This window comes from Engystomops pustulosus, chromosome 7, assembly GCF_040894005.1.
Source record: "Engystomops pustulosus chromosome 7, aEngPut4.maternal, whole genome shotgun sequence".
NCBI classification, from domain to species: domain Eukaryota; kingdom Metazoa; phylum Chordata; class Amphibia; order Anura; family Leptodactylidae; genus Engystomops; species Engystomops pustulosus.
Genome location: NC_092417.1, coordinates 71,327,216 through 71,615,573, shown reverse-complemented (window position 1 = coordinate 71,615,573; position 288,358 = coordinate 71,327,216). Strand labels below are relative to the sequence as shown.

Sequence of the window (288,358 nt, the reverse complement as noted above, 5' to 3'; positions counted from 1 at the left end):
CTTGATCTGATGGGGTTGGGGACATTTGAGTGTGGAGTGTGTGTTTGATTGTACAGGTGAGATAGCAAAGCTTGTTGACTCTTTTTCTATGTGTCAGATACTAGTAAAATGTTCAGAAGCTAAAAATTCAGATAATCCCGCACCCTGATAATCTGAGCATATTGGCAGCACACAGCAATAAGACACAAGAGGATAGGGATGTACATATGTATAACACAGAGGTAACAGTCCACTGGAGTTCACTAAAAGTGGATTGTTCGACGATAATGCACTGTGCCGCAATTCACTAAGATCATGCGCCCGATATCCAGCATGTGTTGCTTCCCTGCTCAGGTCCGCCGGACTTCACCATCTCTTAAGTGGTGCATGTAAGTGCATGGGCTTGCAACACAATTTGAAAGATAAATCCCGCACTCAGTCTGAATTAGTAGGATCATCCGACGGCATACACCCCAATTTGTGTCGCATAAAAGCTAGCTAGCCAAAAAAATGATCAAGTGCGCCAAAATCCCAGCACAGACACCTGTTTAATAACTGTCCAAGCAGTGTAATCCCCAAAAAAGGAGAACAGTCCAACAAAAGTGCGATCCGTGACCCTCATTATGCCTAAAAAAAGCTGTATTTCCGCTCTTCACTTCATAAAGACTGCCAACAACAATAAATTAATAGTCTTCTTCTTCAAGGTGACGCATGTATAGTAATTTCTCTGCATTATTCCCCATTAAGGTTTTTGCTCTGCCCCTTGACAAGTTCAATATATTATAATTGTCTTAAATTAGGCCACACAGTTTATTGCGCAGGATGGTCGTTATAGTTACTATAGTGTCCAGACTCTTATCTACTTTCTCAGCTATGAGAAACTATATTGTAAATTTATAAATTAATAGGAATGTTCAGTCCTGAAAAAATGTGTTTAAAAAAAATTAGCAAGATCAAATTTTAATACTAATCCAATATGTCTACAACTGTAATGGAATACTAGATAGTGAAGTGACCAATCAAATTATAGAGTTTTATCCTGATTCATAACTCTTCTAAACCCAAGAATTTGCCTGAAGAGGCTTTTCCCATCATTAAAGTGCTGCACCACATGTAATGTCTATAATATGTAACACGTATAATCACAATACAGTGGGGCACATTTACTATTACTGTTCGTCTTTTTTCGGGATTTGCACAGCTTTTACAGGTATTTAACAGATGTCTGCGTGGGATTGTTTGGCACGCAATTGTTTTTTGGCGCAGCTGCGCTGGCTTTCATGCGACACAAATGAGGGGGCGTTCCATCAGACGATCCGACGGATTCGGTCTGAGCGCGGGATTTAACTTTCAAATTGTGTCGCAAGCCCAAGCACTTAGATGCACCGCTTAAAAATAGGTGAACTCCATCAGACCTGAGTGGGAAGCGACACATGCAGAATATCGGGCGCACGATCTTAGTGAATCGCGGCACAATGCATTATCATCAGAGAATGCACTTTCGGTGAACTCTGTCGGACGGGTAAGTAAATGGGCCCCATTGAGTGGAGACTTCTGCTTCCAGCTCCGTGTAATGTATGGATCAGCTGAATTGAGCAGGTTCTGGGTATCAGTCACCCTCAACCACTTGGATACTGATAACCTTTCCTAAAAAAATTACCCAAGGATCAAAAACCCATTTAAACCCATTTAACCCTAACAGCTAACTTCCCTTACCAACGACCACCGCAGTGATGAAAAAGATACCTGAAGATGCAGTTCTGTACTATATTCATATAATATGTAAATTGTTATAATACCTATTCCATGGTATATTTGCATTCACCTGTTTAGTAATGATATGAGCAGCACCCTCTACTGGTCATTGGACCGCGTTGCTGCTACTGGGTGTCTCCAAGTCATCATTATCCTGTTATATTAAGAGCTCTCTAGTCACATGGCCTTCCTGTAAATTACCTTGATGCTTTTATATCCAGTACATAGTAATTCAGTGTAAACTGTCTTCAGGGTGTTTTTACCAGCCACTGGTTTAATCTATGATGTGCAGCGTGCGTGGGTGATACAATGACTCCAGCTGGTCTGCAGAAGAAAATCTAGATATATAGAAATACAGTGTATCAGTGTAAAATATGAAAGCTAAGTAACACATTGGGGCACATGTACTTACCTGTCCGATGATAATGCACTCTGCGCTAAGATCGTGCGACTGATATCCAGTATGGGTCGCTTCTCCGCTCAGGTCTGACAGAGTTCACCTTCTTCTTTCTGGTGCATGTAAGTGCATTGTCTCGTGACACAATTCCCTCGATTTCTGTTGCATGAAAGCCAGCGCAGCCGCGCCCAAATCCTATCACATGTGACACAATTCCACCCCTGTTAAATATCTGTCAAAGCCGCGCAAGACCCGAAAACGTTGGAAAGTCCGAAAGTGCGCGCGGACCCTTAGTAAATAAGCCCCACTGTGTGGGAGCAAGGCTGGTCCTCCAGGTGGGTGACAGATATAATTATCTAGTTCTCTGCATTTTGTAGACTATTTGTTATTTGTTACTAAGGTATTTGCAAAATGGAACAAAGCACCATTGCAGCACAGAGGACAAGGTACCCTGAGTAAATTATTCCGATTGTGATCCCATGTTGTATAGATTATAATTATATGTATGGCTGACCGACATAGAAATTATATTGAGCTTACTGACCCTTTTATAATAAGATGTATATTATGCAAGTCCCCTGGTCCTATTGCTTAAAATTAAGCAATGTCCATAAAATTGGTCCATATCCTTGCATGCATTGACCCATAGGCCACTGCGTACTGATGCATGGATTTATTATTGGCTGCATTAGAAAACGGTCGCTTCACGGGCAGCCGTATCAGACTGATCCTGCCCAGTATTGATGGATTTGTTAGACAGGTCACATCCGTGTTCCTAGAATGTGCCACATCATCCATCATAAACAGTTATTGATTCCTGCTCCAGACACAAAACCCGTAATCTAATAAGTGATACTGCTCCTGGGCCAAATATGTTATTATGTATCATGGAAGGTAGGTGCAAGACATTGCTGATGTCTACAAAGGAATCACTAGCAGTAATAGTATCAGGAGCAGTTTCTAAATAATGTCTGATTCTTGGAAAGCTGAGTGACAGGCTGATATGGGTTAATACTCTCTCCATATGCCTTCCTAGACTCCTGAGAAATGTATTACTTCAGTTCTGCAGATATGCATCCTCTGTGCTCATACAGCTGCATGACAGGAGAGGATTACCATTTAGGACCCTTTAAGTGGTGCATTAGAGGATACATTGCTTGTCACCCAGCTTTCCAAGAACCTGATTTAGAAAGAGCTGAATCTAATTTTAACAAAAAAGGACAGTATTTAGCATAGTAGCTGTGTATATCTCAACATCAAGTATTATATACACTGAAGATGAGGATGGTGGAGCAGGATGCAGTGCTGCAGATGCTGTAACACATTACACGTGCTATATATAGCTAGAAAATTAGAGTGTGCACTCCACAGTACAGGGGGCAATTACATACAATTATACATCAATGTATGGGAACTGTGCTCAGAAAAGATCTATAGACATACTGGCGTAATAATGTGCACACAAATGTCACAGAACAGGGATCTTACAATTGTATATTACAATCTATTATAGTGGCTTAGACAGCTTCATGTTTTTGGTCTAAAATTTTCACATAATGCGGCACATTTACTTACAAATTCGGACAGTTCACTAAAAGTGTATTGTTCATCTATAATAATGTGATTTACTAAGATCGAGTGCCAAAAATCATTAATCTGTCGCTTCCCTGCAATGGTCTGACAGAGTTCACCATTTTTTTTTGTGGTTCTCCTTTAACATAGGGCGTGCAACACAATTTGAAAGTTAAATACAGTGCTCGCTGCACCCTCCCTCATTTGTGTCACATGGAGACCAGCACAGCTGCGCCACCAAAGGGTCGCGTGTGACACAATCTAAGTGCAGACACTTCTTAAATACCTGTGTAAGCCGTTTTAGCCATGAAGAACGACAAAAGTGCACTGCACGACTCTTAGCGTAAGCCACAAATGACATTTTTAGTTAGTTTTTAAGCATGCGTTTTCAGCCTGTTTAAAACGCATCCGTTTTTGTCAGTTTTTCCCAATTATCTTAATAGATAGACAGGTTGTAAGCAGCCAAACGCATGGAAAATGGTCAAAAATGGATGCGTTTTCAAAACTGAAGTCTTGACAAAGTCTTGACAAAGACCTGTTGAAACGCGCATCGGGGTTGCACGCCAGGTAATAGTCTTTCCTGGACGTACATCTGTTGGTAGCTATGGTACACTCTTCACCTAATTGCTTTTTGTAAGCATGTATACGTATACTAGTGTCTATGGTCTATTACCTCTTGCTATATTATATGTGCTTTTGTGACTTTATATTACTTATTATCTGTACTACTCTTTTGATACTTTACTTTATCAGGACCCATTACCTGGCGTGCATTATGTATCTCGTCCTTTGATGCATTTATCTTTTATTTTGTATAGTTTTTATGTCTTTTGATATGTGTAAAGAAATAGTTTGCATGTCAAGTGTTTGGTCAAGTTCTATTTCAAGACCTCTCCCTTAGAAATCTATTGCTGCATAAAAAAAGAGAAGGCCCATTCGGACATCATCCTAGTTCAATCTTTTGCACAGTTGTTTTACAGAGAGGAAAAAAAGAAATAGTAGCTCAGGGCTGTCAAAATCAGATGTGTAAATCTCAAAAAATGGATGACGTTAGGACTACAAAAATGGACAGAACAGAAAACTGTTCTTTTTTCACGATGAAACATCAGTAACGACTGTCTTGGCACAATTACAGTAAACAGAAGCGGTGACCATAGTAAATTGGACAGCTATTACACGTAGGCCCCATGTGCACAATCGTGCTTGGTCCAAGACCTACATCATACCGGGACAGTCCCTTTTTCACAGGAGGCTGGGAGAATATCCCGGGTTCCCCCCCCGCCTCGTCACACCTCCTCCTGCTCCCGTACATTACAGCTACAGAGCAACCAAAGCATCAGTACCAGGAGTAGGTAGCACCAGCCCCAGCTACCTCCTCACATGTTGTTTGCACGAGTTATGTGAGGAGGTACCCCAAACTCGCCCAGCCCCGTCCGCGAGTCAGTCGGAGCACGGGAAAAGAAGTGACTACGGGGGAACGAAGGAAGGTAAGAAACAGGGGTTTTTTTGTTTATTACCAGGGTACAGGGGGCAACAAGAGGAGGAGAATAGAGGACTGGAGGCTGCTGGAGGACAGGAGAAGGACGGGAGATGGCTGGGGGACAGGAGGAGGACAAGGAGCTGCTGGAGGGCAGGAGGAGGCTGGAGGACAGGGGGCTGCTGTAGGAGGCTGGGGGACAAGAGAAGCATAGAGGACAGGGGGCAGCTGGAGGACAGGAGACCACAGGAGGAGGATAGAAGGGGCAACAAGAGGAGGAGAATAGAGGATTGTGACTGCTGGAGAACAGGAGAAGGACAGGAGGAGGCTGGAGGACAGGGGGAGGATAGTGGTCAGGGGACTGCTGGAGGAGGATGGGGGACCGGAGGAGGTTAGAGGACAAGGGGCTTCAGGAGGACAGGAGGCTACAGGAGGAGGCTGAAGGACAGGAGGAGGATAGAGGACATGGGGCTGCTGGAGGACAGGAGGAGGATAAATGATAGGGGGCTGCTGGAGGGCTGGGGACAGTAAGAGGATAGAGCATAGGGGGCTGTTGGAGGAGGATGGAAGACAGGGGGCTGCTGAAGGAGGCTGGGGACAGGAGGAGGATAGAGGACAGGGGGCTGCTGGAGGACAGGAGGAGGCTGGGGGACAGGAGGGGGATAGAGGACAAGGGGTTACTGAAACGCAGGAGGCTGCAGGAGGACAGGAGGCCACAGGAGGAGGATAGAGGACAAGGGGCTGCAGGTGGACAGGAGGAGGCTGGGGGCAGGATGAGGAAAGAGGACAGGGGGCTGCTGGAGGACAGGAGGAGGCTGAGGGATATGAGGAGAACTGGGCTGCTGGAGGACAGGAGGCCACAGGAGGAGGATAGAGGACAAGGGGCTGCAGGTGGACAGGAGGAGGCTGGGGGCAGGATGAGGAAAGAGGACAGGGGGCTGCTGGAGGACAGGAGGAGGCTGAGGGATATGAGGAGGATAGAGGACTGGGCTGCTGGAGGACAAGAGGAGGCTGGAGAACTAGAGGCTACAGGAGGAGGCTGGAGGACTAGAGGCTACAGAAGGAGGCTGGAGGACTAGAGCCTACAGGGGGAGGCTGGAGGACTAGAGCCTACAGGGGGAGGCTGGAGGACTAGAGGTCACAGGAGAAGGCTGGTGGACAGGAGGCCACAATAAAAGGAGGCTGGAGGACAGAAGGAAGCTGGAGGATGGGAGGAGGCTATAGGGGGCCACAATAAGAGGAGGCTGGATGACAGGAGGATTATAGAGGACAGGGAGCTTCTGGAGGACAGGAGGAGGCTGGAGGACTAGAGGCTAAAGGAGTAGGCTGGAGGACAGGGGACCACCGGAGGAGACTGGAGGAGGCTGGAGGGTAGGAGGAGGCTGGGGGACAGGGGGCAACAGGAGGCTGGAGGACAGGAGGAGGCTGGAGGACAGGGGGCCACAATAAGAGGAGTCTGGAGGACAGGAGGCTATAGTTGGAGGCTGGTGAAAAGGAGACTACAGGAGGAGGCTGGAGGACAAGAGACTAGAGGAAGAGGCTGGATGACAGGGGCCACAGGAGGAAACTGGAGTAGGCTGGAGGACAGGAGGAGGCTGGGGTACAGGAGGCAACAGGAGGAGGAGGCTGGGGTACAGGAGGCAACAGGAGGAGGAGGCTGGGGTACAGGAGGCAACAGGAGGAGGATGCAGGACAGGAGGAGGAGGCTGGGGTATAGGGGGCAACAGCAGGAGGCTGGAGGACAGGAGGGGGGATGCAGGACAGGAGGAGGAGGCTGGAGGACAGGAGGGGGGATGCAGGGCAGGAGGAGGAGGCTGGGGTATAGGGGGCAACAGCAGGAGGCTGGAGGACAGGAGGGGGGATACAGGGCAGGAGGAGGAGGCTGGAGGACAGGAGGCCACAGCTAGAGGAAGATAGAGAACAGGGACCACACCATGTGAGGAGGGGTGGGGGTAGGAGTTCAGATATTATTATGTGTAAGTTTGGGGAGATATGGAAGATAAAATTAAAGAGGGGTTTTGTATGTTGCAGAGTTGCATTGGGGGGTATTTTACAGGTTCATGGGGGGTTGGCCAAAATAGGGGCATCATCCTATGAAGGAGCCATTAAGGTCGATATTGTACTATGCTTGCGGGTGGGACAATGGGCGTGGTTTAACAGGGGGAGGGGCTTTTTGTCCTGCTTTTTCGGGAGGACTGCTGTGCACAGTGCAGTGGATATTTTATTGTCATGTAAGAACTTCCATCCACTGCACTTCATCTGCCTGACCAGTACATGGGTCTGAACATGTTACTGTGCAGAGAGCCCTTACTACAACTACAACTACCAGGCCCTCACTACAACCTGCTGCCTCCATCTCAAGAACATCTCTCGCATCCGACACTTCCTCCATCCAGTTATTAGTCCATGCCCTCATCATCTCCCGCTTGGACTACTGCAACATTCTTCTCTGTGGTCTCCCAGCTAACTCTCTAATACCCCTCCAATCCTTCCTTAACTACTCGGCTAATCCATCTGTCTCTTCCCTTCTCATCTCCTCTCTTCCAGTCTTTCCACTGGTTACCTATTTTACAACAAATTCAGTTTACAATACTAACCATGACTTACAAAGCCATCCACAACCTGTCCCGTCCATATATCTCTGAACTCATCAGCCAAAACTATCCCACACATAATCTTCGAAGTGTTTCACTCTATTACCATCTGCTCTTCTCACACACATATCCAGGATTTCTCTCATGCATCTCCCATACTCTGGAACTCTCTAGCAAAATGTGTCAGACTGTCCCCCACCTTCCAAAGTAATCTGAAAACCCACCTGTTCAGGATACAATACACAGTAACTGCTCTGCTCCCTCACCTTGTGTCTCCATCTTCCCTCCCATATAGATTGTGAACCCTCATGGCCAGGGTCCTCCTTCCGCTTGTCTCCTGTGCACTATAGTTTTGTATTTGTACTTGTTTGGTCTTAATGTAATGTATATGAGCCCCTTACTGACTGTACAGCACCATGGAATTAATGGTGGTCTATAAATAATATTAATAATAATGTTTCATTTTATGCATATTTTGGTGAATATACACGTGTGGGATATGTATGAACTCCTCACATCTTACTGTTTTTAGGAAAATACATTTTCTTTATATAAGTAGGAGAGGAGGGTAGGAAAAAATAGGCCAATTCAGCGCTGCTCCAGGTTCACAACATTTTATTAGTAAAGTTCATGGATGGACAACGCGTTTCGGGTGCGTACTGCTCCCTTCATCAGGTCCAAAAGATAAGAGTCTATGACATAATACCAATATAAACATGACATGAGTAAAAATAATATTATTATTATTAATAAATAATAGTATTATAATAATGCATAAAATACTACACAAAATATATCACAGACATAGAGAAAGAAATAGTAATGCGTTTCACATTTAGATCAATAAATAAGTCTTTAAAATTTATGAAATTGTACTTACTATATTATATTAGAATTTTGCTAAAATTTTTAATAAAATAAAAATGGAGCAGCGCTGAATTGGCCTATTTTTTCCTACCTTCGTCTCCTCAAGACGATCCATAGCTTTTGACAAGTTCTGGATACCAGGCCACCTGCTGCAGCCCCATCAACCTCACAACCTAGACCAGTGATGGGCAACCTTTTGAGCTAGGTGTGTCAAAATTCGCCAAATAAACAAGCATAACTCGGGTGCTGTGTCACCTTTAGGAAAAACCTAATTTTGTAATAACATGTCCAGCAGCGGCCTCCCCTTATTAATAACATGTCCAGCAGCGGCCTCCCCTTATTAATAACATGTCCAGCAGCGGCCTCCCCTTATTAATAACATGTCCAGCAGCGGCCTCCCCTCACTAATAACATGTCCAGCATCTGCCTCCCTTCACTAATAACATGTCCAGCAGCGGCCTCCCCTTATTAATAACATGTCCAGCAGCGGCCTCCCTTTACTACTAAAATACCCCTAGTGGCCTCCCTTTACTACTAAAATACCCCTAGCGCCCTCCCTTTACTACTAAAATACCCCTAGCGGCCTCCCTTTACTACTAAAATACCCCTAGCGGCCTCCCTTTACTACTAAAATACCCCTAGCGGCCTCCCTTTACTACTAAAATACCCCTAGCGGCCTCCCTTTACTACTAAAATACCCCTAGCGGCCTCCCTTTACTATTAAAATACCCCTAGCACCCTCCCTTTACTACTAAATTACCCCTAGCACCCTCCCTTTACTACTAAATTACCCCTAGCGCCCTCCCTTTACTACTAAAATACCCCTAGCGCCCTCCCTTTACTACTAAAATACCCCTAGCACCCTCCCTTTACTACTAAATTACCCCTAGCACCCTCCCTTTAAATATAATATAATAATAAACTTACATACTTACCCAGTGATGTCTTCTTCCCTGTAGCTTTACTGGAGGCGGCTCGGCTCCTCCAGGCTGCAATGCGCGCCTCGGGTCACGTGACTGACATGACCTGACGTCAGGTCGCCTCAGTCACGTGACGAGCAGCGCGCATTGCAGCCTGGAGGAGCCGGAGGAGTTGCAGAAGGTGGGCGGACCAACGCGGCGCCGGACAGGTAAGGAGGGGGCAGAAACACAGGGGCGGGGGCGGGACATTAACACAGGGGCAGCACATTACATAGGGGAGCACATTGCACAGGGACAGAAACACAAGGACGGGGGCGGCGGGACATTAACATAGGGGTAGCACATTACACAGGGAGGGGGGGGACAGCGGGCGCTGGGCGGCCGCGTGTCAGCAAAAATGACTGCGCGTGTCAGTGCTGACACGCGTGTCATAGGTTCGCCATCACTGACCTAGACAGTTTACCTCTGTCAACCGATGTTAATACCGTATATACTCGTGTATAAGCCGAGTTTTTCAGCACAAAAAATGTGCTGAAAAACTTCACTTCGGCTTATACACGAGTCAAGAAAAAAATAAAAAACGTAATACTCACCCTCCGGTGTCCCGATCTTCAGCGCAGGTCCCGATCTTCAGCGCGAGGCTCCCGATCCTCGGCGCGGTACCAGGCGGCGGGGGGTCCTCTTCTCTCTTCTGTAGCCGGCAGATCGCGTCCATGTGATCTGCCGGTGGGCGCACAATTAGATGCAGCGGTGTCGCGGCTGATGACGTCATCAGCCGCAACACCGCGGTATCCTAGTGCGCGCCCGCCGGGAGATCACATGGACGCGATCTGCCGGCTACAGAAGAGAGAAGAGGACCCGCCGTCTGGTACCGCGCCGAGGATTGGGAGACTCGCGCTGAAGATCGGGACACCGGAGGGTGAGTATTAAGTTTTTTATTTTTTTATTCGCTTGGCAGGGGGCAGGCTGTATACCTTATGGGGGCAGGCTGTATACATTATGGGGGCAGGCTGTATACTTTATGGGGACAGGCTGTATACCTTTTGGGGGCAGGCTGTATACCTCTTGGGGGCAGGCTGTATACAACATGGAGACTGGCTGTATACTACATTGGGACTGGCTGTATACTACATTGAGACTGGCTGTATACTACATGGAGACTGGCTATATACTACATTGGGACTGGCTGTATACTACATTGGGACTGGCTGTATACTACACGGGGACTGGCTGTATACTACACCCTCGGCTTATACTCGAGTCAATAGGTTTTCCCAGTTTTTGGTGGTAAAATGAGGGGTCTCGGCTTATACTCGGGTCTGCTTATACTCGAGTATATACGGTACTTATCTGATGCCATATCTGTTTGTATCACTCAAACATTTCTTTCAACAACAGACCATTGTGTTAGCGCTGTGTTATACTTTTTATATCCTTTATATAAGTAGTCTGGATTAGTACATTCGTTAGTGGAAATTTTTAATTTTCATATAATTTTTGCATTTTATCACTGCTTGCTGCAAAGTTGCATGAGTGTGGTTGTGCGTATTAATTATAAGGCTATTTTTGTATACATAGTAAGCTGTGTTTTGTGAAAATAAATATAACTATATTAGCAAATTATATTCTGTTTGGAACACATTTTTTACCATCAAAATACATTTTTTATGCATTTTTAATAAAGTCTTATAATTTGAATCAAAATTGCGTGAACGCGCCTATATCCATAAACCCCTTAGGATGGGTTCACACCACGTTTTATGTATACGCTAAGCGTATAAGTCCGGGAAAACACCCAATGTATACCCTTAGCATATACATTGACAAATAGTGACAGATGGAGACATAGTGGTTGCTTCCGTCTAGCCACCAAACGTTCTACCTGTCACAAAATGAAGGATGAAAAGATGTAGCAAGTATGTCTTTTCATCTGCAGCCTCCGCCTGAGCAACGTATGCGCTTAGCAGAGGCAATGGCCGGATATGGGGAGCGGATGCAGCATATTGCATCTCTCTCCACAGCCCCGAGCATATACGTCGCTCGGCAGGAGGGAGGATCCGGTGAAGTTTCTGTCCATATTAGGACAGTGACATCACTGGGGGAACACCCCATTCATCGGAAGCAGCTAATCGCAGGCTGCTGCCAATGTACCTTTTTTCCCCGCATTCAGGGTTATGGACATGCATGGGTTATGACAATCCAACATTTTTTTAAATCCAATTGTCACAGGGACCAAAAAAATTTGTCTGGGGTCACAATTATAAAATATACAGTTCTGACTTACATACAAATTCAACTTAAGAACAAACCTACAGAACCTATCCTTTACTGCCTGTGGTGGGATACTGCGGAATCCTCCGTATGGCAAATAACGTGGTGTGAGCACAGCAGCATAATGCGATTTTGAAAATGAGGTGTCTGCTTTCAGAAAATAAATGATTTGTTGGACTTTAGTATAATTCTTTATGTTGTCATTTCAGTTTTATTTGTACATGTCAAAATTGTAAAAATTGCTTTGGGCAACTACTGGACACAATTTCCAGAAACGCTTGTCAGGGAAAGGGTTAATAGTTTGGGGCTGTTATAATAGATCCCATCCATGTGCAGACTGGGAAATGATTTGTACTGTGGAGGTTCAGTCTATGTTGTGGGTTCAGACTCTCATTCGCTCCTGTATTTATCGTCTCATGGTGAGACCGCATTATAAAGACTGGGGTCACTTGGTGGGTACCATGGTCTATCAGTCACATCTTCTTGCATCATAACGAATCGTATCCACTACGCGGGTGTGAACAGAGCCTGGACTCTGCAGAGGGTTGTGAGCTGTGCGCAGAGTTCCTCCGTGTAGCGGTACCGCAGGCTGTGGTATGGATTAGCAGGGATCGCTCTGAGTCGCTTCCTGTAACAGCTGCTCGGTGCAGGAAGTGCCGCCCCCGCCCGGACATCACATCCCAGTATCCAGGAGACGCCGCACACAGCAGCAGCACAGCCTGAGCCCGGATGTCGCCCGGAGCCGCCACACACGACAGCAGCTGCCATGGCGGAGCCCGAGCCGGTGAGTGACAGGAGGCTGTGTCATACACATACAAGTCGTCTTGTAGACGGAGGATGATGGAGGCATTACGTAGAAGGATGTATATATATATATATATATATATATATATATATATATATATATTACACCCAGGGACACCGGCACAACGTGTATACATGTATATAGCATGTGGGATTAATGTGCCACATAAATATGGACAATACATAGTATATACATAGATAACACTACATATAGGAGTGTACATCTATACATCTAGCTATTACACATCAGGATATACAGATGTGTACATGTCAGGTCCCATCACTATTTATAATAATAAGGACCCTTTCACCTTTCACACAGATTTTTGGGGAGGGATATTTGGCTGCACAATTTGCGGGCGGATATTGGTCCCCATGGACGCCTATGGTGCCCGTCGTCTATGGTGAGCGTAGCGCATGCTCTATCTTTTCCCGTACATACAGGAAGCCTAAGTATGCGGCCACACGCTGCTCCTGCGCAGTGCTAGCTCTGCGTTTCCAAGCGAAGGGGGCGGTGCCTCGGCCTGATCTTATTAGCATTTCCAGCTAAACACATTTGACTACCGATTGCATGTGTTTCACTGAAAAAGCAAATGCGTTTGGCTGAGGCACGCCCCCGTTGCTCTAGCGCTAACCCATTTTGGCTTACGGACACGCACAGATTTGGTTTTCTCTTCCTGGCTTCAGTGATTTTTCACTCATGTCTTACTGACCCATTCTCACACTGCAGTTTTTTTCCCCACTGACTTGTGAAAAAGCCCTTTGAAAAGAATGGTTCAGTAAGACATCAGGGAACAATCACTGAAGCCAGGAAGAGAGAACCAAATCTAAACGTGTCCATAATCCAAAATGGCTTCAGTTAAAAATCACTACAATACCATGCACTACCCGTTTTTGGAAGCAACTTCAACCTCCAGTTTGTGTTTCTTCTCCATTCTGCTCAGTTCATCTTTTGTCAGATGCAGTCAGTGGCCCTGGCCATTACTTGGCTGTGAATTTCTGTGAAAATCTGATGAAACCACCGATGGCCTACACTGAGCCCTTGAGACAGATGGGGATTTTCCTGTGTACGTGGATTAGCTGCTCAGTTTTTTCTTGTGTGTAGAGAAAGCCGGATTGTGAGACACCCCTCTCCCATTCACCCTATTCATCTACTCATTGTGCTACCTCATCCCCACTAACCGCCAGCTCCAGAAGAGTTTGTGTTACTACAGAGAACACATGAAGCTCCTGTATGTGCTAAACATTCATAACTAATACTCTAGTTACATCAAAAGCTGCAGTCATAGTTTTGCAACTCCTCCTTAACCCATGTACATACATGCCTGGCTCACCCATGTATAATTGGGGGATTACAGGGGTGTCCAGTTCTTGTAAATAATTTGATATTGTTTTGTATGATAAATAGTTATACAATACAGTTTTATGTATACATCTCTTACGGCTTAGATCTCTGCTTGCTGTCATTATACACAGGTGCATGAGCCGCTAGATCACACAGCTTTGCTTATTCCCTGTGACACTAACGAGCCGTGCACCAGTGTGACGTTACATGACCAGGGACAGATTGTAATCCACTGGAAGAAAACATAGAAGCTTTCTATATGATGACATAAAGCAGAGATCTAGAACACAATGAGGAATTGATACAGAAGTAATACTGGAAAATTGTATAATTTTTGATCATACGGGCAATATCAATGCTGAAAGTAGACAATCCCTTTAAGTTACTGTCAGACACATCTGCCTCCTGCAGGATTCTATAGATCCAGGCACCACGACTGTAGCATTTTTCTTATACTGTATTTGTTATCCATGGCCTCCTTCCTTCTAAAATCAATGTTTACAATTATGCAAATATAGCAGAAAGACTCTGGGGGGTGTTACCAGAACTCTTCTGTCTTGTAGCTTCTCAGGCTGTTACACTGTGCAGCAGCACTTCCCGCCTCCCACTGTGCGAGATTACTTCATGCAGAGGGAAGTGCTGAGGGTCCAATCAGGGACAATGTAACAGTCTGTGAACATACAGCACGGTGGGGCTCTGGTAATGCCACCAGGGGACCTTCCAACTCTTTAACTTAAATACTTAAGTTGATTTTAGAAGGAAGGAGGTCATGGATGACAAATCTAAGAAGATTACCACAATCACAGTGCCTGGGTCTATGACTAAGTGGCCCTGGTTTATCATGCTTTATTGTGATTGGAGATTACTCTACCCGATACATAGTTGGTGGCATATCCTAGCTAGTGAATATAGATCCTTATGGCGCAGTTCCACCAGATCTATCGTCACAATTCTGCTGGTTACGTTCACAGCACAACTTTTATTTTCAAGAACAGAAGACATGAAGTTGTGCTGTGATTGGTTGCTATGGACAAAAGAGATTTATCAGTAGTGGTTACAAAGTAAGAAGAAGCCAAGTTTTTCCACACAATTTTTGTGCTGAAAACGCCCTGCTCCGCTTATACATGCGTATATGAAAACCATAAACTCATATTCTCACCCTCTGGTGCTCCCCTCAGCTCTTCTTCTCCTGGCGGCTTCCTGCTCAGGCACACGAAGATAAGAAGCCCATGCACACTACTGTATGGGGGATGTATGTATGGTCACAAGCTTGTGGCCATATATATGTCCTCCATAGATGGCAATGGCCGCATGGAGCGATCTGTCCCCGTGTTGCGGCCCGTACACCATGCTTTGTTATGGAGAGGGGGTCATACTTCGTAGCCGGGAGAAAGATAGGACATATCTTTCCCTGAAACATTATATTATATAGAAATATATAATGCACGGACGCCCTGTCTGCCAAACAGCCGCTTCAGAACTGTATTAACTATTACAGTTCCGGCGCGGCAGACAGGACATCTGTTTATTATATATTTCTACATAATGCAGGGACTCCCATCCACTACACTATGTGCAGTCCACAGGCTTCACATCTGTGCATCTTGGGGTCTATGACCTCTGCCCGCGCACACACTGATGACATCATGGTGTATGTGTGTGGGAAGAGTCTCTGCCCGCTCTGTCACACATGAAAACAAGAGGATAGAGGAGTGACCAAGGGAAAGTATACAAGTGTGCTCCAGAATAAGCCCTGATGTTACTTACAGTGGGTGATGATTGCTTCACAGTCTGGGGGAGATTTCTCATCAAGTTTCTGAGGTAAAACTGTTCTAGTTAGCCATGGAAACCAATCAGAGCTCGGCTTTTATTTTTTAAACCACCTTGGGAAAATGAAAGCTGAGCTCTGATTGGTTGCCGGGGAAACTAGAAGAGTTCTGCTCTAAGAGACTTGTACTCACTGGGGGAGATTTATTACATCTATGATGTCATACTGATTCCGTGTCCTGCTGTCATTACCGGAGGATCTGTGATTTGTTCTATCTCGTCACAGGAAGGTGAGGCTTGGCTCTTAGATTTGTTCACAGAGCACGTTATGGTTTTTAGAATACATGATGTCATTTCTAGAAGCTGAGCAAAGGTTAAAGTATCCCCTCTAAGCACACAAGAGCAGAAACATTTTCACCTGCTCTGAGTGACATACTTGTACTAAGAAAAAAGTCTTTGCTAAACAAAGGCCCATCTTCTAAAAATTACATCATATGATGTAAAAACTGTAACGAGTGCTCCGTGAACAAATCCCAACCCCCCAGCTGTGTGAGCGGGCGTGGGTCAGTATGGATGATAAAATTATACACTGTATATACCATAATTCTATTGTTGGATTGTTATTGTTGTAGGGTCACGGACTCCCTCCATTCCCAGGTGCGGAATATCAAGCCCATTCCGGGGACACCTCAGTACAAAGAGTAATGGTAAGAGCTCATGCCTGCTTCATTGTATCTGATGTAAAGTTATACATGGCCATTTGTTGAATTTAGAGCTATTCATTTTTCCCTGCACTGTATCCCATTATCCCAAGGGGTCTGTCAGGTGCTGCTACAGTCCTCTGTGTTCTGGATCTTGCAGACTTTCCTAATTTACTGTATAAGGGGTTGTACCATCTTAGGAAATTATCTGTTATCCACAGGTTAGGGGGTAACAAGGTGATTGGTGAGGGTCAGACCACTGGAACTCGTGTCGATCATGAGAACAAGACAATTTCCAACACTTCCATACGATTGAATGGAGCAGCATGACGCATGTTTGTGCTACTGCTCTATTCATTTGTGAAAACAGAGCCCCTGTTCTCCAGATTGCTGGGGATCATGTTCTCATGATCGGTGGGGTTTCCAGTAGTGGGACCCTCATCCATCACCTTGTTTTACTTTTTAATAAAGAAACCTCAACACAGATGTGAACAGAGCCATGCTGCTTTGTAACTTTTTCCCCTTTTACCCCAGCTTTTTGCATCGGCCAGAGCAGCCGGCTGAGTGACCAGTATCGGGTCCGGGACCACATGCTGATCCACTACAATAAAATCCTCTCAGCTAAAGGTATGACATATCCTGGAGCCGTGGCAAGGAGTCAGCGTCTGCGTTCTCCAGCAGAATAAATTCACAGCGGAGAGGAGGTGGGAGGGGTAACATCGCTGCGATACTTGGAGCCAAGGTCTCATCACCCGGATTGCCCCGTGCCCAGGGGGAATTCCTCCCTTACTCTCCGTGTTTTCGTCAGTCTGTTTCACAAATTGATTTTCTTTTTGGTTTATGGCTCCTGGCAGATTTGTGGGTTTTATAGTCAGGGGAGAGTTTCAAGTTGTTTTATGGTCTCATGGTTGTGTGTGGACATGTCCCTTTAAAGGCAACCTGTCAATATTCATGGTATATTGTAGATGCACTTTATTCCCATCCTCTCCGTTACTAACAGTGGGTACAGAAAATATTTAGTTCCTTTTAAATTTTTCAATCTTTCATTGTAGCCATTTGCCAAGCTCAAAAAAGTTTTTTTTTGCTCATTAATGTACCCTCTGCTCCCCAGATTTACAGAAAAAACTGAAATGTAGATATTTTTGCTAATTTATTAAACAAGAAAATTTTTAATATTACATGGCCAAAATTATTTAGCTCCTTAGCTCAGTATTGAGTAGAAGCACCTTTGAGCTAGTACAAACATGAGTCTTCTTGGGTATGATGAAAGTTTTTCACACTTGGATTTGGGGAAGAGGTTTTTATCCAGGAAATCTCTGTACTTGGCTGCATCTATCTTTCCTTCAATTGCACCAGTCGTTCTGTCCCTGCCACTGAAAAACACCCCCATAGGATGATGCTGCCCCAACCATGTGTCACTGTTGGGATTGTATTTGGCAGATGGTGAGACGTGTCTGTTTTTCTCCAAATATACCATTCAGAAAAAACACCAAAAAGTTCATCAGTCGTGTCATCACACCAGAGAATGTTATTTCTCATAGTCTGGGAGTCCTTCATGTGTTTTTTTTTTTTTTTTTTTTTTGCAAACTGCATGCGGCTTTCATATGTCTTGCACTGAGAAGAGGCGTCTGACGGCAGACTCTGCCATGACGCCCTGACTGGTGGAGGCTGCAGTGATAGGTGACTTTGTGGAACTTTCCCACATCTCCCTACTGCATCTCTGGAGCTCAGCCACAGTGATCTTAGGGTTCTTCTTTACCTCCCTCTTACAACAGCTCTTATTCTATGATTGCTTAGTTCGGCTGGACTGGCAGAGTTGTGGTCATCCCAGACTTCTGGAGCTCCTTGGGCAGTTCCTTAGACCTTATGATTCTCATGTGCTCTGAAATGCACTGTGACTTGTGAGGCCTTATATAGACAGGTGTGTGTGTGTGTGTGTGTGTTTTTCCTAATCAAGTCCAATTAGTTTAATTAAACACAGCTGGACTCCAATGAAGGTGTAGAACCATCTCAAGGAGGATTGGGAGGAAATGGACAGATTGTGAAGTAAATGAGTGTCACAGCAAAGAGTCTGAATACTTATGACCATGTGACATTTCAGTTTTTCTTGTTTTTTTCTGTGAAGATGAGGTGCAGAGTGTACATTAATAAGCAAAAAAAGAACTTTTTTGATCTTACCAATTGGCTGTAATGAAACAAAGAGTGAAAAATGTAAAGGGGTCTGAATACTTTCCGTACCCAATGGAATATATCACCCTGAGGAATGACGCAGTACATACTGTCGCCTTGCTATAGCTTAGATATTGGTACTGTAAATGATATGACTGGTTCTTTATCTCTTATGTACTGTGCTGCAGATTTATACCTTATATGAAAGGTAAACAATGATGGAGATATTTCTGTCTATTGACACCATGAGGAGGGCACTAAATGTGGATTTTATCTTCAAGTTGTTGTATAACATGTTAAAAATCTTCCCTTAAAGGGCCAGTATACTGTAGTCTGCAGCCTATGTCATTGCTAAAGTATTATTAAATGATCTGCTGATATTTGTCAAATATATTCTAAATAGTTATTAAAGTTAATCAGGTGCTGGGGTGTAATACATTTTCTAGAACGATTCCCTGGAGATTCCCTGTGTAAAGTAGGGAACATGGGAGAGCAGAGAGTTTCTTAAGTTTTCAGTAAAACTTACCATTAAATAATATTACAGTGAGCCTTTCTCCAACCTGCCCTATCCATATCAATTCCACTATTTTAGAAACGATTTTAATGATTCTTTTTTTTTTTCCTAGCTGCTGTTGATTGTTCTGTTCCAAAAAGTATGATGAAAAGCATAAAATGTAAGTGTTTATTCTCAATTATCTGTCCTTTCCAGTACAAGCAGGAATGCTACATTGCCTTTTATAAAGGCAGAAATGCTGGTTCTAATCTGTGTGATATTTTCTGTTGCGCTGCTATACCGAAGGGTGAAGACACACATGGCGTTTTTGGGCCGTTTTTACTAAGTGCGTTTTCAGATCGTTAAAAAACGCATCCGTTTTTTAAAAACGCATGCGTTTTTTGAAAACGCATGCGGTTTTGTCCGTTTTCCCGAAATTGCGCAATGAAAAACGGTCAAAAACGCATGCGTTTTTAAAAAACGGATGCGTTTTTTAACGCATGCGTTTTTAACAATCTGAAAACGCACTTAGTAAAAACGGCCCAAAAACGCCATGTGTGTCTTCACCCTAAGCCTTTCATGTGAGATGCTGATCTGCTATATATAAGGCTTCATGCAAATGGCAGCCAAGATCTAGCTGCAAATATTTTGGCTAGATCGCAGTTGCCTAAGACCTGCATGTCTGAGCTGGGCAACCACACTGCAGAAGATAGAACTGGTAGAACGGGCAGGACGGTTGGTAACTATGGAGATACTGTGTGCTTAACTGCTATATCTAAGCCTTACATGCGAGGTACTGTCTGCTTAGCTGCTATATATAAGCCTTACATGGGAGGTACTGTCTGCTTAGCTGCTATATACAAGCCTTTATATGGGAGGAACTGTCTGCTTATCTGCTGTATCTGTGCCTTACGTGGGAGGTACTGTCTGCTTAGTTGCTATATCTGAGCCTTACATGGGAGGTACTGCCTTCTTAGTTGCTATATCTGAGCCTTACATGGGAGGTACTGCCTGTTTAGTTGCTATATCTGAGCCTTACATGGGAGGTACTGTCTGCTTAGTTGCTATATCTGAGCCTTACATGGGAGGTACTGTCTGCTTAGTTGCTATATCTGAGCCTTACATGGGAGGTACTGTCTTCTTAGTTGCTATATCTGAGCCTTACATGGGAGGTACTGCCTTCTTAGTTGCTATATCCGAGCCTTACATGGGAGGTACTGTCTGCTCAGTTGCTATATCCGAGCCTTACATGGGAGGTACTGTCTGCTCAGTTGCTATATCTAATTGAACCATGTGTGATACTGTTATCTGAACTGTCAGTACAAAACATGATGGGATTAGATGAGTTCAGTTTGCTGAGCTACTATATCTAAGCCTGACATGTGAGATGCTGCTGTATCTGAGCTTATCATGTGATTTGCTGTACAAGTCTTTGTGTTGCTATAATCCCAGGACAATGCTCTGCTAATACCTTGGGGGTTTAGACATTTAGTTGCTGTCCAGTTTCCAAGGTCAATATTAGCTGCCTCCAGGTTTGTTGTATCTGTTTGTTACACTGTGGTCCTGGCCTCAGGGCAGATGAAAAGAACATGGCTACAATATCCTTTCATCTTCGGGTATGTGCTCTGACCACATGCCATCAGCTACTACTTGACCATGTTCATAATCCACCTGGGTATCTGCAAAGGAAATGTTTATTCTTGGACAGGATTTTGTCCTCTAGATGTACTAAAGAATGTTTCCATTCAGTGACAACAAGCAGAAGCATTCTAACACAAAGTCTGTGAGAAAGTGGTTGTGTGTTGTGATGCCATCTCAACCTTTCCTATACACCTGTATTCTGCTGTGTACATCACATTGTATGTACTAGTCCCTTCCAGATAAAAGCAGCTATGGTATGGAAGGGGTTAATTCGTGTGCCAGTCTATTATATACTCCCTCATGAATTTGCTCTCCTATTCAGTCTCAATTTTGCTTTCTTTGTCACCCCGGGCCCTTGTGGCATTCTCCGGTAATTGGGTGGAGTGATTGCGTCGCGCAGCACTAGGGGACTCTTCCTTTGTCGCATTTGTTACAGATTAGAGAGATCAAAGGCAGTCAGGTTTTCTCTAATGTAAATGCCAAGCTTTGTCAGAAACACCTGGACTGCGTGTGGTTTGGTCTGTATGAACCCCTGGTATCCTGTAGTCTGCATCCACAACACCAGTAGCTGTGGCAATCCCTGGGTGCAGCTTAAAGGGGTTGTCCATGATTAGGAAAACATGACTGCTTTCTTCCAGAAGCTGGAGCTTTTGTTAGGGTGTGCTGTTTGAAGAGCTTTCCATGCTGTCAATGGGACATTTGTGTCTACTTTCAGGGAAAACCACCTCCACTTAATTCCAATGTAAATTTGTTACAGTTTTATTTTCACTGCACTCATCACATTGTAACAGATTATCTGAAGGCGTGTTATCTGTAGCAGTTCCATGGATTGTATTGTACTTCTACTGCTGGAGATTTTGTCATTCCCTTTCATTTCTGTGCGGTAACATGTTGCATTTTGTTGTTCTTGATATTTATAACTTATATACCTGTATTTGTCTTGAAGACAGTGACCAGCAGAGACGGGAAAGGATGAAGAAGGAGGTAGACCGACTAGAGAGGACATCGTCACACTCGGCTTCTTCTTCTCGTCCTCACTCCAGGGATGGCATTGATTCTATGATACACAGGAAGGTGAGGTGGTCAGGCATATGCTGCTTATTGTTGGTCCTTGCAACTGTAAACATATGGACTAAGACCCCCAACTGCTAAGCTTAGCCCAGTACAGAGAAGCGGTGACTTTGCTTTCTCTTGACTCCACCTTGGGAACATATTATAAGAAGAGCGGAGACCTTCCTTGAAGTATAAGCCTATAGAGTATCTTCTACCAACTACATTAACTCCAGCTTTTTTCATGGTGAAATTTCCTCTGTAGTCCCCTCACTGTTTTTGAACATTGAATGGCATTATTTATTTTCGCTTTAGAATTAGATGAGCACAGCCAGCATATCCCCTCCAATCCACGACCATCCATCTGACTACAAGGAGTCTAACTGGAATGTTATTCAAAACCTATTCTAATTAGCCTCTTTGTTGTCAGGTGGGTGGTTCTGGACAAGAGCACCGCCCATCTGACAGTACAGAGGTGTTTAAAGATAATCATTAAGGACCTTTAAATCCCTGTTCATTTGGGTTGTTGTCCAGGACAAGAATTCTGAATATTTGTTGTTTCTAAATGTGGTGCCATTTGGTTTATGTATCATAAAAGATGGCGGATTACTGGCAGCACACCTCCTTTTGTAAGCAGGTATATCCTGCTGATAATCTGGGCAGTCTCCTGTGTGGTCCGGGTCAGGGGTATGGAGTTGGAGTTGGTGACCATTTTGGTGGCGTCGGAATTGTGATAAAATGGACCGACTCCACAAACATATAAAAACAATATGAAGTGTACTTTAAGTATCTGTTCTATTCCTGATCTAAGAATTCAGGCCAGGGGAGAACAACATTAATTGGTCCCAGGGCTGCATTGTCATAACACTCTACTTTAAGCCCTTTTTGTTTTTGCATTTCCATTTTTCACTCCCCACCTTCAAAAATCTATAACTTATTTATTTTTCCATGTACACAGCTTTGTGATGACTTGTTATCTGCATAACAAATGGCATGTAATAGTATTTAATATTCTCTGGTGTGTACTGGGAAGCAGGGAAATTGGTGAAAAAATGCATTTGCGCCATTTTCTTGTGGTCTTGGATTTTACAGCTTTTACTGTGTGCGTCAATTGGCATGTCGCCTTTATTCTTTGGGTCAGTGCGATCACTGGATAACAAATTTATATAGGTTTTATAATTAAAAAAAACTCCTGTACAAAAAAATTATTCCTCATTTTGCCATCTCATTTTTGGCACTAATAACTCCTCCGATACAGATCGGAGAAAATTGGCACTGGGAAGGAATTGCCCGCATTTAAATTTAAGAGTCGGATTTGAAGTTGGAAGTTTGGCTCTCCAACTCCACAGACCTGGTCAGGGAGAGCCAGTGTGTCCACAGGGAAAGGGATAAAAGGCTTTTACCAGAGAGAGCTTATATAGGGGTTAAAATGGAGAAACCAGGACTTGCTGACATTTGGCAAGGTTTATTAGCCAGAGTTTGAGAATGTAGAAGATGGCCGGCAAAGAACATTGGAAGGAGAAAAAAAAGTGGATGGATCCTTTTTAGTTTTTTCACTTTGTCTCACACACCGTAACAGCCAACATAAAGTGTCTTCACAATGTGTAATAAAAGGTAAAAGAAACTCCCTGCCTGCATATATTAGGGGGGGGGGGGGATGCGTTGGCCTCTAAAAGGCTGGATACATCCAATAAAAGTTATTTATGGTACATGGGATATGTCACAGATACAATTTTAAGACAACATTTTATTTGTAATTACATTTTACAGCCCTCGAGGTGCAGAAGCAGCAGCTTCTTCTAGTTATGCCCTCGGGGAGCCAGAATCTGATATCACTGAATACTTAGTGCCCATGAAGCTGCCTGAGACATGCATCACTCTGCAGACAGCCTTCTTCTGAATGATTTTTTTTTTCTGTTTTGGTGAAAACATTTTTTATTTAAACCTTCGGGACAGTTTAAAGGAAAACTTGACATATAACCTTATAGGGGAAATCCCTGCATAATAAGTGCACCTGATTGGGCATGCAGTATAAATAAAAAGGAATATATATTCCCTATCTCATTTGGCTAATCTGGAGAGTCTGTCGATCACTGGATGCACTTGTGGACAAAAAGGAAGAAAACCCAACAGTAGTCACTGACTTAACTTTACCCTTCGTTACATTGTAGTTCTGTTTTTTTTTTTTTAAATCATCTGCTCCCTGTTACCAGCGTGGTTCCACTGCCTGATTGTTCCTTTTATTGCAGCATTAACCATAATTAACCCGGATATTGATTTTTTTTTTGGGGGGGGGGGGGTTGTTTTCAGTCCTTTTCGCTAGATTTTTTGTAAAAAAAAGCTTGCAATTGGTAACCTCTAGCAGTGTTGTCTTAACCTGCTCCCAATATCTGTGAAGTTTTGGACAGATCTGCTTCATGTACATGTCATTTAGGACATTTGGTAGCAACCCAAAGACTGTATCTTAGATGTCTACGTATATAATAAGCCGTGTAAAATGTTGATATTTGAGAAGATAAATGAGAATAATTGGGAGCCTGTGTAAGAGCTCTTCCCCTCTGATTCATAGTAATATTCACACACACCTTTTACTGATCACAGTCTGTCCTAGGGCTGGTCTAGGTTTCTTGTTTTTGGAGCCACACTTCTAAATCATATCTAATTTGTATTAGTGGATTTTCAGTAAATGAAAGCATAGTGCGTACGGAAAGGATTCAGACCCCTTTAAATTTTTCACTCTTTGGTTCATTGCAGCCAATGAAAAAAAGTGTTTTGTTTTTTTTTTTCTGTTCATTAATGTACGTTCGGCACCCCATCTTGACAGAAAATAAACTGAAATGTAGATATTTTTGCTTTATTAAACAAGAAACTGAAATATCACATGGTCCTAAGTATTCAGACCCTTTGCTGTGACACTCGTATTGTAGAAAGGCACAGATCTGACCAAGGTTACAAAAGAATTTCCACAGGACTCAAGGTTCCTGAAAGCACAGTGGCCTCCATAATTATTATTATGGAAGAACAAGTTTAGAGCGACCACAACTCTTCCTTGACCTGGCTGTCCAACCAAACTTAACAATCGTGGGAGAAGAGCCTTGTTGACAGATAAAGAAACAACCCAAGATCACTGTGGCTGAGATCCAGTGATGCAGTAAGGAGATGGGAGAAAGTTCCACCAAGTCATCAAGTCATCTATCACTGCAGCCTCCACTAGTCAGGGCTGCTTGTCTGCTGACGGAAGCCTCTCCTCAGTGCAAGACATATGAAAGCCGCATACAATTTGCAAAAAACACTCCAAAGGACTCCAAGACTATGAAAAATATACCCACAGTATATGATGACTTCTGTCAGATTCAAGTTGTTTCAGTGATCATTGTGAATTATTCTTTATCCAACTAAATGGAGACAGATTACACAATATTTTGCTAATCAATCACCCTAATTCCTCTCTGTCCTCCTATCCTCCTCCTCCTGTCCTCCTATGAATTGTAGTTAAAGTAAATCTTTCCGTTAAATTAATCTCTTAAAAGCACCACCAAGGGCACAACACACAAAGCATTGGTGGCGCTTTGTAGAGGTTAATTCAATGTTCAATTTACTTTTAACTTCTTAGACTCACAAGACAATGAAGCTCTTCTTTAACAGAATGTCCCTTACCTACTGGGACATCAAGCTGTCCGCAAACGCCTGCCAAAGGGGCAACATGGTTTACTCCTTGGGATATGTACCCAGGCTCCTGCACACTGGCTGCATAATTTTCCCTGATCACACGATTCTACTTTCCTCTGGTCCCCAAAAATCTCTCTTTTTCAAGAACCTGATCATCTTATGCAAGTAATCCCCCTCCAGAGACCTGGACACCTTTCTCTGATCTCCGAAATGTCTGGTCTCATGCTCTCTGTATTTTTTTCAGGCAAAGTTAAAATCAGTTTCCTCATCATAGCCATTTTTCACTATCCATTTTCTTTCTGGGAACTTGCATTCTTTCTCTCCACTTTTTTTTTTTTTTAGAAAAGTATCTTATTTTTGTACCCCCCCTCCTGACAGACCCTTTTCAAAGTAATACTTCCCATTCCTTAAGGACCCCTGGATAGGAGCCTGCATGTCGACTTGGACCCACGGACTGCACAACTTGCAGAGGATGGAAGTCGTTGCATTATATCAAAATATGATACAAGGGGTTCTCACCTGCAGTGCCTGCACTGTAACAGTTAATTCTGTACATTTTGGTATGAATGAGCCCTAAATGTTGTACATCTTTTCATGTGCCTCTCTGTCCATCAAAGCCCACCATTACCCACTAGACCAGTTCAGCCATTGGGGAGGAGATCATCCTGAAGGAAAGAGTCCTGATTCTGGGTAACAGCTCATTAGACACCCCCTGTAAATTTGTTGTAGGTAGTCATAGGACATGTGCTCACTGTGAGTGTAAGACCACTACATGGACCTCGATCAGTGTCTTTGCCAAGTTCTACACAATGCATTCTTTTGTCTACATTTTCTTTTAGTTCTTTGGCATCTCTTTTGCTTCTGTACAAACTGGTTTAACCTGTGATCTGGCAGCAGGAGAGATGTAGGTGGTGGAGGTCATGGCCTATGTTTCCTTGCAGGAGGCAATGGTAAAACCCACTTTCTGAAATAAAGACTTGAAACCAAGGAAATTGTATTGTGGTGCCATAATCTAAACACCTCATTATTTAACAATGTGAGTGTGCAGGAAAAAAAGACGCAAGTGTTGGACAGATGAGCAGTCGTCTATTGTTACGAAAGTTGGTAATTATGTTATTTACTTTCCCCCCCTTCTTCAAAGGAATCCCACTGAGTTCTGAGATCCAAGATGCATTTGTGTTTCTGGAAGACACAGGATGACGTGTGGTCCCAGGCAAGCACATAGACCGCCTGTAGAACCTCCGCCGCGGGGGGCCTCAATATTTCATCTGTCAGAACGGCTTACGTTTCCATGGCAACTACTATTTTTGAAATTCTGTAGTTTTTCAGCTACTTAAATATTCCGATTCCAAAAATCTAATTTCTTATAGAAGTGTTATAATTGATGACCTTGATATGAAGAGCTTTATGTAAGAAAAAAACTGAAATCATCACTTTTTTTTTATTATTTAGCTACCATGTCTTATTTAAAGGGGTTGTCCAAAATCTTTATATTATACTTGCCTCTGTCCTTGTCGTGTCTGATCCCACAACTTCCAGGCTCTGCTTGGTATACAGTGGTTCAGTCTTTTGAGCGCTGTTGGTAGATGGAGACCACTTCATGACTAGATCCGCTGTATTAGACAATCTCTGACCTTCCTAATATCACAGAATGGTCTATATCCGATTCGTTCAGATACTTAGTGCCTATTTTGCTTTCAACACAATTTTAAGCACTACCCATCCCCACTTCCCTTTATATTAAAAAACACATAAAGGTACCATTGTCCCTTTTTATTAGGGTTATTTTCTTGACATGCTGGTGGTTTTTGTGACGCAGACACACATATTATAGAAAACGTTTGTCTTTGAGAAATCTTCAGCCTATGGATGGACAGAGGGACCTTATAAGGAGATGTAGACCTGTAGCCGCATCTGAGTTTGTGACTACTTCAAGCAGAGTAAGTGACCACGTGTGGTGCCGTTTATGTTTTTGAACACCACTTTGTCCGGATTACTGAACTAATGTTTCCATCAATAAGCAACTGTTGACGTAATGACATTGGATGGAGCGTCAATACCTCCGACCTGGCTTTATATAAATCCTTACAATGTCCGTTGCCTTTACATCAAGGACCCTAAATTGTTGTCACGAAAAGCTGTTCCATCTATAAATTTTGAGTAAATTATCATGTGGAAACAACCGATGGAACATTTCTGCTTCCTGATTCCCGCCGCTTGTACTGTCTGTAATTTCTACAAAATCGTTTTCACTTAATTGTGTTTTCCAAACAAATAGGAAAAGCGCAGAAATGACAGAGAACAGGCCACGCGACAAGAGCAGCAACTGATGGCGGGAGGACAGAGTGTTCTTCTCATAACGCACCAGCAAATTGCTGCAATTTTACATTTGTGTATTGCAATAAATCACACTCCTCCTGCGTTATTTAAGTCATTTGCTGGAATTGAGCGATTAGCGGAGGCTGCCATTGTCCGCGTTGCTGTTGTTTGCATATTCTTGGGGATGGTTTTAGACGTACTGCCATCTGTTTTGCTTCCTCATAAAACAGATTGACTCATAACTGCTGAGTGTTGGAAATCTTTGCATCCTGTGACTAGGATTATAGTGTGAATAATAATGGAATATTTTACATAATATCGAAAGAGGTGAATTAGGGAAATGGCTTTTTCCAGGAAAGGTCTCTAATAGTGTTGTTTTCATGATCATCAAGCCTTATTATAATACCCATGGTGCCATCCTTCCAGTATGACACAGCACGCTTAGTGCAGAGCTTGGTGTAAGGACTCCTTGCGGCCTGAGAAGTTGGCAACTTATCTGCTGAACAGGGCAACCCAGGTTGTATTACAAGTGTCCTTTTATCTGTAAAACCCCAACTCCACAGATGAATAGCTCCTCAATTAGGACAACCTTGACTTATTTTGCCTATTGTCTATGTCAAACAGTTTCATTGCAATCCTCATTAGTTTACCCTTTACCTGCATTAGTTTAGTAGTCTCTTCTAGCTTTACCGATTTATCCCTGCGATACTGTCACAGTATAAAATACTATGGAATCTAACTGCTGGAGGAACTGCTGCTCCCTGCTCACTCTGGAATGAGTGGGAGGTCATGATGCTCTCTGTGTAGCTAGTAGGAGATCCGTGCAAATCTGTGGATGCAGATGTCTCCTACATCAGTACCTCCATCTCCGTCTGTTATCCAAACACTATCTACGCAACAGGGAAGCTGTTCATTCTTTGTGCTCACACATCAAAGAATATACACTTCATGTAACTATATCACAGTTGGTTTCTGCTACCTATTCCATTTTCCTCCATGTGATGAAGCTGGGGGCTAGTCACTATATAGATCGTGTATGTATATACTATACTGAGCTCATTGGATTTACATGTTATAATCTCACTGGATTTACTGCTAAATGACTTAATGAGAAAACACAGTGCATCATAGGACCTGTGGGCAGTGGAAATCTGACTTTGCTTCAAGGCAAGGCTGCTACTGAAGAAGATTTCTGACAAGTAGCTTCAGAACAGAAAATACCATAGCTCTGGAAAAACAAATGCGAGATGCATAATATGGGCATCGTTCTGTTTTGTTTTTCAAGGGGGTTCACATATGACAATTTTGGTACCATAATGAAATTGGAGTTACACTTTAAGAGTATTGCACGTTGTTGCAGAGCTTTGCCGAGACTGCGTATAGTTAAATCATTTTTTTTTAGAACAGCTATGTCCAGAGTTTGCAGCCATGTTTCCTTCCCTTATTTGGATCTTAAAAAAAAAAAAAAAAATCCGAAAACGGCATAAATACTTTTGTTGAATGAAATATTAATGTGTTCCCATTTTAATAGTGATGAATGACTGCTTCTTTCCAGGATCCCTACGAGCCACACTCTTCCCCCTTCAGACATTCACCATATTCAGACCCTGGACCCATTTACTCGCCTTGTTCCTTCATCTCCTCTCCAAGACACCTCAGGTCTCCTGCCCACACTGGCGAGCTGCATGGAAGGCACCCCCAGTTCTCTAGACTGCACTCTGACCTCAGCAACACCACTGCCTGGTCCAGTCCCTGCAAGTTCCAGGACAACCAAACAAAGACCTACAATGGGGATCTGCTGGAGAAACACTCCCATCATTTCAACAAGGAGCGCCCCTTCACACCCCGTACTTTGAAGACCCAGGCCAAGTCAACATTAGCCCAATCTCGCTATTACACCCCACCCAGGAGGAAGAGGAGGGGGGCAGAGGCAGAGACCCAGACCGATCTCAGCAGGTAAAGTCTTGTCAGAGATTGATGTGCCTTCCCAGAGGCAGCTGTAAGGACAAGTAAGCTGCAACATCACTTTCTTATTCATTTCAACCCCCCATTATTTTGTTTTCCCACAGTTTTCAGTGCACATCACAGACAATGGAGGGAGAATCCTCAGCAGTCAGAAATCAGGTAACTGAAACCTCACCTGTAAGCACCAAGTATCTAAAACCAAAATAATAGGTTACATATTATCTATACATCATTATAAGGGTTTATACAGAAGCCCATCTTTATAAAATGTCTTCTGCCGACCAGAAGGCAGATCTGAAGTTAATAAATGTTGATAAAATGTTTTATTCAACTGCATAACAGATTGGGAGGAGAATGGGTTATAACCTAAGCTGAAGATGTGGAGACTGTAGATATTAAATATTCTATAACTGAATGCAGAGCTCGCATATTACCTTTCTGAGTTTATAGCCCTCATCTTCAAATCCTTCTTCCTTTCTTGGCCTTTTGTTAAGGGTTCTCAGGTCCCTTTTTGCCTGGTGCCATCTTTTGTTTGGACTCTCCTTTGTTGGGTGGAAGGGATTGATACCTGTCCTGTAGTTCATTTTTTGAGTAGGTCTCTCCTCACTGTTTTGGAGTAGACAGAAATCCCCTTGTGAAGGCTTTTATCATCAGTGTAATATGTCTCCAGCACTGGACTGCTGTAATCTTTACATGGAAGAAGTGGCAGATGTTCTTTCAACCATGATTCTTCTTTATCACTCATTATTAGTGAGTGCAGGCACCGTTAGACCATATTTACCTCGTCTGACCCCTTCTTGAAGCTCCAGACACTGCTGCTGGATAATGTCTTCCCGGTCTGTTTAGCTGCCATGATTGTGTCTGTTTCATACCAGTTTGCTGGGAAAGGATCCCTTCTACATGGCCTCTGATTTTCTGAAAGATAAGAATTTCTTAATAAAAGTCATTTATGAAGGTGTCAAATGTGTAAAGCATCAATATATTTTCTTTACCCAGTCAACCGCCATGAACATATGTGGGTGTACACTGCTGACACAGGTCAATGACATATGTAAAGGACCTATGATGCTACCTGATTATCAGGAAATGATTGGAAACCTGTCATTCCTGGTAATGTGCTCATGTGGCTGTGCCCTTACAGAGTGTAGCTTAGCCACATCTTATTTTTTGTGAAGGTATAAACTTTATCCCAAAAGTGCAGAACTTCATCTTTAGAGTTATTATTAGGAACTTGGAATGGATCTGTAAACCAATGTATGTGATGTGTTCTGCACTTCTGGAATAAAGTGTATACCTTCACAAGAAATCACATTAGATTGCTTTTTTTTTTTTTTGTCTATCCACTGCTAAATCTTAACCTTATGAGTGCTGGACAGAACCTCTAAAGCTTTTTTTTTTTACGTATATAATTTTCAGTCCAGGAAATTTTATATGTCAGTCAGATTTACCAGACAGAAAACCATGTTACAACCTGGACTACGAGCATCATAGTCCTCTATGCTGCTATGAGTCTTTGAGAGAGTTTAATCCTGCTTTGAAAGGGTTTGCTGCTTTGCCTCATGTTTTTGTAACGTGTGGGGGCAGAATTTGTGGTAAGTACCAATATACATACTAATAGTTCTGCTCTGCTTTCTTGATATGTAAAGTGAAGCCTCCTGTCTTTTACCAGCCACATATTCAGGTCCATAAAATGGCTGCAGATGGAGGGTCATGTGATCATGTGATTGTTCTTGGGCAGTCAGAGATCACATGAGCCTCTATTTGTAGCCATTTTATGGGCAGGAATGTCTGGCTGATGAGGTAAAAGTCACATATCAAGAAGAAAGTGGTGCAGAACTTTTCATAGATGTATATTAGTAAGCTACCCAATATCATGCCCCCCAGACTTACACACACATTAGAAAAACATGAGGTAAAGTTGTCAACCCCTTTAAGTACAGGGCAAGGGGCTATGAATTTCATATGACTGATACTGGGAGTTCTACTCAGGGTGAAGCTTAGAAAATCAGGCCAATACATTGACCGAGCATCCATCACTGAACTTGTTCATGTTAAAGCACTCAAAAGACTTATTCACCCATGCTTGGTCTGTATGGTGTCAACGAATGGAAAATGCAGGCAGCACTCCAAGGTTCAAATCAAACGTGAGTGATTTTTATTGAAACGGGTAGCGACGTTTCGGTGTTAGACACCTTTTTCAAGCCTGTCTAACACCGAAACGTCGCTACCCATTTCAATAAAAATCACTCACGTTTGATTTGAACCTTGGAGTGCTGCCTGCCTTTTCCATTCGTTGACTACAAACCAGGATCAAGCCGAAATCCTTGGAGGCATTGCACCCCCTCCTTTCAGGAGTCACGTTACTGTGCGGACTTGAACTTTTTCCATTTTCCTGGTCTGTATGGTGGATAGATGGTTGGTTTCACATAAGTGATACTAGTCACTAGCCCTATTATTTTTCATAATAACTCAAAAGGATACAGATATTGGGCACATTTACTAAGAATGTGGGAAACTTCACTAAAAGTGCCCTGCCGATGTATAATGCTGGGTGTGCCAGATTCATTAAGAACGTGCGCCAGAAATCATGAATCTGGCGTTTTCTTGCGCTGGCATGACAAGAGTTCACCAACTTTGTGTGGTGCACCATTCAACATAGGGCGTGCGACAGACTTTGCATATTAAATCTGGTGCATGGTCCGACTTGGCACCGGAACACCCCCTAATTTGTGTCACATGATGCCGTGCAGCTGTGCCACAAAACGGTCATGTGCGACACAATAGTGGCTTCTTATATACCGGTGCAAGCAGTTTCCACTAGAAAGTCCAACAGAAAACTGGTGCAAAACCCTTAGTAAATGTGCCCCAATATTATTTGGAGGATACTGATGTTTTTTTTTTTTACTCCAGGTAATAACCAATGAAGATCTGCTGCTGAGTGATGGAGATGAAGAGGGACCAGGAGAGCAATATTCTTTCTCCAGGTATGAAGCGCCAACCACTAGGGGGAGGCTTTCTTCCTCCTGTCTTCATATGAATGTTTAAAATTCCAAATAACTCCAAACAGAGGCCAAACTTACTGACTTCCAAATCAAAACTAGTTCAATGCCAGGCCCAGGAGATATACATGATGCCACTATTTCTAGCTATAGGAAACATCACACAAAATCTGGGGAAAGGGTTACAAAAGGCATATGGGAGCATGTAGAAATAGTGTGCTGGAGAGAAGCAAAGCACAAGTAACGTATTCAGGAGCACAGTGCCCCCCAGTGGACAAATACTATCCAATCCATTTCAGTTTCCTTTGTGATGTTTTCCTAGGTTATCTCCCTGTGATTTCAAGTCTCCTTCTCCCACACTGCGGAAGATTCACTCTGAGTAAGTAATAGTGTGATAGTACACAGTACACTCCTACGAGAAGTCAGAAAGTGATGCCGTCTCTTGTCATGTATAGTGAAAGATTCCTGTAAATATCTCCGCAGACAGTGGGTGGTTGTAGGATTTGATCTTTTTCTATAAATCAGCAATACATTAGTATGGTCCAATCTTACTAACACTTCAGGTCTGTTTATTCTCTGCTCAGAGAGGAAGAATTGGCGTACCTGAAATTTGTGGCAGATGTAACCAATGAAATCCTGACTCTCGGACTGTTTTCGGACAGGTGAGTCGTGGATATGGATAGAAGGGTAGGAAAAACCCTTTCCTAACCACAGTCTTAGCGTCAGTGTTTATTTTTCAGGGTTCTAGATCAAGTGTTTCAACGACATCTAGAAGAAAACCGACATAGACTAGATGAGGTGAGTTTTACTGCGATTGATTACACTTCTTACCTGAAACACAATGATCAAAAGTGTTTCAAAGTAAGGCTAATTTCACCCTGCCATTCAAACCTCCGTCATCCATTATGCAGGTTATTGTTTTCCGTCAAAAATGCATGAACATAACAAATGACATGACATTTACACTGGTGTCAATGGGAGTTTTAATTGATACATTAAATTTGATAAAGTAAACAAAGGGGGTAAGGAACAGAGGTTTGGATGGTTGTGTGAACTTCCTTAGCCTTGGACTGCACCAGATTTATCACTGTGTTTGATTCTGAATGGTAAATCTGGTATAGTTTATAGCAAATCTACCATCAAAATCCATCATGATAAATCAGTCACCCAGGCACTGTGACTGTGGTAATCTTATATTGGGTATCCATACCCCCGCCCACCACACACAAAAACTGTTGTCTCTATAAATTCCCCCCAATGGAATTATAATTTAATTTCTGGTATTCTTGTGGTACTCCCTCCTTTTTGTGCCAAAATGACTTTTTTAGTGCCCATAGACTCACGCTGTGACAAATTAACCATCACCAATCCGATTGAGCTATTGCTATGTGCTAGATTTATGATTTGAGACTCCAGTGCCCTGCTGCATATAGACAGCAAGATGAGCCATTCCAAATTAAAGCCAATCTTGTAACATGCACGATAGAACATCATCCGTCACATTCAAAACTGTCACACAACCAATGACACCGAGCAGAAAAACGGGGAAAAAATTGGGCGCGGGGGGGGGGGGGTACTTTCTGGCCGTATGCTAGTGAATACTCCTGTTTTTGTTTTTTTTTTCCCTGTTTCCTTGCCATTTTTCCAAAGGCTTCTTTATAGGATTAGAAAATGCTTAGGAAAGCATATTTTATAGAAGTTCAGTAAAAGGTACATAGAAAGGTTATAAATGCATTTTAAAATGGCAGATACTAGTGTAAACTGATGTTAGCACAACATTTCTTATATGCCTCGTACTGCTCATCACCCTCTTGTTACTTCTAATGCCTCTTTCACCCATGATTTAGCAGCTTGTTCCCTTCTCTCATACAGGGTAAAATGCAGCACTTGCTGGACATTCTTAGAGCAGATTTAGACTTTAAGGAAGAAAGCCCCTTAAAGTCATCTGAGAGCCACTCAAGCACCAGAGGATTCACCAGTTCCTCTTGGGATGAGGTTATAAATGGGAGCACCAATGAAGAGGCCTCCTCTTTTCTAATCACCGCCCAACGTGTGAAGTCTCTACCGTACATGGATGAAAAAGCTGGAAAGCTCCAACTACAAGTTGATGCCCTCACTGAGCTAGATCCAAGGGACACTGAGCAGGAGCATGGAGAGAGTGTCCCAATAAGTTCAGATGATCAACACAAAAATGACAGTGTCCAAATGGGTCATGATCGAGGTGACCTCGCCCCTCAGCTGTCACATGAGAACTTCCTCTCTTCTCTGGATGACACAGGTCTAGAAGACAACAAAGGGTCTACAGAGCATGAAGATGACCATCTGGAGATGTTGAAGGAACCCCCTGAGGACAATCTCCAGTTGGAGACCTCTGATAGCCATCAGAACTCAAAGGCCTTTCAGAGCTCCAGCAATATTTCTAAAAATACAGATGACTTTGAGACTCTTGAAGAACTGAAGAGTTTTGCTGATGTTGTCCAGGTCTCCAAGGAGGATGATAACTCCAGTATCTCGGATCCAGAAGAGGATTGGGCTCTAGAGACTAACAATCAGACTTCTAGCTAAATAAATGACAAGCGCGGAGCGAATACTGCTTCTAGATATTTATTAACATACGGGTAATAATATAGGGCTAAGGAAATAAGACATTGGATATCATGGTCAATTACAACTACCATCAATTTGGTGGGTTTGTTACAAGGTACAGCCTACGCTGATAACTTGCCAGAGGAAGACAAACTTACTTCTTCGATGCTTGTTCTGAAAGAACTTGACATTTATTTTTAACTAGCTGTAGCTTCTGCCGTTGTCTGGGATAGTACATAACTGCGCGTATCTTTACATTGTCTTTAATTACATAGTTTAATACGATGGGGAAAAAAAGGAAAGGGATAGGGGATTTAAGGGAAACAAAGTGACAGTATATAAAACCTCACAGAATTTGTATACACTTAAATGGAACCTGTCAGTAAACTTAATCCCGCTAAATAAACATATTTTTGAAATCTGCGATTATAAAGCTAAATTACAGTATTAAACTGAATGCAAAAGTAACAGACAATGCATGACGGTCTGAATGGATAAAAAAAAGAAACGAGACAAAAAACAATGATTGATCGTGTCACTTTTCTTTTGCAGATTTTGCACAAAAATTGCACAGAAAAAATGAAAACACATTGGGGGAAGATTTTTTAATCTGTCTATGAAATAATTCTGTTGTAGCTGGCACTAAAAACTGTCTGCACCACTTTTATAAAGAGTTTTAGACCAGAAATACTGCTAACGCAACAGAATTGTGTCCGAATTTTCTGGCGCCAACTAATAAGAGGTGCAGAATACGACTATCTAGTCTAACTCTGCACTGTCTAACCTTAGGACACTTTTTATAAATCTGCCCCAATGTTTTGATGAAGATTTTTTTTTTCCAGATCACAACAGGAAAAAAGGTTAAAATCTGCATGCAAATCTAAACGGCAATCCGAAAATCTACAAATATCCATAACCCCTTCACGCCCCCTGATGGATATCAGTCAGTGAGCTATGAAGGGTGTATGAAGAGTGCTAAGCAGTTTTCATACAGAGATGCTGCATATTGCCGTTGACGTTAGGTATCGCCACTTCCCAAAACACTATCTATCAAAATATAAAAACTGTTATTGCCGGCTGTGAACCCAATAACGGAAAATAGCGCCCAAATGTCTGTAATGTGACTTGTACACAACATAAGAAATTTAATTAAAAGTGATAAAGGTTGCATAGTCCTCAAGATAGTAGCGATGGAAATAAATCCTATATAAATTTGGTTTCAACGTGATTATACCAACCCAAAGAATAAAGTAGACGCATCAATTGGAGTGCATGGTGAAAGTGACGCAAATGCCTTTTTGCACCAATTTCTCCAAATACTGAATTTTTTTTCCAGCTTCCCAGTACAAGACATGGAGTAATAAATGTCACTGAGAAGTAAAATTTGTTACGCAGAAAATAAGCTCTCACAGCTCTGTGCATGAAAAAAATTAAAACTTTTTAAATTTTTCACTCCCCACCTTCAAAAAATCTATAAGGGAAGTCAGTCAGCAGTCCTGTCAATCTGTATAATTATGTTTAATAAACTCTAGGTCTGTGTGAGTAGAAGCAGAAAGCTAGAGAAAAGTAAGGGAGTGAAGTGCAAATACATAAGATGTGCATTTGACACAAAGCTGAATATAATATCCCCTAAAGATCACATGGTATAGTTATCAGGTCATGATGTGGCCACCTACACCATAAGGTAGATGAATGGATTCTGTAAGCTGCTGGCTAGAGGGATTAGATTTACACATTTCTGGTCAGGATGATGAATGTCCATATAAAACAAAAAAAGACATTGTTTTATGAAGAATGATGATGGAAGTTGTAGTTATATCTCCTTCGTGTTCTCCAAAATCTCTGATGAAATGTAGGGATCAGATCACTTATATATAGAGAACAGATTAAATAACTAAACACAACTGCTTTGTCTGTTACTGTATTGTGTGTGCTCCCTCATCCATGAATGTAGAATCATCTCTCCATATGACATCTTCCTGCGGAGCTTATGCCTAGACATGGCAGCCGATCTAAAGAAGCAAAGCTGCAGTATAAAGCATTGGCAAAAGAACCTGGGATTTTTTTATTTTTTTTTTACACCAAAGACAATGCACTCATGTTGAAGCCATAAGGCCCCTTCCACACCCCTTCAGAGTTTGAAAAGACCCATTGATTACAATGGGTCAGAGTGCAATGCAAGTTCTGCACGTCAAAAGCATGCACTGAAAATGCGCGTGAAAAACGCAAGTGTGAAAGGGGCCTATGTCCTGGCACTGTTACTATATGAATTCCTGGTGAGGGGTTAAGTATCTTTGGGCTAAAGCACACGATCGGGGTTGGTTCTTTAAATTATGGACCAAATACAGTGCCAAGGATCCCCGGCATCATAGTGATCCATGGAACAACTGCCCTGATCGGTGATCATAATTACAGAGTTGGCGCTGCTGCCTACACATTGCAACATATATGACAATGATGCTCATATTCCCTTCCTCTGCACTGTGATCGGCCTCCAATATCAGGACAACTCACAGTCCATGACTCACACCGCGTTCATCTGAATGAGCTCTTAGCTAGAGACATCACCCATACCTGCTCTATGCATGACAAATACTTGTGCTCTTCTCTTTTAGGTTTGCAATCTTGAGCTGCAAAAAACAAACTCCAAGACTTGGGTAACATTTCCAAATATTTTATTTCCATGGCAAAAATATACTATATTCATTTTTGCATAAAATATCACATATATTACATTTGGTTAAACAATTAACAGTTTGTACACAAAGCCGAGCTGTTTGTACAATATCATACATGAACAGGACAGCTGTCTGCACAATCCTGGAGGAGTGGGGACAGGGGCAAGCTCTATGGTGTTCCTATATTATACCAGACTCTGATACCCTATAGCCATGTAGTCAGCTTATGTGGTATGAAGATGGCAAGGCACTTGACACGCTGTGTGTACATATAACACACCTGACATTAGAGCGCAGTGTTCATATTTGCTCTCTACAGTAATCCAACCCTCCAGTCTACCTTCACTTTAGAAGCCTAAAGTATAACTTACTATAGTTCATTTCTATTGTCTGCATTTAAAAAGAACCATAAAAAGTATTTTCTACATAAGTTTAAAGGGGTTGTGCCCACCCCATGTATAGCGGACCGTAAATACATCTGGGGACAGGCAGCGCTGCGGGGTAGCCACAGTTACAGTTAGTCTCTTCTGTTTGGTGGGGAAGAATAATCATAACACTGCCATGCAAGGAGTCCCAACTCACGTCCAATTCTCATGTACCCAAAATATAATAGATAAGCGATCAGTTGGAGTTAAACTGGTGCAACATCCATGTGGGCACAAGTATGAAGATGGCAAAGCACTTGACACGCTGTGTGTACATATAACACACCTGACATTAGAGCGCAGTGTTCATGTTTGCTCTCTACAGTAATCCAACCCTCCAGTTATAATGGATAAGCGATCACTTGGAGTTAAACTGGTGCAACATCCAGGTGGGCACAAGAATGGGCAACATGTTAGACCTGTTCTCCATAAACTTCTATATGAGCTGCAGGACAAAGTGGTTCACAAATCCTATAGAAGTGAAGGAAGCACAGATCCAGCATGTCCACCACCTCTTAAGTCACATGAAGAATTTACAAGAACAGGACCTGAAAATCCCTTAAAAGTCCAGTGGTTGGACTGTTTGTGATAATAATCCCCTAATTCGTGAATACTTTAAACCTAAACCCCCACCTTTAATTTAATAACCTGCACTTCCCATCAAACCTCACAGTGTCACACACAGATCCATAATCAAAACGCCTCTAGTCCTTCATAGGCAGAGAAATCTTGCACTATATACTATATTCATTCCTTCAATCCACTGAACTTCGCTTAGGTAAAGTGATTTATAGTTTTGCAAATATTTTCTCTTTAGTTATAAGATCTCTTGTACTCCAGTTACAACCAAAGTTGTATTCACAATTCTGCTTGTCTATTATAAGAGTACAATCGAGAGGCTGATTGGTCAATTAGCAGAATATTTGCAACCAACTTAATGTAAATTGCAGCTTTGGCTGTGACCGGCGGATAAGACACTACATAATTAAAGAAATACAGCAAAATATTAACAAAGCTACACACCAGTTTACTTACTAGAACCAGCAGCTTTGCTGCACTCACATCAGAAGCCACTTCCTTATTGTAATATAACCTTACAGTTTTAAACTTATTTATCCAACATAACCACTGCCTCCCCCATGAGATTTGTGAACACCAGACAACCCGTTCTGGGTAAAACATACACAATCGGCAATTACAAAAATAGACATTTTTTATCACAATATAAAACAATTGATTTCTAGGCAAAGCTTCAATCCTTCATATAAAGTAGGCTAAAAATATACAAATCAAGGTCACCTGGCTATACAAAAGCAATCCCACGCGTTTCTGCCAGTTATAAAAGTTCAGGGGAGTATTACATGTGTATAAAACAGTTGAACCCACAGAGTAAAAGAAACTACTAAAAACACCTCAGGCAGTTAAGGTTCTGTTGTACATCACACAAGCCCCGAAGGGCACATGGGGGGACTCGACCGCCCCCATTCAGTATACATGTCTTGAGCCAATTTCCCCTTAAGGCAGTGATGGCAAACCTTTTAAAGACCGAGTGCCCAAACTACAACACAGAAATTTAATTTGTGGTTTATACTCCCTTCTCGGTCACAGTTTTCATTGATACCAGCACCCTGAGCACACCAATAAAGCAGAAAATAGTCCCAGGTAGCTCTGTCACTTTAAAATAGCTCTGTGCACAGCAAGTCCTGGGCTGTCTGGGACTGCAGGAAGATACCTGGAGTCATCTCTGGTGATGCCCTGAGTGCCCACAGAAAGGGCTCTGAGTGCCACCTCTGGCACCAGGGCCATAGGTTAGCCATCACTGCCTTAAGGCAATCTCCATACTTGTGCTGCTGCCATTTGCCCAGATGGCTTAGGTCAGTGGGCAGTGGGTTAGTAAAATGAAAAGAAAGGTTAAAATATATGCAACAACATAAATACATTTTTTTTTAAAAAGTGCTTTCAGCATCACAAAGGTCAGATTTGATTTCAACCAGTAAAATCAGAGCTGTATAGAATAATACTGCTGTGTATGGAGTCCTTCCCCCTGTCATGTAACTACAGGTTAGAGCGCCCTCATGTGGCACTTAATGGTTTGAGCCTGTGCACCATCCAGGATTGTATTTCAGGGAGTACAATCTGATAAAGGGAAGGGGGTAAGCTTGCCGTCTCAGGGACTACCCAGCTCTCCTTATCAGTGGTTCACTGCAGTCACTCAAGGCCACATCTGGCCGGTAGAAAGTCGGCCCGCAACTTCTCTACATCAACATTCCCCATTCCTGAGGTTCAGATGAGGCGAGAGTTCTTCAGGAACTGTATCAGGACTTTGTATACAAAAGTGTATTGAGCGATCATCTGCACCATCATCATCCGCTGGTGCCTCAGCATGTCCAGGACTAAAGGGATGTCCAGCATCTGAAAGGGAAGGGAAATGAGCCAGAGCTTAAAGGCATTTTCTTGTATCATGAAAATAAAACGTTTCACTATATCATGAGAGAATCTAGCATATTAGAAGAGCTTGTGCTTTATTTCCTCACCATTTACAGGATTCCTGCTCCCCGTCATTGAAAGGAAACATCCTTTTTTACATCCAAGGCTAAAAACCTGCCCTCATCTGAAGTGCAAGCTGAAAGTTTCAAACGTTGTGGGCAATGTGGAGCCCCCTCCAGACACAGATCCCTTTCCTGTTTTCATAGTGCTACAATATATTAGTCGCCTTTACCCAGACTGAATACTAGTGACTACTGGGTCATGATGCCCGGCAAGCTTAGAAATGACACCATGTCAGGACATGGGCAACGGATAATAAATTTTGTAGTGGCCTCATCACATCTCTCATGACATGTAAGGGGAAGTTATAGACCTCACCTCATTATGTTCCAGACAAGCAATCATGATCTCGGACAGAATGACCACCCCCGTCCGACCAACGCCAGCACTGCAGTGAACAAGTACAGGGGGGTTCGGGCTGTTGGGTTCACTTGTGCTGTTTGTGTGCCGACGAACTGACTGGATCTCTTCTAGATAGGCTGGAAAACAGGTCAATGTAAGAACAATGGGGTCATTTCTATACGTAGAATAGAGGCAGGAACATTCTCTAGTCACATGTAAAGCTACTGGTAGCCACATATGTATATAGTACTTCACTGGTTGGTTTATGCCACATTATCTTAGATATACAGAATTGTGAATGCTGCTCTGGATGCAAATGGTGTGTAGGACGTAATCTAGACAAAAATCACAATATGCATTTATGTAGGCAAAGGCCCACATTTATCAAACACAGTGCAAACGCCACTATGTGAAATTTCCTGTGTATAGTGCCAGATTCCGGAATTGTGTCGCACGTTCTTCATGAATCTGGCGCTCCACCAACTTTTTTTTAACAACCATGTGACACAGTTCTGTCAGACTTTGCTTGATAAATGTGGTGAGTGGTCCGACTGTGCATCAGAACACCCCTTTCGGTGGATAATTTTGTGCAGAATCGGGTATGCAGCACTTTATAGATACACGTGCAAGCAGTTTGCACATTCTTTTCAGTGCAAAGTCAGACAGAAAACTGGTGCAAACGCTCTAATAAATATGGCCCAAAATGTTTTGCTTAAAGGTTAAACCTTCCTGTATTATACTTGTACTATTATAAATTGCAGTTTGATTTTTACATTTTATTACATCAAAGCAAAAAACATATGAATATCTACCATCTCTTCCAACGTGGAATATTATCAGAATAAAATACCAAGGAACTTACAGACCAAATTCACAAAAAGCAAAGTAAAATGTACTTACAAAGAAATCCTTTCAGGTCTTCTGGGTGACCATGTTCTGGCCAGTCTGTGTACTGCAGGTGCCACACTGTCCTCTCCTGACCAGTCAGAAGGTGTTTTATCTTGAGGCCTGTGGTGGCATAACAGCCCGAGTCTGTACGGAACCTGGTGGTAATCTTGAACCTGCCATAGGTGACCGTGTTGTGCCTTGAACCCAGGCGGGGCCAGTAGCGGTAACTCTTTTCTCGGCCACCCTCCTGTAAGGGAGAGAATATGGAGGAGGAGAAATTATTACGCATCATCTGATAACCTGTCATAAAACCATAAAAGACTGGTGCTGCATGGCACAATTAGAGGAAGAAGACCCCAGCTCTGGACAGAATCCCCCACACGATGGGTGGATTACAAGAGGATTTTCATTCATTTTGTTCTGTTAAGGACTCTAGACTTCGGGTCTTTACATTTAAGGGAGTAGTATTCTGAACACAGTTTTTATACATCAGAGCTGCAATCCCTATTCACCGTGTATATACACTCACCGGCCACTTTATTAGGTACACCATGCTAGTAACGGGTTGGACCCCCTTTTGCCTTCAGAACTGCCTCAATTCTTCGTGGCATAGATTCAACAAGGTGTTGGAAGCTCCTCAGAGATTTTGGTCCATATTGACATAATGGCATCACACAGTTGCCGCAGATTTGTCGGCTGCACATCCATGATGCGAATCTCCCGTTCCACCACATCCCAAAGATGCTCTATTGGATTGAGATCTGGTGACTGTGGAGGCCATTTGAGTACAGGGAACTCATTGTCATGTTCAAGAAACCAATCTGAGATAATTCCAGCTTTATGACATGGCGCATTATCCTGCTGAAAGTAGCCATCAGATGTTGGGTACATTGTGGTCATAAAGGGATGGACATGGTCAGCAACAATACTCAGGTAGGCTGTGGCGTGGCAACGATGCTCAATTGGTACCAAGGGGCCCAAAGAGTGCCAAGAAAATATTGCCCACACCATGACACCACCACCACCAGCCTGAACCGTTGATACAAGGCAGGATGGATCCATGCTTTCATGTTGTTGACGCCAAATTCTGACCCTACCATCCGAATGTCGCAGCAGAAATCGAGACTCATCAGACCAGGCAACGTTTTTCCAATCTTCTACTGTCCAATTTCGATGAGCTTGTGCAAATTGTAGCCTCAGTTTCCTGTTCTTAGCTGAAAGGAGTGGCACCCGGTGTGGTCTTCTGCTGCTGTAGCCCATCTGACTCAAAGTTCGACGTACTGTGCGTTCAGATATGCTCTTCTGCCTACCTTGGTTGTAACAGGTGGCGATTTGAGTCACTGTTGCCTTTCTATCAGCTCGAACCAGTCTGCCCATTCTCCTCTGACCTCTGGCATCAACAAGGCATTTCCGCCCACAGAACTGCCGCTCACTGGATGTTTTTTTCTTTTTCGGACCATTCTCTGTAAACCCTAGAGATGGTTGTGCGTGAAAATCCCAGTAGATCAGCAGTTTCTGAAATACTCAGACCAGCCCTTCTGGCACCAACAACCATGCCACGTTCTGGCACTCAAATCACCTTTCTTCCCCATACTGATGCTCGGTTTGAACTGCAGGAGATTGTCTTGACCATGTCTACATGCCTAAATGCACTGAGTTGCCACCATGTGATTGGCTGATTAGAAATTAAGTGTTAACGAGCAGTTGGACAGGTGTACCTAATAAAGTGGCCGGTGAGTGTACATTTCATTACTTATGCTGTTCTGATCCTGTTTTTAATTCCAGGGCTTCACTCACTATTCTGCTGGTGGAGTCACTGTGTACATACAATATTAATCCTGAGTTACATCCTATATGATACTCCAGAGCTGCACTCACTATACTTTGTACATACATCGAAATAATCATCCTGTACCAATTCTGAGTTGCATTTGCTATCCTGCTAATTGTAGGAAAGTCAGCAAATTGACAACAGATCTGTACAGATTTGAAGCCTAATCACAGATTGCAAGGAGATTAGAGCACTGCAGCAGAATACAACTTATCTTGTATCTGCAGCCACAGGACATCACTGGCCTCTCTCACTGCTCTTGTTTGGCCATTTTATTGTTTAATTGTTTTCTGATTCAAGGAACTGCTTTACTCGTTTTTCTGTGTAACAGGAGGCATTGTCCTGCATGAAAATTGCTGGCTAAATTAGAGCAAAATGCAAGATAGGAACCACGTGTTATTTAAGAAATTTGCGATACACACTTACATTCACTATGGGACGTGGCTTTACCCTGGCTCAGTGCTGAACTGACAAGCAATTCCAGCTGCAGTGTTGAAATGATTACCCGCGGAGATTGGCATCTGCATTATCCTGTCCTCTCTTGCACCTGTCTTTTAAGGGCAACCAGCCTTCTTGGGGTATTTAAATGAGTTTTGGATTTTGTAAAGATGCAATATTCTAGAAATCACAGACTTGTGACTAACTTCTTGCTGAGGGTCACACCTTTGGCCTTCATCTGGGCAAACTGCTGCTAGAGTTCCTACGGAACACTATTTTTTACAAAGTCAGTGCAAACTAGAAAGTGATGGTGATGGTTGACTTCACCCATGAGGAAGTCTTCAGTAGGAGACTGAACGTGTGGGGAGCCCTCCACCTCCTATTGATTCACCGTCTACCAGACATTATCATTTGACTCTTACTGATGTTTGCTCTACTACACCTTTTGCATTGTAATGTACATCGGACCTGCTTACACTTCCAGCTATGTGGAAAAATGTGTTCAAAAACCCATGGCACCTCTACAGACGGCCTCTACAGACGGCCTTGAACAGGAGCTGATAGCAGTAGCCCTTCCTCCCATAGGACTTACCTCTTCCAGCGTTACCATGGCGATAATGGCCACTCCCTGTTCCCACACCATCTGCCAGAAGTCTTGGCACGTGTTCTGCACAGGGCCTTGTGTAGCAATGTAATCCCACTCCACACCGCCAACCGCCACCTGCGGAAATGGCAGCACATGTTCACCATAGCTGGTGGAGAAAACACTGACACCTAATTGATACACTAGAGTTTATCTACATGAGGAGAGACACCAGCGTGCACTACCTTAATGTGAGAGGCATTGATGTAACCCGTGTTATTCTCTTTTGTTGGCACAAGTTCCACACGGGTGTCATCGTATGGCAGCACATCCTGGAAACGGTTGCGCTCTGCGTTCTCTGGGAGGCGTGCTATGGTGCACTCGGTATCCGGAAGCCGTTTCTTGAGGGTCTGTTCATACTCTGTGAAGACCATGCCCTGTTCCAGGCGCTCTTCAAGGAGTTTGCACTAAAAGATTAGCAGAGGGGTCACAACTGAGGACTTAAGTTCTACTTGTGGCGAAATAACCAAGAAATGCATGATGTTACAATCTAGAGATATCGATACAGGCCCAATGCATATCACAATGAAGGGACCAGCCCATACATCGTTTTATGAGGTTATGGCTAAAAAGGAACCTTTTACCCAACCCACCTGAAATTAAAGAGCCTAATTAGCATATTGTGTTCTTAATGTGCATCTACCACCAGGATGAAGGAGATAGGTGCTAATGGAGCCTGTAGCTCCTCTTGCTCATTTCCATACAGCCCATTAAACAAGTGGCACAAAGGGATCGAACCTTGGCAGCTTGAGAAAGAAATTCTAATTGTGCCAGAATCTGTGCAGCCCCAATCAAAGAAGTGTTGTGGATGATGGAGAAGGGAACATGCCAACATCTCCCTCCTTCACTACAAGTGTGCTAAAATGTATCCGTGGAGGTGAAACTTTGCATAAATCACAAGTTATTAGAAGACATTTTGTAACCTATCTCATGAGAGCAAAGCCATTCCTTGTCCATTATTTTGGCTCCGATCGTCCCTTCATTTTATTAGAGTGTACTAGATCTTTAACAATGTGTGGCAATTACTTACCCTCTCATCATTGGATGCTCTTGCTGGCTCCTCCCTCTCGTCATCCAGAAGTGGCATCCGTGGCACAGTTAACCCATTCCAAGCTGCCAGTTTTAAGGGACCCATTTTTTTAGCTTCTGTGCGAGTCCCTTTCTTTAATCCCTGCAATAAAATATGGAGGGTATGAAAATAAGTCAGGTCATCCCATCCAAGCATATAATATCCCACACATTAACACAGTGAAAAATTACAGGTAAAGCCTTGCATTGGCACTCATTCACATTCTATACATCCTCTCATGCCTTCATTCAGGGTACTATCATGGAGTAAAACGCTGCTCTGGCCAGAAGTAATTTTCATTGGTTGCTTTCTGGTCTGTACTCACCCCTGAAGGTGGTAGCCCTTCTACAATGTCCTTCTTAGCAGACAGCACATCAGACACAGGTCTCTTCTTCACAGGCTCCTTCTTTGTTCTATATCGAACGGTAACAGCAGTGAGGTCAGATTCAGATACTGATGGTGGGATTGATCCATTGCTTCTCCTACCAGTCAAGTGTTCTGCACCAAACTGTATTGGGCTTGCAGCAGTTAATCTCCGCTCCTTCTCCATCTCAGGTGGCTTGTGCTCATAGATATGGAGATGATTGACAGGCATTGAATTGTAGGGGTAGTTGGATTCAGACTCATCAGTGTAGGTCTCAATCACTGGCCTCAGTTGGGAACGATCATAAAGTGGGGCCTGGGAAACACTGGTGGTGTTATCCTCATCATTGTCCTCTTCATCATCCTCACTGCTGTGGATGAGCATGGTGGCATCTGACAAAGACTTCTTGTGACCATATCGCCCTCTCTCATGCTCAACACTCTGCTCCTCCTTTGTGCGGTCAATGTCAGTCAGCAAGATTCTTTGGGATGCCACATTTGCAGCAGATGAAGATGTGCTCCTCTCCTTTACCCTCATCCCTTCAAAGCTTTGGGTAATTCCAGCTATTTCGATGCTGTTCCTCTTCTGCAATTGGGCATGACGGGCTGCAGTGAGGGGCTCGCTGACTTCCTGAAGGGAATGAGCCACAGGCAAACTGTCCTCCTGAAACATCTGCACAGAATGGTGGACGCGTCTAGTGATCAGATCAGGATTACTGCTGCTTGTATGGTGGCGAGTCAAATCTGGGGTGCTGTTGGCAGGCCGTGGGTATGGATATGGAGGTGGAGGCCTATAGACCTGAGTCTTCATGATGTTGGAAGGTGTGTAATCCTGAGACTGAAGCTGGACATTGGTCAGCTCAGGGACACTGACCGCACCCACCACTGGGCGACGTTCTGCCTGGTAAGGGTACGGTGACTGGCTATGAAAGCTATAGTTTAGGTTGAAAGGATAATGAGGAGACTGGGGTGAAGCAAACTGTGCATGCTCTCGGATTTCTGGCTGGCTGTAAACTAAAGCATCTGGTCTGCTGTAGGCATAAGAGTTGCCAATGTTGAGGTTCCTCATTGAATGGCTTTGCCTGTCAGTATGGATTATACCCCGGTTCAGCTGTCTCATGACAGTCTCATAATCCGGAGTAGGGCGATATGATGGTGGGATGAGAGCACTGTGCCGGTGTGAGGGGATATACTCTTGCCTCATGATGTCACTGCCAGTGATGCTGGGATTGGATGACATAGGAGAGGGCTGCATGTAGTGCTGCTGAGTGTTAAGAGAGTTGGTGCTGTGAGCGCTGTAAACGCTGCCATTCCGGATTCTGCCGTTGTAGTCATGTGGACTGCGGTCCAGGCTGGTCTGAGAGTGATAGTAATAGCCATTCTGATTGCTCACGAATACTGGCAGATTGTCTGGAACGATCGAAACAAAGGTATTAGATCTATTCATGGTGGCTTAAGCAGCTGCAATCTGGCTAGAAGCCATGAGATATTCACCAGTTACTACTGTAAGGTAACAATCTTAATGTGTTGCACACTTGGCTCTTAGGAGCCAACAACGGCTCAGGACCGGTCCACAAACAGTCCCACAATTAAAACAAAAGAAAGAGAAAAATTACTCTGACCGGAGCTCCAACAATCCTTAATAAATTCTTTATAAATCCAACACGGTATATTGCGTGACGCATCGATCTTTTTCAATGAGTATTGCACGTCTCCACAGGTTTCTGACAAGAATAGGTCACCATTCAGACCAACTCCATCGCGTTTCCTAATCCTCCTTCATTGCCATCTCTCTTTAAGACAATTTCACTAGAAGAAATACGCGTACGGATAGTGTAGTATATTCTTTGTAGTTTCAAATTTTATTAAAAATATACTCACAAAACATTTGTAAAAATGCGCATATCTAGACAGTCACATATGTGAGATGGCAATGAAGGAGGATTAGGAAACGCGATGGAGTTGGTCTGAATGGTGACCTATTCTTGTCAGAAACCTGTGGAGACGTGCAATACTCATTGAAAAAGATTGATGCGTCACGCAATATACTGTGTTGGATTCATAAAGAATTTATAAAGGATTGTTGGAGCTCCGGTCAGAGTAATTTTTCTCTTACTACTGTAAGGTATCTGCAATCTGAACTTTGTGGGGAGGAGGGGGGGGGGGCAATGCAATGTCCTTTAATAGGTGACTAAACCAATTTCTATTACAAGGCAACATATCATTATTTTACAGTATTCCACATTGCTGGCTAGCAGCCACTTCTGGTTTAGGTTTAGGCTGTGGTGAATAAACAAGTAACTAATCAAGGCTGAAATTTGTGAAACAACTGCCTAGTTCACTAAGTGAAGAAGAGGAAAAGAAGCAAAAGTCCTATTACCCTGTGAGGAGGTGTAGGGCTCATTGTAGTGTCCGTTGTAATGCATCTGTGTAGGAGGGATCATGTACGGCTGGTGCTTTGGCTGCAATATACAAAATAACACAGTCAGAACATAGTTATAAATATAATAATATGCTTAAGGGAAAACTATCAGCAGAAATTAGCCTAACTAACCACTACCTGTATATTGCCAAGCAGCTATTCACCTTATAGCGTGGTGGAATTATTCAGAAAATCTATTTTTAATTGAAATGTTAAATGATTGCATCAAGACTTAGACGCTGAGATTTTAATGCTGTAGTCAAGCTCTCTCCTTCTCAGAATGCCCCCCTTTCACTGTAAGCGACGGCTCTGCATTCAGGGACGTTTTCCTGACGTGTTACCTGAATATTTCCGAATTGCGCCGATTTTCCCTTAATTGCCCCGGGATTGTGGCGCACGCGATCGGATTGTGGCGCATCGACGCTGGCATGCACGTGATGGAAATGGGGGGGGCGTGGCCAAACGAAAACCTGACGGTTTCGGAAAAACCGCCGCATTTAAAGAAAAAAAAATGTGTTGCGGGACTCGCACTTACCTTCACTCGGTCCGGCTTGGTGAAGATCAGTGTATCTGGGGAACTTCAGCGCAGCAGCGCCACCTGGTGGACGTCGGAGGAACTGCCTTAGTGAATCCCTGCCGGACCCGAATCCATCGCAGAGAACGCGCCGCTTGATCGCGAATGGACCGGGTAAGTAAATCTGCCCCATTGAGTGAGAGTCATCAAAAGTGTCTGAGAGCACATCTGTTCTAGTTGCCCTGGGTAACCAATTGGAACTCAGCTTTCATTTTCCCACAGCATAAAATAAAATTAAAGCAGAGTTCTGATTGATTTCCTTGGACAACTACAACAGTTTTACCTCAAGTTTACCACAATTCGGATAAATGTCCCCCATTATATTACTTGAACAACACCGCTGACAACCAGCCTCTATATCATGAGGTCGTCACCACCTTCACCTTCCCCAAATTACATTTCTGAACTCTGACGTTTTTCACTGGCTTTATCTGGTTATATCAGCAATTGAATGGTAGACGCCAATAACAATCATAGATGAGTGTTCTTACCAGTGAAATTCTTGTCGATGACCGCCGTCGCACCGGATTTACTGCCTGCATTTGCCTTGAGGAAGATAAATGATAATTAATAATGAACTATATAAAGAATGCAAATATTCCATAGCCACCAAGACATACAATAATAATTCCTTTATTTATATAGCGCTCACAGAGCTTGCCAAATCAAATGGATACAAACAAAATGCTAGAAAATATACTCACTATTCTATAGTAAATATTTATTAAAAAATAAATAAAAAGTTGTCCCAGTCTTCCAAACTCTAGAAATAGGGTATTACCCGACTAAATGTCTAGTTTTACAGTTCTAGGTTCTCTAAATTCTAGGACAAAATAAAGACAAGTCTTGCCATTGAAAGTCTTTTTTTTTTTTTTAAAGAGGCAAATGAACAAGATTCTGCTGCGATTGATAATTTACCAAAAATGATGCAAAATGGAGACGCCATAAGTGAAAAACTAAGAACCATCATGAATGTATGTCGTAGATCCACATTTACAGCAATAACCTGAAGTCATTGTTCTCTCTAGGACTTTAATTCTCTCTGTTCTTTACAACACAACTGCAGTTTATTAGTTTATCAAGGTTTATAGACATAGGTTTAAGCACAGTTCTCTTAAGGACCCACCACAGCATTGCAATAGGGTTTGACTGGCCAGTGGAAGATATTCGTTTTTTTCTCATTCATAGCCAGTCATCCAGAAAATCGACTTTGAAGTGAGTTTTAAATTGGTTGTATTAAGTCATGGAGGCGGAGAGCTCAGCTTAAGTCAAGCTCTCCTCACCTCAGAATGAACGAGGTCTGTTGAGTGATGTGTCTGGATGTAGGACCATCAATAACAGTGAAGAGGAAAGCTTGACTTCAGTGTTAAACTCTCCGACTCCTTGACTTTACACAGCCAAATCATTTCAAAGTTGATTTTCTGAATAATGTCACTGCGCTGGACCATGAAATAGATATGATTTAGAAGATGTTCAGTTGCTTGATGACATACTGGTAGTGCTTTATTTGGTCAATTTCTGCTGATAAGTTCCTTTAAAGCCTCCCCTCTTGGTGTCATATGCATTGACCAATCAGGGGAGGGAGGGGATGGTTTTTAGCAGGGGAAGAATGCATGAGGAGCCACACACAGGCTGCAGTTGCCCCAACCCCCCATCCCCTGGAGTCACCACATGCTGCTGGCAGCGAGCCAAATAATATAAAATAAACTATTGTAAAGTACTGAAATTATACAGAATGCCACCAGAGGCATTTTCATTTGACCTTATGGGGACATATAAAGTAAAAACCCACACACATACATATTTTGTGTGAGTGTATTAGATATATAAAGATATACACGTTAATATTTTCCAATAAGGATGCATTCACATGGCCGTCTGCGGGGATGTATATGTGGCCACACATACGTCCCCATAGATGGCAATGGCGGCCCAACGGCGGTACAGTGCTACACATGTGTAGCACCATTCCGTGCTGTACACAGGAAAAAGATAGAGCATGCTCCATCTTTCCCCGTGTGTGCGGCCGTGCGCCTCTTCTCTCTATGGAGGGGGGAGTGGTCACCTCCTCCTCCTCTCCAGCACACGCGCCCGGCGGGCATAGCTATAATCTATTTTAAAAAATCCCCCATCCACACTATGAAAAACATTGCTATAGTCGCTCTCTTTACCCGAGAAATTACAAACCTACATTAAAAAGATGTTTAATTTTTGTCAGAAATGGAAAAAAAAAAACCTTTTTAACTAATCCTAGATGTCACATTAAAAACGCAAAGTCACAGCTACGCCGTACACATTGGCTTCAGTAGAACTACAAATGCCAACATGCATTTGGACAGATGGAAAAACCCACTCTAGCTCCACCCCACAAGGTGGCCACATTCTGACATGCTGGTTATAAGTGTATAGCACCTGCCATGACAGAAGAGTGCAAATCATGCAACAGCGCAGGTTACAGGCTCCTAGACCAGGCGAGATCTCTCCAGCTCACCCTTTAGGAAGTAATGGACAGGACAGAATTGGAAAGCGTTGGAAGGACAGAAGAGAAGATTTCTGGGCAGAGTCCACACGAGGAGGATCTGAGGAACCACTGAGAATAAACAGACGCAGAGGTCAAGAAGAAGAAGTGCAGACACTACTAAAATACTCTGTGCTGCTGCAACAACCTAATGTTTTCATGCTGGTTGTTTGAGTCTACAGCTTATCAGCTGGGTCATGATCAAGGAATTAGTTACTGCAGGACACTGCATCCAAACATGACCAAAAAGGATTACTAAGAACTGAACTCTATAGGGTTCTAAGCTGGAAACTGAAAAGGTCAAGGAAGTACTCAGAAGCGCCAATTACATTGGTCATCTATCAACTGCTATTTATTGTCAAGTAAAAATACTTCTTTAAAAGGGAAAATTCACATTCACATGTTAACCTAAAGACATGGTTCCCATAGGCTGTTTAATAAGTGTTACAAATTTTCTTTTATAATAAAAACTCCATTCAATTTTAAAATTGGCTTTGCGCCAGTAAAGAGAAGTAATGTTATCCTATCTCTAACACTAACCTACCCCCTCCCCTGCACAGGGGGTCAGCTAGTGTCTGCATGAGGGAGAGGGAGAGTTTGGAGAGCGGTGATGACACACTGACTCGCAGCCTTGCGCAGACGCCCCAATGACAGGTCCCCTTTAAAAGGCTTGTCTACTTTCCTGTAAGAAGATTATGATATGAAGAAAGAGTCTTAAATAGGAAAATGAAGAATATGGGGGAGATTTATAAGAACGGTTGCATTGTGCGACATGTCAGGTTCATCAAGAGGTTCCGACCACTTACTAATTCTGGAGCAGCACTAATAAGCCAGAACTGAAATTTGTGCCAGCTGCAACCTGGCATAAATTTCAGCTAAAACCTGCACCAGTATTCAGGAGGAGGTTATATTCAATTTTGCTGGCCACAGTGTCCCCACCCTGACCTCCCCTCCATCCCCACCATACCCAGCTGTGGCAAATGTTGGTTTTTCCAGACATTTAGATTGAATACATTTTACGCCAGACTGTTTCAAAGAATCAGTGTAGATAACAGTTATCTAGAAACCTGGGAAAATGCATTTATTAGGTGGAATATTTCTAACAAGATAAACAGCTAATCTGTAGGACATTGGAAACCCTCCATATTTCACTACACATTGTCAGATTTTCCACAACATTATCGTGATTTGTCAAGCTATGCAAACAAATGATGAAAAAAGTAACAACCAAAGGTGCAGAACCCAGCAATGTAGATAGTACGAGGTATGCATTGTAAAGAATTCAGATTACAGTACATACAGTACACATCACAAACACAGACCCTACTTCTAGTCTGTGTCAAGAGTTGTATTCCCACAGTTATCTTTATGAGGATAGGCCATAGATAGTGTGAACCCACAAAATCCCTCAATTATTGTACAACAGCCTTAGTTATATTAGCTGTATAAAGTATAAGGTCCAATATTCACCAGCAAGCAGAGATCTGGTAGTCGAATTTGCTTCCTTTTAAAAGCACTTTAGTGAATCTGCCTATAATGTACAAATGTTATTGTACCTCTGACCACAGAGGAGGGCGATAGGAGCAGACAGCCGGCTATTGCAAGCAGCTGTGCCACCTTAGTAAAGCATCATGAATATGGACAGATGTCCCAAAGAAAGGCCTAATTATATGGAGGGCACCAGGCAGAGAAAAATCTGTGGGTGGGGTGACAAGTGGCCAAGACCTGCACAGCTTGGAGACAATGGTTCTCTATTTTCCTGCATGTACACAGCAGTGGTAGCAGACAGAGAGGTGGATAAAGAGGAACAGCTGATGGGGGGGGGGGGGGGGGGGGTCACTGCAGACTCTTATGTCAAATATAAATGGCCCTTAACTCAACAAACACTTTACAATAACCCAACACACTCAGAGTACAATCATAGCAACCGTAAGTAACCTACATACAAACAAGACAATGGGAGTTTGTATGTGTATATGTATAGCGCAATTAGAAGAGAAATTGAGTGCATTACGACAGGGCTGATGTATCTGAGGGAGCCGTCATATGCCTACTTACAGGTTGCCGTTAATTCTGTAAAACTTGTGCCGAGCAGCGCACATCCTCCACACGTACTTTGCCGTTTCCATGTCTTCCTAAAAAGAAAAACACAACAGAAATAATGAAACACCTGGAGCCAACAAGTCATACGTTATCACACTGAAAATCTTTAGGCTGCATACACACAATGTTTTTGGAACCCTCATTTTGGCACCTCAAAATTGTGTCCCGTTAGACTTCTCTCAGCAAGGCGTGGTGAAGTGTTTTTTTTTATTATTATTTAATAAAGTATTTGTAAATAGCACTGTAAATACACTTCTGAAAACTAAGTGTTAGTTGTGAAACTACGGTATTATTGTCTTGTGACAAAAACTTTTTTAATTGTACATGGTGTAACACAGCATATGTACACAGTGACACCACCAGCAGAATACTGAGTGAAGCTCTGGAGTATAATGCAGGATGTGCACAGTGATGCCACCAGCACAGGGTTAGAATATATGAATAGAGTCACAATAGTGTATAGTAAAAAAAAAAAAAAATAGTACTTGTGAACTGTAATTAAGGTTCTGTCGTGAAAGACCCTAAAAGGTCTCATTGAAAAGGAACTGACCATTTACCAGCAGAAGCTTATGGAATGCTGCGCACATATAATACACGCTGCACCCTCTTCCCCCACCACAATAATCTTTACATAGAAATACTTACAGCAGAATCATCATTATAAATTGATTTTCACAGACTTACCGTTCAGTCATTTTGGGATTTTTTATTTACAGGTAATGTTGGAATGGTGACAAATTAATAAATTCTATATGTGGGAACATTTACATGGAAATACTTACAGTCTGGAACTGAACCGTCTCTTCCTTACTAGCCACCTCTAGAGTAAAGAATGATTTGTTGTGGGACATGTTGGTGATGTCCATCCAACTGCAGAGAAAACAATCCATCATAAGAGGTTTGGAAAGCAATGGGGCAGACTCTTACCCTGGATGAAGATCCAATTAAAAATTGCCAGAGGTGTGTGAACCTAAAGTACAGTACTTCAGAACATTCACAGCATAAGACCACTGACTTCTCACTTACCGGTTATCTCTCATCACCCCCTGCTGGTTCAGTATCTGTATTAAGCTGGCTCTGATTTTTGGTATTTTGGGCTACACGTATATATCTGGCGAGCTAAGAACACCCCCCTTCCCTTTGCTGGTTTACATGATAACTTATTAACATATTTTAGAATATATCAATGTAGACAATTTTCTTTGTAATATGAAAATCTTACACTGAACAATGAAATCTTACATGTACGTAAACTATAGTATATATTGTATAATTTCTAACTTTTGCCCTCAAGGTTGTATCCATTTTATAACATTCATACACGTCAATATCAAATACACATTACAAAATAGATAGACTTTTACATTAGTAATCACTATACCACTACGTGTTATAATGTAGAAAGAAAAAAAGTCTGGTCACTTACCGGAAAACAACAGGTGTTCGGCCATTTTTGTGTCTGACAAAGATCCCATTAAGACAAGCTCCTATGGAGAGGTCTGCACCTTGGCTGTCCTGATAATAAGAGGACTATCATCAGTGGTCATACATAGACGATAACTATCAGCCACCATGCTACCATCTGATTCCACTTTCAACAAAACTGATAAAACGGTCTACCAAGGGGAGAAAAATACTACACAAAATCACCAATAAGATGCTGTCTGATCATGTGATGTACTTGATCGATTTGGCCAATCACAGATTAACAAGGCAAATGTTTTTTTGTCAGTCAGCAGACTTTTTAATCTTTATATGTGAAGCAGCTATCGCGCACCAAGCGCAGGACCGTGCGAGTGACGTCACCGGCTTTCCGGCACTTCCTATGTAGGTGCGCTGAAGCTGCTTAAAACTGTTTAAACCCAATACAGCAGTTTATGACAATAACGAAAATAAGCTCCGGCACCAGCTCACCCTGAGCTGGTGCTCGGTATTTGCAGCTTACACCTACTAGTTCACATGGTAGGTTTCCTTTAATAACCACAGTATCAATGCGCTTGATTGGCCAGAAAACTCGTCTGACCTTAATTCCATACAGAATATTGGAAGAGGAAGATGAGACGCCTGACCCAACCATGCAGACGAGCTAAGGGCTGCTATCACACAACCTGGGCTTCCATAACAGCTCTGCAGCGCCATCATCTCATCACCTCCATGCCACGCCGCATTGATAGTCTTTCATGCAAAAGCAGCCCTGACTAAGTATTGAGTGCATTAACTGAACATACTTTTAATTTGGACAACATTACTGTATTCAAAAATTTGTAGACAGAAGAGCAGCACTCCTTGGTATTCAAAATTTATTCACAGGTGGAAAATACAGTGCAATGTTTCGGCTAGCTCAATGCAGCCATCTACAAATTTTGGATATCCGCTGGGGTTTTTGAGTCGAATCCCTGGAGCCTGCACCCACACGGGATTACAATCCTTTTGTCTCACTGTGCCGCCTGTATCTGTATACTGTATTCAAAAAAATGTGTACAGTCATTCTTATATAATATTCTCATTTTCTGAGATCATCACTTTTGAGTTGAAAAACTTCACTCTGTGATGATATTCTAATTTATTGAGAAGCACTTCTATGTCTTTTGCCAGTTTAGTTACAATGTCTAGAAGTTACATATTTTACATCTTCCATCAATAACTTGAAATAATATCAAATTGTTCAACATGTGACATTATTGTCAATTAAGCTCTGGAAATCAGTACCGGATGCCAAAGGATTAAAAGACAGGATTTAAGTCCAGATCAGTTCAAGTTAAATAATATGAAACTTGTGGATAAAGTGAGAACATTTTAAATTTAAAGTCAGAAAAATAAACAATTAAACCACAGGTGCAGTAACCAGCATCTGCCAGCAGGTGGTGTAGCACTGGTTTATTTCTGCAAATATTTTCAAGGAAGATTTTATTGTTTGAGTGTTTTCACTGAACAGAACCATTTTTTGCACTGTGACAGAACCATAATTACATCTGCACAGAAACAAAATCTACAGAACAAGTCCAGACAATCCCCGCGCCAGTTACCTCTACGCCCACCATCCTGTCAAGAGATTAATTACCTTGGCAGGGTATGTTTCCTCTCCATAGTTTTCTAGCCTCTCAATTTCCTGCATGTATAAGAGCTCGGCCTCAGGAGGGGAGAGACCCCTGCAAAAAGACACAGCATTACAGACGTCTCTCCAAAGGATCAAACCATATACAGTATACTCAGGTACTCCACTAGTCATAGCTTATTAATTGGATTTAACTCTTCATGTGCTGCTTATCTTGTGATAATAAACAATAGCGAGTCATAACAAGAGCAGCCAAAGTGCAAAGCATGGTGGAGGGGGAAGGAAGCTTAGCATAAGCTTAGGTGATAGAAGCAGCTAAGCTACAGTTAACATGTGATATCTATGTACTATTACTGCAGATCTGCTATAGGGTAGGGAAGCCATATAGCATCTGTAGGGCCAAACCAGAAATACAAAAGGTGAATGCAACCTATATAAGAAATGTGAAACATACCGCAACTTTTGGTGCAGCACAGCTACGCTCTGTGTAGCCTCTTCTAGTGTCTTTTCATCCTGAATCCATCCCTAAGAGCAAAATTCAAGCATTCACATCACCTTCATCCTTTATTTCCCAGCCTACAGATCCTATACACTTGTATGCAGCTCCTAACACCAAGGTGAAATGGGCCCCAGTGGTGGAAAATAGAGTCCAAATGCCCATGATCCTTCTCTATGATGTATGTCATAGAGGCATGTCATCAAGAAGTACACTACCAAGAAGTAGCTTCATAGTATAATAAAAAAAAAAGTTTGAAAAAGACATCAGTCCATCAAGTTACAGTCAATATACATTATTTTGCATTAATTCAGAAGGCAAAAAAAAGGCAAGGTTGATGCCAATTAGCCCAAAGCCAGGAAAAATTCCTTCCCAACCACTAATAATTGGCTTTGGGCCAATTGGCATCAACATTGCAGGGTTTTTGCCTTCTGGATTAATGCAATATAACGTACCGGTATATTGACTGTGACTGATGTGGCAGAATACCTCCCTGGATCAACAGAAAATATCAAAAAAGTTTTATTCCCATACAATGTCAGAACCCTTTTTATAGTGGATAATGGGCTGCTCAAGGGAGCAATATGGCATTGCTACACATCATATAAATATATGTGATGGCCGCATTCATAAGTTACTTTTTAATTACATTTTATCAAATATGCATTGCCACTGAAACGCAAGCAATCAGTAATGACAACACTGTGTTTTCGCATTGTTAACTTGCAAAACACGTGATGCTCATTCCCAATTGCATGCGTTTCAATGGAAGCGCATATGTGATTGGGCCAAGCCCCTCCCTGTTGCTTTTTTAGGTGCAACTGAAATGAAACATGTGAACGCGGTCTTAGGCCGCATTCACACGACCGTTGCACGACTTTTGGGGCCGCCGTATATATACATCCCCATGGCCTGGCAATGTGTCCTATCTTTAACCATAATACAACGCCGTGTACTATACATCGTTATGGAGAGGGCCGGGGACGAGCAGCGCTCACTCCCTCCTCTCCCGTTCCCCGCTGGGCCCACTTTCGTGACTGTTCAGGACTTATTGGAGCAAACCTAGAAGTGCTCAACTGAAAGGACTTTTCGTTCAGTTCGGCAGTTCTAGGTTCCTTAAAAGCTTCCACTCAAAGGCATTAGTCTTTCATTGCACAATTATGAGGCTTTGTTTATACAGGACTGGACCACAACAATGAGGTTTCATCAGGGGTTAACAAAGGGCCTTACCACAGGAAACAGAGCATAACGTTGCAGGAAATCCTGTGATTCGTACTGATCATAGTCTCCAAAATCAGCTGGAAAGGGAAAAAATAAAAAGCCTGTAATTGAGAATAGCATGGAAACAGTACACTCACTGTCCACACCCACCATCACAAATAACCAGCGACCATCTCAATAAAAGAGGAACAAATTAACACTCTCTGCACTGGAATAGGCAATCAATAATGCGTTCAGAACTACATTTCCCAGCAGGACAGCTGAAGCTGCGGAGCCAGAGGATGGAGGTCATGGAAGAACTTCTGTGCACACAGCCAATGTGCTGGCCATGCCCAAATAGCTCTGGCCCAAAGTATGGACACCACAAGAACTCCGAAGGCATGCTGTGTAGACAGGGTCTAGACAGGGTAGGTTATATTCCCCCAGGTGCATCAGAGAGTCCTCGGTGCCAGTTTACAAAGTGTCCTTCATATTAGAGTAAATCATAGTATATATATAAATCTATAATGTTTATAGCAGAAGTGGTGCCAGTGTACTTACCCTGCACAGCCAGACCAGCCAGCTGAACCGCTTGCTCCAAGCTACAAGGAATTTTCCCATCCAAAATGTCTTTCTTCAACTGTAAGTAATACTGGTATCTGCCAAGAACAAGATGCAATCATATAATGTTACAGTGCACATACAAAGTATCTCCGAGTACACCGACATGTACATTTGTCACCCTTTTCAGATTGTAAGCATGTCTAGGCCATGACATCTAATGCTCTGCTCCAATTCACCTCAATGGGAGATTGGGTCCAATGATCAAGTGCCACATATGTCAATGCAGCAGAAAATCAACGGTCTCGTAAATCTAAATGGCTCGAGACTGCAGAGACTAGCGACTGTGAGAATGGCAAACTATTATTTTTCACATATTTAAAGCACCCCTATAAAATATGTCCAGCTGGTCCATATCATCTTTGTCTCCTCACCTGGTGATCTCCTGCTGCAGCTGGGACACCGAAGGCACGTAGTAAACCACCCCAAAATACACGGTGGGCTCCAGGGCATACTTGTCCAACTGCTTCTTCAGAGGTTTCTCCAAATCCACCCATCGTTGCTGGTTCTGCTTGTTGTAATACCAGAGGCTGAAATAAGTCACCTAACAAGAGAACAACAGAAATATTAGAGCCATAAGCTCCATCACTGGCTTGTATATAGTTAACTGTTTACCCATCATAAAAGAGAAAATAAATTAGAATAAAATGGGAAGAGACCACTCTGTAAGTTGTGCTCCCCAATGTGTACAGTAAGTACAGAGTAAAAAGACTCTTTTCTATCCAAACCACAAAATATTAGTCCCATAACACAGAAAAATAAAATACTAGGATTAATTACTCCATTACCAGAAGCCGAAATCTAAAAGGAATCATCTGTAACTTTACCTATCTATTTTTTAAGGTTTTATTCAAAACTATACATTTTGAAATGTTTTGTTTCATAAAAAATTGTCCCCCTCATTTTTACTATGGTCACTAAGCATTATAATAGATTAACAATTATGTGCAGCCATAACCAAATTACATCACAGACGCAATTACAATAGAATAGAACTCTAGAAAACACCATCAGTGCCCAGTATAATGTCACAGCTAATCTACTCCACCTCCCTCCACAGAACATGCCTAGAAAACTCTCTATAGACCTCAATGGGTTGGCTCTAGACCATTGCTGTTTATGTATCACTAAATCCGGTTATTAGAGCCCTTTAACATGGCAGCACTCAAAGACACCACAGACAAAAAAAAAATCAGAAAAAGTGATAACATTTACAGTTTTAAGTGGTAAAAAAAAGAACATTTGTGACACATTAAAGAACATGTATCTTTATTTTAACCGCTGCATCATACTGCATTCCCATCGTTTTTACAATTGTTTTTTGAGCAAAACCACTCAGTTCAGGAATTAAACAAGATATGTGTCTGCATCAGTGTAGCTACAGCATTCTCAAGGTATGTTTGGTTAACAATGCATGAAAACAAGTTATCCAGTGGATGTCTCTGCTGCAGTATTCCTAAATGTATCTTTTGAACAAAAGCTTAGTTCCATGAATTACAAAGAAAACAAAAGACATGTAGCACAATGGCAAATTTAGAAAGATACATAGCACTACCAAAGTATGCTCACTTCAGCCTAGTTTAAAAAGGAGCAAAAGAAAAAACTGATCCTTTTCCCCTATTGACTTAATGAGGATTTATATGATGATATACTCGTTTGGCCTATAGCTCCTGTAGTATACACTGCCTATCCAGAGTGGGGGAGTAGGTGAATATATGCATGCCTCCAACAATACACTTTATTCATACAGATCACTTTACATAACCATCTTATGAATGTCTGAGAGTTGGAGGGTGCACATAAATATCCTGTATTACCGCACCTGTTGACCCTGTACACCTCATACTAGCTCCATTACTCCAGACATGTGAAGACTTGTCCACCACAGAGGCCTGAGCAACCCCCTCCCCCCAATCCTTCAGAATACAGTACAATACATGTAGTTGTAAAGAAATGACCTACCAACCACCCTTGACATTTGTAATTAATCATCAAAAGATTGGATATTCTGGCTAAAGTAGACATTATCACAGATGTAAGAATTGGATACATTAGCTCAGGGAACAGTTTAACACGACTCGCTTACAGAAGTCATACAATTGTATATAAACGATTCTTTTATGCAGCATTTTGTTTAAGTTACTATGATAACCTGACCTGACCCCCTCCATTTCAATGCAGTTCCTGCTTTGGCGTCGTCAGGCTATGCATCATTCAAAGTCAAATCGCTTTCGCAGCCAATCAGAGGCAGGTTTGTAATATATTTGTAGAGGTCACCAATTAGGCTAGTGATCAGTGGCATCCGACCACTCTTTCAGTTGGCTATAAGTGTCTATTCTGACAAATTCATGGCATTTGAATAGAACAACGTGGGAATGACGTCCTGATACATTGCCAGCCATCAAACACATGCAAAATAACATAGGAATGACAGCGGCACATCACCCAGTGGGGATGGCAGACTAATGTCAGCTATAGATGATTGATCATTGTCATCCTAAATATAAGGATACATAATGGAGCTGTAATATACAACAGCGCAGTATATGGTAGTACACATGAAAGGATTAGATACAGTGGTATTTGTAGTTGCCTGCATGTTCACACGACAAGTATTCCAGTTCCCCCTTATTTTTATACCATGGCTGCTCTTCTACTATATCACGCTACTCTTTTGCCCTGGTGAATTATTTTGGTCTACCCAGATGATGACGCAGCTGGGCAGGAATGATGTGAAGACACATATAGCCATCATGCAGTAAGTCTGGCATCTTAATCTGCTGCGGAGAGTCATCGACCATCTGGGTGCAGGACCTACAAATCACATGTCCGAATAGCCACCATAGTGCATTCAGCTGTCTATCAAGGCCGTGGGACAATAAACACATTGTGACATCATTTGGTGACAATGGACCTGTAATGAAGAATACAATGAGAACTAACATCTGTACATCCAATAGGCTGGCTCCATTATAGCCCAGGAATGCATTGCACAACAGAATCTCTTGTGGAGTAGGCTTGACAGGTTTGTTTGTGCATAGCACAGAGCCCCAGCTTTCCTATACAATGCCAAGCTGTGAGCAGACAAGTAACGTCAGTATCTCAGGCTGTGCGGGTCTTTGCAGGGCAGGCACGTGCTTCACATTCCACATAGCAGCTCAGCTATTGCACTTATCTCTATAGTTTCAGTGAAACCTGTGACTCAGACACTGAACACAAACAACAGAGCAACAACCAACTTTTAATACCAAATGGCGAGATTTCCCAGAATCCTATTTAATGAAACGTGTTGGTTTAGCTGGAAAATATCCCTAAATGCTTAATAAACCATGGGATGCCATTTTTGAATTTTATTTACCATTGCTTATAAACCATTTCTATGATAAGGACTTGGTAAGAAGCTGCACTGGGTTTCTTTTTTGTAGATGTTCCTTCTCACACGGACTTCGGCTCTGTTATTGTCTATGAAGAGAGATCCGGCAGGGAAGCAGCACGATGGTTGCATGTGTAACGCTTATTGGTGTTCTTCTAAATGGTTATAAACAACATTTATTACCCATTTTTTCCCTCCTCTTTATACTTTGCTTTACTTACCCTACTTGGTGGTTGCCTCCCCTCTAACCACTTGTGTTTCTGTTATTTGTATACCGTATACACCCGAGTACAAGTCAAGTTTTTCAGCACAATCCTTGTGCTTATGCTGGATTGTATAAAAAAAAAATAAGCTTAATACTTAAACTCCAGCGCTATGCTCTGGCTTCATCTTCTCTCCGGCAGAATGGTCTATGCACTCTCCGCTCACAAACCACGACAGGGCAGTGACACCATTGTGTGTGCACAGGCAGAGCACATAGATGTGCATCTGCCCGCGCTGCCGGGAACCTGAAAACCAGAAGAGGAGATACAGGGAGAAGAGGACATGGAGGGCAAGCACTACTTTCATTTTTTAAAGGAGCTGGGTGGGGGATTTCAATAATGAAGGGGGCTGCTACTGTACATTTAATTAGTAAGAGGAGGCGGTTGGATACTTTATTGAAGAGGGGAGGCTGCTGGACATTTTTTAAATGAGAGGAGGCTACTGGACATTTTATTAAAGAGTAGCGGTGCATTTCCCACCATAGACTTATACTAGAGTCATTCAGTTTTACCGTTTTTTTGTTGCAAAATTAGGCATCTCAGCTTATACTCAGGTCGGCTTATATATCAGTGTATACTGTATGCGTTTTAAATCTTTTGTTTACATTTGAATCACATGATTTTGCAACCATGTGTCTAAATGTTCCGGTGTTCTTACGGTCTTTTTTTCTTAAAATTGTATAATTCACCCTGTGATCGACCTCTCTCTTACAACCCACATCTTGGGTTACAATCCTCCGTAGATCAGATAGATTCACAAGTCCGTAGACAGGTGAATACTTCATTTATTGACTTATATTTTATACAACCTTCATGTGGTCCTGTGAGCCTGTGTTTACTAATTATTATCTAAAAATTTTGCTCTTTTGTCTCTTGTAATGTTTTGTTGGAATTGCAGAACAGGAGCCATGCAATCCCTACTATGATTTTTTTTTTTAAGTTATAGTAGATGTGCTGAAATAATAAAAAAAAATATTCTCCCAAAGCTCTGCAAAGCCTTTAAAGGGCATGGACCAGTCTACAAAATCCTCTAATATCCTCACCAATCACTAACTGTTTAAGGTCTGTATTGCTTCCCTACACTGATACACTGTACAAAATGTAAAAGTTGAGGCTCTGAATCTAAGAATCTTCATTTATGTTTCATCACAGCCAAGATCATGTCACAATTTAGCATAATCTTTAGCCAATATCTCAACTGTGTATAAAAGGCATGAGAAAGGTAAGTTCTGCTGTGTTAAAAACACTGTACATAATGCACCATTAAAGAAAATATTCAGCTTCTGCGTGCGAATTAGAATGTTTCAATTCAATGGCAGCAGAGATAATTAAAAGTTGCATTAAGTTATTGCAAAACAAATATACTATTATATACTAAAAAGTCCAGTGGGTGGTTGAAAAGCCTCTCTATGTTATTATACAGAGATAATTGTCAACCACTTAGTAGGTTCAGCTTCTGGACTATAGAAAGAGCAGGATCACTTAAAGGGGTTTTCCCATGAAAGAAAATGCTCACAGAGATAGAGAGAAACTCAGCTCCACGGCATCACACAGAAAGCCAATATAGCTTCCCCAACCCTAAGTCAGAAGTTACAGGGTCATGTCTAGGGGTAACTGAAATTGTGTACAGCAGGACTGATAGAGACAGGTTGGACTTATGTCTGTGAAATGCTTTACTTTTGTTAATAACAATGAATTAGAGAATGTGTTATTTTGTTATCCTGAGTACATATAAGAAACTTGTCTTCGTGGGAATACCCCTTTAAAGTTTATTCACATATCAGCTAGTATTCCTCAGTTTGCGATGATGATATGATTTTCAAGGACAGCATCTGACCCTTTTTAGTTTATGTATTTATTCTCATTTCATTTTTTTTTTCAATGGATCAGTGGTCTGTTGAAAATATTTTGGAGTATGTCCTATCTTTTTCCTATTTCACAAACAATTTTTCTCGCTGATAATTCTGGGAACTAGGTGTTCAAAAGACTGGTGAACAGATGCCACTCAGATATATAAAAAAAAAAAAAAAAAAAAAAAAAAAAAAAACACAAAACATGTGGATACAATACTGATACAACAAAACAGACAGACCAAAAAGGTTCAGTATGCGGTCATTGGAAATCTCAGATAGCATATTGAGAAAAAAAAACGGATGTGTGAATAAGCCTGTATAGTGTTTTCTCCAAGCATTGTGTATACCCTTTACACACTTTCCAGACATTTTTCTGGTTTCCAAGAGTAATTTTTAGGTCTTCAATGAGTGTCTTAGTTTTCAAAGGGAGGTCACTGGTCACCTGAAAATCTTGAAGCAAATACAGTAGCATGGTTGTGTATGGGATTGATGCGCATTGGCCAAATCCTGCATGTAACCTGCAACATTTCCAGATACCCTTACACTGCTAAATGCTTTGATTGACATCCACTATAGAAAAAAAAACACAGCAGGCCTTGATGCTCCAAAATGCTCAAGACCAGGTTACTGGAAAACAGAAAATATATGTGTGGGAAGCTTAATAAAGTGCCATAAAATGCAGGTTTTACTTATCAGGTGTTTTTGGGGTGGGTAAAGGCCTCTTAACATGACAGGTTCCCTTTTATCTGATGAAACATTTTTCAATGTCTATCACATGTAGAGCCCAATAAAAAAAAAAAAAATATAGCACTTCATGTCAGATAATCCTCACCTCTCGGAGCTCCAGCCTCTGGGCCACAGCCTCCAGACACTCCTGCCCCGTGCTTTCCACAGACAGGGTAAATTCCACAAATTCATTGTTGAGCAACTGGATGCGGGCAACCAGGCAGCTCTTGCTGGACACGGTGTATCTCCTTGTCCGCTTTAACTTTAGCCCAAAAGGAAGTGGCATCTTCCCAGATCCCAGAAGCGCAATCAGCCGAAGCGTCTACCAACCAGATCATCCAGCAGCCATTAAATATATAGAGAAGAATCTGCACATGTGATACATTCAGGAATCTGTGAAAAAGAAACAACAGAGACATCAGTTCTGGGGGAGAAGAGAGAGCAAAGACATCAGCACATGGGGAGACAGGGCTCACAACAAGAAAAACTGTCAAAAAAACTGCATCTAGGAAGTTAAAGGGAATCACCTACCAATTGCCTCCAAAGTCATATACAAATGAGATGGAAAGTCACTTACAGACTGTTGGGAAAGTGTCACTTCAGAGCCCAAAATGTTGGTCTCTACAGTACCTAGAAGAGTAATTACATATGTACTAACATCTACTGAGCTGCTGTCAGTATCCCAAGGCTTTCAGTCTGAGCAGCCGTATCTTACCCTATCATATTAATACCGTTTGCTTAGCTGGTGAACTGAAACTCCCGTGGACATTTATTCTGACGTCACATTCAATAATTCTATGGTGAATCCAGATTTCGACTTACAAGTAGCCCTGTCCAGGAGCTGTATGCACAAATAATACAATATTTGTAATTGTAGTAATAGCAGTAGTAAAAAATGATATGATTTGTAAAGCGCTATGGAATAATAATAATAGTAAAAGAAATTGTCTCAAGTTCTGGGCAGCAGAGCAGTCTGATGACACCATCAGCATCTACAATATCATCACCTATATTAATAACCACATTCCAGCCTCCAAATTACCAGTAACATAACTACTGCCATTTCCTCACCCTATACATTTACATTTAGCAGTTATGTAACTCTCCGATAACAGGTGAGAGGAATATTTGTAGCCAGACATGAGTCACAACTGCAAATATAGCATCAGGGCCGCAACTGATGCACAAACTTAATGTGGGGATTACAAAGTATTTATACATTAATGACCTGGATGATAATGACAATGCAAAATCTTAATTTCATGCGACTTAATAGAAGCCACGATCATAACAATAGGGGTTAACTCCGTAAAAGACTGATAACCTATCCTGTACTGAAACGGAGCTATATCCTGTATTATACTCCTGAGTTGCACTCTCTATCCTCCCCACTGTGTAAAATTATATCATAACTTATCCTGTACTGACCGTGAGTTACATCCTGTAATATTTTCCTGAGCTGCAGTCACTATTCTGCTTGGGGAGTCAGTGTACATATATTACTTTACCTGTAGTGATCCAAGTTATATCCTGTATTATTGAGCTGCACTCCCTATTCTGCTGGTGGTACAGTCACTGTGTACAGACATTACTCATCCTGCACAGATCCTGATCACCTCTGGCTACAGAAACTGCTCTGGGTGTCATTCCTATAGTCAGCTCATATACACGAGGCCCATAAAACAGGGGATTATTCCTTCTGTATAAGGGATTATGCTGAGCATCCTTGGTTAATTACTATAGAAAAAACTAGGGCCACAACTGACTTTATACCTACGATTATGTATTCTTGGTGTAAACACTAAAGTAAATACTGGAATAGCCTTCTGTCAAATGGGGTACAATTATTTTCAGCCACTTCTGGGAAAGTCTAACGGACAAGGCCAGGGGTATAGCTCTCAAATCTCTTTTGGACATATCTGTATAGCAATGCAGTATCCAACAAATATAGAAACATCCATTACAGATCGCCAAAGAATTCTTAAGTAAAAATAACCTAAAGGGTTACAGAAATGCTCTTAAGATACAATGTAGGCAGAATGGATGCAGTGACACTATACTAATATACTTTGTTTCTGGGTGTATCTAAGCAGCAAGCAAATAGCCTGGTCCTGGAGGCGAGCCTCATACCTCTCCATTACACTCACTGAATTCTTGTGGGTTTATTCAGCTGCCAACTACAGATTCAATTTTTGCCAAGATGAGCGGTTGCAGAGCGGGGAAAAAAACGAAAGCACAAGACCCATGACTCAGTGCCCACTGGCTGCGGAGGTGAAGCTGGCAGAGCGCACGACCACACCTAACACAGCAGGGTCATCACCTCTGCAGTCCAGAGATGGTAATTCACGCAATGTTTCAGCATACATAGATACAGAGCCTTGTAAATGCTTCATTAGCCAGTAATGACTTCTAAAATGTATCCTGATTTTACAATCCTCAGTGAGCAGAAATCTCTCTGAATCTGCAGGTAAAATTTATTGTAAGGATAAAAAAAAAAAAAAAAAAATTAAAAATCAATCAGGGTACAGGCAGTCCTCGGGTTACGTACAACATAGGTTCTGTAGATTTGTTCTTAAGTTGAATCTGTATGTAAGTCGGAACTGTATATTTTATAATTGTAACACCAGCCAAATTTTTTGGGGTCTTTGTGACAACAGGATTTTAAAAATGTTGGATTAACAATAAAACTTCATTGCAGACACCTTTAATAACTATTATAGCTCTTTATTGTAGTCTAAGGATAAAGTACAGCAAATTACCAATATCCAGAGCTCCGTTTGTAACTAGGGGTTGTCTGTAAGTCGGGTGTTCTTATGTAGGGGACCGCTTGTATATCCATTTTGGACCAGTTCACACCTGCACTTAGACCTCAGTGTGTTCCATGCTAAAGTGATAATATCAGAGGCCTGAATGCAGGAGTGAACTGGACCCAAGACATGGCACACACTAAAGCCACAATTTACATGTTGTAGGGGGGTAGAGAGTAGAGAATAATTTAGAATTACAACAACTGGATATCCATAGCCCCAAGTATAAATTTTTAAAAACACAAAGAAGAACCCAACAACAAGTGAATAAAGGTCTATAAAACCAGCTCTGCTCAAAGGGCCGGACCTTACTCCCTTATCCCAGGAAGGTACAGCAAGTGGTACCAGATGTGTCTGCCAACAGGAGAACTCTTCATATGTGTTACGCCCCATCAAGCATATACTTAATACATAAGAGGCTCTGCCACTTATACATCTGACAGAATTGATGAGTCCCGCTCTCATTTCGTGTCCTTTGATATTGTGCTGTATGGAAAAATAATTATTTTTGTCCTGTATTTACATCTCACATTTTGTAACTTAATGTTATGATATATTTACAGTGTTTGCTTATGAAATGTGACTAGTCAGGATAGAAGACAGTTTCTCTTAACAACGGCCGATCTTTTTACTTTTTCTCCAAGTTGCGAATGCTCATGCAGAAAATCTGCATCAAATACTTTTCTGCATGCATTTCCCTCCTTTTCCCCCTATCCCTTTAGGTTGAGGGAATTCTGCATACAAACCACATGTTGATGCAGATTTGATGCAGATTTTCACTCTTCCATAGACTTCAATGTAAAAATGTAAATGTAAAAAATTCATGCAAAAAAATCAGTGAGAACGCACAAGAAAAATTAAATGATCTTTATCTGATTTTCCACACTTTTAGTATATAGACTAATAACCTAGTAATCGTCATGTGCCTTGGCCGAGGCTGCACTTAATCGAGTCTTTTTACACACATTATAATAGTATTGCCATCCAGCCGCCATCTTAGGGCTCCCATCTTATTTAGCATTCTTATAGCACCTGTTATTCGGCACCATCTTAGTGGTACTTCCGATTCGGCATCATCTTGGTCCTCACGTTTCCACATGCATTTGAAGAACCGAGGTGTGAGATATATAAAGGTGAGAGAGATAGAGGCTTCAGACCCGTGAGGAAGTTACCATCGGCGACAATAAGTGGGGAGCCTCTCTTGGGTCTTGCCACACCTATACCACACTATGACCTATTATCTGCTAATACTTTTTATCCCCCAAATTTAGGTTGGGAGAAATAGGCATTCTGATTGACTTGTTACTGTTATTTATGCTTTGTTTCTATCTAGTTTTCTTGTTGACTGTTACAACTAGACTGTATTGCCTGGCGACGTTGTACCCATCTGGACCTTAGGGTTGGTAGGGGTTGTGCCATAATTTGATCCATGTGACCCTTTTGCTGGCTGTGGGTAGTGATTAGGTTGGAGTGACTATACCCACCCCACTATTTTTAGTGTCAGTATTACGGTACTTTTAAATGTTTTTAGATGTCTCATACAGGTATTTACTATGGTCATTTGCATATGAATGAAGTGATTTTCTAATAGAATTTTGGTCCATTTGTGCGCACTTCTTAACCTAGGATATTAATTTCCACACTGAGCAACAATTTGTGAGTGAAAAAAATGCATTGTCTACATGACTTTTTTCTTTAGGGTACATTCAGACGGCCATCTGGGGGGTGGGTGTAAATTTGCGGCCGATATACGCCCCCATAGACGGCAATGGTGGCCCAACGGCCACGGGTGGCACTGTTCCGCGCCGTACACAGGGAAAAGATGGGGCATGCTCCATCTTTCCCCCTGTGTGCGGCACTTTTCTCTGTGGAGGGGTCACCTCTCATGTGCACAGCAGTATGCCCGCCCTGTATTACACCGCGGATTTTATGCACTGATTTTGGAATCCACAACGTATGCCGATAGCATGCATAGCGGATGGATTTTGCTTGTGGAATGGCTGCAGTATAGTGGCTGTGTACATTATGTAGCCATTGTGGATTATGTGCAGATAGGCTACAGGTTTCGTGATCCCTGAAAGCAATATGTCAAGTGGCGGAAAATAATTTACTGTTAAAGCAATAAATTATTTCCATAAAAAACATGTAACACCACAGACGAGCCTATACACAGGGTGATCGACTCTTGGATACAAATAACGGTCTAACAAGACAAACTAAGGGTATCTGCCCATGTTGCAAAAAGGCTACACGATTCATCCCAGTGCGAATTCTGAAGCCATCCTGTAAGCATCAGAAAGCAGCCAATGCTTTTGGTGTGATTTTGCATTGAATTCTCTAGTGGGATCCCCAGCATTAGCTCACTATTATTCTACAATGTGTGTATGGGGTTGTTATCCCATATACTTCAATGCTACTTTGCATACTGCACAGCAAACCCACACAAAATATGTTAAGAGCGCAGTTAACCAAAATTTTCAATTGGTTGAAATGTTTATAGTGAAACATGGATATTTAGTTGCATTATCTTTCCATTCATGAAGAATAATTTAGAAAAATTAGAATGAAATAAGTACTAAAGAAAATCTGATATAAACAGTTCAGGCTCGTGACAAGCAGTAACCTCCCCAGATATCATTTCAAAAGGAGCCCTCGCAACTATTCCAGATTTGTTAGAGCACTGAGAAGGAACAGGCTGCCCTGCCAAGACCTGGACCCCCCCAGCTAGAGTCACGGCTCTTAATATAGATCTATGAAAAACCCATCCAGCCTTCCAAGAAAGAACCCCAACCTCCACCTGGGACCTTTCTTTCACCAACATGAACCAGCTTCTTTCAGCTCAAAAATGTGCCGCTCCTGGAGCAAGCCAACGGCGACAATGCGCCGCTCCTGGAGATATAGAAAGTAGAAAATATCAGCAGCACTCCAGGACGAAGAATTAAATCAAAAGTCTTCCATTATTCAACACAGATATGGTGCAATGTTGCAACCATATAGGTCTTTGTCAAGCAAGATTAGGAAGACTTTTGATTTAATACTTCATCCTGAAGTGCTGCTGATATTTTCTACTTCATCTGAAATTGGATTCTGGCAAATAGGATCAACATCTGGCTGGTCCTATCTATAAGCGAGTTACTACTTATTTGTTGGCTAACTGGATGCTGCTCCACACATGCATTTTCACCTGGAGGTATACAACTTATCACTCCTGGATGGACACAAAAGCTCTGCAAGGGGTTGTAAGCAACAGCAGCTCCCCATTGCATGACCCCCGGTTGCACACAGCAGCTCCCCATTGCATGACCCCCGGTTGCACACAGCAGCTCCCCATTGCATGACCCCCGGTTGCACACAGCAGCTCCCCATTGCATGACTCCCGGTTGCACACAGCAGCTCCCCATTGCATGACTCCCGGTTGCACACAGCAGCTCCCCATTGCATGACCCCCGGTTGCACACAGCAGCTCCCCATTGCATGACCCCCGGTTGCACACAGCAGCTCCCCATTGCATGACTCCCGGTTGCACACAGCAGCTCCCCATTGCATGACTCCCGGTTGCACACAGCAGCTCCCCATTGCATGACTCCCGGTTGCACACAGCAGCTCCCCATTGCATGACTCCCGGTTGCACACAGCAGCTCCCCATTGCATGACTCCCGGTTGTACACAGCAGCTACACATTAGATGACTCCTGGTTGTACACAGCAGCTACACACTGTATGACTCCTGATTGTACACAGCAGCTACACACTGTATGACTCCTGGTTGTACACAGCAGCTACACACTGTATGACTCCTGGTTGTACACAGCAGCTACACATTGTATGACTCCTGGTTGTACACAGCAGCTACACATTGTATGACTCCTGGTTGTACACAGCAGCTACACATTGTATGACTCCTGGTTGTACACAGCAGCTACACATTGTATGACTCCTGGTTGTACACAGCAGCTACACATTGTATGACTCCTGGTTGTACACAGCAGCTACACATTGTATGACTCCTGGTTGTACACAGCAGCTACACATTGTATGACTCCTGGTTGTACACAGCAGCTACACATTGTATGACTCCTGGTTGTACACAGCAGCTACACATTGTATGACTCCTGGTTGTACACAGCAGCTACACATTGTATGACTCCTGGTTGTACACAGCAGCTACACATTGTATGACTCCTGGTTGTACACAGCAGCTACACATTGTATGACTCCTGGTTGTACACAGCAGCTACACATTGTATGACTCCTGGTTGTACACAGCAGCTACACATTGTATGACTCCTGGTTGTACACAGCAGCTACACATTGTATGACTCCTGGTTGTACACAGCAGCTACACATTAGATGACTTCTGGTTGTACACAACGGATACACACTGTATGACTTCTGGTTGTACACAGCAGCTACACACTGTATGACTTCTGGTTGTACACAGCAGCTACACATTGTATGACTTTTGGAAGTACACAGAGGCTCCACAAGGTATAACTCGGGATGTACACAGCAGCTACACCATGTATCTCCTCTGGGATACACTTCACACACACAATGTATCACTCCTGGATGTATCCAATAGATGATCCATGTTTCACTAGTGGATGTGCAATGTATATACATTGTACGAGAGGGCGAGTTCTCACCTGTGGCACGGATGCAGGGCTCTCAGTACCAGGCAGCAGTGGGGCTCCTGTCTTGAGTCCACATTACAGGGTGCAGAGCCCGGATCCACAGCTCCCAGTGTCCTGCTTCCAGCACTTCTCCACACTTCCTGTCTGGGAGAGCTGGCAGCAGATCACTCCGCGCAGTGATCAGGCCTCTGGGGGAAGGGACGTCTTAAAAACATTTCTTTTGTTAAATAATCCTGCCGCCTGCTGCCTTCTTTGTGAATGCCAGTTTTCCTGAACAATGAAGCCTGGCACCAATTAGAAAGTTAGTGAAGGATAGAGAGAAGAAGTCCCGCGGAAGAATACGCGGCTGCCTCTAGAAGTCTTGCCCGCTGCTGCCCATGATGTAAGGGGGATGGAATGCCAGGCAGTGTCAGTGCTGGGACAGCTGCTCTCCTCCAGCACCGGGACATTACAGAAATAGAGGGCACCTACCATATCCACACAACTGGATATATACAGCTGGGATACCGGGAGCAGTAACACCGCTGGTTATAAAGTAGTAGGTAGAGAGGGGCAGCAACACATCATTTGCCTCTTAGGAGTCTGGGAAAGCTGTGTAATGACATTTATGGGGGTGCTATTGTTCCCTTTTATTTAGGAGTTAGCGAGAAAAGAGCTATAAAATAAGTGGAAATCATTATTTTTGTGAAAGACCCATGTAGAATGTAAGAAGCCTCCTCCAATAGAACCTGATGTGCTCCAATGGTCCACTGATGGAGGCCATTCTATGTGGCACAATTAAGGTGCAACACCCCTGCCAATGCATAGGAAGGCTGGTAGTTGCGAATAGTGCTCTCTCCAGGCCAGGAGCTGTTAGGGGGAGTCATGAACCCTCTGTAGGATGTTTCTAGAATTTGGGATATTGTGTAATTGCAGCTGTAGCTACTGCCTGGTAAGTAGGCTCGAACTGGAGGATCCACCGATAGGCCCCTGAGTTTGGTGGGCCCCCAGACCCTGCATAAGAAGTGCTGGATAAGGCAATCTCTCTGTAATTTAAACATATATTTAGATGAATGGTGAAATCCAAGAAAAATAAACAGAGATACAAATATTGCTACCTAGCGCACGATTATCTTTGGACCGATCAATGGCATAGGTAGAATAGATAGGTACTAACCTTGTGAGGTTGTGCTGATAATCAGACACACCTCTGTTGTAATTCTGTGTAAGATGTACTGCTGCCATGTCTACACCCTTTTTGGCACTGGGTCTGCGCCTCAGGTGTGTTATGGTACATCACTGAGACCCCCATCGATCAGCATAGGGATAGGGCCTAACTTGAATTTGTGGGAAAATCCCTTTAATACTTAACCCCTTAACGACTTGGCCTTTTTTAGTTTTTTCACTTCCATCTTTCACTCACCAACTTCAAAAATCTATAACTTTTTTATTTTTCCACATAAAGAGCTGTGTGATGGCTTATTTTCTGTGTAACAAATTCCACTTCATAGTGACGGTATTTAATATTCCATGGCGTGTACTGGGAAGCTGAAAAAAAATTCCAAATGCAGTGAAAATTGTGAAAAACCACATTTGCGACGTTTTCTTGTGGGCTTGGATTTTACAGCTTTCACTGTGCGCCCCAAATGACATGTCTACTTTATTCTTTGGGTCGGTACGATCACGTGGATACCAAATTTGTATAGGTCTTATAATGTTTTCATACATTTAAAAAAATTAAAATAACCTGTACAAATTTTTTTTTTTAATTTTGCCATCTTCTGGCGCGAATAACTTTTTCATACTTTGGTGTACGGAGCTGTGGGTAGTGTCATTTTTTGCGAATTTTGATGGCGTTTTCATTGCTATAATTTTAGGGACTGTGCGACCTTTTGATCACTTTTTATTTATTTTTTTTATATTTTTTAAATGGCAAAAAATGCCATTTTCGACTTTGGACGCCATTTTCTGTTACGGGGTTAAACGCAGTGAAAAACCGTTATTATATTTTGATAGATCGGACATTTTCGGACGCGGTGATACCTAATGTGTTTATGATTTTTACTGTTTATTTATATTTATATAAAATATTGCCGGCAGCAATATGCAGCAAAGACTTACCGCCTATGGAGAGGGCTCGGCTTGCGAGCCATCTCCATGCACCGGGACCTCGGGCGCGCCATACTTCTACGCCGCGCGTCGGGAAGGGGTTAATAAACAGAAAAAGCAAAAACATCCAAATATAAGCCGAGTAGTTTCCATATCACATTTACTGCGGTACCCAGAATGTCCTTTGTTTCAGATCTTATTTTCGTTGACAGGTTGTAACAATTGATCCGAGCAGCTAATCCCATTACATCTACCATATGTCTGTCTGGACATAATCCTGAACAAGGACTGGAGATCACTTCTTGTTTCCAGACTTTTCCACCATATACTATAATAGTACCCTAGGGATAAATGAGCATACAGTGAAATATTTCTCTTGTCCATTATCTTATCACCGTCTTTTCTTTTAAACCATTATCTGCTGCTGGTAAAATGTAGGGTTTCCATCTTGGCAATAATATCATTATACAGTATACGTGGCTCATATTGGCAAACCTCCTCTAGCATGTCCATGTGCCTAAGGGGGTGCCCAGCATTAACTGATCAAAGCATTTGTCTAGCATGTGTTACACAATAGTGCCCAAAGGGCTAACTATGGGTATCACTGTGATTATTTGAAGGGGTATTCCGTCAAGGACGAGTTTCTTTTATGTACTCAGGATAACAAAATAACACTTTCTCTATTTCACTGTTAGCAAAAAATGCAGCATTTCACAGATATAAGTCCGACCTGTATCGATCAGTCCTGCTGTACACAATTTCAGTTTCCCCTAGACATGACCCAGTAACTTCTCACTTAGGGCGCGTTCACACGTTCCGCTAGCATCGCGTTACAAACAGCGCAAAGGGGGCGGGGTTCGGGGCGATCACATTCTTTATCATATTTCCTGGGAAACGCATATGCGATCAGCCCAAGCCCGCCCCCTATGCGCTAGCGTCGCATTACGAACGCGACGCTAGCAAACGTGTGAACGTGCCCTCAGGGTCGGCAGCCCTCTTGGATTTTTGTGTGAGAGCATGCAGATGAGATTTATGTCTGTAGCCACACCCCCTGCACAGAGCTCATAATGAGACACAGACATTTGCTGCCAGGAGATCATGAGCAGAGAGAAAGAGATGCTGCAGACAACATACTACAAGGAGATAAGGGACCCGGGGGAAGGAGGAGACATGTCTGTGGAGGCACATGTCTGTGAGATGTAGTAGAGCCCACAGTGTAACAGTGTAATGGTCTATCAGCCTCTGTGTAATAGGCATCTCATGCAACTCTGATCTGTCTCACCTCCCTCTCTATGTGTCAGCAGGGGCGGACTGGCCATTGTACCCACCGGGAATTTTCCCGGTGGGCCGGTCGGTCCTGGGCCGGTGTGGGGCCGGTCCGGAGCTGCTCCGGGGCCGGTCCGCACTTCCTACAACTTTTGATTTAATCTATAGTATTATTGATTAGTACACAGACGCAGCGCAGCACCGCTGCTTCTGCGTCTGTGTATACAGGCAGCTACAATGGTCGCGCAACTGACGTCATTGCGCGACCTGTGTAGCGTGGAGGAGGCTGCCACTTACCATGTCAGCTGTCCGGCCCTCCGTAGCTCCGCGGCTTGGTGTAAGAGGCGCGGAGCAGTGACGTCACTATCCCGCGCCTCTACACCAAGCTACAGAAGACCGGAGACAGGAAAAAACCTGCGCCAGAGGTGAGTATTATGTTTGCTTTGTTTTTTTTAAAATTATAGAATGGGTAGCATTAATTATGCCTGGGGCGGGGGATTGCATTGTTCTATCTAACTGGGGCAGGGGGCATTATTATATGTCTGGGGCGGGGGGGGGGGTGGATTATTCTATATCTGGGGCTGGCAGGGGGGAATTATTATTATATGTCTGGGGAAGGGGGGGATTATTATGTCTGGGGCAGAGGGGGGGGGGATTATTCTATATCTGGGGCTGGCAGGGGCATTATTATATGTCTGGGGCGGGGGCGGCATTATTCTATATCCGGGGCAGCCAGGGGGCATTATTATATGTCTGGGGCAGGGGGGGGGATTATTCTATATCTGGGGCAGGCAGGGGGCATTATTAAATATCTGGGGCGGATTATTCTATATCTGGGGCTGGCAGGGGGCATTATTATATGTCTGGGGCTGGGGGGGGGGGATTATTGTATATCTGGGGCAGAGGGGGGGGGGATTATTGTATATCTGGGGTGGGGGGGATTATTGTATATCTGGGGCGGGGGGGGGGGATTATTGTATATCTGGGGCTGGCAAGGGGCATTATTATATGGCGGGGGGATTATTCTATATCTGGGGCTGGCAGGGGGCATTATTATATGTCTGGGGCGGGGGGGGGGGCATTATTATATGTCTGGGGCGGGGGGGGGCATTATTCTATATCTGGGGCTGGCTGGGGGCATTATTATATGTCTGGGGCGCGGGGGGGGGTTATTATTGTATATCTGGGACTGGCAAGGGGCATTATTATATGTCTGGGGGGGGGGGGGATTATTCTATATCTGGGGCTGGCAAGGGGCATTATTATATGGCGGGGGGGGATTATTCTATATCTGGGGCTGGCAGGGGGCATTATTATATGTCTGGGGTGGGGTGGGGTGGGTGATTATTCTTTATCCGGGGCTGGCAAGGGGCATTATTATATGTCTGGGGCGGGGGGGAGATTATTCTATATCTGGGGCTGGCAAGGGGCATTATTATATGTCTGGGGGGGGGGCATTATTCTATGTCTGGGGCAGGCAGGGGGCATTAATTCTATTTCTGCGGTAGGCTGGGGCAATTAATTTGAAGTCTGAATTTAATGGCCCCAGCCTACCCCAATGTCTGGGGTAGGCTGGGGGCATAATTTCTATGTCTTGGGTAGGCTGGGGCCATTATTATTACATCAGGGTCATAGTAGGAGCTCTATCAATACTGGGGTGGGGGTGGGGGGTTAAGGGGGTTAAAGGAGAGAAAGAAGAAATAAATTATCCTTACCATTACAGTATGTTACATTATGGGGCACTATTTGTGTGGTACTAATATTGTAGGGGGCTCTATTACAGTATTTGGGGCACAGTAGTGGTGGTAGCAGAAGAAGGGACAATGGGAAAGTGCAGAACATAAGACGTCTGTGTGGTAAACTCTGCAGGAAAGCTGTGTACCTGGAGGAAGAGACAAGGTGATGGTGGAACTAATGAAGAAGAGGAAGGAGTACAATCCGAGGAGACGTCACCTGATGTCACTGGATGCAATAGGTGAGGATCTCATGTGTTTTCTGTAGCTGTATATGATAAATACTGATTTTTTTTTCATGTTCGCTTCTGTGTATATATATATATATATATATATATATATATATATATATAGTATTATAGTATTTATATTCCTGTACATAGGGGCAGTATTATAGTAGTTATATTCTTGTACATAGGGGGCAGTATTATAGTAGTTATATTCTTGTACATAGGGGGCAGTATTATAGTAGTTATATTTCTGTACATAGGGGGCAGTATTTTAGTAGTTATATTCCTGTACATAGGGGGCAGTATTATAGTAGTTATATTCTTGTACATAGGGAGCAGTATTATAGTAGTTATATTCTTGTACATAGGGAGCAGTATTATAGTAGTTATATTCTTGTACATAGGGGGCAGTATTATAGTAGTTATATTCTTGTACATAGGGGGCAGTATTATAGTAGTTATATTCTTGTACATAGGGGCAGTATTATAGTAGTTATATTCCTGTACATAGGGGGCAGTATTATAGTAGTTATAGTCTTGTACATAGGGGCAGTATTATAGTAGTTATATTCTTGTACATAGGGGGCAGTATTATAGTAGTTATATTCTTGTACATAGGGGGCAGTATTATAGTAGTTACATTCTTGTACATAGGGGGCAGTATTACAGTAGTTATATTCTTGTACATAGGGGGCGGTATTATATTAGTTATATTCTTGTACATAGGGGGTGGTATTATAGTAGTTATATTCTTGTACATAGGGGCAGTATTATAGTCGTTATATTCTTGTACATAGGGAGCAGTATTAAAGTAGTTATATTCTTGTACATAGGGGGCAGTATTATAGTAGTTATATTCTTGTACATAGTGGGCAGTATTATAGTAGTTATATTCTTGTACATAGGGGGCAGTATTATAGTAGTTATAGTCTTGTACATAGGGGGCAGTATTATAGTAGTTATAGTCTTGTACATAGGGGCAGTATTATAGTAGTTATATTCTTGTACATAGGGGACAGTATTATAGTAGTTATATTCTTGTACATAGGGGGCAGTATTATAGTAGTTATATTCCTGTACATAGGAGGCAGTATTATAGTAGTTATATTCTTGTACATAGGGGGCAGTATTATAGTAGTTATAGTCTTGTACAAAGGGGCAGTATTATAGTAGTTATATTCTTGTACATAGGGGACAGTATTATAGTAGTTATATTCTTGTACATAGGGGGCAGTATTATAGTAGTTATATTCCTGTACATAGGAGGCAGTATTATAGTAGTTATATTCTTGTACATAGGGGGCAGTATTATAGTAGTTGGCTTGTATATGGGAGAAGGTATTGTAGTAGTTTTATTTTGTATATAGAAGACAGGAGTGAATGTGTTTTTGTAGCATTATTCCTGAACATAGGAGGCAGTATCAATATATTCTTTCTTTGAATTGTACATGTATGGCACAGGGGAGAGGTATTTAAGGCTTATCGGGTTGTGTTTTTGCATCATTTACTGATCCACAGGTCACATTCTTTGCGCATTAGATTCACTTACTAGCAAAAGATGTTCTTGTTTTGCATTAAGGCCATCTACCAACAATTTGTCTGTAGTAACCCCACCCACATTATCTGACCACACCCACTTGTTTTGACTCCGCCTATAAAATGGGGCCACTTTTATAGTTTTTTCCAGGGCCATTTTATATTCCCAGTCCGCCCCTGTGTGTCAGTGTGTTATAATGTCAGAAGTCAGACGAAACCCTGTACTCTGATAATGCAACCCTTCATTGTGACCCCATAGAACTAAATGGATAATATGGTAATGTGTCTGCTTAGAGAGGCCCAGCCCACACCCTGGTATTTTGCACTGAGCAGTGGAGGGAGAGATAGGAGCTAAAACAGCAATAACACTGAATAACATTGTAAAGTAAGGGGTTAAAATTATCTTTATTGTGTTATCATCACTAGGGGATTGGAATTTTCTTTCATGGGAAAACCCCTTTAAGGACACTCTGGAGGAATTGTTATTATTCAGAGTTGCAGGACAATGGATATGCACCATGGATGTGGGTAGCTCTGAGATGGCACAGTTATTGTACATCTGGGTACTACTCATCATTTTGGAACACTGGTATTATTATTATTGGGACTTTTATTGTATAGGAAAGTATGGGGACTATGGCAGTGATGGCGAACCTTTTAGCGGCCGAGTGCCCACTGCCCAAAAAGACACCCAAAACACCCATTATTTATCACAAGGTGCCAACCAAAAATTAAAGCAGTAACTTACTGCTCCCTGTTCTTCAACAATCATATTGGCCTCCTGAGGACAGCAACACAGTAGAAAGATGGAAAATTTGCATAATTTTAGCTTTCCAGTGTCCCAGTGTTTTTACAGTGTCACTAGACCTGTAGGGGCCAGCAAGAAGTCCTCCAAAGATAATTCGGCCCTGTCTATTCATTCTCCCTCTTCCTACAGTCCCAAGTAGCAAAGTAAGTATCAAAATATGACTGAAAGCAGCATCTTTTAAGTTGCTTAGAACTGGAGGAAGATTCTTCGAGTCCTGTCTGGTGTGCTGGGGCGATGGCCTGGGTGTCCACAGAAAGGACTCTGAGTGCCGCCTCTGGCACCCATGCCATAGGTTCGCCACCACTGGACTATGGTTTGTGGAGCACTTTTATAGTGTAGGAGCACTACATTGCAGGTGGGATACACAGTGGTGGCACAAGGGCATTTTAATATTGGCATTGCCGTGATGGTTGCCATCACACCTGGTAGCCTCTCAGTCTCAGGGAATAATAGGTAGGCAGTATACTCATACAGTGGTATTGCAGTAAATATTCTGAGTGATCAGACCCCTTTGGATGCAAATACCTTGGTAAGGCTAAAAAACTAGCAAAAAGGGTTACCAAAGAAAAAAACACTCCTTTCATTAGAACATAAACAAATCACAAAAAATACAAATATGAGGTATTCCTTACTTCCACAAATGTCTAGGCTATTAAAATATAACTTTACAAAATTATCCAACATAATTATCCAACATAATGAATCCAGCATACAACAGTTTAACCATTGAAACCTGTTCACATACACCCTGGACACACCCGTTGCATTATACCATCAGAATTTGTAACCTATATACTTATTGAAACCTATTTATATACTGGATACATCACTACTAACACTGCAAGAAAAACAATTATACTATAGGAATATATATATTTTTTATCTTGATGTGTGTATTCGTTTGTCGTTTTTAAATTAGCATGCTTTGGGAAAGTCCTTTATCTTTGGTGTGTAATATCACTTGTGGAAAATAACCATTTCTAGATTTTGAACAGGACTTTTGGGATGCGGCTATCTCCGCACCTATCTTTAATGTTAATGCCCAGGCTATTTATTTATCACTACAATGCACATAATATTGAATGGTGCAGCTGGGAAGTGCAAAATGTTCTGTATTGTCATGTAAACAAAAAAACATGAATATAAGACGATAAAGTATGACTAAGCAGAACTGTTCATAGGCTGATGGCTTGTCTATCCTATAGGGGCAGGACCGGGTCAGGGTGGGAGATGTTCATCAGACCCAGTCTTGGTTTAGTCTTGTAGTAATTCCTCCGCTCCATGGGGCGTCGCTGTGCTTTTCTACTGTCTGGTGGTAACTGCTCGCAGTGCCCGGGGCCTGCTATCCCGCTCCACTCTCCGGTAACCGGAGCATCATCTCTCTGCGACCGGAGTCCTACAGCTGAGCCATGGAGATCGGGACGGAGATCAGCCGCAAGATCCGGGTGTGTAATAATGTCCTAAGGCAAAGCAGGTTACCCGGAGACTGACCCGAATACTCATCTAACGGGGGAGGCGATGTGTATGTGGGGGACTGTGTTCAGTAATGAATGATGTACGCAAAACATACTGGGGGGTGTTACAGTCTATATAATGCGGGTGTACAGTAATGGAGGATGTATGAATATACCGGGGGTGTACAATAATGATGTATATAATATAGATATACTGTGGTTATCCATTAGTGTATATATTGGGGGGGCTGTGTACTGGTGACAGGGTCGTGTGTGTATATTGGGGGGGCTGTGTACTGGTGACAGGGTCGTGTGTGTATATTGGGGGGGCTGTGCACTGGTGACAGGGTCGTGTGTGTATATTGGGGGGGGCTGTGCCCTAGTGATGGGGTCGTGTGTGTATATTGGGGGGCTGTGCACTGGTGACAGGGTCGTGTGTGTATATTGGGGGGGCTGTGCACTAGTGACAGGGTCGTGTGTGTATATTGGGGGGGCTGTGCACTAGTGACAGGGTCGTGTGTGTATATTGGGGGGGCTGTGCACTAGTGACAGGGTCGTGTGTGTATATTGGGGGGGCTGTGCACTAGTGACAGGGTCGTGTGTGTATATTGGGGGGGCTGTGCACTAGTGATGGGGTCGTGTGTGTATATTGGGGGGGCTGTGCACTGGTGACAGGGTCGTGTGTGTATATTGGGGGGGCTGTGCACTAGTGACAGGGTCGTGTGTGTATATTGGGGGGGCTGTGCACTAGTGACAGGGTCGTGTGTGTATATTGGGGGGGCTGTGCACTAGTGACAGGGTCGTGTGTGTATATTGGGGGGGCTGTGCACTAGTGACAGGGTCGTGTGTGTATATTGGGGGGGCTGTGCACTAGTGACAGGGTCGTGTGTGTATATTGGGGGGGCTGTGCCCTAGTGACGGGGTCGTGTGTGCATATTGGGGGGTCTGTGCACTAGTGACGGGGTCGTGTGTGTATATTGGGGGGGGGCTGTGTACTGGTGACAGGGTCGTGTGTGTATATTGGGGAGGCTGTGTACTGGTGACAGGGTCGTGTGTGTATATTGGGGGGGCTGTGCACTAGTGACAGGGTCGTGTGTGTATATTGGGGGGGCTGTGCCCTAGTGATGGGGTCGTGTGTGTATATTGGGGGGGCTGTGCACTGGTGACGGGGTCGTGTGTGTATATTGGGGGGGCTGTGCACTAGTGACAGGGTCGTGTGTGTATATTGGGGGGGCTGTGCACTGGTGACAGGGTCGTGTGTGTATATTGGGGGGGCTGTGCCCGGTCTGTGCACTAGTGACGGGGTCGTGTGTGTATATTGGGGGGGGGGGGTGCATTAGTGACGGGGTCGTGTGTATATTGGTGGTGGTGGTGGGGGTCTGTGCACTAATGACTGGGTTGAGTGTATTTTTTTTTTGGGCTTCGCTCTAGTGGCTGGGTCGTGTGTATATTTTTGGTGGACTGTGCACTAGTGACGGGGTCGTGTGTATATTTTTGGTGGTCTGGGCACTAGTGACGGGGTCGTGTGTATATTTTTGGGGGTGTGCACTAGTGACGCGGTCGTGTATATATTTTTGGGGGTCTGTGCACTAGTGAGGCGGTCGTGTATATATTTTTGGGGGTCTGTGCACTAGTGTCGGGGGTCGTGTGTATATTGGGGGGGTGGGGAGGTGTCTGTGCACTAGTGATGGGGTCGTGTGTGTATATTTTGGGGCTGTGCACTAGTGACGGGGTCATGGGTGTATACTGGGGGGGCTGTGTGCTGGTGACGGGGTCGTGTGTGTATATTGGGGGGGGGTCCGTGCACTAGTGACGCGGTCGTGTATGTTGGGTGCTCTGTACTGGAGAAGGATATTGGGCACTATACGCTACTATGGAATGTTTGTGTATTGAGGTGCTGTATTTCATTGATGTTTTTAGTCATTTTGTTACAATTTCCCCACAGACTGCCATAAAAGCGAAGCTGCAGGAGCTTGGTGCATATGTTGGTAGGTATCTGAAGGGAATAAGTCTTGCCCCGGAACATAAACACAGATCCAATAACCCCTTTTATTACCTTCTTCTAGATGAGGAGCTCCCTGATTATATAATGGTTATGGTGGCGAATAAGAAGAATCAGGAGCAGATGACGGATGACCTGTCCCTTTTTCTGGGGAACAACACGGCCAGATTTACTACATGGTAACATGATATAATCATAGCACCCAGTCCATCACTGAGATTCACCAGTACATAGGGAATGGTACCTGTAATGTGCAGAGTAAGACTAGATTCACAGGAACATATGCCCACCGGGCAGTAGCCGGTTGGGCATATGTCCGACGCACTGGAGAGGTGGAGTGGGTGTCCTATCCTTTCCCCCTGTATGGTGTACGTGTGTGGCACCGTATCACTCCGTGCGGCAATTGCCATCTACGGGGGACTTGTGTACAGCCCCCATACGGTTGTGTGAATGCAAACTAAATAGCTGTACATCACAGCTGAGGTTTTGTCACAGTTACACAATAGCTGCTGTGCTGTATAATTCGCGCTGTGATAATCCCTGCTCTCTCTTCTGCATCTTGTAGGCTACAGGGCGTTTTGGACAAGCTGCGCTCCGTCACTCCAGGTGAGGGGTTTATAACATTGAGTGAGGTTACTATGATACACTCTGCAGTCAGTACACTGATGCTTGTATTTTCTCCTGCTGCACCAGTGATGCTCCTTATTGGAATTTCGATAATTTTTTTTTTTTTTTTTTTTTTTTACTTTTGTCTAGAAAACAATAGCTTGAAAACATCAGAGGCCATCATCTTCAACAGCAGCATGCCTCCCCTGAAGAGCCTGCCACAAAACAGAGAGGATCCTGGGAGAGAGGCTCCTCTAGTATATAGTCATCGCCAGGAGAGGATGCACAGCACAAGCTCCACTGACATGAGGGCACAGCGATCAGTGGACGGGAGGTACTTCACCTATGGGTACAAGCAGTCGCACTGAACTCCTTTTAGCAGAGGAGAATAAAATTTGTAGGACATACATTGGCCTACAAAGTGTTGGGAGGTTGATGTTCCTTGTGTTTTTGTGACCAGCAGGGGAGGAAGTGAAATAAAAAATAAAGTAATACTCTTTCCTCTCTTACATTCTGGCACACAGCGCTTGGTCCCTGTCAATGGCATGTGAACATTGAAGCCTAATACTGACCTCAGCGGTCATGTGCCAGTGATATGACGTCACCCATGTCTGCAAGCAGGGACTTGGTTTAAAAGAAGCCACTTGTCAGAATGGAGGGGAAGAGATTTTTACTGCTTCCATTGCTGGTAGCTAGAATAGCATAGAAATAGTTGAGTATTGTATTTAAAATGAACATAACTTTTTAGCCACATCTGTATAAATGCAATTAACAATGCTGGGGCTATATGTGGTCACATTTATATACCCATCTTTGTATATGTAGGTATACGGCCCTACAAGTAGCCTTCCGCAGGTTTCTCCTCACTCAGATCTGTTATTAATGTGACGGTGTGACAAATGAAAACTTGTATTCCTTGTATTAGGGTCTCCTCTGATGTTGGTGCAGCTACTCGGCTAACCTCTGCTGTAAAGCCAATGTACGAATTCTCCCCCTCTGAGGCCGTTATTGATATCAAATTGGACGCAGACGACGCATTCATTGATGATTTGGGCTATGCACAGGATAGTTCACTGTTAGCAAGAAGAAGACCGGCTGCAGCCACCACTAACAGAGCCCAGCGGCCTGCTGCCCCACTCTACAGACCCCCTGGAAGCAGCCAGCATATTTACCAGGGCACAGAAGGCGGCAATGCACATAGACTTATGCAGGGTGCAGGCCAACCTGCAAGACAAACAGCTTCTCAGCTCAATAGGACACTTGGCGTCTCAAAGATTTATGATCCACAGGATGTGAGCCCCTCCGAGGAGACCTACATACCTGCTGCAGAGAGAGCAGCACGAGAGGTGGGTGCAAGGTCTTACTCACAGCTCTTATAAAGAATAAGGGGGGACACAACTGAAGTGCCTTATTCTTCAAATGGGTCATCAACTTCCAAAAGTTACACCCCTTGATTTTTCTGGTAATAGATATGCAGGCTGTGCAAAAAAAAATGTCTGCTATGCTGTGTACAGATTTGATATGATCCTGGGTTACTGAGAATTACACTCCAGAGCTCCACTCACTATTCTACTGGTGGAATATAATAATGGCAAAGAAGAAAGCAGCACAGCCCCGGGACGGATGAACTAAAATAAAGTGCCTTATTCCAACCAAATGCAACATTTAGATCGCATTGCAATCTTTGTCAAGCAATGCGATCAAAATGTTGCATATGGTTGGAATAAAGGACTCTTTTTGAGTCCATTGGTCCCTGTGCTGTGCTGGGGTCTTCTTTGCTATTATTGGATCCATGAGGAACCCCTGACTGCTGGTACCCTCCACAACTATCAGTCTTTCTTTGACCTTGGGTATGCTGTTTACTATTTATGTATGAATATTCTTCTAGTGGAATAACTGTGTACATACATTACTTATCCTGTACTGATCCTGAGTACATCCTGATGGAGTCACTGTGTACATAACAATAATCATATTTATTTATAAAGCGCCATCAAATTTTGTTGCACTTTACAGATTCTGGGGAACATATACAAATAAAATAAGACCTTGCAGAGTAACATATAAAACAATAGGAGGGAGGGCCCTGATTGTAAGAGATTGGTCTATCCTGTGGTGATCCTGAGTTTCCTCCTGTAATATACTCCAGAGCAGGAGTCCCCAAACTTTTTACATAGGGGGCCGCTCACTGTCCCCCTCAGACCGTTGGAGGGCCGGACTAAAGTCTAAAAATAAATAGCGGTACATGTGACCGCATCCATAATACACTGGCACCCCCCTCAATTAATTATTTAATATACCGGTACTGCACCCCCTTGTGAACTATTTTATATATTGGCCCAATTAATTAATATACTGGGACCTCTCTCCATTAATTCTTGAATATGCTTTCCCCCCCCCCCATTAATTACTAAACTGCCCCTCATAATTAATTATTTCCTATTATACCCCTCATCATTAATTATTTACTAATCTGCCCCTCATAATTAATTATTTCCTATGCTGCCCCTTATAATTAATTATTTCCTATGCTACCCTTTATAATTAATTATTTCCTATTCTACCCCTTATAATTAATTACTTCCTATGCTACCCTTTATAATTAATTATTTCCTATTCTACCCCTTATAATTAATTATTTCCTATGCTGCCCCTCATAATTAATTATTTACTAATCTGCCCCTCATAATTAATTATTTCCTATGCTACCCTTTATAATTAATTATTTCCTATTCTACCCCTCATAATTAATTATTTCCTATTCTACCCCTTATAATTATTTCCTATTCTACCCCTTATAATTATTTCCTATTCTAACCCTCATAATTAATTATTTCCTATGCTGCCCCTTATAATTAATTATTTATTATTCTGCCCCTCATAACTAACAATACTAGCCCCCAGTCGCCACAATCTTTTTACTGCCCCTTAATAAAAAAAATAAAAACCCTGTACTCACCTAAGTCTTCTTTCTTCTTGCCTCGTCCGGGCAGGAAGGGGTGCGCGGCCGCTTGATGGCGTCATCGCGCGGCTGCGCAGCCTAGTTCATGGAGCGATGTGCGCCGGGGTTGTATTGCGGCCGTTTCCGGCCGCACCGAGTACTATACAGTGACGGGCAGGAGCTTCCTGTCCGGACGGACGGAGGCTGCTGCCCGACTGTTGCAGGCCGCAAGGGCCCGGCGCTAGCGTGCCAAGTGTCGGGGGCCGGATCGAAGCGGGCCGCATGTGGCCCGCAGGCCGTAGTTTGGGGAACCCTTCTCTAGAGCTTCACTCACTATTCTAGTGGTGCAGACACTGTGTGTATCCTGTACTGATTCTATATTACCACCTGTATTATGCTCCAGAGCTGCACTCACTATTCTGCTGGTCGTGTCACGGGGAGCATACATTACACTATTCAGATGTGTTCTTGGCTTCTGACTGTTTTCCATAACTGATGAGATGGACTGCACCCAGGAATATCCTGCTGAACCCATCTCAATTCAGCGTTTTGTGCATTTGATGATATAGCTGCGGGGGGAGGGGGGCATTCTGCTCTTTAGGGAATGTTTGGGGTCGGTGTTATTGTACATGGAGGGCTTCATGGTGGGTTGCTATAATTGATACTGGACCACGGTAATGACCTGAGAGGAGTGGGGGATATGGAGTAGTTTGTTCTTTCCTAATGTCTGTGGCTTTGGTTGTGTATCACTTGGCGGCGATGATCATTATTGGCTCTTTTGTCTGTCTCTGCTTTGTTGTTAAATGATCTGTTTGTTGTAGGGTGACGGTTCCCGTAAGAGGAAGATCCCAGTAGCCAGTTCTGTGGTTAAAGTGAAAAGAATGGCTGAAGATGTTCAGGAGGAGGAAGAGGAGGAAGATGAAGAGGAGGATCAAATGTCTCGAGCAGCTGGTTTATCCAGTAGTGTCTCTGTGCCTTCCCGGCCAGAGAGGAGGTAGTTATATTCTGCACACCCATGTAAAACTAAGGGGCAGTTAGGCTAGACGTGGCTAAACTAATCCAATCTTGCCCAACTAAGGCTCAGTTCACACCTCATGTCAAGCTTGTTCTGTTTCCTCTTCCATTAAATAGAGCAAATAATAGTGCAGCAATCCAGGTCATTTGTTTTCCCACTATTATACTTTTAGGTCAATGGGGAATGGAAGGTTACACAGCTGGATCACAGCTTGCTCTGTAACAGGATGTATAGCCCAATCTGATCGGTGTCCATGCTGCCCCCTGTCTGCTGCTTAGAGCATCTACAGTGGACACATGTGCATCAGCACTGAAACATGGAGCTATAGAGGAAGGGGCTGATCTGATTAACTATGAATAAGAGATGGGTGTGTAGATGCACAGCTCACTCCAGTTACTTCTCTGGAAGATATAGAAACATCCGAACAATGTCCTGCTGCCTCATTGTCTCCTTACTTCGCTTATGCTCTGTAATAGGGAACTCATTTTTACTTTCTCTGATTGTTTTAGACCAACTCTTCCCCCCTCAAAACAAGCCAACAAGAACCTCATTCTGAAAGCCATATCTGAAGCCCAGGAATCCATCACTAAGACAACTAATTATTCCACAGGTAACGGGGAGGGCACTCGGTACACATCACACAGGGATGTCCTGCATAGAGACGGAGACATGTAACCAGTAATTCAGCGGCATATGATAACACTGGAGTGCTAAATGTGTGGAAGTTCACAGGAAGGAATCCATTGTATGAGACAATGGAGAATATGTGTTTTCATTGTTGTGTCCCTTTGCTTTGCTTATAAGACTTTGATTCTGTGAAACGACCGACAAATAGTTGGAAGATGCTGCTAAGGTCTCTCTTCATCTACAGTACAGCTCCGGATTATAAGGAGGGGGTTAAGGGGCTGGTAACAATGCTTTTTGTACAGACTGCAGTGTTAATAGATGAAGTTCCACATGCATCATATCCATTTTTCTTCTTTCCTTTTATCCTAAAGCCCCTCCAAAGCAGACGGTGCCTGTTGCTCCCCGAACCCGTCTCATACCTGAAGAAGAGCTCATCCTTCTGAAGAGCAGAGCCTCTATGCTACGCTTCCAGGAGGAGCCTGAGGAACCACCCTTGATGGACACCATGCCAGGTATGAGATTATTCAGGCGCCATTAAAACTACTGCTGCTCCTTCCACAGAATTCGGGTTGTGTCTGTAAATGATTTCTGTAAACTCCATTACCAGCCAACAAGCTTGTTATGTGTATGTATTTATGTATATATATGATCTAGCTCAGGATTTTGAATGTAATTATACATCGCAGCAAGCCACTAGTTTTTTTAAGTTTTTAGGAAATTTCGGTGGTAGAGTTTTGTCTGAAAGGGTTTAAACGGTTATTCCAGGAATCTGCATAATTCACATACAAATGAGTCGGTAAAATATAAGCTAATGTGTAATTAGTTGTTATTTAAAATGTTTCTCCCCTTAACAGAAAAATGCTGTGACAGACTGTAATCAAGAATTAAAATGTTACTGGCCCTTTAATCAGTCCGTTAATTTCCTCCACGCAGAGCATACACAGGACAGAAGATGGCCGCTGGTCACATGTCCACATCACATGTCCTGCACCTACCCGGCAGGTCATGTGATCACCACTATGTTTGGCTGTTGTCAGATGGTTGCAGTGCATCCAGTATGATCAGTGTTGTGGTGATGGCAGTTACACATCATTACTATGGTAACAGAAAACCTGTTAGATCATCACTGGGAGCAGAGCATAAGAGGGAGCCTTCTGAGTTACTGAGAACTAAAGGATCTTGGGACTTTTGGGTTCAGTGGCAGCCATCTTGGTGATAACTACTCAGAGGTCGCACTAACATTTTTCCAGAAGGGTAAAAATACTCCTCTCACCATTTTTGAGGAGTATTTTTACCCGAGGAGGAGTATGAAGATTTCGGCAATACACAGCGCACACGCCGCGACACTCACCCAGCGCACACGCCGCGACACTCACCCAGCGCACACGCCGCGACACTCACCCAGCGCACACGCCGCGACACTCACCCAGCGCACACGCCGCGCCACTCACCCAGCGCACACGCCGCGCCACTCACCCAGCGCACACGCCGCGCCACTCACCCAGCGCACACGCCGCGCCACTCACCCAGCGCACACGCCGCGCCACTCACCCAGCGCACACGCCGCGCCACTCACCCAGCGCACACGCCGCGCCACTCACCCAACGCACACGCCGCGCCACTCACCCAGCGCACACGCCGCGCCACTCACCCGGCCTTAAGTCCCGTCGGGATCACATAAATGCAGGCAGCTGCGGGCAGGTAGGGAGATGGAGCTGGACAGGGAGCAGCAGCCCCGCTGTCCACAGATCACTGTGTCACGTGTCCCGCTGAGCGGCCCGGCGCGCGCTGTGATCACGCTACAGACATTTACCTGTTTTGCAGCGCGCGCCGGGCCGCTCAGCCTGCGCGCTACAGGGAATAATTGCCAAGCTTAACTTTGCGCATGGCAATTATTTTGGGGGGTAATGGCGCCTCATCACGCGTCTATGAGACGCGCCTCATAGACGCGTGGTGAGGCGTTAATGCGACCTCTGTAACTACTCATACTTTAGAGAGGCCATAAAATTTTGTGAATCATAAAATCAAACTATGTAAGCTCCATTTTGTAATTATTCACATTGAGTTTTGTTACATTCATTTATTAATAGCATCATGGGTTCTTGTATCAGAAGTTCATATTCCCAGAATACCCCTTTAATTGCACTTGTGACGTCCCAGTCAGACAAAGGTTTAAAGGAAATTTGTCCTTTTGTCAATTCTGTGAAGTTGACATAGTTATAGGTGAAGTGTTTGTGTGCAGTCATTTTATGATGCTTAAAGCGTCTTATTACATGGTGATGGTTTTCTTTTAGCCGAGCAACGCAGAATGGACGTCCTCTCGAGACTTCAGCCGGATTCCTCTAATGAAGCACAGCTCTGGAGACAAGGTGTCTGCCCTGTGTACATTTCTATGTCTGGTACAGGTGGCAGTGTGTTCTTATACACGGTCATAGTCTTCTATACACTGCACAGGATTTCTACATATCCCACGGCTTTGGTGTATAGTGATCTTTTAGCTTCTGTCTGTCTGATATGTTTAATGCAGGGGTGTAGAACCTGTGACCCTCTCCAATCAGTTTGAACCTTCCTTACCTATGTAAAACCAGGAGCAATGTCATTATATTAGAGATGTTACAGGTGAAATGGGAAGCAGGTACTCAATCTGGCCTTTGGACACCAAAAAAATTGAAAAAACAGTTTGTGCACACCTGGGGTCTGCACAGTTAGGGTACGGTTACGTGGTGCATTTTAAGTGTACCAAAAACGCATAAAGACCGCACTCTTACATGGTGTGCATACAAGACTCTGCACCGTCACAAGGGGATTGTCTGTCCACAGAGTCATTGGGGCACATTTGCTTATGTAAAGTTCTCCAAAAGTGCATTGTCCATCGATAATGCACTCTGCCGCAATCGTGCGCTTGCATGTTTCACATGCTTCCTGCATGTGTCGCTTCTCCGCTCACATCCAACAGAGTTCACCTTTTCCTGGTGCATGTAAGTGCATTGTCTTGCAACACAATTTGAAACTTAAATCCTGCACTCACGCCAAATCAGTCAGATCGTCCAATTGGTCGCCCTCTGCAGCCTATGTGTATGAGATACTCCTATACACATGACTGACAGCCTGTATAATGATGTGAGGTATAATGGTGTAATGGCTCCTCCATGTGCTTCCTGGTGCTGGCGGACCCTGCAGCCTGTGTATGTATAGGAGAGATACAACAGCTCCAGGCAGCCATGTTATAGCAGAACATGTAAGGTACTTGTGCAGCTGATGTCTGTGTCTCACACGTGTATAGGAGGAGAGCGCACGTCAGCAGATAAAGCACAGACTCTAGCAATGCTTTACTATACATTACACACAGACATGAGCAGGGGGAGGAGAGGGGAGGGGTAACAGGAGTGACATCACTACCTCTGACCATGTGACCAGACTCATTTACATAATAAAAAAGATGATTTTATAATGAGTAATGTATGGATTTACTAGATAAGGGCTGGGATGGGATCCTTGTAAGCTGCTCCAACAGGTAGTGGTGACAGGACACAGACCTGATGACAGGTGTCCTTTAATGGAGGTTCTGTATCTAAGGGATATTAAGACTTCCTATTCATGGAATCCAGGAGATTATTATTTAATAATATTTTTTTTCCATGCTGACCATTATTATACTGACATTTTTATGCTATTTGTGCTATTGTTGCAGAGGAGATAGAAAACCTCAGAACTGTTGACAGCCGCTCCTTCATCCTTAAAAGACCAAAAGTAACAAAAGATTCTTCAGTTCAAGCAATTTCCACAGCACCAGAGGCCCCGCTTCAGTCTGGGCGACTAATCCAGCCCAGGTATGTAAGAAGTATATCCACACTAAATACATTATTTAAAATTCTGATCTTCTGCCGTAGGACTGCAAGGGTAGTAGACTAGTAGATACTTCTTGTATCCATTCAATTCCATCTTCACACATACCGGATCATTTACTTGCCTGCTCCACAGTTTTGCCCTTTGAATTTATATATGCAGTTTTGGTAAATTGATATTAAAGCTTAGAATGACTACAAAAGTACAAAGAAGCAATGGGGGAATTTATTGTGGCTTGGTACTGAAGTCATGATAACGTTGGAAAGGATCCTGCTGTAGGTTATAGCAGAACGCTATGCCCAGAAGGACCTGGCATACAATGCATTGGGGAATGAGACGGCATCCTCATGGCACATCAGGCGCATTGTGTCCCAGTGGGGAGAGTGTCATGCCTAGCATATGAGCCCAGTCCTGATAAATTCTCCTCCGTATTTGTTAAGAATTATCCCGATTGCATGTTTGGTTTCAAACAAGATGTAAAGCTGCACCAACCATTCATTATTAGGGACAGGGCAGCTTATAAAGAGAAATACATGGTGGCAGTGATAGACCAGCTATTTTCTCTATGTATGTTGTGTAGTCTGTAGTCCTATAACCTCTTGTTTTGTATTTTATTTCCAATCAGGGAAGGTGTGGTACCTGAAAAACCTCCAAGCCCGAAATTTATAGTAACCTTGGAAGGGGTTCCTAGCCCCCCGGGATACATCTCTGAGCAGGATCCAGAGGACGAGTCAATGTGTTACACTGAGCAAGGAGAGGAATATCCAGAACCATATACTGGTGTCGGCAGGCCGGAGCCCAGCTTCCCCAACCTACAGGATCTTCCCAGCGCAAATGGTATGACATGCAATCGTGATGTGGCATATAACTCATTGTCCTTTATTGCATATGCTGTATTTACACATATAGATAACGTATATTGAGCGGATACAGAATAAGTGTACATGTGCGTTGTAATGCACATTGCCGTCATTCTGCATTCACTGTGTTACTCCTTTCTCACTGCTTTTACAGTTTTCTCATTTCTGGACAGCACGATCTTACTGCTGAAGTCTAGAAACCTCCCGGAAATAGTGGAACAATGAGCATTAGCCCCCATTACACAACATTTTTATATATAATGTTTATGATTTTCTGCTGTAGTCTAATGCAGATAGAAAAATTGTATTGGGAAATAAACCATGTGCCTCTTTTACTGTCCACAGTTGCTGAGTCCAGTGACCCTCCAACCAAGGCGAAGATCCTAGAGCGTTGCAAGTACTGGCCAGCGTGTAAGAATGCAGACCGCTGCACCTATCATCACCCCACTACACCCTGCAAGTAAGTGGCTGCCTGTGGCATCTCCCATATTAGAGGGATGGGATAAATTCAATGTACAGGTCAGGTAACGTTTCACTTGGCTGGAATGAGACTGTTGGCTGCTGAGAAGTCTGTTTATTAGCCAGTCTTCCTTAGGCTACACGTATTGTTTGTGTTTTGAGACACGATATAAAGGCTTTCCTTGGACTCATCCATAGCCTATCTACGCGCCTGATCCTATGCATGGACATACATACCTCTTTAGACGGTATGCTCAAGGGAGAACTGACTCCTGTTTCTTTTAATTTTCCAATAGAGCTTTTCCCAAATGTCGCTTTGCAGAGAAATGCTTTTTCATCCATCCAAATTGTAAATTTGATGCAAAATGTGCCAAGTCTGACTGTCCATATACCCATGCCAGCAGACGGATCCCAGCACCACTGGTCAAACCAGGTAAGGGTCTAGTGACAATGTTACACTTCTATATGTAAAGCAGAGATTGTATACGTGAGCCAACATATGACCTTTTACTCCTATCCACAGCACGGGGTATAATTCTATGTGAGGTCCCACCACTGTGGCCACCATGATTACTGGAGGACATGTGCACATGGCGGACCTGCACTGCATTCATTTCTGTGGGAGTTTTGGGAAAGCTATGCCCCATAGAAATGAATAGAGCTCTTGTCCTTTCTTGATATCACTGGAGATTCTAGTAATTAGACGCTTAGCGGTCACTCTGTGTATAAGACATGTGCTTTTAGTAACACAACTCCTTGGCTATATGTCACCATGTATCTGGAAAAGGAATTCTCCTGCAGGAAAATCCCAATTGGAAGCCCTGCCCACTGCTGGTGCCCACAGTATGTCGTGGGGGTGGGGGGGTTTACATAAAATTATCAAATTATTTGAGCTACATTTAAAAACTTTTCTGATTAGTTCTGAAGTCTGATAGGATAACAAGTGTTTCATGCCGCATCCTCTTTATTCTACATCCTGAATGACCAGAATATCTCTTGCCTCTAGTAGCGCATATTCCACCTGTGGTGCAGCAGTGCCGATACTTCCCAGCCTGTAAGAAGACGGAGTGTCCGTTCTATCATCCCAAGGTAACTGTGCGCCATTTCTAGTTCTACCCCTGTGTTTCCCTCGATCAGTCATTACTTATGTCCTTTTCTTCTGGCCTCTCAGCACTGCAGGTTCAGCAATCATTGCACTCGCCCCAACTGTGAGTTTTATCACCCCACGATTCCTGTCCCTCCCCGTCATGCTCTAACATGGACCCGGAGCCAAGCCAGGTACAGACTCTTCACAAATGGATTCTTCTTGCTATATGTGGACTGGAACTGTAATGGGTCCCTTCTAGATCAAATTTTTTTAGGGACAAATGTTTAATCAAATTTTGCATTGTTTTCTGGTACTCAGGATAGGTTAGGATCAGGTCAGGATGGCTTCAATCCGCTTCCCATTATCGCAGAATAGCTGACTATGGCTGTAGATCATATACAGGTCCGTACAATGGCTATCAATTGTACTGCAGCTGTCATCCTTCACAAAGCATAGGTCATCAGTATTAAAGTCCTCCACAAAACCCTTTAACGCTATTGTTGTTGGGGCTTAGTTTTTATTATCCAGAGCTCCAACTCTCTTAAACCTAAAGGGAACCTGTCATCAGCAATTGACCTTATAAACAACTGCCAGAATATTGTCAAGCAGTGTAACACCTTTTTAGTTATTTCTTTCACGTCTTGTGTGGTGGCATCACCCAGAAAATCATCTTTAAAGTGACTTGTGTAAAGTCAAGGAGGAGGGGAGTTTAACACTGAAGTCAAGGTGGGGAGCTCTGAACGGCCCCTCCTCTGTGACTGACATGATGAATTGGACTTCAGAAAATCTGGTTAGTAATGTCTTCTTGATGTTGGACCATCAATTACATTGAAGGGCTTGACTTAAGAGTCAAAATCTCTGCTTACTTGACTTTATACAACCAATTTCATTTCAAAGTAGATTTTCTCAATGACTTCAGCACACTGGGTCATGAAAGAAACATGAAGGTGTTCAGCTTCTTGACAAAATACTGGTCGTGGTTTATTAGGTCAATTTCTGGTGACAGGTTCCCTTTAAATGAAAACACCATAGGTCTACCAGTTGTGACCACCAGGAGAACTGTAAGCATATTGTTAGAACCATAGTATTGCCCTCTGCCATGTGAAGTAACAGACCTTATAGCAGTGGTGGCAAACCTATGGCACGGGAGCCATTTCTGTGGGCACTCACCAGACAGGAACAAATCCACCAAATCTTCCTGCAGTTCCAGGCAATTTAAGAGATGCTGCTCTCAATGCTATTTTAAAGCGACACTTCATTGGCTGTTTGGAATTGCAGGAATAGTGAGAGGGTGCGGAAAGAACTGCATTATCTTTGGAGGTCCTCCTGCTGGACCCTTCATTCTACCTTTACAGAGAGACCCTGGAGAGAAGCTACAATGAGAGTCTGAATTTGCCCTCTTTCTTTCAACTATATATGTGGCTTCAGGGGCTGATACGATTGATAGATGTTGAAGAACAGGTAGCAATAAGTTACTGCTTAAAATGCCATGTTGACACTTCACGGTAAATAAGTGGATTTTGGTTGTAGTTTGGGCACTTGGTCTCTAAAAGGTTCACCATCACAGCCTTATAAGTTGGAACACTTGTCCTCAGGATAGCTAAAATCTTGCAAAACCCCATTTAAGCTGATTAAGAGGTCCATTTGCTGATTCTGTATTCAGACTTCTCATTCGTTTCTTTATTTCTCTTTTTATATTCTGACAGTGACTGACTCCGCAGCCATAATTCTGCAAACTTAGAAGACACAAGATCACGTGTCACACCAGCAAATTCTACATTTGGTTTTATGGATTTTAGACATTTTATTTCCAGTTTTATACTTGCATTTTTCAATGTTGTTGCAGGGAAAAGATCCCTTCTGGTTTTTCTGTTTTATTTAACACAATAACAATATTTTGAATATCTGTCGGACCTGAACTTGATAAAACCCTAAAATCCATTGTAAATGCAGCCTGCAGATTATTCCAGTTGTGTTCTTAGTGGCCACTAAATGCAAATAAATACTGTCTTTATTTTCCTTCATCGCTTGTTATACTGTCCTGTTTAAAGGGCCACAGTGTTCTGCAGATTGTCTTTAGTACCGCAGTGATCTCTCTCCACAGTCACACGGTTTTCATTATTTACATGCAAAGCACTGGAAATGCAGATGCCATCAGCCGACCCCCTCCCGGGGCATTTGTGTTTCTAAGCGCAATGCAAGCACCATGTGTGACTGTGGCCTAATCTGTGGCACACTAGTTATTGCTAAACTACAACTTCCAGCTTTTTCCTGACTACCAGCAGCTGGCCAGGCCTTGTAGACCTACTGCACATCAGCTGAACACCCTTAGGGTGATGTCAGACGTGGCGCTTTGTCTGCGCTTGCAAACGCAGACAAATCCGCACCCACCGGGGCGGCCCGATCGCATCAGCGTTTCTATGGAACCCAGTGGGCGCGGATTTGTTTGCGTTTGCAAGCGGAGACAAAGCGCCATGTCTGACATCACCCTAAAGTAGGAAGTCATTGTTCAACACCAGATCAGAAAGCAGCTTAACAGACAGATGTGTCCTACTAAGAACAATGCTCCTCAGGACTTATCTTATTATAACTGTATATGCTGCAATAGCAGCAATATTGAGTTCTAAAAATGATGCAAATCAGTCTGGTGGGCTTTGGTTACATCACCAAAGCGCATCAGAGCAACTCGTCTTATAACTTGCATTCCACCAGTCAGCTCTGTATACAGTTGGGACCAGATGGGACTTGTATTGTACCGGGGGGGCGGGCGGTTGAATAAATTCTAACACAAAGCTCCAGCGACATAGCCAAAGCGTCTTGGACTGATTTGCATAATTTTTGGAGCTCTATGTTGCTGCCATTTTGATGTATGGAGTTATAATAAAATAAGTCCTGAGGAGCATTTTTTATAAGGAACTTCTTAGTAGGACATGTCTGCCATCAGTAAACTGATGGTCGATGTCCTTTGGAATACCCCTTTAATGTGATATTTTAAAGGAGATCTATGGAGTATCCATGTCTGACATATGCCAGACAGGAATGTTATTTGCAGCAAGTATCATAGTGTATAAGGCTGGAAAAAGTCCATCAAGTCCGACCTTTAAGAATCAAGCAAATATTTTTCCCCATAACCCGTGATATTTTTTCTCTCCAGAAAGTCATCCAGGCCTCTCTTGAACATGTACATAGAGTCCGCCATAACAACCTCCTGCGGCAGAGAGTTCCACAGTCTCATTGCTCGTACAGTAGAGAATCTTTGTCTATGTTGATGGTAGAATCGCCTCTCCTGTAGGCGTAGAGGATGCCCCCTTGTCCTGGTCACAGGCCGAGGTATAAAAAGATCTATGGAGAGATCCTTGTACTGTCCGTTCAGGTATTTGTACATTGTAATGAGGTCTCCTCTCAGTAGTCTTTTTTCTAAACCGAATAATCCCAAATTTTTTAATCTGTCAGTGTATTCTAGTTCCCCCATTCCCCTAATAATCCTGGTTGCTCTCCTCTGCACCCGTTCCAGATCTACTATATCCTTTTTATACACTGGTGCCCAAAACTGTACACAATATTCCATGGTGCAGTTTATTAAGCCAATGACGGATTTACCAAGTTAAAGGGTATTAGTCAGTAGTTTTGACCATTCAAAACTAGACAGTGTTTGGTATTTGTCATGGAGATCTGTGTAAACCTTTGTGTGAGTTATTTGTAGCAGCAGGACAGTAAGTATAATGCCCTTATCTTCTGGGTTTGTTGCTGGACCCTGGTTTGTGAAATCCCTTCACTGCTGCAGTGCCCCTCCCACTGAGTAGGATTATCCACACAGCTGTCTTCTACAGAAGGGGGAGGGGCTATGCAGCAGTGCAGTGAAGAGATCTCACACCATGATGCGCCAAATCCAGCTACAATCCTGGAATATTAATGCATTTGTGCATACAGTGCTGATGCTATTAACACACAGAAATGTATGGTTATACAGCTCTCCAGAACAACCACATAACAGTGTCTGAAACTTTGTATGGTCATAACTGCTTACAGATTCCCTTTAAAAACACCAGGCTTTGCACCTCTTTTATACACAGATAAACATTTTGGATTTGCATATATTTTACATATTCATATTGAATTCTGTCAGGTGTAAATGCTTGGCCAGTTTAGTACATTGTGTATGGTAGTACAGATCTTTTTATACCTTCTATATAAGAAACATTTTACTGCCATTCTAATAGTTAAGGGGTTTTGCAGAAAACTACTATAGATCTCTCTCACATCTGTAATTACTAGTCATGCTTATGCAAGTAAATGTAAATGAGCTACTCTACACGACACAGCCACATCAGCGCTGTGTTGGGGGACTCTCAGTGCATGAGCTTTAGTAATCGCACAGGTCATCCATATTCTCTCTAAAGAATTTTTAAAGGGGTTGGCCACTTTTTTTTTTTTAAACAGAAGTTGCCCATGTGCCTTTTTTTCCTTAATTATAATCCCTGAATGTTCATCAAGTGATTCAGAATTCCTGATACTTACTTTAGTGCTGTCTACAAACTCTCTGTGATTCTTTAAGTGTGTAAGCTCAGATGAATAGTAGGAGCAGAGTTATGACTCATCCTGCTCCTTCCCTTCTTCCTGCATAAGTGAGAGAAGCCATGAGGATGGATTGGAGCAGTGAGAGAGGTAGTTGTGTATATATGAAGAGGGCAGAGTGGTGAGAACAGGGAAAGGATGAAGTGGCCAACCCCTTTTAATTTAGAGTATCAATTCACCCCCCCCCCCCAACTCATTAAAGCCAAATAAAACAAGATAACGTGAAAAGAACTTATATGAAATTATATTTGTTTATACGAGTAAATGCTCTCCCCATCCCCTGTAACCCCCAATATGAGATACGCCTCTTCTAGCACTGAAGAGGTTTAAGAACAACATACAGGAGAATGTCTTAATATCACAGCTGGAAACGTTTAAAAGAAACAAGCAGCACATAGATATGGCAACGTCAGCATGGAACGGACTGAACAAGGCAAAGACGGGAAACGTCAGACTTTGGGAGAGAAGGGAAGGCACTCGCATCCCGACTGGCACAACTATTAGAGCAAGCGAGGCCCTAGTGCCTGCGGTGTGTCCTGCCTGCTCTGCGCCATCCTTATAGGGAAATCTCCATGCTGGTATATAGATTACAAAGTAATCGCCATGTCCTGGTACTGGCACATGTGACATAGGAACCCCGACTCCTGCTCTCAACAGATCCACCCCATGAAGGGGGGCAGCACACGCTTCCCTGGAAAGCTCAGCAGGACAAGGCTGTCTCTGGAATTGAACACAGCTTGTCTGAGATGCTCTGCCCGCTGTCAGAGATGGAGGGTCGTGCTGCTGTCATCAGTGTGGCATGTGGACACATTTCCATACAAACAAGCTGCAATAAAGACAAAGGGAAGACAATGTAATGTGCACATTCATCAAATATCAATGTTTACAAACAATGGGGAGAATTGAGAGACCAGTGTTTTATAGGCCTTGATATCCTGTGCACCATCATTTATTATGATTGACATCTTCTCCAGAGCCATGCACATAATATGCAGTCATCTTTTACACCAGAAAATAGTTTTGAGCTCAAATCTCACAACATTTCCCATTTTGGTTAGTGTCTGCAATACAGCATAAGTAAAGTAATTAATGTGCACAGTGGGTGGAATTTATCATGTCACCGGCTCCTTTTTAGACAGTTTTATGTCTGTCCTTGGAGTAATGCCGCCCTCAGATCCATTAAAGTGGCTTTTGTCCTTGATAATTCTGCTAGCAGTGTCTTATGCTGCGGTGGTTGTATGCAACAGCCACAGAAAAACATCAAAAGTCTCAGAACATAGACCAGGTAGGGACTGATGTCAATCAGTAGTGTTGAAACTTGCACCTAAATGAGAAGTCCCAAAATCATGAATTCAGTCCTATTGTGAAAACTAGTCTATGCAAATAATTAGTTTGATGCAAGCAGCGTCTATGGCAAATTGACTTTGCACAATGGAAAGTCGCAAAACAACATTTATACAACAACTGCGCCGAAACACCAATGATAAATAACCCCCAGTTACTCACAGCAGAACAGTGAGTGTAGCTCTGGGGTAATACAGGATGCACTTAGGATCAATAAAGTAATGTATGTATACAGAAACTCCTCCTGCAGAACAGTGAGTATAATGCTCGATGTAATGCAGGATAAGTAATGTATGTATGTACACAGTGGGGTAATTTATCATTAGGAGGCTCCTTGGGACAGTGCTATGTCTGTCCTTGGAGGTTTGCTGCCCATCTGATGCATTAAAGTGGCTTTTGCCCTATAAAACATGTTCATATGCTCTTCTTGTGTCTGGGTTTTTCTTACAAAAAGGCGCAAAATGCATAAAAAGTCGCAGCAGGGGGTTGGAGTGACTATGCAACTTTTTTAAAAGTCCCAAGTCATGAATGTGGCTTTGCAAGGTGCTGCACTAGCAGTAGTTCTATGATTACCCCAGTACAGCGAAGTGGTGGAAATTGTTTTGTGCAACTTTTTAGCAATGAAAAGTCATAAAAACCTCTGCAATTTTTTTACACCAAACATTTTTAATGTAATGTATGTAAATAGTGACTCCGCCGGCAGAATATTGAATGCAGCTCTGGAGTATAACAAAATTCCCGATGAGTACAGGTTAAGTAATGTTAAGTACACAGTGGCCCAAATATATTGAAACTGGTGCACTGTGCATTAGTTATCTATGTGTTTTCTTTGTACAGGTTGTGCAATGTTATTTAATAGTGTCACAAGCTCTTAATTATTCCAGTCAGTTTTCAGGATGTAACACAGTTGCACCTATGTATTTTTTGGAGCACTTGGTGTAATGCACATCACTAATAAATGTGTTGCAAACTAGGGACACACTATAACGCCCCTCTAGGTTCACAGTATTGGACATGTGTTGGACATGTGCAAACTCCAGAAACTTTTTTTTTAATATGCAAACATAGACAAAAAACTGTTGTGGACACAAATTATATATATATATAATTGCATATTAAAAGCAGAATGTGCAGCTCTGAAGTATACATGATGTAACTCAGGATCAGTACAAAATAAGTAATGTATATATACTGTGACTGCACCAGCAGAATAGTGAGTGCAGCTCCGGAGTATAATACAGGATGTATCTCAGTATCACTATATTTACTGTAATGGTTACACTGGTGAAAAATGTAATGTCCTCTCACCTGCAGTCATCCCCTCCTGCACTGACCACATAGCGATCCGCGCTGGTAAAACGTATGTTTGTCACATGAGCTGAATGCCCCATAAAACGCTTATGCTTTGCCTGGATTAATGGATACAGAAGAATCAAAGAATGGTTACAATTATCACTTTCCCCTGGTGGAAACAAGATAATCTGTATGTCTATATTGTCATATAACGACACGTGCCACTTGCACTGAAAACACACATTTACTTACAAATTTCTCAGGACTGGGGAAGTCGAACAGTTTGACCATTCCAAAATCATCACCTGTAACCAGGCTGATCCCTGAGTGAGAGACGCAGGCGCAAGTCACGTCTGACTTCTCGTGTCTGGACCAGATCCCCACCACCTCATCACCCAGGACACTGCAGAGGAACATGAGGAGGTCAGTGACAGCCTATTGGGTAAATTCTGACTTTATTTGTCATCTAGAAGATTGCCTCATCCTATAGTAGAGGCAGGCATGACATGAACATGGGACAGGAATTTTGTTACAAGGTATCTTTATAACTGATACATTTCAGATGCAAAGACTAGACTTAGCCAAAAACAAACAAGTAAGAGGTTAGGATGGGCACTAGCTTAATCGCAGACTGATCCTTCCCACTGATTGCCTGAGAGGGGTAGTAAAAGCAGCCAGAAATGACATCACTTACCTGGTCCAGGTGGCCCATGTTATCCGGTCAATCACAGTTTGCTCCGTGAGGAGTTTTCCTGAAGGCACTTCATAGACCAGCCGCTTATAACATCCTGTAGAGACCTACAAAGAAGAAACATTGTCCTTATAGACTCTTAAACTTGTGTGAAATTACAGCTCCTGAAATGAATGATGTCTGCAGATGGTGAATAGAAAAAGATAATCCAACAACCGGTATAAAAATAATCTCTGTATATCCTTTAAGGGTTAATTGTGGTACATATAGGGGCACATTTACTTACCCGGAGCCTGCGCGATCCCCGAGGTGCGTTGTCCAACGAGGATAAACTCTGCCGCTATTCCCTAAGATCGTGCGGCAGAGATCCAGCATGTGTCGCTTCCCTGCTGAGATCCGCCGGAGTTCACCTTCTTCTTCCCGGTGTATGTGAGCGCATTCTTGCAACACAATTTGAATTTGTGTTGCCCCCTGATTTGTGTTGCATGAAATTGGAATTCCATTGAAATACTTCCAAAGGGGCAAGTCAGCGGGAGCAGCCAGTTGGCCTATCCGGCCACATGTCACTGTCCCCCGGCCACACTTGGCTGTAGGTCCCGGGGAGGAATAATGCCCATGCAAGTAGGAGCTAGTACTTCCAAAGGGGCAAGCCAGCGGGAGCAGCCAGTTGGCCTATCCGGCCACATGTCACTGTTCCCCGGCCACACTTGGCTGTAGGTCCCGGGGAGGAATAATGCCCATGGAAGTAGGAGCTAGTACTTCCAAAGGGGCAAGTCAGCGGGAGCAGCCGCTCGGCCTATCCGGCCACATGTCACTGTTCCCCGGCCAGACTTGGCGGCAAGTCCCGGGGAGGAATAATGCCCATGGAAGTAGGAGCTAGTACTTCCTAAGGGGCAAGTCAGCGGGAGCAGCCGCTCGGCCTATCCGGCCACATGCCACTGTTCCCCGGCCAGACTTGGCGGCAAGTCCTGGGGAGGAACATGCCCATGGAAGTAGGAGGCGAGGTGCCATGCCCGTTGGTGTCTTGTGGCTGCCTATGACGAGCTCTGCCCCGAGAGGCGGCTTAACAGCCCTCTTTGGCGACGACCGGGAAAACCCTCCTCCCATAGCCGAGCCCATGGAAGCGGGTCCCGGCTCGGAGGTGACCTGGAGTGTGAAAATTTTTCAAAGTGTGGTACCTCTCCCGGACCGGCATGACCGCCTTCCCGCGGCCGCCCTCGTGGAAGCGTCTCCCGGCCGCGGGAGCTCCCGGGGTGGGAAGAGAACCGGGAAAGGGAGTTTTTCCGCTAAGCCGCGGCGGGCCTCACGATCCCGGCGTGATTCCTGCAAGGCACCGGACCCTAGACCGACCTCGACAGGGTGGCTTTATCCGTGACCAGGGAACCCTGGGCCGGGAGGCTAGGGGCGAGAGGGGCCCCATGGAGTTCGGGCAGACTAGAAGTACCCTCGTCTGCCCGCTGGAGGGCGCCCTTCCCGGAGCGGAGGGGAGCCCCCTCGCGACCGGGTGCAAGCCGAGTTTGGAGCTCGAAACCCGGCCACACTTGGCTGTAGGTCCCGGGGAGGAATAATGCCCATGGAAGTAAGAGCTCCTACTTCCAAAGGGGCAAGTCAGGGTGGCTTTATCCGTGACCAGGGAACCCTGGGCTGGGAGGCTAGGGGCGAGAGGGGCTCCATGGAATTGTGCCAAAATCTGATCACTTTCCACAAAAACCCTGTTAAATGCAGCGCAAAACGGAAATAATCAGGAAACTCAGCGGAAATGCGGTCCGCGGACCCTTACTAAATGTGCCCCATAGTATTTCTGTATTTGCCATTTGTCAGACATGATGGTGCTCAAGTGTGTTAACCACAAGGGTTACTAGATCATGTGAAGAGTCTCGCTCCGGCTACAGGGATCCCACTCCCAGCCCATCAAGGGGACAGACTCCTCACAGTGTAGGACATCAAATCTCTACTATCCTTCCTCCACCAAGGAGGATATATTGATATTTGCTTCTCAAATCCTAGCCGAATGCCGTCAAGCCGGCGTTCTGATGTTACTTCTTTGGCGGATAAAGTAGATGACCTGGATCAGGCACAATTTTCTACTAACCTGGGTCTGGAGGTCATGCAAAACACCCTTCAGCATCATCAAATGCAAATACAAGCTTGCAGCAACATATGGGCGATATAGAAAATAGAAGCTGGCACAACAATCTGCGCATAAAAAGCCTGTCTGTCCAACCTGCATCTTTGTTCTCTACTGTTACTGAAATTCTTGATTCGTGATGCCTGGAGGCTGCAACATCCATCAGACAGGGACTAAAGATCCCCCCCCCCCCCCCCCCTCACGGGGTCTACACCAGTCTGGATCATATCCTTATTCAACATAATGCGCTTCAATGGCTAATGTCCTGCTCCATTGGAGACATTTGGACACATGTACTTACCCGGTCCTGCCCGTTTCCAGATCCGGAGTGTCCGACTATCCTGCACTCTGCCGTGATTCACTTACTTAGTGCGCTCGATATCCTGCATGTTTCGCTTCCCTGCTGAGGTCCCCCGGAGTTCACCATCTTCCTCCCGGTGCATATAAGTGCATGGCTTACAAGACAATTTTAAAGTTAAATCCCGCACTCTGTCCGAATCACTTGGATCGTCCGATGGCCTGCCCCCGATTTCTGACGCATGAAAGCTGGCGCCAATGCGCCAAAATCCGATCGCGTGCAACACAATCCCCTCCTAAATCCCTGTCCCAGTGGCACGATCCCCGAAAACGTCGGAAAACCCGACAGAAATGCAGCCACGGGACCCTTAGTAAATAAGCCCCATTGTCTTAATCGATCATGCTCCGGTCTACTGTACACTCACACTCCCATTCCTCAACAGGAAAGAATGGTTGTGGAGACTTAATGAGTCCCTTCTCCTGAACCTGGTATGCACCACAGAGGTCACCCGTACCATTGCCCAATTCACCTCAGGCCACGCGTTGGACTCCACTTCCGCACTGACAAAATGGGAAACCCTCAAGGGATCCATCCAAGAGGTTTTCATCAAACCTGGTGCTCGCATTAAGGTAGAAAAAGCACATACAATGTGGTTAGCACTCGAATTGGTCACCTCTCTGGAGCTGAGGCATAAACAGGCTGTATCCACCTCAATACTTAGTGACCTCCAAGCCGCCAGGCAAGTATGCCATAGAAAAAGAGTACGGCAACAAATGCGGCCACATACTATTTTTTTAAATAGCACAATTTTTCCAAATCCGTCGGGTTTTCCGATGGCCACGCCCCCGTTTTTCGTCGCATGCAAGCAGGCGCCGATGCGACACAATCTGATTGCGTACGCCAAAAACCCGGGGCAATTCGGAGCAAAACGGTAACATTCGGAAAACCTGGCGGAAAACCCAGATTCGGACCCTTAGTAAATGTGCCCCAATGTGATTTGGTGAGTCTGCAAGGTGCCAGCTTCTTTAAAAAAAAATTGATTTAATGAAGCTAGGATATGGATTTTTATAATAAAAACTGACTAAGAAACAGTGAGAAGACTTCTGTGGGAACCTGTCATTAGGTATAATGGTGAAAACATGATGAGAGGTTCCCTTTAAAGAAACATGAATTTTTATACCTGATGTTGGATTCTCTTGGTCTCTTTCTGGACTGGAGCACTTCCATTTATCTATTTTTCATGTTTATTGGGGTGAGCAGAACTTTATGGTTCTTCTGGACATACTGAGGGTTGTCATTTAATGCAATGGAAGGAGAGGTTCAACAGTGGAAATGACTTCAGCCTGGATATATATATTTTTGCTTGTCTTCAGTGCTACCAATTGGTTTTTGACAACAATCTATCCAGATTCTTTGATTCTCAGATAAGAACCAGCAGTTTGGGGAACAGGAGATAAATCATCAGTACCTGCACATAGCGACTATCCGCAGAGAAGTCTATCTGCAAAACAAAGCTGGGGATATCTTTGCAGTAACTAATGCGATTTAGTGAGGGACCTATGGTAAGATCATAGAAATCCACAGCATTTTCACTCGATCCCACTGCCAGGTAATGAGAGTCCGGGCTGAACCTAGGAATGGAAATAGAAGCGTCAGCTCTTGTACACACACTGTGTACCAAATGTGCTGCCATTGCTGAGGCAGCTGCATCATTCACAAGATCTCACCTGATATCCTGGATTGCTGACCTTCGGTCTCTCTTCTTGCCCCAAATCTTTAAGGAAGCCACAAGCAAAATGATGAATTCTCCATTCTTCATTCCGATGGCCACCATGTCTCCCTCAGGGCTGTAGCAGACAGTACGAGCTGCGTGACCCAGATTCACTTTATTCAGCATCTTCTGTGATGAAAAGAAAATCATTTTTGTAAAATTAATATAATCTCACCATCGTCTGCAGATGCAGAAGACTTTACTGTGGTATGTCTACCTTGTCCACAATGTCCCATAACCGGACAGTCCCATCCTCTGCAGCCGAGAGAAAGAAGTCTCTGGTCGGATGAGTCGCCAATCCCCAGATAGGTCCATCCATGTGGCCATTAATCAGGATGTTACATGCCGCATTCTTCTCCCCAACTTCAATGATTTCTGCATTCCGGGTTCCAACTAGAATCTTACCCTGAAGATGGAGGACAGAGAATTAGATGTCAGCTCCTATACACAGGGAAAGGGGAGTGTGATGAGAAATGGCCCTAGTGTATAGAGGAGGGACCACAAGCTTTTTACCATTTCACACATTACAGTACAAAGATCGTTCTGTCTGCCAAGAAGAAAAATTTTACCTTCCCCCTGCAGACAGATCTCACACAATCGGTTGTCTGTCCAGTTTCTAGTCTGAAGGCACGACATCTTTTCAGCTCTTGGTCCCAAAGCTTCACTGCGCCGCCCTCCTTGGATCTGGACACAATTATGATACAGCAAACAAGAAAACAGCTAGTCATTAACAGGACACCATACCTGCAGGTACAGTCTATTGCAGTGGTGGCAAACCTATGGCACGGGTGCCAGAGGCGGCACTCAGAGCTCTTTCTATTGGCACCTGGGCCTTCGCCCCAGCACACCAGACAGGACTCAAAGAATCTTCCTGCAGTTCCAAGCAACTTAAAAGATGCTGCTTTCAGTCATATATACAAGTGATACTTACTTTGTTACTTGGGACTGTAGGAAGAGGGAGAATGAGTAGAAAGGGCCGAAATATCTTTGGAGGACCTTCTGCTGGCCCCACGATTATCTGTGTACAGAGGGACACTAAAAAGAAGCTACAATGATGCAAATTTTCCATCTTGTCCTCTGGAGGCCAATATGATCCAAAGTTGTTAAAGAACAGGGAGCAATAAGTTACTGCTTTTGGTTGGCACCTGGCAATAAATAAGGGGGGTGTTGGGTTGCAGTTTGGGCACTCGGCCACTAAAAGGTTCGCCATCACTGGTCTATTGCTTCCTGTTATCAACCATTTAGGAGGAGGAAAAGGCAAGGACCTGCCTATAGTAGTAAGCAGCAATGTCAATACAAGCTAAAAACCCCACAAGATGCAGCTGAGAGGGAAGGAAAGACCAAATAATGGGCTTCAGGGCACCTCTGTACAAAGTACTTACGGTCTTTCCTTGCCCCCGGTCACAATCAGCCCATCACGCAGGGTGGTATACATGGTAAACACTGGTCCATTGTGTGCCTTAGCCACAATCCGGGACAATATGTGATCCTTCCAGACACAGACATCCCCGCTGATAGTACCAGTAAAGGTCAGGTTTCCCTGCAGGAAGGAAAAGATTTGTAATTCAGGGGTCTAGGAAAGATGTGTTTCCAGTACAATGTCATAAATGAACAAAGATGCTACTCACAGCTCCAAAAGCCACAGCCAACATGGTCTGCATCCTGGCATCTTCTATAGAACTCAGCATCCCCTTCTTACTGAGCAGTGCCCGGCCTGCCAGGGTCCAGAACCGAACATGTTTCACCCCCACAGACACAAACTGAGTGTCAGAATCTGGACGGAATTCAGCCACAAAGATGCGCTGGTTGTGACCAACTTTACTAGCAATTTTGGAGCCTGGAGCACATAAAGCAAATCAATTAGATGCAGAGAAACTGCTCCTCCACCCACTCATATACCATTCATTCCTACTCTGTAATTCTCTTATATACCATTCATTCCTACTCGGTAATTCTCTTATATACCATTCATTCCTACTCGGTAATTCTCTTATATACCATTCATTCCTACTCGGTAATTCTCTTATATACCATTCATTCCTACTCAGTAATTCTCTTATATACCATTCATTCCTACTCAGTAATTCTCTTATATACCATTCATTCCTACTCGGTAATTCTCTTATATACCATTCATTCCTACTCAGTAATTCTCTTATATACCATTCATTCCTACTCAGTAATTCTCTTATATACCATTCATTCCTACTCGGTAATTCTCTTATATACCATTCATTCCTACTCAGTAATTCTCTTATATACCATTCATTCCTACTCAGTAATTCTCTTATATACCATTCATTCCTAATCGGTAATTCTCTTATATACCATTCATTCCTAATCGGTAATTCTCTTATATACCATTCATTCCTACTCGGTAATTCTCTTATATACCATTCATTCCTAATCGGTAATTCTCTTATATACCATTCATTCCTAATCAGTAATTCTCTTATATACCATTCATTCCTAATCAGTAATTCTCTTATATACCATTCATTCCTACTCGGTAATTCTCTTATATACCATTCATTCCTACTCGGTAATTCTCTTATATACCATTCATTCCTACTCGGTAATTCTCTTATATACCATTCATTCCTAATTGGTAATTCTCTTATATACCATTCATTCCTAATCGGTAATTCTCTTATATACCATTCATTCCTAATCGGTAATTCTCTTATATACCATTCATTCCTAATCGGTAATTCTCTTATATACCATTCATTCCTAATCAGTAATTCTCTTATATACCATTCATTCCTAATCAGTAATTCTCTTATATACCATTCATTCCTAATCAGTAATTCTCTTATATACCATTCATTCCTACTCAGTAATTCTCTTATATACCATTCATTCCTACTCAGCAATTCTCTTATATACCATTCATTCCTACTTGGTAAAGCTCTTATATACCATTCATTCCTACTGGGTAATTCTCTTATATACCATTCATTCCTACTTGGTAATGCTCTTATATACCATTCATTTCTAATTGGTAATTCTCGTATATACCATTCATTCCTACTCAGTAATTCTCTTATCTACCAATCATTCCTACTCAGTAATTCTCTTATCTACCAATCATTCCTACTCAGTAATTCTCTTATCTACCACTCATCTGCTCCTGTAGTCATCATATACACTGTTCATTCCTACACATACTGCCCCTTTCTAACATTTATTTGTACACAGTTCTAACCCCTTGTACCATGTTCTCTCACTAACCAATCCTTCCCCTCCTTTATGCCTAGCACTTATCTGCTATCCTATATATTTGGTACATACCTTCTTGCCACTTCCATATGGTGACTGTATGTTCTGGGTCCAGTCCCAAAGATAAAAGCAGTTTTCCGGTGGCACTGAAACTGACTGAACATACGCCCTTGGAGTGATAGCAACGAAGTACAGAGAGGGTCTGCTTACTCATTGCATCCCATACATGTATGGAAGGAGCCGAAGCTGAGAATGTCAGGAGGAATAAAGAACATTGTAAAGAAAGCAACAACAAGGCACAGATCCCACCCATACAACACAAGCTTCATAGGATGTGAAATAGGACAAGGACATACAAATCTATTACAATGAAAGGTGACGCAAGGTTATGGATGTTGTTCACATTGAGTACAACTTACCAGACATGTCCGCTGCATCACCTGAAATGCATAAATGAAGGGTCTTCTGTAATTATAACTATGCATTTTGTAGTGGATAAAAATATTACCAACACAAAGGGTTATGTCAGTCATGTTCATCCCCATGAAAATTCTCAGGGGTTCTTACACCTTATACACTGCTGGGGACCTGACTGATAGGCCTATGCAGTGATCACGAGAACAGCAGCATCTAAGTGCCCCTGAATGCTATGATTAGGTGCAAATGCTCAGATAGTATTTCATTCACCACTAAGAGACTGTATTACTATAATAATGCAAGAGCAAACTATCAGACGCTTATTCCTCATCCTGTTATTAACAAACCCACTTTAATTTCTGTGAGAACTGCATAAAATTACAGGAGCTCCACCTAGTGGTGACTGCAAACAGCTAAGTACTATCATGGGTAATGAAACCTGGAAATGGGGATTGTACATTTTTTAACAGGAAATCTGAACACAGTTACTCTTGAAAAATGTAGTATGAAAAGTGGGGCAGGATTTCAGATCACAATAACTGTCAGAATCTATAAATCTGTTATTGTGGGCCCCCTGTTATCATTATTCTGTGTGCAGGGCTTAGTCTGGAATTTATGTACAAACATACCTACTTGGCCAGTTGCCACTATGTTGGTGAACTTTGGATGCTGATTGATTGTGAGGCACAAGATGTCGTCTGTGTGTTCCTGGTAAAAACTCTGAGATCCTATAAAATCAGAGATGACATTAGCGAGATGTGATGTGTGTAGGCTTCCATATAATTACACATACCACTGTGTCTATACCTGTGGCAACATTGTACAGGATCCCAACAGAGGCAGCGTGGTACAAGATATCAGCACCGTCATTCAGATAGTGCACGTTATTCCGACAGTCTTTTCCCCGATAGCCAAATACCAGCTCCAGCACTAAATCCTGCAAGACAATTGCGGGCCCATCAATGTTATAATAGTAATGGATGATGGGTGTCAGGGGAACAGCAGAATATAAACTCAAAAACATATATAGAAGAATAGAAAGGGACTCAACCCTTTGTTTCTTTTCACATCACATCCTTTATTGGTACATAAAAAAACAGGTACAGGGGAGAGGAAATGGTACAATTGTGCAACAAAATCAAGTGACGGTCATTTTGCTCTTAGGCATCAATAGATACATTCTTATGCTGTGTACTTACTCAGGACATACATCCCGTTCTCCTCTATATCATCACTCCTCTATCTTGGTGGACCACAAGTGGGTATCTGATTGTAGCCGATCGACAACCGCAAGATGACGTAGTGCATGCATTTGCACATGCGCCACAACCTCCAGCTATGATACGGCCTAACAACCAACAGTCCCACTATTTAGGTTCCACTCCGAAAATGTAATACAAAAGCAAGACTAAATAAACCTGCTATAGATTATACAGCGAGGAAACCATTCAAACATGGGGGCAAAATTTTTTTTCATTGAAGACGTGATGCATCTTAACACATAATTTGGTGCCAAGTCCCGTTACCCCTGAGGGTTATGGTCAGCAATCAAATCTTTGGGTTTCTGCAGTAACTAGTCACATATAAGACTTACATTTAAAAACACACATATAAAATATCCATGATCTCATCAGGCGATGCTGTGAACCTAGTGTTGTTTTACATTTAATTCTAGAGGGAACTATTTAATTTTGGAATTATCCTCTTGCCAAAGGAAGAAAATCCATTTCGGTTCTTTTTGAAGTGCTGTGCGCTCGCACATGTCCAATGGCTACAAACCTGAGTGATTTGGGGTTAGCATCATGACACTGTCTTACATGTTATGTTAACCTTCACCTGCCTTAATTGATCTCAAATGTTTCCTAAATCTCACAAACAATTTTTTTATGGTTTCCCCAATATAGAAAAACAAGATGGGGTGGGATTTCAGCGTTCTTCCTCTTCTGAAAGTAATAAGTGTTCTGTTGGTTACTGTCACTTTCAACTACATGTTGAAAGTTCTTCAATAATGTCAATCTTCTAAGACGTGTAAGGGGTGGTACCCGGAATGGTTTAAGAGGTACGGCAAACATAAAATGATTTTAACAAGCCAGAAGAAGCGCCACAAGCATAAAACGTCCATCGCTTGATTTTATTGCACAATTGCAGCGTTTCCTCTTCCCTGAATTGAAGTGCCACAAAATAGCACATACATTTCTATTCTTCTCTTCTTCTCAAGCTAAATGTAAAGGTCTAGACTTTACATTTGATAAGACTGGAAACTGTTCAAATTATGAAACTGTTCAAATTATAACACTTGTACCAGGATACGAAAACCATTACCCATCCCAATCCTTGCTGTTTTTGTTGTCATGGGAATATAACAGCATAATGAGCAATTCCTTACCTCAATAGGTCTCTTCTTCTTCCCAACATTGTTGGTTTGAAGTTTCTCGGGTTGCGGTAATGCTCTACTAACGGGAGGTCTGAAATAAAGAACTGTGAATAAGAAAAGGTCGGTCCATCACTCATCGCACACAAAAGAAAGACCTGCAGAATGATAAAGGGGTAACAGCACAGACCATGAAACATGATACAGGGACTGACTGAAACCTGCATTGACTGAAAAGGTCTGCAGATGCCCTCAGACTCCTCTAGGTGGCAGTGCTTTTCATGAATGTGGCCTCCACTGTAATGATGGGTCAGGTACGTCAATGGCATTCACATGTGGTAACGCTTGGTGGGCAGCAATGGAGGGACACTGAGAGAGAGATTTACCTGGAACCTCTACACAGCAGCAGGTAAGAGAAAGATAAGAATTACACAAGGACAGCGAATGACAGAGACTAGAAATATGAAGACAAGTTAGATTGGTCCCCAGCATTAGCTCCATATGGAACGCTACATAGACACAACAGGGTCCTTACTAAAGCTGAAAAATCCATAAGAGAGAAGCTACATGGAGCCAATATCCATATTCAGACAGCGGACCCTTACTTCTACAAATAAGCCAGAAATGAGGGACAGAAGACATAGAAGTATAGAAATCATCTCCTGCATGTAGAGGTTATGAATATTTTTGCAACTGATTTTATTGCTCCTATTCTACGGTTTTTGTGCATAGCTCCAGGGTTTTGGATACATTTCACATCAGTGATAGGAAGTAAAACATGTTGGTGACACTGCCAAAATCCGATAAACTGGCAGCTTGACGAATTTTGGATCTGACTTGAGTAAAAGCCTATATTCACACCACAGAATTTTCATTGACCACACTGCAATCCATGTAAGATAATGAATATGGGGGCGTTCCGGGATTTCCGGTTATTTTGGGTGAACAATTCCATGCTAGAGAGCAAGACCAATGAGTAATTTTTAATATTTTCTGAATGTTTTGGGGCAGTTTTTGGTTGGTTACCTGCCAGGGACGTATCCCACCTGGTCCCAACTGATCAAAGCTAGACCCTGAGTAAACTAAATGTCTGGAGGATTTGAGGCACCAAGAAGATAAAGGATAGTATCATGTATCCCAAAGAAATCCCTGACACCGACAAAAGGTAGGGCTGAAAGTAAAATTTAGGTCACAAAATTATATTAAGTGTTGGTACATAAGTGAGATTAGCTACAGCATGGAAAAATAATATTGGGTTCTCATTTGACGCACAAGAGTTGACAAGAGAAGAATGAGTTGTTATTCTAGGAACCCAAAATGAACAAATACCATCCCTATGGAAAAGTAAAATAAACATGGATTAGGAAGTTGTCAATAAAATAGGTGAATATGCTTGGGCAGAAATGCGGGGGCATGGGATTCCTCTAAACACAAAATATCAGGGGATTATTTCTCATCATCGCTTGGATCTATGAGTAAGTGTCTCTAGTTTATTCATTAATAATAATCTTTGTTTATATAGCGCTATCAATTTCCTTTACAAATCATTGGGGACATATAATATTACATTACAGAGTACAAACAGTCATATGGAACATATCCATTCTTGATTTTGACGTTTATATTTTTTGAGTATTTATGACATAACCACGGGACATAGCCTAAATATAGGATATATCTTATATTTAGGATATCAAAAAAAGGTACCAAAAGGGGAACCCACACCTATTTTATGTACAGAGATCATGTGACTCTCTCACTGCCAGTGAGATGGGAGTCAGGATAATCCCTTCTTAAGGTCTGGATGCCAAAGGAGGGGCACACAAATATTAGGTATTTATGAAATATCATGTGAATAAAAGTGATGTGAAGTTATACATTATATGTAGTTGGTTTATTACTGGCCACCTGAGCAGCAGGTAATTATAGTAATTAATATGTGACAGGTTGTTGTCAGCTTTAGCAATGAAAACCCATATAGTACAGAATCCACAGATCACATGTGAAAATGGGGAACCGACACATGTCTATTTATAGGGTTCGAGTGTAAATTAGGTTCCCTACAGATGAACAGCTAATAATTGGTTGTAAATCTGGATGTTTGCTTCTATTTTAGACAGCAGATTTGCGTCAGTCTGGCATTTTTTGGTAGAAACGCTTCTGACAAGGACATGCTCTACCTTATAACGGATCAGTGCCGCAGCCGGGGGCAGTGATCCAATAAAAGTATACCATTTACTGTAGATGAAAAAACTGATGGCACATGGCCAATTCTCACTGTTGTGTGTGGCTTGTCCCTGCCCCACTTAGTTTGTTTGCAGGCACTTCTGTATATAAAAATGGGGAAAGTCTGAGCAGAATTAGAAGAAGTTACATAGTAGAGTGCCGGATTTACACTGTACTTTTCCTTACAGAATTTCAGGGTAAAATTTACTGAGAAGGGACAGGAAAAACTGGTAGGAGTGACGTATAGTTTACATATTTGATGACTATCCAGATAGATGATGTCAATAAGACCCCAATAAAACTAGGATAGACTGAGGTGCATTGACGATCACTTACCGTACTACTCCCTGCCTTCAAGGATGCGAAGACAAGCAAAAAGAAACATTAGTGCTTTTGGTAAACTGGAAGAAGCAGAAGCAGAAGTTTTAAAATAATCTCCAATATTCTCTACAGTATTGCAGAAGTCAACTGTGATGTGAGGCTACAAGATCATGAAATTATCAAGAAACATTCAATACAAGGGATAAGATGTTCATCTGTCACTGTATTACATAATGTCTTTAATGAATGGGTCACCCCCCCCAACATTACCTCTTAGACAACTGATAGAAATGGTATACCAGTGGCGTAACAACTCCCCTCCTCTGCGCCTGCCTCACGTGTGCTGCACCGTAGCGCTCCTGTACAGGGCCATGAGCCCATAGAGGTGTATGGGGGACGTATACACACCGTATATATGTCGGCCGTATATACGTCCCCCATACGTTCCTGTGAATGTACCCCAAGTTTGTATATACTGTATGTATTATTGTATAAATGTGTAGATGAGTACATAAATATGTGCATATGAGTGTATACATGTATGTGTGTACAAGTATATAAAAGATGCTTGAAAATGCCTTTATAGATAAGGCGAAACGTCGCATTGATGGTGGAATAAATCACTTTATTTTTTCACTTTATACCGGAGTGCTGCTTCATACTGCTTGTCTCCAGTACATAAAAGTGAGTGCAGAATGTTATGTGTATGTATTTAAGTGTATAAATGTATGTGTGTGTATATATGAGTGTGTAAAAGTGTGTGATTGTATAAAAGTGTGTGTACAAATATGCATAAATATTTTTTAAGGGGAAGGGGGGCCCATGCAGAAATCCGCTATGGGGCCTGCTTTTCCTAGTTACACCCCTGTGCTTTACAGTCATACCATAACTGGAAATAGTGTTATTCCTCCTGTAAACAAATAATGTTGCAAAATTATCCCAGCGGTTTGTAGCAGTCAAGGACAGTTGGGGAACATTCCAAGATTCCATAGAATCCATTCCTTTATTTTTTAACTCAGACAGTCCTGGAGTAGCCCATCAGGTACAGTCATTACTACCTCTCATCCAGGGACAGCTCCTTCTGCTGCAGGTGAGGTTTGATTCCTGCCATAGGCCGAATGTTGGTGGATAAGGCTTTGATGGTGTACGTCATCTCATTTTCTCTTGTCACATCACTGTCATAACCTGGAAATGAAAGTGAGGACAATTATAACCATGTCTACAAATCCTCAACTCACTAAAGAATAGCTCCACAAAACCCTGTTGCATCGTGGAACCTAAGCTACTGATTTACAAATATGGCTGTTATGTAGACAGAGGAATTTATCAGGACTAAAAACTCTGAGCAAAAACGCCTGTGGGAATAGTCATCAGCCTTCCAAGAAACAGAATTTTAACTCTACACCAGACAGGCTCCTTTTCTTTCCTGTACCTCCATCTTCCTCCGAGTCTATGTCAGATTCCTCACTGTCGCACTGTCTCATCTCTCTGTGTCCTTCTACTTCATGAGTCCAGAGCATGAGAGAGGTATCTGATCCCCCAACACTGACCAGGAGGCTGTCATCATGGATCCAACGGAGGTTAGTGACATGGGAACTGTGAGCCACATATCTCTTGAATTTACCAAACCGCCCCTGAAGAATACACAAGATAAGATTCATGATGTTTTGTGTGATGGTACACAGCACGGCGTTATCTGTACTTTGAGAGCTATCACTGTGTGCTATTTGTGGTGTTACATAGGACTGTAGGTAACATTTACTATAGTATTTGTAATCAGAGAGTTAGCACTACGGGGCACATTTACTTACCTGATCCTGTCGCGATCCAGCGGCGTGTTCTTCGTCGAGGATTCGGGTCTTCACTAAGGTTGTGCACCCGATGTCCACCAGGTGGGTTATCTGTGGTGTTACATAGGACTGCAGGTAACACCTAATAGATATTGGGGCACATTTACTAAGGGTCCGAATCACGCTTTTCCGACGGTTTTCTGAATTTTACCGTTTTGCACCGAATTGCCCTGGATTTTTGGCGCACGCAATCGGATTGTGTCGCATCGGTGCCGGCTTGCATGCAACAAAAAATGGGGGGTGTGGCCATCGGAAAACCCAATGGATTCAGAAAAACCGCGCTATTAAAAAAAAAAACACATACACATACTTACACGCACCAGGAAAAGGATGGTGAACTCCGGCGGACCTCCACAGCAGCGACACCTGGAGGACATCGGGCGCACAACCAAAACAGTGAATTGCCTGAAGAACCGAGTCCTCGCCGGAGAACGCGCCACTGGATTGTGACAGGACCGGGTAAGTAAATGTCCCCCATTATCTGTACTCAGATAGTTATCACTGAGTTATCTGTGATGTTACATAAGATTGCAAGTTAAACTTAGTTTAATCACATTCGCTATACTAAGATAATTAATACTAGGAATGTGAGTGCCACAATATTCTGTCACATTCAGAGTTGCATTGTCTCAGATGATTCTTACTTTAACAGGATACCGGAAAAGCTTTACAAATCCAAAGTCATCCCCAGTGGCTAAAATTTTGCTGTCGTTGCTGAGTGCAGCAGTTGTCACATCGCTGACCTCTCCAATCACCGGCCAGATGCCCTCACAACTTGGACCCAGGACACTTGTCCAAGAAGACCAGGAAATATTTTCTACCTGAGAAATAGAAAGCTTAGCATACATGGAGCCGGTAGCATCCACGTGACTTGTCATTTGTCCCGGGGAAAGTTGGGTGAACATTTAACAACTTAGGAACTTGTATTTAATTGGAAATCCTCCCTATTACTGAAGACACCTATGACTATCCAAAGCACATCCAGGCCTCGCACAACATCTTACCTCATGGGCTGGAATCATCTGTCTTTTACCTCTTGGGGCCTCAAAAAACAGTTGTTCCTTAGCACCAGTATTCACCTGTAGGAGCTTACCTGAGAACACAAAAGGGCACTGGTGATCACTTCAAATGTATTGCTCTAAATAACAAACCACTTACAAGAGGTCATTTATTATCGCCTTTCAAATGGAAAACTGGCGGAAATTATTTTCTCCCCTTGCTGTGTCTCTTGCTCCGTATTTATGAAGTGTTGGTGCTTTTCTGACACTCACAAATTGTTCACTTTTTGGGCGCAAAATTGTGAATCTGACACTTTTCCGGCACTATTTTTCAACTGGTATGTTGTATAATTTTTGCTGCACAAATAGAGCAGCTAAAAGTTCATCTATAGAGATCTATAACACCTTTGTGAATGTGGAGACAGTTCTTAATATTTTGGTTCATGCACAAAATCATTGATCCTTTGCGCCACAAACTTAAATCACACTTAAAAATATAGTACATTTCCAGCGCCATCCTGCGCCCGAATTGATAAATTCCCAACACAGTCTGGAGTAAATACTACATGTTCTACTATGCAAAACAGCAGGAAATGCACCGCACAGAATCTGATCCAGCAGGGGTGGCAAAGCGTTTTGAGGTCCATTGGCTCAAGTTAATGCTGGACATGCTCAGAATCTCTACTTTGCTTTACTTATCTTCAGTTTCATGATACCACACAACCACCCTAGATCCAGCGGGACAGACATGGATTTTGTCTTTCCCACTGTCCCACTTGGCAGGAGGTATGTCCCAAGATATCGAGTTGGGTGGGTCACAATAAGTGGGGAAGCTGAGGGGCACTATATTGGGGAGGCTGCAATGTGAGGGGAGCAATGTGAGGGGAGCAGCTGGGAGGGCACAACAGAGGTCGCACTAACAATTTTCCAGACAGGTAATAACAGTCCTCTTACTATTTTTGAGAAGTATTTTTGGCCAAGGAGGAGTATGAAATTTTCAGTAATACATATAAATAACTCCTAGATGTATATAGTGTTTATAGTTGCTATTTATAGAAGAAAATCATCTCAGTCAGTATCCTCTATGCTTACATAGAAAATTGAGGTAGTTATAGTAATATTACATCATGCATTAAACAGACAAGACTGGGCTGACGCCACTGACCCCCCACCCCCCACTCCTATGACTAGACAATGGCTGACGCCGCCAACCCCACCCTGACCAGACTGTGGCTGACCGCACCGACCTCCCTAACTAGACTGTGGCTGGCGCCGCTGATCCCCCACCCCGACTAGACTGTGGCTGATGCCGCTGACACCCTCTAACTAGACTGTGGCTGATGCCGCTGACCCCCTCTAACTAGACTGTGGCTGATGCCGCTGACCCCCTCTAACTAGACTGTGGCTGATGCCGCTGACCCCCTCTAACTAGACTGTGGCTGATGCCGCCAACCCCCTCTAACTAGACTGTAGCTGATGCCGCAAATCCCACCCCTAACTGGACTGTGGCTGACGCCGCCAACCCCCCTGAACTACACTGTGGCTGACGCCGCCAACCCCCTTTACTAGACTGTGGCTGACGCTGCCAACGCCCCTAACTAGACTGTGGCTGGCGTGGACGCTGCCGACCACCCTAACTAGACTGCCGCTGGCACCATCTATGCCCCTTCCAACTACACTGTGGCTGGCGCCACCTACCCGTCCCGTTACTAGACTCTGGCTTGAGCCGCCGACCCCCCATCCCCCTAACAAGACTGTGGCTGACACCGCTGACCACTCCTAACTAGACTGATCTCTGATTGTTGCTTTGATAGATAAAGAGCTTTTTTAAAAAAATGTTTTTATTTTATTTATTTTTTTGTGTGGGATCACTGTTATCGCTGATCTGTATACAGCCATGCAAAAATATGCACACTGCATCTTCTCTGTATGCATCTAACCCCTCTGCTTGGGGAATCTCCATGATGTCATATTAGTGACATCACGCGATGCCTCTGCAGACACAGCACTCAGTATGATTGCTGTGTTTGGGGCTGCTGTGTATCATACCCCTGTCACAATACAGGATGAGGCTGTCAGTGTGACAGCTAAAATCCCGCTGTTGGCTTTGTGTGCGCTTGCGCACAGTACCAACGGGATGACGAGGGCGCCGCCTTGCCACAACTCTGCTGCGTTCAATAGTGAAAACACTGCTCTGGTCACAGGACATTCTACCGGGGCTGCGTTTAGGTTTAGGGGAGAGAGGAGAGAACTCTCAGTTGGATTTATACACCTGAGAGTTTTTTAAAGAGAAAAACTACCTATACAAGCATCATAGACGCTCATATAGACGTAACGGGATCTCTGATGAGGAGGCTTTAATATGAGGGGAACTGGAGGCACAATTTCAGGGGGGTTACAATGTGAGAAGCAGATGTGGGAGGTGGAGGGCACTAAGGGGGAATTATATAGTGTCACTGTGACAGAGTAAACGACATTGCTTAGGGCAAAAAAATGTTCCTCTTTTGTTGCCAAGAACGTTGTGAGGTATGGTTACCATGTCTTAAACATCTATCCTATTGAAACTGGTTATGGTTGATATATATTCTATATAACATGAGTTTACAACTTATCTTCCTGTTTTCTAAGTTGCAGTGCACTTAGATAAAGGAAGCTGTTTCAGAGGTGACCTCAGGCTTTATACTCACCCCTCGTGTCCCAATCCAGGTGGGTGATGTAGCTGGATGAGCCCTTGCACACTCCAACCCGTTTACTGCTCATCACATTATAAATATCCACAAAATTGTCATAGGAGGCAACAGCCAAATATTTCCCGGTGCCTGAAATAGAATGAAATAAACATTATTGCCATAGAGCACAAAACAACAGGAGAAGTTATAGATTAACCAGTTATCAACTCACCAGGGGAGAAGCGGATGTCAGAGATCACATCCTTTCTATGGTGAAACGACACTAAGTCTTCTAGTGTGTCCGCATTCACTATCAGGAAGCTTCCATCATTAAGACCCACAGCCAAAGCCTTACCATCTGGGGAGAACGAACAGCACCGTCCACCTGGGGGCAGCACAGAGCATGGCCATCAGCCAACGCAGCTAGAAATTCTTTGCTGGTCATTACTACTCATTATACTAAAGAACTCTGCTTTCTGTCAGTGAAAATAACTGGTGGCTTGTAATGGGAGTTGTATATTTGGGAACAAGTTTCAGTTCAAATTCTTAGTTAATGACTGCATACTTCTCTCATAAAAACCCACTGTCTCGTAGGGAGTACTTCTACATCATCTTACCCTTTTTGAGTTTGCGCACGGCCAGCATACAGTGACTTGGGGACAGGTCCCAGATACGCAGGGTTTTGTCATCACTCACAGTGGCACAGATTGGTAAATGGGGGTGGGCAGCCAGGCCCCAAACTTCTCCTTCCATGTGTCCCTGAAGAGCAAAAGAAGATCCATCAAATGGAGACAAGTAGAGGGTATAATTTGTCAGATAACAATCAGGCGCAAGTTTCTGGATAACAAGAGCTTTAAAGGACATTTACCATCTGGTTGCCTGATAGTAGACCAAGTACACACACTTGTTTCGGAATGCCGCAGTTTAGAAGAAAAAGAGAGTTTAAAAACACCCTAATAAGCCGGAGGCACTCTCTGGCTTTCATGACTGGAGCGTTTTCGGCTAGACCCACTGAAAATTTAGGCAACTCCCCCTAACTGCTCAGCCTCCTATCCAGATTGTAGACAGACAATGATGTAACCAGCTCTTTGCAATCTCAACCGGCGGACTGCGCAGTAGGGGGAGTGCATAAATTATCAGAGGGTGGAGCCAAGAGGCACCGTCTAATTAAAATATTTTTAAAACTCTTTTTCTTCTAAACTGCAGCATTCTGGAACATAATAAAAACTGATCATAGCCCCTAAAAAAACATAACAAGTGTGTGAGTACTAATGCTCCATCAACAGGCAACCTGATGGTAGATATCCTTTAAGGCTAAACGTCTGCTTTACACTGCACTCTCATGCTTTACGCTGCACCCTAGTTCACACTGTATAATTACAATAAAAACAGAAGATTAGAAGATTATCAGGATATTACTGTGCATAGCCCTATAGGGAACATGACAGATATGAAACACTGTCCTCTCTGAAAGCATCAAAACAGTGAAAAATGTTTTCTAAAATGTTACCACAGCAATTTGGACAAACGGCCAGCACCTTGATTTCTCCATACACACAGTTGAGAAAGCAGAACCTGCAACTTTGAACTCAACCTGACTTCTTATCCTCAGTACTGGCTGTGCATTGCACAGATTATTGGTGACATCAGCCAAATGACTCCATATACATCCAAAACCTTTATTAAAAGTGGTTAGAGACAGTTTATGTTGAATAAAAGGATAACTCCAGTCACAGCCTTGTGCAGAACCTGAAGGGAGGTTCCAGCGAGGTTCTAGAGCAGTGATTGGGAACCTTTTAGAGACCAAGTACCCAAACTACAACAAAGACCCACTTTTTTATCACAAAGTGCCAACACAGAAATTTGTGATTTATACTCCCAGTAGCCCCAGGTAGTCCTGTCACTTTAAAATAGCTTTGTGCACAGCAAGTCCTGGGCTGTCTGGGACTGCAGGAAGATACCTGGAGTCATCTCTGGTGATGGCCTGAGTGCCCACAGAAAGGGCTCTGAGTGCCACCTCTGGCACCAGTGCCATAGGTTAGCCACCACTGTTCTAAGTATACAATGAAAATGAGCCGTGCTCCTCCCTCCAGCCCCTGCACCATGCATTATTCATTGAATTAAGTGTTGGAGTGGAGTGGAGTGTTCCTATAAAGCCTCAAGGCTCTCCTCTCCAACCAACCATTAAAATGTCTACAGCAGCACAGAATATAACAAGAAAGTAATAAATGAAAACTGCAGCTAGAAACCTGGACAAGCAGGGTAACTGGTCCACTCTTGTCAACCTCCAGGATTTCACCATTCTTTGTTCCCACTAGGATATGGCCGTGTCCCAGAGATATGGCACGTATGGAAGGGTTGTCTTCTAGGAGAAGCCCTGAGGTACAGAAATATAAGAGAGATTGGTTTGTGGTGAAATTGTGCAATACGGTCCTCTATTTAGTTATCATTTGGTGAGTATGTGCATCGTGGGTATACATAGTGGTCATCGGTTAACTGCTTTAGTGGTAAACAATATTGAGTTCACAATGCTATTAGTACATACAGAGTGTGTGTAGTACCTACAGTACAGTCAGTACATTTTCAATGTAGGGATTGTATCTGTCTCATCACCTTTAGAGCCCGGAGCCAGGGCAGACCTCTTGATTGCGTATGTTTTCAGGCAACGCTCAAATGAATCGTCCCAGAGTGCCACCACTCCATCCTTTCCTCCAGTCACAAAGCCCTGTGAAAGGGATCATTGCACTCAGTTCTGTATTAAGCCTGAATTGTTGGATCAATATTTATTCTAACAATACAAAACAACCAAAACACAAGCTGTACACTGAATATGGGCTCTCTTTAGCAACACTGAGTTATAATGTTGCTAGGAGAGACTTTGGAGACAGTAAGTAAGTCAACCCTTAATAAAGTATATTACATATGTTCACTCTTTCCACCCCCACTGCCCCCAACACATTTTTAAAATGATCACAATATTATTCTTAAAGAATGAGCTAGGCAAGATATATGTCCTCTCTTACCTTATCCAGAGCATGCATACTGAACACTGGCCCATCATGGGCTTTCACAGTTTTTATCAGGAACAGGTCTCTCCAGATGCAGACATCTCCAGTGGAGGTTCCTGAGAATGACATCTCTTCTGTCCATCCATACACCACACACATCATTGTGTCAATCTTCGACCCAGTCCCTATACAAGCCTTCCGTCCTATGAGACCTCCACCTGTTATATTTCATACAATGACAGTAGAAAGTAGAGTAGGTTACATGCATACTACTAAAAAAGGTCTTCTTTACAAAACCAGTAAGCACCCGTGTTCCTGCTGCTGCCCCCGGTCCCGTGCCCCGCTCACCTTCCCTGGCTCCCGCAGCTCGGCGCGCGCGTCCCCGTCTCCTAGGGGGCGCGCGCGCCGTCACTCTAAGATTTAAAGGGCCAGCGCGCCAATAATTGGCGCTGGCCTGCTATAAGTTTCTGCCCCTTCCTGTGACCCTTGCCGGATCTTTGAGCCTCACAGCCTAAGAGAAAGCTTCCTTGCGAGTATTCCTGCGTTCCTGTGTCCTCCAGCGTTCCTGTGTCCTCTAGCGTTCCTCCCTGCCTTCCTGTGTGTTCCTGCTCCCGAGTCCTGTGTTGCCGTGTTACCTGTGTTCCTCCGTGTTGCTGTGTTCCTGTGCCTGTGTTCCCGTCCCCTTCTGCCTGGACCTCCCGTTGCTGACCCCGGATTGGACTTTACCCTGCATCTCTGCCGCCTGCCTTGACCCTGTGCCTGGACCCGACTACGAGACTGTCTCCTGTTAAGGTACCTAGACCTCGGCTGCCACTGCGGGCTAGTCACACCTGTGGAACGGCCAGGTGGCACCCTGCCGCAGCAAGCCCAACCCGCTTTGCAGCGGGCTCTGGTGAAGACCAGGTGCCACTTGAACTCTGGTCCCAGGTGTCGGCTGGTACCACCTCCCGCGGTGGTCCAGGGGATTCACACACCCCGAATCCTGACAGGTACACATTGCAAAGGAAAGAATAACAGTATGGCATTAAAGAAAGTGTTGATCTCTACAAAAAACATCTGCCTATATTATTTCAGGATCCAGTTCTTTATGAAATTTTAAAACCAGGTTGCCGCTTTTCTGCTAGAAATTCTGCTACTTTAGGAGACCTACTATCCCCAAATTTATTTTGTTCTATACAGAAACCCAACACCTGGTTAACTTTGAAAGGCAGTTTCAAATGTGGCTCATCACGATGTTCTGTTTGCAAATATATACAAAAGACACATGTGGTATCATCATTACAAAACAATATGGAACATAAAATGCAGTCCTTCATAAATTGCAATACCACATATGTAGTATATTTAATTACCTGTACAGCCTGTTCATTACAGTATATAGGAAGTACAAAACGTAGTCTTAAAACTAGAATTGCAGAACACACTTCACAAGCCCATATCAATTCATCTCTTTGTCATGATCGCGAAAGTCATATATCCACAGTTTCCAAACATTGTAGGGATATACACAATGGAGAGACATCATATTTATCAGTTACACCCATTGAAAGGGTTAAGCGCCCAAAAAGAGGTGGAGACTGGGTTAAAGCCTTGCGTAACAGAGAAGCATATTGGATACTTACCATGCAAACTCGATCTCCGTATGTTTTAAATTTGAAAAATGATTTAATGTACATATATTAATCTATCATTATAATGTTGCTTCACTAGTTTTTCTCTTTTTTCATGTTCTCATATGATTTTTTACTGGTCTGTTTCTCTCCTCCTGCTCCCGTTCCTCCTCCTCCCCTTTACCTTCTGGTTCTATGATGTGACTAATTACCTGCTCGCAACCTTCTTACTTCCGTTTGATATGTCTTTATAATGAATGTTCACACTTACTAGAATCTTATCTATGACTAAGAACTCTTGAGAGTTCGAAACGTGTCAGATGTCTGTATAATAGTACCTTTTTTAAGCCTTTTTATACCACGATGAAATAAATAGAAGTTTTATAGCACTTATTTCAAGCCTGGATGCTGGATCAATCGTTTGTTTGTCCAAGATGCACTGAATCGGCTCAGCATATCCGTGCACCGGCACCTGATGTTTGACCACAGAAGGGTGAGCTGAATCTCTACTATTTTTTTCAATGTTATAATAGACAAAAAGGTTGAAATTTTTACGAACCCTGCGATCGGACAGTGGAACATTTATTACTGGGAGTAACTATTACAAGTGTGATCACGCAAGATGATGACACAGAGATTACACTAGGAATACACAGGATACAGGTTAGGATCAGGTAGGGTGTTGGTAGGGTAGGGTTAATTTTAGTGATAAGTGCCAGGCAGCTGCTGCTAAAGCAAATAAAATTATGGGATGTATCAAGAGAGGCATAGATTTGCCCTTAAACAAATCACTGGTCAGACCATACATGGAATATCGTCAGGGGCGCACCTGCCTTGAGGCGAGTTGAGCATCTCGCCTCAGACGGCACACCTCCTGCTGGACCAGGGGGCAGCACCGTGCGTCCGGCACCATGCTCCCCGCTGCCGGCGCCACCATGCTTGCGCCCCCCCCCGGCATAGAACTCCCGTGCTCCGTTCGGTGGCTGACACTGTGTTCCCACCCCCACTCCCTGCATATCTATGCTCCAGGTTCAAACCCCCTCCGCTCCCATCCAGCACCATGTTCCCGCTCCCTGAGCAACCTACCCTCCGGCATCATGCTCCCCGTGCATCCGCCGCCCCCTATCACCCAACACCCCCCACCACACACCCCCCCACCCCCGCTGAATTGAACTCCCGCCCACCGTTTCAGTGCTCCGGCCGGCACTGTGCTCCCCTTATTATCACGTAGCGAATATTTGCTTTGCTAATGACTGTGCAGGGAGTGTTAATATCTAATAACATGTATTATTACATAAGGGTGAGAATGTACAGGTCTTGGATACAACATGTCTTGTATCTAATGCAATTATTAATAAAGTATAACATAAAGCAAAAACATCCCCACACACAAATCATAAAGCAATAAAAGTAACCTAAAATAAGAGCCTGGTATAATTCTCCAAATATATGAAGTATTCTACACACTGCACCTGCTCTCCTCCAAAACTTCATGTGCTTTACCCCCGCAGTGATCAATTTATCTGGCATGTAGGGATTCATCTTCACCACAAAGATTTTATCTTTACTCCCTCTGCAAAATAAAAAATACATTGAGCATTACAGGTAAGTTACTTTCATCAGTTAGGCCTAGGTTTAGAACTTTTGGTCACACAATGATTAAAGGGTTGTTCCTGTGTCAGCAAATGTTATACAACTTTCCAGTATACTTTCTGTATCAATTGTTCACCGTTTTCTAGATCTCTGCTTGCTGTCATTCTATATGAAGCTTCATTGTTTACTTCCAGTGGATAGAGATCTGTCCATGGTCATGTGACACAGGTGCACAGCTCATTATATCACACAGCTCTGAGTACTGTAATAAGCCGTGCACCTGTGTGACATCACATGACCAGAGACAAATCTCTATCCACTGGTAATAAACATAGAAGCTTTCTATAGAATGACAGCAAGTAACCATGAAGAATTGATACAGCAGGTATATAGGAAAATTGTATAACTTATTATTATGCAAACAATATTTATTGCTGAATTAGGGATTGTTGGGGATGTGTTGGGGATTGTTCCCTGCTACATTCAACTAATTGCAATGTATCAGTGACATGACCAGGCCCACAGACATCACTGGTGCTGTACCTGACAGATGACAACTTCTCGCCTTTTTTCCAGTCCCACAAGACCACAGTGTGATGGTCATCTATGCCGACAGAGGCCAAACGTTTTCCATCCGCTGCATGGAGAAAGTGTCACATTAAACTCATATAACTGGAGATCTGACATCATCGATATACAATAGTAAAGAAAAAGAGAGAATATATACATATTTTCACTGAATAGATTAAAGACACTAAAAAATAATTTCTATTAGTATTGTTTAAAAATGCCAAAATAGTCTTATAAAAGGATCAAGAGAACAATCCTTTTATAAGGCTATTTTGCCATTTTTAAACAATACTAATAAAAGTTATTTTTTATCAGCTCAGGTCAGCTCAGGATAATCAGTGCTACAGAATATATACATACTCCTATCAACAAAAGACTGAACACATCTGATATAACTGAACAGGCCAAACAAGCAAAATGGGTTGCACTATCCAGAGAAGTCTCCTAAATATAGCAAGTTTGGCTAATCAATGATGATTACTGAGGTGATATGGATGTGGATGGATGTGCGCTGCAGAATATGATGGCACTAGAATAAATTAACATCAATAATATGGATACACTGTAAATTAAAAATGAGAAAACAATTTAAAAAAATTGATTTTTAAAAAAAATAATAATGTAATCTCCATTGATCACCATTTGAAGGATTTTTGTAAGGGTTAGACCATGCCATTAGAACAAATAGGGGCAGATTTACTTACCCGGCCCATTCGCGATCCAGCGGCGCGTTCTCTGCACAGGATTCGGGTCCGGCTGGGATTTAAGAAGGTAGTTCCTCCGCCGTCCACCAGGTGGCGCTGCTGCGCCGAAAATAATCTTAACGCCCCGGAATGCACCATCCCATAGCAGGTGAAGGTGAGCGCTTCCCAAGCGACACATTTCGGTTTTTAAATGCGGCGGTTTTTCCGAATACGTCGGGTTTTCGTTCGGCCACGCCCCCCGATTTCTGTCGCGCGCATGCCGGCCCCGATGCGCCACAATCCGATCGCGTGCGCCAAAAACCCGGGGCAATTCATGTACAAGCGGCGCAAATCGGAAATATTCGGGTAACACGTCGGGAAAACGCGAATCGGGCCGTTAGTAAATGACCCCCATAGTGTTTTACAAAAGTACCAAAGTATATCAAGATAAAACCTTTATTTAGCAAAAAACGTAATGATCATATCTAGAGAACAGCAATGACTGCAGCACAGAGAAAGATTATTACTAAATATTCTGAAGGTTACACCAGTCACCAATCAGCTGTGAATCACTTCAGCACATCTGCAGCCACAGGACATCACTAGTGTCACGGGTGTCCCTGCAATCCATGTCACGGATCCGAACTCACCTCTCCACGCTCCTGCTCCCGTCCGGCCTAGGCCGCGCACACTCACGGAGGTTTAAAGGACGAGCGCATGGCTGATTGGCGCTTGGACTTCCGGGTTTCCTTTAAAGCCCAGCTGATCCCATGATTCCCCGCCAGATCTTCAAGCCATTTTTTGTGAAGTGAAAGTCCTTTTGTGTTCCTGCATTCTCGTTCCTGTGTTCCTGTGCTGCAGCTCCCGTGTTCCTGCTCCAGTGTTCTCTTGTTCCTGGTCCCATGTTCCAGTGTTCCTGTGCTCCAGCTCCCGTGTTCCTTCTCCAGTGTTCTCGTGTTCCTGCTGTAGTGTTCCGTGTTCCTGTGCTCCAGTGTTCTCATTCCAGTGTTCCTGTTTCCCTCCGCATTGATCTCCCGCTGCTGACCCTGGATAGGACTTTGACCTTGCATCTCTGCCACCTGCCCGACCCTGTGCCTGAACTTAACCACGTGACTGTCACCTGCAAAGGAACCTCAACCTTGGCTGCCACTGCGGGCAAGTCACACCTTTGGAACGACCTGGTGGCACCCCGTCGCATCAAGACAATCCCGCTTTGCGGCGGGCTGTGGTGAAGACCAGGTGCCACTTAGATACCGGTCCCAGGTGTCGGCTAGTATCATCTTCTGCAGTGGTCCAGAGGGTCCACTGACCCCAAACTGACAACTAGTCTCTCACAGGGCCGATTCTAGCCTTTCTGCTGCAGCCTTTCATATCGTCGGGACCACACGCAGTCAAGCGCGACTACTCTCGGCAGCTGGAGGAAGTGTGGGATGGTGCGTGTGGGTGGAGACTCCTCTTCTCTGATGCCAGCTTGCCGCTGGCCCACTGGTGACGATGTCTGGGACCGAGCTAGCAGTGATGCTAGCATGGTGGTCATGACCATGAGGTGAGCGGCGATTGGTCTGTGTGTCGCTTCTTAAAGGGCTCAGCAATCTTTTCATCCCGCCTCATGGCAGATGCGACCCTGGTCTCTCACACTGCTCTGGTGGGATTTGGTCCAATGTCTTCCACAGTTCTGTGACTGTTTAGGGTTTCCTAGCTATAACTTTTTCACCAAGTTTCCAAATGTTTTTTATTGGATTTTCTGTGTGACGGGGGGAAATATCTTGCATGACAATAGCTGGCTGATTGAATACCGGTGCTGGAAGTATCTTCCCACAGGGATGTACTATTACGTCTAGGTGCGCGTAGGTGTTCTCACACCTGTAATCACAGGTTTGTTTTGGTTTGGGTGCATTTAAAAAAAACACATATGTCTGTGCTGCTTACTCACTCCTCAGCTCTCAGCCCCCACCTTTGTGCTAGAATACCTACAGGAGGGTTTCGGTCACTTTATAACGGCACAAAATTTTTGCTAATTCAGTGGAAACTGGAAAGTTAGGCTGCCAGTTAAATAGGGTTTGTCAGATAAGGAAATTAGCACCAGATGCAAGGTTAACACTAATAACTTGCAGGTATCTGAAAGCAATTATCTCATATAAATGTTTATTCTGTGCTTTAAAATATTATACAATTTATGAAATAAGCTTAAAATACTGCTATTTTACTCATGTTAGGATATATTCACATAGGACTACATAATGGGGCTCATTTACTAAGGGTCGCGTGCTGCACTTTAGGCGGACTGTGCACCTCTTTCAGGATTAAAACGGCTTGCACAGGTATTTAAGAAGTGTGTGCGCTGGGATTGTGGAGCAAGCGATCCTTTATGTGTCGCAGTTGCGCTGGCTTCCATGCGACACAAATTAGGGGGCGTGCCGTCAGACGGTCCGACTGATTCGGGCTGAGCGCCATATTTAACTTTTAAATTGTGTTGCAAGCCCTATCCCTAAGATGTACCACAAAAAATATGGTGAACTCTGTTTGACCTGAGCGGGGAAGCGACACATTCACGATTTCAGGCGATTCTTATTGAGTGCAGTGAACGCTGGAGTAAAGACAGACAATGCCCTTTCTGTGAACTCCAGTGACCGGATAATTAAATGTGCCCCAATAGGAAATTGTGTGTTGCTCTACAGTATATATACACTCACCGGCCACTTTATTAGGTACACCTGTCCAACTGCTCGTTAACACTTAATTTCTAATCAGCCAATCACATGGCGGCAACTCAGTGCATTTAGGCATGTAGACATGGTCAAGACAATCTCCTGCAGTTCAAACCGAGCATCAGTATGGGGAAGAAAGGTGATTTGAGTGCCTTTGAATGTGGCATGGTTGTTGGTGCCATCATGTCAATATGGACCAAAATGCTTCCAGCACCTTGTTGAATCTATGCCACGAAGAATTGAGGCAGTTCTGAAGGCAAAAGGGGGTCCAACCCGTTACTAGCATGGTGTACCTAATAAAGTGGCCGGTGAGTGTATATTATATATCAGACCAGGCAACGTTTTTCCAATCTTCTTCTGTCCAATTTCGATGAGCTTGTGCAAATTGTAGCCTCAGTTTCCTGTTCTTAGCTGAAAGGAGTGGCACCCGGTGTGGTCTTCTGCTGCTGTAGCCCATCTGCCTCAAAGTTTGACGTACTGTGCTTTCAGAGATGCTCTTCTGCCTACCTTGGTTGTAATGGGTGGCGATTTGAGTCACTGTTGCCTTTCTATCAGCTCGAACCAGTCTGCCCATTCTCCTCTAGATCAGCAGTTTCTGAAATACTCAGACCAGCCCTTCTGGCACCAACAACCATGCCACGTTCAAAGGCACTCAAATCACCTTTCTTCCCCATACTGATGCTTGGTTTGAACTGCAGGAGATTGTCTTGACCATGTCTACATGCCTAAATGCACTGAGTTGCCGCCATGTGATTGGCTGATTAGAAATTAAGTGTTAACAAGCAGTTGGACAGGTGTACCTAATAAAGTGGCCAGTGAGTGTATATTTAAAATATCCAATATAAGTGGTTATTTTTGGGTCATTCTCATGTTACTGTGTACAATAAAGTATAATCAATTTCCTCTGTCACATCTGAATAGTGCTTAATCAGATTATTGTCACCATGTAAGGCATTGGCAGAATTCCATTTAGTGTAGTTTATTCCAGTAAAATAAACATTTTTCACTTAATCTTTGCTACAGTCATATTAAGTGAATTGAATACAAATTGATGGTGTAATGTAATACAAGTCAGCAGAGGGAGACAGCACAGGTGAGGATGTCCCTTGCATAGTAAAAGAAGTGAGCGCGTTATATCTATCCACACATTTTATGGATATTTAACACAAATAAAAGGAAAGCAATGAATTTTAACAGCCAACAACTAATAGCAGATTAATTAAATGGTCTGTGCAGTCTCCAGATTTGTAAATAAAGTATAATCATTGTATGAATGAAAGGTTTTGCAACTTTCTGATACATTTTATGTTTAAATTCCATGAGTTTAGAGTCTTTTTTACAGGCTGGAAACTATTATTGTTACCGTGTAGAGGATTAATATGTGACAATCTTATTTTAGGGAAATAACCTGGCCTCCAGTATGAAAAAAAGTAACCTGCTGTGATACAATGTAACAGACTCTCAGGAACTTGCAACCACTATTGTTTCAGACAAAATATACTTTTGTTAGTGTAAGACCTAAAACATGGGTGTGGACAATTTTTGAGTCTGTTGGGCTCTTGTGCTTCAGTTTCCCTTTAACAGCGCTGTTATTAGCCTGGGATACTATGTGCTATTATTTTGTATTACATGAAGGGGAACGGGCTTATATCAGATCAGCTAAATAGAGATTTCAATCTCAAGGTCTTATGTATAATGGAGATGACAGGTCTATGGTCAGTGCCATAATCTGTCACGAAAGGATGGGGTTTATAAAATGGTACATGCTAAGGATATACTGCAGTACTATACTATTAAAAGAAAATAATGAAGAATATATAACAATATTGTATATAATGCAGACTATCAGATAATGTAGTGAACATTACAAAGGATTTCTTGTCACTGGTTAGAAGGAAGGCAGTTATGTGAGTAACTCTGAATCATAGTCCTGGGATTGCACTAATCTCTGTCCTGGGAGCCAGATAAGCAAAGGGCAATGTGATTGTGGCAGTAAATACTTGGTCACTATAAGAAACAGGATCAATAACGATCGTATTATGTGCACCTGCAATATTCTGAATCCTTCTATCTTTGCTGGTTCTGAACTGGTTTCAAGGATTCCTTTATGTGTTTTGCAGCTCTCATAAGTCTTGTTGTCCAGTTTTTTAGACTACTAATTGTCCAGGACATTCCTTCAGATAAAATCAATTGGGTTACAAACTCCACTGTGATTATAGGTCACAATTAGTTTCAAGTCTCTACATATAAGCTATAATAATATTCAGTCACTGACAGCAAGCAGAGGTATGGGGAAAATGAAACCTACTTCCAGCCCCCTTTCTTCCACCGGGTGTGCGATGGCCATGGGTGAAGGAAACAGCTCTCTTCTTCGGCAGTAGTGCAGACAGAGCCAGTTTCGTGCTCTCTGTCTACACTACTGCTGAAGAAGAGGAGAGAAGTGCAGCCTTAGGCCGGCGCCACACATAACGCTTTGTCTGCGTTTGCAAACGCAAACAAAGCCGCACCCACCGGGGCGGGCCGCGGCCCGATCGCATCGGCGTTTCTATGGAAACGCCTGGAATCGGGAGCGAGCTGCCGGTGTTTTGCGTTAATTTAATGCAAAACACCGGCGGTCCGATGGGTGCGACTTTGTCTGCGTTTGCAAACGCAGACAAAGTGTTACGCGTGGCAGTACTGATTTTCTTTTTACCTATAACAGTGCGCGGATGCTGGTCCCCCCTGTTTCCTTCACCCAGGGACTTTGCCCACCTGGCTAAATATGTACTGGGGGACAGTGTGCTGGCTACCTGTATACTGGTGGGGGGTGCATTGTGCTGGGCTGTCTATATACTGGATAGTGTAGTGTGCTGGCTATCCATGCAATGGGGGTGGTGCAGTGTGCTGGCTACCTATATAATGGGGGATGTGTGTTGGCTACGTATATACTAGGGGGTGCAGTATGCTGGCTACTTATATACTGGGGTGGAGTGTGCTGAGCTACCTATATACTGGGGGGCAGAGTGCTAGCTACCAATTTACTGGGAGGGGGTGCAGTGTGATGGCTAGCTATATACTGGGGGGTGCAGTGTGCTGGCTACTAATATACTGGGGGGTGCAGTGTGCTGGCTACTAATATACTGGGGGGGGGGGAGTGCTGGCTACCCATATACTAGGGGGTGGTGCAGTGTGCTGGCTACAAATATACTGGGGGGGGGAGTGGAGGCTACCCACATACTAGGGGGTGCTACAGTGTGCTGGCTACAAATATACTGGGGGAAGGGGTGCAGTGTGTCGGCTACCTATATACTGGAGGGCTGTATATAGGTAGCCGGCACACATATACTTATATACAGGGGCCAGTGTACTGGATACCTATATATTGAGGGCAGTGTACTGGATACATATATACTGGGGGAAATGTAATGGATACATATATATTGGGGGGCCCTGTGCCGGATACATACATGTATACTGGGGGCAGTGTGCTGGATACCTATATACCTATATCATGTTTTTAAGCTGTTGAGTTGAATAATCATTGTTTGGAATCTTTATTTTTCCGCCTGTGATTGCCAGCACAGCACTCCCGTCTTGCAGGGGTGATGCAGTAGTGGTATACAGCGGGTCATCAATGTATAAATATGCCTCATCACACCCACACACATTTATATATATATATATATATCTAATAGAGAGGGGCATAGTATATATATGGTGTTTATTAGAGGGGGCACAGTATCAATCTAAGGGGGCACAGTATGAATTAAAAGGGGAGACTGAGTGCATTAATTTATTATGGGGTACTGTATACATGAACATTAGAGGGTTCTGTACATATGTAAAATCATTTGGGATACTGTATATATTTATATAGGGATCGGGAGATGGTTCTATTGTGTTTCTGCAATAAGTGAAGAGGTGCTAGTACTGTGTGAGGGCTTGTTTTCTGTGTAACAAATTGTACTTCATAGTGATGGTATTCAATATTCCAATATTCCTAATGGAAAGCGGGGACAAAATTCCAAATGCAGTGAAAAAATGAATCCTTTTACGGATTTCACTGTGCCCCCCAAATGACATGTTTACTTTATTCTTTGGGTCGGTACGATCAAGGGATACCAAACTTAAATACCTTATATACTCGAGTATAAGCCTAGTTTTTCAGCACAAAAAATGTGCTGAAAAACCCAAACTCGGCTTATACTCGAGTCAAAAAAATAAATATATCTAAACTCACCTTTCCGGCGACCCCTGTATATCTTCTGTGCGATCTGTCCGGCAGTGGCGGCAGGCTATATACACTGGGGCAGGGTCTGGCAGGCTATATACACTGGGGCAGGGTCTGGCAGGCTTTATACACTGGGGCAGGGTCTGGCAGGCTATATACACTGGGGCAGGGTCTGGCAGGCTATATACACTGGGGCAGGGGCTGGCAGGCTATATACACTGGGGCAGGGGCTGGCAAGCTATATACACTGGAGCAGGGGCTGACTGGCTATATACACTGGGGCAGGATCTGGCAGGCTATATACACTGGGGCGGGGTCTGGCAGGCTATATACACTGGGGCAGGGTCTGGCAGGCTATATACACTGGGGCAGGGTCTGGCAGGCTATATACACTGGGGCAGGGTCTGGCAGGCTATATACACTGGGGCAGGGTCTGACAGGCTATATACACTGGGGCAGGGTCTGGCAGGCTATATACACTGGGGCAGGGTCTGGCAGGCTATATACACTGGGGCAGGGTCTGGCAGGCTATATACACTGGGGCAGGGTCTGGCAGGCTATATACACTGGGGCAGGGTCTGGCAGGCTATATACACTGGGGCAGGGTCTGGCTGGCTATATACACTGGGGCAGGGGCTGGCAGGCTATATACACTGGGGCAGGGGCTGGCTGGCTATATACACTGGGGCAGGGGCTGGCTGGCTATATACACTGGGGAGGCTGTGACCAATGCATTTCCCACCCTCGGCTTATACTCGAGTCAATAGGTTTTCCCAGTATTTTGTGGTAAAATTAGGGGCCTCGGCTTATACTCGGGTCGGCTTATACTCGAGTATATACGGTAGGTTTTATAATGTTTTCATACATTTACAAAAATTAAAACCTCCTGCACAAAACTAAAATTCTTCATTCTGCCATCTTCTAGTGCTAATAACTTTTTCCTAATTCGGTGTACAGAGATGTGTGGTGTAATTTTTTGTGACTTTTGATGATGTTTTCAATGCTACCATTTTAAGGTCTGTACCGCCTTTTGATCACTTTTTATTGAATTTTATTGTATGGAACAGTCCGTGAGTCCTTTCCATACAGGGGGAGCCGACGTGTGATGTACCATTACATCACACGTCGGTAAGGGGTTAAAGGGGGGACACTGTGTATGTTAGAATTAATTTGGGGTGAACAATGTATGTGCTGCACATACTTTAATCCATACATAAATGCCTGTCTTTAATAACTTTAATTTGTGGGTGGGTCTGTTTATGTTAAAATCAGGGCAGATTATATATATTTTAATGACCTTTTTCCCTGTAGAAGAACAAATTACCAAAAATCTGCCCTGCATACTCCATTAGATGAGGTCATTTAAAAGTTTCAAAGCTTTCCACAATGATTAAGTGTGATTACACTAGACGATGGCCCTTTGACCTGTATCTTTTTCAGTGTTTTTTATAGGTGGTTTCGCTACTGCTCCCTTTGACTTTTTGTGCTTAGAACAGTTACCTGAGAAGTCCACAGCACACACTCCGAACTGGTGATGTCCTTTCAACACTGAAAGAGGTTTGATTGTCTCGCAGTCCCAAACATGGACAGTGCTGTCTCTGCCCACCTGTAAGACATGAAAGAATAACAGCACTCACGCAGCCCCTCTTCCACCTCCTCCAGACATGGAAAGATAGTTATGTTCTTATATTTTTCTTTTGATTTATGGGAAATTAAATCACTGTTGGGAAAGATCAAAGATTCCTGATAGATTTACTGACATGCCATGGCAGTCTGCTGTCATCATGACACGTGTCCACAAGAGCATCCCCTGTCCATCATTATGTTGCCCTTTGCTTATACAATTCATTACAGACTGGATTTATTACAGTTCAATAGAAATTCCATTATCAAACATAAAAAAACAGAAAACCAAAACTACAGCAGAGAGGATATAATGATGATGATGACAAAGGGACTCGGACACCCCCATGTAGTTTGCTAACGGGGAGCCAGGTATACCTTTATATACTTTTCAAAGTGTGTGGAAGGAGTAATGTTTATTTAAACAGGAGATTAGGAAATAGTATTCAAAAAGCTATGGGAACCTGTCATTAAGTAAAAATGTGTAATGCTGATGGCATATTCCAAAAACAGCATTGGGCATTGTACAGTGTGAAGAACATACCTGACCTGTGGCAACATAATCCTTCAACGGGTGAATGGCCAGGCAGAGAATGTCATCAGTGTGGCCCAGATAGAACCTCTGTGTGTTCTGCTGCCGGTTATACACAACTCCAATGGCTGCCACATGGTAAACAATCTCTCCCGTCTGGGTGTAAAAGAGGTTGCTTCGGCAGTCATAGCCCCGATACCTTAGTTATCAGAAGACACATTTATTTTGTTTTTTGTTACACTCAAGAGCTGCACTTATATAATTATATAATTATACTAAGAGTTTAGTTGAGTTCCTGTAATGTACTGCTAATACTGTATTTCCACATAGCAAATAACCACAAAAAAGTCAGCAGACTTAAACGGAACCTACCACAATTCTACCTATAAAGGTAGAACGGGTGGTATGTGCATGTATGGGACGTGAGCTAATCCTAACGTCCCCGCTATCTTTTTAAAATCTTTAATACCCTAATATGTAAATTTTCTAAAGCGGCTACTGGGTGTGGAGTAGCCGAACATGTTGCGGCTACTGAACGCCCCAGTAGCCTCTTTTCTCCTCCTACCCTGACATATTTGGTGCGCAACATCTCGTAGCTGTGCGCCCTCGTCTGAGAAGCCAGCATTCTGCGCATGCGCAGTGGCCGCGCAGCCGCCGAAGATGTCAGGGTAGGATGAGAAAAGAGGCTACTGGGGTGTGGAGTAGCCGCAATGTGTCGCCTCATGTCCGGCTACTCCACGCCCCAGGAGCCGCTTTAGAAAATTTACATATTAAGGTATTAAAGTTTTAAATAGATAGCGGATTAGATGTGAGGATTAGCTCTAAAAAGGGCTATCCTCACATCCCATACATCCACCTACCACCCGTTCTACCTTTATAGGTACCTTTATAAATGCCCTTTAAACACCAGCTCTTACCCATGCACAAAATGCAGCCGGATGCTGTTAACGGGAGCACGTTCCCGTCTCTTAGAAGAAGCACTTCTGTGTTTATCTTTGCATTGCTCTTTAAGCTGAGGTAGATCTTCTTTATACACCTGGAAGAAAAGAGAAAATATCAGGAGAAAACTGACATAAGAAGCCAAAAAATTTGACTGTCAGAGCTCCACCCATTGTTATTAAGATCACTGAATATAATAATGTAGCTAATATAATGACTTTATGATCAGAAATCAGATCAACACACCATATACTACAGTCACAACTATTCCATCTGTTACAGCTGAAAACCAGCCTCTATAAGATGTCGGAAAGGTTGTCACAGCCCTGTCCCCTGTTACTTACATCACTAAATATAAAAATGATATTATAGTGATCACAAAAAATGTGCTGAAAAACTTGTACTCGAGTATATACACCGGTATATATATATATACCTATTTGCTATTCCATCTATTACAGCTAATTTATAATGTGTATTATCTTTGATAGATGTATGACCTGATGTAGTCTACAATAAAGCAGACAACTCTTTAAGGAAGTTAAATATCTCCTACTTTGTTCAAATACAGCACACAAGACCCTGTTTTTTGCACATATGATTTCTGTGTTTGAGAAGTTGAGTACTTGACCCTTTAACTGACATCCCTAAACATAACGTATATACTCGAATATAAGCCGAGTCTTTCAACAAAAGTTTTGTACTGAAAAAGAACCACACATCTTATACTCGGGTATATTAAAAAAAGAACCGTCTGGTCCTCTTTTTGATCCCTGCCCGACAGCAGTGCCAGATCAGTGTGCTGACATCGGCAAGTGGCTGACGTCACCGCCAGCGGGACTGGATCAGGGGACTGGCTGGCTATATACAGTGGAGTGGCTGGCTATATACAGGGGACTGGCAGGCTATATTCAGAGGACTGGCCGGCTATATACAGGGGACTGGCTGGCTTTATACAGGGTCTAACTGGCTATATACATGGGAATGGCTGGCTATATACATGCACTGGCTGGCTATATACAGGGGACTGGCTGGCTATATACAGGGGACTGGCTGGCTATAAACAGGCACTGGATGGCTATATACTGGGGACTGGCTGCTGTATAAAGGGGACTGGCTGGTTAAATACAGGGGCTTGCTGACTATATAGAGGGGCTGACTGGCTATATACAGGGGGCTGGCTGGCTATATACAGGCACTGACTGGCTATATACTGGGAACCAATGCATTTCCCACCATAGGCTTATACTTGAGTCAATAGGTTTTCCCAGTAAAATTAGGGACTTCGGCTTATAGGCAGTGTATACAATATAACGGTGACTTGTAACAATAAAATTAATAATTTAAAAGAAGTAAGTCATGGCAGGAAGATTGTAAATGGTCTGAGAGCCATCAATGTAAATAGGAAACTTCAGCTTTTGACCCAATTGCGGGCAATGAAATGGAGTCGTGGGGCATCACATTCTGGGCTTATGCCACCTTTACACACAGACATTAATGCAAACACATAGTCCCTGTAGATGCAGGTATTTTGTCAACCACAAATCATTGAACAATACTGCTATAAAGTACAGTCTGATACAATATGATTTAGTCATTTATTCACCTGCCGCCGATACGTTATCTGGGTCTCCTGTTCTATTTCAGAGTCCAGCTCTGGAACGTCGGACTGTTCTGAATCTGATTCATCACTGTTAGAATCCATCAAACTCTCTGATAGTGAAAGAGACAGAAGGAAATGGCAGAATGAGATTATTGTAATGTTAAGAGCATTGCTGTGGTTCCAGATGGATGATCTGAGTTAGCATTGTAGACATCTCCACCTATGTATATTCACCTTGGGGAGCAATGTGCAGAGCCTCCTTGAGTTTTCTGTCTGAGATAAACTTCCACTGAAACACAGAATGATCAGCGCCACCAACCGAAATAATCCACTGATAGTCATGTGACCACCGCACACTTGTCACATGAGCAGAGTGACCCAGGTACTTTCTAAACTTTGCTCCTAAAAGAACAGAAAGATTTAGTACATACTGGGAATCCTTTCACCTTCCACTATGTAAGCCCTGCTATCCATTGATTCAAAGGCTAAATTCAAATGGGTTATATATAAAAGGCTCTACCAGGAGCCAGACCTCTTTCTTTCCTTCTCTCCTACCATTCCAATGTGGCACCTTCCAGCCCTGCTGCATGTCTGCAGACACAACACCACAGGTAGTTCAAAATAAGAGACTGGCCTGCTATACTTAGAGGAAATGCCTCACAGTCATGTTGTACCAAATATACACTATCCTACAACATTTTTAAGATTCTGGATTTTAGCCACTACTGTAGGGCCTGAATACTTAGACTTTGTTTGCATGCAGCCACATTGTTTTTTCTTTGTAAGTTTCCTTGGTTTATCAATATATATATACACACATATACTCTTGAAACCAGAAGTATACATACAGTATATAAAAAGACACATATGAATGTTTTTCTCACTATCAGATAAGAAACCAGAATAAAACTTTTGCGTTTTTAGGTCAGTTAGGATTACCACAATTATTTATATTTACCAAATGCCAAACAATGAGAGAGAGAGAAAGAAAGAGAGAATTTTTAAAGGAATGTTATTACTTTCTGAAAAGTCAAAGGTTACATTTCATTAGTATTTGGTACCAAATACCCTTAAACTGTGTGACTTGGATATCCTTCCACAAGCTTCTCACTATAGTTGGTAGGAATTTTGGCCTGTTCTTCCTGATAGAACTGGTGAAATTTAGCCATTTTCGTAGCCACCTTGCTCTCATCTGCCTTTTCAGCTTTGCCCAGAAATTTTTAATAGGATTGAGATCAGGGCTTTGTGATGGCCACTCCAAAACATTGGGGCACATTTACATACAGGGTCGCCGGAGTTCACAGAAAATGCATTGTCCGACTATAATGCGCGATTCACTAAGATTATGCACACGAAGTGATGAATGTGTCGCTTCCCCACTCAGGTCTGACAGAGTTCACCATCTTTTTAGTGGTGCATTTAAGTGCTAGGGCTTGCGACACAATTTAAAAGTTAAAGAGAACCCGTCAGGCAAAATAACCCACCTAAACTCAATATATTTTCATACACTGCCATTAGATAGCATTGCCTCTATCCCTTCATTGTCCCTCTACATGCCTGTAAACCTAAGCAATGAGGTCCTAAAGTTGTATGCAAATGACCTGTGAAATGTCCAATGAGTCATTATCATATTCAAGCTGTCCGGCTTATTCATGAGTGCGAGGCACAGCCACACCCCCAGTGCTTGACTGACAGCCTGTATAATGATGTGAGGCTGTATAATGGTGTGCTTCCTGGTGCTAGTGGCCACACCCCCTGCAGCCTGTGTGTGTGTATAGGAGAGATGCAACAGCGCCAGGCAGCCATGTTATAGCTGAACATGTCAGGTACTTGTGTAGCTGATGTATGTGTCTCTGTGTATTAGGAGGATGCAGCATGTCAGCAGATGCAGCACACACACGAGCAATTCTTTACTATACATTACACACAGACATGAGCAGGGGGAGGAGTAACAGGGGTGACATCACTGCCTCTGACCATGTGACCAGCCTCATTTACATAATAAAGAAAAGATGATTTTACAATGATTAATGTATGAATCGACTAGATAAAGGCTGGGATGGATCCTTGTGAGCTGCTCCAACAGGTAGAGGTGACAGAAATAGTGACAGTCCGCGCTCAATCCGAATCAGTCGGACTGTCAGACAGACTGATTGATGGCATGCCCCCTAATTTGTGTTGCATGGAGGCTAGTGCAGTTGCACCACAAAAAGGGTCATGTGCACCACAATCCCAGCGCAGACACTTCTTAAATACCTGTGGAGGCCGTTTTAGTTTGGCAGTAGCTTCTGGTCATTGTCCATTTGAAAGACTCATTTGCATCCAAGCTTTAACTTCCATGCTGATCTTTTGAGATGTTGCTCCAGTATTTCCACATAATGTTATTTTCTCATGATGCCATCTACTGTATATATTCCCTTCAGACCATGCACATGGTATAAAGCAATGAATCAGCTTCGACTGGAGTGTTTTTTTAAGGCATAGCAATCTTAGTGTATGTAAACTTTTGACTTTGCAGAAAGTAATAAAATTGTGTTAAAAATTTCTCTCATTATTCTAGCATTTGTTAAATATTAATAATTTTGGTAATCTTAATTGACTGATTTCATGTCAGAAAAACATGCCAATGTGTTTTTTTATATAGTTTATGTAAACCTCTGGTTTCAACAGTACATATATTATACTCTCAGAAATAATACTATACAAGGAGATGCTAAGTTTATGTCAGAGAAGTTTTCACCTTTTCTTATACATGGATACCGGAAAAGCTTCACTATGCCGTAGTCATCAGCCGTCACCAACACTTGCCCAAGATAATTGGCATCTACAGAGTTGATCTCATTGACGTCAGAGTATTTGGGTCCAATGCCATTTACTTCGTTACCAGTGACACATGTCCATCGCGCCCATTGCACACCCTTCAGCTCCTCTTTGTTGGTGATTTCCTTGCCTCCTAGGAATCATGAAGTAATCATGAAGTAATAGACTGAGATCCCAGGGAAAGTCACTGATCCTGTAAATGTATTATTTCCATACCAATTTTAGGGTTATCTTTCCACAAGTCCTAATAAAACAAACTCTGTGAGGGGCACTTACCATATACTCAAGTATAAGCCGAGTTATTCAACACAAAAAATGTGTTGAAAAACCCGAACTTGGCACTCGCCGTTCCACCTCGGCTCAGTCTTTGGGTCCCTGTGCGCTGCACCGCACACACCATGACGTCATCATAGTGTGCGTACAGCCATCGGCACACGCTATGATGCCAGCAGATGTCAAGGAATATGCAATGACACCACATGGGGACCCAAAGACGGAGCTGCAGCTGAAGACAAAAGAGGACCTGCGGGAAGCGTCAGAAAGGCGGTTACAGAGTTTTTTGTTTCTTTTTAGGCTCGGAAGGTGGCTGCTGGCTATATACACCAGTGTTCTGTTTTAAAGGCCACAAGAAATGACCCCCTGTGTGTTCTTAGGTTCTGTGGTGTACGTTTCAGAGTGCATGGTTCTCAAGCTTGTGGCTTCACAGCAAACAACGTAGAGCCTCACGTTGGAGATTTTTCCTTTCCAAGATTAACGTGAATCTACCAGCAGTTTTGACCATACAAAGCTGTAGACACTGTTAGGTATTGGTCCCGGAGATCTGTGTAACCATAGCAATGTGGGATGTTAGTAGCAGCAGGACTGTTGAAAATGCATTTATATTCCATCACTGTATTCCTCTGTTTTGACTAAGAGCAGTATCAGGCTTTTGGTTGAAGAGAGTGAAGAGAACTTCAAATGCTGTGCTAAAAACCCCAGCAATGCGAGGAGACTCCTCTAGTGCTCCAGTCTCAGCTACAATCCTGGAATATAAATTCATTTTTCACAGTCCTGCTGCTACCAACTCATTTACAACTTTATAATTACACAGTCCTCGGTGGTCAATAACTTACACGGTCTACAGTTTTGTATGATCAAAACTACTTGTAGAATCCCTTAAAATATGATCAGATATTATACACCCGCATGTCTCACATAGATGGTGGCACTGACCTGGCATTCTGTAGAATATTCTTTTGCCACTTCCATCATTGGTCTGCAGATGTTTACTATCTGAGGACCAGTCCATGTGTGTGATGAAGGTCAATGAGCCCAAGCACTCGCCCACTTTCTTGTATCTTTGCACGACCCCGTAGATATCCACACAGCTGTCATTGGAGCCCACAGCCAGGAAGTTTCCATCTGGTGAGTACTTCAGCTCTTGAATGGCTTCCTTCCTGTCTTTGATGTGCACAACTTCTGTCATGTCCCTGGAGAAGAGTTATGAACCCCAAGTTAGAGACTGTCGCATTAACCTGGTTTACTGATGATCTTTACTTTCTCGTCCTGTCACAAAACATGCCTGGATATGCCCATTCAGCTAATCGTTAATCGGATAAGAGGGAATGCTGCTGTGGCCAGGAGCTGAGCAGGCTTTTCTTTATGTTGGGACCGGGAAGTTGAGAACTGGTTGAGGTTCTAGGTGATTGTACACCAATACATATATATTACAAATATTCTCTATAGGGCTCTAAGTAACAATGCGATACAACTTAATTAATCCGCTGGAGGGGAAATTCAGTGCACATGCAGTGTCTAGTTATGTGTCCCCTGAATAAGGGAAACCCCAGCTGTGGTCGAATTTGGTAGAGTGTTTATAGACTCACCTGACTCGGAGTACAGTAAATGAGCCGTCCTTCATGCCCAGGGCTAGGTGAATGCCATCAGTACTGACGGCTGCACAGCGGATTGGTTCCTCCATATTACAACGAGCAATTAGTGCGTGATCCACCAGGCTCCAGATCCTGCAATCACATAGAGGAAACCACTGATATTATAAAGTGAAACACATAAGCATGATAAAACAGGGACCCTTACTCATAGATCCAGCCTTTGAAGCTACAGCACGGAGGGGAGTGTAGTGTAAATCTATGGATCTATGAGTAATTATTTTTCATGCTCCCACAGACCCCTATGGGAAGGCTTCAGCCAAAAACACGGGCAGGAATAGGAGTGATAGGAATGAGTTTTTTTCCATTGCTGAAAAAAGGCCTCTTGCGCTTTATTTATGAATTGTCGATGCCACAATTTTGGTGGTTTTCCGACACTCACGACTAGTTTTGCTTTTCTGCGCGCAAATTTGTGGTGCTGCTTGTGAATTCGACCCTTTTCTGGCGCTTCTACTCATTTTGTGGCACAGGTTTTGGCGCATAATTAGAGTAGCTAAAAGCTGGGCTAGGGAGTTCTAATTTACCTTCATAAATGTGGAGACAGTTCTTAACCTTTTGGTTTGTGCATCAAATCATCAATCCCTTGCGCCACAAACTTACATCACACTGAAAAATATAGCATGTTTCCAGAGCCATCCACATTGATAAATGCCCCCCTGTGTGTCTTCTGCAAAAAATGTAGGAAGCTTGTGGACAAAAACAACATTTGTGTGCGTGCAGCCCTAGACTAACTAATAAGTAGTAAAACACATTCAAGATTCATAGCCAGGCTGTATACTACTGGAGGCTGTCTGTATACTACTGGGGGTTGGCTGTATACTACTGGAGGCTGTCTGTATATTACTGGGGGTTGGCTGTACACTACTGGGGGCTGGAAAGCTGTATACTACTGGAGGCTGGCTGGCTATATACAACTGGAGGCTGGCTGTATACTACTGGAGGCTGGCTTGCTGTATACTACTGGGGGCTGGCTGTATACTATTGAGGGCTGGCTGTATACTACATGGGGGCTGGCTGTATACTACATGGGGGCATGCTGGCTGTATACTACATGGGGACTGGCCGGCTGTATACTAAATGGGGGCTGGCTGTATACTACATGGGGACTGGCTGTATACTACATGGGGCTGGCTGTATACTACATGGGACTGGCTGGCTGTATACTACATGGGCTGTCATGCTATATACTATAGCGGCTGGCATGCTATATACTACAGGGGTTGGCTGGTTATATACTACAGGGGGCTGGCTGGTTGTATACTACATAGGGGCTGGCTGGCTGTATACTACAAGGGGGCTGGCTGTATACTACATGGCGCTGGCTGGCTGTATACTACTGGGGGTTGGCTATATACTACTGGGGGCTGGCTAGCTATATACTACAGGGGGCTGGCTGACTATATACTACAGGGGGCTGGCTGACTATATACTACAGGGGGCTTGCTGGCTATATACTTCAGGGGGCTTGCTGGCTATATATATGAGTATATATGGTATATATTTTAAGAATAGCCCTATACAATGTCTGTATCATATGTACAACTAATATTAAGATCCACTGATGGTTGGTCATAGCTATAACCAAGAGTAGTCACCCTAATGATATGAGGGAATATTAATGACATCCCAATAGGGCCCTGATATAACCTACAGATTAAGGGGTGTTTAGCTTCTATTTTATAACAGACAAAAAAGGAGGAAGTGGGATACAGGTCTGGATCAAACTACAGGGCCACATTTATTACTTATATTAATGTTCTGCGGCCTGATGAAATTTTGAAGGGATAATTGAAAATGTCTTTTACGGGAAATGGGTGTTTCAGCTAGGATCATCTCCATGTGGATCTAAGCCAATTCACCAATGATCCAGAGAATGCGCAAGAATTAATTACAGAGAAAGCCTTGGAACATGGAGATGAGGAGGATACATCTTCATGACTCAGCATCAGGTATACGGAGGAAAATCAAGAAGTGAGCCCCCTCTAATGATTATATGCAGCTAATGGTATTAGTTTTGGGGTAACAAACATTGGTGATCACCGAGCCTTCCTTGGTCTATAAATATGTAGTCTGGCTAATAACAGTGTCATAGATGTGTATGGGCCACTCATGAGCCAGATCATCATCCTGTTTAGAAATCCATTGGTATATACCTTTATGCCTGTGCATTCATGACTCAGAAAAGCTGAGTAAAATTAGATGTATCATGTTAACTGTACTCAATACGTATTCATCATGGACTTTGTGTGTGGATCTGCTTTCTAAAAATACTATTGGGAATAATAATATAAATAGCGTAATGTGTAATAGAGCCTGTCGAACCAAGTATGAACTTAGCCTGAGATCAGAGATGATAAAAGAAAAATCTGTATCAAAATCACAATTCAAATAACATTAATCCATATGAAATAGACACAGATTTTGTGGTGATTTGTGTAGGCAGCATTAGGGTGTGCAGCATGGCCAGCTGGAATTGGCTTGTATCTGATGCAGTTTCAGCTACGATTTTGCAGTATCAGTGGGATGGAGCTCAGCCATATCATTACAGAGTTGAATTCTGTAATGAGATCCACATTCTGCAGACCTTAAATCCGACAAGAAAAGTTTTTCTGCTGCCGATATTTTCCTAGTGTACGCATGAGCTTTTGATAAATCCCACAAACTACACTGTCACTGGGGCACATTTACAAAAAACAGTGCAAACTGTACTATGTGCACTTTGCCCATGTAGCCAGATTCATAAATTGTGCCACTCGTTTTTCATGAATCTGGTGCTCCCTGCATTGCCCCAGCTTTCATTTGGTGCACCTTTAACATGGGGCGTGCAACACAATTCGGTCACACTTTGAATGATAAATTTGGCGCACCGTCCGACTGAGCACCGGAACGGCAACTTAAATTACGAAATTCGTGTTGCGTGAACAATAGTGCAGTTGCGCCACAATAGGGTTGCGCCTGACACAAATGTGTCTCCGGACACTTCTTAAATATCTGTCCAAGCAGTTTGCACTAGCAAGAATGTGCAAAGTCCTTAGTAAATGTGCCCCACTGCATTCTGCCACAGATATTTGCTCGTTGCAGTTCTGTGCAGAAAATATGCAGTGTATATAGTGTATGGGATCTATCAAAATAATCTGCAGCTCAACTAAATTTATCTGCTGCAAAATTAGCATCAGAATCTGATGCTGGCTGAACGGCTTCAGAATTACCAAAGACAACATACAGGTCATTTTAGCAGATAACCATTCCCAGATTTTTAAATTCCAAGGCTGAGTAGAAATTAATTCATCCCCAAATGAATGTTTGATGGACTTGTCTCTCGTACGACAGCACAAAACACTGGGAAGTAACTCTTGTGGGGATTAAAATGCCAATATTGGAGGTTATTTAGCTTTCTCAGAAATAATATTTATTTAAACCCATTTAATAAGAGATCTGAGAAGTTCCCAAATAACGGAGCTCTAATAAGGCATCGCACAGTCATGCACAATATAGGGAGATGCTACAGACCTCACTGATCGGTCGTCGCTCCCGGTAATCGCCAGCGGTTTGGTTGGGTGGACGGCCAATGCCCAGAGCTCACCCTCACAGTGTCCCTGCATTATCAGGAAAGGTTTATTCCGCTCATGGACCACAATCTCGAAGATCTCACTGTCCTGTGTCCCCACCAGTATGTGGTCTCCCCTCCAACACACGCTCCGCACGGATAGACCTAGAAACAAAAGGGGAAGAGTTACTGGGCTGCAAAACACTTACATATGTATATGTTGTTCAGCTCCCTACTGGGAATTATTGTGGAACATTGTGTGCACCTCTTAGACAGTCTAGTTTGTTAATGTACTGTATTATATACATTGTCTGATATTGTTTTCAATAAAATAAGTACAAAGAACACATTATATATCAACATTAAGTTCCTGAAGATCTATTATCAATTGACCGTAGGTTGGTGATTATGACGTGTAGACAGCAGAGTGGCTGCAGACAGTGTATTTTCCACCAGGGGGAGCTGTGTGTAATCTCAGAGCAAGGGCTGTTGCTATCTGTAGCGCAACATAAAATTTGGGTCATTGGAGAGATATGATTTCAATCCCAGCCTCAGACGGGTAATTTTCCTTCATGAACAGGAACAGTATGTAGCAACATTTCAATTTTCATTGCACGGAGAAGACTATGTTGTGTCGCTCACACAAGCTCAGCATGTGTGGAGCTGTGAGCCATATACAGCTGTAAACTTGTCTTTTATCCCCTACACATTGTAAGCATGCAGCAATGATTAATAGAGCTGCACTACCTACATCTATATCTGATATTTAATACTTTTCTCCCTATGGCTCTATAGTAATAGATGTACAGAAGTGTTTTGTTTTTGTTAACAATATACAGTCAAGAATGTATCAAGTGGCATCCAGTCATTAGCTTAGAAAATATAGGTGACAAGCTAAATGGCCCATAATAACCTCCTATTAGAACTGCATCAGCTCACTATACTCTGTGAGACTGTCTCAATAACATGATACATATATATGTACAACCATCCCTTTAAATACATACGCAGTGGTTGTTAGTGGTACCTTTATATCCTTGGTCTGTTTCCCTGAGATCAATAACAGTAATAGGTTTAAAGTTTAAATCCCACAGACGCACACAGCCATCTCGTCCACCAGTGGCAAATCCCTCCTCACAGGCATTCATGCTGAAGATCCCTGCCTGGAAGAGAAGGAGTTCATGGATTAGTGGAGGGGATCTAGTTTGGGTGGAGATTCTTGGGCTCACAAACTATATGCAAGAGCTAAAAAGCACATCCTAACCCACTCCTGTTCTCAAAGCTAAAGGTTTATTAGAATACAGGCAGTTGCCGGGTTATGTACAAGATAGGTTCTGTAGGTTTCTTCTTAAAGGGGTTGTTCCATCAACGGGATAGGGTCTAACTTGCTGATCGGTGGGGGGTCTCAGTGCTGGAAATTGGTGAGTGCCGCACTCACCGATCTCCGTAAGCTCCATAGAGATTAATGGAGCAGAAGGGTCATGCGCAGCTGTCTGCTCCATTAGACTGACAGAGCTTCGAGGGGACCTCGTTCTCACAATCCCCCGTCGACAGGGTCTAACTTAAGTTTGTGGGAAAACCCCTTTAAGTTGAATTTGTATGTAAATCAGAACTTTATATTTAGTAACTGTAACCCCAGCCAAATATTTTTGGTCTCTGTGACAATTGGATTTTAAAAATGTTGAAATGTCATAAGAAGCAGGATTAACAATAAAGCTTCATTACAGACACCTGTGTTAACTATTATAGCTGTTTATTGTATCCTGGGACCAAAGTTGAATAAATTACCAACATCCAGAGGTGTCGGGTGTTCTTAAGTAGGGGACCGCCTGTATATCAATAAAGACAACCCTCTGGGAAAGCATTTCAATGTCCAGGAAACTTATTTGCACTTACATACAAATCCTTAGGCTTTGCATCCATTCACTGACATGAAAAATTAAAGTATATTTGGTAGTTGCGTAATGTACTTTCATACAGCAATAGTCCTTCTTCAGAAGAATGGACATTCATCAGGGGTGACTTCATGTGTACATAGGCCTGTTCTCAGCAGGGCTTACCGTATGCGCTCCCTGGATTGTCCGAGCAAGGTTCATTCCCTTCCACACATATATATCTCCATTCAGTGCTCCAGAATAGGTCACCTCATCCCTTGCACACGCCAGGCACAGTATGGTCTGCAGGTCACCTGTCTTTCCAAAAACGCCACGCTTTGGTGTCAGCGAATTCCCACACATAGTCCAAAACTGAAGGAAATTAAAAAAAGACACGTTCTGTAAAGAATACACATTAGGCAAAAACTATCTAAAGTAGGGATCACGGGGGTAGTAAATTCACTGTAATCTCTGTACCTCAATTTACTAAAGAATTCAACTGCTTACAGAGAGCTGTATAATGCCTTCATTCGTCCTGCAGTCATGGCTGATGTAAGGGAACAATAGAGTTACAACTAGATAGGTTACGTAGGTTGGATCTTAAGTTGAATTTGTATGCAAGTCACAACTGGTATATTTGGTAATTATATAAGAATTTTTTTTTCATTCCAGTTTTCATAATTTTGGGTTTCCATGGGAACAAGGATTAACAATGAAGCTTCAGTGCAGACACCTTTAATAACTCTTAGGCTACATTCACACGACCGTATGATTTCTCCAGTCCTGTATTTACGGGCCGTATGAGCCCGTATATACGTGACGTTTTTCATCCGTATGCAGCACGTATTTAACCCATATTTTATACATGCCCATAGACTTTTAGGGCATACAGAACTGAAATACGGGAGAAAATAGGACATGCTCTATATTTTTATACGGCCAGTATACGGTACGTACACTCCAGTGTCAAAAACGGCAATATAAATGGTTGGACGTATTGTCCATTGAAATGAATGTGGCCGTATGTAACCCGTAAAAAAACGGTACATATACTGCCGTTTTCATACGTCCGTGTGAATGTAGCCTTATGTTCATCATTGCAGCTTGGGGTCATAGTTCAGTAAATTACCAGCATCATTAGAGATTCAAAAGAGGTCACAGTTTGCAGAAAGGTCCATTTGTAGTTAGGAGACATCTGTAAGTCAGGCATTACCAGAGCCCTTCAGTGCTGAAGGTTGTTACAACCCCTGCTCTCTCCATCCTCCTTCTGCCTGAAGCAGCAGGACGTCCAGGGGGAGGGGAAACCTGCTCTGCACATTGTGATAGCCTGTAAAGCTACAGCACTGAGGGGCTCTGGAAACACCCCACAGACCCTTCAGGCTTAATAGAATAATTATAAAAGCTGATTTTAGAAGGAAGGAGGTCATGGATAATAAATATAATAAGATTACGGTTTATCATGATGGATTTTGATGGTAAATTTCCTTTAAGTTGGGGACTAGCTGTAGACTTTATGGGGGATATTTATCATACACCAGCGCTCCTGCTATGATAGCCCATGTCTGGTTTAGAAATAAACGCAGCCTGCAGCGAGTGCGCAGGCGTGGGGACAGTAACGCTGGCGTGAAGATGGCGGATTGGGGAAAATAAGATAGCATTTGTGATTATTTCAGTACAGTCTGCCTTGGCCCAGCCTGACATAGCTGTGACAAGAAAGACACACAAGAAAAAGATGGGAATTGGATCTTTAGCTGCAGCTTATATTTTAACTATGTCTTCTTTAGAATAATTTCACAGAACCATTATCCTGATGAAATTTGAATAATGAGATTTTCACCTTTAAATTTACTCCATGTTATATGCGCCATGGTTCTAGCTACTGTTTAGCCCAATATATGGGCATCTGAAGTAACATCTACACTCCAGCCTCTTTAAACACTCATCTCAGTGACACTTCTCTGCTCATTTGCATGTGAATTTTTTATAAGTGACTTTTAACATATAGGGGGGAGTTCTAGTAGTTTTCTAGTGTAAAAGCTGGTGACAGATACCTTGAAGTTGGCTTAGTACCATGGAAAGTGTCAGAAAGGGAATACAAGTACAATGTAGTATACTGAACTCCTATAAATGTAGCCAACAGCGCCATCAAATTTTATAGTAGTTTTATACAATGACCCAGTGGGGAACATTTATTAAAGGTGTTGTCTGGCTGTTATAAAAATTAACCAGGCGCTGGGAGAGGAGATGACTGGGCGTGCAAGATCGGAGCGTTAATGACAAATGATAGCTAAATACAAGTTCAGCTGCTCTTCTCCTGCTTCCACACAACGTTCATAAATTTCTTGACAACATACTGGTAGTGGTTTATTGGGTCAATTTCTGCTGACAGGTTCCCTTTAAACACTGAGGCACGGTCCCAATCCAATCCATATCCAAGGATATGTACAGCTAAAAGATACTATAAATATCCCCATTAATTCCCCACACCCATTGTCTCTCCACTCCACCGTCTTCCATTGTCAACAACATGAATTGACAGAGGAATAATCCTCTAAGAGCAGCAGAACTTGTGCTTCAATATAATTTATCAAAACTTGATAACGAAGCATCTGGCCCCAAGGTAATTACTTTAAGTAAGAGCCATTTCCTACTCAAATAAGAGCTAAATGGATTAAAGCCCACAAAGCCTGCACTATGCAGAGGAGCTGAGCCTGCAGTATGGAAAAACAAACCCTTCAATTACGCTGGGATGACGGATCGATTCTGCTCCAGTGGGTGAGGGGAACGGTGGATGGTTTTATCTGCTCACCACAATGCGATAGATCATGTGGAATTAGGACAAGTGCATCTTGGAGAATGAAGGCACAGGATTAATTAGTATATGAGGTGGGGGAGGGGATATAGAGAGTCCCATTGAAGAGTCTAACTCAATAATGCAAATATTAGGCATGGGGGTCATCTGATCACTGTAGAGATGACAGTAGGTGAGGCTGTGACATAACACTTCTCAGCAGTGTCAGATGGAATGGCTGTTTGAGTAGCATAAGATTATAAGGATCTCATGTCTGATCCCAAAATTATATTACTATTACCTGTGTATTCAGTACAACTGTGACAACTTTACAGGCTGGTTGTCAGCCATAACAAATGGAATGGCTGTGACTGCAGTATAAGGTGTATAGATCTCATGTCTAATCACAGTGTCAGTAAGAGTAGTGACAACCTCATAGAAATGAAATTGAGAGAAGTCTGACTCCTGTCAGCAGTCATAAAAAGATTTGCTGACTGATCACTTACAGTGTAACTAAACATTTGAAGCAAGCAATTACTATTTCAGAGATGAATACAGCAGGTGATAATAGTACATTTTTGAATATACTTCATAAAGTAAAGCAACTGTGCCCTCTTCTGCTTCTTTCTCCTGTAGAGAGCCTGAGGTGCATCTACAGGCAGTCCCCGGGTTACATACAAGATAGGGACTGTAGGTTTGTTCTTACGTTGAATTTGTATGTAAGTCGGAACTGTATATTTTATCATTGTAATCCCAGACAGAACATTTTTTGGTCTCTTTGGCAATTGGATTTTAAAAATGTTGGGTTGTTATAAGAACCAGGATTATCAATAAAGCTTCATTGACACCTGTGATAACTGTTATAGCTGATCATGGTAGCCTAGGACTAAAGTACAATAAATTACCAATATCCAGTGGTCCGTTTGTAACTAGGGGTTGTATGTAAGTCGAGTGTTCTTAAGTAGGGGACCGCCTGTACTTCAGACAAATAAGCAGGCTAATAATTAACTCTTTCCAAATATATATCCCTTCATGATTCATGGGATAAGGAGAATAGACCATCAGGTAATGAGGGCCAGTCTGTAAAGAGTTATATTAATTCTACTATCAAAAACAAGCATGATAAACTGGGGACACTTACTCATAGATCCAGGCATTGGAAGTGTCAATGAATCAGAGGGGAGAAGAGACGTATTCCTGCGCACTATGAAGCCTTAGCACAGAGGGGTCCCTTATGAATCATTAGCATAATTTTAAACATTTATTCTACAAGGATGGACGCTATGGATAACAAATATAAGAAAATTACCACAGTCACAGTGCCTGGATCTATGAATAAGTGTCCCTGGTTTAATCATGCTCGATTTTGATGGTATATTTTCTTTAATATATTGGGGCTCATTAACTTACCCGGTCCAGTCGCGATCCAGCGGCGCGTTCTCCAACGAGGATTCGGGTCCTGCTGGGATTCACTAAGGTCATGCACCCGATGACGCTGCTGCGCCGCGGTCCGCCGGAGTGCACCTTCTTCTTCTCAGCAGTGCATGTAAGTGGTTGATCTTGAGACACTTTTCGTTTTTTAAATTCCACAGTTTTTTCGGATCCGTCTGTTTATCCAGCGGCCACGCCCCCCCCCCCCCCCATTTCTGTCACATGCGCCAAAATCCTGGCGGAATTCAGCGCAAAACAGAAAAATTTGGGAAACCCGAAAGTGTGGCCGGGGAGCCCTTAGTAAATGAGCCCCATTATATCAGTCATTAGAAACATTACCATGTGATAATTGGATTTAAAAAATGTTGGATTGTAATAAGAACCAGGATTAACCATAAAGCTTCATTACAGACACCTCTGATAACTGTTATAGCTGTTTATTTTAGCCTAAGGCCCGTTCCACACTTGCGACGCATGCTTCCGGGAACGCACGGCCCGAACACTGCACCGCAGGAGTGAACTGACATGCTGAGTTCACTCCCGCGGTGCAGCGTTCGGGCCGTGCGTTCCCGGCAGCATGCGTTGCGAGTGTGATGCGAGTTCATCGCAACACACTCGCAAGTGTGGAACAGGCCTTAGGCTAAAGTACAGTAAATTACCAATTACCAGAGGTCCGTTTGTAACTAGGGGTCATCTGTGAGTCGGGTGTTCTTAAGTAGGGGACCGCCTGTACTCACAATAAATAAGCCCTTAACCAGATTTGTCAGCCGAAAAATAAAAAAAGTGAATCATTTGAAAAGACAATGCTGAAATGATTTAGCTGGCTGCATCTCTAGTTCTGTTTCTGACATAGCCATAATCCTGAAGGGATCTCAAAGATAAGATCAGTATCTTGTAATTTGACACAAAACTTATTTTTCTAGGTGCTACAGAACAGAAGATAGGAGCTTCTGATGTGACCCTCCCCCTGCAACCACTAAACATGACTTATCGCATGTGAAAATGAGGTGACAAAAGTCATATTTGACTAACTTTAGGGTAAGATTTTGTAATAAGTAAATTCTAGAAACCACATTTCATCCCCTCCCTGAGGGTTCTAATAGTTTAGGGGGGGGGGGTAAAACCTGGTGACAGGTCCTCTTTCTTATGTAGCCATCTGAGGAATCCAATAAGGGGACAAAACATGTCAGAGCTAGTGCTAGGGCACTGTTTAAAGGGCAACTAATTTGAGGGCAGAATTTCTTTTTGGGGCTAAGAGTAAGTATGTTAAAGGGAACATGTCATCAGAAATTACCTCTACCAGTATAAAATAACCACTGCCACCAGTCAGTCCTAACCCTAGTGTAATCACTGCCACCAATCACCCCACAGTATAAAATAACCACTGCCACCAGTCAGTCCTAACCCTAGTGTCATCACTGCCACCAATCACCCCACAGTATAAAATAACCACTGCCACCAGTCAGTCCTAACCCTAGTGTCATCACTGCCACCAATCACTCCACAGTATAAAATAACCACTGCCACCAGTCAGTCCTCACCCCAGTGTAACCACTGCCACCAGTCAGTCCTCACCCTAGTGTAATCACTGCCACCAATCACTCCACAGTATAAAATAACCACTGCCACCAGTCAGTTCTAACCCTAGTGTAATCAATGCCACCAGTCATTCCACTGTATGAAATAACAACTGCCACCAGTCAGTCCTCACCCTAGTGTAATCACTGCCACCAGTCACTCCACAGTATAAAATAACCACTGCTACCAGTCAGTCCTCACCCTAGTGTAATCACTGCCACCAGTCATTCCACTGTATGAAATAACCACTGCCACCAGTCAGTCCTCACCCTAGTGTAATCACTGCCACCAATCACTCCACAGTATAAAATAACCACTTCTACCAGTCAGTCCTCACCCTAGTGTAATCACTCCCACCAATCACTCCACAGTATAAAATAACCACTGCCACCAGTCAGTTCTAACCCTAGTGTAATCACTGCCACCAATCACTCCACAGTATAAAATAACCACTGCTACCGGTCAGTCCTCACCCTAGTGTAATCACTGCCACTAGTCATTCCACTGTATGAAATAACCACTGCTACCAGTCAGTCCTAACCCTAGTGTAATCACTGCCACCAGTCTTTCCACTGTATGAAATAACCACTGCTACCAGTCAGTCCTAACCCTAGTGTAATCACTGCCACCAGTCTTTCCACTGTATGAAATAACCACTGCTACCAGTCAGTCCTCACCCTAGTGTAATCACTGCCACCAATCACTCCACAGTATAAAATAACCACTGCTACCAGTCAGTCCTCACCCTAGTGTAATCACTGCCACCAGTCACTCCACTCTATGAAATAACCACTGCCACCAGTCAGTCCTAACCCTAGTGTAATCACTGCCACCAATCACTCCACAGTATAAAATAACCACTGCCACCAGTCAGTCCACTGTATAAAATAACCACTGCTACCAGTCAATCCACGCCCTAGTGTAATCGCTGCCACCAATCACTCCACAGTATAAAATAACCACTGCCACCAGTCAGTCCTCACCCCAGTGTAACCACTGCCACCAGTCAGTCCTCACCCTAGTGTAATCACTGCCACCAATCACTCCACAGTATAAAATAACCACTGCCACCAGTCAGTCCTCACCCTAGTGTAATCACTGCCACCAGTCATTCCACTGTATGAAATAACCACTGCCACCAGTCAGTCCTCACCCTAGTGTAATCACTGCCCCCAATCACTCCACAGTATAAAATAACCACTTCTACCAGTCAGTCCTCACCCTAGTGTAATCACTGCCACCAATCACTCCACAGTATAAAATAACCACTGCCACCAGTCAGTCCTCACCCCAGTGTAACCACTGCCACCAGTCAGTCCTCACCCTAGTGTAATCACTGCCACCAATCACTCCACAGTATAAAATAACCACTGCCACCAGTCAGTTCTAACCCTAGTGTAATCACTGCCACCAGTCATTCCACTGTATGAAATAACAACTGCCACCAGTCAGTCCTCACCCTAGTGTAATCACTGCCACCAGTCACTCCACAGTATAAAATAACCACTGCTACCAGTCAGTCCTCACCCTAGTGTAATCACTGCCACCAGTCATTCCACTGTATGAAATAACCACTGCCACCAGTCAGTCCTCACCCTAGTGTAATCACTACCACCAATCACTCCACAGTATAAAATAACCACTTCTACCAGTCAGTCCTCACCCTAGTGTAATCACTCCCACCAATCACTCCACAGTATAAAATAACCACTGCCACCAGTCAGTTCTAACCCTAGTGTAATCACTGCCACCAATCACTCCACAGTATAAAATAACCACTGCTACCGGTCAGTCCTCACCCTAGTGTAATCACTGCCACTAGTCATTCCACTGTATGAAATAACCACTGCTACCAGTCAGTCCTAACCCTAGTGTAATCACTGCCACCAGTCTTTCCACTGTATGAAATAACCACTGCTACCAGTCAGTCCTCACCCTAGTGTAATCACTGCCACCAATCACTCCACAGTATAAAATAACCACTGCTACCAGTCAGTCCTCACCCTAGTGTAATCACTGCCACCAGTCACTCCACTCTATGAAATAACCACTGCCACCAGTCAGTCCTAACCCTAGTGTAATCACTGCCACCAATCACTCCACAGTATAAAATAACCACTGCCACCAGTCAGTCCACTGTATAAAATAACCACTGCTACCAGTCAATCCACGCCCTAGTGTAATCGCTGCCACCAATCACTCCACAGTATAAAATAACCACTGCCACCAGTCAGTCCTCACCCCAGTGTAACCACTGCCACCAGTCAGTCCTCACCCTAGTGTAATCACTGCCACCAATCACTCCACAGTATAAAATAACCACTGCCACCAGTCAGTCCTCACCCTAGTGTAATCACTGCCACCAGTCATTCCACTGTATGAAATAACCACAGCCACCAGTCAGTCCTCACCCTAGTGTAATCACTGCCCCCAATCACTCCACAGTATAAAATAACCACTTCTACCAGTCAGTCCTCACCCTAGTGTAATCACTCCCACCAATCACTCCACAGTATAAAATAACCACTGCCACCAGTCAGTCCTAACCCTAGTGTAATCACTGCCACCAGTCTTTCCACTGTATGAAATAACCACTGCTACCAGTCAGTCCTCACCCTAGTGTAATCACTCCCACCAATCACTCCACAGTATAAAATAACCACTGCTACCGGTCAGTCCTCACCCTAGTGTAATCACTGCCACCAGTCATTCCACTGTATGAAATAACCACTGCTACCAGTCAGTCCTAACCCTAGTGTAATCACTGCCACCAATCACTCCACAGTATAAAATGACCACTGCCACCAGTCAGTCCTCACCCTAGTGTAATCACTCTCACCAATCACTCCACAGTATAAAATAACCACTGCCACCAGTCAGTTCTAACCCTAGTGTAATCACTGCCACCAATCACTTCACAGTATAAAATAACCACTGCTACCAGTCAGTCCTCACCCCAGTGTAACCACTGCCACCAGTCAGTCCTCACCCTAGTGTAATCACTGCCACCAGTCATTCCACTGTATGAAATAACAACTGCCACCAGTCAGTCCTCACCCTAGTGTAATCACTGCCACCAGTCATTCCACTGTATGAAATAACCACTGCCACCAGTCAGTCCTCACCCTAGTGTAATCACTGCCACCAGTCACTCCACAGTATAAAATAACCACTGCCACCAGTCAGTTCTAACCCTAGTGTAATCACTGCCCCCAATCACTCCACAGTATAAAATAACCACTTCTACCAGTCAGTCCTCACCCTAGTGTAATCACTCCCACCAATCACTCCACAGTATAAAATAACCACTGCCACCAGTCAGTCCTAACCCTAGTGTAATCACTGCCACCAGTCTTTCCACTGTATGAAATAACCACTGCTACCGGTCAGTCCTCACCCTAGTGTAATCACTCCCACCAATCACTCCACAGTATAAAATAACCACTGCTACCGGTCAGTCCTCACCCTAGTGTAATCACTCTCACCAATCACTCCACAGTATAAAATAACCACTGCCACCAGTCAGTTCTAACCCTAGTGTAATCACTGCCACCAATCACTCCACAGTATAAAATAACCACTGCTACCAGTCAGTCCTCAACCTAGTGTAATCACTGCCACCAGTCATTCCACTGTATAAAACAACCACTGCCACCAGTCAGTCCTCACCCTAGTGTAATCACTGCCACCGATCACCCCACAGTATAAAATAACCACTGCTACCAGTCAGTCCTAACCCTAGTGTAATCACTGCCACCAGTCATTCCACTGTATGAAATAACCACTGCTACCAGTCAGTCCACACCCTAGTGCAGTGGTGGCGAACCTATGGCATGGGTGCCAGAGGTGGCACTCAGAGCCATCTCTATGGGCACCCTTGCCATCACCTCAGGGCAGTGTTCGTCAGAAGGACTTAAGGCCTCTTGCAGCCCAGGACCCTAGAAGAAAGCTACAATGATAATCCAAACTTCTTCTACTTCTTTCTACTGTATTGGTGTCCTCAGATGCCTATATAATTCAAAGCTGCGAAAGAGCAGGGAGTAATAAGTTACTGCTTAAATTGTCGCATTGGCACTTTGCAAAAAATACATGGGTTTTGGTTGTAGTTTGGGAACTCAGTGTCTAAACGGTTTGCCATCACTGCCCTAGTGTAATCACTGCCACCAGTCATTCCACTGTATGAAATAACCACTGCCACCAGTCAGTCCTAACCCTAGTGTCATCACTGCCACCAATCACTCCACAATATAAAATAACCACTGCTACCAGTCAGTCCTAACCCTAGTGTAATCACTGCCACTAGTCATTCCACTGTATGAAATAACCACTGCCACCAGTCAGTCCTCACCCTAGTGTAATCACTGCCACCAGTCAGCACAATGGCAAATATTATTGATAGTGATAAAGAAATGGTGAATTACACTGTGAAAAAAAAATATGGATGTTTGTACGGATATGATATATGGAGTTTACAAGAAACTGGTGTTTTCTTAAAATTTTCTTAAAACCTTTTGAGAGTATAGCCAGGGATTTTGGTCTGGGGATTAATGATTGGTTTTGTTATGCCCAACTTAGATACGTCTTCAGTGCCAGCCTGACGGATAGGGACTTCCCACAAGAAGAGCATCCCCTGAATGACATGTTTGCCCCCCCAAAATAAGAAGGTTTAATGTCAAGGATCTATAAGAGTATGTTTAAAGATGAAAATCATGTCCCCGCGTTTGAGAGTTATGGAAAATGGCAGAAAGATGTTACGGATTTGACAGAGGATGAATGGGAAGATTCCTTGCATATGACTAGAAACTATACTAAGAATATGTCACATATTGGGTCTCAGACCTGTATAGTGCACAGGGTACATATGACGCCAAGACAATTAAATTATTTTTGGAAAAAAAGTGAAGAAAAATGCCCAAGGTGCAGCCTGATAGACGCTGATCTTGTACACATGCTATGGAGATGTCCAAAACTGCATCGATATTGGATAGGTGTCCTTAATAGATTGCAGACAGTGTTTAATTGCAATATTCCTTTTAGTCCACATGTATGCATCTTGGGCACAAAGAAATGAATTATTGACTCTTCGGGTTGCATCCCGAGTGTGATTAAAGGTCTTTTTCTGGCTAGACTGGTGATCTTGTGTCATTGGAAGGATAAGGAAGTGCCCAAGATTAAGGTCTGGGAAGATAGAATGGATACTTTATTCCTTGAAGAAAGGCAGGAGGAATTTGAAAGTGGCGCAAAGAGGGGTGAGATGAGGGATAAATGGCTCAATAGATCTAGTGCACAAAAGTCCTTGCAGCTCTTGATAGTAGAATAGGTAATTTTTCCTTTTATTTTTTTTGCTTTTTTTTCGCTGTGCCCCTTATTGTACATAACTCTGGGATTGACTAATATTGGATATATTCTGAGATTTGAGCCGGTCGCCAGCCACCAGGGGTGGGAGGGATAGAGGTGGGGGGGGGGGGGGAGTGGAAAAATGATGTACCATAGATTGTCTGCAAAGCTAATGTACAGAAATTGCCTATATATGTATGCATATTTTGTATTGTGTAATTTTCATTCTTAAAATAAAGTAAAAAAAAAAAATGGTACAGGGGTCATGTGTCAACTGGTCAGCCTTGTCCCTGATATAATATTATGGCTTCAAAAGTATAGTTGCGCTTTAATGTCTGCGAATGGAAATAAAAGTCAAACCCTTTTTCCTAACCTACATCAACTAACACTGAAAAGATCAAGAACAGCAAACAGTCTACAGTAAAAACAAAAAATAAACTTATACAATGCATGTTCCGTACTGATCCTGTGTTATCTCCTATTATACACTACACTATTATGCATTTATTCTTCAGAGCTTGGAAGAACATGAAACTTTCAGACTTGCCAACAGACATTCCCCTTATAGCTAATGCACTCTTATAGCTTATACTACTATATTAAAGCTATACTATACTACTATACTACTATAGCTTATAGTAGACAGAAGAGTGTATAGAAGATTTTAAGGAAACCTACCATCAGAAATTCACATATTAAGCTACATCTGATGGTAGGTGACTAGTAACATGCTAAGGCCTAATCTATTTTTACCTAATCCTGACATTTTTCACATGGTAGGTTTCCTTTAAGCAAAGCTTAAAACTAAATACAGTGGACGGCTATGTAAGTGAACACATAGATTAAAGGTGTTGTCCAGGCTTAGTAAATAATTTCCCATTGGCAGGGGGTGCTCTTTAACAAAAGTTAGAATAATGTCCTCTGCACTCTCAACATCCTGCTGTTTTGCAATGAATAGGGAAGCAGTTCTCCCCGACCTCGAAGGCCGCGCAGTCTCAGTGCGAATTTAAATATTAATCTTTCTATAAATAATTTATCCCATCAGATAAATAATTCAGAGTAAACAGGGCAGTGAAATGTTACTCAAGTGGTGCTGTCTGTGGAATAGACGTCCCACTGCTTTTCTCATTGCAATAAATGGAGGAAGAAAACTCAGGAGGACACACAGAGCTGAGGGAGAAGAACAGGTAATAGTCATGCCCAACATAAGAGTAACAGGAGGCATATTAGGTGGATATATAGCCAGGCAGCTCTTCAAATCATCCAAACCAGTTTGGAAATATGGAGTTATTTAATACTAGGAAAACCCTGGCATACAGGGAAATTGGGCATTTAACCAACTATTCATACCTCAGTCGTGCTCCTGCCGCATCCCTTTTTTTTTACATGCTGTCGCTGATACTTCGGCTACAACTCAATAGGGCTGAAGTCTCACAATGTGCCGGCATTTTGAAATGCATTGCAAACACATCGGGAAAAATAATCCACAAATTCACTTTTAATATGTTATTACTTTTAGCAATGCAGAAAACACGATTCTACTTAGCAAACACATGCGTTTTGCTCAAGACATATAGAAGTGTATTTTCCATGTTGCGTTTCTCCTGATGTGTTTGCAATGTGAAACAACCCTGCCGATGCATGGGGTAGGTAGTTTTTGCGAACATTGCTTTCTCTGTGTTAGGAGCTGCCTAGGGAGACTGATCACCTTGCTAAGAGGTCTCCAAAAGTGGGGAACTTTGTAATTGCAGCTGGGACCACTGCCTGGGAGGGCAAGGGTTTACATATCCATTATCTATAACCAATGATATGCTGTGTTCTTATTGTAAAGCAAGCTGGAAGCTGATTGGAGAGTGCTGCCACCTCACTAGGGGAGTATAAAACTCCTTATGGGTGGGAGCACATGGTCAGATTAGGTCTAAGCAGGAGCGGAGGAGAGTGCAACATATGCTTGTGTTGCAGAAGCCAGTGTCATGCTACTGTCATACTGCCTGACACCTTGGGCCACTCACCGTCTGGACTTGGCTCCATCTTAACCAGCCCAGCCTGAAGTTACTACGAAGCTGTGAGCAACCCTTCCTGCAGACCAGCCATCTCCTACCAGCTTTCCAGCCTGCTGAACCTGCTGCTGATGTTAGGCTGTTGCCTGCTGTTTGAGTTCAAATAAAGAACCGTGAGTTGATTTGCACAATGTGCCTCCATGTGATCCCGTGTGATCAGGCTGTTTCACCATCACAGGCTCCCCATCCTCCATCACCCAGGGATCCCCATATACACCTCAGGGGTTGCCCCAGGGAGAAACCACTGCATCAGCCTCTCCCTCCGTATTTCTTGCACAGACCACCTGCTGGAGGCCTGTCCTCCGGTCCCAATACCAAGCACCATGACCATATCGTGCCCAAGGCCACACTAGCCAGTCACTCTGGTATTCTGGGTCCCAGCCACCCGAAGAAAGGCTAGACCCCAGTGGGGGATGTTGCAAATGTGTTTCAAAACACAATGCAAGAACATTGTGAGACCACTGCTTAAAGTAAAACAGGAAAGAGTACAAAAATCACATGATTTCTTAAGCAATCACCCCATGCTTTGTGCTACCAGAAAGAGGGAGATAAATCTAAAAGAAGTCTATACATTTTGGAGAAATTGTGCTCACTCAAACATGACAACAGTGGTCAATGTGCTAAACACAACCTCTACAATACATCAAACTGTGTGTCCAAATAGACAATTTCAACAAAATAGAGCAATGCTAAACAGCATCAATATAGAAAACATTACATACACTGCGGTGAGGCAGGATGACCATGACCAGTGAAATCCAGAATCAGTGAGTAGATACAGACCTTTATATGCTTCACCCCGCAGCTAACCAACTTATTCGGTTGGTAGAGATCCCATGAGATGTCAAAGATCTGAAAGAAAATGGTATAAGTATGATATATACCACTGCTGCATCACAGGTTGACATCTATACAACCAACCCTGACAATTAACCTGTAGATATTCAGATCAAGATGGATTTCTATCAAGTTGCTTTCATGTAAATATTTACAGATAGATAGAGGAGATTGTGCAGCACACCAGGTTAAGTGGTAAAAAAATATTCTTCCTCTTTATTCCATATTCAATAATATGGCTTGAAAAAGGCTACTTGTAGCCGAAACGTCGCTGTTGTTATGGAATAAAGAGGAAGAATACTTTTTTACCACTTAACCTGGTGTGCTGCGCTATCTCCTTTTCTTTAACGCTGGAGGACCTGAGGCCCGGTCCTAAGAAGTTTGCACCCACCTGCATGACCTACCGAATGTGCTGCTTGGACTTTCTATACGTAGATAGATAGATATGAAGAATTTGCTTAATTAGCTTATGGTCTGTAGGGAACTTCCCTCCCTTATAAAAGCACTTCCTAAGGAGTAACTGTCTTACCCTGTCAGTGTGACCTGGAGCCATAGAGAGCATCTTCCCTTTCCTCCAGTCCCATACACAAATTGTGTTCTTGGAGTCGAGGCCAACAGAAACCAGTCGCTGTAGGGATAAGAGGAGACACGATGAGAAAACAAGAGCGTTCACAGTGAAGTTTGCTGCACTGTGCGGAGCTGCATCTTCATCAACAGTGAGGATCATCCATTCACTGTAAAAAGATACACCCCTACCCTAAGGCTGCATTCACAAGAACATATGAAAATGGTCATATGCTACTCGTAAAGTACTGTTTTTTTTATGGGTAACATACGTCAACATTAATTTCAATGGACAATACGTCTACAAAATTCACATTGCCATTGTTTACACCATGCCGTATACGAGCCGTGTAAAAATATAGAGAATGTCCTATTTTTTCCCATATTTCAGATCCGTATGCCCTTAGAAGTCTATGGGGGCGTATATCTACAGGTTAGATACATGTTGAATACGGATGAGAAACATCCTATATATATGGCGTCATATGGCACAGAAATACGGGACTGGAGAAATCACACATTTGTGTAAATGCAGCAAGTTTCACACGGCAGGATGCTGGTCAGTATTTTGTATCAGTATTTGTCGGCCAAATGTAGTCAAAAGCAAGTATAATGGAAATACTTGTATCTCTTTTGTGTTTTGGAACGCAAATACTGATGTAAAATACAGAATAGTGGCATGTGAAACTGGGCGGGGAAGCACAATGGAGGTAGAAAAAATAATGTCCTGAGAGCACCCACCTGACCATCCAGATCAAATGCCAAGCAAGCAATCCCATGAGTGTGAACATCTTTCAGTATGGAGACAGTTTGCACGGAGTATGAATCCCACACGCAGATATATGGCTCCTTTCCAACTTGCCCAGTTGCCACCAGAAGCCTCTCGGGGTGTAGGGCCAAACTAGAAATAAAAATACAAATTATAACATATTGGGGGATTAGTCGATACCATCATGGAAGGCAGAGAAAACCCAAGCTCTTGCCACATTCCCCAGCACATATAATGCTCGAGTAGCTGCTGTGTGATCATCTCTTGCCATAGAGAAGAAAAAAGTACATTTTCCACAATGTAAAGGAGCAGCACATGTACAATGGGTAAAGAAAGTATTCAGATGTCTTTAAATTGCAGCCAATTGGTAATATCAATAAAGTTATTTTATTTTATACCCCATCCTGACAGGGATATTCAACTAGGAAAACCGAACTATCACATGGTCATAAGTTTCAGACCCTTTGCTCAGTAGTGAGTAGAAGCAGCTTTTAAGCTATTACAGTCAGGAGTCTTCTTGGGAATGATGCTACAAGTTTTTCACACCTGAATTTGGGGATCATCTGCCATTCCTCCATGTAGATCCCCTCCAGTTCCCTCAGGTTGGATGGTGAAATTGGTGGAAGCCATTTTCATGTCTCTCCAGAGATGTTCAATTGTCTAGTTGCAAGGTGAGCCTCTAGACCAGAGCACTCTGGAAGAGGTTTTCATCCAGGATATCTCTGTACTTGGCCGCATTGTGTGGGACTGTATTTGGCAGGTGATGAGCAGTGAAGTTAAATCTTCGTCTCATCAGACCAGAGAATCTTATTTTTCATATTCTGGGAGTCCTTCATGTGTTTTTGCAAACTGCATGTGGCTTTCATATGTTTTGCACTGAGGAGAGGCTCCCGTCAGCACACTCTGCCATAAAGCCCCAACTGGTGGAGGCTGCAGTGATGGGTGACTTTGTGGAACTTTCTCCCTTCTCCATCTCTTGAGCTCAGCCACAGTGATCTTGGGGTTCTTCTTTACCTCTCTCACTAAGGCTCTTCTCTCATGATTGCTTAGTTTTGCTGGATGGGCAGGTTGAGAAAGAGTTGTGGTTGTCCCAAACTTCTTCCATTTAATGATTATGGAGGCCACTGTGCTCTTAGGAACCTTAAGTGCTGCAGAAATACTTCTGTAACTTTAGCTAGATCTGTGCTTTGCCACAATTCTGTCTCCTTGGGCAGTTCCTTATATCTCATGATTCTGATGTCCTCTGACATGCACTGTGAGCTGTAAAGTCTCATATAGACAGGTGTGTGCCTTTCCTAATCAAGTCCAATCAGTTTAATTTATCACAGCTCAACTCTTTGCTTTAACGACTGATTGTGATATATTTCTACTTCTATTACTACATGTGATATATGTTAAATTGGAATCACCTTGTCATAATTAGTCACACTACTGTCATTGCCAAATTTCAATAAAGTATATTGAACAGAAACACAGCTGAACTCCAAAGAAGGAATTGACACATCTCAAGAAGGATCCGAAGGAAATGGTTAGTACGTGAGTTAAATATGAGTGTCACAACAAAGGGTCTGAATACTTATGAACATGTGATATTTCAGTTTTTCTTCTATAATAATATGGCAAGAATATCTACATTTCTGTTTTGTCTGTCAAGATGGGGTACAGAGTGTACATTAATAAACAAAAACTTTTTTGATGTCACCAATTGGCTGCAATGAAAAAAGTGTGAAAAATTGAAAAGGTGCTAAATACTTTTCGTACCTACTGCACAGCTGCTAGGGGGAGAGGTGATGAGGGCGAATAGGCCCATTCTAAGTGGAATTTATCTCAATTTTAGGGGTTGGTAAGGACTTGTACAGGGACAGTTGCTACATGATATCAAATAAAATAGTGTCCTCCTTGTTGTAGATAGAGTATAATGTCATATAAGCAAACAGCAGTGCAGCACAGAACCACTGAGATCCCATTATAATAACACCCTCCAATGCCAGTCCTCAGCTATATGAAGGACGGAAGTAGAGATTCTGAATGGGACCCTTATTTTTAGAGAGCTGATAGGCCCCTGATGTTACATAGGAGTACAGCAGCACTATATCTGGGGGACCAGCTTATTACAGTGATGTAACAGCACAGAAAAGAGCTCACTTTATTCGTACACTGATTACTATAATGTATAGAAATGTACGCCTAATAGGTGGGGGGTCCAAATTAAGTGTTGGCACAGGGGCTCACAATCTGTTGACTCAATGTGAGGCATTTATTACTGGCTTTGTGACAGTTGTTTGGGGGCCATGTTTATTTTCGCTGCTGCCACATGTGCACCATATTTATTATAATATATTGTGGCGCTGCAATCAAGCTTCTTTACCGACACTTACAACTTCTTTTTGTGCCTCAATTGTGCAGCTCTGCAATCCTGATACTTTTCCTGCGCTGACACTGTATTTTCCCTACACTGTTTTTGTCGCAAAACATTAAGGCTGTTCTCCTACAATATAAAATCACAGTAGAAATGACTGGTAAAATCGGGTGCCAACCCATTGTGGGCAATCTTTGGGTTTGTAGAAACAGAGGTCCAGCGATGCACCAAAGGTTGTCCGAGACCATTGACAGCTGTGGCGACAGCAGGTTGCAAAAGTATCCTTCAAACCTGGCTGAGCCCCACAACGCCCCCCTTTCAGATTGTTTTTGGATAAGCTCATTTTCATAATGCGTATGGACTGGACTGAAGCCTCCTGAGTAGGGAGAAGCGGGTACAACTTTTCTTTAGCATTAGAGAGAGGTTTATCACTGTGGTGTCGCCCGGGATGAGGAGAGGCATCAGAGATTGTTTCGTAGCAGTATGGTAACAGGAACGGCAGCTTGTGGGAGACCCCCCTATGAAACTTAGCTAAAGCCTGAGCAGGAATGATAGCATGTATTGCTCAGCACCTGTATTATGTGTTACCCCCCCCCCCTTTTCTTCGAATCTGATATAGCTATTTTAGATAAGACTGCTTATTTCGCCAACTCCCCACTGATTCTGACTCCTGAATTACAGTTTTAAAAATAAATTGGGTGCCAAAAAACAACAAGCAGTACTGGACATTGTGTGCACTTGAGTGTAGGACTTTGGGGGGCACTTATTCTAAGCTTTTCGCCAGTTTTTTGGCAGATTATAATTACCTTGCTGCGCCTGTTGCTCCTTATTTATGACGTGGCTGCGCCAGAATATTGGTCCTTTTCCGACAATCATCCCTTTTTGGGCGCACAATTTGTGTGCAGCTTTGAAATCTCAACACTTTTCCTGCGCTTATAGTTTCCCAAAACTTTTTTTGCCACAATTTTAGGCGCATGCTCCAAAAACCTGGTCTATGGAATTGGATTTCACTTGATAAATGTGGAGTTAGTTCAGAGCATTTTCTGTCGAGCGCCAATTTATCAACCCGTTGCGCTACAATTTTACATCTCTTTGTAATTTACCGTAGATTTGTGCGCCAAAGGCATGGACCCTGCATCACTATTGATAAATATCGCCCTTTGTGTTCTCCTTTAATCAAAAGCATGTTCTAGAGTGCTGAATATTGGGGGGCATTTATTATTCAGTTTGCACCATTTTTTTGGGCAGCCATAGGTTTTTATTTTTTTGCTGTGCCTAGTGCCACTGAATTTGGGCGCAGTTCTTCAATCCTGACACTTTTCCCAACACTTTTTTGTCACATTTTTTGGCACAAAATTAGACCTGTAAGAAGCAAGTCTACCCACTTCTAAACCCCTTCATGAATGTTTCTGACGCTCGTTTGTTCTTCTTCTTACAGTGCGCTAAATACATTAAGGCAGTGAGCCACAATATATATCACAGCTAAAATCGGGCACCAAAAAAAACAACACCTACCGCCAAAAATAATAAATGCCCCCTAATGTCTTGGCAAGTAAGCATCCCCATTCACCACAGTAGTAAAGACTGATGAATGGTTTCATAAAAAAAACATAAACATTAACAATGAAAGAGGGAAAACAAAGAACATTCATTACTGCAGGTTAATCCTCCCTGGAGGCTAGTAATACATCTTCTGAATAACTCCACAGATCACAACAGATAATCCAGCAGCTAAATGGAGAAACACTGCAGTATTCTAGAGCGTACAACACAGGAGAGAGAAGTCTATCTACTGTTACATATGTCTTCTCAGGATAAGCTGTTACTGTATTATGTGCAACGTGGAATAAAACTATTTTGACCAACTCCATTTCTCAGTTCTTCCGAGCTGGTTAGTGGAGACTAGCTGCTATAACGTCTCCTGTACTTTGCACATGGAGATAACAAGACACACACAGAGGCAGGAGTACCTAAATTGCACAGGGTGGACTGTGAAATGCTTGTGTGCTGGTGAATTGTGCCCCTGTACCCCAGGAGACAACGATCCCAGGCCTAATCACTTACATGTAGCAGTTATATTCTTGTACATAGGAGGCAGTATTGTAGTAGTGATATTGTTGTTTATAGGGGGAGTATTATAGTAGTTATATTCTTGTACATAGGGGCAGTATTATAGTAGTTATATTCTTGTACATAGGGGCAGTATTATAGTAGTTATATTCTTGTACATAGGGGGCAGTATTATAGTAGTTATATTCTTGTACATAGGGGGCAGTATTATAATAGTTATATACTTGTACATAGGGGGCAGTATTATAGTAGTTATATACTTGTACATAGGGGGCAGTATTATAGTAGATATATTCCTGTACATGGGGGCAGTATTATAGTAGTTATAGTCTTGTACATAGGGGGCAGTATTATAGTAGTTATATTCTTGTACATAGGGGGCAGTATTATAGTAGTGATATTCTTGTACATAGGGGGCAGTATTATAGTAGTTATAGTCTTGTACATAGGGGGCAGTATTATAGTAGTTATATTCTTGTACATAGGGGGCAGTATTATAGTAGTGATATTCTTGTACATAGGGGGCAGTATTGTAGTAGTTATATTGTTGTTTATAAGGGGAGTATTATAGTAGTTATATTCTTGTACATAGGGGGCAGTAGAATAGTAGAAGGCAGCATTTCAGCGTTTTACCTCAGGCAGCAAAAAGGATAGAATCAGCCCTAAAGTGCAGCAGATAATAAGTAAGAATAACTGGTCCATGTGTGCAGCCAGTTATTCACACTTATTACCTGCTGCATGGGTTCAGACAATTTGCATAATAATTATTAACTTCTTGTTTGTGCGCTATATTGTAGGCTGCTCTGGGGTCTATGTTATTTATTGTACAAATGTACTATTATACAGTAGTGGTTTCTGGGGGGAACTTGTGCTGTACTGTGTTTTTTGGCACATCTAGGGTATTGGTTTATAGTGTGGCCCCCTAAAGGGTAGCGGTATGACAATGCAGCACTTGGACTGAAAAAGATTGTGCACCTCTGGTGCAGAGTAAATGAAAGTTTACTGGGGAGGGGACGGGATGATTAGTGGGGGCTTACTGGGGCCTCTCACTCCTTGCATACCTCCATTCCTGGTTTTCTCCCCCACTCCCATCCCCCCCCCCCCCCCCACCGCTCCCGTTCACCCGCTCCACTCCCAGCCCGCCCCTCCATTTACACCCCCTGCCTCCGCTACACTGCGGCACGCTGTATGCATTTAATAATAGATGGCGGCAGGCTGTATCTATTTTGTACTACATGGCGGTATGCTGTATACATTTTACACTACATGGTGGCACGCTGTATGCATTTTATACTACATGGTGGTACACTTTATGCATTTTATACTACATGGTGGCACGCTGTATGCATTTTATATTACATGGCAGTATGCTGTATGCATTTTACACTACATGGCAGCACGCTGTATGCATTTTATAATACATGGCAGTATGCTGTATACATTTTATACCACATGGCAGCACGCTGTATCTATTTTGTACTACATGGTGGTACGCTGTATGCATTTCATACTACATGGCGGTATGCTATATGCATTTTGCATTGCTTTATTTTCACACCAAACCAATATGATGGATCTGGCCTGACACTCCCTGATATATTACATAAATGGGGGGGGGGGTCTCTCTATGGCTTGCCTCAGACAGCAGACAGCTTGGTTCACCCCTGCCTGTACCTGCCTACCCTTTTGTTGCCCTGTGAACTGTGGCATTGCCAGACCTTGACAGAAAATATGGTCTCCTGGCTGCCAAATTTCACATTCTAGGTGTCAGCAGAAGCCCATGCAGAGCCAAATGCTGATACACTGTTGATAGGAGCAGGAGAGATAGTGCCAAAGAAACCTGTCCAGTATAACAAGCAGGGCACAAAAGAGTGGTCTCTAAAAAGAAACAAAGTGTTTAAGAGATTGGAGGGGGCGACACTACAGGTAAACACTGCACGTTGCCAAAATGCCAGAGCACGAGCTGTGCATTAAGCCCAAAACTGTACAACACAAATTTGACCAAGAGGAACACACTAGAACACGCACGTGACTAAAGCAGAGCACAAGGTCCAGTACTCTAGGACCTGCATGTGACTAAAGCAGAGCACAAGGTCCAGTACTCTAGGACCTGCATGTGACTAAAGCAGAGCACGAGGTCCAGTACTCTAGGGCGTGCATGTGACTAATGCAGAGCACAAGGTCCATTACTCTAGGACAGTGACGGTGAACCTTTTAGAGCCTGAGTGCCCAAACTTCAACCAAAAGCCACTTATTTATTGGAAAGTTCCAGCGCAGCAATTTAAGCAGTAATTTATTTCTCCTTGTTCTTTGACAACTTTCAATCGTTCAGCCTCCTAAGGACACCAATGCAGTTGAAAGTAGGAGGGCAAATTCACCCATCATTGTAGGAAGATTCTATAGGAAGATTCTTTGAGTCCTGTCTGGTGAACTTCGTGCTGGGGTGATGGCCTGGGTGCACACAGAAAGGGCTCCGAGTGCCGCCTGTGGCACCAGTGCCATAGGTTCGCCACCACTGCTCTAGGACCTGCATGTGACTAAAGCAGGGCACAAGGTCCAGTACTCTAGGACCTGCATGTGACTAGAGCAGAGCACAAGGTTCAGTACTCTAGGACGTGCATAGGATTTTTTATGATGAGCTATACGCTCACAACCTTCCTATATACTATACCCACAAATCTGGAGATTTTACCATAGTTTTATTTTGGGTCCTCACTTTTAGTTTTGCCCTCTATGACTAACACTGTCCCTGGTGCATACAAGGTCCACTTTTTATACTTAGAAAGTCCTGGGGCACACCACCAACCAAAATAGCACAAAATGACACTAAAACAGTCATAAAAGGCCTCCCTTTACTAATAAAAACCCCCTAGGGCCTCCCTTTACTAATAAAAACCTCTAGCGGCCTCCCTTTACTAATAAAAACCTCTAGCGGCCTCCCTTTACTAATTAAGAGCCCCTAGCAGCCTCCCTTTACTAATAAAAAGGCCCTAGTGGCCTCCCTTTACTAATTAAGAGCCCCTAGCGGCCTCCCTTTACTAATTAAGAGTCCCTAGCGGCCTCCCTTTACTAATAAAAAGGTCCTAGCGGCCTCCCTTTACTAATCAAAAGACCCTAGCGGCCTCCCTTTACTAATTAAGAGCCCCTAGCGGCCTCCCTTTACTAATTAAGAGCCCCTAGCAGCCTCCCTTTACTAATCAAAAGACCCTAGCGGCCTCCCTTTACTAATCAAAAGACCCTAGCGGCCTCCCTTTACTAATTAAGAGCCCCTAGCGGCCTCCCTTTACTAATTAAGAGCCCCTAGCGGCCTCCCTTTACTAAATAAAAGGCCCTAGCGGCCTCCCTTTACTAAATAAAAGGCCCTAGAGGCCCCCCTTTACTAAATAAAAGGCCCTAGAGGCCCCCCTTTACTATTTAAAAGGTCCTAGCGGCCTCCCTTTACTAATTAAAAGGCCCTAGCGGCCTCCCTTTACTAATTAAGAGCCCCTAGTGGCCTCCCTTTACTAATTAAGAGCCCCTAGCGGCCTCCCTTTACTAATTAAGAGCCCCTAGCGGCCTCCCTTTACTAATTAAGAGCCCGTAGCGGCCCCCCTTTACTAATTAAAATGCCCTAGAGGCCCCCCTTTACTAATTAAAAGGCCCTAGAGGCCTCCCTTACTAATTAAAAGGCCCTAGAGGCCTCCCTTAACTAATAAAAAACCCCAGCCTCCCTTTACTAGTTAAAAAAAAAGACCCTAGCTGCCTTCCTTATACAAATAATAACCTTATATACTTACCCTTGATGTCTTCTTCCGCGTACCTTCACTCCTAATGGCGCGTCAGTCACGTGACATGCTACAGAAGATGGGCGGATGGGCGGGGCTTGTAGGTAAGTATGGGGGCCGAAACACGGGGGTGCGGCGGCAGTGCTACACAGGGGCACAATAGTTCGGGGAACTTTCCCCGCGGCACACTCAACCATGTGTCGCGGCACACTAGTGAAGGTTGAAAATCACTGCTCTAGAAGATACATGTGACTAGACGGGAGCACAAGGGAGCACAAGGTGCATGTGATAAGAGGAAAGGAAAATATAAATATGGAAGTTTCTTTTCAAAGAATAGTGAAACAATATTAATTCTCAGCTGCACTGAACATTATAGAGACAATTCTACTTTATAGCTGAAAAAGTAGCGAATCAGAAAACTATAACAAAGTGAAAAACAATTACAGCACAGCGCCCCACTCCCCTATAGCACATTGCATAAAGAATACAGCCAGTTAAATAGCCGCTAACCATAGTTGTTGGCAGAGACCCTTATCTGACTTGTCATATCTGATCAGTGGCTGCCATGACAGAAATGGCTCCCAGTAAAATGTGCTCCCCCCTCATGTTCCCCTGCCAGGTCCTCCCAGTCTTCGTACCCTGGTGCGGTCGTCAAAAGGACATCAAATAAGACTCACATATTTCTCAAAAATCTGTGTCAGGAGTCTGAGCTACAGCCAAAATATAGACCATTCATGCAGGGTTAGTAGGCCAAGAAACCTCACTGGACAGTATCCCATACATTACACATTGCAAGGTCACTGCTGCTCTGTAGTGTATGCATAGGCTGAATTCCCAGTGATCAGAGGTCGCACTAACATTTTTCTGGAAGGGTAATAATACTCCTCTCACCATTTTTGAGGAGTATTTTTAGCCGAGGAGGAGTATGAAATTTTCAGTAATACAAATATATACATATATATACGACTGGGGACGGAGCTGATGCCAGCCCTAAAACCCCCATAAAGTGAGCCGGGGTTGACGCCGAACACAACTTTTCCATTGTCTTAACCTACAGAGCGGATGAGGGCTGACACCTGCCCCCAAAGACCCCCCCCCCAGTAATAGAGTGGGCTGGGAGCTAGACCCCCCCTACAGAGCGGACCGGGGCTGGCCCCACAACAGGATAGGTGGGGGCTGACGCCTCTAAATTTATTTCATTTATTTTTGGGGGTTTCAGGGTGTTACATTTTTTTTAAATTTAATTACAAATTTTTTACAGGGGCAAATATGTTCACTGCTAATCCTATATATAGATCGTAGATAATAGTTGGCAACAGTTCATTGGATCACTGTTATCAGTGATGTATATACAGAGACCGGCAGAGAGGAACACGCCACACACATGGCACCTGGCCCACTCACCACACACTACACATAGGGCACACTCACTACACACAGCACACCCACTACATATAGGGCACACTCACTACACATAGTACCTGGCATACCCACTACACACATAGCACACTCACTACACACAGCATACCCACTACAAATAGAGGACACTCACTACACATAGTACCTGGCATACCCACTACACACATAGCACACTCACTACACACAGCACACCCACTACATATAGGGCACACTCACTACACATAGTACCTGGCATACCCACTACACACATAGCACACTCACTACACACAGAACACCCACTACATATAGGGCACACTCACTACACATAGTACCTGGCATACCCACTACACACATAGCACACTCACTACACACAGCATACCCACTACAAATAGAGGACACTCACTACACATAGTACCTGGCATACCCACTACACACATAGCACACGGCATACTCACTACACACAGCATACCCACTACATATAGAGGACACTCACGACACATAGTACCTGGCATACCCACTACACACATAGCACACGGCATACTCACTACACACAGCATACCCACTACAAATAGAGGACACTCACTACACATAGTACCTGGCATACCCATTACACACATAGCACACGGCATACTCACTACACACAGCATACCCACTACATATAGAGGACACTCACTACACATAGTACCTGGCATACCCACTACACACATAGCACACGGCATACTCACTACACACAGCATACCCACTACAAATAGAGGACACTCACTACACATAGTACCTGGCATACCCACTACACACATAGCACACGGCATACTCACTACACACAGCATACCCACTACAAATAGAGGACACTCACTACACATAGTACCTGGCATTCCCACTACACACATAGCACACGGCATACTCACTACACACAGCATACCCACTACATATAGAGGACACTCACTACACATAGTACCTGGCATACCCACTACACACATAGCACACGGCATACTCACTACACACAGCACACCCACTACAAATAGAGGACACTCACTACACAAAGTACCTGGCATTCCCACTACACACATAGCACACGGCATACTCACTACACACAGCATACCCACTACAAATAGAGGACACTCACTACACATACGGTAGTACCTGGCATACCCACTACACACATAGCACACGGCATACTCACTACACACAGCATACCCACTACAAATAGGGCACACCGAATACACACCCACTACACATAGGGCACACTCACTACACATAGTACCTGGCATACCAACTACACTTAGCACACACAGCACACGGCATACTCACTACACACAGTACGCATAGAGTGCAGTGAGTACAGTGTGGTTGGGGTTTGCACTTAATTGCTGAGACACAGGCCTGCAGGGAGAGCTGGAGCAGCAGCCCCGCATGTCACCCCCGGGGCCTGCGCTCTCGCTGCGGATCTCTCCAACGCGCCGCTGACACGGATCACTGCGTCACGTGTCCTGCGGAGCGGTGATGGATAGGCTGTATTCTCAGTGATGTCACTGCTGCTCTCTAGTGATGGATAGGCTGCATTCTCAGTGATGTCACTGCTGCTTTCTAGTGATGGATAGGCTGTACTCTCAGTGATGTCACTGCTGCTCTCTAGTGAATGAATAGGCTGTATTCTCAGTGATGTCACTGCTGCTCTCTAGTGATGGATAGACTGTATTCTCAGTGATGTCACTGCTGCTCGCTAGTGAATGGATAGGCTGTATTCTCAGTGATGTCACTGCTGCTCTCTAGTGATGGATGGGCTGTATTCTCAGTGATGGTACTGCTGCTCTCTAGTGAATGGATAGGCTGTATTCTCAGTGATGTCACTGCTGCTCTCTAGTGAATGGATAGGCTGTATTCTCAGTGATGTCACTGCTGCTCTCTAGTGATGGATATGCTGTATTCTCAGTGATGTCACTGCTGCTTTCTAGTGAATGGATATGCTGTATTCTCAGTGATGTCACTGCTGCTCTCTAGTGATGGATGGGCTGTATTCTCAGTGATGGTACTGCTGCTCTCTAGTGATGGATGGGCTGTATTCTCAGTGAGGTCACAGCTGCTCTCTAATGAATGGATAGGCTGGATTCTCAGTGATGTCACTGCTGCTCTCTAGTGAATGGATAGGCTGTATTTCCAGTGATGTCACTACTGCTCTCTACTGATGTATAGGCTGTATTCTCAGTGATGTCACTACTGCTCTCTAGTAAATGGATAGGCTGTGTTCTCAGTGATGTCACTGCTGCTCTCTATTGATGGATAGACTGTATTCTCAGTGATGTCACTGCTGCTCTCTAGTGATGGATAGGCTGTATTCTCAGTGATGAGAGTGCTGCTCTCTAGTGAATGGATAGGCTGTGTTCTCAGTGATGTCACTGCTGCTCTCTATTGATGGATAGACTGTATTCTCAGTGATGTCACTGCTGCTTTCTAGTGAATGGATATGCTGTATTCTCAGTGATGTCACTGCTGCTCTCTAGTGATGGATGGGCTGTATTCTCAGTGAGGTCACAGCTGCTCTCTAATGAATGTATAGACTGGATTCTCAGTGATGTCACTGCTGCTCTCTAGTGAATGGATAGGCTGTATTTCCAGTGATGTCACTACTGCTCTCTACTGATGTATAGGCTGTATTCTCAGTGATGTCACTACTGCTCTCTAGTAAATGGATAGGCTGTGTTCTCAGTGATGTCACTGCTGCTCTCTATTGATGGATAGACTGTATTCTCAGTGATGGCACTGCTGCTCTCTAGTGAATGGATAGGCTGTATTCTCAGTGATGTCACTGCTGCTCTCTAGTGATGGATAGGCTGCATTCTCAGTGATGTCACTGCTGCTCTCTAGTGAATGGATAGGCTGTATTCTCAGTGAGGTCACAGCTGCTCTCTAGTGAATGGATAGGCTGTATTCTCAGTGATGTCACTGCTGCTCTCTAGTGAATGGATATGCTGTATTCTCAGTGATGTCACTGCTGCTCTCTAGTGATGGATGGGCTGTATTCTCAGTGAGGTCACAGCTGCTCTCTAATGAATGGATAGACTGGATTCTCAGTGATGTCACTGCTGCTCTATAGTGAATGGATAGGCTGTATTTCCAGTGATGTCACTACTGCTCTCTACTGATGTATAGGCTGTATTCTCAGTGATGTCACTACTGCTCTCTAGTAAATGGATAGGCTGTGTTCTCAGTGATGTCACTGCTGCTCTCTATTGATGGATAGACTGTATTCTCAGTGATGTCACTGCTGCTCTCTAGTGATGGATAGGCTGTATTCTCAGTGATGGGAGTGCTGCTCTCTAGTGAATGGATAGGTTGTACTCTCAGTGATGGCACTGCTGCTCTCTATTGATGGATAGACTGTATTCTCAGTGATGGCACTGCTGCTCTCTAGTGATGGATAGGCTGTATTCTCAGTGATGTCACTGCTGCTCTCTAGTGATGGATAGGCTGTATTCTCAGTGATGTCACTGCTGCTCTCTAGTGATGGATAGGCTGTATTCTCAGTGACGTCACTGCTGCTCGCTAGTGAATAGATAATAATAATCTTTATTTATATAGTGCCATCATATTCCGTAGCGCTTTACAAATCATAGGGGACAAATACAAATATAGTAAAACATGACAGAGCACAGAGGTCGCACTAACATTTTTCCAGAAGGGTAAAAATACTCCTCTCACCATTTTTGAGGAGTATTTTTACCCGAGGAGGAGTATGAAAATTTAGGTAATACGCCGCGCACACTCCACTACACTACACACTGCGCACACTCCACTACACACTGCGCACACTCCACTCCACTACACACAGCACACACACTCCACTACACACAGCACACACACTCCACTACACACAGCACACACACTCCACTACACACAGCACACACACTCCACTACACACAGCACACACACTCCACTACCCTCCACTACACACAGAACACACACAGCACACACTCCACTACCCTCCACTACACTCAGCACACACACTCCACTACACACAGCACACACACTCCACTACCCTCCACTACACACAGCACACACTCCACTACCCTCCACTACACACTCCACTACCCTCCACTACACACACTACACTACACGCAGCGCACACTCCACACTACACTACACACAGCGCACACTCCACACTACACACAGCGCACACTCCACACTACACTACACACAGCGCACACTCCACACTACACTACACACAGCGCACACTCCACACTACACACAGCGCACACTCCACACTACACTACACACAGCGCACACTCCACTACACTACACACAGCGCACACTCCACACTACACTACACACAGCGCACACTCCACTACACTACACACAGCACACACTCCACTACACTACACACAGCACACACTCAACTACACTACACACAGCACACACTCCACTCCACTACACACAGCACACACTACACTACACTACACTACACACAGCACACACTACACTACACTACACTACACACAGCACACACACTCCACTACACTACACTACACACAGCACACACTCCACTACACTACACACAGCACACACAGAACACTGCACACACTCACTCGGCCTTGCTCTTAAGTCCCGACATAAACGCAGGCAGCTGCGGGCAGGTAGGGAGATGGAGCAGGACAGGGAGCAGCAGCCCCACTGTCCACAGGTATCCCGGGGCCTGCGCTCTTGCTCCGGAGCGCTGCTGACACAGATCACTGTGTCACGTGTCCCGCTGAGCGGCCCGGCGCGCGCTGTGATCGCGCTACAGACACTTACCTCTTTTGCAGCGCGCGCCGGGCCGCTCAGCCTGCGCGCTGCAGGGAATAATTGCCAAGCGTAACTTTACGCATGGCAATTATTTTGGGGGGTAATGGCGCCTCATCACGCGTCTATGACACGTGGTGAGGCGTTAATGCGACCTCTGACAGAGCACAAACATTCGTATGGAACAACAGGAGTGAGGTCCCTGCTCGCAAGAGCTTACAGTTTATGATGAGGAGTGGGGAGACACCAGAGGTAAAAGAATATATAATGGTCAAGCCATTCTTCTTAAGGGAATAGAACAAAATATAATAAATGGGATTGCTGTCGCTTGAACCAATCATCAGCCGTCCACTTATATACAAGGTCCAGGGCGAATGGGACCGCAGAAGTCTGGTGCCTGCTGGTTGGTGGATAACAGATGGGAGGAGGACACAGGACGGGTTAGTAGAAGAGTTAAAACTTCATGCAGTTAATGAGTGTTATAGGCTTGCCTAAAGAAATGGGTTTTAAGAGCACGTTTGAAACTTTGGAGGTTAGGTATTAGTCTGATAGTCCGGGGCAGAGCATTCCATAGAATGGGTGCAGCTCTAGAGAAGTCTTGGAGACGCGAGTGGGAGGTCCGCACTAGGGAAGAGGTTAATCTAAGATCACTGGCGGATCTAAGAGCACGAGTTGGGCGATAGACTGAGATAAGAGAGGAGAGGTAAGGGGGTGCAGCATTATACAGAGCTTTGTGGATGAGGGTTATTATTTTAAACTGTGTTCGAAAGGAGACTGGCAGCAAGTGATCGAGTGTCACACAATACTTTGAGAATGGCAATTATAAAAGCGGCAATTTAATGGACTATAACCTCCATCTCTCCTCTTCTTCCTCTACAGGTAACCCATCCCTGCTTGCTGTTATATCTCTGCAATTTTCATCTGTGTATCCTGATATGCTGTCTTTAATGGTAACCCATCCATGCTTGCTGTTATATCTCTGCAATTTTCATCTGTGTGTCCTGATCTGCTGTCTTTAATGGTAACCCATCCCTGCATCAAATTCTTCTTCCTAAAGTTTACAACCCTGTTTGATCTTCGTTAATTAACTGATCTTTATATCTAGAAACTTGTTTGTTTTTCTTTGCAAGAGAAACTTTCACTCATGTGTCCTGCATTTGGGGCCTAATGATTTTACAACCCAAGTATGGCTCTGCCCCTTCCCTTTAAATTTAGTTTCCTCTAGGCTGCAGACCGTCCTATAGCTAGAGTGTCCTATAGATCGAGTGTCACACAATACTTTGAGAATGGCAATTAGAAAAGAGGCAATTAGAAAGGGCAAGAGAAAGGTAAACTTGCAAAGAAATGCAAACAAAACATCGATTTTCATATCTGGTTTGTCCGTCTACCTCTTCAATGGCTTTGTACTATTGCTACCTGTTTTTCTCCTCTCCTTTCGTCCATATTTCCCATCAGTGTCCTCCGTTCACATCTGTTCTTCAATCCTTCCTTCACCATTGTACTCCTCCCATGTTCTCTATACTTTATCCAACCCCCATACTCTATCTGGTTCTGCTGTGAAGCAGAGTTCACCTTCTCATAAATCGCTTAATCATCTTCTTTCCTTGTCTATTCTCTTCCTACTTGCAGCAGGTGATATCTCTCCAAACCCTGGTCCTCCTCCTTTCAGCTCAAAACTTTCCACCCCTCACAGGAACCCCACTAACCTCATCAATATCCAATGCATTCCCTCTACTATCTCCCCTTCCTGTCTTACAACTCCTTTCAAATGTGCCCTCTGGAATGCCCGCTCTGTGTGCAATAAACTGGAGTCCATTCACGACCTGTTTCTTGTCGTTTGACTTGCTGGCTATCACCGAAACATGGATCCAGCAGGATGACACTGCATCACTTGCTGCACTGGGCTATGATGGTTTGCACTTCTCTCACTCCTCCAGACCAGAGAATAGGCAGGGAGGAGGGGTAGGCATACTCCTCTGTCCACGGTGCACTTTCCAGGTCATTCCACCTGACACCTCTCTTACTTTCCCATCTTTTGAGGTCCACACCCTCAGACTTTTCTGCCCATTCTCTCTCCGTGTGGATGTAGTCAGGGCCGGTTCTAGACAAAGTGGGGCCCTGGGCAAAAGTAAAAGTGGGAAAAGCTCCCTTTAGTATGGTAAAACAAACTGTAATATGGGAGAATTTTATAGGAGATAGATAGATGATAGGGAAATTGATGGGCAGCACGGTGGCTCAATGGTTAGCACTACAGCCTTGCAGTGCTGGTCAACATCTGCAAAGAATTTGTATGTTCTCTGTGTTTGCGTGGGTTTCCTCTGGGCCCTCCTGTTTCCTCCCACACTCCAAAAAATGACTGGTAGGTTGAATAGATTGTGAGCCCCAGGGACAGGGACTGATCTGGCAAGTTTGGTGCAGCGTTGTGTAATCTGTGTGCGCTATATAAATAAAGGAATTATTATTATTATGAAAGATGATAGAGATTTATGAATTATTATTATTATTATGAAAGATGATAGAGATTTCTAGATGCATTACTATAAAGTAGATGATATTTACAGGAGATAGATATGAGAGATAAATACAGTAGAAGAGAAATAGAAGATTGATTAATAAATAGATAGCGAAATAGTGAGATATATAAATGGTCAGATTATATGAGATAGAAAATTAGACAGATAGATGATAAGCATCTTCAACCGGGAATTCAATCCTTTCACTACCAGGCATTTCTGGATATTTTGATGCGTTATTGGCCAGAGCAATTTTTACAATTTTGACGCTTAAAAATAAAATCAAAATTACAGCAAAAAGAATTAAACCCAACAAACCACATATTTTCTGAAAGCAGACACTTGCCCCATTTTCAAAATTGCATTAAAGAGTTTATAGACATAGGCACCTTTATGCAATTTTGATTCAAACTGAAACATTTTATAAAAAATACTTAAAATTGACTTGGATGGCCAAAAATGTGCTCCAAACAGAAAATATTTACCTTCACATCTCCTAAGTGTAATAGATGGACATGTGTAGAGTTCACAAATGCCTCATATTGATATGTTCACATAAATAAATTCACATAATATCACTAAGACTGTAATAACTAGATATCTGCTTTTCAGCTAGAAATTTTAAGACAGTCACAACCTGCAAAATATAGCAATAAAACAGATTAAAAAGTAAAGGCGCCATAAAACCTATAGAATTTTGAAAGCAGACGATGCATTTGGCAATTAACATTCAAAATTTCCTCTAATATATTTACAAATCCTGAATACTTATATAAAGAAAATATATTTTCCTAAAACTGTAGGATCATACAGACCCCAGATGTGTAAATTTACCAAAATATGAAGCAAAGAGAATGTTAAATCCACAGGGACACCAAAATGTGCGAGCGTCACACAGATCTATCATTATACAATGACCTTACACAATGGTAACCCAAATAAATAACTATATAACCATAAACCGAGCTAATGAGATAATAAAAGTCACGTTTAGATGTCGCCATTGTATTATCCGCACAACAACAGAACCCTCTGCGCTTCATAAGAATGAGAGTGAGGACGTCATAACATAGGTGGAAATATTGGAGGATGGTGTGAAATAAAAACTTTATTCCAGAGTGTGTGTGTTTTTGGTGTTACATATAACTTTATGGACATGTTCTGGGTTGCAGTGTTAATATATAAAAGCAACATTAGGCGAAGAGGGTCAAATGTTCATTGTATCAGTCAATTTTCGCAAAAAAAAACTATCCCGAAATAAAAGGCAATAAGAGAGAAAGTGTGTTCTTAGATGGGTTAAAAACATGAATATTAGTTGATATTATTCCTTATCAGAATGTAGTAACATATAAAGTGAATATTTCCATTATCTGTGAGGTGCAGCAGCTCCTGTGTGCAGCAAATTCTCCCTGTAGCCTGATGGGGAGGGGCACACTTCAGGGGGCTGTATCTCTGGCTCTGTGACACATAGAACCTCTTTTCCTATGAAAGAAGAAAGTCTGCTCTTTCCTGGTATACAGAGGCCCAATATTGGTGTCCAACTTCCCCTCACTGCTCCCTCCTCTTGCCGGGAGGTGGGATGATGTTATATCAATGCGTCCGCCGGCCTCCTCTGCACACAGCAGCAGCTTGTGTGATAACCATTGAAACACCGTCTAGCACACATGTCATGTCCATGTGCATGAGCCCTGACGTCACATAGGATTGGCTACAATGGTGGAGGTCAGCCCAGCAATTCATCATAGGATTATCCTTCATCCTCATGAAACGCAGAAAGGCTCACACCATGTACCCAAAAATAAACCCCACAGTGTCAAGAAAAAACTTCACGGTCCCTGATAAATCTGCAGCCTTATATAATATTAAAATATACAATATTTTTCCCCACTAAAATTTAATTATTATATGTTCCAATAAATAAGATTAAAAGCTGCGAGTGCGGCGTCACTTATACATATGTATATATTAGGGCATTTCATGCAGTCGCTACCAGTACAAGAGACAAGGACATTTTAATTCCCCCTGTAGTCAGACATATTGTCAGCCATTCAAGGGTTAATCCTTCAGAATCCTGAGTGTGACCTCATAGATGCGCTGATGTCACAATTCCCACTTATGATAAATTGACCTCTGAATCAGAAGGGGCAGGGAATGGGTGATGAGACGTCGAGGCGTGAAGAACCGTGGATCTATGGACCCCTGGACGTATGGACCCTGGACGAATGGACCCCGGACGTGTACACCCCTGGACGTGTGCACCCCCGCACGCATGGACCCCGGACGCATGGACCCCTCGGGATCCCGGATACCTGGGTGACAGATATTTATTGGCAGTAACCCTCTAAGCCCAGAGGAAGGGCGATCCTTCAGCCATGGGTTCCCTAGAGGTTTCCTCCACAGGGGGTTTTTCCTCTCCTGGGTGCTGAAGGGTGACTCTTCGTGAGTCCAGGGTCTGCCATGGGATGGGATTATAAATAAATATTTGGTTATTTAGTTCCCAATTATTTGTCTTTTGTCTATTTATTGGATCTTTTTTGGTTAAATTCATTTTTCTTGGTGGTTTCTTTGGCCGGTGAATACAAGGTCTGTGCACATCACATCTCACAGGGTCATCAGGGAACATAGTGCAGTAACTGCCCCTATGGATGTATCTGCCCCAGTGGTTGCCCCTTATGTACTGCACAGGTATCACATGTACACACACTCCCAGGGTAACATAACATATGCCAGAACTGTCCTGGTTACCCATACCAACCAATCACAGCACAGCTTCCATTCCTGACCATCCTCTCTTACACTTAAAGCTGCTCTGTGATTGGTTGCCAATTGATATACATTAAAAATTATTTCCTCAAGAAGCAAAGAAGGTAAAAACTAAACACTTCATTAACCTAAGAAGGAAATATCAGTCACCGGAGCTGAGCCAGTATCAGGAACAGGGTTTCATCTGCTGCTAACAGCTGACACCCCAGTGTAGCACCCGAGTGTGAGCTCTGATTGCAGGAGTTTGACCTGTTAGATGCAGTGGTCTGCTTCATTCAAATGCCTCCTGGGGGATTGTCCCCCCATGATCAGCCCCCCATTCCGCTGTTGATGGGTGACAGTAGTTGCTATGGCAACTCTGAGGTCCGATCAGGACCCCAGGACTGTCCATAGTCAGAACCCACATAGATGGATCTTACAGTCTCTGTATCAGCTTCTGTACAGGGTGACAGTGATAACACCCTGCAATACATCAGTACTACAGGGAATTATAATGGACAAGGAATCACCTGATGTTAATGTCCCATAGTGGGACTAATAAAAAAAGTCTACAGACATGTGGGTACATAGGTCTCCGTACGACCCCCCTGAACTGATATGCAGGTGCAGAAGACCCTCCAGTCTCCCCTATACCCCCCTGAGCAGTCTGAGCCTTCAACCATACAGTAAGTCCCTTCAGGCTTGCTGTTTACTAATCCTATGACAACTGACCCGCTCCTTCACATTTCTGACACATGCTCTACATACACACACATTACAGACACATGCTCTACATACACACACATTACTGACACATGCTATACATACACACACATTACTGACACATACTGTACATACATACACATTACTGACACATGCTCTACATATACACACATTACTGACACATGCTCTACATACACACACATTACTGACACATGCTCTACATATACACATTACGGACACATGCTCTACATACACACACATTACTGACACATGCTCTACATACACACACATTACTGACACATGCTCTACATATACACACATTACTGACACATGCTATACATACACACACATTACTGACACATACTGTACATACACACACATTACTGACACATGCTCTACATATACACACATTACTGACACATGCTCTACATATATACACATTACGGACACATGCTCTACATACACACACATTACTGACACATGCTCTACATACACACACATTACTGACACATGCTCTACATATACACACATTACTGACACATGCTATACATACACACACATTACTGACACATACTGTACATACACACACATTACTGACACATACTGTACATACACACACATTACTGACACATGCTCTACATATACACACATTACTGACACATGCTTTACATATATACACATTACGGACACATGCTCTACATACACACACATTACTGACACATGCTCTACATACACACACATTACTGACACATGCTCTACATATACACACATTACTGACACATGCTCTACATACACACACATTACTGACACATGCTGTACATACACACACATTACTGACACATGCTCTACATACATTCATACACACACATTACTGACACATACTCTACATACATACACATTACTGACACATGCTCTGCATACACACACCTTACTGACACATGCTCTACATACACACACATTACTGACACATGCTCTACATACACACACATTACTGACACACTCTACATACACACACATTACTGACACATGCTCTACATACACACACATTACTGACACACTCTACATACACACACATTACTGACACGCTCTACATACACACACATTACTGACACGCTCTACATACACACACATTACTGACACATGCTCTACATACACACACATTACTGACACATGCTCTACATACACACACATTACTGACACACTCTACATACACACACATTACTGACACACTCTACATACACACACATTACTGACACACTCTACATGCACACACATTACTGACACATGCTCTACATGCACACACATTACTGACACATGCTCTACATGCACACACATTACTGACACATGCTCTACATACACACACATTACTGACACATGCTAATAGATGGACATGTGTAGAGTTCACAAATGCCTCATATTGATATGTTCACAAGAATAAATCCACATAATATCACTAAAACTGTAATAACTAGATATTTGTTTTTCAGCTAGAAATTTTAAGACAGTCACAACCTGCAAAATATAGCAATAAAACAGAATAAAAAGTAAAGGCGCCCGTAAAGCCTATATCATTTTGAAAGCAGACAACGAGGCAATGCATTTGGCAATTAAAATTCAAAATTTCCTCTAAAATATGTACAAATCCAGAATACTTATATAAAGAGAACATACTTTCCTAAACAAGCAAGATATGATGGAGATCATACAGACCCCACATGTGTATATTCACCAACATATGCAGCAAAGGGAACGTTAAATCCACAGGGGACAATAAACAATTTTTGCAGAAAATTTCACTGAGCATCACACAGATCTATCATTGTATTCATTGTATTGTATTAAAAGGCAATAAGAGAGAAAGTGTGTTCTTAGATAGTTCTGCATAAAGAAGGGTTAAAAACATGAATATTAAGGGTTAAAATTCAAGATTCATTTGAAAGAAGAGATTCCCCCCTTTAAGGGGGCCCTGGGCAATTGGCCACTTTGCCTACACATAGCGCCGGCCCTGGATGTAGTATACCGTCCTCCTGGCTCACCCTATCAGTTCCTTGATCACTTCCTGGCTCCCTCACTTTCTATCGTGTGATATCCCAACACTCATCATGGGAGACTTTAACATCCCTATGAACACCCGCTTCTCCTCTTCAGCCTCTCATCTTTTATCACTTACTACCTCTCTGGGACTTGTACAACTCTCTGATTCTCCTACCCATCAGGAGGGAAACATCCTTGACTTGGTCTTTGCCCGACTCTCTTCTGGCTCTGACTTTACTAACAATGACTTTGCACTTTCAGACCATAACCTTCTCTCTATTACTGTAAATGGTTCTTGTCCTGTACAGAATAAGTCCATTTATCACACATACCGGAACCCATGTGCCATTAGTCCCCACCACATAGAAACTGTGCAGCCATCGCTGTCCCCCATCTCCTCTCTCTCCTGTCCTAACCTGGCTACTAATCATTATAATGATGTTCTCAAAAGTGCCCTAGATAAGATGGCACCACCATCAGTTCGAGCCTTTCGACACAAATGTAGGCAACCTTGGCACACGGTACAAACCCGTTTCCTTCGTAAGTGCTCCAGGAGTGATGAACGTCTGTGGAGAAAATCGGGTACTTCCTCTGACTTTCTTCACTTTAAATTTATGCTCAAATCCTATGACTCCGCTCTCCATCTTGCTAAACAGGTATATTTTACTAATCTAATATCTTCCCTTTCTAACAACCCTAAAAGGCTCTTCAATACTCTTCACTCCTTACTAACACCAAAGGTACAACAACCTGTCACAGACCTTGGGGCTGAAGATCTGGCCACCTACTTTAAAGATAAAATCGACTGCATTCGCCAGGAAATACTTTCTAAGTCCACTAACTCCATAAATCCCCTTTACTCTGGTACCTTACCCTGTTCACTCTCTTCCTTTGAGCCAGTCACAGAGGAAGAAGTGTCCAGGCTCCTCTCCTCTGCTCGCCCCACTACCTGCATCAGTGACCACCTCCCCTCACATCTGGTACAGTCTCTCTCCCCAGCAGTCACTTCTCACCTCACTAAAATCTTCAACCTCTCTCTCTCTTCTGGTGTCTTTCCCTCATCTTTCAAGCATGCTGTTGTTACCCCTTTACTAAAGAAACCTTCACTGGACCCATCCAGTGCTGCTAACTACAGACCAGTCTCTAATCTCCTTTTCATCTCCAAACTCCAGGAACGCCTGGTCTATTCTCGACTTTCCCGTTTTCTCTCAGCTAACTCGCTCATTGAGCCCCTGCAATCTGGTTTCCGCTCTATGCATTCTACTGAAACTGCTCTTACTAAAGTCTCCAATGATCTCCTAACTTCTAAATCCAAAGGTGACTATTCTCTCCTCATTCTCCTGGACCTATTGGCAGCGTTCGATACTGTGGACCACCAGCTCCTCCCCAGGATGCTTCGCTCCATTGGCCTGAAGGACACTGCACTCTCTTGGTTTTCCTCCTATCTCTCTAACCGCACTTTCAGTGTCTCCTTTTCTGGATCTCTCTCTTCTTCTGTTCCGCTCTCTGTCGGGGTTCCTCAGGGCTCAGTCCTAGGTCCTCTTCTCTTTCCCCTCTATACTGCCCCCACTGGGCAAACCATTAGCAGATTTGGTTTTCAATATCATCTTTATGCTGATGACACCCAGCTATATACCTCAGCAGGTAACATCACTCCTGCCTTAATCCAGAACACTAGTAACTGTCTCTCTGCTGTCTCTAACATCATGTCTTCCCTCTTCCTGAAACATAATCCGAACTTCTTGTCTTTCCACCATCCACTAACAGAGCCTATCCTAACCTCTCCATATCAGTCTGTGGGGTCACCATAACCCTAAAGCAACAGGCCCGCTGTCTTGGGGTTGTGCTGGACTCCGACCTCTCCTTTGAGCCACACATTCAATCTCTTGCTCGCTCTTGCCGGATGCATCTCAGAAACATCTCCAGAATCCGACCGTTTCTCACATTTGAAACCTCTAAAATGCTAATTGTTGCTCTGATTCACTCTCGTCTAGACTACTGTAACTCTCTACTAACCGGTCTTACACTCACCAAACTCTCTCCTCTCCAATCGATTCTTAATGCAGCAGCCAGGCTCGTCTTTCAGACTAAACGCTACACGGATGCCTCCAGTTCATGCCAGTCGCTGTACTGGCTGCCAGTCTCCTTTTGAACACAGTTTAAAATAATAACCCTCATCCACAAAGCTCTGTATAATGCTGCACCCCCCTACCTCTCCTCTCTTATCTCAGTCTATCGCCCACTGCAATATAGGCTGTATTTTCAGTAATGTCACTGCTGCTCTCTAGTGATGGATAGGCTGTATTCTCAGTGATGGCACTGCTGCTCTCTAGTGATGGATAGGGTGTATTCTCAGTGATGTCACTGCTGCTCTCTATAGAATGGATCGGCTGTATTCTCAGTGATGGTACTGCTGCTCTCTAGTGATGGATAGGCTGTATTCTCAGTGATGGCACTGCTGCTCTCTAGTGAATGGATAGGCTGTATTCTCAGTGATGGCAATGCTGCTTTCTAGTGAATGGATAGGCTGTATTCTCAGTGATGGCACTGCTGCTCTCTAGTGAATGTATAGGCTATATTCTCAGTAATGTCACTGCTGCTCTCTAGTGAATGGATAGGCCGTATTCTCAGTGACGTCACTGTTGCTCTCTAGTGATGGATAGGCTGTATTCTCAGTGATGTCACTGCTGCTTTCTAGTGAATGGATATGCTGTATTCTCAGTGATGTCACTGTTGCTCTCTAGTGATGGATGGGCTGTATTCTCAGTGAGGTCACAGCTGCTCTCTAGTGAATGGATAGGCTGTATTCTCAGTGATGTCACTACTGCTCTCTAGTGAATGGATAGGCTGTATTCTCATTCTTATGTCACTGCTGTTCTCTAGTGAATGGATAGGCAATATCCTCAGTGATGTCACTGTTGCTCTCTAGTGATGGATAGGCTGTATTCTCAGTGACGTCACTGTTGCTCTCTAGTGATGGATAGGCTGTATTCTCAGTGATGTCACTGCTGCTTTCTAGTGAATGGATAAGCTGTATTCTCAGTGATGTCACTGTTGCTCTCTAGTGATGGATGGGCTGTATTCTCAGTGAGGTCACAGCTGCTCTCTAGTGAATGGATAGGCTGTATTCTCAGTGATGTCACTACTGCTCTCGAGTGAATGGATAGGCTGTATTCTCATTCTTATGTCACTGCTGTTCTCTAGTGAATGGATAGGCAATATCCTCAGTGATGTCACTCCTGCACTCCAGTGAATGGATAGACCGTATTCTCAGTGATGTCACTGCTGCTCTCTAGTGAATGGATAGGCTGTATTCTCAGTGATGTCACCGCTGCTCTCTAGTGATGGATAGGCTGTATTCTCAGTGATATCACTGCTGCTCTCTAGTGAATGGATAGGCTGTATTCTCAGTGATGTAATTGCTGCTCTATAGTGAACTGATAGGCTGTATTCTCAGTGATGACACTGCTGCTCTCTAGTGATGGATAGGCTGTATTCTCAGTGATGGCACTGCTGCTCTCTAGTGATGGATAGGCTGTATTCTCAGTGATGTTACTGCTGCTCTATAGTGATGGATGGGCTGTATTCTCAGTGAGGGCACTGCTGCTCTCTAGTGAATGGATAGGCTGTATTCTCAGTGATGCCACTGCTGCTCTCTAGTGAATGGATATGCTGTATTCTCAGTGATGTCACTGTTGCTCTCTAGTGATGGATGGGCTGTATTCTCAGTGAGGTCACAGCTGCTCTCTAATGAATGGATAGGCTGTATTTCCAGTGATGTCACTGCTGCTCTCTATTGATGGATTGACTGTATTCTCAGTGATGTCACTGCTGTTCTCTAGTGATGGATAGACTGTATTCTCAGTGACGTCACTGCTGCTCTCTATAGAATGGATAGGCCGTATTCTCAGTGATGGCAGTGCTGCTCTCTAGTGATGGATAGGCTGTATTCTCAGTGATGGCACTGCTGCTCTCTAGTGAATGGATAGGGTGTATTCTCAGTGATGGCACAGCTGCTCTCTAGTGAATGGATAGGCTATATTATCAGTAATATCACTGCTGCTCTCTAGTGAATGGATAGGCTGTATTCTCAGTGATGTCACTGCTGCTCTATTGTGATGGATGGGCTGTATTTGCAGTGATGTCACTGCTGATCTCTAGTGAATGGATAGGCTGTATTTTCAGTGATGTAATTGCTGCTCTTCTGTGAATTGATAGGCTGTATTCTCAGTGATGACACTGCTGCTCTCAAGTGATGGATAGGCTGTATTCTCAGTGATGGCACTGCTGCTCTCTAGTGATGGATATGCATTATTGTCAGTGATGGCACTGCTGCTCTCTAGTGATGGATAGGCTGTATTCTCAGTGATGTCACTGCTGCTCTCTAGTGATTGGATAGGCCGTATTCTCAGTGATGTCACTGCTGCTATCCAGTGAATGGATAGGCTGTATTCTCATCGATGTCACTGCTGCTCTATAGTGATGGATAGGCTGTATTCTCATTGAAATCACTGCTGCTCTCTAGTGATGGATAGGCTGTATTCTCAGTGACGTCACTGCTGCTCTCTAGTGATGGATAGGCTGTATTCTCAGTGATGTCACTGCTGCTTTCTAGTGAATGGATATGCTGTATTCTCAGTGATGTCACTGTTGCTCTCTAGTGATGGATGGGCTGTATTCTCAGTGAGGTCACAGCTGCTCTCTAGTGAATGGATAGGCTGTATTCTCAGTGATGTCACTGCTGCTCTCTAGTGAATGGATAGGCTGTATTCTCAGTGATGTAATTGCTGCTCTCTAGTGATGGATAGGCTGTATTCTCAGTGATGTAATTGCTGCTCTATAGTGAATTGATAGGCTGTATTCTCAGTGATGACACTGCTGCTCTCTAGTGATGGATATGCTGTATTCTGAGTGATGGCACTGCTGCTCTCTAGTGATGGATAGGCTGTATTCTCAGTGATGGCACTGCTGCTCTCTAGTGATGAGTAAGCTGTATTCTCAGTGATGTCACTGCTGTTCTCTAGTGATGGATAGGCTATATTCTCAGTGATGTCACTGTTGCTCTCTAGTGAATGGATAGGCTGTATTCTCAGTGATGCAATTGCTATTCTATAGTGAATGGATATGCTGCATTCTCGTGATGACACTGCTGCTCTCTAGGGATGGATAGGCTGTATTCTCATTGAAATCACTGCTGCTCTATAGTGATGGATAGGCTGTATTCTCAGTGACGTCACTGCTGCTCTCTAGTGATGGATAGGCTGTATTCTCAGTGACGGCACTGCTGCTCTCTAGTGATGGATATGCTGTATTCTGTGATGGCACTGCTGCTCTCTAGTGATGAGTAAGCTGTATTTTCAGTGATGTCACTGCTGCTCTCTAGTGATGGATAGGCTGCATTCTCAGTGATGTCACTGCTGCTCTCTAGTGATGGATAGGCTGTATTCTCAGTGATGTAACTGCTGCTTTCTAGTGAATGCATAGGCTGTATTCTCAGTGATGTCACTGTTGCTCTCTAGTGATGGATGGGCTGTATTCTCAGTGAGGTCACAGCTGCTCTCTAGTGAATGGATAGGCTGTATTCTCAGTGATGTCCCTGCTGCTCTCTAGTGAATGGATAGGCTGTATTCTCAGTGATGTCACTGCTGCTTTCTAGTGAATGGATATGCTGTATTCTCAGTGATGTCACTGTTGCTCTCTAGTGATGGATGGGCTGTATTCTCAGTGAGGTCACAGCTGCTCTCTAGTGAATGGATAGGCTGTATTCTCAGTGATGTCACTGCTGCTCTCTAGTGAATGGATAGGCTGTATTCTCAGTGATGTAATTGCTGCTCTCTAGTGATGGATAGGCTGTATTCTCAGTGATGTAATTGCTGCTCTATAGTGAATTGATAGGCTGTATTCTCAGTGATGACACTGCTGCTCTCTAGTGATGGATATGCTGTATTCTGAGTGATGGCACTGCTGCTCTCTAGTGATGGATAGGCTGTATTCTCAGTGATGGCACTGCTGCTCTCTAGTGATGAGTAAGCTGTATTCTCAGTGATGTCACTGCTGTTCTCTAGTGATGGATAGGCTATATTCTCAGTGATGTCACTGTTGCTCTCTAGTGAATGGATAGGCTGTATTCTCAGTGATGCAATTGCTATTCTATAGTGAATGGATATGCTGCATTCTCGTGATGACACTGCTGCTCTCTAGGGATGGATAGGCTGTATTCTCATTGAAATCACTGCTGCTCTATAGTGATGGATAGGCTGTATTCTCAGTGACGTCACTGCTGCTCTCTAGTGATGGATAGGCTGTATTCTCAGTGACGGCACTGCTGCTCTCTAGTGATGGATATGCTGTATTCTGTGATGGCACTGCTGCTCTCTAGTGATGAGTAAGCTGTATTTTCAGTGATGTCACTGCTGCTCTCTAGTGATGGATAGGCTGCATTCTCAGTGATGTCACTGCTGCTCTCTAGTGATGGATAGGCTGTATTCTCAGTGATGTCACTGCTGCTTTCTAGTGAATGCATAGGCTGTATTCTCAGTGATGTCACTGTTGCTCTCTAGTGATGGATGGGCTGTATTCTCAGTGAGGTCACAGCTGCTCTCTAGTGAATGGATAGGCTGTATTCTCAGTGATGTCCCTGCTGCTCTCTAGTGAATGGATAGGCTGTATTCTCAGTGATGACACTGCTGCTCTCTAGTGATGGATGCGCTGTATGCTCAGTGAGGTCACAGCTGCTCTCTAGAGAATGGATAGGCTGTATGCTCAGTGATGCAATTGCTGCTCTCTAGTGAATGGATAGGCTGTATTCTCAGTGATGACACTGCTGCTCTATAGTGATGGATATGCTGCATTCTCAGTGATTGCACTGCTGCTCTCTAGTGATGGATGGCCTGTATTCTCAGTGAGGGCACTCCTGCTGTCTAGTGAATGGATAGGATGTATTCTCAGTAATGTCACTGCTGCTCTCTAGTGATGGATAGGGTGTATTCTCAGTAATGTCACTGCTGCTCTCTTGTGATGGATAGGCTGTATTCTCAGTGATTTCACTGCTGCTCTCTAGTGAATGGATAGGCTGTATTCTCAGTGATGTCAGTGCTGCTCTCTAGTGAATGGATAGGCTGTATCCTCAGTGATGTCACTGCTGCTCTCTATTGAATGGATAGGCTGTATTCCCAGTGATGTTATTGCTGCTCTCTAGTGATGGATAGGGTGTATTCTCAGTGATTTTACTGCTGCTCTCTAGTGAATGGATAGGCTGTATTCTCAGTGATGGCACTGCTGCTCTCTAGTGAATGGATAGGCTGTATTCTCAGTGATGTCACGGCTGCTCTCTAGTGAATGGATAGGCTGTAATCTCAGTGATGTCACTGCTGCCTAGTGAATGGATAGGCTGTATTCTCAGTGATGTCACTGCTGCTCTCTAGTGAATGGATAGGCTGTATTCCCAGTGATGTCACTGCTGCTCTCTAGTGAATGGATAGGCTGTATTCTCAGTGATGTAACTGCTGCTCTCTAGTAAATGGATAGGCTGTATTCCCAGTGATTTCACTGCTGCTCTCTAGTGAATGGATAGGCTGTATTCCAAGTGATGTTATTGCTGCTCTCCAGTGATGGATAGGGTGTATTCTCAGTGATTTTACTGCTGCTCTCTAGTGAATGGATAGGCTGTATTCTCAGTGATGGCACTGCTGCACTCTAGTGAATGGATAGGCTGTATTCTCAGTGATGTCACGGCTGCTCTCTAGTGAATGGATAGGCTGTAATCTCAGTGATGTCACTGCTGCCTAGTGAATGGATAGGCTGTATTCTCAGTGATGTCACTGCTGCTCTCTAGTGAATGGATAGGCTGTATTCCCAGTGATGTCACTGCTGCTCTCTAGTGAATGGATAGGCTGTATTCTCAGTGATGTCACTGCTGCTCTCTAGTGAATGGATAGGCTGTATTCCCAGTGATGTCACTGCTGCTCTCTAGTGAATGGATAGGCTGTATTCTCAGTGATGTAACTGCTGCTCTCTAGTAAATGGATAGGCTGTATTCCCAGTGATTTCACTGCTGCTCTCTAGTGAATGATAGGCTGTATTCCAAGTGATGTTATTGCTGCTCTCCAGTGATGGATAGGGTGTATTCTCAGTGATTTTACTGCTGCTCTCTAGTGAATGGATAGGCTGTATTCTCAGTGATGGCACTGCTGCACTCTAGTGAATGGATAGGCTGTATTCTCAGTGATGTCACGGCTGCTCTCTAGTGAATGGATAGGCTGTAATCTCAGTGATGTCACTGCTGCCTAGTGAATGGATAGGCTGTATTCTCAGTGATGTCACTGCTGCTCTCTAGTGAATGGATAGGCTGTATTCCCAGTGATGTCACTGCTGCTCTCTAGTGAATGGATAGGCTGTATTCGCAGTGATGTCACTGCTGCTCTCTAGTAAATGGATAGGCTGTATTCCCAGTGATTTCACTGCTGCTCTCTAGTGAATGGATAGGCTGTATGCTCAGTGAGGTCACTGCTGCTCTTCGTAAAGACTCCTAGAGCTCTGATTTCACCTTGCTGTAGTCTATTAAACACAAGCTAAGCTTTATTGCAGGAAAGACCTACAAGTCATTTCATTCCAGCTTACAGTCCAGTGAAGCACATAATGAACTGGAGAAAGTGGTCTTATTATTGGGTGAACAATTTAACACCTTGATATGTAATGCCATGTCTGACCCTCCCCCGCCATTAACCCTCACTATCCCTGGCTGGGAGTCACCTTGCCTGCTCAGAGATTAGATGGGATGGATTAAAATGGGTAAAAGAGTCAGGATGAGGTTTATGAGTCTTTGTGCAGAGGAGTGCTAATCTGGCTGCATGCAATGCAGGGCAGCCACCATCACAGTGAATACAATTTAGGGACAGTTACAGAATGCCTCAATAATAATGCAGGAGGTCTCAGGATATATACAGATGTGGATGACATGATTTTAGCAGTCATATTTCTGACTGTGCAGTGGAATGCCCAGAATAGTGCAGCCACAACACAAAAGGGTCGCATGTGACCCAAATGTGGTGCCAAAAAGACTGTCTAAAATGCCTTGCTCCATATTATCAAGGCGTTTAGATCTTTTTTTGCCACTTTTCTGACAATTTCAATAAAGGGAGTGTGGCCTCAATGAAAGAGGCTTATGGAAATTAGTCCGTGTGCCAAAAATGAGGAGGGTGCACCGCAGGTCTAAAAGTAAATTTTGACAGTGTTACACTGCAACAAATTCATCATCACAATGAGAAGAGACTAGTGTTGTCAAGGTCTGCACTGTTGGAACATGCAACACATTAATGAATTTCCCCTATTGAACAGGATGGGAGTGTTTGTTTTGCATAGAAATATGGTACAAGGACTCCCTCTCTACCGGCCAAACTGCACCGGTGGTACTGTTATAATGCCGGCGATGTAGCTTGGCTGGAAGGCAGGAAGTCCATGCATAATATTTCAGGATAATGCAAGGCCAACTGACCTATACAATGTGTGCAGTCCATGGGGTTGGAGAAACATATGGGTCCATTTCCATGGGCACCACATATACTGTACTTAGAATTACACCCAGTATACAGGACAAGTGAAGTGGTACTGTGCAGTGTATATATATACAGAATAAGAGCAAATACTGAGAATTACACCCAGTATACAGGACAAGAGAAGTGGTACTGTGCAGTGTCCATATATACAGGATAAGAGCAGATACTGAGAATTACACCCAGTATACAGAACAAGAGAAGTGGAACTGTGCAGTGTCCATATATACAGAATAAGAGCAGATACTGAGAATTACACCCAGTATACAGAACAAGAGAAGTGGAACTGTGCAGTATCCATATATACAGAATAAGAGCAGATACTGAGAATTACACCCAGTATACAGGACAGGAGAAGTGGTACTGTGCAGTGTATATATATACAGAATAAGAGCAGATACTGAGAATTACATCCAGTATACAGGACAAGAGAAGTGGTACTGTGCAGTGTCCATATATACAGAATAAGAGCAGATACTGAGAATTACACCCAGTATACAGAACAAGAGAAGTGGAACTGTGCAGTATCCATATATACAGAATAAGAGCAGATACTGAGAATTACACCCAGTATACAGGACAGGAGAAGTGGTACTGTGCAGTGTATATATATACAGAATAAGAGCAGATACTGAGAATTACACCCAGTATACAGGACAAGAGAAGTGGTACTGTGCAGTGTCCATATATACAGAATAAGAGCAGATACTGAGAATTATACCCAGTGTACAGGACAGGAGAAGTTGTACTGTGCAGTGTCGATATATGGCCATGACTAAGAAAGGGTCTACCGTTTGAAACGCGTTGGCGTTTAAACACTTCCGATTTTTTAAATTATGCCGTAAATAAAGTTGGAATATCTTGGATGAAGCTGGACACGGAATTCCTTTTTTCCACTCGTAGCAGTGTCGATATATACAGAATAAGAGCAGATACTGAGAATTACACCCAGTATACAGAACAAGAGAAGTGGTACTGTGCAGTATCCATAAATACAGAATAAGATCAGATACTGAGAATTACATCCAGTATACAGGACAAGAGAAGTGGTACTGTGCAGTGTCCATATATACAGAATAAGATCAGATACTGAGAATTACACCCAGTATACAGGACAGGAGAAGTTGTACTGTGCACTGTCCATATATACAGAATAAGATCAGATACTGAGAATTACATCCAGTATACAGGACAGGAGAAGTGGTACTGTGCAGTGTCCATATATACAGAATAAGAGCAGATACTGAGAATTACACCCAGTATACAGGACAGGAGAAGTTGTACTGTGCACTGTCCATATATACAGAATAAGATCAGATACTGAGAATTACATCCAGTATACAGGACAGGAGAAGTGGTACTGTGCAGTGTCCATATATACAGAATAAGAGCAGATACTGAGAATTACACCCAGTATACAGGACAAGAGAAGTGGTACTGTGCAGTGTCCATATATACAGAATAAGATCAGATACTGAGAATTATACCCAGTATACAGGACAAGAGAAGTGGTACTGTGCAGTGTCCATATATACAGAATAAGATCAGATACTGAGAATTACATCCAGTATACAGGACAGGAGAAGTGGTACTGTGCAGTGTCCATATATACAGAATAAGAGCAGATACTGAGAATTACACCCAGTATACAGGACAGGAGAAGTTGTACTGTGCACTGTCCATATATACAGAATAAGATCAGATACTGAGAATTACATCCAGTATACAGGACAGGAGAAGTGGTACTGTGCAGTGTCCATATATACAGAATAAGAGCAGATACTGAGAATTACACCCAGTATACAGGACAAGAGAAGTGGTACTGTGCAGTGTCCATATATACAGAATAAGATCAGATACTGAGAATTATACCCAGTATACAGGACAAGAGAAGTGGTACTGTGCAGTGTCCATATATACAGAATAAGAGCAGATACTGAGAATTACACCCAGTATACAGGACAAGAGAAGTGGTACTGTGCAGTGTCCATATATACAGAATTAGATCAGATAGTGAGAATTACACCCAGTATACAGGACATGAGAAGTGGTACTGTGCAGTGTCCATGTATACAGGATAAGAGCAGATACTGAGAATTACACCCAGTATACAGGACAGGAGAAGTGGTACTGTGCAGTGTATATATATACAGAATAAGAGAAGATACTGAGAATTACACCCACTATACAGGACAAGAGAAGTGGTACTGTGCAGGGTCCATATATACAGAATAAGAGCAGATACTGAGAATTACATCCAGTATACAGGACAAGAGAAGTGGTACTGTGCAATGTCCATATATACAGAATAAGAGCAGATACTGAGAATTACATACAGTATACAGGACATGCGAAGTGGTACTGTGCAGTGTCCATATATACAGGATAAGAGCAGATACTGAGAATTACATACAGTATACAGGACAAGAGCAGTGGTACTGTGCAGTGTCCATACATACAGAATAAGAGCAGATACTGAGAATTACATATAGTATAAAGGACAGGAGAAGTGGTACTGTGCAGTGTCCCTATATACAGAATAAGAACAGATACTGAGAATCACACCCAGTATACAGGACAAGAGAAGTGGTGCTGTGCAGTGTCCATATATACAGAATAAGAACAGATACTGAGAATTACACCCAGTATACAGGACAAGAGAAGTGGTACTGTGCAGTGTCCATATATACAGAATAAGAACAGATACTGAGAATTACACCCAGTATACAGGACATGAGAAGTGGTACTGTGCAGTGTATATATACAGAATAAGAGAAGATACTGAGAATTACACCCACTATACAGGACAAGAGAAGTGGTACTGTGCAATGTCCATATATACAGAATAAGAGCAGATACTGAGAATTACACCCAGTATACAGGACAAGAGAAGTGGTACTGTGCAGTGTCCATATATACAGAATAAGAGCAGATACTGAGAATTACACCCAGTATACAGGACAGGAGAAGTAGTACTGTGCAGTGTCCATATATACAGGATAAGAGCAGATACTGAGAATTACATCCAGTATACAGGACAAGAGAAGTGGTACTGTGCAGTGTCCATATATACAGAATAAGAGCAGATGCTGAGCATTACACCCAGTATACAGGACAAGAGAAGTGGTACTGTGCAGTGTCCATATATACAGAATAAGAGCAGATACTGAGAATTACACCCAGTATACAGGGCAGGAGAAGTGGTACTGTGCAGTGTCCATATATACAGAATAAGAGCAGATACTGAGAATTACACCCAGTATACAGGACAAGAGAAGTGGTGCTGTGCAGTGTCCATATATACAGAATAAGATCAGATAGTGAGAATTACACCCAGTATACAGGACAGGAGAAGTGGTACTGTGCAGTGTATATATACAGAATAAGAGAAGATACTGAGCATTACACCCAGTATACAGGACAAGAGAAGTGGTACTGTGCAGTGTCCATATATACAGAATAAGAGCAGATACTGAGAATTACACCCAGTATACAGGACAGGAGAAGTGGTACTGTGCAGTGTCCATATATACAGGATAAGAGCAGATACTGAGAATTACATACAGTATACAGGACAAGAGAAGTGGTACTGTGCAGTGTCCATACATTCAGAATAAGAGCAGATACTGAGAATTACACCCAGTATACAGGACAAGAGAAGTGGTACTGTGTAGTGTCCATATATACAGAATAAGATCAGATACTGAGAATTACATCCAGTATACAGGACAGGAGAAGTGGTACTGGGCATTGTCCAAATATACAGAATAAGATCAGATACTGAGAATTACATCCAGTATACAGTCAAGAGAAGTTGTACTGTGCAGTGTCCATATATACAGAATAAGATCAGATACTGAGAATTACATCCAGTATACAGGACAAGAGAAGTGGTACTGTGCAGTGTCCATATATACAGAAAAAGAGCAGATACTGAGAATTACACCCAGTATACAGGACAAGAGAAGTGGTACTGTGCAGTGTCCATATATACAGAATTAGATCAGATAGTGAGAATTACACCCAGTATACAGGACATGAGAAGTGGTACTGTGCAGTGTCCATGTATACAGGATAAGAGCAGATACTGAGAATTACACCCAGTATACAGGACAGGAGAAGTGGTACTGTGCAGTGTATATATATACAGAATAAGAGAAGATACTGAGAATTACACCCACTATACAGGACAAGAGAAGTGGTAATGTGCAGGGTCCATATATACAGAATAAGAGCAGATACTGAGAATTACACCCAGTATACAGGACAAGAGAAGTGGTACTGTGCAATGTCCATATATACAGAATAAGAGCAGATACTGAGAATTACATACAGTATACAGGACAAGAGAAGTGGTACTGTGCAGGGTCCATATATACAGAATAAGAGCAGATACTGAGAATTACATCCAGTATACAGGACAAGAGAAGTGGTACTGTGCAATGTCCATATATACAGAAAAAGAGCAGATACTGAGAATTACATACAGTATACAGGACAGGAGAAGTGGTACTGTGCAATGTCCATATATACAGAATAAGAGCAGATACTGAGAATTACATACAGTATACAGGACAAGAGAAGTGGTACTGTGCAGTGTCCATATATACAGGATAAGAGCAGATACTGAGAATTACATACAGTATACAGGACAAGAGAAGTGGTACTGTGCAGTGTCCCTATATACAGAATAAGAACAGATACTGAGAATTACACCCAGTATACAGGACAGGAGAAGTGGTACTGGGCATTGTCCAAATATACAGAATAAGATCAGATACTGAGAATTACATCCAGTATACAGTCAAGAGAAGTGGTACTGTGCAGTGTCCATATATACAGAATAAGAGCAGATACTGAGAATTACACCCAGTATACAGGACAAGAGAAGTGATACTGTGCAGTGTCCATATATACAGAATAAGAGCAGATACTGAGTATTACACCCAGTATACATGACAAGAGAAGTGGTACTGTGCATTGTCCAAATATACAGAATAAGAGCAGATACTGAGAATTACACCCAGTATACAGGACAAGAGAAGTGATACTGTGCAGTGTCCATATATACAGAATAAGAGCAGATACTGAGAATTAAACCCAGTATACAGGACAAGAGAAGTGGTACTGTGCAGTGTCCATATATACAGAATAAGAGCAGATAGTGAGAATTACACCCAGTATACAGGACAAGAGAAGTGGTACTGTGCAGTGTCCATATATACAGAATAAGAGCAGATACTGAGAATAATACCCAGTATACATGACAGGAGAAGTGGTACTGTGCAGTGTCCATATATACAGGATAAGAGCAGATAGTGAGAATTACACCCAGTATACAGGACAAGAGAAGTGGTACTGTGCAGTGTCCATTTTTACAGAATAAGAGCAGATACTGAGAATTACACCGTGTATACAGAACAAGAGAAGTGGTACTGTGCAGTGTCCATATATACAGAATAAGAACACATACTGAGAATTACACCCAGTATACAGGACAAGAGAAGTGGTACTGTGCAGTGTCCATATATACAGGATAAGAGAAGATACTGAGAATTACACCCACTATACAGAACAAGAGAAGTGGTGCTGTGCAGTGTCCATATATACAGAATAAGAACAGATACTGAGAATTACACCCAGTATACAGGACAGGAGAAGTGGTACTGTGCAGTGTCCATATATACAGGATAAGAGCAGATACTGAGAATTACATCCAGTATACAGGACAAGAGAAGTGGTGCTGTGCAGTGTCCATATATACAGAATAAGAGCAGATACTGAGAATTACACCCAGTATACAGGACAAGAGAAATGGTACTGTGCAGTGTCCATATATACAGGATAAGAGCAGATACTGAGAATTACACCCAGTATACAGGACAGGAGAAGTGGTACTGTGCATTGTCCATATATACAGAATAAGAGAAGATACTGAGAATTACACCCAGTATACAGGACAAGAGAAGTGGTACTGTGCAGTGTCCATATATACAGAATACGAGCAGATACTGAGAATTACATCCAGTATACAGGACAAGAGAAGTGGTACTGTGCAATGTCCATATATACAGAATAAGAGCAGATACTGAGAATTACACCCAGTATACAGGACAAGAGAAGTGGCACTGTGCAGTGTCCATATATACAGAATAAGAGCAGATACTGAGAATTACATCCAGTATACAGGTCAGGAGAAGTGGTACTGTGCAATGTCCATGTATACAGAATAAGAGCAGATACTGAGAATTACACCCAGTATACAGGACAGGAGAAGTGGTACTGTGCAGTGTCCATATATACAGAATAAGAGCAGATACTGAGAATTACACCCAGTATACAGGACAGGAGAAGTGGTACTGTGCAGTGTCCATATATACAGAATAAGAGCAGATACTGAGAATTACATCCAGTATACAGGACATGCGAAGTGGTACTGTGTAGTGTCCATATATACAGGATAAGAGCAGATACTGAGAATTACACCCAGTATACAGGACAAGAGAAGTGGTACTGTGCAGTGTCCATATATACAGGATAAGAGAAGATACTGAGAATTACACCCACTATACAGAACAAGAGAAGTGGTGCTGTGCAGTGTCCATATATACAGAATAAGAGCAGATACTGAGAATTACACCGTGTATACAGAACAAGAGAAGTGGTACTGTGCAGTGTCCATATATACAGAATAAGAACACATACTGAGAATTACACCCAGTATACAGGACAAGAGAAATGGTACTGTGCAGTGTCCATATATACAGAATAAGAGCAGATACTGAGAATTACATCCAGTATACAGGACAAGAGAAGTGGTACTGTGCAGTGTCCATATATACAGAATAAGAGCAGATACTGAGAATTACATCCAGTATACAGGACAAGAGAAGTGGTGCTGTGCAGTGTCCATATATACAGAATAAGAGCAGATACTGAGAATTACACCCAGTATACAGGACAAGAGAAATGGTACTGTGCAGTGTCCATATATACAGAATAAGAGCAGATACTGAGAATAATACCCAGTATACATGACAGGAGAAGTGGTACTGTGCAGTGTCCATATATACAGAATAAGAGCAGATACTGAGAATTACACCCAGTATACAGGACAAGAGAAGTGGTACTGTGCAGTGTCCATATATACAGAATAAGAGCAGATACTGAGAATTACACCCAGTATACAGGACAAGAGAAGTGGTATTGTGCAGTGTCCATATATACAGGATAAGAGCAGATACTGAGAATTACACCCAGTATACAGGACAGGAGAAGTGGTACTGTGCAGTGTCCATATATACAGAATAAGAGCAGATACTGAGAATTACACCCAGTATACAGGACAAGAGAAGTGGTACTGTGCAGTGTTCATATATACAGGATAAGAGCAGATACTGAGAATTACACCCAGTATACAGGACAGGAGAAGTGGTACTGTGCATTGTCCAAATATACAGAATAAGAGCAGATACTGAGAATTACACCCAGTATACAGGACAAGAGAAGTGGTGCTGTGCAGTGTCCATATATACAGGATAAAAGCAGATACTCAGAATTACACCCAGTATACAGGACAGGAGAAGTGGTACTGTGCAGTGTCCATATATACAGAATAAGATCAGATACTGAGAATTACACCCAGTATACAGGACAGGAGAAGTGGTACTGTGCAGTGTCCATATATACAGAATAAGAGCAGATACTGAGAATTACACCGTGTATACAGAACAAGAGAAGTGGTACTGTGCAGTGTCCATATATACAGGATAAGAGCAGATACTGAGAATTACACCCAGTATACAGGACAAGAGAAGTGGTACTGTGCAGTGTCCATATATACAGAATAACAACACATACTGAGAATTACACCCAGTATACAGGACAAGAGAAGTGGTACTGTCCAGTGTCCATATATACAGAATAACAACACATACTGAGAATTACACCCAGTATACAGGAGAAGAGAAGTGGTACTGTGCAGTGTCCATATATACAGAATAAGAGCAGATACTGAGAATTACATCCAGTATACAGGACAAGAGAAGTGGTGCTGTGCATTGTCCATATATACAGAATAAGAGAAGATACTGAGAATTACACCCAGCATACCGGACAAGAGAAGTGGTACTGTGCAGTGTCCATATATACAGAATACGAGCAGATACTGAGAATTACATCCAGTATACAGGACAAGAGAAGTGGTACTGTGCAATGTCCATATATACAGAATAAGAGCAGATACTGAGAATTACACCCAGTATACAGGACAAGAGAAGTGGTACTGTGCAGTGTCCATATATACAGAATACGAGCAGATACTGAGAATTACATCCAGTATACAGGACAAGAGAAGTGGTACTGTGCAATGTCCATATATACAGAATAAGAGCAGATACTGAGAATTACACCCAGTATACAGGACAAGAGAAGTGGTACTGTGCAATGTCCATGTATACAGAATAAGAGCAGATACTGAGAATTACATCCAGTATACAGGTCAGGAGAAGTTGTACTGTGCAGTGTCCATATATACAGAATAAGAGCAGATACTGAGAATTACATCCAGTATACAGGTCAGGAGAAGTTGTACTGTGCAATGTCCATATATACAGAATAAGAGCAGATACTGAGAATTACATCCACTATACAGGACAAGAGAAGTGGTACTGTGCAGTGTCCATATATACAGGATAAGAGAAGATACTGAGAATTACACCCACTATACAGAACAAGAGAAGTGGTGCTGTGCAGTGTCCATATATACAGAATAAGAGCAGATACTGAGAATTACACCGTGTATACAGAACAAGAGAAATGGTACTGTGCAGTGTCCATATATACAGAATAAGAACACATACTGAGAATTACACCCAGTATACAGGACAGGAGAAGTGGTACTGTGCAGTGTCCATATATACAGAATAAGAACACATACTGAGAATTACACCCAGTATACAGGACAAGAGAAATGGTACTGTGCAGTGTCCATATATACAGAATAAGAGCAGATACTGAGAATTACATCCAGTATACAGGACAAGAGAAGTGGTACTGTGCAGTGTCCATATATACAGAATAAGAGCAGATACTGAGAATTACATCCAGTATACAGGACAAGAGAAGTGGTGCTGTGCAGTGTCCATATATACAGAATAAGAGCAGATACTGAGAATTACACCCAGTATACAGGACATGAGAAGTGGTACTGTGCAATGTCCATATATACAGAATAAGAGCAGATACTGAGAATTACACCCAGTATACAGGACAAGAGAAATGGTACTGTGCAGTGTCCATATATACAGGATAAGAGCAGATACTGAGAATTACACCCAGTATACAGGACAGGAGAAGTGGTACTGTGTATTGTCCATATATACAGAATAAGAGAAGATACTGAGAATTACACCCAGTATACAGGACAAGAGAAGTGGTACTGTGCAGTGTCCATATATACAGAATAAGAGCAGATACTGAGAATTACATCCAGTATACAGGTCAGGAGAAGTGGTACTGTGCAATGTCCATGTATACAGAATAAGAGCAGATACTGAGAATTACACCCAGTATACAGGACAGGAGAAGTGGTACTGTGCAGTGTCCATATATACAGAATAAGAGCAGATACTGAGAATTACATCCAGTATACAGGACATGCGAAGTGGTACTGTGTAGTGTCCATATATACAGAATAAGAGCAGATACTGAGAATTACATACAGTATACAGGACAGGAGAAGTGGTACTGTGCAGTGTCCATATATACAGAATAAGAGCAGATACTGAGAATTACATACAGTATACAGGACAGGAGAAGTGGTACTGTGCAGTGTCCATATATACAGAATAAGAGCAGATACTGAGTATTACACCCAGTATACAGGTCAGGAGAAGTGGTACTGTGCAATGTCCATATATACAGAATAAGAGCAGATACAGGACAAGAGTGGTGCAATTAAACCATGAAACTACAAAATTTCCCCTACAAGGGTACATTCACACAGCCGTCTGTGGGGATGTATATGCGGCCGTAAATTTGTGGCCGCATATACGTCCACATAGACGGCAATGGCGGTCTGGCACCACCATATTTGTGGCACCGTCCACGCCGTACACGGGGAAAATATAGAGCACATGGGTCATTACCTCCTCATCTGCAGCGCACTGCGGTACACCCGCCCGGCTGCGGCCGGGAAGGCATATAGCTGTGTAAATTTACCCCAGGGGAGATGCCACACCTGGCGTTTTGAACCCGTTTTTGTTCTGTTTTTAAGCAGTTCGTTAAAAAATGCATCCGTTTTTTAAAAACGTGTGCGTCTTATTAAAATGCAAGCGTTTTATGAAAACGCATCAGTTTTTGACCATTTTTAATTAAGATCATTGGTAAAACCTGTCAAAAATGGATGCGTTTTAAAAAAACGCATGCGTTTTTTAACGTACTGCTTAAAAACGGACCAAAACGGGTTCAAAACGCCATGTGTGGCATCACCCTGAGGGTGAAGACACACGTGGCGTTTTTATGCCGTTTTTGGGCCGTTTTTAGTTGGTGCGTTTTCACATCGTTAAAAAACGCATCCGTTTTTTAAAAACGCATCAGTTTTTTTGGAAACGCATGCGTTTTGGCCATTTTTCCTAAATTGCGCAATTAAAAACGGATGCGTTTTTAAAAAACGGATGCGTTTTTAACGATGAGAAAAACGCACTAACTAAAAATGTCCCAAAAACGGCATAAAAACGCCACGTGTGTCTTCACCCTTAGGGTCCAGTCACACATGCAGTTAAAACTGCATCGCAATTAGTTTTGGGGTGGTTTTAGGTGGTATTTCTCATTTTAACAAGTGAAAGACATCAAATCAACAGGTGATTGACATTTGTTGGACAACTTTCTCCTTCAAAATCAAATTCACCCATTTAGTTCATGTATTTCACCTGTGAAATTGACAAAACTGGACCTAAAACCAACTCTGATTGGGATGCAGTTTTAACCCTGAAGCCCCTTCTACACTGGCGTTTTTCACGCGCGAGTTCTGCGCGTCAAATGCACGCGCAGAACTCGCATTGCACTCTGTCCCATTGTATTCAATGGGTCTTTCTCCATTAGCGTTGTTTTTAACGCGCGTGCTTGCGTTCGTTTTCACGCAAGTCAAAATCGCAGCATGCTCTATTTTTGCGGGTCACGCGCGTTTTTCACGCCCCATTCAAGTCTATGGAGATGCATCAAGAACGCATTGCACTCGCAATCATTGCAAGTGCAATGCGAGTGCAATGCGTTTTAAACGTAAGGGTTGCTAGGTGACCAGAATAACATTATTTCCCCTGCTCGCGATCGAGCATTTAATTAAAAAAACACAATGAAGAACAGTGAAGAATAGAATAAAATCATTGTACACAGTGAACACAGTGAACACAGGATCATTTAAGATAAAAACACAGTGCAGAACACAGTGCAGAATAGATTACAGATGTTCGGCACATCTGCTTACTTGTCGGGAGATGCGCACGGAACGGTGCGCCCAAAATAGCATGTGAAGAACAATATATATGTGTGAAGAACACATTGCAGATGTATTTAATGTGCAGATGTGTGAATGTCTTCACACACATATATATTGTTCTTCACATGCTATTTTGTTCGCGCCGTTCCGCGCGTATCTCCCGACAAGTAAGCAGATGTGCCGAACATCTGTAATCTATTCTGCACTGTGTTCTGCACTGTGTTTTTATCTTAACCCCTAGGCGCACCAGGACGTTATAGTACGTCCCCGGGGCTAGATGCTTAGCGCACGGGGACGTTCTATAACGTCCTGCTTCTGGCACCGGCTCGCGAACGGAGCCGGCACCAGAAGCAGCGGCTGTCAGCTGTCTAGTACAGCTGACAGCCTGCGCTAACACCCGCGATCGGAGCCGGCTCCGATCGCGGGTGTTAACCCCTTACACGCCGCGGTCAAGCATGACCGCGGCGTGTAAGGGTGTCTGCGCCGTGAATCGGATCCCCTGTGCCGCTTACCGGGGGATCCGATCCACTTCTGGGCAGCTCCGAGGACTGGCATGTGCCTCGGAGCTGCCCGGTTGCCATGGCAGCCTTACCCCTTCCGGGTCTGACTGTAAACTGTCTGAGCATGCGCAAGCTTGCTCAGACAGTTTACACTGCTCTACAATAAAATAGTATTGTAGAGCAGTGTATTGAACTTAAACCGGTGATCAGAGCATCACTGGTTTAAGTTCAAGTATGTATAAGTAAAAAAAAGTAAAAAACACTAAAGTTATCACATTACAATAAATAAAAAATAAATACATTAAAATATAAGCCCCTAAAATGTCACTTTCCTATAAAAACACTTAATAAAGTATAAAAAACACAAAAACACAAAAAAAACCCGCATATTTGGTATTGCCGCGTCCGTAACAATCTGTATAATAAAACCGAATCGTTACTGGACCCGCACGGTAAACGCCGTAGAAAAAAAAACGCAAAAACGTTCCGAAAAAAGATAATTTTTAATTAATACCCTATAAAAAATGCTCTAAAAAGTGATTTAAAAAATGTTATGCACTCCAAAATAAGCCCACTAAAAAGAACAACTCTTCTCGCAAAAAATAAGCCCCTAACTAGATTTGTCAGCCGAAAAATAAAAAAGTTATGCATATGAAAAGATGGTGATGCTAAAATGAACAAGATTTTCTCCAAATTGGTTTTTATTCAGTACAATTGAATAAAATACACAAAACCCCCACATATTTGGTATCCCTGCGTCCGTAACAATCTGAATAATAAAACAGAATCATTATTAGATTCGCCAAGTGAACCCCGTTAAAAAAACCCCAAAAAAAGCTCCAAAAAAAAGACAATTTTCAATTAATACCCTATAAAAAATGCTCTAAAAATTAATTTAAAAAATGTTATGCAATCTAAAATAAGACCACTAAAAAGAACCATCCTTCTCGCAAAAAATAAGCCCTTAAACAGATTTGTGAGGCGAAAAATAAAAAAGTTATGCATATGAAAGTCGGTGATGCTAAAATTAACAACATTTTTGCCAAATTACTTTTTATTCAGTAAAAATGGGAAAAAATAAAAAATCTATATAAATGAGGTCTTTTCGTAATCGTGGCGACCCATAGAATAAAAATAATATACTATTTTTATGGTATGGTAAACGGCCAAAAAAAAACAAACAAAAATCTTCCTAAAAAGTGATGATTTTCATTTCCTCCACCAACAAAGAGTTAATAAAATCTCACCAATTAGCCTATAGATTCCCCGAAATTACGTACCAGAAAAGTGCATCTCATGTGGCAAAAGAAATAAGCCCCTATAGGTCCACATTAAAAAAAGAAAAAAATTTTAGCCTGTACAATGTGACATAGCAAATCTGATCTGCATGGCGCCTCCTTCCCTTCTATGCCCGGCCGTGCGCCCATACAGCAGGTTACCACCACATATGGGGTATCCGTGTACTCGGGAGAGATTGGGTAACAAACTTTGTGGAGCCTTTTTTAATTTAATCCATTGTAAATGTTTAATTTTCCACCCAAAATGAGTGTATTGTGAAAAAATATTACAATTTGCAGACTGCACCTCCATTTTGTTTTAACCCCTATAAAACACCTAAAGGGTTAACAAACTTCTTAAAAGTGGTTGTTCATACATTGAGTGGTGTAGTTTCCACAATGGGGTAATTTATGAGTCTCGCTATTATTTAGGCCTCTCGGTGTCAATTAGAAGTTGAGCAGGTCCATCTAAGTACGGGTTTTGGTGATTTTACAAAAAATGTGAAAAATGATACCTAAATTCTGAGCCTCATAACATTCTAGTAAAATATGTGGAATCTTAAAAAACCATGCCAACATAAAGCAGACATTTGGGAAATGTAAGTTATGAATTTATTTGGGTGCTATGACTATCTGCATCAAAAGTAGAGAATTTAGAATGTTGAAAATAAAGAATTTTTCCAAATTTTTTCCAAATTTTGGTTTTTTTCATAACTAAACGCAAAAGATTTCATCCAAATTTTTAAACTAATTTGAAGTACAATGTGTCAGGAGAAAACAATCTCAAAATCCCCTGGATATCTTATAGCGTTCCAAAGCTATAACCACTTATAGTGACACAGGTCAGATTTGAAAAATGGGACCGCGTCCTTAAGGCCAAAAGAGGCTGCGTCCCGTAGGGGTTAAATGATCCTGTGTTCACTGTGTTCACTGTGTACAATGATTTTATTCTATTCTTCACTGTTCTTCACATCTGCTAACTTGTCGGGAGATAATATACGCGCGGAACAGTGAAGAATAGATCGCAGATGTTTGCAATTTATCAGAAGACATTATTTTTCAATTAAATAACACATTTTAATCCCAAACCATGGTCCCTTTGAAAAATGCTCGAGTCTCCCATTGAATCGCGCGTGAAAAATGCGCCGAAAACGCAAAAAAACGCTAACAACGCGCGCGTGAAAAACGCAAAAACGCTAATTACTCCAAGGTAAAATGGAACAAAAACGCAGCCAAAAACGTCAGTTTTTCACGCATTGCACCCTGACGTGAAACGCAACGCTAGTGTGGAAGAGGCCTGAGGGCGCGTTCACACGTTCCGCTATGGTCACATTCATAGCGCATTGCTAGCACACAGGGAGCGGGGCTCAGGGCGATCGCATATGCTTTTCCAGAGAACCGCATGCGATCGGGTTATCAAACGCATGCATTTCCCGGGAAACGCATATGCTATCAGCCCGAGCCCCGCCCCCTGTGCACTAACGTCGTGTTATGAACGCAACGCTAGTGGAACATGTGAACGCGTCCTCAGGGTGACCATGTGGTAAATGAAACACAAAAAAAATATGGGGGACTGCAAAAGCTTACAGCAAAAAGAGGTTACATGCTGGAAGTGTCATAGATCCTAAACTTGACTTTCCCCTTGCCCCAATCCTTTCTGTGGATGTTGGGATGCCTATAGTACACCCGTATATGCTCGAGTATAAGCTGACCCAAATATAAGCTGAGGCAACTTATTCCACCACAGAAAACTGGGAAAACGTATTGACTCGAATATAAGCCTAGAGTAGGAAACACATTGGTCCCAGCCTACCCTCACTAATAAAATGCCCAGCAGCTTCCCCCACTAATAAAATGCGTGACAGCCTCCCCTCACTAATGAAATGCGTTGAAGCCTTCCCTCACTAATGAAATGCGCTGCAGCCTTCCCTCACTAATGAAATGCCCTGCAGCCTTCCCTCACTAATGAAATTCGCTGCAGCCTTTCCTCACTAATGAAATTTGCTGCAGCCTTTCCTCACTAATGAAATGCGCTGCAGCCTTCCCTCACTAATGAAATGCCCTGCAGCCTTCCCTCACTAATGAAATGCGCTGCAGCTTTCCCTCACTGATGAAGTGCGCTGCAGCTTTCCCTCACTAATGAAATGCGCTGCAGCCTCCCCTCACTAATGAAATGCGTTGAAGCCTTCCCTCACTAATGAAATGCGCTGCAGCCTCCCCTCACTAATGAAATGCGCTGCAGCCTTCCCTCACTAATGAAATTTGCTGCAGCCTTTCCTCACTAATGAAATGCGCTGCAGCCTTCCCTCACTAATGAAATGCGCTGCAGCCTTCCCTCTCTAATGAAATGCGCTGCAGCCTTTTTTCACTAATGAAATGCACTGCAGCCTTCCCTCACTAATGAAATGCACTGCAGCCTCCCTCACTAATGAAATGCACTGCAGCCTCCCTCACTAATGAAATGCACTGCAGCCCTCCCTCACTAAAGAAATGCACTGCAGCCTCCCCTCACTAATGAAATATGCTGCAGCCTCCCCTCACTGAAAAAATGCCTAGCAGCCTCCCCTCACTAATGAAATGCCAAGCAACCTCCCCTCACTAATGAAATGGCCAGCAGTCGCCCCTCACTAACAAAATACCCAGTAGCCTCCCCCCGCCAATGAAATGCTCAGCAGCCCTTCCCCCCCTCTAACAAAATGCCCACACTAATTAAATGCCCAGAAGCCTCCCTCACTAATGAAATGCTATGAAGTTCATTTTTTATTTACTCAAGTATTAGCCAAGTGGGCCTTTTTCTGCACAAAAAAATGTGCTGAAAAACTCAACTTATGCTTGAGTATATACAGTATCTTGTGTGGTAAGATGTTTTTATCCCAGGTACTGCCTGAATTTGAACTTTTTTATACTTTTATTTTATTCTTTACACTAGGGCAGTGGTTCTCAACTGTCCTAATGCTGTGACCCTGCAATACAGTTCCTCATGTTGCAGTGACCCCAAACCATGTACAAGAATATTGTATTCGTCCCAAAAAATGCAATAAGAACGTGGCTTCGATGGCTTTAGGCGACCCCTATGTTTTGGTTGTTCGACCCACAGGTTGAGAACCGCTGCTCTAGGGTATTTGACTACTTGGGGGTCTGATTTCTCATACATTGTACTACAATACAACTATCTCTGGCAGGGTCTAATACAGATTGTGCTATGACAGCATGGGAATCTTGGTGATTATCACAGCTTTACATGTGACATTATAGGTGTTAGTGGCTGATATCTTCTGTATGATACTGCAGTCATCTGTAAAGTACAGAGAGAGCTCTTCCCCTTCCTTACAGACTTAATGCTGCTGCACGGGTATTATAATTAAGAAGTTACATGTTGTCTTATTTTGTCCATTTGTATTGAGTTCCACATTCTTTTTGAGGCATGCTTCATTTTGAGAAATTTATTGCAGAATCAACACTAATGTCACAATGTGAAACAAGTAAAAAATTACTTCCAAAGCAAATTCCACTTCTAGCAATAACTTAGTCCATCTATTAGCAGCCAGGGGGACACAATACATTGTAATAATTACTATTAATGGGCACCTTATTTCCTAGATCGTGAAGATGTCATCACATGGAAAGGCCTGTTACATGACAATGCAGAGGTCATGGACTAGTGCAGCAGCAGCTCCAGCAGTCACTTATGTCTGACTGTATTATAGGAGGTTTTATGTAATCTTCTCTTGTGAATGTCGCTATTATGATGAATAATGCAGCAGATAACAGGAGCATTCAGCAATAGAGAAACAGGTTTGACGTCTATAATGTTCCTGCCAAACCTCATACATCCTCAAAGGCGATGAAAACATCTTCCATTGTCCCGGCCATTGAACGCTTCTTTGTGTAGCTGCAGTTTTACTTCCCCAGAAAGATCAGTGAAATGAATCACAGCGGAGACATTAGAGCCATAGATGAAGATTCAAGGCTGATTCATGGCTCCCTGCTCAATACCTGCCGCCAGGACTCCATCACACCGCCAGGAGGCTTTACAAAAATATCACATAACAGGCTTGGGTACCACGGTACCACACATATTAGGATTGGATACAGAAGACACTTATTAAAATACTTCTTTGTTGCCCATCACATTGTATCGGCTGTACTGTGCTGGGTAAATATTTCTATAAATGAACAATGAGCTGACACATATTTGCTTTTAATCTTGGCTTACCCCCATCTCTACCCTCCACACCTCCACGAGACCCTTAGGATGAGATGCGGAGAGTAAACCCTGCTTGAACATCCTAATCCTCAAAAGTGTCACACGTAACATTTCTCCCCTATAATCCCTGAATCAGCATTTAATGGAGGCGCGTGACGGGATCAGCCGGAGATGAAATTGCTGCTTTGTAGGATGTTCAAATTAAGATGGAGCCTCATGCTGATCAACATGTGTTCAGTGGGGGACAGAATCCAAATCAGGACATAACGGGGCACATTTATTTACCCCGTCCCCGCTTACCCCATTCACTAAGATTGTGGCCCGATATCCTGCATGTGTCGCTTCTACACTCAGGTCCGACAGAGTTCACCTTCTATTTTGTGGTGCATCAAAGTGCTTGGGCTTGTGACACAATTTGAAAGTTAAATGAATGCCTTATAGGGAGTATAACACCATGGCCATTTGTTTTAGAAATGTGGATACGTGCCTCTCTGGGTTTCAGAATAAAATGCTCTTGACAGTGGGGGTCATTTATTATGGCCATTCAAACTGAAAATCGGTCCGATTCCATCAGAGAAAAATACATCATGCACTACTATAATCCACTGGTATAATCAGTGCTTGGAATAATAAAATGCCTCCTAAATGTCAACATAGTGCGGTCAATTTTTCAAGCATTATTTCAAGTAAGTAGCTCAGAGCTATTGAATGTGGAAATCTGACACACCAAAGATGACAATAGTACTACTAAAACTAATGGTCACAACTGAAATCGGACCAAACTTGGATCAAAAACGTACAAGTTTTTAATTGAGCGAATTTGGTGCTGATAGTGGGGAACTGGCCCTGGTCAACCTGCCTGGACAACCTGCAATGGACCTACAGAAACACAGTGGCAACATTGACTAACGTGACAGTAGATTAGACAGCGCACACACCAGATTTATTGGATGCTGGACCTGCCTCATCTATAACACTGTCAAGTGTAAGTATGTAGCACCTATTACATGTTTTTTTAAATCAAGGAAAAGTACCATAAAGGGGGATGTAAGCTACTCCCTCCCATAGAGATCTGTAATCCAGTCTGTGTGCAGGAGGCTGCAGGAGTTCACATCTAATCTCTGTGTGTTTGGTGAAAGAGCTCTGAGATGGCAGGATTAACCCCTTCATTTCCAGCTTGATCTTTGAAAATAATGCTGATGGCATATTGCAATCAGGAAGAGAGCAGAAAGGGTTAACACTCACAGCTGTGTAACAAACAGGAGAGGATAGAGAGAACAAACTGGGGGGTATAATAAGGGCCCCGCCCCCACGTCCCGACAGATATATCAAAAAGGCTTAAGCCTCTTGACGTTTCCGGACAGAGGTGCCGTGGCCAGGCAAAACTGTGCCAGCTCCAACCGGACATAGATTTGTGTAAAAACCAGTAAACTTTTTGTACACAGTTTCTTACACAAAACTAGGCTGCTGGCCGCCACGTCCCTCTATGCCCCCCGCCTGCTTTTATAACTCTTTTTTAACAGCAATCCCGGCTTTTAAACATTAAAGAAGACCAGCACTATTCATTCTGCTTTATAGTAATGATGGATTTCTACCGTATTTACTATAGTCTCTGCCAGACTTTAGCTGAAACAGGTCTGACCTGTTGGAGATTCATTCCTTCACATTTCTGGATCTACTAAGAAGCCTGAGCATCATAGTTCTACATGATCAGGGAGTATTTGCATTGTATATAAAACTATGATGTTTGGACTCCTGACACCAGCACAATGTTCAGTTCTGTGAAATGTAATTACAGGCGGTCCCCTACTTAAAAACATCTAACAAGAAATGCTGTCCAAACAAAAGAAAATAACCCGCCAGTGTGACAAAAGCACCAGACTAAAGTGGGGGGCACATGTCCCTTATCTCTTGTCACTGTTGTGTATGGGGGATGTGCTCTAGAGCCAGGGGCGATGGGGCCGTTCAGAAAAATAAAAAATCTACTCACCTTTCCGAAGCTGCACTGATGCGACAGATCCATCCGCTATGGCGTCGCATAGACTGTGATGTCTGCAAGCGGCCAACGGCACGGACCTGTCATTGCCGGCCGGACCGCATCACCGCAGCTTCGGAAAGGTGAGTAGTAGGTTTTTATTTTTCTATTTTAATGTGTCGGGCAGGGGAGTGGAGGGGGGGCAGGCAGTGTGCAGGCTGTCTGTATACTGAGGGGAGGGGGGGTGGTAGCTGCATACAGGGGTGGGGGGGGGGTGGTGACTGGCTGCCCATACACTGGGGGGAGGCTGTCTGGCTATATACTGGGGGGACTGGCTGGCCATATATTGTGGGGGAACTGTCTGGCTATATACTGTGGGGACTGGCTGTATACTGGGAGGGGGCTGTCTGGCTTTATACTGGGAGGACTGGCTGGCCATATATTATGGGGGATCTGTCTGGCTATATACTAGGGGGGACTGTCTGGCTATATACTTGGGGGACTGGCTGGCTATATACTAGGGGGACTGGCTGGCTTTATACTGGGGGGGACCGGCTGGCTATATGCTGGCAGGACTGACTGGCTGTATACTGGGGGCTGGCTGTATACTGGGGGACTGGCTGGCTGTATACTGGGGGGACTGGCTGGCTGTACACTGTGGGGACTGGCTGGCTGTATACTGGGGGGGCTGGCTGTATACTGGGGCCTGTCTGGCTATACAATGGAGGTGGCTAGCTGTATACTGGGGAGGAGCTGGCTGGCTGGCTGTATACTGGGGGCCTGTCTGGCTATATGCAGGGGGGGCTGGCTGTATACTGGGTGGACTGGCTGGCTGTATACTGGGGGGACTGGCTGCCTATATACTGGGGGGACTGGCTGCCTATATACTGGGGGGACTGGCTGCCTATATACTGAGGGGACTGGCTGGCTTTATACTAGGGGGGACTGGCTGGCTATATGCTGGCAGGACTGGCTGGCTGTATACTGGGGGGCTGGCTGTATACTGGGAGACTGGCTGGATTTCTACTGGTGGGACTGGCTGGCTTTATACTGGGGGGACTGGCTGGCTATATGCAGGGGGATGGTTGTATACTGGGGGGCTGGCTGGCTATATATAGGGGAGGCTGGCTGGCTATATGCAAGGGGACTGTCTGTATACTGGGGGGACTGGCTTGCTATATACTGGGGGGGACTGGCTGGCTTTATACTAGGGGGACAGGCTGTATAATGGGAGGTGGGATGGCTATATAGAGGGGTCTGGCTATATACTGGGGGTGCTCTCTGGCTATATGCAGTGGGGGCTGGCTATATACATAGGGTCTAGCTTTATACTGGGGGGGTTGATTAGAACTAGAGATGAGCGAACATGCTCGTCCGAGCTTGATGCTCGGTCGAGCATTAGCGTACTCGAAACTGCTCGTTGCTCGGACGAATACTTCGCCCGCTCGAGAAAATGGCAGCTCCCGCCGTTTTGCTTTTTGGCGGCCATAAACAGAGCCAATCACAAGCCAGGAGACTCTGCACTCCACCCAGCATGACGTGGTACCCTTACACGTCGATAGCAGTGGTTGGCTGGCCAGATCAGGTGACCCTGGGATAGACTAGCCGCTGCCCGCGCTGCTCGAATCATTCTGTGTCTGGATGCCGCTAGGGAGAGAGCTGCTGCTGGTCAGGGAAGGCGTTAGGGTGTTCTATTAGCTTACTGTTAGGCAGGAGTGATTCTACAAGAACCCAACAGCCCTTCTTAGGGCTACAATAACGTTCTACTTTTTTTTTTTTTTTTATTTGCAGCTAGTACCATATTGTGAGGAATTTGCAGGGGGACTTGCTACCGTTGTGTTTAGCTCTTAGTGACACACATATCCACCTCAAACACCAAAGTGGGAAAATTTATTAGGGGTTTGATTTCAATTAGGCACAGTCTGCCATTTACTTTTTATTTTACGTTTATTTTTTTAATAACTCAGTGTCATCTCATCTGGCATAGTAGTGTGCTTTCATACTTGGCTAGAAAATAGCCATAGGAGAATCCAAACAGCTTACTTACGCCTACAGTAGCGTTATATATATTTGATTTCTGGTTGATCTGCTGGTGGCTGTACTTGCTGCAGTGCATCTACTAGCCAATTGTGAGCAATTTGTAGTGAGACTTGCGACCGGTGTGTTTTGCGCTTAGTGACGCACATATCCATTGCAAAGACCGAAGTGGGAAAATTTAGTAGGGGTTGGATTTCAATTAGGCACAGTCTGCCATTTTGCCTTTTTTATTTTACGTTTATTTTGTTTCATAACTCTGCGTCATCTCATCTGGCATAGTAGTGTGCTTTCATACTTGGCTAGAAAATAGCCATAGGAGAATCTAAACGGCTTACTTACGCCTACAGTAGCGTTATATATATTTGATTTCTGGTTGATCTGCTGGTGGCTGTACTTGCTGCAGTGCATCTACTAGCCAATTGTGAGCAATTTGTAGTGAGACTTGCGACCGCTGTGTTTTGCGCTTAGTGACGCACATATCCATTGCAAAGACCGAAGTGGGAAAATTTAGTAGGGGTTGGATTTCAATTAGGCACAGTCTGCCATTTTTCCTTTTTTATTTTACGTTTATTTTGTTTCATAACTCTGCGTCATCTCATCTGGCATAGTAGTGTGCTTTCATACTTGGCTAGAAAATAGCCATAGGAGAATCTAAACGGCTTACTTAAGCCTACAGTAGCGTTATATATATTTGATTTCTGGTTGATCTGCTGGTGGCTGTACTTGCTGCAGTGCATCTACTAGCAAATTGTGAGCAATTTGTAGTGAGACTTGCGACCGCTGTGTTTTGCGCTTAGTGACGCACATATCCATTGCAAAGACCGAAGTGGGAAAATTTAGTAGGGGTTGGATTTCAATTAGGCACAGTCTGCCATTTTGCCTTTTTTATTTTACGTTTATTTTGTTTCATAACTCTGCGTCATCTCATCTGGCATAGTAGTGTGCTTTCATACTTGGCTAGAAAATAGCCATAGGAGAATCTAAATGGCTTACTTACGCCTACAGTAGCGTTATATATATTTGATTTCTGGTTGATCTGCTGGTGGCTGTACTTGCTGCAGTGCATCTACTAGCAAATTGTGAGCAATTTGTAGTGAGACTTGCGACCGCTGTGTTTTGCGCTTAGTGACGCACATATCCATTGCAAAGACCGAAGTGGGAAAATTTAGTAGGGGTTGGATTTCAATTAGGCACAGTCTGCCATTTTGCCTTTTTTATTTTACGTTTATTTTGTTTCATAACTCTGCGTCATCTCATCTGGCATAGTAGTGTGCTTTCATACTTGGCTAGAAAATAGCCATAGGAGAATCTAAATGGCTTACTTACGCCTACAGTAGCGTTATATATATTTGATTTCTGGTTGATCTGCTGGTGGCTGTACTTGCTGCAGTGCATCTACTAGCAAATTGTGAGCAATTTGTAGTGAGACTTGCGACCGCTGTGTTTTGCGCTTAGTGACGCACATATCCATTGCAAAGACCGAAGTGGGAAAATTTAGTAGGGGTTGGATTTCAATTAGGCACAGTCTGCCATTTTGCCTTTTTTATTTTACGTTTATTTTGTTTCATAACTCTGCGTTATCTCATCTGGCATAGTAGTGTGCTATCATACTTGGCTAGAAAATAGCCATAGCAATAGGATAGCATCGTTTGGTTTTAAAAACTCAAAAACACAAAAAAAAACAAAAAACACAAAAAAAAGTTAAAAAAAAATTAAAGTTATAACTCTCATTTTAAAAATGTTTAACCCGAGGGCTAGGGGTAGAGGACGAGGGCGGGGACGTGGGCGTCCAACTACTGCAGGGGTCAGAGGCCGTGGTCCTGGGCGGGGTGAGACACCACCTGCTGATGAGGGAGCAGGGGAACGCCGCAGAGCTACACTCCCTAGGTTCATGTCTGAAGTTACTGGGACTCGTGGTAGAGCACTGTTGAGGCCAGAACAGTGCGAACAGGTGATGTCGTGGATTGCCGACAATGCTTCGAGCAATTTGTCCACCAGTCAGTCTTCCACGCAGTCCACCCATGTCACCGAAATCGCCACTCCTCCAGCTCCTGCACCTCAGCCTCCTCCCCCCCAGTCTGCCCCCTCCCAGGAAAATTTGGCATTTGAACCTGCATACTCTGAGGAACTGTTTTCTGGACCCTTCCCACAGTCACAAACCACTTGTCCGGTTGCTGCTGAGCAATTTTCCGATGCCCAGGTTTTCCACCAGTCACAGTCTGTGGGTGATGATGACCTTCTTGACGTAGTGGAAGTGTGTAAAGAGGTGTCCGACGATGAGGAGACACGGTTGTCAGACAGTGGGGAAGTTGTTGTCAGGGCAGGAAGTCCGAGGGGGGAGCAGACTGAGGGATCGGAGGATGATGAGGTGACAGACCCAAGCTGGGTTGATAGGCCGGGTGAACACAGTGCTTCTGAGACGGAGGAGAGTCCTCGACCAGAACAGGTTGGAAGAGGCAGTGGTGGGGCCAGACGGAGAGGCAGGGCCAGAGCTGGTGCATCAGCGCCAAATGTGTCAACTAGTGAAGCTCCCGTGGCGAGGGCTCTTGCGGCGAGGGCTAGATTTTCAGAAGTCTGGAGGTTCTTTAAGGAAACACCGGATGACCGACGGACTGTGGTGTGCAACATTTGCCAAACCAGGATCAGCAGGGGTTCCACCACTACTAGCTTAACTACCACCAGTATGCGCAGGCATATGAATGCTAAACACCCCACTCAGTGGCAACAAGCCCGTTCACCTCCGGCCGTGCACACCACTGCTCCTTCCCCTGTGTCAGCTGATAGTCAGCCCCCTGCCCAGGACCCTGCCACAAAAACCCCATCGTCGCCTCCACGATCCTCCACAGCATCCACCAGCGTTCAGCTCTCCATACCCCAGACGCTGGAGCGGAAACGCAAATATAGTGCAACCCACCCGCACGCCCAAGCCCTTAATGTCCACATCTCCAGATTGCTTAGCCTGGAGATGCTGCCCTATAGGCTAGTAGAGACCGAGGCCTTTCGCAACCTCATGGCGGCGGCCGCCCCTCGGTATTCGGTCCCCAGCCGCCACTACTTTTCCCGGTGTGCCGTCCCAGCCCTGCACCAGCACGTGTCAGACAACATCACCCGTGCCCTGACCAACGCCGTTTCTGACAAGGTCCACCTGACCACGGACACGTGGACGAGTGCTGCCGGGCAGGGCCACTATATATCGCTGACGGCACATTGGGTTAACTTGGTGGAGGCTGGGACCGAGTCTGACCCTGGGGCTGGTCATATACTGCCGACGCCGAGGATTGCGGGGCCTACCTCGGTCCAGGTGTTTCAGGCCTGGCCCATGTGTTAAATCTGATAGTTCAGCGTTTCCTCAAGACATACCCCAATCTGTCAGATTTGCTCACGAAGGTGCGCCGCATCTGTGCGCATTTCAGGAAGTCCAGCACAGATGCTGCCACTCTCAGGGCAGTGCAGCGGCGCCTCCAACTGCCCGCTCACCGACTGTTGTGCGACGTGCCCACGAGGTGGAATTCAACACTGACCATGTTATCCAGAGTTTACCAGCAGCGCCGAGCGATTGTAGACTGCCAGATGTCAACTTCCACCAGAACTGGTAGTCAGGTCAGTCAGCTTCCTCAAGTCTACAATGAGGAGTGGACGTGGATGTCTGATATCTGTCAGGTGCTGAGTAACTTTGAGGAGTCAACACAGATGGTCAGTGGCGATGCCGCCATCATCAGCCTCACCATCCCGCTGCTTGGCCTGTTGAAAAACTCTCTGATCAGCATGAAGTCGGAAGCTTTGCGCTCGTCACAAGAGACGGGGGAAGAAGATTCCCTTGTTGATAGCCAAAGCACCCTTAGGTCTGTTTCTCAGCGCATATCGGAGGAGGTGGAGGTGGATGAGGAGGATGAGGAGGAAGAGGAGGAGAATGTTGGCGAGACACAAGAGGGGACCATTGTTGAGTCCTTCACTGTTCAGCGTGTATGGGCAGAAGAAGAGGAGTTGGAGGAGTTGGAGGAGGAGGAAATGGACAGTCAGGCCAGTGAGGGGAGTGAATTCTTACGCGTTGGTACTCTGGCGCATATGGCAGATTTCATGCTAGGCTGCCTATCCCGTGACCCTCGCGTTCAAAGAATTTATTCCAGCACCGATTACTGGGTGTTCACTCTCCTGGACCCACGGTACAAGCAAAATCTTTCCACTCTCATCCCTGCAGAGGAAAGGAGTGTGAGAATGCATGAATACCAGCAGGCCCTGGTGCACAAGCTGAAACAGTATTTCCCTTCTGACAGCGCTAGCGGCAGAGTGCGTAGTTCTGCGGGACAAGTAGCGAGGGAGAGTAGGCGAGCAGGCAGCTTGTCCAGCACTGGCAAGGGTACGCTTTACAAGGCTTTTGCCAGCTTTATGTCACCCCAGCAAGACACTGTCACCTGTCCCCAGTCTCGGCAGAGTAGGGCTGATCTTTACAGAAAGATGGTGAGGGAGTACGTAGCTGACCATACCATCGTCCTAAATGATCACACAGCTCCCTACAACTACTGGGTTTCAAAGCTGGACATGTGGCACGAACTGGCGCTGTACGCCTTGGAGGTTCTTGCCTGCCCTGCCGCTAGCGTCTTGTCCGAGCGGGTTTTCAGTGCAGCTGGTGGCATCATCACCGATAAGCGTACACGCCTGTCGACTGACAGCGCTGACAGGCTGACGCTTATTAAGATGAATAAAGCCTGGATTTCTCATAATTTCCAATCTCCACCAGGTGAAGGAAGCTCAACCTGAATAATTGATCCACTCCTCCTCCTCCTCCTTTTCCTCCTTCTCCTCCTCTTTGTACAGTAAAGCAGAGGAAACTGGCTATTTTTTGACAGGGCCCACTGGCTCTAGCTATAGTACTTTATGCATTAAATTTTTCTGGAGGGCCACCGACCCGGTCCTCTGTTTTAAACAATTTTTGGGAGTGCCACATACAGGCACTCAATCTATTCAATTTTTCTGGAGGGCCACCGACCCGTTCCTCTGTTTTAAACAATTTTTGGGAGTGCCACATACAGGCACTCAATCTATTCAATTTTTCTGGAGGGCCACCTACCTGCTCCTCTGGTTTGAAAACTTTTTGGGACTGCCACATACAGGCACTCAATCTATTCAATTTTTCTGGAGGGCCACCTACCTGCTCCTCTGGTTTGAAAACTTTTTGGGACTGCCACATACAGGCACTCAATCGATTCCATTTTTCTGGAGGGCCACCTACCTGCTCCTCTGGTTTGAAAACTTTTTGGGACTGCCACATACAGGCACTCAATCTATTCTATTTTTCTGGAGGGCCACCTACCTGCTCCTCTGGTTTGAAAACTTTTTGGGACTGCCACATACAGGCACTCAATCTATTCTATTTTTCTGGAGGGCCACCTACCTGCTCCTCTGGTTTGAAAACTTTTTGGGACTGCCACATACAGGCACTCAATCTATTCAATTTTTCTGGAGGGCCACCTACCTGCTCCTCTGGTTTGAAAACTTTTTGGGACTGCCACATACAGGCACTCAATCTATTCTATTTTTCTGGAGGGCCACCTACCTGCTCCTCTGGTTTGAAAAATTTTTGGGACTGCCACATACAGGCACTATCCAAATTAAATTGTCTCCATAGCAGCCTCCACACGTTGTCTCCATTGCTACCTCCAAAAGTCGTCCATATAGCTGCCTCCATACATCGTCCCTTTATCAAACGAGGTGTGTCAGGCAGAAATTTGGGTTGTTTTCATGGATTCCACATCAAAGTTGTTAACTTTGTCGCCACCCAGCTGTGTTATCCACAAAATATACTAATAAACTTTTATCATTTACCAATATTATTTCAGCGCTTCTTGCGCATCTGTTTACATTCCCCTCACCCGCCATATCCCAAACTTATAAGAACGCTACTACACTTGATCTTATACAAAATGTTCTTAGAAGTGCTGTTTGGGGAGTAGCCTAGAGACAGGGCTTGGATTGGCGAAAGCTCGCCTGGCTGCGGAGCGCCAGCTCCATCCCAAGATCCAACTAACATAGTTTTAACTGCAGCACCTTTAATCTACTACTAGTTCACTGCCTCCATAATAATAATAATAATCTTTATTTATATAGCGCCATCATATTCCGTAGCGCTTTACAAATCATAGGAAACAAATACAAATGTAATGTAACAGAGCACAACATTTGTATGGAACAACAGGAGTGAGGTCCCTGCTCGCCAGAGCTTACGGTTTATGAAGATGATGGGGTAACACGAGGTAAAAGAATATTTAATGGTCAAGCCATTCTTCTTAGGGAATAGAACAAAATATAATAAATGGAATTGCTGTCGCTTGAACCACTCAGCCGTCATCTTATATACCAGGTCCAGGGTGAATGGGACTGTAGAGAAGTCTGGTGCCTGTTGGTTGCTGGATAACAGATGGGAGGACGACACAGGACGGGTTAGTAGAAGAGTTAAAACTTCATGCAGTTAATGAGTGTTATAGGCTTGCCTAAAGAAATGGGTTTTAAGAGCACGTTTGAAACTTTGGAGGTTAGGTATTAGTCTGATAGTCCAGGGCAGAGCATTCCATAGAATTGGTGCAGCTCTAGAGAAGTCTTGGAGACGCGAGTGGGAGGTCCGCACTAGGGTAGAGGTTAATCTAAGATCACTGGCGGATCTAAGAGCACGGGTTGGGCGATAGACTGAGATAAGAGAGGAGAGGTAGGGGGGTGCAGCATTATACAGAGCTTTATGGATGAGGGTTATTATTTTAAACTGTATTCGAAAGGAGACTGGCAGCCAGTGCAGCGACTGGCATAAACTGTAAGCATACATGGTCCCCTTATCAAACGAGCTGTGTCAGGCAGAATTTTGGGTTGTTTTCATGGCTTCCACAACAAACTTGTTAACTTTGTCGCCACCCTGCTGTGTAATCCACAAAAAATACTGGCAAACTTTTATCATTTACCGATATTATTTCAGCGCTTCTTGCGCATCTGTTTACATTCCCCTCACCCGCCATATCCTAAACTTATAAGAACGCTACTACACTTGATCTTATACAAAAGGTTCTTAGAAGTGCTGTTTGGGGAGTAGCCTAGAGACAGGGGCTTGGATTGGCGAAAGCTCGCCTGGCAGCGGAGCGCCAGCTCCATGCCAAGATCCAACTAACATAGTTTTAACTGCAGCACCTTTAATCTACTACTAGTTCACTGCCTCCATACATGGTCCCCTTATCAAACGAGCTGTGTCAGGCAGAATTTTGGGTTGTTTTCATGGCTTCCATGTTAACTTTGTCGCCACCCTGCTGTGTAATCCACAAAATATACTGGCAAACTTTTATCATGTACCGATATTATTTGAGCGCTTCTTGCTCACCTCCTTTGGTTCCTCTCTGCCACCCATTGGTTTGAAGCCTGAGTCCATTTAGGGTATGTCGCCATGACACTCTCTAGCCTGCTGCCGCTGCCTCTGCATGCCGTCCCCTATAGTGTCAGGGTCAATTATTGGATGTTTTAGATGCTATCTAGCTTCATTCTGTCACTCTGTCATGGCCATGCTGTTGCCCATAATTTTGGCATAATGGTGCGATTAAGCAGCCTCAGAGGCATCCATGCATGCTGCCCCTGCTGTTTCCTGTCCATTTCCGTGGTGTTTCCATCCTTTTCTGAGGTTCCCAGGTGTTTGGCCAAGCTTCCCTGTGCAGAGCCTTGGTCCCCTTGAAAAATGCTCGAGTCTCCCATTGACTTCAATGGGGCTCGTTATTCGAGACGAGCACTCGAGCATCGGGAAAAGTTCGTCTCGAATAACGAGTACCCGAGCATTTTAGTGCTCGCTCATCTCTAATTAGAACATCTATAAACAGTTAGTGTGGAGTTTAGTAACTCCACCCACATCACATGGTCACGCCTACTTGTTTTGACCCTGCCCACAGAATGGGGCCACTTTTAGGGCCATTTTAAATTCCCAATCCGCCCATGTCTAGAGCTGCTTATAGCTCTGCTGTATATTCTTCATACAGAGCCTTTTTGAGCGTCTGCGCTCTTATGTTTCTCCTCCCCGTCTCTCTCATCTCACTCCTTGAACTCTGTGCTGTGGATCTCAGCTCATCAATATCAGTGTCCTGATGTCTCTGATTCAGAAGAGGTGAATGTTTCTCTGCATGTGAGACCTGTTCCTGCTCTACCAACACTTTTTTCTTCTCTAAAATAAACATCTCCCTAATCCAGCGACCCTTGCCCCCCAGATGTGTTCATGGTGCCTATCCATAAATACACACACAATATAAAAAGCATCTGAAATGACCGTTATCTAGAAAGCCTTTGCGCACCAGTATTAGAATATCCTGGTGCTGCATGGGGTGTATGGAAAGGGCTCACGGGCTGAGCTCTCTCCATACACAGCAAGTGTCAGCTGTATAATACAGCTGATACCCGCCTGCGCAGTTAACCTGTTAAGTGGCGCAGTCAAACCCAGCTGCGACACCTAACTTAAAAACCGCAATCTTGGATAGCCGATCGACCCCCTTTCCCCCCGTGATGTCATTGAAGGGCACCTCATTGAGACTTGTAGGCTTGCCATGTGTAATTATCTCTAATAACCAGCAGATGGCAGGTAATTATAGATCAGCAGTAATATTTCTATATACTGCAATACAGTAGTATTGCAGTACAGGCAGTCCCCGGGTTACATACAAGTTCTGTAGGTTTGTACTTAAGTTGAGTTTGTGTGTAAGTTGGAACCGTATACTTTAACCTCAGTCAAAATTATTTTGGTCTCTTTGACTATTGGATTTTAAAAATGTTGGATTATCATAAGAACCAGGATTAACAATAAATCTTAATTACAGGCACCATTGATAACTGTTATAGCTGTTTATTGTAGCCTAGGACTAAAGTACAATAAATTACCAAAATACAGAGGGTTGTTTGTAACTACGCCTGTATATAGTATTAGCAATCAGACCCTGCATGGTTAAAGTTCCCTGGAGGGTCTGAAATAATTGTAAAAAAAAAAAAAAATTAAAATAAATATATATTAAAAAAAATTGTAAAACTTTTAAATTACCCACCTTTCCCTAGTTCACATATAAAAAGCAAAAATCATGATAGGTATCGCCACGTCCCAAAATGCCCTTTGGTCCCTACACCAAAATGTGAAAAAGTTAATGGCGTCAGAATTTAGCAAAATGAAAAATATTTTTTACGTACCAAAGTTTTAAATTTTTTTAAATCAAATAAAACCTATATCAATTTGGTATCACTGTGATCGAAGCGACCCTAAGAATAAAGAGAAAGAGTCATTTGGAGCACAGAATAAATCTTCTAAAAATGGAGCCCACAAGAAAACGCCACAAATGTGTATTTTTTGTCAATTTCACTGCACTTGGAATCTTTTTCCAGTACATTGTATGGAATATTAAATGGCACCACTAAAAAGTACTATTTGTCCTGCAGATAACAAGCCCTAAAACAACTCTGTAAACATAAAAATTAAAAAAGTTATTGCTTCAGGAATGAGGGGAACAAAAAACAGAAGACTGCAGAGGGCAGAGTAGGGAAGGGGAGGAGGAGACAGTGTAACAGTCTGTAGAGCCAGATCAAAAAGGGGTAGAGTAGCCCTTCAGACTCATTAGCATAATTATAAAAGTTGATTTTAGAAGAAAGGAGAGCATGGATAACAAATATAATAAGAATTCTACAATCACTCTGCTTGTATCTATGAGTAAGTGTCCCTCATTTATCATACTTGATTCAGATGCATTCCTAAAAAGGTTGAATCAGACTACTAAGCATTGTTATGGGAAAGGATGCAGCTATCCCCAACCTTCTGTAGTGTTGGGGGATGTGAGGTCCTATTACTGGATCAGAAGTCCAGGATTATGCCATGGAGGAGGCTGAGGAACCATCTGTCATCCTGCCTCCACCAAATCCCTAAGACACTCTCATGTAACCATGGTCATTCTGGATTGGAGTCTCAAGATGTAATCTTCATAATACTAGTAACTTCAGGACAGACAGACAGATAGATAGATAGATAGATAGATAGATAGATAGATAGATAGATCAAACAGTATTTTACACCTACATACAGGGCCATGAAACACATTCACATGAATGGCGACAATATGTGAGCATAAGTTTAGTTATCAACATATCCAAAACACTCCAAATGATCTCAGGTGCTATATGTTACGCCTATTGCCTGATCAAGTGTGTAAGGAAAGTGTTCCATTAAAAGGTTGTTCCCACTGTTTCATTGTCACCATTGGTAGGCATTTTGGGCCACACCCTAACACTTCTGTTAATGGTGGTACCAAAATCCTATGTAAAGCAAGTACTGGCTGGCCACAGGCTCGATGCCTCCTCCCAAATTCAAACTAGTAGTAGCACAAATGAATCATGTTATTAAAATGGAGAAATATATTCATACAAAGCAAAAGACACTGAAAAACAATAGTGCACGTGGCTTGTAGCTTGGCTTGCCGTCTGCGGATGCTCTTCTGCACATCATTATGCAGTCCTGGTCATCTTGCTCAGACAGTCCTTTCTCTCTAACTAGCATTGTCCTTCAATATGTCTGGAGATTAAAGATATGGCTTGGGATTGGGGGTGAGACACCCTTTTCCTGGGGGGGAGTGGGAAATGGTGAAAGGTTGTAGTATTGTATTTGTCTTCTGTTTTTAAAAAAAAGTTTTTTATAAATACTGTTACTAAAAAAAATATTTGATTAAAAAGTGTTCCCCCCAGGGGGTACCATCAGTCAATATACCACCCCAACCACAGGTCTAGTGAGCTAGATGCATCATTGGGTCTATTATTTTCTCATGCTCAGATATATGTAACCCCAGAGCTACACCCAGCAGTCTAAGGGGTACACAGCAATGCTTCTGCTGTTGTTGCCAATAATAATATCCTATGTATTATATGGGGCCTATACTATTATCTCCTGAATAGTAGTTATATCACTGAAAACCCACTAAGCAGCTTGAGTGAGAATCTCTTCAGTAATATGCATGTTTTACCCAATATCCATTCCTGTACCCAGACATGGATAGTGTGTTCATCGTGATGAGTGGATTGTCCTGGACAACAATGAGGAGGAGCAAACTGCAATGAGATCCAAGCAGGTTCTCCGGTATGTTATGTCCTGTAGACCGAGGTGTAGCAACCAGGAAGGTATGGGGTGGGGGTTTGGGTCCAGACCCTGGGGAATTTTATGTGAATATAAAGTGGCAGTGGCTCTCGCACAGCTCTGCACCCCTTAGTTATATACATGCGTGCCAGCTCCCAACACACATGTATTACTATGCACCATTCAGGACCTCTGACAGTCCTCTAAAAGTTATGACCAGGCAGAACTACATAAGAAAGACGACAATGCAAGACACCAGGCTCTGGTTACCAATTGCTTGCGTTTCCATGCAATGGAGCCGAAGTCTCCCCTGTAGGCTAGCTATGCATTTACAAAGTGACCGCACCCTAACTTTCCAGTTTGCACTAACTAGGCGTGCTGTTCCAAAGTGGCTGAAACCCTCCGCCAGAAGGTTGTTCAGACTTGTTGTCTTTCCAAGTCTGTGATTTCTAGAATATTCCATCTTTACAACATCACAACCTCATTCAAGTCCCCCAAGAAGGCTGGTCACAGAGATAATGCAGAGAATCTCCATGGGTAATCATTTCAACACTACAGCTGGAATTGCTCGCCAGTTCAGCACTGAACAGGGGAAGGATCTGTCATGTCATACAGTATTTGGACTGAAAGCCCACTCTGAAGTGACGAAACCTCTCATTAGCAGAAAGAATAAAAATGGAGACCCCTTGCAATAAATCCATCAAATGTTCATCAATGGAGGTGATCATTCATTGTTTTTCTAATTTTGATCTCCGGTGTATAAGACACAGCTTGTAGAAGTAATCATGGTGGCCCTTCTCAGATGGAAAAAGAAAGGAAATTTGGATGAATACAGTCAGAGATGGCGCCTTTAAGTCATTATATTGTTATGTTCTGTGATTATATCATGTCCAGAGTAGAAACGGCATAAACCACTATGAGGTTCCTGCATTTAGGTGATGTATAGTGGGCTTTATTGGGATACACCATGTGGGGGGGTGTGAAATTTTCTTATTTCCCACAATTGAGGTGCCCTTATGACACAAGAGCTCCCTAAGAATGTGTGTCAGACAGACACAGATCCAACCTGTACAGTGCCTGCCACCATAACTTTATTTCCCAGCCACAATTGTCTCTATAACAGAATGGGACATAGATCCTCCATAACTGTGGTTACCAATGAGTGTTCCTATGAGTGTGTACCAGCACTTAAACATAGTGCTTGCCAGCAAAAGGTGTAAATAATCCATTTACCCATTACAATGTATGCCAGTTACAAGCTCTCTAGGAGGAAACCATGACCCGAGCCTCATCCATTGAATGCTAGGAGCGCTCTGACCCCACTGCTTAACAATAAGGGGCATCAAAGTTTTATCTATATTACCTGAGAATGCTAAAGCAGAAATATTAGAACAAGATGGCGTGCCAAAGCCTGGTCCTCCATACACATGTACTGGCACAATAGTGCTGCAGCCTGGGGCCTGCTTGCCATACCTTTAAAATGGCAGGAGAAGTTGGATCTGTGGTCCATGATGTGACAGGCAGGCTTTGTCAATGAGACACATATGGTTCAGGTTTGACAGCCAGCCTGTTAGGGAAACAGACACCCTAGAACAGCTTGAGGTGTAAGATGAGGAAACCATTAATCAACAATTACTTTCCACAAATGCCTTTGTTTTTTATTATATTTTGTGTTTATTTTTTACAGCAATCATCACATTTGTCGTGCAAATAGTTGGTCATGTTCCCTGCTCTAGTGACATTTATGCTAGGACATGGTTATTTTCTGTGTATACCTATTTTATCTATCCACTACAGATTGCCTACTATCCCCACTGATGAGTTTGCCCTTATACATAGCCCGTATTTACCTATCATACTCCTTACTTTGTAGAGACAAGGGGCAAAGTGTTACTACGCTGAAAACGTTTTTACTTTAAAGAAGCTATCCTCATCCTCATGCTTGCAAAAGGTGCTCTTACATCAGCTCTTACAAGCAGGAAGACAGTGGAAAGTTACATTTAATAGGAGACAATGGGGGTCATTTACTAAGAGTCCGAATCGCGTTTTTCCGTCGGGTTACCCGAATATTATAGTTTTTCGTCGATTTTCCTTGAATTGCCACGGGTTTTTGGCGCACACGATTGAATTGTGGCGCATCGGCGCCGGCATGCACGCGACGGAAATCGGGGGCGTGGCTGTCAGAAAACCCAACGGATTCGGAAAAAAAAACGTATTTTTTTTAAAAAAGTGTCGCTTGACACACGCTTTCCTGCACCCAGCAACGGTTCGTAAACTCCGACGGACTTCAGTGCAGCAGCGACACCTGGTGGACATCGGGCGCACTACCTTAGTGAATCGCCGGAAGACCCGAATCCTCCACAGAGAACGCGCCGCTGGGTCGTGACAGGACCGGGTAAGTAAATCTGCCCCAATGTTTAGACTTGCCTAATACTGCTCCATTAGATAAGGCAGAAATGTGTATTTGTTTGTATAATGTGTAAATATGTTTGTATAGAGCTAAAAATATAAAGGGACAAAAAGGGTAAATACGGTAGGAGCCGTGGAGGATTAAAACTGCCATGGGCCCTGGCCCCTACAAGTCCAGAATTCCTTTCCTACATATGGTACTAGAATCCGTTTCTTGGAGAATGGAGGATGCATCGCTTCTGCCTGCTTTGATTCTGTGGTTTCGGGACCTTTGGAAGACTTCATTTGTATTGAAAGCATGTGTATTTAGAGCAGGAACAGATGTATAAGGATTTCATGAGTGAAGGTCCTTCTGAGTACAAAATTGGAGGGCTACCAAAGTCCCACTTGAAGGCTTGGGCCCTGAGCTACTGCCCAAACCACCAATAATATAATCCACTACTGGGTAGGAGGACACAAGGGCGACAAGGAGCTGGAAATCAATTACATGGAGCAAGCAATATACAGAGAAATCTCTTAGAGATGACCATTTTTCAATACAATTTTGAGTGGTAGGGTTGTTTTCTCAATGAAATGTTAAGTATGCATAATATTTGGTGAATATTTTGAATAGATGCAAAAATAATAGCCAGATTAGTCTTAAAGAGGTGGTATTCTGCAGAGGTTTTACTGCATGTCCAAAAATATTATCTGTACTAGGTATATTACAAAGTTTCTGTTCCTTTGGTTACAACAGCCACATGTATATTTTGGGAGGCGGGTATACTGTTTCATCTTACTGACATACCAATGAAAACTGTGTCAGGTTTAATAATAGCAGGAAATATACAGCCTCGTGTAAAGTCATTAATTTTATTAGGGTCATCTAAAACAAGAGCTGATATTTGTAGATGATGGGGAGCCCAATCGGTCTCTCACCATTGCTGCCACTAGGCACTGCCACCAGGAAACATTGTGCATCCTGTAATCCAGAGAGTAACTAAAGCCTCAACATAATGAGGAAGCAGAGAAACCAACCCCACACTGGGAACAACCATTTACTCTATAGGAACAGAAATTACTATCACTCATTGTTTAGGTCAAACGAAGGATAAAGATCAATCTCCAGTGTCAGGTTCTTGTATCAAAGGGAAAGATCTAATGAAGAACAGGACCTGATTACTATCAGAACAATGACAGGGACTCAAGTTTTAAGTGTACTTTGTGGTATGAAACTATCAAGGTCACCACCCAACCCCCACACCAATATATATTTTAGGGAAATTATTAGGGAGCCCATGACTGCTACTCTGTGCTCAAGGTCCAGCTACAATTCAGGAATATCAACATTTAAATACTGCAAAACACCGAGCCATCCTTACCGAATGCATCTAATTCTGTTATTTATACACGATCGGGCCAAGCCCCTTCCCGTTCTGCCTGGATTGCTTTTTGAAATGCAATCCAGATGGTATGTGAGTTTCTGAGAGTTACTGCCCCAACAGAATGGCTACAGAAAGGCAGAAACTCTGCAGCCATTCCACAGTAATCCACATTTATTAAAACCTTAAAAAAAGTTTCTGTCTGACTTTGCAGTAGAAAGAACGTTAAAAATTGCTTGCACATGTATGTATGCAGTGTCCGTGACACAAATGCGCAACACAAATTTGACTGTGCCCTACATTTTAGCTACTCAACAGAATTGTGTCACACGTTAAAAAAGTTGGTACAGTCTGTCGGAGCAGTGCAGGGAGCGCCAGATTCATGAAAAACGTGCGCCACATTTCATGAATTTCAGTTAATCCAGTCTGTTTTAAGGATGTGATACTGCTACAACTTTATTTGGTGCACTTTGCTTTATACTGTTGCGACACAATTATGTCGAGTTGCAGTAATAAATGGGGCGCAAACTCTGACTAAGCACTACCTTGCCCCTTTAGGCGCACAGTTTTCTGTTATAGCGGTGCAAACACTTCATAAATGTTGTACAAGCTCCAAAAATGTTCTTTTTAGTGCAAAAAACTGGCACAGGCACAATAATATATCTGGGCCATTATCTTATATTTCCAACAGATTTCATCACAAGGTTTCATCAGAAGTCTGAGCAAACCTCACATGAGCCACAGTCTCCACCCCAGATCTGTACAATGACCCAAAACCGCAGAGCATCAGCTGTAACCTGTGCTAATCCGCTCTGAAACAGCAGATGTTCAGCTCCATTTTTCTTTTTTTTTGCAATCTGGAGCACGGCCAAGTAGAACAATCATAAAATAAAGAGATTCTGGAGACAAATTGTTATAATTATAGTAAAACAAACAACACGACAGAATACTCACAACCAGATCATAGACATAATGGCCTATTATCACAATTATCAATAGTAGTGCAAACTGCTAATGATGTGCAGAGTGAACCAGATTATTGAATACTGGCACACATTCTTTATTAATCTGGTACACCATATACTACTCGGGAAGTATGCACCAACTTTATGCAACAACACTGCATACATAGCAACTACCAAACATCCTTCTCTCCATTTAATAATACTGCATATTTATCAATTACCCAACATCCTAGTGTCAATCTAATAACACTGCATACATAGCAATTACCCAACATCCTAGTGTCCATCTAATAACACTGCATACATACCAATTACCTAACATCCTACTGTCCATCTAATAACACTGAATACGTAGCAATTACCCAACATCCTACAGTCCATCTAATAGCACTGCATATTTATCAATTACTCAACATCCTACTGTCCATCTAATAACACTGCATACATAGCAATTACTCAACATCCTACTGTCCATCTAATAACACTGCATACATAGCAATTACCCAACATCCTACTGTCCATCAAATAACACTCAACACGTAGCAAATACCCAACATCCTACTATCCATCTAATAACACTGCATACATAGCAATTACCCAACATCCTACTGTCCATCAAATAACACTGAATACGTGGCAAATACCCAACATCCTACTGTCCATCTAATAACTCTGCATACATAGCAATTACCCAACATCCTACTGTCTATCTAATAATACTACATACATAGCAATTACCTAACATCCTACAGTCCATCTAATAACACTGCATATTTAGCAATTACCCAACATCCTACTGTCCATCAAATAACACTGAATACATAGCAATTACCCAACATCCTACTGTCTATCTAATAACACTGCATACATGGCAATTACCCAACATCCTACTGTCTATCTAATAACACTGCATACATAGCAATTACCCAACATCCTACTGTCCGTGTAATAACACCGAATACATAGCAATTACCCAACATCCAACAGTCCATCTTATAACACTGTATACATAGCTATTACCCAACATCCATCTGCCCATATTATAACACTGCATACATAGAAATTACCATCATACTGTCCATATGTTAACACTGCATACATAGCAATTACCCTACATCCTACTGTCTAATAACACTGTATGCATAGCAATTACCTAATATACTACAGTCCATCTAATAGCATTGCATACATAGCAATTACCCAACATCCAGCTGCCCATATTATAACACTGCAAACTTAGTAATTACCCAACATCCAACTTTCCATATAATAATACTGCATACATCACACAGCATGAAACTGTCCATATCACACTGCATAGCAATACATAGCAATTACCCAACATTGTACTGTCCATCTAGTAACACTGTATACTTGGCAATTACCCAACATTGTGCTGCCCATATCATAACACTCGTAATTACCCAACATACTACTGTCTATACAATAACATTCCATACATATTATTTAATCATTAGCTTATGCACGGCATACATACGGTAATAATAATAATTCCTTTATTTATTTAGCGCACACAGATTATGAAGCACTGCATAGAGTTTGCCAAATTGGTCCCTGTCACCAAAGGGGCTCACAATCTAATCAACCTACCAGAACGTTTTGAAGTGTGGGAGGAAACCAGAGGAACTAGAGGAAACCCACACAAACTCTTTGCAGAAGTTGACCCTGGGACTTGAACTCAGGTCCCCAGTGCTACAAGGCCGTAATGCTAACCACTAAGCCACCTTGCTGCCCCCACAGATAGAAAAAGACAATGTTCAATTCATCAGCATGACACATAAAAAGAACTTTGAACACTGCATGCAATTGACCAAATGAGTCAGGGGCTAAGAGTAGTCAGGCCAGTGTTAATAATCATGATGTACCAGTCCTATAGGACATTAAGTTACATTTACATATGGCTTTAAGAGTGTAAAAATAATAAAGAACTTGGATTCTTTCCTCTCACCAAAATTATACTTTGCAGTCCATCTTCTAAACTATATCATAAATGGCATACAAATATAACAAAGCCCTAGTTGTGAGACATACAGCATATCTGGTTGTGAACCAGCTCGCTTTTCACTCACTGACATAAGGAAGGTATTTTGAAAACAAAGATACAAAAAGTATTCAAATATGTTAAGAATATTTTACTATACAGTAATGAAGCTTTATTGTTGTAGCACTGGAAATGTTCCATAAACCAGCTGTCCATAACATAGCAGAGAGCAGCTTTATCACTCTATTATTAAAGCTAGAGTTCTTCATTGAGTGTAGCAGGGCATTTCATTTCTCCCAACACCCATAGGTGGTTCTGCTGAAGAAAACTGATTATTCCATAACAGCAGAGCGAGAGTCCTGCTATCAGCATCCAACAACAAATGTGTTGGGGGTTTGTACAGCAGCTCAGCAGGTCGTATCCCATATTTCATACGGATGCCTTGGAGACAGCATCACATTATAAGCTTATATGGAAACCCAGAAGAAAGCATCACACATCATAGGCTTAGATACACCAGCCCAGCAGACAGAGCCACAAATCTTAGAGATACACCCGCACAGCACACAGCATCACACATCATAGGCTTAGATACAGAAGCTCTGCAGACAGTGTAATAATAATAAATAATAATTCTTTATTTATATAGCGCACACAGATTACGCAGCACTGCACAAGCATATCAAATTGGTCCCTGTCCCCATGGGGCTCACAATCTAAACAACCTAACAGTATGTTTTGAAGTGTGGGAGGAAACCGGAGTACCCGGAGGAAACCCACGCAAACACGGAGAGAACATACAAACTCTTTGCAGATGTTGACCTGGGTGGGATTCGAACCCAGGACCCCAGTGCTGCAAGGCAGAAGTGCTACTCAGTGTCACAAGTATCAGAGATACACCAGCCCGGCACACAGTATCACCCATCATAGGCTTAGATATAGAAGCTCTGCAGACAGTGTCACAAGTATCAGAGATACACCAGCCCGGCACACAGCATCACACATCATAGGCTTAGATACACCAGCCCAGCAGACAGTGTCACAAGTATCAGCGATACACCAGCCTGGCACACAGCATCACACATCATAGGCTTAGATACACTAGCCCAACAGACAGTGTCACAAGTATCAGAGATACACCAGCCCGGCACACAGCATCACACATCATAGGCTTAGATACACCAACCCAGCAGACATTGTCACAAGTATCAGAGATACACCAGCCCGGCACACAGCATCACACATCATAGGCTTAGATACACTAGCCCAACAGACAGTGTCACAAGTATCAGAGATACACCGGCCCGACACTCAGCATCACACATCATAGGCTTAGATATACCAACCCAGCAGACATTGTCACAAGTACAGGTAGTCCCCGGGTTACATACAAGATAGGGTCCATAGGTTTGTTCTTAAGTTGAATTTGTATGCAAGTTGAAACTGTATATTTTATAATTGAAGTTCTAGACAATTTTTTTTCTTTTGCCCCAGTGACAATTGGATTTTCAAAATTTTTGCTGTAATTGGACCAAGAATTATCAATAAAACTTCATTACAGACACCATACAGCTGATCATTGCAGTCTGGTACTATAGTAAACCATCCAGAGAGCTTCACCAGAGGTCACAGTGGGCAGCGGGGTCCGTCTGTAACTATGGGTCGTCTGTAAGTCGGGTGTCCTTAAGTAGGGGACCGCCTGTATCAGAGATACACCAGCCCGGCACACAGCATCACACATCATAGGCTTAGATACACCAGCCCAGCAGACATTGTGACAAGTATCAGAGATACACCGGCCTGACACACAGCATCACACATCATAGGCTTAGATATACCAGCCCAGCAGACAGTGTCACAAGTATCAGAGATACACCGGCCTGACACACAGCATCACACATCATAGGCTTAGATACACCAGCCCAGCAGACAGTGTCACAAGTATCAAATATACACCAGCCTGGCACACAGCATCACACATCATAGGCTTAGATACATCAGCACAGCAGACAGTGTCACAAGTATCAAATATACACCAGCCTGGCACACAGCATCACACATCATAGGCTAAGATACACCAGCCCAGCAGACTGTGTCACAAGTATCAGAGATACACCGGCCTGGCACACAGCATCACCCATCATAGGCTTAGATACACCAGCCCAGCGGACAGTGTCACAAGTATCAGAGATACACCGGCCACACACAGCATCACACATCATAGGCTTAGATACACCAGCCCAGCGGACAGTGTCACAAGTATCAGAGATACACGGGCCACACACAGCATCACACATCATAGGCTTAGATACACCAACCCAGCAAACAGTGTCACAAGTATCAAATATACACCGGCCCGACACACAGCATCACACATCATAGGCTTAGATACACCAGCCCAGCAGACAATATGACACCTAATGTATTTGTCTCTACAGACAGTTATACATTGTGAATGGCTTAGATACAGCAGCTTAGCAGACAGTACTGCACATGGCATGGTTAAATACAGCAGACAGTATCATGCAAGACACACTGTAATGTGGGCCACTATGCAGGCATACTATGGTCCTGTAAAACCAGCTTGGAGAGATGTCCACATCACATTGTACTAATCCATTCTGGAGGAATGTGTCTCCAAGCCATGACTTAGGGTGGGTTCAAAACACAGTTTATGTATACGCTAAACGTATACATTGGGAAAGTACCCAACGTATACGCTTAGCGTATACATTGACAACTAGTTGTATAGGCATAGTTTTTGCCTCCGTCTGGCCACTATACTTCCTCTCCACCAAAAAAATAAGGATAGAAAGATGTACGTCTTCCCATCCTGCAGTCTCCGACTGAAAGACACATGTACTTAGCGGAGGCAATGGCAGATGCAGCATATTGCATCTCTCCCCACAGCCCCGCTGAGTGACATATGTCATGTCCCAGTCCATATTAGGAAAGGGACATCACTGGGGGAACACCCTGTTCAGCAGTTTTAACTCCTCCCCCTGAATTCAGAGGCATCCTGTACAGTTGGATATTCAGAGGAATATAGGCATACAGTGGGATACATCTGTGCCATATGTTACAAGGACACATCAGAATCCTCCTGACTTGTCCTTACAACATATGGCTATTAACGTGGTATGAATACAGCCTTATCTATTAGCTGTGGGGTTGAGTCATATATACTAAAAGGTAACAATGTTCTGAACTATATCACATATGCCTTGATCTTCCATTAAAGAAAGTCTCTCAGCTCCTACAGCACCACTCGAAAACATTGTATATAAGTCACTGCATAAGATTTTAGCAAATTCCTACAATTTTAGAGAAATTTCAGTTTTCTGTCTTCAGGGTCCTGTCTTTAGCTGCTGGTACAGTCATTACAGCAGCTGCCCCTTACACACCGACATGCCCTGTAGAAACAATGTATAGTAAGGAATTCTTTAGGTCAGGGGTCAGGAACCTTTTTGGCTGAGAGAGCCATGAACGCCTCATGTTTAAAAATTTTATTCCATAAGAGCCGTACCATATGCACATGCCCCCCAGTAGATAGGTAGTCCCAGTGTCACGGGTGCCCCAGCGATCTAGGTCTCGGATCCCAGGCACACCCCGGCCCTCTCCGTGGCAGTGCCCCTTTCTGAGCTCACTCAACCCACCACTTTCTGGCTCCCATCCAGGCTGGCCAGCGAGTACCGGAACTCGCGGATTTAGAGGGCCTGTGCTGCCCACTTCCCAGGTTCCTATAAAGACTGGCGGCTATCAGATAGGTAGCCATTGCACGTGTCCCCCAGTATTTAGGTAGCCACAGCACATGCCCCCAAGTAGATAAATAGCCACAGCACACGCCCCCAGTATATAGGTAGCCCCAGCACATAGTCCCAGTACATAGGTAGACCCAGCACATACTCCCAGTAGATAGGTAGCCACGGCACATGCCCCCAAGTAGATAGGTAGCCACAGCACATGCCCCCCAATAGATAGGTAGTCACTGCAAAAAAAAAAAAAACACTTACCAGAGCTCTCTGCAGCCAGCTCCTCATTGCTCCCACGAACTTCTCTTTGACCCAGGCTTAGACGATGGCGGCGATGGTGCCTGGGTCATACAAAGGCAGTAGGCAGCGGTAACATAGCTCCGTGCCGGATGCAGCCAACAAAAGAGCCATATCTGGCTCCAGAGCCATAGGTTCCCTACCCCGGCCCTATGTTAACATGCAAAAAGAATTAGTCCACATAACAGGGAAAAAAAATGTTTGAATAGTTACTTTTTTGCTAATATGCATAAAAAGGTTTTCCCCAAATGGGATAATTGAAAACATAAATGTACTGCTTCTGATGAGAGACACTGCTGGTCTCCTTCGTCTGGGCTGGATGGTGGCAGATTTGCTTGAGTACCATTAGATCCATGACACTTCTATGATGCCATGAATGAGCAGCCCCTACTCGCAGGGAATGTATCCACTCCACTTGGTATTGTTCTGGAATCACTCAACCTCCCTCCCCGGGGCATATTTATTGGTATGTTATAATACCCTCTGGGCATGGTTACTACAGATAAGCTTATATTTACCTACCCCCTGGGCATGTTTATTATTAGCCACGTCTTTATACCAGGGAACTGGCATTTGTAGGTTCCACAACAGCTCCCAGGAACCACAATAAAGTCTCCAAGGACTAGAATATCTTCTAATAAAGGTACACTATATGTTCTACTGTACTAAGGTTACTTATCATGGGAGGCACAAGGTAAAGTGACCCACGGGCAAGAGAAGCCTCATGACTGCAAAGAGTGGAGGGTCATATCCACAAGATTTTCTTGTATTTAGTAACCTATAGATATACATTATATTTGCTATGTAGATACAATAATGTGTGAGGGTGTCAGAGGTCATGTGTAGAGCATGGGATGATTCCTGGCCTGTGGGTATCATATTCAGAGATATTCCATCCACATTTGGTTATTGCGTTCATTACTAATCAATCCATGTGCGTGTCCAGATGGAGAAGGATTAAGCTTACAAGAACAGAATTCTTTACACGGTGAAATTCAATGCTATGGCCACACGATGATGTCTGAGCTATGTGCCCGGGCGAAGGACGTGACGAAGGAGTACAATGCTCTGCCGCTCACAGTCATAACTCTATACACCCGGCTGACTGTAGAGACTGCATCATATAATCACATGATGGGAAATCAATAAGTTGATAGGAATAGAGAATCTATAACAGCTTGAGACAAGCAAAGAGTGATAAAATGGCTTCATACGAGCTCCAATGCCACTAAAGATTTCCATGCGGACAACAGTGTTGTTGATGATCACCAAAGGGTTAATATTTCATACCCCTGCAGTGCCACCACAGAGGAAATACACGCATGTACTTTGTCTTCCAAGCTTAGAGATGTTATTTGTAGCAGCTTTCTGCTTTGGATGAATGAAGATCCTCACCAATTTCTCAGTGAGGTCTTTAGAAAAAAAGTTTTCTACACATGTAACCAGAGGGAATACTGGACCGGATGGTGTATGGTCCATGGTGATGAAACTGCTTACATTACACAAAAACCACTGCTGATAATTATGTGTATCCATAGAAAATGGGTATGGAAGATGGATGCATTGTATGTGTATATTCCGGTGTGTATGACCCTGGCCCTTGTGTGAGGCGGCAGTAAAGTGATCTGTATGAGAGTGGGGCTGGATCTATGGGGCGGTAACTCTATATACTAGAGCTGTCCAGGCGTCTGGTGCTGGTCTCCCCGCACACCAGCTGTGAGAAGCCACACTATCCTTTTCTGTGCACCACCACCACATGTAATATATACTATAGGGACAGAAGGCAGGCAGATACAACTTTACACTATATATATATATATATATATATATATATATATATATATGTATATGTATATTTTGTTGTCAAGCCCTTCAGGATTTTGAAGCTCTTACTGTAATGTAACTGTATACAGAGAAATATACATAGCCTTCACCTTACAGAACTGTACACAAAGAGGGACGATACATAGTCTACACCATGCAAAATCTGTACATACAGAGAGGAAAACATTAAATGCATAGAAGAACACATACATTACATAGGGAGCATCATGTTACATACAAAATACTACTCTGCAATGTCTGGATTCCTTGGATGTCCTGACAGGCTGCAGATTTCCAGGCATTGTGGGACTTGTAGTTATAAAACAATTGTAGAGCCACAGGTTTCAGTAGTAAGAAGCCTGGAGATGCTCGTATACAGGTATATGATGGATGACTGCATTCAACAAGCAGGTCCTGGGTGAAACCCTCCGTAGTGATGACAGATCCTGATCATATCCACAGAGCCCCTCACTGCAAGGTACAGTATAGACCGTATATAGTGTACATGTAGAGACATGACTTAGTAGAACACAATCCACACGGATGCACACGTATACTATCTAATATTAAGCTACCTCCACAACTGGGAAAGAAGGCCTGACACTGAAATAATAATACACCCCCATAATACACCACTGACACGACATCCATATGCACGCATCTTACAATGTCCACCATACTGCAACATATAACACCTTATAAAATACAGCAGTCATCATATACACAGCTACCAACACATGTCTGATCACACCATAAAAGACAAGATATCCCAATCTTGTAGTATAACAGCAGCATAATGTAAAGCCCCAAGTGAAAGGTGCCCAATATAACACAGGATTCACTGATAATTCCCTGTGGTACATCATGAAGGGATGTAGCGAGGCGTCACTATAGACCACCTAACACTCAAAGTGGAGAAATCCCCTATTTGTAAGCTAAAGGAGGAGTATAACAATACCAGTGCGGGCACTACTGAGGGTATTAGGGAGTCTCTTCCGCCACTAAGGGAAATATTGGGGGTACACTTGCTGCTGTCAGTGGGTCTCCATCACTACTTCTGGAATGTAGGAGGCCAGTGTTAGGTGGTCTCTGCCAGAATTTAGAACACTCTTTTGACTAGGACACCAATGTTAGGGGGTCGGCAGTGCAGGGAATAGGATACCACTGTTTGGGTTTCTCTGTCCTTAATACTAAGGTTAGGATATCACTGTTTGGCGGTCTGTGCAACTACTGAGGGCAGCATTGGGTATAGGATACCACAATTTCTGGGTCTCTGTTAATACTGAGAACATTACTGAGCGTAGGATACCAATGTAAGGAAGTATGTCACCAATAATGGCACTATTAGGGGTAGGCTGTCATTGTTTGGAAGCTGGTGCCACTGAGGACACTATTGGGGGTAGGATACTACATAATGTGGGTCTTTGTCACAACTGAAGGCATTACTGTCACTGTTTGTAGTTCTGTGTCACTACTGAGGGCACAGAGGGCACTATTGGGGATAGGATACTACTGTTTGGGGATCTATGTCACAACTGAGGGCACTATCATGGATAGGATACTACTTTTTGTGGATCTGGGTTACTACTATTAAGGTTAGGATAAAAGTATTTAGTATTTAGGCATCTGTGCTGTCATTGAGGTCGCTATTGAGGGTAGGATACCACTGTCTGGAGCTCACTGTCAACACTGAGGGCGCTTTTAGGCACTCACTATTGTGGGCAGGATACCACTGCGTAAAGGGTTGTGTCACCTCTGAGGGTACTCGCCATTGGGGGCAGGATACCACTGTGTAGGGAGCTGTGCCACCACTGAGGACACTCACTATTGTGGGCAGGATATCACTGTTTAGGGGACTGTGCCACCTCTGAGGGCACTTACTATTGGGGGCAGGACACCACTGTGTAGGGGGCAGTGCCATCTCTGAGGGCACTTACTATTGGGGGCAGGACACCACTGTGTAGGGGCTGTGCCACCTCTGAGGGCACTTACTATTGGGGGCAGGACACCACTGTGTAGGGGACTGTGCCACCTCTGATGGCACTTACTATTGGGGGCAGGACACCACTGTGTAGGGGCTGTGCCACCTCTGAGGGCACTTTGTATTGGGGGCAGGATACCACTGTGTAGGGGGCTTTGCCACCTCTGAGGGCACTTAGTATTGGGGGCAGGATACCACTGTGTTGGGGGCAGTGTCACCTCTGAGGGCACTTAGTATAGGGGGCAGGATACCACTGTGTTGGGGGCAGTGTCACCTCTGAGGGCACTTAGTATTGGGGGCAGGATACCACTGTGTAGGGGGCAGTGCCACCTCTGAGAGCACTTAGTATAGGGGGCAGGATACCACTGTGTAGGGGGCAGTGCCACCTCTGAGAGCACTTAGTATAGGGGGCAGGATACCACTGTGTAGGGGGCTGTGCCACCTCTGAGGGCACTTAGTATAGGGGGCAGGATACCACTGTGTAGGGGGCTGTGCCACCTCTGAGGGCACTTAGTATAGGGGGCAGGATACCACTGTATAGGGGGCAGTGTCACCTCTGAGGGCACTTAGTATAGGGGGCAGGATACCACTGTGTAGGGGGCAGTGCCACCTCTGAGGGCACTTAGTATTGGGGGCAGGATACCACTGTGTATGGGCCAGTGTCACCTCTGAGAGCACTTAGTATTGGGGGCAGGATACCACTGTGTAGGGGGCAGTGTCACCTCTGAGGGCACTTAGTATAGGGGGCAGGATACCACTGTGTTGGGGGCAGTGTCACCTCTGAGGGCACTTAGTATAGGGGCAGGACACCACTGTGTATGGGCCAGTGTCACCTCTGAGGGCACTTAGTATAGGGGGCAGGATACCACTGTGTAGGGGGCAGTGCCACCTCTGAGGGCACTTAGTATAGGGGGCAGGATACCACTGTGTAGGGGGCTGTGCCACCTCTGAGGGCACTTAGTATAGGGGGCAGGATACCACTGTGTAGGGGGCTGTGCCACCTCTGAGGGCACTTAGTATTGGGGGCAGGACACCACTGTGTTGGGGGCAGTGTCACCTCTGAGGGCACTTAGTATTGGGGGCAGGATACCACTGTGTAGGGGGCAGTGTCACCTCTGAGAGCACTTAGTATAGGGGGCAGGATACCACTGTGTAGGGGGCTGTGCCACCTCTGAGGGCACTTAGTATAGGGGGCAGGATACCACTGTGTAGGGGGCTGTGCCACCTCTGAGGGCACTTAGTATAGGGGGCAGGATACCACTGTGTTGGGGGCAGTGTCACCTCTGAGGGCACTTAGTATTGGGGGCAGGATACCACTGTGTAGGGGGCAGTGTCACCTCTGAGAGCACTTAGTATAGGGGGCAGGATACCACTGTGTAGGGGGCTGTGCCACCTCTGAGGGCACTTAGTATAGGGGGCAGGATACCACTGTGTAGGGGGCTGTGCCACCTCTGAGGGCACTTAGTATAGGGGGCAGGATACCACTGTGTAGGGGGCAGTGTCACCTCTGAGGGCACTTAGTATAGGGGGCAGGATACCACTGTGTAGGGGGCAGTGTCACCTCTGAGGGCACTTAGTATAGGGGGCAGGACACCACTGTGTAGGGGGCTGTGCCACCTCTGAGGGCACTTAGTATAGGGGGCAGGATACCACTGTGTAGGGGGCTGTGCTACCTCTGAGGACACTTAGTATAGGGGGCAGGATACCACTGTGTAGGGGGCTGTGCCACCTCTGAGGGCACTTAGTATAGGGGGCAGGATACCACTGTATAGGGGGCAGTGTCACCTCTGAGGGCACTTAGTATAGGGGGCAGGATACCACTGTGTAGGGGGCAGTGCCACCTCTGAGGGCACTTAGTATTGGGGGCAGGATACCACTGTGTATGGGCCAGTGTCACCTCTGAGGGCACTTAGTATAGGGGGCAGGATACCACTGTGTAGGGGGCAGTGCCACCTCTGAGGGCACTTAGTATAGGGGGCAGGATACCACTGTGTAGGGGGCTGTGCCACCTCTGAGGGCACTTAGTATTGGGGGCAGGACACCACTGTGTTGGGGGCAGTGTCACCTCTGAGGGCACTTAGTATTGGGGGCAGGATACCACTGTGTAGGGGGCAGTGTCACCTCTGAGAGCACTTAGTATAGGGGGCAGGATACCACTGTGTAGGGGGCTGTGCCACCTCTGAGGGCACTTAGTATAGGGGGCAGGATACCACTGTGTTGGGGGCAGTGTCACCTCTGAGGGCACTTAGTATTGGGGGCAGGATACCACTGTGTAGGGGGCAGTGTCACCTCTGAGAGCACTTAGTATAGGGGGCAGGATACCACTGTGTAGGGGGCTGTGCCACCTCTGAGGGCACTTAGTATTGGGGGCAGGACACCACTGTGTTGGGGGCAGTGTCACCTCTGAGGGCACTTAGTATTGGGGGCAGGATACCACTGTGTAGGGGGCAGTGTCACCTCTGAGAGCACTTAGTATAGGGGGCAGGATACCACTGTGTAGGGGGCTGTGCCACCTCTGAGGGCACTTAGTATAGGGGGCAGGATACCACTGTGTAGGGGGCTGTGCCACCTCTGAGGGCACTTAGTATAGGGGGCAGGATACCACTGTGTTGGGGGCAGTGTCACCTCTGAGGGCACTTAGTATTGGGGGCAGGATACCACTGTGTAGGGGGCAGTGTCACCTCTGAGAGCACTTAGTATAGGGGGCAGGATACCACTGTGTAGGGGGCTGTGCCACCTCTGAGGGCACTTAGTATAGGGGGCAGGATACCACTGTGTAGGGGGCTGTGCCACCTCTGAGGGCACTTAGTATAGGGGGCAGGATACCACTGTGTAGGGGGCAGTGTCACCTCTGAGGGCACTTAGTATAGGGGGCAGGACACCACTGTGTAGGGGGCTGTGCCACCTCTGAGGGCACTTAGTATAGGGGCAGGACACCACTGTGTAGGGGGCAGTGTCACCTCTGAGGGCACTTAGTATAGGGGGCAGGACACCACTGTGTAGGGGGCTGTGCCACCTCTGAAGACACGTGTAAGGTTTGGCTGCAGGCAGTGTGACCTCTCACCTCTTACCTGATAATATCATCGTTGTGGCCCAGGTAGAATTTCTGCTTGTGTTCCCGGGTGTTGTAGACCACCCCGACCCCCGCCACGAAGTAGACGATCTCCTTGGCCGCCGTGTAGTAGAGGTTGTTCCGGCACTGGTGGCCCCGGTAGCCGTACACCCATTCCAGCCGGAGGTGGCAGTTAGGCGCCGTCCTGTCAGCCATGTCCCCCGGGGGAGCTCTTCATACAAGACGGACAGATGTTCGAGGATGTTGCCGCATCAATGGAGGAGGCGATGACGAGGACGGCTCTGCTTCTCAGTGGCGCTGCTTATCCAAAGGCGATGGGAGAGAATATAGTGCGGGCACCGGGCATGATGCCGCCGCTGTCCCTGGTGCTGAACCTCCTGTGGCCTCCTCCGCGTCCTCAGCCTCCTGCAGCGGGCACTGAGCTCCGGAGCCCTGGACGTGGTGCTGGCGTAGGAACGCCTCCTGCTGAGAGGTGATTGGCTTCCCGATAAGATTGACGTATGTATCATGCAATCATATTAAGGATACCTTACTCGGAATTAAAGCGGTAGAGCAGCTTAGGTCGGTGGGCGGGGGTCCGGATCTGGGGGGCTCCGGGTAGAGGAATGTAATGTATATAGCAGTGTCTGACACCTGTGACTCCTCAGTAATTATACATTACGCACAGCCAGACACTAACCGCAGGGATAAGCAATCCAGGCCAAGCTGCCTCTGTCTGGCCCATACATGATTCCTCTCCTTTCACTGTGTTTTTAAGTGTTTTGATGATGTTTGAAACTTTTAGGGTGCGGGGAAGTTGCAAAAGTTCACCATCTACAAGGTGGCTTAAAATAATAGGGCAAAATAAAAAGGACGGTGCCTTGGGTAATACTGTTAGGCAGGTAGCACACGTGGCATTTTGAAACCGTTTTTGGGCCGTTTTTAAGCAGTCCGTTAAAAAACGCATGCGTTTTTAGAAATGCATCTGTTTTTGACCCGTTTTAATTAAGATAATTGCTAAAACCGGTCAAAAACACATGCGTTCTTCAAAAACGCATGCGTTTTTTATCAGGTTCAAAACACCAGGTGTGCCACCGGCCTTTATGTTCAGGATCATTGTCTTGTTAGAAGATAAATCTCTGTCCCAGTCTCAGGTCTTTTGCAGACTTCCAGAATGGTCCTGTATTTGGCTCCATCTATCTTCCCTGTCCCTGCTGAACAAAAGCCCAAACAATGATGCTGCCACCGCCATGTGTGACAGTGGTGATGATTAGAGATGAGCGAACATGCTCGTCCGAGCTTGATGCTCGGTCGAGCATTAGCGTACTCGAAACTGCTCGTTGCTCGGACGAATACTTCGCCCGCTCGAGAAAATGGCAGCTCCCGCCGTTTTGCTTTTTGGCGGCCAGAAACAGAGCCAATCACAAGCCAGGAGACTCTGCACTCCACCCAGCATGACGTGGTACCCTTACACGTCGATAGCAGTGGTTGGCTGGCCAGATCAGGTGACCCTGGGATAGACTAGCCGCTGCCCGCGCTGCTCGGATCATTCTGTGTCTGGATGCCGCTAGGGAGAGAGCTGCTGCTGGTCAGGGAAAGCGTTAGGGTGTTCTATTAGCTTACTGTTAGGCAGGAGTGATTCTCCAAGAACCCAACAGCCCTTCTTAGGGCTACAATAACGTTCTACTTTTTTTTTTTTTATTTGCATCTAGTACCATTTTGTGAGGAATTAGCAGGGGGACTTGCTACCGTTGTGTTTAGCTCTTAGTGGCACACATATCCACCTCAAACACCAAAGTGGGAAAATTTAGTAGGGGTTTGATTTCAATTAGGCACAGTCTGCCATTACCTTTTTTTTTTACGTTTATTTTGTTTAATAACTCAGTGTCATCTCATCTGGCATAGTAGTGTGCTTTGATACTTGGCTAGAAAATAGCCATAGGAGAATCCAAACAGCTTACTTACGCCTACAGTAGCGTTCTATATATTTGATTTCTGGTTGATCTGCTGGTGGCTGTACTTGCTGCAGTGCATGTACTAGCCAATTGTGAGCAATTTGTAGTGAGACTTGCGACCGCTGTGTTCTGCGCTTAGTGACGCACATATCCATAGCAAAGACCGAAGTGGGAAAATTTAGTAGGGGTTGGATTTCAATTAGGCACTAACTCAGTGTCATCTCATCTGGCATAGTAGTGTGCTTTGATACTTGGCTAGAAAATAGCCATAGGAAAATCCAAACAGCTTACTTACGCCTACAGTAGCGTTCTATATATTTGATTTCTGGTTGATCTGCTGGTGGCTGTACTTGCTGCAGTGCATGTACTAGCCAATTCTGAGCAATTTGTAGTGAGACTTGCGACCGCTGTGTTTTGCGCTTAGTGACGCACATATCCATAGCAAAGACCGAAGTGGGAAAATTTAGTAGGGGTTGGATTTCAATTAGGCACTAACTCAGTGTCATCTCATCTGGCATAGTAGTGTGCTTTGATACTTGGCTAGAAAATAGCCATAGCAATAGGATAGCATTGTTTGGTTTTAAAAACTCAAAAACACAAAAAAAAACAAAAAAAAAGTTAAAAAAAAAAATAAAGTTATAACTCTCATTTTAAAAATGTTTAACCCGAGGGCTAGGGGTAGAGGACGAGGGCGGGGACGTGGGCGTCCAACTACTGCAGGGGTCAGAGGCCGTGGTCCTGGGCGGGGTGAGACACCACCCGCTTATGAGGGAGCAGGGGAACGCCGCAGAGCTACACTCCCTAGGTTCATGTCTGAAGTTACTGGGACTCGTGGTAGAGCACTGTTGAGGCCAGAACAGTGCGAACAGGTGATGTCGTGGATTGCTGACAATGCTTCGAGCAATTTGTCCACCAGTCAGTCTTCCACGCAGTCCACCCATGTCACCGAAATCGGCACTCCTCCAGCTCCTGCACCTCAGCCTCCTCCCCCCCAGTCTGCCCCCTCCCAGGAAAATTTGGCATTTGAACCGGCATACTCTGAGGAACTGTTTTCTGGACCCTTCCCACAGTCACAAACCACTTGTCCGGTTGCTGCTGAGCAATTTTCCGATGCCCAGGTTTTCCACCAGTCACAGTCTGTGGGTGATGATGACCTTCTTGACGTAGTGGAAGTGTGTAAAGAGGTGTCCGACGATGAGGAGACACGGTTGTCAGACAGTGGGGAAGTTGTTGTCAGGGCAGGAAGTCCGAGGGGGGAGCAGACTGAGGGATCGGAGGATGATGAGGTGACAGACCCAAGCTGGGTTGAGAGGCCGGGTGAACACAGTGCTTCTGAGACGGAGGAGAGTCCTCGACCAGAACAGGTTGGAAGAGGCAGTGGTGGGGCCAGACGGAGAGGCAGGGCCAGAGCTGGTGCATCAGCGCCAAATGTGTCAACTAGTGAAGCTCCCGTGGCGAGGGCTCTTGCGGCGAGGGCTAGATCTTCAGAAGTCTGGAGGTTCTTTAAGGAAACACCGGATGACCGACGGACTGTGGTGTGCAACATTTGCCAAACCAGGCTCAGCAGGGGTTCCACCACTACTAGCTTAACTACCACCAGTATGCGCAGGCATATGAATGCTAAACACCCCACTCAGTGGCAACAAGCCCGTTCACCTCCGGCCGTGCACACCACTGCTCCTTCCCCTGTGTCAGCTGATAGTCAGCCCCCTGCCCAGGACCCTGCCACAAAAACCCCATCGTCGCCTCCACGATCCTCCACAGCATCCACCAGCGTTCAGCTCTCCATACCCCAGACGCTGGAGCGGAAACGCAAATATAGTGCAACCCACCCGCACGCCCAAGCCCTTAATGTGCACATCTCCAGATTGCTTAGCCTGGAGATGCTGCCCTATAGGCTAGTAGAGACCGAGGCCTTTCGCAACCTCATGGCGGCGGCCGCCCCTCGGTATTCGGTCCCCAGCCGCCACTACTTTTCCCGATGTGCCGTCCCAGCCCTGCACCAGCACGTGTCAGACAACATCATCCGTGCCCTGACCAACGCCGTTTCTGACAAGGTCCACCTGACCACGGACACGTGGACGAGTGCTGCCGGGCAGGGCCACTATATATCGCTGACGGCACATTGGGTTAACTTGGTGGAGGCTGGGAGCGAGTCTGACCCTGCGGCTGGTCATATACTGCCGACGCCGAGGATTGCGGGGCCTACCTCGGTCCAGGTGTTTCAGGCCTACTATGCCTCCTCCTCCTCCCACCCCTCCTCCACCTCCTCCTCCGAACTACCATCCGTGGGCACGGCGCCATCAGTCGGTAGCTCTAGGCACAGCAGCAGTGCCGTCGCTAAGCGACAGCAGGCGGTGCTCAAACTGCTGAGCCTAGGCGATAAAAGGCACACCGCCCAAGAGCTATTACAGGGCATCACGGCGCAAACTGATCTGTGGCTGGCAACGCTGAACCTGAAGCCAGGCATGGTTGTGTGTGACAACGGCCGTAACCTGGTGGCGGCTCTGCAACTCGGCAGACTGACACATGTGCCACGCCTGGCCCATGTGTTAAATCTCATAGTTCAGCGTTTCCTCAAGACATACCCCAATCTGTCTGATTTGCTCACGAAGGTGCGCCGCATCTGTGCGCATTTCAGGAAGTCCAGCACAGATGCTGCCACTCTCAGGGCAGCGCAGCGCCGCCTCCAACTGCCCGCTCACCGACTGTTGTGCGACGTGCCCACGAGGTGGAATTCAACACTGACCATGTTATCCAGAGTTTACCAGCAGCGCAGAGCGATTGTAGACTGCCAGATGTCAACTTCCACCAGAACTGGTAGTCAGGTCAGTCAGCTTCCTCAAGTCTACAATGAGGAGTGGACGTGGATGTCTGATATCTGTCAGGTGCTGAGTAACTTTGAGGAGTCAACACAGATGGTCAGTGGCGATGCCGCCATCATCAGCCTCACCATCCCGCTGCTTGGCCTGTTGAAAAACTCTCTGGTCAGCATGAAGTCGGAAGCTTTGCGCTCGTCACAAGAGACGGGGGAAGAAGATTCCCTTGTTGATAGCCAAAGCACCCTCAGGTCTGTTTCTCAGCGCATATCAGAGGAGGTGGAGGTGGAGGAGGATGAGGAGGAAGAGGAGGAGAATGTTGGCGAGACACAAGAGGGGACCATTGTTGAGTCCTTCACTGTTCAGCGTGTATGGGCAGAAGAAGAGGAGTTGGAGGAGTTGGAGGAGGAGGAAATGGACAGTCAGGCCAGTGAGGGGAGTGAATTCTTACGCGTTGGTACTCTGGCGCATATGGCAGATTTCATGCTAGGCTGCCTATCCCGTGACCCTCGCGTTCAAAGAATTTATTCCAGCACCGATTACTGGGTGTTCACTCTCCTGGACCCACGGTACAAGCAAAATCTTTCCACTCTCATCCCTGCAGAGGAAAGGAGTGTGAGAATGCATGAATACCAGCAGGCCCTGGTGCACAAGCTGAAACAGTATTTCCCTTCTGACAGCGCTAGCGGCAGAGTGCGTAGTTCTGCGGGACAAGTAGCGAGGGAGAGTAGGCGAGCAGGCAGCTTGTCCAGCACTGGCAAGGGTACGCTTTACAAGGCTTTTGCCAGCTTTATGTCACCCCAGCAAGACACTGTCACCTGTCCCCAGTCTCGGCAGAGTAGGGCTGATCTTTACAGAAAGATGGTGAGGGAGTACGTAGCTGACCATACCATCGTCCTAAATGATCACACAGCTCCCTACAACTACTGGGTTTCAAAGCTGGACATGTGGCACGAACTGGCGCTGTACGCCTTGGAGGTTCTTGCCTGCCCTGCCGCTAGCGTCTTGTCCGAGCGGGTTTTCAGTGCAGCTGGTGGCATCATCACAGATAAGCGTACACGCCTGTCGACTGACAGCGCTGACAGGCTGACGCTTATTAAAATGAATAAAGGCTGGATTTCTCAGAATTTCCAATCTCCACCAGGTGAAGGAAGCTCAACCTGAATAATTGATCCACTCCTCCTCCTCCTCATTTTCCTCCTTCTCCTCCTCTTTGTACAGTAAAGCAGAGGAAACTGGCTATTTTTTGACAGGGCCCACTGGCTCTTGCTATAGTACTTTATGCATTTAATTTTTCTGGAGGGCCACCTACCCGGTCCTCTGTTTGAAACAATTTTTGTGAGTGCCACATACAGGCACTCAATCTATTCCATTTTTCTGGAGGGCCACCTACCCGGTCCTCTGTTTTAAAAAATTTTTGGGACTGCCACATACAGGCACTCAATCTATTCCATTTTACTGGAGGGCCACCTACCTGCTCCTCTGGTTTGAAACATTTTTGGGACTGCCACATACAGGCACTCAATCTATTCCATTTTACTGGAGGGCCACCTACCTGCTCCTCTGGTTTGAAACATTTTTGGGACTGCCACATACAGGCACTCAATCTATTCAATTTTTCTGGAGGGCCACCTACCTGCTCCTCTGGTTTGAAAACTTTTTGGGACTGCCACATACATGCACTCAATCTATTCCATTTTTCTGGAGGGACACCTACCTGCTCCTCTGGTTTGAAAACTTTTTGGGACTGCCACATACAGGCACTCAATCTATTCCATTTTACTGGAGGGCCACCTACCTGCTCCTCTGGTTTGAAACATTTTTGGGACTGCCACATACAGGCACTCAATCTATTCCATTTTTCTGGAGGGCCACCTACCTGCTCCTCTGGTTTGAAAACTTTTTGGGACTGCCACATACATGCACTCAATCTATTCCATTTTTCTGGAGGGACACCTACCTGCTCCTCTGGTTTGAAAACTTTTTGGGACTGCCACATACAGGCACTATCCAAATTAAATTGTCTCCATAGCAGCCTCCACACGTTGTCTCCATTGCTACCTCCAAAAGTCGTCCATATAGCTGCCTCCATACATCCTCCCCTTATCAAACGAGGTGTGTCAGGCAGAAATTTGGGTTGTTTTCATGGATTCCACATCAAAGTTGTTAACTTTGTCGCCACCCTGCTGTGTTATCCACAAAATATACTGGCAAACTTTATAACCGATATTATTTCAGCGCTTCTTGCGCAGCTGTTTACATTCCCCTCACCCGCCATATCCCAAACTTATAAGAACGCTACTACACTTGATCTTATACAAAAGGTTCTTAGAAGTGCTGTTTGGGGAGTAGCCTAGAGACAGGGGCTTGGATTGGCGAAAGCTCGCCTGGCTGCAGAGCGCCAGCTCCATCCCAAGATCCAACTAACATAGTTTTAACTGCAGCACCTTTAATCTACTACTAGTTCACTGCCTCCATAATAATAATAATAATAATCTTTATTTATATAGCGTCATCATATTCTGTAGCGCTTTACAAATCATAGGAAACAAATACAAATGTAATGTAACAGAGCACAACATTTGTATGGAACAACAGGAGTGAGGTCCCTGCTCGCCAGAGCTTACGGTTTATGAAGATGATGGGGTAACACGAGGTAAAAGAATATTTAATGGTCAAGCCATTCTTCTTAGGGAATAGAACAAAATATAATAAATGGAATTGCTGTCGCTTGAACCACTCAGCCGTCATCTTATATACCAGGTCCAGGGTGAATGGGACTGCAAAGAAGTCTGGTGCCTGTTGGTTGCTGGATAACAGATGGGAGGACGACACAGGACGGGTTAGTAGAAGAGTTAAAACTTCATGCAGTTAATGAGTGTTATAGGCTTGCCTAAAGAAATGGGTTTTAAGACCACGTTTGAAACTTTGGAGGTTAGGTATTAGTCTGATAGTCCGGGGCAGAGCATTCCATAGAATTGGTGCAGCTCTAGAGAAGTCTTGGAGACGCGAGTGGGAGGTCCGCACTAGGGTAGAGGTTAATCTAAGATCACTGGCGGATCTAAGAGCACGGGTTGGGCGATAGACTGAGATAAGAGAGGAGAGGTAGGGGGGTGCAGCATTATACAGAGCTTTATGGATGAGGGTTATTATTATTTTAAACTGTATTCGAAAGGAGACTGGCAGCCAGTGCAGCGACTGGCATGAACTGTAAGCATACATGGTCCCCTTATCAAACGAGCTGTGTCAGGCAGAATTTTGGGTTGTTTTCATGGCTTCCACAACAAACTTGTTAACTTTGTCGCCACCCTGCTGTGTAATCCACAAAAAATACTGGCAAACTTTTATCATTTACCGATATTATTTCAGCGCTTCTTGCGCAGCTGTTTACATTCCCCTCACCCGCCATATCCTAAACTTATAAGAACGCTACTACACTTGATCTTATACAAAAGGTTCTTAGAAGTGCTGTTTGGGGAGTAGCCTATAGACAGGGGCTTGGATTGGCGAAAGCTCGCCTGGCAGCGGAGCGCCAGCTCCATGCCAAGATCCAACTAACATAGTTTTAACTGCAGTACCTTTAATCTACTACTAGTTCACTGCCTCCATACATGGTCCCCTTATCAAACGAGCTGTGTCAGGCAGAATTTTGGGTTGTTTTCATGGCTTCCATGTTAACTTTGTCGCCACCCTGCTGTGTAATCCACAAAATATACTGGCAAACTTTTATCATGTACCGATATTATTTGAGCGCTTCTTGCTCACCTCCTTTGGTTCCTCTCTGCCACCCATTGGTTTGAAGCCTGAGTCCATTTAGGGTATGTCGCCATGACACTCTCTAGCCTGCTGCCGCTGCCTCTGCATGCCGTCCCCTATAGTGTCAGGGTCAATTATTGGATGTTTTAGATGCTATCTAGCTTCATTCTGTCACTCTGTCATGGCCATGCTGTTGCCCATAATTTTGGCATAATGGTGCGATTAGGCAGCCTCAGAGGCATCCATGCATGCTGCCCCTGCTGTTTCCTGTCCATTTCCGTGGTGTTTCCATCCTTTTCTGAGGTTCCCAGGTGTTTGGCCAAGCTTCCCTGTGCAGAGCCTTGGTCCCCTTGAAAAATGCTCGAGTCTCCCATTGACTTCAATGGGGTTCGTTATTCGAGACGAGCACTCGAGCATCGGGAAAAGTTCGTCTCGAATAACGAGTACCCGAGCATTTTAGTGTTCGCTCATCTCTAGTGATGATGTGTTCAGGGTGATGAGTTGTGCTGCTTTTACGCCAAACATATCATTTAGCATTGTGGCTAAAAAGTTGGATTTTGGTTTCATCTGACCAGAGCACCTTCTTCCACATGTTTGGTGTCTCCCAGGTGGCTTGTGGCAAACTTTAAACAAGATTTTTTTCTGGATATCTTTGAGAAATGGCTTCTTCTTGCCACTCTTCCTGTGGCCAGATTTGTACAGTGTAAGACTGTTTGTCGTCCTATGGACAGACTCTCCCACCTCAGCTGTAGATCTCTGCAGTTCATCCAAAGTGATCATGGGCCTCTTGGCTGCATCTCTGATCAGTCTTCTCCTTGTTTTAGATGAAAGTTTAGAGGAACAGCCGGGTCTTGGTAGATTTGCAGTGGTCTGATACTCCTTCCATTTCAATATGATCGCTCAGTGCTCATTGGGATGTTTAAAGTTTGTGAAATCTTTTTGTATCCAAATCCAGCTTTAATCTTCTCCACAACAGTATCACGGACCTGCCTGGTGTGTTCCTTGGTTTTCATGATGCTCTCTGCACTTCAACCCCTTAAGGACACAGCCATTTTGTAGCTTAAGGGTGATGTCACACATGGCGTTTTTGGTCCGTTTTTAAACATCTGTTTTCAGTCTGTTTTTGGCAGTTTACCATGTGTTTGGCTGCTTACAACCTGTTTATCTATTAAGATAATTGGGAAAAACGGATTAAAACTGACCAAAACCGGACCAAAAACGCCATGTGTGGCATCACCCTTAGGGTGAAGACACACATGGCGTTTTTAGGCCGTTTTTGGGCCATTTTTACTAAGTGCGTTTTCAGATCGTTAAAAACGCATGCGTTAAAAAACGCATCCGTTTTTAAAAACGCGTGCGTTTTTGTCCATATTTCCGAAATTGCGCAGTGAAAAACGGACAAAAACGCATGTCTTTTCAAAAAACGCATGCGTTTTTACGATCTGAAAACGCACTTAGTAAAAACGGCCCAAAAACGCCATGTGTGTCTTCACCCTAAGGCTCAGTCCCATTTTTCGGATTCTGACATGCGTTGCTTTATATGGTTATAACTTTTGAACACTGCTACTTATCAAAGTGATTCAGAGATAGTTTTTCCCCACATATTGTACTTCATTTTAGTGGTATATTGTGGCTGATAAGTTTTGCGTTTATTTACAAAAAAAGAAATTTTAGAAAAATTTGCCATTTTTGAAATTCAAAATCATTGCATTTTCTGGCAGATAGATTTACCACCTAAGTAAGTTGCTGAATAACATTTCCCATATGTCTACTTTACATTTTCATAATTTTTGAAATGTCTGGATAATTTATTTTGATGTTGCGCGGCTTAAAAATCAAACATAGGTTTTCCTTATTTTCAGAATTGACTATTTTGGGGATAAATACTGTTTTGAATTATATTTTACATATTCAACATCAAAAATCACCTGTATAATCAACCCATTTTCAAATCTGCACCCCTTAAACTTTCAGAAACAAGTTTTAGGAAGATTGTTAACCCGTTGAGATCTGAATCAAATGGAGTAATTGAATCAAAATGGAGGTGAAACTTAGAATGGTCATATTTTGTCCGTTATACGTTCATTTAGCCCTAAATTTCATTTATGCAGCCATGCATAGGTGACACTCCACCTTTAAGATGATGTAATTGACGCCATCTTTCAGACAGTGCCTGCAGGCAGCTCCGGGGTCCTGATCGGACCTCAGGGCTGCCATCGCAACAATCGGATTCTATATATCGGATGCAGAGAGCTAACATGTTAAAGCCTAGGTCCACTGACATAAACATATATTTGCTAGATGGTGTAGTGGAATAAGATAGGAAACTTATGTGCATGGGGGGCCCACAAAGTTTGCCAGTAAGGGTCTCCAAAATTCCTAGCAACGGCCTTGACTGACATCGCTGTAAACTGCCATATAGTCTAATCCTGAAAAAAGACACGTTGTGCCTCTGGCTCAGTCATCGCTCATACAGCAATGGCTTTCTGAGTTTGTTCCAGGTCTCTATTTTATGGTACAGTCATGGGATAGAATAAAGAACATTTGTTGCCAGAAATGTCACTGTTATATTCTGCCCACCAATGTGAATACTAAATGATATTCAGTGTGATGACTGCAGAGGCAGAACAGACGCAGCTCTGTAATATACAGCTCCAGTCAAGGCCCCCGGGTACGGGATGACCTTAATAATGTATTGCTTTTCATTAGAGGATTAAATGTGATTGCATTCTTTCAGTTTCTCTCTTCCCCTAGTCTTCAATATGATGGATAAGCTGGGTCATGTGATAAGTCATGTGACGCTCGCTCATCACTGCAAAAAAAATTGAGTCTTTAAATATTGATTCTCAGAAAAGAGAAGGGAAGATGAATGATGTACTGCAAGTAGATTTAACACGACTAGCCCTGCCATAATCATTCCCTATTATGAGAGCAGATGGGACTGACACAGAATTCCCCGTACAAGGCCCTCAGTAAAAAGGCAAGTCTCCTCCTGATCAGCTATACTTCAGTGAATCCCAGTGTTGAAAGAGATCATCCATTTTTTCTGCTTAAACTGCTAGTATGAAAACAAAAACAGACCTAATGCTTCCCACAAATGATGGTTTGCCACAGTTGCATCCTTTCTAGACAAAGCTGAGGGAGCTAAACAGCTAGGACTCTGGTCAGTTGTCTAGACTATCTCGGCAATTAGACGCGTAAGGTCTGTACAAGTTTACAGCTGCAGAATGCAAAAGTGATACAAAAGTAATACCGGAGTTTTACAGGATCACAGAAGCAAGGCTGCCCTCTTACAGGCAGATTTACTCATCTGTACTTATTATATTTTCATGGGGTTAGTGACTTTATTTGTAATAAAATCAACTCAAAACAATAAATGAATATCTTTGGATAAGGAGGGGAAAATATATAATTTTAGATGGCTTGTTAGAAGGACAATGTTGTATTTTGTCATTCATCTATTTTCCTCCAATATACTGCTCATATGTAGTTAATCAGTTGTTAATATTACTTAATAATTATATTTAATATTTGCCAATAATATGGTTTTATGTCCTAGTTTAATCCGCATGGACTATAATTGTGCAATAGAATACTAAGTAAACCGAATAGTACAGGAAACACCAAAATATCACAAACTAGTTTTCAATCAATGAAATACTGTATATAATCGAATATAAGTCGATCCGAGTATAAGCCGAGGTCCCTAATTTTGCCACAAATAACTGGAAAAACGTATTGACTCAAGTATAAGCCTAGTGTGGGAAATGCATTAGTCACAGGCTCCCTGGGTAATGAAATGCCCCATGTAACCAGCCCCCCCAACTGATGATGAAATGCCCCATGCAGCCAGCCTCCCCAGTTATGAGATGCCCCTTGCAGCCAGCATCCCCCGTTATGAAATGCTCCATGAAGCCAGGACCCCCCTCTACTGATGAAATGCGCACTGCAGACCCTCAGCGTATAAAAAAATGAACTTATATACTCACCTTCCAGCGGTCCCCGATGTTGGACGCGGCTCACTGATGCTCCTTCTTTAATTTATTTGCTGTAATAGTGGGCAGAGGCACATCCATGCGCTCTGCCGGCAGTCACACACTATGACATCATCAGCGGCGACACCGCCGCATCATAGTGTGCACTGGCCGGCACACAATTACTGCTGGCCTTTTTTGTGCTGAAAAACCCGGCTTATACACTAGTACAGTGATGGCGAACCTTTTAGAGACCGATTGCCCAAACTATAACCAAAATCCACTTATTTATCTCAAAGTGCCAACATTGCATTTTAAGCAGTAACTTATTGCTACCTGCTCTTCAACATCTATCAATCGTATCGGCCCCCTGAGGTCACTAATACAGTTCAAAGAAGGAGGGCACATTCAGACTATGATTGTAGCTTCTCACCAGGGTCTCTCTGTACAGTAAGAATGGTGGGTCCAGTAGGATGACCTACAAAGATAATGCACTTCTGTCAACACATTCTCACTTTTACCGCAGTTCCAAACAGCCAATGACGTGTCGCTTTAAAATAGCGCTGATTGCAGCATCTCTTAAATTGATTGGGTCTGCAGGAACATTTGGTGAATTTGGTCCAGTTTGGTGAGCTCTGACTTGGGGTCAATGGCCTGAGTGCCCACAGAAAGAGCTCTGAGTGCCACCTCTGGCACCCGTGCCATAGGTTCGCCACCACTGCACTAGTATATTCGGTATTCCATTTGCAATTTTTTAATCGTTAGCACTGATGTCCTTTTTCGTTTTGTGTTTTTATTTTTCTTTAAAAATCCATAACTTTTGTATTTTTCCGGAGCTTTATGTGTATGGAGCTTTATAAGGGTATGTTTTCTGCATAATAAATTGTACTTTCTAGTGGAAGTATTTCACATTTTTCCATGCCGGTACTGGGAAGGGGGGAAAAAATTCCAAATGCAACAAACTTTTGCACCATTTTATTGCGGGCTCTGTTTTACGACTTTCACTATGTGCTCTAAATGACCCTTCCCCTTTATTCTCTGGATGAGTGCAATTATATGGTTTATAAGATTTTAATGGGTTTTAAAAAATGTAAATCTTTTATATCAAATTTTTTTTTCATACTTTTATATGAAAAAAAATGTTACAATTTTTTGGGCCTCCTGATCAATCCTACCATATACTGCCATACTATACCCTTACAGTATAGCAGTATATAGCATTTCTGCACATGATCTGTTATAATGTGCCACCAGCACATTGTAAGAGATCTACAGAAATGACAAGTCTTGGTGTCTAATAAAGACCCCAAGCTGTCATGGCAACGGATCGTGGCTCCCCAAAGACGTCATAGGGAGCGACAACCACAGCCAAGATGGCGACATCTCTGACTATTACATGTTGCTGGCAGCATATAAAGGGTACCAGCTAATGGTGTGTGTTTGCTTTAATATGCAACCAGTCTGCATTGAGAGGACTCAGCCCTTGAAGCTTCTCCATGCACCCCGAGGTCAAATTTCAGTCCGTTTAAAAAACATGCATTTAAAAAAATTGTATCCGTTTTTGACCATGCACTTGGCTGCTTACAACCTGATAATTGGGAAAAATTTACAAAAAAGGTCAAAAACGGATATGTTTTTAAAAAAACGCATGCGTTTTTTAACGGACTGAAAACGCATACTTGAAAACGGACTAAAAACTGAATAAAAATGCCATGCATTTTTTGCAAATGCATCAGTTTTTGACCGGTTTTACCAATTATCTTAATAAAAAACTGATTAAAAACAGCCCAAAAACGGGTTCAAAACGCCACGTGTGCCGCCGGCCTTAGAGACCTCCCTACAACACCTGAGCATGCACCTGTTGAGGCAGCATATGTACCCCAGAGGGATCTCCTCCCTGACCCGGATTAAAGCGTCAGTCAAATCCTGGACAGTCTTGTTACCTAATGGCTGTCATGGTACCACTGCCCAGAACATGTGCGGCTATCCAAAGAAATACTTCACCACCCCATTACTCACCCACTGCCAAACCAGTCATGCTGGATGTTGAAGGCAGCACAGATGTTTTTCAAAGCATCTCCATGTGCCTAATGTAAAGCTGCTCTCATCCATCAAAAGAACAAGGTGCCCGTGTTGAATCTGCCAATATTGGCCCTGCTCAGTGTTTGGATGTAGGCACAACACTAACATCGGGTCCTCATACCGCCCTCATTAAATCTGTTTCTGATGGTTTGAGCATACACGTGGATATCAGTGGCCTGCCGGAAGTCATTTTGCTGGCTCTGGCACTGCTCCTGTAATGGCCTGCCCAATGCAGCGTCCATTACAAAATAATGCCCCTATTAGATTGTATGTGTCCCATAGAGCCTGATCATCTCTGTGTGCCATCTACTGTCTATATTTGGTATTGTGCCTGCTTAATTCCTGCCTTATTTCTTGACCAATGAGATATAATGTTAATAACAAATTAAAAAAGGGTCCTGGTTGGATAAGGAACTTGCCGCCTTACAAGGGGAGCTGATAAAACTGCTTGGGTCTGGAAAGTTCTAGTGAGATCTAAGTGTCAGGTCCACTAGGGAAAATGCTGGGACTTCTGGTTCTTCTGGTGGTGCAAGCAGCGTTCTCCGAACCCCAGCGCGTATCCGCGCAAACTCCACCTCTCGTCCCGGGCAGCGGCTGCTAAGATCTCGCGCTGTCTAGGACTTGTTTTCGGAACTGCTGGGACTTGTGGTACCTCTGCATGATGCCTGGTTGTTCTGCACCATGAGTTAAATTAACGCAAAACACCGGCGGCTCTTTCCCGATCGCAGGCATTTCCATAGAAACGCCAATGCGATCGAGCCGAGGCCCGCCCCGGTGGGCGCGACTTTGTCTGCGTTTGCAAGCGCAGACAAAGCGCCCTGTGTGGCGCCGGCCTAAGGGTGAAGACACACATGGCGTTTTTGGGCCGTTTTTACTAAGTGCGTTTTCAGATCGTTAAAAACGCATGCGTTAAAAAACGCATCCGTTTTTAAAATCACATGCGTTTTTGTCCGTTTTTCATTGCGCAATTTCGGAAAAACGCATGCGTTTTTAACGATCTGAAAACGCACTTAGTAAAAACGGCCCAAAAACGGCCCAAAAACGCCATGTGTGTCTTCACCCTAACTCAGCTTGTTCAGGATGTAGCTTCCCGTCTCCAAATTCAGGAATCTATGCAGGTTCCACGGCAGACACCACCGCAGGATCCACTGCCACCCATGCCTGAACCTAAGGTTCCTCTCCCTGACTTGTTTTTTGGTGACCGTAAGAAATTTTTTTTCATTTCGGGAGGGCTGTAAACTTTATTTTTCCTTACGTCCTCGTTCATCGGGCACAGAGACTCAAAGGGTGGGCGTGGTAATTTCCCTGTTGCGTGGGGATCCGCAAAATTGGGCCTTTTCTCTCCCACCTGACTCTGCATCCCGTTCTTCTCTAGACGCTTTTTTTTCAGCTTTAGGCCAGATTTATGACGAACCTGACCGCCGAGCACTGGCAGTTTCCCGCCTTAGATCTCTGTGTCAGGGAAAACGGACAGCAGAAGATTATTGTGCCCAGTTCAGACAGTATGTGACTGACTCGCAATGGAATGACTGCGCCCTAAAAGACCAATTTATGTCCGGACTGTCAGACCGAGTACAGGACTTAGTCTTAGCTTATTCCGAGCCTCAGACATTAGATGAAGCTATGACTCTGGTCATCCGAGTTGATCGTCGCCTAAGATCCAGGCGATCACCTCGGGTGTCCCCTGACTGTTAGCCAGCGGCCAGCCTGTCTCCAGGTAGTCCAGAATTGGAATCCATGGAGCTGGATAGCATCTCTCCTGCACAGCGGAAGCAACATCGACTGAGACGTCATCTTTGTTTCTACTGTGGAAGTCCTGATCATCAAATCAACACCTGTTCCAAGAGGCAGCAGCAGGAAAACTTCCGCTCCTAAGCAGTAGTCGGGGGGACTGCTTAGGAGCTCAGGTACTCCCAATCGTGTCTAGAATGTATTTACCTTGTACGGTTAAGTTTCAATCTGTTTCCTGCACTGGTCGCGCCTTTTTGGATTCAGGTGCTGCATCTAATTTTATTGATTATAATTTTGTCTCTCAGTTTTGCATGTCATTGATTCCATTGTCCACTCCTATCCAGATGTCGGGGGCGGATTTGACCCCTCTACAGGCAGGGTTGATTAAATTCCGAACCCCGCAGATAAAGCTTATGGTAGGAGCTATGCATGAAGAATGGTTTTTCAAGGGTTTATGAACTCCATCTTTCATGATTACATCGGTGTGTTTATGGTGGTGTATCTAGACAATATCTTGATTTTCTCTCCTGATATGGTTTCTCACCAGCAACATCTCCGCCAAGTACTTACCAGGTTGCGCAAAAACCACCTCTTCGCTAAGCTGGAAAAGTGTGTTTTTTGCGTCCAGAAGGTTTCCTTCTTAGGTTATGTTGTGACTCCCTCTGATGTACAGATGGATCCGAGTAAGGTTCAGGCGCTCACGGACTGGGTTCGGCCTACCAATCTTAAGGCCCTACAACGTTTTTTAGGTTTCGCTAACTATTATCGAAACTTTATAAAGAACTTTTCCGTGATCGCCAAACCCCTCACGGATCTAACCCGTAAGTGTGCTGATCCAAACAATTGGTCCCCTGCCGCTTGCTCTGCGTTTGAAACTTTAAAAGCGGCATTCTCGTCAGCCCCAGTTTTGATTCAACTTGACCTCTCTCTACCGTTTGTTGTGGAGGTTGATGCCTCCGAGGTAGGAGTAGGTGCAGTGTTGTCTCAGGGGTCCTCCACTCTCACCAGACTTAGGCCCTGTGCATATTTCTCTAGAAAGTTTTCTTCTTGTGAGAGGAATTATGATATTGGTAATCGAGAGCTCCTTGCCATTAAGTGGGCATTTGAAGTCTGGCGGCACTTTTTGGAGGGAGCTCTTCATCCGATAACTATGCTCACGGATCATAAGAACTTAGTATATTTGGATACTGCTAAGCGCTTGAACTCACATCAGGCTAGGTGGGCCTTGTTTTTCTCTCGTTTTAATTTTGTGGTCACCTACCGACCTGGGTCAAAAAATGTGAAGGCTGATGCCTTGTTCCGTAGCTTCGGGACTTCTGAGCTTCCAGAGGCTACTGACAGAAATATTTTGTCTCCAGGGGTTGTGCTGGCATCTGTCTCCTCCCACCTCTCCTCTAAAATTTTAGCAGGACAAAGATCTGCACCTAAAAACCTTCCGGAAGGCAAATTATTTGTTCCTCTTTTTTGTCGTTTGAGAGTGTTGGAGGAGACGCATTGCTCGGTATTGGCAGGTCATCCGGGAATGCGGAGTACCTTGGATCTCTTAAAGAGAAGTTACTGGTGGCCTCACATGACTAATGATGTGCACGCATTTGTCCAAGCCTTTCAGGTCTGTGCGCGAGGAAAGACTCCCAGGAGACATCCTGAGGGGCCTCTTCTTCCGCTTCCAGTTCCCACCAGGCCGTGGTCTAAAGTGTCTATGGATTTTGTCACTGATCTGCCAGCATCTCAAGGCTGTACAGTGATTTGTAGTGGACCGTTTCTCTAAAATGGGACACTTTGTCCCATTAAAAAAGTTACCTTCAGCTGAAGAATTGGCTGAATTGTTTATACAGAATATTGTACGCCTCCATGGTATACCAGATGATATTGTGTCAGATAGGGGCGTACAATTTGTTTCCAAATTTTGGCGAGCATTTTGTTCTAGACTGGAAGTTAATTTGTCGTTCTCGTCGGCGTTTCACCCTGAGTCTAATGGTCAGCCCGAGAGAATGAATCAGGAGATGATTCAATATCTGCGACTCCTTGTCTCGGACAGTCAGGACCAGTGGGTGAAATTCCTTCCGTTGGCAGAATTTGCTATTAATAACCACTGTAGTTCGTCCACACAGGTATCTCCGTTTTTCTGCAATTATGGTTTTCATCCTCGTTTCTCCTTTTCATCTGTGCCTGTCTCTAATATTCCTCGAGCGGAAGCTATTACATCCAAGTTGCGCTCGCTCTGGTCACAAGTTCGGGAGAATATTCAGAGGGCACAAAATTCTATGGTCCAACAGACTGAAAGAAGGCGCACTAACTCCGATACGTTTGTGGTGGGGGATAAAGTGTGGTTATCCACGAAAAACCTTAAATTGAAGGTCCCCTCTTTGAAGTTTGCGCCCAGGTTCTCCGAACCCCAGCGCGTATCCGCGCAAACTCCACCTCTCGTCCCGGGCAGCGGCTGCTAAGATCTCGCGCTGTCTAGGAGTTGTGTTCGGAACTGCTGGGACTTGTGCTACCTATGCTTGGTGCCTGGTTGTTCTGCACCATGAGGGGTTAATTCCCAGAAGCTGTCCAGCTCCTAGCAGGTTCTGGAGGTGGAGTTCTGGCTGCATAAATTGCAGCTTCACTAGTCACCTGTGCCAGTGTTTGAAATCCCTTCTCCACTCGCTCTCAGCATTAGGTTTGACTTGCTCTGTATCTGTATCTGTATCTGTATCGTTGAGACCTCGGCTCGTTTTTTGACATTGACTCTTTGCCTACTGATTTTGCTATAGACGTACCCTCTCGTTGTGAATCCGGCTAGTTTACTATTCTTTTGTGTTTTATGTTTGTCAGTCTGTTTGTGTTTCCCTTCCACACTTATTAGTGTATTTCGAGTCCTCAAGTAGTCGCCCCACGGTTTAGCGTGGGGGGGCTATAGGAAGGGACAGAGGTTGGGGCAAGCTCAGGGCACACTATCCCCTGTCTTTTGTGTTACCCAATCTTAACACTAAGATAAAGTGAGAAGCACATGTGTCTTAGACCCGTCATCCAGACACACGACCTGTAGAGATTCCAGACATGCAGGACTCTACCTTCAAGAGCCTGCCTAAATCATGCTGCTGAAGTTGCCAACCAGCGACCTGGAACAGTGGAATTGTTACCATGGCCTGTTGCCTACCTTGAAGTTTATGTTCTGAAAAGGAATTGTGGGTTTATGGTTGACATTTCTTGTCTCTGCGTGATCACTGCCCAAAGATGCTAACAACAAGGGCCTCCTATCTCACCAGAGATCCTCGCACACCCATCAGGAGTGCCCCAGGGAGAACTATTATTAAGTCACAGCATCTCCCGCTCTTTTCTTCCAATCTAGCTGTCATATACCTGCTCAGTGTGTTCCTCCAGTACCCAGTGACCGTGACCCCAGCAAGCATTAGGCTACACTCAGCCAGCCACTTAGGTAACAAAGGGAATCCAGCTGCCTCCAAGCCAAATATGTCACACCTCCTGCTCCACATTGACCAAAGGAGCTTGCTGCTATGGCTCCCTCCACATCTCCTGCTATACAGGCATGTCTCCAACAGAAGAAATTAATTTACAATCAGTGTTGATTTATAACTGGACAGGTTGATTTCAATGAAGTGTTATTGACTTGGAGTTACATTGTTTGGTTTATATGTTTCCTTTACTTGTTTGAGCAGTGTACAGGCAGTCCCCGGGTTACATACAAGATAGGGTCTGGAGGTTTGTTCTTAAGTTGAATTTGTATGTAAGTCGAAACTGTATATTTTATAATGGAAGTTTTAGACAATTTTTTTTCTTTTGCCCCAGTGACAATTGGAGTTTCAAAATTTTTGGCGTAATTGGACCAAGAATTATCAATAAAGCTTCATTACAGACATCTTACAGCTGATCATTGCAGTCTGGGACTATAGTAAAGCATCCAGAGAGCTTCACCAGAGGTCACATGGAGCAGAGGGGTCCGTCTGTAACTATGGGTTGTCTGTAAGTCGGGTGTCCTTAAGTAGGGGACCGCCTGTATATGTGTCTGACAGCTGCAGAAGACAAATGGTCCAACATTCACAACCTTTGTGTCCACAGCATTTTGTCAGTGATTTCTTGATCTGAAGTAAGAGTCGTGTATCATAGCAGATTTATCAAGGATTTCCATTAAGGATGATTATTAATGAAATAAATCTATCATTGAAATATTCGCTCTTCATAATGACTGCAATCCATGTAAGAAATATGTAGAAAAATCATGAGTAAAAACCAATGAGTTATATATGTAACTTGTCACCCAGCTGGATACTCTGATCCTGTGATCTTGTGATTTATTACAATAACGGAAAGAAGGAATTGGACCAAAAAAGACGCGATGGTTTAATCAATGAAATGACACCAAATACCCAACTGGCTATTTAACCCCTTTCTCTCACTAAAATATTACTTTCATTCTATTTGTTAAAACCAATTTTATATAAATATATAGATAGATACTTTTTGTGCACAACTTCCAGTGTGCTCGGGATGGCTGTGTGTATTAGTAGATTGGTATATACTGGGTTAATGTGTGGTAGAATCTTATGTATCTCACTTTTGGGGGACAGAAACCACAGTCATTACTTCTCACTTAAATTATCTTTCTCTGTTTCCCCCCTTAACCAGGGTAGGGATTTTGACCGAATCTCACTTTTTGAGAGGACGACAATTGAGTTATCTGTATCTATCCCCTCCCTTAGGTAGGGAATCCACTGTTTCCCTGTTTGTTCTAATCCGTTCTTATCTCCGACTTAGGACTATCAGACTACTGTCCCATCGATATTTATATACACACACTGTACCCCATCATTTGTCTTGTTCACACACAGATTCCCTGCTGTATTAAAATATAGTAGCCCTGTCGACATGACTTATCTCCTAATGTGGTATCCTCAGGGGCCTAACACTTTGCATGTCACAGGTAACTTGGTCAAGGTGAACAGGCATTGCAGACAGGGCCAGCAATGGGATGCAAGAAGAGGGGAAGGCCGCAATATGAGGGAAGATACCCCTCGGGCACTCCCAATGTACATGTGGTGAAGGGTTCCCCGGGCAGATGAAGGGGTGGTCCATGATGTTAGCAGCAGCCAGGGATCACAGAAGGAGACAGAGGTTATGAACATAAAAACTCACAGTCTATTCATTCACAGACTCCAACACAGCAACGGGTAACAGGCTGCAATAGAAAGGTCCTGCTTGATCCATGAGGTAGCTAGTGGTTAAATGCAGTCTGGGAGTAGATCACAGCCCTGGTCCTGTAGCTTGGTTAAACTGCTTGGGACGCCAGATTAGGCAGGCTCTGTGGAGAGGTAGATCTTCAGGCCTGATGGACGGAAAGTCTCTGCAGGACTTCTGTAGTGGATGAATTCTGGAACAGACTGGACCCAGAGCCATGCAAGGAGCTTCCTTTTGTAGGAGCTCATTACTTGGTTGTAAACGAAGCACACTGACATACTGGCGTGGGCCCCCTCTGGCAGGACACTAAATGGTAAATTTCCTTAGTAGTTCCTATTTCATGATTCATACTGTTTTTAAGCTTTCTTGGAAAATTTCATCTCATTATGCATAAGGACAAAGATATATTGCCAAAAAGATCATAATTATGTATAAATTAATAGCTAAATATATATTGCTGGCATAAAAATAATTACCTCTGCAATCAGCTGCCACTGTCACCTCGCCCCGACACGCATTTCGCTAAATGCTTCCTCAGGAGGCCTGCTTCTCCTGATTCTCTGCTTCGGGACTTTCGATCCGGCCGTAGACGTCAGAGGGCTGGTGAGTGGAGAGAGCGGGGCATGTGCTCTCTCCTAGTTCGCTGGCTGAAAGCAGGAGGAGGCTAGCAGACGGGGACGTGAATATATTAAAGTTGAGGGAAACCGAGAGGTGCTCGGGCGGCGTCAGCTGAGCGCCTTCGACAATTTTGCAAACATATTATTTCAGCAATAAAAACACCTGTCAAGGTCGATGGTAGTGGACCAACTGAACCATCACGAGTGATGATGTAAGCCGACACCTGGGAGTGGAGTCTAAGTGGCACCCAGTATTCACCCGAGCCCGCCACATAGCGGGTTGGACTTGCTGTAGCAGGATACCACCAGGTCGTTCCACAGGCGTGACTTTTGCCGCAGTGGTGGCTACAGCAAGGTACAGAATCGGCAAGCAGAACTGGAGTTGTGCTCAGGCATTAGGTCAAGACAGGCGGCATAGGATTGAGTCGGGACGTCACACAAGGTCAATGCAGGCAGCAGAGAATCGCGGTCAGGAACATAGCAGAAGGTCACAACGGATAATACACAGGAATCACAATAGAAAGCTTGTTCACACAGCTCAGCGCAGCTCAGGCTGCGAGGCACAAAGATTCGACAGGGGTCACAGGAAGAGGCCGGCTATTTAACAGGTCAGCGGCCGGCCAGTGCCAATATGCGGAGCACTGGCTCTTTTAATCTTACAGAGCCGTCGCGTGTGCCCTAGGAGGCGGGAACACTCGCACCGGAGCACAGGAGACGCCGCTGGAGCACACGTGTGACAACACAGAATTACATGAAAAACACTGTTCCCTTATCCCCTAGACCAGTGGTGGCGAACCTATGGCACTCAGAGCTCTTTCTGTGGGCACCCGGGGTAATTGCCCTAGCACACCAGACAGGACTCAAAGAATCTTCCTGCAGTTCCAAGCAACTTAAAAGATGTTGCTTTCTGTCATTTTCATACTTACTTTTACTACTTGGGACTGTAGAAAGAGGGAGAATGAATAGACAGTACCAAATTATCTTTGGAGGACTTCTTGGAGGCCCCACAATTCTCTGTGCACACTGGAAAGCAGCTAAAATGATGCAAATTTTTCATTTTCAGGAGGCCAATATGATTGAAAGTTGTTGAAGAACAGGGAGCAATAAGCTTTAATTTTGGTTGGCACCTCGCGATAAATAAGGGGGGTTTTGGGTTGCTTTTTGGGCACTGCCCTAGACGTAACAAGCTGCCTATTTAGGACATTCTATCACCAGTAATCTGGTGGTAGATTTCCTTTAATAAGGCAAAACAACAACTAACATAAATTACAAGACAGGAAAAGGAACAAACCAGGCACAAAACCCAGGCAAACCTGAGACACAGTGGGGCACATTTACTTACCTGTCTGAGGAGTTCACCCGAAGTGCATTGTTCCGACGATAATGTATTCTCCCGTGATTCATTAAATATCCTCCCGTGCGTCCAAAATATCCTGCATGTTTCGCTCCCCTGCTCAGGTCCGCCGGAGTTCACCATCTTCCTCCCAGTGTATGTAAATGCATTGTTTTGCGACACAATTTGAATGTTAAATCCCGCACTCAGTCCGAATCAGTTGGATCGGCCGACGGCCAGTCCCCCGATTTCTGTTGCATGAAAGCCAGCGCAGTTGCTCCAAAATCTGATAGCTTGCAACACAATCCCCTGCTAAATACCTGTCTCAGCGACGCAAATCCCAAAGACGACAGAATATCCGACAAAAGTGCGATCCGCGACCCTTAGTAAATAAGCCCTATTATGATTAATGTCCCCCCTAAGAATTTTTTGATTTTAGGAGAAAATGATGTTTCATAATATTAAAAAAAATGCTGTGTGAAGTGTCTTGTCCCATTAAGATGCCAGCCAAGTCAGTATAGCACAGTTCTGTGGGCAGAAATAGAATGAGAGGTAACATAAAGAATTCCCCTCCTACCTCCTTAATTCACTTAACCCAATTGCTTGGCTGCTCCTGGGACTGCAGATGTAAGTAAATGGAAAGGAGACTGATTGGAAATCAATAGAGGTACAGGAAAGCTCTATTCATACCAGGGTCCCATTGACATATTACAGTGACTGATCAGCAGAGCAGGGAGCCAACACAACATATGTGACAGACATATGCTGATCTAATGCAAATGGTTCTATAGTGTATTGTGGAATAAACCAATAGAACATATAGTCAGATAATAGATTGTTTTGATGTCTGTGGGACTACAAAGAAGAAGATGGAAAGAATATTCTACATTAAACATACAGCTCTACACCAGGGGCACTTGTGTAGCTCCATGTGCAAATGAATATACAACTAGTTATAAATGTCTCCATTACCTGAGGCCGTGTTCACATGTGGCATTTAGATTGCTTTGCAAACGCAATACAACAGCCAAGCAGAGGAGATTTGCCTAATTACATAGAATTAACATATACATGTACAGTACTCGTTTACACATATTGCAGCAAACTGACGCTTACACGCTATCATGTGGGTTAACTATTTAAATGCCACTGCCAAAGCCATTTTGGAGTTAATCCCTGTGACTGTAATGTCATATAGGGCGTGGATAGGGTCTGTCATTCAGTCTGATATGTAGCAGCTTCCTAAGTAGCAAAACTGTCATATACTGCGCAGAAGGGAAGGAGCGCCGAGTAGGGGACCACCTGTATTGTTAAATTGACTGATATCCAACTCCTCACAGTTAACCACACATTACAAAAAAACATGAGGTAAAGTGGCCAACCCCTTTAATTAGGTGCTAACACTTCCATCTCCAACCAAAGCTCAGCCACCAGGAGGAAACCATAGTTAATTATTTTATCATCCCCAGCATAACGTCCATGTAGTCTCAGCTTACATACCAAGAACCTCACACTGGAAGAGAGAAAAGTATTTCTCTCTTCTTCATTTCACTTCCCCCCCATTCCCTTTGCATAGAAATTCCCTGATCCCTGACTCCCGCAATGTAGGTAATATTTCTGAAAATCAGTAGGTGGGCCCCCATAATAATATTCACTGGTGGCACCCCAGTCCGACCCTGCCAGAACTGTGGAAACCCCTCACAAATTACCCTATTTTAGAAACAACACCACTCAAATAATTTATCAAGGGGTATATTGAGCATTTTAACACCACAGATGTTTTCTAGAAAGCATTAACATTGACACATCTTATTCCCAAACTCCAGCATGCCAATTATAATTTTTTTTCCAGGAAATCCTGGCATGTCAAGATTAAAGAAGAACACCGCCAAGATAGGGTTGAAGAGAAGCGTAGGTGAGTATGTTTAGTATTGTTTTGTTTGAACTTAATGGTAATTTTCCTTTAAAAACCATTAAAACACTAGATTCAAGAAATCACACAAATGATTGGCATAAGAACGAAGAAGATTTCAGATAGAGGAATATAGAGGGGGTATTTTATCACCATTATCTCACTAGCAGGAGACCATAAACTGCTAGACCTTAGTTTAGGGGGTATCCTCTGCAGGAACGAAATTTAATTGTTGTTTTTGTGGCACTTGAACTATGTGTTAGTGATATGTGTATGGCATGTGTCCTACATGTTGCGGATGCCCAATGTCACAACTGTGCATTGTTGGCATGCAGCCTAATTTGTATGAAGTATGTGGCCAGAATGGACGAGTGGGCATTTGTCCATTATCTAAATAGAACATATGTTACAGGTGTGGATACCATTTTGTTAGACCCCTTGTATATTTCTTTAACCGGGGCCCTATTCCATAGGTGTCCTCCACATCCCTTATTTATCTAGGTACTGCAGATGCATTTGCATTTAGGTATATTCTGTGGAGTAAAGGCAGAAAAGCTAGTAAGATAGATGTAGGAGCGCCCTAGAATTAAGTCTGAGTGACAGTGTTAAGGATTTCATCTGGGAGATCGTCATATCTGCAGTTGACAGGACCCATCACATCCCATTAAGCGCTGGTAGAGAGAGACATCTCGGCCCTGCACTACAATGACAGTGAATGGCAGCGGCGAGATTTGTACACGTGATAAAACATTCTGCATCATCACATTCTGCTCCGTCCTTATACAACCCAGAGGAGGTGAAAAGACTTAAAAGTGCTTCTACTAGCAGATCGGCAGATTACAGAGCAATCCAGGACCCCAACAGATTACAATCAGCTGATAATAAGAGGGTTTATGTGCACTGTGTATATTGTGTATTTACTCTCAGTTCTTTGCACAGCAGTATTCCTCTATATGGAATTGTTAGAGGGGTATTCCGGGAATATAAACGTCTGATACAAAAACCCATGATGCTATAAATAAATTAATGTAACAAAACTCAATGTCATTAGTCACAAAATGGAGCTTAATTAGTTTGATTTTATGATTCACTAAATTTTATGGCCTCTCTAAAGTATGCAGAGTTATCACCAAGATGGCCGCCACTGCAAACTACAAGTCCCAAGATCCTATAGTTCTCAGTAACTCCTTCTTGCTCAGCTATCATAGTAATGATGTGTAACTGCCATCACCAAAACACTACCATACTCATAGGTCCCAACTATCCCAGATTCAGCGGGACAGTCCAGTTTTTTTACCTCTGCCCCGCGGTCATGGGCAGCTGGGAGATTGTCCAGGATATTGCCTCCGGGTACTGCACTGGCTGGGGTTGTCCCAGCTCTGTGTCCTGCCTAGTATAGACTTTCAAAGCCTGAACTTGCATTTCTGAATGGCTTCTACAGACATCAGACAGGGAATTCTTTTGAGAAATGTGAGAGATCGCAGAGCAGGGACCACATCGTCAAGAAAGATATGTCCATATATGGTGTCAACAACTCCTAAGGCTTCCCCAGACACAAGGCTCTATTTAATTAAATACATTTTTGCCTAGCCTGGGATTCAAACCCAGACCCGCTGCAGTCCAACTGACATTAAGAGACACACAGAGCTCCTAACCACTAAGCTAGGAGATCAGTGATAATTTAACTGAGAATTTTTGGTAACTAAGAGCTGTTAACTGCTGCTGTTACATTGTGACACAGACTTAATGCATTGATATATAGAGAGGGATCTTCTCAGAGATTATTATTGTAATTATTGAGACAATTATTATTATAAATTTTATTAATTTTATTATTATGGATATCATTATTAATAATAGTAAAAATAATAATAATCGTCAACATAATAATAATAAAAATAATAATAATAATTGTCTCAATATTTACTGCAACCAACTGAGTACAGCCAAACTTAGTGATAATCACATGACCTTCCCAGGCAGCTGCAGGTCATGTGATGTGGACATGTGACCAGCGGGCATCTTCTGTCTTCTTCTGAAATTAACGGACTGATTAAACGGCCAGTAGCATTTTAATTCTTCATTACAGTGCATGTCACAGCATTTTCTGCTAAGGGGAGCAAATTTTGAAATAACAACTAATTACATATAAGCTAATATTTTAAGGACCCATTTGTATATGTCTTCCAATCCATGAATAAAATGCCAATACTATTGAAGATGGATGTACAGGCAAGTTCATGTTCAGACTGGCCTCCCGGTGAAAAGGTGTATTCACTGGTGAGCCCCTTTACTTGGTGGGATCCCGGCTCGGCCCAGTATTTCATAAAGACATTCAGCATCAGTGGCATAACTAGGAATATCAGTGGGCCCCATAGCAAACCTTTGGCTGCCCCCCACCCCCACAGCACTCCTCCCATCCCATGCCCATGTTGAACATATACAAGGGTTTTTTAAATTGTTTTGATTCTAATTATATATTTTTAAAAGTAATTCCAATAAGGGGTTAAGGATAAAAGGGAACCTGTCATCACATTTGCACATATACAGTGACAGGTTCCTATAGAACTAACTAACACCCTTCTTTTAGTTAAAAATTGTTTCACTTTTATCCACATAAATCACCTTTTTTGTTATTTAACCTGGCATCTGTTAAGATTGGTACACAAAAGACAGGGGATAGTGAGCCCTGAGCTTGCCCCAACCTCTGTCCCTTCCTATAGCCCCCCCACGCTAAACCGTGGGGCGACTACTTGAAGACTTCGAGATACGCTGGAATAAGTGTGGGAAGGAAAACACAAACAGACTGACAACATAAAACACAAAAGAATGGTAAACAAGCCGGAATCACAACGAGAGGGTACGTCAATAGCAAAATCAGTAAGCAAAGAGTCAAAGTCAAAAACTAGCCGAGGTAACAACAATACAGATAAAGATACTGAGCAATACAACCTAGAGCAGCGAGTGGAGAAAGGGATTTTCAAACACTGGCACTGGTGACTAGTGAAGCTGCAATTTATGCAGCCAGAACTCCACCTCCAGAACCTGATAGGTGCTGGACAGCATCTGGGAATTAACCCCTCATGGTGCAGAAACAACCAGGCACCAAGCAGAGGTTCAAAGTCCCAGCAACTCCTAGACAGCGCGAGATCTTAGCAGCCGCTGCCCAGGACGAGAGGTGGAGTTTGCGCGGATACGCGCCGGGGTTCGGAGAACGCTGCTGGTACCACCAGAAGAACCAGAAGTCCCAGCAATCTCCCTAGCGAACCTGACAGTACCCCCCCCTGACGGGGGGCCTTCGGACCCCTAGATCTTAAAGATGGCTTCTGAGGGTAGGTCTGATGAAATAACCTGAGTAACCGTGGAGCATGAACATCTCTAGCCGGAACCCAAGACCTATCCTCAGGACCAAAACCTTTCCAATGGACCAGGTACTGCAGGGAGTTACCTACCCATCTGGAATTCACCACCTTTTCCACCTCAAATTCCAGATTCCCCTCCACAATAGATGGAGAAGGAGGGTCAGAAAGAGGCAAAACAGGCTCAACATAGCGCTTCAGAAGACTCTTATGGGAGGTGTTATGGACCCGCCACCCTGCTGGAAGTGTAATCTTGAAGGAAACCGGGTTAACAATATGAGTAACAACAAACGGACCCACAAACCTGGGCGCAAACTTCAAAGAGGGGACCTTCAATTTAAGGTTTTTTGTTGATAACCACACTTTATCCCCCACCACAAACGTATCAGATTTAGTGCGCCTTCTTTCAGTTTGTTGGACCATAGAATTTTGTGCCCTCTGAATATTCTCCCGAACTTGTGACCAGAGTGAGCGCAACTTGGATGTAATAGCTTCCGCTCGAGGAATATTAGAGACAGGCACAGATGAAAAAGAGAAACGTGGATGAAAACCATAATTGCAGAAAAACGGAGATACCTGTGTGGACGAACTACAGTGGTTATTAATAGCAAATTCTGCCAACGGAAGGAATTTCACCCACTGGTCCTGACTGTCCGAGACAAAGAGTCGCAGATATTGAATCATCTCCTGATTCATTCTCTCAGACTGACCATTAGACTCAGGGTGAAACGCCGACGAGAACGACAAATTAACTTCCAGTCTAGAACAAAATGCTCGCCAAAATTTGGAAACAAATTGTACGCCCCTATCTGACACAATATCATCTGGTATACCATGGAGGCGTACAATATTCTGTATAAACAATTCAGCCAATTCTTCAGCTGAAGGCAACTTTTTTAATGGAACAAAGTGTCCCATTTTAGAGAAACGGTCCACTACCACCCAAACCACTGAACAGCCTTGAGATGCTGGCAGATCAGTGACGAAGTCCATAGACACGTTAGACCATGGCCTGGTGGGAACTGGAAGCGGAAGAAGAGGCCCCTCAGGACGTCTCCTGGGAGTCTTTCCTCGCGCACAGGCCTGACAGGCTTGGACAAATGCGTGCACATCCTTAGTCATGTGAGGCCACCAGTAACTTCTTTTTAAGAGATCCAAGGTACTCCGCATTCCCGGATGACCTGCCAATACCGAGCAATGCGTCTCCTCCAACACTCTCAAACGACAAGAAGGAGGAACAAATAATTTGCCTTCCGGAAGGTCTTTAGGTGCAGATCTTTGTCCTGCTAAAATTTGAGAGGAGAGGTGGGAGGAGACAGCTGCCAGCACAACCCCTGGAGACAAAATATTACTGTCAGCAGCCTCTGGAAGCTCAGGAGTCCCGAAGCTACGGGACAAGGCATCAGCCTTCACATTTTTTGACCCAGGTCGGTAGGTGACCACAAAATTAAAGCGAGAGAAAAACAAGGCCCACCTAGCCTGACGTGAGTTCAAGCGCTTAGCAGTATCCAAATATACTAAGTTCTTATGATCCGTGAGCACAGTTATCGGATGAAGAGCTCCCTCCAAAAAGTGTCGCCAGACTTCAAATGCCCACTTAATGGCAAGGAGCTCTCGATTACCAATATCATAATTCCTCTCACAAGAAGAAAATTTTCTAGAGAAATATGCACAGGGCCTAAGTCTGGTGAGAGTGGAAGACCCCTGAGACAACACTGCACCTACTCCTACCTCAGAGGCATCAACCTCCACAACAAACGGTAGAGAGAGGTCAGGTTGAACCAAAACCGGGGCTGACGAGAATGCCGCTTTTAGAGTTTCAAACGCTGAGTAAGCGGCAGGGGACCAATTGTTCGGATCAGCACCCTTACGGGTCAGATCCGTGAGGGGTTTGGCGATCACGGAAAAGCTCTTTATAAAGTTCCGATAATAGTTAGCGAAACCTAAAAAACGTTGTAGGGCCTTAAGATTGGTAGGCCGAACCCAGTCCGTGAGCGCCTGAACCTTACTCGGATCCATCTGTACATCAGAGGGAGTCACAACATAACCTAAGAAGGAAACCTTCTGGACGCAAAAAACACACTTTTCCAGCTTAGCGAAGAGGTGGTTTTTGCGCAACCTGGTAAGTACTTGGCGGAGATGTTGCTGGTGAGAAACCATATCAGGAGAGAAAATCAAAATATCGTCTAGATATACCACCATAAACACACCGATGTAATCATGAAAGATGGAGTTCATAAACCCTTGAAAAACCGCTGGGGCATTACTCAAACCAAAGGGCATAACCAGGTATTCAAAGTGCCCCAAAGGTGTATTAAATGCGGTTTTCCACTCATCCCCTTCTCGGATCCGAATCAGGTTATAAGCCCCTCTGAGATCTAATTTAGAGAAAACTTGGGCCCCAGAAACCTGATTTAAGAGATCCGGGATCAAGGGGAGAGGACCTGAGTTTTTTACCGTTATCTTATTTAATTCTCGATAATCAATACACGGCCGTAGACCACCATCTTTTTTCTCAACAAAAAAGAACCCGGCCCCAGTGGGCGACTCAGAGGGACGGATATGTCCGATTGCCAAACTCTCATCAATATAACTCTTCAGTGACTCCCGTTCTGGTACTGACAGGTTATATATACGACCCTTTGGCAATCTAGCATCAGGAAGAAGGTCAATTTTACAATCAAACTCCCTGTGAGGAGGAAGGACTTGGGACAAGGGTTTTGAAAACACATCTGAGTAATCAGAGAGAAAACCTGGAAGACTCTGATCTTCCGCTACTACTGTACATAATGAAACTTTGGACAGGTGATCCTTACAGTGAGGACCCCAATGAACCAGCTCCAGAGTTTCCCAATTAATTACCGGATTATGGATCCGGAGCCAGGGTAGACCAAGAATGACATTTTCAGACAAGTTTTCCATAACTAGGAAAGAACACCATTCTTCATGCATAGCTCCTACCATAAGCTTTATCTGCGGGGTTCTGAATTTGATCAACCCTGCCTGTAGAGGGGTCAAATCCGCACCCGACATCTGGATAGGAGTGGACAATGGAATCAATGACATGCAAAACTGAGAGACAAACTTATAATCGATTAAATTAGACGCAGCACCTGAATCCAAAAAGGCGCGACCAGTGCAGGAAACAGACTGAAACTTAACTGTACAAGGTAAATACATTCTAGACACAATTGGGAGTACCTGAGCTCCTAAGCAGTCCCCCCGACTACTGCTTAGGAGCGGAAGTTTTCCTGCTGCTGCCTCTTGGAACAGGTGTTGACCAGATGATCAGGACTTCCACAGTAGAAACAAAGATGACGTCTCAGTCGATGTTGCTTCCGCTGTGCAGGAGAGATGCTATCCAGCTCCATGGATTCCAATTCTGGACTACCTGGAGACAGACTGGCCGCTGGCTGACAGTCAGAGGACACCCGAGGTGATCGCCTGGATCTTAGGCGACGATCAACTCGGATGACCAGAGTCATAGCATCATCTAATGTCTGAGGCTCGGCATAAGCTAAGACTAAGTCCTGTACTCGGTCTGACAGTCCGGACATAAATTGGTCTTTTAGGGCGCAGTCATTCCATTGCGAGTCAGTCACATACTGTCTGAACTGGGCACAATAATCTTCTGCTGTCCGTTTTCCCTGACACAGAGATCTAAGGTGGGAAACTGCAAGTGCTCGGCGGTCAGGTTCGTCATAAATCTGGCCTAAAGCAGAAAAAAAAGCGTCAAGAGAAGAACGGGATGGAGAGTCAGGTGGGAGAGAAAAGGCCCAATTTTGCGGATCCCCACGCAGCAGGGAAATTACCACGCCCACCCTTTGAATCTTTGTGCCCGATGAACGAGGACGTAAGGAAAAATAAAGTTTACAGCCCTCCCGAAATGAAAAAAATTTCTTACGGTCACCAAAAAACACGTCAGGGAGAGGAACCTTAGGTTCAGGTGTGGGTGGCAGTGGATCCTGCGGTGATGTCTGCCGCGGAACCTGCATAGATTCCTGAATTTGGAGACGGGAGGCTAGATCCTGAACAAACTGAGTTAGGGTCTGGACCTGAGTGACCACAGCTGACAAAGGCTCCATTAGAGGAGAGAATGTAGCAGGTCGGATACAGGATGCAGACCTATGTGAGGCCAGTGTTTCTGTTAAGATTGGTACACAAAAGACAGGGGATAGTGAGCCCTGAGCTTGCCCCAACCTCTGTCCCTTCCTATAGCCCCCCCACGCTAAACCGTGGGGCGACTACTTGAAGACTTCGAGATACGCTGGAATAAGTGTGGGAAGGAAAACACAAACAGACTGACAACATAAAACACAAAAGAATGGTAAACAAGCCGGAATCACAACGAGAGGGTACGTCAATAGCAAAATCAGTAAGCAAAGAGTCAAAGTCAAAAACTAGCCGAGGTAACAACAATACAGATAAAGATACTGAGCAATACAACCTAGAGCAGCGAGTGGAGAAAGGGATTTTCAAACACTGGCACTGGTGACTAGTGAAGCTGCAATTTATGCAGCCAGAACTCCACCTCCAGAACCTGATAGGTGCTGGACAGCATCTGGGAATTAACCCCTCATGGTGCAGAAACAACCAGGCACCAAGCAGAGGTTCAAAGTCCCAGCAACTCCTAGACAGCGCGAGATCTTAGCAGCCGCTGCCCAGGACGAGAGGTGGAGTTTGCGCGGGGTTCGGAGAACGCTGCTGGTACCACCAGAAGAACCAGAAGTCCCAGCAATCTCCCTAGCGAACCTGACAGCATCATTGAGGGTGTGTCCTGCTCATACGGCCCCTCCCATCTAATACTCCCCATGCCTTATGCTTCCTTACTGGTCACAGTTCATGTCATGTGATCACAGTGACATCATCTCAGGTCCTTTAGCCTCTTAACAATAGCAAACTGTACCCCATGCATCTATCTGGCCACAGGAAGTCACAGCTGCCTCCATGGACTTCTAGTCCTCTTGATCCTCCATGGAGGCTGCTGTGATTTCATGTAAACACATAGATGGTGCACAGTTTGCCATTATTGCAAGACTAAAGGACCTGCTATGATGTCATTGGTCACATGTCTTGAATGTAACACAAGGCACCATGTAAAACAATTGACACAATATTTTCCATCTGTACATATAGTTCTATGTCTGTAGTTGAATATTAGCTGACAGTCCCTAAGTACACGAAGGCAGGGCAGTGATTTGAAGAGACACAGTGCTGTTAGTCACAATACTGTCAATAATTTGGACCAAAAATGTGTTTTAGTGTCTAAGGGTTGAATATATGTAATAGGGACGATATATAATGTGTTATTTTGTACATAAAATTGAATAAAGTTCACCTTAAAAAAAAAAGTCACAATAATGGGGCGTGGTTCACTGCCAGAGAAGAAGGGAGAAGAGTAACAGATACCAGACATGAGTCACGAAAGCTAGTTTGCATATCAGAAAAACATCTGTAATTAAGGTAAAGTGCCTCACTGGCAGCTAATTTTAGGTGATATGGGGAGGACTTGTAACCCTTTATCAGCATCATAAATAACATCTCAAGCAGTGGCCTCCCTTCACTAATAAAATGTCCAGCAGCAGCCTCCCTCACTAATAGCATGTCCAGCAGCTTCCTCTCCTCACAGATAACATTGTCCAGCAGTGGCCTCCCTCACTAATAACAAGTCCAGCAGCCGTCTCCCTTCACTAATAAAATGTCCAGCAGCAGCCTCCCTCACTAATAATATGTACAACAGTGGCTTCCCTCGGGGGCACACTTGCTATGAGGCGAGTTGAGAATCTCTCCTCAGGCGGTGCGCCTCCTGCTGGACATGGGGGCAGCATCGTGCTCCCGCCCCTGCCGGCTGGCACAGCAGTCCAGCCCTCTGTCTCGGCACCATGCTCCCGTCCAACCTCTGGCCGGCTCTGAGTGCCCGCCCCCCACTCCCCGCATACATTTCGCTCCTGGTTTTCCCCTCCGCTCTGGACCCATTTTTAAACGCATCCAAAACTAAAGTGGGAGGGGGTTATACTACATGGCGGCATGCTGTATACATTTTATACTAAATGGCGGTATGCTGTATGCATTTTATATTACATGGTGGTACGCTGTATCTATCTTATTCTACATGGTGGCACTTTGTATGTGCAACACCCTCGCTGATGCAAGGCAGAGGAGTGGTTGCGAATACGTCCCACCATGTAGCCTGCAGCCTGTGTAGGGTCTAGTCAGCCCCACAGCATGTCAATACATCACACTACATAGTCCTTATAGGACACAGGGGAACATTGCAGTGGTAGATCCTGCCTGGCAAGGCAGGAGTTAATTGTTTTATGTGATGTCATATGTGTCAGCCAATCACAGGTGTTATACTTTGTCTCTGTGAGCTGAGATGTAAGCTGAGATGTAATTGGTGGAGCAGCCACCACCTGACCAGGGGAGTAATAAAACCCCTGGCCAGAAACTTCTAGAAGTGAGTTCTCTCAGAAGAGAGTAGAGAGCAGTCAGATCTAGGAGTCTGCAGAAGCAGACTGGAGTACAGACCCTGTACAGCTAGCATACCCGACCAGAGCAGGAAGAGCCTAGCCCCTGCCTGAAGAGTGGAACTAATAGCTAGTTTAGTGAGGAAAGGGGTATCATCCTACCTTCAAGGGTGATACCTGAAGCAATCCAGGATAAAGCTGAAGCATCCTTCTAGGACACAGCTACCTCCCAGCCTGCCCTTTGCATCCAGGCTGGCGCTCTACATCCTGTGGCTCCCTCCAACTTGCATCTCAGCACTCCACTATTCTGTTAAAGGCACGTTGCTGCGGTTCCTGTCGGTTCCAATAAAGAACTGTAAGTTGCTTTTGTTCAACGTCTGCCTCCGTCTGGTCCCTGCTACTACGGCTGTCACCATCACGGGCACCTGTCCACTACACAGAGACTCATACTCTAGACACCAAAGGGTTGCCCCAGGGAGATCCGCTATAGCAGCCTCTCCCTCATCATTTCTTGCCAACACCACCCTGCTGGAGACCTGCCAGGCTGTAGGACAGCCCTCCGGTTCCCCATACCAAGCACCGTGACACAAGCGTGCTTAGGCCGCAACCGCCAGCCACTCAGGTACTGTGGGCCCAGGCTGTCTCCAGGCCCCAAGAAAAGGCTAGGCCCCGGTGGGGGATGTTGCATATGCATTTTATACTACATGGCGCCACTCCATATGCATTTTATACCACATGGCAGCACCCTGTACGCATTTTATACTACATGGTGGTAAGCTGTATGCATTTTTATACTTCATGGCAGCACGCTGTATGTATTTTATACTACATGCCTGTACACTGTATCTATCTTATTCTACATGGCGGCACTCTGTATGCATTTTATACTACATGGCGCCACTCCGTATGCATTTTATACTACATGGCGACACGCTGTATGCATTTTATACTACATGGTGGTATGCTGTATGCATTTTATATTACATGGCGGCACACTGTATGCATTTTTATACTACATGGTAGCACGCTGTATGCATTTTATACTACATGGCGGCACGCTGTATGCATTTTTTACTACATGGCGGCACGTTGTATGCATTTTATACTACATTGCGGCACATTGTATGCATTTTATACTACATGGAGGCATTATGAATGCACTTTGCATTGCTTTATTTTCACACCAAACCAATATGATGGATTTGGTCCTGACACTTCCTGATATATTACATATATGGGGGGGAGGGGGGTCTCTCTATGGCTCGCCTCGGGCAGCAGACAGGCTTGGTTCACCCCAGGCCTCCCATCACTATTAACATGTCCAGACTGCCTCCCTTCACTAATAATATGTCCAGAGCGGCCTCCCTTCACTAATATAATGCCCAGCAGTGGCCTCCCTTCACTAACAACATGTACAGCAGAATCCTCCGTTCACTACCAACATGTCCAGCAGCGGCCTCCCTTCACTAACAACATATCCAGCAGCGGCCTCCCTTCACTAACAACATGTCCAGCAGTGGCCTCCCTTCACTAACATGTCCAGCAGTGGCCTCCCTTCACTAATAACATGTCCAGCAGCGGCCTCCCTTCACTAACAATATGTACAGCAGTGGCCTCCCTTCACTAACAACATGTCCAGCAGTGGCCTCCCTTCACTAACAACATGTACAGCAGTGGCCTCCCCTCACTAACAACATGTCCCAGCAGTGGCCTCACTTCACTAACAACATGTCCAGCAGTGGCCTCCCTTCACTAACAACATGTACAGCAGTGGCCTCCCCTCACTAACAACATGTCCCAGCAGTGGCCTCCCTTCACTAATAACATATCCAGCAGCGGCCTCCCTTCACTAACAACATGTCCAGCAGTGGCCTCCCTTCACTAACAACATGTCCAGCAGTGGCCTCCCTTCACTAACAACATGTCCAGCAGTGGCCTCCCTTCACTAATATAATGCCCAGCAGTGGCCTCCCTTCACTAACAACATGTACAGCAGAAGCCTCCGTTCACTACCAACATGTCCAGCAGCGGCCTCCCTTCACTAACAACATATCCAGCAGCGGCCTCCCGTCACTAACAACATGTCCAGCAGTGGCCTCCCTTCACTAACATGTCCAGCAGTGGCCTCCCTTCACTAATAACATGTCCAGCAGCGGCCTCCCTTCACTAACAATATGTACAGCAGTGGCCTCCCTTCACTAACAACATGTCCAGCAGTGGCCTCCCTTCACTAACAACATGTCCCAGCAGTGGCCTCACTTCACTAACAACATGTCCAGCAGTGGCCTCCCTTCACTAACAACATGTACAGCAGTGGCCTCCCCTCACTAACAACATGTCCCAGCAGTGGCCTCCCTTCACTAACAACATATCCAGCAGCGGCCTCCCTTCACTAACAACATGTCCAGCAGTGGCCTCCCTTCACTAACATGTCCAGCAGTGGCCTCCCTTCACTAATAACATGTCCAACAGCGGCCTCCCTTCACTAACAATATGTACAGCAGTGGCCTCCCTTCACTAACAACATGTCCAGCAGTGGCCTCCCTTCACTAACAACATGTACAGCAGTGGCCTCCCCTCACTAACAACATGTCCCAGCAGTGGCCTCACTTCACTAACAACATGTCCAGCAGTGGCCTCCCTTCACTAACAACATGTACAGCAGTGGCCTCCCCTCACTAACAACATGTCCCAGCAGTGGCCTCCCTTCACTAACAACATATCCAGCAGCGGCCTCCCTTCACTAACAACATGTCCAGCAGCGGCCTCCCTTCACTAATAACATATCCAGCAGCGGCCTCCCTTCACTAACAACATGTCCAGCAGTGGCCTCCCTTCACTAACAACATGTCCAGCAGTGGCCTCCCTTCACTAACAACATGTCCAGCAGTGGCCTCCCTTCACTAATAACATGTCCAGCAGCGGCCTCCCTTCACTAACAATATGTACAGCAGTGGCCTCCCTTCACTAACAACATGTCCAGCAGTGGCCTCCCTTCACTAACAACATGTACAGCAGTGGCCTCCCCTCACTAACAACATGTCACAGCAGTGGCCTCACTTCACTAACAACATGTCCAGCAGTGGCCTCCCTTCACTAACAACATGTACAGCAGTGGCCTCCCCTCACTAACAACATGTCCCAGCAGTGGCCTCCCTTCACTAACAACATATCCAGCAGCGGCCTCCCTTCACTAACAACATGTCCAGCAGTGGCCTCCCTTCACTAACATGTCCAGCAGTGGCCTCCCTTCACTAATAACATGTCCAGCAGCGGCCTCCCTTCACTAACAATATGTACAGCAGTGGCCTCCCTTCACTAGCAACATGTCCAGCAGTGGCCTCCCTTCACTAACAACATGTACAGCAGTGGCCTCCCCTCACTAACAACATGTCCCAGCAGTGGCCTCACTTCACTAACAACATGTCCAGCAGTGGCCTCCCTTCACTAACAACATGTACAGCAGTGGCCTCCCCTCACTAACAACATGTCCCAGCAGTGGCCTCCCTTCACTAACAACATGTCCCAGCAGTGGCCTCCCTTCACTAACAACATATCCAGCAGCGGCCTCCCTTCACTAACAACATGTCCAGCAGTGGCCTCCCTTCACTAACATGTCCAGCAGTGGCCTCCCTTCACTAATAACATGTCCAGCAGCGGCCTCTCTTCACTAACAATATGTACAGCAGTGGCCTCCCTTCACTAACAACATGTCCAGCAGTGGCCTCCCTTCACTAACAACATGTACAGCAGTGGCCTCCCCTCACTAACAACATGTCCCAGCAGTGGCCTCACTTCACTAACAACATGTCCAGCAGTGGCCTCCCCTCACTAACAACATGTACAGCAGTGGCCTCCCCTCACTAACAACATGTCCCAGCAGTGGCCTCCCTTCACTAACAACATATCCAGCAGCGGCCTCCCTTCACTAACAACATGTCCAGCAGTGGCCTCCCTTCACTAACATGTCCAGCAGTGGCCTCCCTTCACTAATAACATGTCCAACAGCGGCCTCCCTTCACTAACAATATGTACATCAGTGGCCTCCCTTCACTAACAACATGTCCAGCAGTGGCCTCCCTTCACTAACAACATGTACAGCAGTGGCCTCCCCTCACTAACAACATGTCCCAGCAGTGGCCTCACTTCACTAACAACATGTCCAGCAGTGGCCTCCCTTCACTAACAACATGTACAGCAGTGGCCTTCCCTCACTAACAACATGTCCCAGCAGTGGCCTCCCTTCACTAACAACATATCCAGCAGCGGCCTCCCTTCACTAACAACATGTCCAGCAGCGGCCTCCCTTCACTAATAACATATCCAGCAGCGGCCTCCCTTCACTAACAACATGTCCAGCAGTGGCCTCCCTTCACTAACAACATGTCCAGCAGTGGCCTCCCTTCACTAACAACATGTCCAGCAGTGGCCTCCCTTCACTAAT

The 288,358-nt window shown here is 43.8% G+C and overlaps 4 protein-coding genes across 16 annotated transcripts; 2 read left to right on the top strand and 2 right to left on the bottom strand.

Annotated features, from left to right (window-relative positions):
• The first annotated feature begins 12,463 nt into the window (after positions 1 to 12,463).
• On the top strand, positions 12,464 to 35,342 carry SPATA7 (spermatogenesis associated 7). 6 transcript variants are annotated; one of them, XM_072116709.1, is made up of 12 exons: positions 12,464 to 12,616; positions 16,381 to 16,455; positions 16,984 to 17,076; positions 19,245 to 19,292; positions 21,699 to 21,826; positions 29,346 to 29,746; positions 29,860 to 29,914; positions 32,666 to 32,739; positions 33,077 to 33,133; positions 33,339 to 33,416; positions 33,495 to 33,552; positions 34,627 to 35,342. In XM_072116709.1, the coding sequence occupies exons 1-12, from the start codon at positions 12,562 to 12,564 to the stop codon at positions 35,317 to 35,319; spliced, it is 1,815 nt and encodes a 604-aa protein (XP_071972810.1). In that variant the 5' UTR covers positions 12,464 to 12,561; the 3' UTR covers positions 35,320 to 35,342. The 6 variants fall into 6 exon arrangements, with proteins under 6 accessions (XP_071972810.1, XP_071972814.1, XP_071972811.1 ...); XM_072116713.1 differs by lacking the exon at positions 16,984 to 17,076; XM_072116710.1 differs by lacking the exon at positions 19,245 to 19,292.
• A 2,656-nt stretch (positions 35,343 to 37,998) lies between these two features.
• Positions 37,999 to 73,389, bottom strand: PTPN21 (protein tyrosine phosphatase non-receptor type 21). Of its 2 annotated transcripts, XM_072116707.1 has the most exons (20): positions 73,221 to 73,389; positions 65,875 to 66,161; positions 59,928 to 60,097; positions 59,494 to 59,591; positions 58,963 to 59,030; positions 57,691 to 57,761; positions 57,243 to 57,330; positions 55,608 to 55,696; positions 54,964 to 55,051; positions 54,137 to 54,213; positions 52,052 to 52,150; positions 50,052 to 50,106; positions 48,945 to 49,026; positions 46,527 to 47,974; positions 46,163 to 46,303; positions 45,318 to 45,539; positions 45,082 to 45,210; positions 42,233 to 42,467; positions 41,309 to 41,469; positions 37,999 to 40,855 (listed from the first exon to the last, which is right to left on the bottom strand). In XM_072116707.1, the coding sequence occupies exons 2-20, from the start codon at positions 66,052 to 66,054 to the stop codon at positions 40,727 to 40,729; spliced, it is 3,630 nt and encodes a 1,209-aa protein (XP_071972808.1). In that variant the 5' UTR covers positions 66,055 to 66,161; positions 73,221 to 73,389; the 3' UTR covers positions 37,999 to 40,726. The 2 variants fall into 2 exon arrangements, with proteins under 2 accessions (XP_071972808.1, XP_071972809.1); XM_072116708.1 differs by lacking the exon at positions 52,052 to 52,150 and having other exon boundaries at positions 73,221 to 73,388.
• An 8,726-nt stretch (positions 73,390 to 82,115) lies between these two features.
• On the top strand, positions 82,116 to 97,790 carry ZC3H14 (zinc finger CCCH-type containing 14). 2 transcript variants are annotated; one of them, XM_072116706.1, is made up of 17 exons: positions 82,116 to 82,314; positions 84,269 to 84,311; positions 84,390 to 84,504; positions 84,891 to 84,931; positions 85,082 to 85,265; positions 85,857 to 86,277; positions 88,694 to 88,866; positions 89,397 to 89,497; positions 89,886 to 90,026; positions 91,809 to 91,883; positions 93,206 to 93,344; positions 93,986 to 94,197; positions 94,566 to 94,680; positions 94,976 to 95,112; positions 95,689 to 95,768; positions 95,851 to 95,957; positions 97,473 to 97,790. In XM_072116706.1, the coding sequence occupies exons 1-17, from the start codon at positions 82,279 to 82,281 to the stop codon at positions 97,477 to 97,479; spliced, it is 2,127 nt and encodes a 708-aa protein (XP_071972807.1). In that variant the 5' UTR covers positions 82,116 to 82,278; the 3' UTR covers positions 97,480 to 97,790. The 2 variants fall into 2 exon arrangements, with proteins under 2 accessions (XP_071972807.1, XP_071972806.1); XM_072116705.1 differs by having other exon boundaries at positions 82,118 to 82,314; positions 95,686 to 95,768.
• A 2,773-nt stretch (positions 97,791 to 100,563) lies between these two features.
• EML5 (EMAP like 5) lies at positions 100,564 to 249,219 on the bottom strand. 6 transcript variants are annotated; one of them, XM_072116700.1, is made up of 43 exons: positions 248,751 to 249,217; positions 166,528 to 166,687; positions 165,752 to 165,850; positions 165,169 to 165,237; positions 151,375 to 151,560; positions 150,342 to 150,477; positions 149,278 to 149,479; positions 145,705 to 145,842; positions 145,052 to 145,308; positions 143,760 to 143,972; positions 141,254 to 141,421; positions 141,023 to 141,129; positions 139,395 to 139,513; positions 138,490 to 138,676; positions 137,823 to 137,928; positions 128,695 to 128,788; positions 128,031 to 128,131; positions 124,964 to 125,166; positions 124,554 to 124,665; positions 124,190 to 124,317; positions 122,558 to 122,699; positions 122,173 to 122,325; positions 121,959 to 122,090; positions 119,278 to 119,366; positions 118,918 to 119,094; positions 117,856 to 118,057; positions 117,482 to 117,608; positions 116,439 to 116,453; positions 113,892 to 113,970; positions 112,313 to 112,442; positions 112,135 to 112,233; positions 111,508 to 111,528; positions 111,161 to 111,334; positions 109,495 to 109,703; positions 109,249 to 109,406; positions 108,436 to 108,550; positions 108,084 to 108,272; positions 107,823 to 107,992; positions 107,564 to 107,726; positions 103,673 to 103,776; positions 103,231 to 103,381; positions 102,994 to 103,094; positions 100,564 to 101,167 (listed from the first exon to the last, which is right to left on the bottom strand). In XM_072116700.1, exons 1-43 carry the CDS (start codon positions 248,945 to 248,947, stop codon positions 101,131 to 101,133), a joined length of 5,919 nt encoding a protein of 1,972 aa, XP_071972801.1. In that variant the 5' UTR covers positions 248,948 to 249,217; the 3' UTR covers positions 100,564 to 101,130. The 6 variants fall into 6 exon arrangements, 5 of the variants coding, with proteins under 5 accessions (XP_071972801.1, XP_071972800.1, XP_071972805.1 ...); XM_072116699.1 differs by having other exon boundaries at positions 107,823 to 107,995; positions 248,751 to 249,216; XM_072116704.1 differs by lacking the exon at positions 102,994 to 103,094 and having other exon boundaries at positions 107,823 to 107,995.
• Between the last annotated feature and the right edge of the window lie 39,139 nt (positions 249,220 to 288,358).

Bases quoted from the DNA above. Each gene is read 5' to 3' on its own strand.
- EML5 (XM_072116699.1), bottom strand. From the start codon at position 248,947: ATGGCTGACAGGACGGCGCCTAACTGCCACCTCCGGCTGGAATGGGTG. The intron at 165,238-165,751 runs GTAAGACAGTTA...ATTTTCTTTCAG, and splicing joins CTCCAGGTCACACTGACAGG to ATCTTTGACATCTCATGGGA. The intron at 118,058-118,917 runs GTAAGAATCATC...TGTATTCTTCAG, and splicing joins TTTTCCGGTATCCTGTTAAA to GGGCGGTTTGGTAAATTCAA.
- SPATA7 (XM_072116709.1), top strand. From the start codon at position 12,562: ATGTCGCCCGGAGCCGCCACACACGACAGCAGCTGCCATGGCGGAGCC. The intron at 19,293-21,698 runs GTAAGTGTTTAT...TTTGTCTTGAAG, and splicing joins TATGATGAAAAGCATAAAAT to ACAGTGACCAGCAGAGACGG. The intron at 33,553-34,626 runs GTGAGTTTTACT...TCTCTCATACAG, and splicing joins ACCGACATAGACTAGATGAG to GGTAAAATGCAGCACTTGCT.
- ZC3H14 (XM_072116705.1), top strand. From the start codon at position 82,279: ATGGAGATCGGGACGGAGATCAGCCGCAAGATCCGG. The intron at 84,312-84,389 runs GTAGGTATCTGA...ACCTTCTTCTAG, and splicing joins GGAGCTTGGTGCATATGTTG to ATGAGGAGCTCCCTGATTAT. The intron at 84,932-85,081 runs GTGAGGGGTTTA...ACTTTTGTCTAG, and splicing joins GCTGCGCTCCGTCACTCCAG to AAAACAATAGCTTGAAAACA.
- PTPN21 (XM_072116707.1), bottom strand. From the start codon at position 66,054: ATGCCACTTCCTTTTGGGCTAAAGTTAAAGCGGACAAGGAGATACACC. The intron at 45,211-45,317 runs GTAGTGCACGCT...CCATTTCCGCAG, and splicing joins TCAATGCCTCTCACATTAAG to GTGGCGGTTGGCGGTGTGGA. The intron at 41,470-42,232 runs GTAAGTACATTT...CCTGTTTTCCAG, and splicing joins AGACCTGAAAGGATTTCTTT to CCTATCTAGAAGAGATCCAG.